This window comes from Stegostoma tigrinum, unplaced genomic scaffold, assembly GCF_030684315.1.
Source record: "Stegostoma tigrinum isolate sSteTig4 unplaced genomic scaffold, sSteTig4.hap1 scaffold_212, whole genome shotgun sequence".
NCBI classification, from domain to species: domain Eukaryota; kingdom Metazoa; phylum Chordata; class Chondrichthyes; order Orectolobiformes; family Stegostomatidae; genus Stegostoma; species Stegostoma tigrinum.
Window position 1 is genome coordinate 138,002 of NW_026728149.1, and position 264,499 is coordinate 402,500.

A 264,499-nucleotide genomic window follows, 5' to 3' on the forward strand; every position below is an offset into this window, starting at 1 on the left:
AGAGGTTAGGAAGTAGGAGATGGGGGTGGGGCTTGAGGTGGCAGGGTGGGCTGGTTTTGGGATGCGGGAGGGGGAGGGGAGATTTCAAAGCTTGTGAAGTCGACATTGATTCCACGGAGACGCAGGGTTCCCAAGCGCAATACGAGGTGCTGCTCCTGCAACCTTCAGGTGGCATCGTTGTGGCACTGCAGGAGGCCCAGGATGGACATCCTATCTGAGGATTGGGAGAGTCAAAACAGTTCACGACTGGGAGGTGCAGTTCTTTAGTGCATTGAGCATAGGTGATTTGCAAAGCAGTCCCCAAACCTCCATTTGGTTTTCCCGATGTAGAGGGGGCCACAAAGGGATCAGCGGATGCAGTATACCACATTAGCAGATGTGCAGGTAAACATCTGTTTGATGTGGAAATTCTTCCTGGGGTCTGGGATGGGGGTGAGGGGGGAGGTATTGGGACAAGTGAATTTTAAACATTATGATGACAATATTTGTGGATATATAGGGAAAAGTGCTGGGTGTAGGGGGTGCTGGAGGCGAGTGTGGAGCGGATAAGGGAGTCACCTAAGTGTGGAGGGAAAAATGTCTTTGGTGTGGGGTCGGATTGCAGATGGCAGAAGTGTCGGCGGACGATGCATGGAATCCGGAGGTTGGTGTGGTGGTAGGTGAGGGTGAGGAGGACACTGTTTTGGTAGTTATTATGGGGAGCGGGTATGAGGGATGAGTTGTGGGAAATGCGGGTGACACGGTTGAGGGCGTTTTTGACTATTGAGGAGGGGGGTGTTGTGGTTCTTGAACAACCCTCAACAATTTCTCTTTCAATTCCTCCCACTTCCTACAGACAAAGCGGGTGGCCAGTGTACCCACCTGGGCCCAAGCTATGCCTGCCGCTTTGTAGGTTACATGGAACGCTCCCTCTTCCGTACCTACACTGGCCCTCAACCCCACGTCTTCCTCCGTTACATTGATGACTGTATCGGCACTGCCTCGTGCTCCCACAAGGGGCTCTAACATCCACTTCAGCAACACCTTCCTCCCGAACTTAAAGTTCACCTGGACAATCTCTGATACCTCTCTCTCCTTCCTGGACCTCTCTATTTCCAAACACCAAGAAACAAATATCCATTTCAAGTCCACCAACTCCCACCAAATTCCCGCAACAATTCATCCACTTTCCCCATTCCTTTGACTCTGCATCTGCTCCCAGGATGAGGTATTCTACTCTCGTATATCTCAGATGTCCTCATTTTTCAAGGACCACAACTTCCCCCGCTCAGTGGTTGATAACGCCCTCGACCGTGTCTCCAGCATTTCCTGCAACAAATCCGTCTCACCCCACCCCACAACAACAACCAAAACAAAGTCTTCCTCGTCCTCACGTACCACCCCACCAACCTCCGGATACAACGCATCAGTTCCTTCGAAACTTTGATATTCTCTGGGAGGCTACGGAGGAGGTGGTGGAGCCTTTGGCCTTCATCTTTGAGTCCTCATTGTCTACAGGTTTAGTACCAGAGGAATGGAGGGTTGCAAATGTTGTGCCTTTGTTCAAGAAGGGCAGTAGAGATGACCCAGGTAATTATAAACCATTGAGCATTACATCTGTTGTCGGAAATGTTTTGGAAAGGGTTATAAGAGATAGGTATTATAATCATCGAGCAAGCACCAATTTGATTGGAGATAGTCAACATGGATTTGTCAAGGGCAAGTCATGTCTCACAAACCTCACTGAGTCATTTTAGAAGCTGACGAAGCATGTGGATGAGGGTCAGGCAGTTGACGTAGTGGACATGGACTTCAGTAAAGCCTTTGATAAGGTTCTACATGGTAGGCTACTGGAGAAAACATGGAGACATGAGATTGAGGGAGATTTAGCAGGTTGGATTAGAAACTGGCTTTCAGTAAGAAGGCAACCAGTCGTGGTTGATGGAAAATATTCAGCCTGGAGTCTGATTACTAGTGGTGTGTCTCAAGGATCTGTTTTGGGACCACTGCTGTTTGTCATTTTCACAAATGACTTGGACGGAGGCATTGGTAGATGGGTTACTAAGTTTGCAGATGACACTAAAGTCGGTGGAGTGGTGGACAATGTGGAAGAATGTTGCAGGTTGCATGGAAACTTGGATGAACTGCAGAATTGGGCTGAAAGGTGGCAAATGGAGTACAATGTGGATAAATGTGAGGTGATTCACTTTGGGAGGAATAATAGGAAGGCAGAATATTGGGTCAATGGAAAGATTCTTGGTAGTGTTGCTGTGCAGAGGGATCTTGGTGTTCATGTACGTAGATCCCTGAAAATTGCCACCCAGTTTGATGGTGCTGTTAAGGCGGCTTACGGTGTATTAGGTTTTATTGGTCGAGGGATTGAGTTCCAGAGCCGTGATGTCATGCTGCATCTGTCCAAAAAGCTAGTGCGGTCTCACTTGGAATACTGTGTACAGTTCTGGTCACCCCATTCCAGGAAGGATGTGGAAACATTGGAAAGGTGCAGAGGAGATTTACCAGGATGTTGCCTGGTCTGGAGTGAAGGACTTCTGAAGAAAGGCTGAGGGACTTGGGTCTGTTCTCGTTGGAGAGAAGATGGTTCAGAGGGGATTGAATAGAGACATACAAGATGATCAGTGGATTAGATAGGGTGGACAGTGAGGGTCTTTATCCGAGGACGATGATGTCAGCTTGTATGAGGGGGCACAGCTAAACATTAAGGGGTGATAGATTTGAGATAGACGTCAGAGGCAGGTTCTTTACTCAGAGTGGTAAGGACGTGGAACCCCCTGCCTGCCAATGTAGTTAGCTCAGCCACATTAGGGACATTTAAACAGTCCTTGGATATGGATGATAATGGGATCATGTAGGGGGATGGGCTTAGATTAGTTCACCGGTCCGCCCAGATCGTTGCAATGGGCAAAAAAGCACACCATTGTCTCTACTTCCCAGGAGGCTAAGGTAATTCTGTGCGTCCACAAGGACAACTTTCACTGATGTACCACAGAAAGCATCCTATCTGGATGCATATCACAGCACGGTTCCTTCAGCTAAACAATCACAAGTTATTATGGCTCCTGCCTTTCTTCTTCAAGGCAGAATTGGTTCTGCTTTGTCATAACTATATTGGGAGAAAATCCATGCTCAGTGCAAGTTAATTCTTCCAACAATTGAGATACCATGGAATACTGAGCAATGAGTTGGTGTGAGAGAGAGAGAGAGAGAGAGAGAGAGAGAGAGAGAGAGAGAGAGAGAGAGACAAAGACAGAGAGGTTGGTCGGGGGGGGGGTGGAGGGAGACAGGGACAGAGAGAGAGATGGGCGATGAGGGAGAGAGAGAGACAGTCAGACAGACAGAATGGGCGACAGAATGTGAGCGTGTGAGTGCCTGCATCAGACAGTGTGAGAGATGTTGCTGAGGTGGAGATAGTTGAGAGTGACGATCACCAACGATCTCTCCTGGTCCACCCAGATCGTTGCAATGAGTGAAAACAGCACACCAATGCCTCTATTTCCCCAACAGCAGCTTCTTCACCGCTGCTATTGGACATCTGACAAAGGAAGTCAGGAAACATATCAAAGAAAAAGAGACAGCCTATAAAATGGCCAAGAGCACTGGGAAATCAGAAGATTGGGAAGGCCACAAAAATAGACAGAGGATCACAAAGAGAGCAATCAGGAAGCAGAAGATCATATATGAAGGTAGGCAAGCTAGTAATATTAGAAATGACAGTCAAAGCTTTTTTCAATACGTAAGAAGCAAACGAGAGGCAAAAGATGATATTGGGCTGCTCCAGATTGATTCTGGAAGGCTATTGATGGGAGAAAAGGAAATAGCTGAAGACCTTAATAAGTACTTTGCGTCAGTCTTCACAATGGAAGACATGAGTAGTATGCCAACAATTAGGGAGAGCCGGGGGCAGAGTTGAGTACAGTAGGCATTACAAAAGAGCAAGTGCTAGAAGAGCTCAAGGGTCTAAAAACTGATAAATCTCCTGGCCCCGATGGGCTACATCCTAGAGTTCGGTGGGAGGTGGCTGAGGAAATCGCAGAGGCTTTGGTCGTGATCTTTCAAAAGTCACTGGAGTCAGGGAAAGTCCCAGATGATTGGAAAATTTCTGTTGTAACTCCCTTGTTTAAGAAAGGATCAAGGCAAAAGATGGAAAATTACAGGCCGATTAGCCTAATCTCGGTTGTTGGTAAAATTCTAGAATCCATTGTCAAGGATGAGATTTCTAAATTCCTGGAAGTGCAGGGTCAGATTAAAACAAGTCAGCATGGATTTAGTCAGGGGAGGTCATGCCTATTCGAATTCTTTGAAGAGGTGACAAGTATGTTAGACCAGGGAAACTCAGTAAATGTTGTCCATCTAGACTTCCAAAAGGCCTTTGATACAGTGCCTCACGGGAGGCTGCTGAGCAAGGTGAGGGCCCATGGTGTTCGAGGTGAGATACTGGGTTGGATTGAGGATTGGCTGTCTGACAGAAGGCAGAGAGTTGGGATAAAAGGCTCTTTTTCGGAATGGCAACCGGTGACGAGTGCTGTCCCGCAGGGTTCAGTTTTGGGGCCACAGCTGTTCGCCTTATATGTTACTGATCTGGATGAAGGGATTGGGGGCATTCTGGCGAAGTTTGCCGAAGATACGAAGATAGGTGGACAGACAGGTCCTACTGAAGAGGTGGGGAAGCTGCAGAAAGATGTAGACAGTTTAGGAGAGTGGTCCACGAAATGGCTGATGAAATTCAATGTGAGTAAATGTGAGGTTTTGCACTTTGGTAAAAAGAATACAGGCATGGACTATTTTCTAAATGGTGAGAAAATTTGCAAATCAGAAGTGCAAAGGGATCTGGGAGTGTTGGTCCAGGATTCTCTACAAGTTAACTTGAAGGTCGAGTCCGTAATTAAGAAAGCGAATGTAATGTTGGCGTTTATCTCAAGAGAGTTGGAATATAAAAGCAGCCATGTGCTTCTGAGGCTTTATAAGGCTCTAGTTAGGCCCCATTTAGAAAACTGTGTCCAACTTTGAGCCCAACACCTCAGGAAGGACATACTAGCCCTGGAGCGTGTCCAGCGGAGGTTCACACGGATGATCCCTGGAATGCTAGGTTTAATGGAAATTAGGAACAGCAAGGGAGTAGTCACCTCGTTAGGGGTTTACTACAGGCCCCCCAATAGCAGCAGGGAGATTGAAGAAAGCATAGGTCGACAGATTTTGGAAAAGTGTGCACGCAGTAGGGTTGTTGTAATGGGTGACTTTAACTTTCCTAATATTGATTGGAACCTCCTTCGAGCAGAAGATTTGAATGGAGCTGTTTTTGTAAGGTGTGTTCAGGAGGGTTTCCTAACGCAGTACGTTGACAGGCCGACGAGGGGAGAGGCCATTCTAGACCTGGTGCTCGGAAACGAGCCGGGGCAGGTATCAGATCTTGTGGTGGGAGAGCATTTTGGTGATAGTGACCATAACTGCCTCACGTTCTACATAGCTATGGAGAAGGAGAGGATTAGGCAGAATGGGAGGATATTTAATTGGGGAAGAGGAAACTATGATGCGATTAGACATGAGTTAGGAAGCATGGACTGGGAGCAGTTGTTCCATGGTAAGGGAACTATCGACATGTGGAGACGGTTTAAGGAACAGTTGTTGGGAGTGATGAGTAAATATGTCCCTCTGAGACAGGCAAGAAGGGGTAAGATTAGGGAACCTTGGATGACGAGAGCGGTGGAGCTTCTAGTGAAAAGGAAGAAGGTAGCTTACATAAGGTGGAGGAAGCTAGGGTCAAGTTCAGCTAGAGAGGATTACATGCAGGCAAGGAAGGAGCTCAAAAATGGTCTGAGGAGAGCCAGGAGGGGGCACGAGAAAGGCTTGGCAGAAGGAATCCGGGAAAACACAAAGGCATTTTACACTTACGTGAGGAATAAGAGAATGGTCAAAGAAAGAGTAGGGCCGATCAGGGATAGCATAGGGAACTTGTGTGTGGAGCCTGAGGAGGTAGGGGAAGCCCTAAATGAGTTTTTTGCTTCTGTCTTTACGAAAGAAACGAACTTTGTAGTGAATGAAACCTTTGAAGAGCAGGTGTGCATGCTGGAATGGATAGAGATAGACGAAGCTGATGTGCTGAAAATTTTGTCAAACATTAAGATTGACAAGTCGCCAGGCCCGGATCAGATTTGTCCTCGGCTGCTTTGGGAAGCGAGAAATGCAATTGCTTCGCCACTTGCGAAGATCTTTGCATCCTCGCTCTCCACTGGAGTCGTACCTGAGGACTGGAGAGAGGCAAATGTAATTCCTCTCTTCAAGAAAGGAAATAGGGAAATCCCCGGCAATTATAGACCGGTAAGTCTCACGTCTGTCGTCTGCAAGGTGTTAGAAAGGATTCTGAGGGATAAGATTTATGACCATCTGGAAGAGCATGGCTTGATCAAATACAGTCAACACGGCTTTGTGAGGGGTAGGTCATGCCTTACAAACCTTATCGAGTTTTTTGAGGATGTGACTAGAAAAGTTGATGAGGGTCGAGCTGTGGATGTAGTGTATATGGACTTCAGTAAGGCATTTGATAAGGTTCCCCATGGTAGGCTCATTCAGAAGGTCAGGAGGAATGGGATACAGGGGAACTTAGCTGCTTGGATACAGAATTGGCTGGCCAACAGAAGACAGCGAGTGGTAGTAGAAGGAAAATATTCTGCCTGGAAGTCAGTGGTGAGTGGAGTTCCACAGGGCTCTGTCCTTGGGCCTCTACTGTTTGTAATTTTTATTAATGACTTGGACGAGGGGATTGAAGGATGGGTCAGCAAGTTTGCAGACGACACAAAGGTCGGAGGTGTCGTTGACAGTGTAGAGGGCTGTTGTAGGCTGCAGCGGGACATTGACAGGATGCAGAGATGGGCTGAGAGGTGGCAGATGGAGTTCAACCTTGATAAATGCGAGGTGATGCATTTTGGAAGGTCGAATTTGAAAGCTGAGTACAGGATTAAGGATAGGATTCTTGGCAGCGTGGAGGAACAGAGGGATCTTGGTGTGCAGATACATAGATCCCTTAAAATGGCCACCCAAGTGGACAGGGTTGTTAAGAAAGCATATGGTGTTTTGGCTTTCATTAACAGGGGGATTGAGTTTAAGAGTCGTGAGATCTTGTTGCAGCTCTATAAAACTTTGGTTAGACCGCACTTGGAATACTGCATCCAGTTCTGGGCGCCCTATTATAGGAAAGATGTGGATGCTTTGGAGAGGGTTCAGAGGAGGTTTACCAGGATGCTGCCTGGACTGGAGGGCTTATCTTATGAAGAGAGGTTGACTGAGCTCGGTCTCTTTTCATTGGAGAAAAGGAGGAGGAGAGGGGACCTAATTGAGGTATACAAGATAATGAGAGGCATAGATAGAGTTGATAGCCAGAGACTATTTCCCAGGGCAGAAATGGCTAGCACGAGGGGTCATAGTTTTAAGCTGTTTGGAGGAAAGTATAGAGGGGATGTCAGAGGCAGGTTCTTTACGCAGAGAGTTGTGGGAGCATGGAATGCGTTGCCAGCAGCAGTTGTGGAAGCAAGGTCATTGGGGTCATTTAAGAGACTGCTGGACATGTATATGGTCACAGAAATTTGAGGGTGCATACATGAGGATCAATGGTCGGCACAACATTGTGGGCTGAAGGGCCTGTTCTGGCCTGTTCTATGTTCTATGTTCTATGTTCTAATGTATGAAGAACGGCTAAGGATCCTGGGATTGTCCTCATTAGAGTTCAGAAGGTTGAGGGGCGATCTAATAGAAACTTACAAGATAATGTATGGTTTAGAAGGGGTGGACGCTCGGAAGTTGTTTCCGTTAGGCGGGGAGACTAGGACACGTGGGCACAGCCTTAAAATTAGAGGGGGTAAATTTAAAACTGAAATGAGACGACATTTCTTCAGCCAGAGAGTGGTGGGCTTGTGGAATTCATTGCCGCAGAGTGCAGTGGAGGCCGGGACGTGAGATGCCTTCAAGGCAGAGATCAACAAATTCTTGATCTCAAAAGGAATCAAGGGCTATAGGGAGAGTGCAGCGAAGTGGTGTTGAAATGCCCATCAGGCATGATTTAAATGGTGGAGTGGACCGGATGGGCCGAATGGCCTTACTTCCACTCCTCTGTCTTAAGGTCTTATGGACAGGTACATGGATGGGCAGGGAGCAAATGGACACAGACCCTTAGAAAATAGGTGACAGGTTAGACAGAGGATCTCGATCGGCGCAGGCTTGGAGGGCCGAAGGGCCTGTTCCTGTGCTGTAATTTTCTTTCTTCTCTTTATTTGTACTCTTGCCTCTCTCTTACCTTTATAGCTGAAAAAAAACTCCTGCAATTTTTTTTTAATATTACCCTCATTAATATTGCCCTCATATTTCATCATCTTCCCCCTTATTGCCTTTTTAGTTGTCCTCTGCTAGTTTTCGAAAGGCTTCCCAATCCTCTGGTTTCCCACTCACCTACACCACATTTTATCCTTTTTCTTTTGCTTTCATCCTGTCCCTGACTTATCTTGTTAGTCGTGGTTGCTGATCTTTTCCTGATCTCAACTCCACTCTCCTGCCAGCTCCCCATGGCCCTTGATCCCTATTTTTCATCAGAAACATATTTATTTCTTTCCTGGATCGGTCGATTGGTGCTGCCTCCATTGCATTCAGAGGCAATGAATTCCACAGATTCACAACCCTCTCCTCATCTCCATTTTGAACATTCCATCTCTCACTCAACAGCCACAGCTTCTTGTTTGAGACTGTTCCACAATGCAGAACATGTGCTCAATGCCCATCTTTTCAATCCCCTTTACTATTTTATATACCTCAATCAGAACCACCCCCTCACTCTTTCGAACGCCAGCAAGTACAAGCGCAAGCTACTCAGCCACTTCTCATATGACAGCCCTTTCATCCCTGGAATCAATCAGTTAAACCTCCTCCGAACTGCCTCCAGTACAAACGTATCCATCCTCAGTGAGGGGATCTAAACTGGACACAACACTCTGGTCTCACCAACACCCAATGTATGAGGAAAAACACTTTGTTACTTTAATGATCCAGTCCTTTTGTGACAAATGCCAGAGTTCCATCTGCCTTTCTTACGCTATGCTATACCTGCATACCCACTTTCGGCTATTCATGCACAAAGGCAGCCAGATAACAGACTTTGAATCTTCCTTCCATTTAAATAATAATTCGCCCTTTTTTCCCCTGGGCAAAACAGGCAAGCCTTGTGCTTATCCACATAAACCACCTGCCAGATTCTGGTCCATTCTCCTCGCCTGTCAATGTTCCGCTCTGTATGTTCTATTTCACATCACAGGCTGTTGTCCCACCTATTTCAGAATCATCCATGCATTCTGTTATGTTACATTTTGTCTCTGCTTACATATCATTTGTATAGGTTACAAATAGTTGAGGTCAGAGAACTGAACCCGCAGCACCCCACTAGTGACAATTCACCATCCAGGCAAAGACTCATTTATCCTGACACTCAGCTTTCTGTCAGTTAGCCAGGCCTTTATTCAAACCAATATTCTACCCTTCATCCCCTTGGATCTAACGTTCTGGTTCACATTTTTATGCAGCAACTGGTCAAATTCTTTCTGGAAATCTCAATATGCCACATCCCTCGGATCCCTGTACAAGATCCTCAATTCTGCCACCTCATCAGTTCCTGACTTCATTACAGCTTTTGTTCAAACATGGTCGAAAGAGTTGAATTCCGGAGGTGAGCTAAGGATGGCTACATTTGACCGAGTGTGGCATCAAGGAGCGCTACCAAAACTGGAGCTGATGGGAATCCAGCAGAAACTCACCACTGGTTCGAATAATATCTGCACAGAGGACGATATTTTTTCCATTCTTTCATGGGAAAGAGGGCATTGCGGGTTAGACCAGCTTTTATTGCCCATCTCAAATTGCATAACTGATATCTGGAGTTCCATGTAGGCCACACCAGGCGACGCAGTTTCCTTCCCTAAAGAACATCAGTGAATCAGATGGGTTTTTCCAACAATTGACAATGGATTTACGGTCATCATTAGACTCTTAATTCCAGATTTTCATTGAATTCAAATTCCATTATGTGCCATCGTGGAATTTGAACCAAGTCCTCAGCACATTACCTGAGTGTTTGGATTAATAGTCCAGTCATAATACCATTAGGTCATCGCCTCTCCTAAAGGGAGGCATTTTGGTTGTTGGAGGTCACCTGCAGGAGGTCCTGAGAGTACAGTCCTAAGCCTAACCATCTTCAGCTGCCTTATCAATGACCTTCTCTCCATCATAAGCTCAGAAGTGGGGATGTTCACCAGAGATAGCAGAATATTCAGCATCATTCACCACTCCTCAGATAGTGAACCTGTCCATGTCCAAATGCAACAAGGCCAGAACGATGTCTAGGCTTGGGCTGCTAAGTGGCAAGTCGCATTTATACTTTACAAATACTAGGTAATGACCATCTCCAGTAAGAGAAAATCCATAAATTGTCCCTCGACATTCAATGGTGTAACCATCACTGAATTGTCCGCTATCAAAATCCCAGGTTTTACCAGTGAACAGAAATTCAACTGGACTTCCTATTTAAATGCAGTGGCTACAAGAGCAGGCCCAAAGTTCGGATTACTGCATCAAGTAACTCACCTCCTGATTCCCCAGGCCTGTCTACCAGCTACAGGAACAAGTCAGAAGAATGGTGGAATACTCCCCACTTGCCTAGATGGGTGCAGATGCAAAAGCACTCAACAAGTTCAACACCATCCAGGAAAAAGCAACCTACTCCCTCCAGTGCTCAAAAGCAGCAGTGTGTACCATCTATGAGATGCACTGAGAAATCTGCAAAAGATCCTGAGATAGGACTTTCCAAACCTATGACAAATTTCAGCTACAAGGGCAAGGGTGACAGATATATGAGAACAGCACCACCTACAACACCCTGTCTAAGCCACTCACCATCTCAACTTGGAAATATATTGCTGTTCTTTCACTATCACTGGGTCAAAGTCCTGGAAATTCGCCCCTGACTGACTGAGTCTACCTACAGCACATGGACTACAATGATTCAACAATGACAAGGGTAACTAAGGATGGGAAGTAAATGCTGGCCCAGTTAGTGATGCCAGTGGCCCAGAAACAAATAACAATTAAGTATCACCTATCTCTTCTTAATTCCAGTTTCTCATGCAGCACCATTCTGATTAATCTATAAAACCTGGTCTTTCTATAGCAATGCTCAAAGCTACACACAGTACTCAGTTGTGATCAAATCATAGTCTGCACAATATTAAGAACCATCACTGGCTGATAAGTATGATTGCCCAGCTAGGAAATTCCATATCACAGGTCCTGAGCTCTGTGCGGGTTGATTAGCCTGAACTGGAGCCACATATCTGACCACACGTTTAGGAGGTCTTTCGGAGTGGTGGAAGTGGTCTCGGCCTTGAGAACATTGGCATTCCTTTCTCCAGTTCCTTTCCCACACTTCAACTTCTTGTCTGGTGTTCATGAAGAATTATGTGCCTTCATACAGGAGATTCCCCCAAGTTGGTTTCTTCTGAATGGGGATATCCATACTTAGACCTCCAAGTACTACTTCTTGAAGGAACATTTCAAGGTCTTTTAAATGCTTCCTTTGACTTCTTCTTGTTCAGATGCCTTCCTTGAGTTGGCAAAAATTTACTTTGGTAGTCATAACTTAGGCATCCCAAGTACATGGCAATCCCAATGAGGTTTGTTTCAAATCATCATGGCGTCAATGCTGATGCTGGGAGGTTTTTCCTCCTCGCTGATGTGGAGAATCCATGATAAAACTGTGCTGAACGGGTCTTGAAGTGGCAGCTCTATGTTATCCAGGTTTCACAGTCATATAGAAGAGGCTGAACGATGCATGCCTTGAACTCAAGGATCTTGCGATCAGCACAGATGTCACAATTGAGCATTCTCATCCTTAGGAGTCCAAAGGTGCCACTCGCAGATTGGACGTAATGTTAGAATCTCTGTATCGATGTCAGCCTTAAAAGAGAGAGAGCGTCCCATCTAAGGGAAATGTTCTACATTTGGGAGGATTTCTCTATTAATTTTGATGAAAAGATGGACCACAACATGACAGATTGGTAAAGGATTTGAGTCATCTTGAGGTTCGAACACAGAACATAACAGCGCAGTACAGGCCCTTTCGGCCTTGATGTTGTGAAACCAACCTGAAGCCCAACAAACCTACACTATTCCATTATCATCAATATGTTTATCCAACAACCATTTAAATGCCCTAAAAGTTGGCAAGTCTACTACTGTTGCAGGCAGGGCATTCCACGCCCTTACTACTCTCTGAGTAAAGAACCTACCTCTGACCTCTGTCCTATATCTATCACCCCTCAATTTGAAGCTATGTCCAGCCCGTGTCAAACATGGCCATCCGAGCCAAAAGATTCTCACTGTCCACCCTATCTAATGCTCTGATCATCTTGTACGGTTCCATTAAGTCGCCTCTTAATTTTCTTCTCTCTAACGAAAACAGCCTCAAGTCCCTCAGCCTTTCCTCAAAACGCCTTCCCTCCATACCAGGCAACATCATGATAAATCTCCTCTGCACCTTTTCCAATGCTTCCACATCCTTCCTGTGATGCGGTGACCAGAACTGTAGGTAATACTCCAAGTGCAGCTGCACCAGAGTTTTGTACAGCTGCAACATGCCCTCATGGCTCTGAAACTCAATCCCTCTACGAATAAAAGCTAACACACCGTATGCCTTCTTAACAACCCGATCAACCTGGGTGGCAAATTTAAGGTTGAGGCTAATTCTTCAGTATACTTCTGCAAAGGCCTTAAGGGAGATTTGAAGACTTCTGAGAGCGGAAATGACATTGTGAACCACATACTGAAGTTCCATATGCGAGGTCAGTGTCATTTTCTTCTTCGATTTCAACTGGTTGAGGTTAAAAGGTTTTCCATCAATCCTGTCCAGGCCACTGGGAAGCTTGTTCTTCACGAGATTAAGAATGGCGGTGACAAAGCTGGAGAAAAGGGTGGGCGTGATGACACATTCTTCCTTGAGCCTCAACTTGACCTCAAAGAGCTTCTGCACAATATTGCATTTCTGGTATTGAAGCCTGATTTAAGCTGTTGGCCTTTTATCATTTTAGCAAACTACTTCAACTTTGAGGGAAGATTGTATTTAAATGGTTAAATCCCTAAGTTTCCACTGATTGGAACAATTCTATCAAGTGGAATAATATATTACTCACCGGAGTGCAGTACTCCACCATGGGGCAATGTAACTTGTGGCCCTTTGATGTGCGCCCCGAAAAGAAACAGCTTTGGCAGATGTCAGAATTGAAGTGCTTGAGACTGCGGTACCTATAAAGAAAGAACAAGTAGTAAGAGAAATGTTCATTTTTGTTTAGATATTTTCAACCTTTGAAGGAATGCAAGCTAAGTAGTTAAATTACATATTTCTTTTTATTTTGAAGAAACGGTAAATTGTTTGGGGAGAAACAAATGCTAGGAAAGTCGGGGAAAACTGTCCCAACTCCCCCAGTCAATTTTCATAATGAAATATCTCATCCCTGGAATCATTCCTGTAATTTGGTCCTGCTCTGTCTCCAACATTTTCACAAAGTTCCCTTCACATGGAAGGTTTTCATCTGCCATGGTGGCATAAACCTATTCAGAAGTAACCTTGCCAGAATCTTCCCAGCAATGGAAAGGCTGGTGATCCCATGGTTCTTTGAGCAATCTGACATTTCTCCTTCAGTTTTGTACAAGATATGGCATCTTAAAGATTCTGTGAAATCCTGCCCTGTTCCTCATAGTCCATGAAAAGCTAACAGATCTTGGCCTTCAGAGTTAGGCCACCATTCCTCAAGCTTCAGATGGAATTCAATTGACTCCGGGTCGCTGTTGCTCTTTACTTAGTTATGGCAGTCATAGTTTCATCCACAGTTGGGGTCTCACTTCTTAGACAGGGAGTTGTTTGGTCAGATCAATGGCAGTAACATGCACCTTTTCCAAGATGGTCAATCGTAGAAATGTAGGAGAATAGTTAACCAAAAAGGTTCAATTACCCCTTAGAAATCCTGTCCAAATATGCATTTTAATTTACTAATTATGGACAAGAAGTTTTATCGATCATTTAGCAACACCACAGCAATCACTTTCATAGGATGCACACACACTGATTACAGGACTAATAAAAAGGCCTTTCTGTAAATTCCCAATAATTGCAAATTACAGAAGCAACCGCAAGTCGAGTTACAATCCATTCTGAGCCACAGTGTCTGTGATCAATGCAACTGTGAACAAAATACCATAAACATGCAGCATTCACCTCTCACAAAAATTAAGGTAAAGAAGTTGATACTTAATTTATCCTAATTACTTCTCTGGTCCATAAATTTGTTGGGATTTTTGACGATTTCAGTTATCATTTACTGACAGAGTTTCCAATAGAACATCTAAAGTTAAAGCTTTCTTTAAAAACTAATTCCCACTAACTTTCTGCTGGTTTGCACATCTCACCTGAAACCTACGATTGGGTACTCTTTGCAGATGTTACACTTAGCCTGATGTTTTGCAGTTTCAGCAGCTGCCACACGGTGTCGAACAGGCAGCCACACCATGGACTGAGGCTCCAATCTCATCCACTCGACAAAGCGTTCAACATCAATCTCTGGTTTGTTCTGGCCCTGGAGGGAAATAAAAGATCAGCTGCATGATTAATTATGTCAAGCTTACGTCCGCTATCCTCAGTGATATGGTATCTCATACACTATCACTGGGGTTTCTGACATTGTTTTTTGTCATTAATCTAATAAAAACATTGACTACTTATCAACATGATAGCCTTGGATTAGTGGTGGTACATGTTGGCCTCTGGAACCAATTCAAACCAAAAATGAGCACAAAAATCATACTGGCAAGTGGACCCGCTTGACCTTATGAATTGGTGCAGAGCACACTTACATGTTGGAAGCAACTGCGGATACTTGGTTCAATGTTGCAGCCTCCAAATGAAGCTACCTCACCCAGCTGCCAAGGGATCTGGACTGCATCGTAAAGCAAAAGACTCAGGCTTCGTTGGTCACATAAATCTGTGGGTTCAGCGACTTGTTTGAAGAGATCTGCCAAAGTTATCCAGAAGAAAAATATTGATATTCCTCAACTTAAGGGAGGTAGTTGAGAGTTCAATACATCCAATACATCTTCCTCAATTGCCTTGTTTTGTAAATTATGTTAAAAGATTATTTTATGATCTTGATTGGCTATTTGCAAACAACTGTGGAAACAAAAACTTCTGTTTGTTTACAACAATGGACAATGTATGTTGTATGATTCTCCAAGGAAGTCATTTTGTCAATTTCTTTCTTGATTGTAAATCTCAAAACTCTCTGATATCTCCTCATTCATTTCACAGAGGTAATCTTTGTGTGGACCTGGAAAACATGGGCACTGTCCTCAATGAATATTTTGCGTCAATCTTTACAACGGAGAAGGACACTGCAAGTATAGATATCAGGGCAGAGGACCTCGGAACATCAGAGGTTAAGACATAGGGAGATGCAGCTGGTTTAGCAACTTTAAAAGTGGATACATCTGCAGGCCGAACTGAAACATATACCAGTTAGCGAGGGAAGTGAGGGACGAGATATCTGGGCCCCTGGCAGCAATTTTCAAACCCTTGTCAATCACACGTGAAGTCATGAAGGACTATTAACATTGTCCCACTATTATCAAACGGACAAAGAAACAGACCAGGAAATTAAAGACCAGTCAGAATAATCTCAGCACTGGAGAAGCTACAAAGAGGCATTCTTAGGGGTAGAATGTACTTGCATGAATTAATCAGGGATAGTCAGTATGGATTTGTTAAGATGAGGTCACATTTCAGAAATTTGATCCAAATTTGAGGAGATGTTGGAAGATTGATGAACTTCTGCATTTGATGTTGACTTAGTAAAGACCCCCTTGGCAGACTGATCAAGAAAGCAACAGTCAACGGGATCAAAGGCAAAGAGGCACACTGGAGCCAAAACTGGCTGAGGCAGAGAGCACAGGGTGATTGATGGTAGAGGGATGTCTATTTGACAGGATGTTTGCTTTCAGTGGGGTTGTGCAGGGCTTGCCACAAGGACCCTTGAAGTTTGTCATGTATATTCTTCATTTGGGCTTAAACACAATTTGTATGACCGTGTCACTAGCAAATCACTAATTCAGTGAGGAGGATATCGGTGGAATGGTCATATAAATAACAGCCATGGGATCAAAGGCAAATTGGCAAATTGGTTGACAGACAGGAAGAATAAACTTCAGGAGGAGATCAACAGACTGGTCAGCGGGACACAGCAATTGGAACTCAACCAGGAAAAGTGTGAGCTAACGAACTCGGGAGGGCTAACAAGGCAAGGGATCACACTATGAAGGGTGTGATCCTGGAGATTACTGAAAAAACCAAGATGCTGCCTGGGCTGGGGGTTCTCATGGAATCATAGAGTACAGAAGAGGTCCTACAGCCCACTAAGGCTGTACCTCTAAAAATACACTGCGACATATACTAGTCCCATTTTTACACACTAGACCATTCTCAAAAATATTATGACATTACAAGTGCTCATCCAAGTACTTTTCAAAGGTTGTACGGTTTCCTGTTTCAACTTCCCTCCCAGGCAATGCATTCCAGACCTTTACCACACTCTGGATGAAAATGATTTTCCGCAAAGCTCCTCTAAATTTCCCGTCTTTCTCTTTAAAATTGTGCCCTGTTGTTATTGATGCTTTAACTAAGGGGAACAATGCTTTCTACGCAACCTATCTATACCTCTCATAATCTTCTATGCCTCTATCAGGACCTCCACTCACCCCGCCAAACGTTCTCTGCTTCACAGAAAATAATCTGAATTTTTCCAGCCTTTCTTCACAGCTAAAATGCTCCAACACATGCAACATCCTTTTCATTCCCTCCAGTACAATCACATCCTTCCTAATGGGTGGTGACCAAAACTCCACACGTGACTCCAGCTGTGGCCTAACCAAACTTTTAAACAGCTCCAAAGTGACCTCCCCACTCTTACAATCTATGCCACGACTGATAAAGGGAGATGTCCTATATGTCTTTGTAACAACCCTTACTAGCCTGACCTGACCCCTTCAGGAATTTATGAACAAGTACCCCAGGATCCCTTTTCTCCTCTAAGCTTCCCAGTGTCCTGCTATGCATTAGATTTAGATTTAGGTTTTATTATCACATGTATTCAATACAGGGTACAAGAGTACAATGTCACCTCAGACGGTGCCATCTCAGGTACAAAGTACCTCGGTACGAAATTTTAGATGCAGATGTAGAAAATTTATCCATCCTTCTTTACTCAGAGTCGTAGGGGAGTGGAATGCAATGTTGGAGAGGGTAGTGGAGTCAGCCTCATTAGGGGCATTTAATCGGCTATTAGTCAAGCACATGAATGACAGTATAAGGTAGGAGTGGAGGTTAGATAGACCTTAGGATGACGGTAAAAGTTTGGTACAACATCGTGGGCCGAAGGGCCTGTACTGTGCTGTACCGTTCCATGTTCTATGTTAGAAAAATAAATGAATAAGTTAACAAGTTCAGCACGACAGTCTTCTTAATATAACAGTAGAAAAATAAAAACAAAAGTTTAAAAAGTCAAACATTACAGTCCTTTCTGAAGCCACGAGTTTGCAGACACACTGAACGAGGGCTCCACAGTGACGGCTCGTATTCCCCTGTGCTGGGCTCAGGCCCGCCCATCCTTGCCAGTGGACTTCACTGCTGACGGCCGTTGCTGTCCTCCATCGGGCATGACAGGCTTTGCCACATGAAGTACTCTCTTATCTTATTCCTTCTTCAGGCTATATCAATTTGCCACTGACCTGCCCAACTGACCGATGCCAAGAGTGGAGCAGACAAGGGGACCTGGTAAAGGTGTTTAAGATTTTGAAGGGCATAGAAAGGATAACTGGAAGTTGCTTTTTCCATTCGTAGACAGGGGAGGGGAGTTGAGGAGAACCTATTTACCCCAGTGTGGTGGGAGTCCTGAGCTCACTGACTGAAAGTGTGACTGATTCAGAAAGTGTCTGAATATTTAAGCAGTATTTAGATGTTCACTTGTGTTGCCGTAGGCTCCAAGGCTATGGGCCAAACAGTCAAAAAGGAAATCAATGCCATGTGAGTTCAATGTAGACAGATCTTTGTTGAGTAGTGCAGGAACTACAGACCACACGGCCTCCTCCTGTGCAACAAACATCCATGAGTCTATAATTACACAGCTTTTCTTGGAGGCATTTCTCCACTTGACTGATTCTTTGTAAAAGCAAGGCTAACAAAATAAATCCTTTTTATTAAAAGCTTCCATCTCACTGAGAAAGCTTCAGGCCAATTTGATAATCTGCTCTCAAAGATCTGCTCATATTTTGATAGTTGGGACAAATTCTACTGTCAGGGCTGACACAATCCACAACATTCTAAATCAATCAACAATATTCCAGAAAGATGATCATTTGCCTATCCGACCGATTTTAACTGATGCTTTAAAAAAATAGAGAAATAAATCTGGATCTGTCAAAAACTAATCAGTTCTTCCTTTGACCATACCCATACGTACCAGCTTTCAATGAAATATGCCCATTAGTTTGTGAGATACATTGTTGACAAACAGCACAACAAATGGGCAAAAACATAACCTCACACTAAGTGTTACCACTGCTGCAACTGAGCACTTGCGTCATACCACACTTCTGAATATTTTTCCCAGTATTCTAATGATGAAAACATGATTGGGAACAAAAACAGCTGCTAAGGTTAGTGTCTTTGAGAAACAATAGCATCATACATATGTAGCGCATCATTTATCTTGCAGGAATGCACTGTGCAGATTCTGCACAGACCAAGTTATGACTTAACATTCATAGTGGTAATGACTAATTACAGAAATATACTAATACAGCAAACCTTTTGTTAAACAGCACCCGTGGTACCAGGAATGTGCTGAGTAATCAAAAATTCCAGTTGATCAATAGGTGCACACGCACAAAAAAACACACACTCAATAATCGGAACATAATGCACAGGATATATGCATCACTGTTCTCCTTCATTTACAGTATAACTTCAGTATAACTTACAAATAACTTCAGTAATGAAGCAACTTTGCCTTAACTAAAACTTACTGGCAGGGAGCCTTCTCACTTGCACCCTCACCAGACATCACAGAGATTATGAGAATACAGTAAACATCTGGTGTATAATTTTTGTCAGTTTATTGAGTGTGCTAGTTTGTTAAACAAAGTTTACATACAGTTAAATCTACAGTTTACATGTGTATCAGCAATGATAGATTTAGTACTGACACTTGTATTTTTCCTCTAGATGATCCTTGAAGAGTCACGTCAAGCCAATTTTCAAAGAAAGCACTCTGATTCTTCCACTCATACCCCTGGAAAAGGAAGTTGCAGAATGTCATGACTGACTTTACTTATTTGAATACAGCATAACATACATAGAACATCGAACAGTACAGGCCCTTCAGCCCACAATGTTCGGCCGAACTTTTACCCTAAACCTCAGGTCTATCTAACCTCCACCCCTATCTTAAACTACCATCCATATGCCTGTCTAATAGTCACTTAAATGCCCCTAATGAGGACGACTCCGCGACCCACTCGAGCTGAAACAAAGATCTCTTTGAATTGTCATTTGTCAGACATGTATTGAATCAAAAAACAAATTTCTCACTTCCATAGATTTCTATAGCACCTTAATATGATTTGTGAAGATTATACTCCACCCTTTCATTTAATAAATACAACTTTAAACAAAATGCCACTATATAGAACTTGTATGTTGGTATTTGTGCATATGCCATTTCAGTTTGTGTGATCTGTTTCGATGCAACGAGTGATAAACACTTTGATTAAAATGGTTGAGAGCAGTATATGTGAGATTTAATACCATGTTTAATCTACAGATAGTCCATCTGCAGGTAGTTATTCATGAGACTCAACTGACATCATGTCTCAGGGGAGCTTGTGATCTCTGGGTTATGCACTGTTTGACCATTGCCGACTGGTCACTAGTTGAGTGGAAAGAGAACTACTAGCTGCTATCCATTTTCAACAAGTGATCACGATAATCTACCTGTGTTTCAACGTCCCATCAACATTCAAGAATTATTGCTCGAAGAGGCTTCTGTGTAACAAATAGGAGCGGAATCAAGATCAGCCATGTTGTTTTCCCTATCTGAACAAGCTGCCAACACCATACATAAAGGGACCGTCTTAATCATTCTTATACAATTAACTTTTACAATAGACAACAGGGGCAGGATAAGGCCATTCGGCCCTTCGAGCCAGCACCACCATTCATTATAATCATGGCTGATCATCCACAATCAGTATCCTGACCCTGCCTTATCTCCATAATACTTGATTCCACTATCTTTAAAAGCTGTATCTATCTCTTCTTGAAAGTGTCCAGAGACTTGCCCTCCACTGCCTTCTGGGCAGAGCATTCCATATATCCACCACTCTCTGGGTGAAGAAGTTTTTCCTCAACTCTGTTCTAAATGCCCTATCCCTTATTTTTATACTGTGTCCTCTGGTTCTGGACTCAATCATCAGCAGAAACATGGTTCCTGCCTCCAGAGTGTCTAATCCTTTCATAATCTTATACGTCTCAATCAGACCCCTTCTCATCCTTCTAAGCCATGTCCCGGTACAGCTGCAGATGGACCTCTTTGCTCCGATACTCAATTCCTCTTGAAGGCCAGCATGCCATTGGCTTTCTTCACTGCCTGCTGTACCTGCATGCTTGCGTTCATTGACTGATGTACAAGAACACCTGCATCTCGTTGTACTTCCCCTTGACCTAACTTGACTCCATTTCGATAGTAATCTGCCTTCTTGTTCTTGTCACCAAAGTGGATAACCACACATTTATCCACATTAAACAGCATCTGTCATGCATCCGTCCACTCACCTAGCCTGTCGAAGTCACCCTGTATTCTCATAACATCCTCCTCATATTTCACACTGCCACCCAGCTATGTGTCATTGGCAAATTTGCTAACATTACTTTTCATGCCTTCATCTATATCATTAATGTATATTGTAAACAGCTGCTGTCCCAGCACCGAACATTGTGGTACCCCACTGGTCACCACCTGCCATTCTGAAAGGGACCCGTTTATCACTAGTCTTTGCTTCCTGTCAGACAGCCAGTTTACAACCAAAGTCAGTATTTTGCCCACAATACCATGTGCCCGAATTTTGCTCACTAATCTCCTAAGTGGGACTTTATCAAAGGCTTTCTGAAAGTCCAGGTAGACTACATCCACGAGTTTTCCCTCGTCCATTTTCATAGTTACGTTCCCAAAAAATTCCAGAAGATAAGTCAAGCACAATTTCCCCTTCGTAAATCCATGCTGACTCTGACCTATCCTGTTGCTGCTGTCCAAATGAATCGCAATTTAATTTTATAATTCTTTCCCACCACTGACGTCTGGCTAACCGGTCGATAATTTCCATTTTCTCTCTCCCCCCTTTCTTGAAAAGTGGGACAACATCAGCCACCCTCCAATCCGCAGGAACTGATCCTGAATCTAGAGAACATTGGAAAATGATTACCAATGTGTTCACAATTTCTAGAGCCACCTCCTTAAGTACCCTGGGATGCAGACCATCAGGACGTATCAGCCTTCAGACCCAACAGTCTATCCAACACCATTTCTTGCCTAATATAAATATCCTTCAGTTCATCCATTACCCTAGGTCCTTCAGCCATGATTACATCTGGGAGATTGCTTGTGTCTTGCCTAGTGAAGACAGATCCAAAGTACCTATTCAACTCTTCTGCCATTTCCTTGTTCCCATTAAATAAATTCACTCGTTTCTGTCTTCAAGGGCTCAATTTTAGTCTTAACCATTTTTTTTCCACACACCTAAAAAAAACTTTGACTATCCTCCTTTATATTTTTCGCCAGTTTTCCTTCGTACCTCATTTTATTCTCTGCGTATTGCCTTTTTAGTTATCTTCTGTTGCTCTTGAAAAGCTTCCCAGTCCTCCGGCTTCCCGCTAATCTTTGCTCGGTTATACTACTTCTCTTTTATCTTTATAGAGTCCTTAACTTCTCTCGTCAGCCACGGCCATCCCTGCCTCCCCTTAGGATCTTTTTTCCTCCTTGGAATGAACTGATCCTGCATCTTTTGCATTATATCCAGAAATACCTGCCATTGTTGTTTCACTGCCATCCCGGCGAGGGTATTGAACCATTGAACTTTGGCCAGCTCCTCCCTCATTGCTCCATAGTTCCTACAATACTGACACTTCCAATTCTCCCTTCTCCCTCTCAAATTGCAGATCAAAAATTATTGTATTATGGTCACTACCTCCTCATGGCTCCTTTACTTCGAGGTCCCTGATCAAATCCGGTTGGTTACACAACACCAGATCCAGAATGGCCTCCTCCCTGGTACGCTCCACACTGACTCTACATCTCCTGATTCTATGTCTCCACTCGCAAGGGACTGGAGATTTTATATTTCTTCACATTCATAATTTCATATTTTTTCACTATTTTTATTATTACTTCATTTCATATTTCTTTACTTCTGACTATTTTAAATACAACAGGTTTTCTTATGCTACATCAGTGACGACATTTCAAAGGTAGTTTAGCTGCCTATAAAGTACTTTTTATGCCTGAGACCATAAAATGTGCTACATAAATGCAGTTCTTTCTTTTATTAACTGCTGTAGTTGTGTGTTTCTTTGCCAATGGAGGATTGGCTACAATTACGCAGAGTAACATAAGTGAAATACATTTCCATGACAAAATTCCAAACCATGGTTACTCAATTAGAATAATAAAATATTGGCTGTTTGCAACCGAACACTGTAGATGAGCGAGCGTCACTTAGTCAGTAAAGTACCAAATAAATATGTTCCCGACATGGAGAATACAAATGAAAACTACGGTAATGCTCACAGGAAATTGGACAATGTTCTATTTTATGATCACAGCAATGCCATATCATCAACACATGCTTTAATAGATAATAAGTCACTCTGCGATATTTATTCATTTGTTTTTCATTCTCAAGATCATCTTGGCAAATCCTGTGAACCGGGACCACTTAGTTAGGACTTAATTCGCATTTTTTTCCACCTATAATATCCATGGTTTATCCATCTCCACTCTATGTTTGTCTGCAGGAAGATGAGTTGACAGGGGGTTTACAGTTTTAATTCATACAGATATATGTCCAATGTTTGTAAACATCTGTCTGTAGCTAGAATCTATGCTGTTGTAATAAATAGGTATTCTTGTTAAGAACAGAAAAGTGAAAACTTCCGGGTTAGAAAGTTCCAGCTACGCGCTTACCTGATGGAAATGCATTGACTGTGATATTAATATATATAATTGTTAAATGAGAATACTGACGAATTTTGCTTATTGTTTCTGTGATGATCTAAACAATCCATTTGTCAACACTATAAAGTAGATATTGTTATTGTAAACACCCCTGAAAATGCAAAGAAAATTTCAAGAGGGGCCAAATAAGTAGTGTTGGGGAACAAAGAAATGGCAGAGGAACTGAACAAGTATTTTGCATCAGTCTTCAGGTTGGAAGGCACCAGTAGTAGAGCTTTAAGGGAGTCTGAAGCAGAAGTGAGTGCAGTGGCCATCACTAAGGAGAAGGTACAGGGGAAGCTGAAGGGTCTGTGTGGAATTTGTACATTCTCTCCATGTCTGCATGTGTCTCCGCCAGGTGCTCTGATTTCCATCCACAGTCCAAAGATGTGCAGGCAAGGTGGATCAGCCGTGGCAAATGTGAGCTTGCCGGGAAACAGTACAGGGCTGGGTCTTGGTGGGATGTTCTTTGCGGAGGTGGTGCAGACCCAATGGCCTCTTTCCGCTCTGTAGGAATTCTATAATTCAGAGAAGATGGTAAATTACATGGACCAGATGGACTGTCCCCCAGAGTTCTGAAGGAGATAAGTGAGAAGACCATTGGTGATCTTTCAGGAATTACTGGAGTCAGGGTGGGTCCCAAAGGAGTGCAAAATGGCAAATATAACACCCCTGTTTAAAATGGAGGGAGGCAAAAGATGAGAAATTACAGACCTGTTAGCCTGGCGCTGGTCATTGGGTCAGATTTCAGAGTCTATTATTAAGGATGAGACCGGACAATGCTTGGAAGTACATGGCAATACTTGGAAATACATGGTAAATTGGGCTGAGAAAACACAACTTTGTCAAGGGAAGGTCTCTGTTAGATTCTTTGGGAATGTAACCAGTGAGTCAAAACCAAAGAGAGCCATTGAACTTTATCTATTTGGAATTCCAGAAAGCCTTTGACAAGGTGACACACAGGAGTCTTCAAAATAAAAAATGAGCTTATGGTGTTCGGGAGTAGGTACTGGCATGGACAGAGGATCGGCTAACTGGCAGAATGCAGAGAGTGGCAATAAAAGGGTCTTTTTCAGGATGGCAGCCAGCAACTACAGGAGTTCCGCACTCATCAGAGATCAGACTACAGCCATTCACGTTATACATTAGCAATCTCGACAAAGGAACTGATGGTATTGTTGTCCACAGGGCGTTGTTGCTAAGTCTGCAGATGACATTTCGATAGGTGGAGAGGCAAGTAGTGTTGAGGAAGTGGGGAGGTCACAGAGAGTCTGTAGAGATGGGCAAGTACAGGCATAGACTATTTTCTAAATGGGGAAAGGCTTCAGAAATCTGAACCACAAAGATGCCCCAGTTCAGGATTCTTTTAACATGCAGGTTCAGTTGGCAGTTGGGAAGGCAAATGCAATATCAGCATTCATTTCAAGACGGCAAAAATATAAGAGCAGAGATGTATTGCTGAGGCTGTGTAAGGCTCTGGTTATCTTGCATTTGGAATATTAAGAGCAGTTTTTGGCCATCTATCTAAAGATGGATGTGCTGGCCTTTGTCAGGGTCTAGAGGAGGTTCTCAAACATAATCCTGGGGATGAAGGCACTGTCACGTGAGGAGTGGCTGAGAACTCTGGGTCTGTACTCGATGGAGTTTAGAAGGACGAAGGGGGTCACACTGAAGATCAGTCAGGCCTGGATAGAGTGGACATGGAGATGATGTTTCCACGAGTAGGAGAGACCAGGACCTGAGGGCACAGCCTCAGAGTCAAAGGGACCACCTTTCAGGATGGAGGTGAGGAGGAATTTCTTCAGTCAGAAAGTTGTGAATCTGTGGAACTCATTGATGCAGAAAGCTGTGGAGGCCAAGTCAGAGTTGATTTCAGGCATAGATAGATATGTTCTTGCTTAGTGAGGACACAGGAGGTTGAGAATGACAGATCCCACTCAATGGGCTGAATGGTCTAAATCTGTTCTGAAATCTGAAGGTCGAAAACACTGGAATGTTAGTTCAGTGTTATTTTTATTGCACTGCAAGGACAGTATCTCTCCAAAAGACCTAACAAATTTTCCCACTCTGTTGTTGCAAACATATTCAATAACTAGCAACAATGCTCCTATAGTGCCTCCCTCAGCCGACGCTAGTTCGTTCTACACTCATCGTAACTGCACGTGTTTGCCACCACTGAAACATCCCGGTATTACTGGCACTAGTGCCATGTTTAAAGGCTATTGTGAACCAGTAAAATACCCAGAATCCAGAACTGCCTTGTACAGTTCATAGCAATTGTCCCAGACAGGGCAGGAAAGGGGAAATTAGCACCTTATTTACAGTTAGGGACCTGGAGGTCCTGGTGGATGGATTGGTGCAGTGGAGGACTGTCCTCTTTCCCAAGCACAAGCACAGGAGGCCACAACACAATATTCAGCCAGACTCATCTGAGGCTGTCCAGTGTCAATGCAGTCTCAACCACCAAAAGAACCATACAGCAGTGCTGCAGGATCAGTGACCTCTGCTCCAATGGAAGAGGATCCTCATTGGTCTGTGCTACCTCACATTCACACTCTCTCTAATTCTGCACCACCCTTCAGCACAGCTCATGTAATACCATTCTCACCAAAGCATTCAATGTCTGTCTTCGCTTGCTCTCGTCTACTTGAGGCCCCAAGGCTATTATTCCTCTATGTTCTCTGTGCCTCTTGCTCTCACCCAGGAGACCTCACCTCCCTTCCCAAACATACATGAGCACTAACAAATGCACCAGCTCATTTCATATCACTCAATTCCTCCCTTTGTTTCATTCCAGGAAAAACAGCCCACAGTAGGGCAGAAAGAGCTAACACAGGTAGTGAGGTGTCTAATGTTTGACTTCTCACAACCTATGACAACAGTGTCCTGACCATGGTCATTCTGAGCAGCCAACTGATTGCATCCAAGCCCCTCGAGTGATATCAGACAATGCCCTGGAGTTACCTAGATCTGCTGCCTGAAAGTGCCTCGCTTGACTGGAGACCATTCCCCTCGGAACCTGAAGCATGACCATGTGGTTGGAGACAATGCAATGCCTTCTGTGCTTCTGCAGCTGGCACAGACTGCAGGTGTGAGATCAACATATCACGGTGCTGAACGGCAACACATCCACTCCTTTGATTGATGACTGCTGACAAGCATGACAAGCTGTCTGGCTTGGTCTCGATGCGAAAAAGTTAATCAACATAGTAGCGTTATGAGTCTGTTAGATGTGGCGGAGGGGCAAACCTTAAGAAGACAAGGCAAATGAAGACAAGGCAGAGGAGCTGTTAGCATTCATGCAGGGACACAATGAGAGTTGAGAGCTCAAGCAAGGTGTCCTGATGTGTAACGTGGCCCAATACACGAATGGGTGCCTGTCCCTGCATCCAAAAGTGCCCTGGCAGTAGCACTGCAATGAGGGGGGCTGCTGCAATCCAGAATGCAGCAATGAAGTACAGAAGAGTACTGAAAGCAGATCTGTGATGTGCCATGATGTGCTGAGGCTGGAACATGTCACATGTCAAAACTGTGGACATGGGGTGATCCTGATGGGTGTGGCTGCAGATGCTGCGGACTAGTGCCCAAGTTGGAGGTGCAGAGGAGCATTGAGCAATGTGGAAGCACCACACACCCACTCAGAATTTCATGTCGTTAATTCGGAGCATCCAGTTTCTGTCTGGCAGGTAGAAAAAGGGAATAAGTACTAATGAGGGTGGTACTGGGAAATAGTGCATGTCGTTCAGTGCTCCCTAGCGAGAATTTCAGCTCAATATCTACAATTTCCCTGGAAAAGGCAACATTTTGGTTTTGACATCCTGAAGCAGCTTAAGCTGCTATCAATATGAAGGGTACGCACCTAATGAAGAATGTCAAAATTGACAGTCGCAATAACAATTTAATATTGGAACACATCTCATGCAGACAAAGCTCAATTTTATATTAATGGTAAATTCAAGGTGATTGGGGTGGATAGGAGGACACCGAAAGTTTAACCCTGGACGTCCATTGCCAAGTCCTAGAATTGTATCCAGCCTGGACTGAAAGAAAATAAAATTCTCTCCGCTTGCAAGGATTCCCCAATATACTGTCACAGTCCTAATACATTTCCAAGTGAAGTGCATAACATTATTCCCAAATGGAGTTTACTAAACAATCTGACTGAGATAAGCTGAACGACAATTAGTCTGGAAAATACCACAATGGCACAGTTAATGCTCTTCAAGATACTGGCGAGGTTAAAAAGTCTCAGTTATGAGATAGACTGGTATGCTGGGTTTGTTTTCCTTGGAGCAGAGGAGGCTGAGGTTGGGGTTGGGATCTGATTGAGGCAAAGAAAATTATGACAGGCACGGGCAGAATACATTGTGAGAATCCTTTCTCCATGGCACATGTGTCTAAGACCAGATGGCACAAGTTTACGGTGAGGATTAAATGCTTTGGAGGAAGTCTGAGGAAAAGCTTTTTCATCTAAAAAGTGGTAGACGTATGGAGCACGCTGCCTGAGAGGGTAGTTGAGGCAGGTATTCTCAACATTTAAAAAGCATCTGGGATGAGCATTTAAAATGCTAGGTCAAAGTAGGCTGTGGAACAAGTGCAGATAAATGAGATTAGTGCAGCTTGGTGTATGTTGGGAGGCATAGACACGGTGTTTCTATGCTGTATGACTCTACGAGATTGAGGGTCACATAAAAATTTATTCTACATCTGGCCGTTTATTCCTTGACATTAACTGGATGATGTTCATATTGTGCACTTTATACACGTCTTTCTCCAGCACTAACATTTGTCACCGTGAAGAGCATTACAATCAGAGTGTCGAGATGTCTACATGATCCTGTACAGATCTGACCAAATGGATTCCAAAGTATATCAGTTTCAATTTTACGATTTAAAACAAAAATCGCTAAAACTTTCAACTACTTTATCTGTTTAAGTGAAATGAAATTAGAACATACTGAAACCTTATGTCAACAATACCAGGATTGATTTTAATCAGTCAACAATCTTCATATTCACTGAACGGATCATATACATATCAAAATCCAATCCGTCGGATGCAGTTTAAATGCACCTTAGGAGAATCTAAACATACTACATTAAAGTGTAAATCATACATACGTATCAAATACGTTCAGCAGCCAGTTCAGACACATGTCGACACAGAGTGGCACATTGACCAAGTCCTTGTGGTTTTGTTCCAAAACATCATAAATGGACGTTAAACAGTTGATTACTTCAGTCACATTCAGAAGTTGCTCGGTTTGTGTCAATTTGTGTTGATCAAAGACGCGTTGCGCTGTGTGCAACTCCAACAGATCCACTACAAAGGAGGAAGAAAACTAACTTTGATTACAGTTTTAACTTATTGAGCTATCAAATAAAATTAATTCCTGTATTTGGCCAAGAAATAAATACAATGATTCACAAAAGTACTCTGGAATGAAGGAAACAGGCCATTTCCTTCTCAAATGCACGATGTCAAATCTAACTAGGGAACCGTCAGTGATAATGTATGGTTTAGAAGGGGTGGACACTAGGAAGTTGTTTCCGTTAGGCGGGGAGACTAGGACCCGTGGGCACAGCCTTAAAATTAGAGAGGGTAAATTTAAAACTGAAATGAGACGACACGTCTTCAGCCAGAGTGGTGGGCTTGTGAATTCATTGCCGCAGATTGCAGTGGAGGCCAGGACGTTGGATGCCTTCCAGGCAGAGATCGACAAATTCTTGATCCCAAAAGGAATCAAGGGCGAGGGGGAGAGTGCAGGGAAGTGGTGTTGAAATGCCCATCAGCCATGATTTAAATGGCAGAGTGGACTTGATGGGCCGAATGGCCTCACTTCCACTCCTATGTCTTATGGTCTTATGATGCTGGTCATATTCTGTCGTTTGGTTCAGTAATTTCTGCAGAACAATGGTGGAGGAACAGTAGCTTTGTATGTTATGAAGCCCTCCTTTATATTTATGAAGCAGGACTCAGTACAATTTAAACTAAAACATCCATCTCTTTCAACCGACGTGCATTCTCACTACATCCAAATCCAAAGTACAAACTAATTGGCTCTTTACTCGTTTCAAATAGTGGATCTTACAACCCCTATTTCACTGCTGGTAATCAGCATTCATTTAAATCACACTAGGTTGCAGCTATGAAGTGTGTTAATCACACATTCTTGTTCATTTTAAAAAGGCGCTCTGTTACCTCGGTTTTGAACTAGATTTCTCTTATAATTTTGCTCTTTTGTCATACACATGGTATGTTCTACAGCGTCTACCAAAAACAATTAGTAGTTAAACAAGTATCAATTCAATTTTAGTTCACATGATGCCAACAAAATCTGGCAAACATGGTCAAAACATGGAATGCCAATCGAACCACTCCAAATACAACAGAACCTCCATAAATAAAATCTAATGGCAATATGAGGAATGAAGCTCCCAGAGATATGCATTCATCTGAGTGAAATCGTTGATTTTCTCGGCTTCTAACCCTTTCACAGGCAGAGAGATCCTGGCCCATGAACCTTCACTGCTTGAAAAAAATTCCCCTCGACATTGCCCTACATCTTTTCCCCAAAACATGAATGCATTCCCTTCTCCTTGTAACATCATCCACCAGCCATGGGAACACAGCCTCTCCACGTTTATCTTATCCCAACCAATCATAATCCTTTATGTCTCCATTAACTACTTATTAATCCCCTGTACTCCAATGAAAATAGCGTTAGCTAAATTTGTTGATAAAATGTCACAATCCTAAAACAGGTTGGGTAAATTTCATCATTATTACTCAATATTACCAAAATTATTACTCTTGAAGTTTAGTCCCAGATTTGGGTGTATCATTCCAGTCCTATTTCAAGGTTCAGGATAACTTCTTTGTTTTAGCACTGCATGAGCTACATTATAAAGCCCCATCCCACAGATACGAAGGTGGGAAGAAACACATAAAATCTGGAGGGCACTGTGTGTACATGTGTGGAAGTTCTGGGGAACTGTCAAGCAGCCTGCCTATCCTTTGACCTCCTGAGACTAATCGATGGCAATTTAAGGGATCCCCTCTATTGCGTAAGGAGATAGATGTCAATCAGGAAGGCAGTCAGCTTTACATGCACAATCCAGCCTCGAAAAACTGAGTTGGTCGGGGATCCTCATCCACAGGCCCCTTGGCCTGATCCAAGGCACTTCACGCCCTTAAACTCTCATCCAACGTTTCAACAACCCCGAACAACCCTCGACCACTCCGCACCTCTAGTCCGGGACCTGCCATCCAGCCATCAGCAACTTCAGACTCTTCTGGGCTCTAAGTGGCCAGGAGTTCTACAAGGTAGAACTTCCATCCAAGAGGGCGCCCCATGTCCTGCCTCCAGCCATTTAATGCTGCAGGGCAGCTGTGAAGAGCATGGGCAGGGTCCCATTTGGCATTTCAACTGGGAGACACCTGAGCAGGAGTGGGGGCAACAGCACCATGTCGAGTACTATTCACCAGACCAAAACTTCCATATCCTCAGCATTCTCTCCAATGTTCTGCCAATTCAACAGTCAGTGCCCAAGGTTAGTGGGAAACCAGAAATAAGGAAAGATTTCAAAGCCGAGAAATAGAAAAGAAACCGACAATAAGAGCTTATTTAAACAAATGAAAAGGAAGGAAGAGGTCAAAGTGAACGCAGATCCTTTAAAGAATGGAGGCTGCAAAAATAATAATGGGGAATCAGGAAATGGCAAATGAGACAAATAAATACTTTATGTCAGTCTTCACAGCAAAAGGCACAAATACCATCTCAAAAATATTTAGTGAACAAAGAGCAAAAAGCAGACAAGAAATATCACCAGAGAAAAGGTGCTCGGGAAACTAATGGGGTTAAAGGTCGATAGGTATCTGGGACCTGATGTACTCTGTGCTAGTATATTAAAAGATGTAGCTAGTGCGGCCTTACTTGAAATACTGCGTGCAGTTCAGGTCGCCCCATTACAGGAAGGATGTGGAAGCATTGGAAAAGGTTCAGAGGAGATTTACCAGGATGTTGCCTGGTCTGGAGTGAAGGTCTTATGAAGAAAGGCTGAGGGACTTGGGTCTGTTCTCATTGGAGAGAAGAAGGTTAAGAGGGGATTTAATAGAGACATACAAGATGATCAGTGGATTAGATCGGGTGGGCAGTGGGAGTCTTTTTCCGAGGATGATGACTTCAGCTTGTACAAAGGGGCACAGCTTCACATTCAGGGATAATAGATTTGAGACAGATGTCAGAGGCAGGTTCTTTACTCAGAGAGTGGTAAGGGTGTGGATCGCCCTGCCGGCCAATGTGGTTCACTCAGCCACATTCGGGGCATTTAAACAGTCCTTGGGTAAGCAGATGAGTGCTGATGGGCTGGTGTAGCGGGGTGGGCTTATATTAGTTCACTGGTCTGTGCAACAACAAAGCCCGAAGGGCCTGTTCTGCGCTGTATCGTTCTATGTTCTAACCCCCCACCAGCACTCATCTTCACTGGTTTCATCCTCGCCGCTTCGAACTGTCTGTCTCCTCTCGAACTATCTTCTCAGCTATCCATCTTCAATCCGCCTCCCCCTCTCTCCATATTTATTTCAGAATCCCTTCCCCTGCCCCATTTCTGAAGAAGGGTCCAGACTCCAAACATCAGCCGTCCTGTTCCTCTCATGCTGCTTGGCCTGCTGCACTCATCCAGCTCTACACCTTGTTTCTTCAGATTATCCAGCATCTGGAGTTCCTACTATCTCTGAAGAGATTTTCTTTCTCTTCTCCCACAGCAGTCTTGGAAACAACTCATATGGGCGTGGGGATTTGTTCACTTTTAAACCAGCCAATAATTTCAATTTCACACTGCATCTTCCTGCTTTATAGACATCAATGCTCCTCCTTGAAGGGAGGACAGATGGGAGGTGCTTGTCGACTGTATCGATGCTCTTCAGTTCTGAACACAGATTGCCCCATCACCCTTCGTACACCCCGGTTTCTAATTGGCCCTACTCTTTCCCTGGTTATTCTCCTGCTTGATATGCCTGCAGAATATCTTGATATTCTTTCCAATCTTGGCCACCACCGTTTCTTCACACTTCATTTTTATACGTCACTAGTCATCCATTCATTTGCTCCCTTTGCACTTGTCATAAACATGTCCTGAACATTCCTCAAGATCCAGGGTTCTCCAGGCTTGTTGATCATAAATTTCACCCAAAACGGAACATAGCTGGCCTTTACTCTCCCAGTTCCTTTTCTGCTGTAGATTCGCCCTCAACTAACTTCCCAAAATATTACACCCAGATCCTGCCTTGTTTCAGTCAAATATGCCTTACCCCAAACCAAAAACATTTTTTTTTAAACAGATCTCCTCTCCCACGTTGAAAAGTCTGTTGTCATGGTCACTATCACTAAAGCACTTAGCCACTGTCACCTTGAACACTGCCTTTGTGTCCCAGAAGTAGGTCCAGCATTGCACCGTCCCTTACAAGCTCGTCTACATGGTGATGTTAAATAATCTCTCAAATGTATTTAAAGAATTATTTCCCAAGTAAAACTTTTATGTTATCTCAATTAATGTTGTGCAGTTGAAATCCCCTAATATAATCTTTATATTATTATTTTCTCACCCCTCAGTGAATTACCTGCTCTTCAATTGCCCACTGCTTGGAGGCCGACAGCTTAAATTCCTCACCACATTAGCAAACCCTTGTGCAAGGATTTTGGTTCCTTTCTGCTTCAGCTGCAGACCAGCCAACTTGCAGAGGATATACCATCCCCACAAATTGTCCTTCAGATCCATGTGTCTAAATCCCTCCCCAAACACAAACACTTGAGCCAAGCATTCATCTGTTTTCTTCCCCTTTTTCTTGCCTTCTCAGCATGTGGCACCAGGAATAATCCAGAGATTGCAACTTTAGAGGTTCTGCTATTTAATCCACTGCCTAGCTCTCGGAACACTTGATGCAAGACCTAATCACTCATCTTACCAAAGTGTACATCGAGCTGCGTCTTACAGTCCTCCTCCTTCAGGATATTTTTAATGACATTGTTGATCTGGTTAACACGCCATAATGGAGTCACATCAATGACTGTGAAAAATCTGGTCTACCCAGATCGTCGCAATGGGCAAAAAAGCACACCAATGTCTCTACTTCCCAGGAGGCTAAGGCAATTCAAATATAAAGGGCAACTTTCATTGATGTACCAGAGAAAGCATCCTATCTGGACGCATATCATAGCATGGTTTGGCAACTGTTCTTCCTAAGAAAACAACAGACTCCAGAGTCATGAACACAGCACAGTGCATCATGCAAATCAGCCTTCCACTCATTCATTCCACCTATACTTCCTGCTGCCTCGGGAAAGCAACTGAAATAATCAAAGGTCTTTCTCACCCGCCAATTACACTCTCTTCTACCCTTTTCTGAAGGGAAGGTGTCAAAAACTTTGTATTCATGTGTGAACAGATCCCAGAAAAGCTTCTTCACCACTGTTATTGGACATCTGAATAGAACACTTAAAATTTTAAATCTAATTTTGATCTTGCTCTCTGTGCATCTTCTCTGTTGCTGTCATTATGTTCCATTTCACTAATGCACCTTGTATGGTATGATCTGTCTATACTGCATGCATCACAGAACTTTTCACTGTACCTAGGCATATGTAACAATGAATACTCTAATCAAATTGACTGTGTGCAAGAGAGAGGTGAACATATGATTGTGTTCAAGAGTGCAAAGACAGTGCACGAAAGTGTGAGTGTGCGCAGGACAGAATGTGTGCGCCAGTGACTGTGCTCAAGAGCGTGTAAACGAGAGTCAGCACAAAAGCGAGTGTAACAGCATGCATGAGGCAGTGAGAGTGTCTGTGAGAGCGAGTGAGCTTGAGAGCAAGTGAATTTGTAACCCCAAGTGTGTGAGGGAGAGTTTTGTGTGTGTGTGTCTGTGTGTAGTTGAGTGTATGAACATTGGCAAAAGATCCTGCGAACAGGGCATGCAAGTGTGCCACGGAATGTGTGCAAGACCATGCATGATTGTATGACAGTATGGAGTATGAATGAGTGAGAACGTGACTCTGTGTGTGTGTGTCTGTCCGTGTGTGTCTGCCCGCGTGTGTCTGTCCGTGGTCAGTGTGTGTGGATAGTATGTTTGTGCATGAGGGATAGGATATGCATGTGCAACATAGTGTGACTGTGAACTTCTGTTTGTGCCTGAGTGAAGTGTTGGGGGAGAATAGGGAGAGGAGAGATCGAGAGAGCGTATGTGAGAGAGATGAGATGAGGAGAGGAATAAGAAATGATGAGTGGTCAATACCTGGAGGTAAAAAAGAACAGTGTGAGAGTGTTAATAGAAGCCGCTGGATAGAATATGGAGGCTAAAATAGTATCAGAGATAATGGGAACTGCAGATGCTGGAGAATTCCAAGATAATAAAATGTGAGGCTGGATGAACACAGCAGGCCAAGCAGCATCTCAGGAGCACAAAAGCTGACGTTTCGGGCCTAGACCCTTCATGAAGGGTCTAGGCCCGAAACGTCAGCTTTTGTGCTCCTGAGATGCTGCTTGGCCTGCTGTGTTCATCCAGCCTCACATTTTATTATCTTATAATATGGAGGCTATTGTTTTACTGATGGTACTGAATGAAAAGCAAGTGACACCTCTACTTGTTAGGGGACAGGAGATGTGCATTCGAGAAGGAGATACAGTCAAGCCTTGTTAGAGACAGCAGACACATTGAAAATGCACAGAAACTGAAATTAAAGCTTTCTTGTCAATGTGTCAAGAGGTGAGACAAATATGACGGGCTAATATTGTACCTTTGTGCTCAGTAAAATCATAGAATCATGAATCAGAGAATCCTTACAGTGTGGAAACAGGTCCGTCAGTCCAACACAACCACACTGCCCCTCAAAGCATCCCACCGAGACCCATCCACCCATAACTCACCTAACCTACACATCACTGAACACCTTGGGAAATTTAGCATGGCCAATCCACCGACCTTGCACGTCTTTTGACTGTGGGAGGAAACTGGAGCACCCAGAGAAAACCCATGCGGACACATGAAGAATGTGCAAACTCCACACAGATAGTCAAAGGGTGGAAATGAACCCAAGTTGCTGGTGCCGTGAGGCGGCAGCGTCAAACAGAGCCCCTGTGCTCTTTATTATGCCAATTAAGCTGCAAGCATTATTTTTAAAGGAAGGAAACGTACCATCGTCACAGGATGCCAGTGCTTTCAATTTTCTATCAGCTTTGAGAACTTTATCCATGTCTGTCTTGACAAGGGCAAGGTGATGGCAATGGTGTGAACAGCAATTTGATTCACTCTAAATGAACTATAACACTAATTTCCAAAACTTTGAAAACTCAATGTCCTGTTTTTCGAAGATGTCTGCATGTTCCATGGAAAATCATGTATTTTCCACTGCCTACCAGGCTAATCATTTCTTCACTATGATCTCCGTCTCTCTCTCTCTCTCTCTCTCTCTCTCTCTCTGTGTCTTGCCCTCTTTGATTTCTGGAATTCCCGCCCTCCCTACCCTCAGCTACCTGTGCTCATATGCTCGAGGCTTCTCCAATTTTCTGATGTTCATGCTAAAGCTTTAAGATCCCCGCACTGAACGTCAGCAAATTTTTCCAGAAGCCTCAAATGACTGCTGCCCAGTGGCTCTTACAACCATTTTCATCACTATGAAGTGCTTTGAGAGGTTGGTCATGGGTCACATCAACTCCACCCTCCCACATTACCTTGATCCACTGCAATTCACCTACTGATGCAGCAGATCCATCGTCGATGTCCTCTCTTTGGCTTTACACACATCTCTGGAACGTCCAGATGACAAGGGCATCTACATCAAGCTCCTACTTATTGACCACATCTCCACCTTCAATACCCTAATGCCAAACAAACACATCTCCAAGATTTTGAGTAGGATTAATTTCTTATATTTTTATGCCAATTATATGACTGAATTAATTAAGTCGATTTAATTTTCAAACAAGTCTAGGTTTCTTTGTATTTCACCAGAGTCCAAATGTAAATTTATTCACATGCAAATTACATGAATGGCTTCAACATACAAATAAGTTCAGAGCTGATACACATTGTCATATAGGTTATGACACTCAGAAAACTTGATGTAGCAAAGACACCTAACATGTGCTGTCTCTATGATAACAAGGTGTCGAGCTGAATGAGCACAGCAGGCTGAGCAGCATCAGAGGAGTAGGAAAGCTGACGTTTTTGGTCCAGATCTTTTGTCAGGAATTGGACACAAAAGAATCTGAGATAACAGGTGTAGAGCTGGATGATGAGAGATAATGGGAACTGCAGATGCTGGAGAATTCCAAGATAATAAAATGAGAGGCTGGATGAACACAGCAGGCCAAGCAGCATCTCAGGAGCCTGAGATGCTGCTTGGCCTGCTGTGTTAATCCAGCCTCACATTTTATTATCTTAGAGCTGGATGATGCTGCTTGGCTTGTTGTGTTCATAAGACCATAAGACAGAGGAGTGGAAGTAAGGCTATTTGGCCCATCAAGTCCACTCTGGCATCTGAATCATGGCTGATGGGCATTTCAACTCCACTTCCCTGTACTCTCCCCATAGCCCTTGATTCATCCAGCTCTACACTTTGTTATCTCAGACTCCCCAGCATCGGCAGTTCCCACTACCTGTGTGGTCCTCCTCTACGTCAGGGAAACCAAGCGGAGGCTTGGTTCACACTAAACAACTGCACGTCCCAGTCGCCAACCATTTTAACTACCCCTCCCAATCCTCAGATGGACTGTCCATCCTGGGCCTCCTGCAGTGCCACAACGATGGCACCCAAAGGTTGCAGGAACAGTACCACTTATTTTGCTTGGGAACCCTGCAGCCTAATGGTATCAGTGTGGATTTCACAAGCTTCAAAATTTCCCCTCCCCACCTACATCCCAAAACCAGCCCAGCTCATCCTCACCTCCCTAACCTGTACTTCCTCCCACCTATCCACTCTCCCACCTCAAGCCCTACCCCCATCTCCTACCTACCAGCCTCATCCCACCCCCTTAGCCTGTTTGTCCTCCCTGGACTGACCGATCCCCTCCCTAACTCCCCACGTACACTCATCTTGACTGGCTCCATCCACCGCCTCTTTAACCTGTCTGTCTCCTCTCCACCTATCTTCTCCTTAATCCAGAGATAATGGGAACTGCAGATGCTGGAGAATCCAAGATAACAAAGTGTGAAGCTGGATGAACACAGCAAGCCAAGCAGCATCTCAGGAGCACAAAAGCTGACGTTTCGGGCCTAGACCGTTCATCAGAGAGGGTGTTGGGGAGAGGGCTCCGAAATAAATAGGGAGAGAGACGGGGAAGCGGACCGAAGATGGAGACAAAAGAAGATAGGTGGAGAGGAGAGTATCGGTGGGAAGGTCGGGAGAGGATAGGTCAGTCCAGGGAGGACGGACAGGTCAAGCAAACGGGATGAGGTTAGTCAGGAGGAAATGGAAGTGCGGCTTGAGGTGGGAGGAGGAGATAGGTGAGAGGAAGAACAGGTTGGGGAGGCGGGACAAGCTGGGCTGGTTTTGGGATGCAGTGGGGGGAGGGGATGAGTTGGGCTCGTTTTGGGATGCAGTCGGGGAGGGGAGATTTTGAAGCTTGGGAACTTCACATCGATACGATTGGGCTGCAGGGTTCCCAAGCGGAATATGAGTTGCTGTTCCTGCACTCTTTGGGTGGCACCATTGTGGCACTGCAGGAGGCCCACGATGGACAGGTCGTCTGAGGAATGGGAGGGGGAGTTAAAATGGTTCGCGACTGGGAGGTGCTGTTCTTTATTGCAAACCGAGCGGAGGTGTTCTGCAACGCAAACATGAGATTTTTTCCTTCCAGCTTGCACTCACTGGAGCACTGCAGCAAGCCTGAGACAGAGATTTTGGTCAGGGATCATGATGGAGTGCTCAAGTGACAGGCAATTGGAAACCTGGGGCCATTTTTATGGACAGAATATAGGTGTTCTGCCAAGTGGTTGGTCAGTCTGTGTTTCGTCTCCCCGATGCAGAGGGAGACCATATTGTGAGCAGTGAATACAGTAGACTAGATTGAGTGAAGTGTGGGTAAATCGCTGCTTCTCCTGGAAGCCTTGGATAGTGAAGCGGGAGGAAGTAAATGGACAGATATTATGCCTTCTGTGGTGGCATGGAAAGTGCTGTCGGGTAATGGGGAGGTGTTGCGAATGGATAAAGAGTGGACTGAGGTGTCCTGACGGAATGGTCTCTGCGGAAGGCTGACAAGAGAGGGGAGGGGAATATTTGCCTGGGGGTGGAATCTTGTTGGAAATCGTGGCTGATGTTCTTCTAGATGTGGATATTGATGGGTTGGGCTTTGAGGACCAGTGCACATCATCAGGGGTGAGGCCAAAGTGTAGGAGATGGGTTGGACACAGCTGAGAGCTCTGTCAACCACAAACGCAAGGAATACTCAGTTGAGGAAGAATGCAGACATTTCAGAATCCCTCCAACAGAAGACGAAATCATGAGAACAAGTGGATCTGTCGGGACAGTCCTGTTTGAAGATTATGGGAACTAAGACTACGTTGTTTGTCATAAAGGCTATGGTTGAGTGATCATATTCAAACTGAAGAGACCAAGAATGTGAGATTGGAGAATGGGTGGAGAACCATGCCTCGAGAATCCCTCTGCGGGTCTATGCTTGGCTTGGGCTACTATGGTTACCTTGTCCCAGTTTCGTATGAGAGGCGTGATCCTCCACCCATAATGCAGCCAACAAACAGATACAATTGGACCCCCACATACAAAACCATACAGATCAAAACCCGAAATGACAGTACTCATGGTAACAGACCGGACAGTATAAATTCCAGACAGAGTAGAGTAACATTGTTTCGCTGGAGGCTTTACTGATGATGTCACACATCATGGTGACGAAACGTCTCAATGAAAACAAGCCAGCTCAGCGAGCAAGTCAACAACCTCAATCAGAGAGCTGGCTGTTTTGAACTACCTTGTTCAAGTGTATCATTTTGGATCTTGAATGTTAAATCTCGCTCCAACACAGGGACGGAGGATTGCTGTTAACAGCTGCATTATAACTAATTCATATTGAATCATTGTTTTGACCAGTCCAGAGATGTGCAGGTTAGGTGGATTGGGAATGCTGAATTACCCACAGTGCCCACATACGTGTAGGTTAGGTATATTAGCCATGGGAAATGCAGGCTGACAGGGATAGAGTAGGGAATGGGGATGGGTCTGGGTGGGATGCTCTTTGCAAGGTTGCTGCGGACTTGTTGAACTGAATGGCCTGTTTCCACACCGGGGATTCTATAAAACTAGGTTTTACTAAATTAGTGAGAGAGTGAGTTTATCAATTGCTAAATGCAAGAAGTCAGAAGGCACCACAAATACACACAAGTTAGAAACAAGAAATTAGCTCAAAAAACATAACCGTTAAGAGGGATACGGATAGTTCAGCCTTTGGATTGTTTGTGAAGAATAGAAAGTGGGATGTTGTGGCCACTAAGTTGGGCGATCCCCGGAATGCTTATATGAATTCAGCAGTTAATTTTGAGATTCTTGTTGAAATTCTTTTGACCTTGTTTCCTTTTTGACATCGCCCTGGTTTGCAGAGCTCAGAGCAAGAGATTGTCTTTTCTTCTAACCTGCAGCATAGGCCTATGAAATGGCTGTCCTAGAACTGTGACCTCCACAACTCCGTAGACCACACGAGCAGAGTCGCCCAGGAATACACACGATCTGACATTCAAGAACTATTGAGATAACAATACTCAGTGTGGGATTGGAAAAGACAGCATGTACAAACAGAAAACAGCTGTAAATACTGTCAAGAGGTGAAATAAAGTTAGAGAGCTAAATTAGTGGCTCTTTGCTTACATGCTCATTGTATTCAGAACAAAATCAACAAATTAATAGCACACATACAGGGTGGCGGGCATGATTTGAGAGCTATTACAAAGACATGGTTATAAGGAGATCAACACTGGAGGTAAATGTGCAGGGCGACGTGACATTCCAAAAAGACAGGCAGGAGGAAAACTGACTGTCAGCGATGAAATTACTGTGAGAACAAGAAACGATCTTCGATTGGAAGACGTAGAATCCAATTGTATTTATTTGTTAACGGGAGGAGGACATCACTAGCTACGCAGTGTTTGTTGTCCATCCCTAATTGCCCAGGGGTCAGTTCAGAGTCAATCATATGGCTGTGGGTCTGCAATCACATGTAGGCCAGACCATGTAAGGATGGCAGTTTCCTTTTCTAAAGGACATCAGTGAACCAGGTGGGTTTTTCTGACATTTGGCAATGGATTCATGGTCATCATGAGATTCTACATTGATGATTTTCTTTTATATTCAATTCAAATTCCACCACCTGCTGTGCTGGGATTTGAACACAGGTCCCCAGAATGTGATCTAAGTCTCTGAATTAACAGTCCAGTAATAATACCACTTGGCCATTTCCTCCCCAATCTTGGAACAAGAAAACCTGTAGCTGACTCCCACATGGGGAAAAACACTGAACCAGGAGCTTCTTCAAACGAGGTGATCGCCTCTTCTTACATTTTAAGATAGCTATGAATTATCAGGACCTTGTGGGAAGCTACTAAATTGGGGGAAGGAGTATCAAGTAGGAGCAGAGCAGTATTAATTGGGAGGAGCTTTTATTGTACATGTCGACATTTGATACGTGGGAGTTATTTAAAGACCTAGTGATCAGCGTTCAGATCTGGCCTATTCCAGGGAAGGAGGAATGACAAGGATGGCAATCTAAGGACATATGGACAGAAGAAATAAAGCAGGAGTAGGTCATCTGTCTCTTCCAGCTCGCTCCGCCATTCAATAAGGTCATCACTGATCTTTTTGCGGAGTCAGCTCCACTTACCCTCCCATTCACCAAAATCCTCAATTCCTTTCCTGTTCAAAGATCTATCTGTCTTGGCCTTTAAAACATTCAACCAGGGAACCTCAACTGTTTCACTGGGCAGAGAATTCCACAGATTCACAACCCTTTGGATGAAGAAGCTCATCCTCAACTCAGTCTTCAATCTGTTCACCCTTATTTTGAGGCTGTGCCCCGGAGTTGTACTTTCACCCATCAGTGGAACCAACTTCAGTGCTCCTTTCCTGTGTATTTCTTTCGTAATTTTAAAAGTTGCTATTAGAACATCCCTCATTCTTCGAAGTTTCAGTGAGTGCAATCGTAGTCTCCTCAAACTCTCCCCATACAGCAACATTTTCAATTCTAGAATCAATCTTGTGAAGCTCCTTTGCACCCCCTCCAGTGCCAGTACATCCTTTCTCCAGTGAGGAGACTAAAACGGTACAAACTACTCCACATCAAGCCTCACCAGCACCCTATACAACTGGAGCATCCCCTCCCGATTTTTAAACTGCATCACTCGAGCAATAAAGGACACTATTCCATTTGTTGCCTCAATTACCAGCTGCGTCTGCAAACGTTTTGTGCTTCATACACAAGGCTGCCCAGCTCCCTCTGCATAGCAGCATGCTACAATTTTTCACCATTTAAGTAATACTCCATTTTGCCCGAATTGCCACCAAAATGGATAGCCTCACATTTTCCATCATTGCACTCCATCTGCTAGACCCTTGTCCATTCACTTACACTTTCTGTGTCCTTCTGCAGACGTTCATTATCCTCTTCACACTTAACACTAAAATGTGTGGTAGAGTAATCTGTGAACTGTAATAGAACATATAACAACACAGCGCAGAACAGGCCCTTCGGCCCTCCACGTTGCGCCGAGCTGTGAACTAATCTAAGCCCATTCCCCTGCACTACCCCATCGTCAACCATATGCTTATCCAAGGGCTGTTTAAATGCCCCTCATGTGGCTGAGTTAACAACATTGGCAGGCAGAGCATTCCACGCCCTTAACACTCTCTTAGTAAATAACCTGCCTCTGACATCTGTCTTAAAACCATCACCCCTCAATGTGTAGCTGCACCCCCTTGTACAAGCTGAAGTCATCATCCTCGGAAGAAGACTCTCACTGTCCACCCTATCTAAACCACTGATCATCTTATATTATCTCTATTAAATTCCCTCTTAGCCTCCTTCTCTCCAATGAGAACAGACCCAAGATCCTCAGCCTTTCTTCACAAGACCTTCGCTCCAGACCAGGCAACATCCTGGTAAACCTCCTCTGCACCTGTTCCAACGATTCCGAGGCCGCACTAGTGTTTGTAAGTTGCAGCATGACATCACGTCTCCGGAACTCAATCCTTCTACCATTGCAACCTAACACACCATCAGACTCCTGAACAGCACCATCTACCTGGGTAGCAATTTTCAGGAATCTATGCACATGGACACCAAGATCCCTCTGCTCACCTACACTGTCAAGAATCTTTCCCTTGACTCGGTGTTCTGCCTTCCTATTAGTCCTCCCAAAGTGAATCACCTCACATTTATCCGTATTAATCTCCATTTGCCAACTTTAGGGACAATTCTGCAGTTTATCCAAGTCTCCCTACAACATGCAACATTCTTCCACAATGTCCACCACTCCACCAACTTTAGTGTCATATGCAAACTTACTAACCCATCCACCAATGCCTGCGTCCAAGTCATTTACACAAATGACAAACAGCAGTGGTCTCACAACAAATCCTTGAGACACACTAGTAATCAGACTCCAGGCTGAATATTCTCCATCAACCAGCACTCGTTGCCTTCTTACCGAAAGCCAGTTTCTAATCCAAATGGCTAAATCTCCCTCAATCCTGTGCCTCTGTATTTTCTCCAATAGCCTACCACGGGGAAACTTATCAAAGGCTTTACTGAAGTCCATGTACACCACGCCAACTGCCTGACCCTCATCCACATGTTTGGTCACCTTCTCAAAAAATTCAATGAAGTTTCTGAGACACGACCTGCCCTTGACGTATCCATGTTGACTATCTCCAATCACATTGTTACTTGCTAGATGATTATAAATCCTATCTCTTATAATCCTTTCCAAAATTTTTCCTCCAACACACCCAAGGCTCACAGGTCTATAATTGCCTGGGTCATTCCTACTACCCCTCTTGAACAAGGGCACAACATTTGCAATCCTCCACTCCTCTGGTACGAAACCTGTAGACAATGAGGACTCCAAGATCAAGGCCAAAGGCTCCACCACCTCCTCCCTCGCTTCCCAGGCAATCCTCGGAAAAATCCCATCAGGCCCAGGGGTTTTATCTACCTTCACACCTTGTCGAATTGATAACACTTCCTCCTTACTAACCTTAACCCTTTCAATTCTAGTGCCTCTAACTCAGTCACCTCCTCTACAATATTCTCCTGTCCCTCAGTGAAAACAGATGAGAAATATTCATTTAGCACCTCTCCAATCTCCACAGCGTCCACACACAACTTCCCACTTCTGTCTTGGACTGGCCCTATGCCTACCCCAGACATCCTCTTATTCCTCACATACCTATCGAAAGCTTTCGGGTTCTCCTTTATTTACCTGCCAATGTCTGCTCATGCACCCTCCTTGCTCTTCTTAACTCTCTCTTTAAATCCTTCCCAGCTAATCTGTAGCTCTCCATCACCTCATCTGAACCATCTGGTCTCATCATCACATCAGCCTCCCTCTTCTGCTTAACTAGAGATACAAGTTTTTTTTAGTTAACCACAGTTCCCTTAGCTTATCGCTTCCTCCCTGCCTGACAGGGACGTGCCTATCAACAACACGCAATATCTGTTCCTGAAACCAGCTCCACAATTCAATTGTCCCCATCCCCTGCATTTTGCTAACCCATTCTATGCCTCCTAAGTCTTGACTCATCACCTTATAAGGGAGGAATGGAGAAGCCAATAGTGAAGAGGACGATCAGAGGTTACAGCAGAACATAGATAGACTGGAGAGTTGGGAAGATAAATGGCAGATGGAGTTCAATCCAGGCAAACGCGAGGTGATGCATTTTGGAAGATCACATTCAAGGACAAACTATACAGTAAATGGGGAAAATTGATGAACAGAGAGATCTGGGCGTTCAGGTCCATTGTTCCCTGAAGGTGACAATACAGGTCAATAGGGTGGTCAAGGCGGCATATGGCATTGGACGGGGTATTGAGTACAAGAGTTGGCAGGTCATGTTGCAGTTGTAGCGGACTTTGGTTCGGCCACATTTACAGTACTGTGTCCATTACCAAAAGGACGTGAACGCTTTGGACAGGGTACAGAGGAGGTTCACCAGGATGTTGCCTGGTAAGGAGGGTGCTAGCTACAAAGAGAGGTTGAGTAGATTAGGATTATTTTCATGAAAAAGATGGAGATTGGGGGGGACCTGATTGAGGTCGACAAAATCATGAGGGTATAGACAGGGTGAACAGCAAAAAGCTTTTGCCACCCAGAGCGGAGGACTCAATTACTAGGGGTCATGAGTTTAAAGTGAGAGGAGGAAAATTTAGGGGAGATATGCATGGAAAGTTCTTTACAGAGAGGTTGGTGGGCACCTGGAAGGCATTGCCAGTGGAGGTGGGCGACGCAGACACATGAGCATCTTTTAAGATATATTTGGACAGGTACACGGACGGGCAGGGAGCAAATGGACACAGACCGTGAGCAAACAGATGAGAGGTTAGACAGAGGATCTTGATCGGCGCAGGCTTGGAGGGCAAAAGGGCCTGTTCGTGTGCTGTAATTTGCTTTGTTGTTTTGACTGACTGGAGGGAAGGAGGAATGGATCGCTGGAGGGAGGGAGGGAGGAATGGATGGATGAATGGACGGGGCAAGGAGCAGGAGGACGGGGTGGGGGGGGTGGGGGAAGGAGAAGGAGGACGGGGGTGGGGAAGGAGGAGGAGGAGGGCCGGGGTCGGGGGGGAAGGAGAAGGAGGAGGACCGGGGAGGGGGGAGGAGGAGGAGGAGGAGGACCGGGGGGGGGGGCGGGCGGGAAGGAGAAGGACGACGGTGGGGGGGGGGGGGGGGAGGGAGGAGGACGACGGTGGGGGGGGGGGGAAAAGGAGGACGACGACGGTGGGGGGGGGGGGGAAGGAGGAGGACGACGGTGGGGGGGGGGGAAGGAGGAGGACGACGGTGGGGGGGGGGAGAAGGAGGAGGACGACGGTGGGGGGGGGGGAAGGAGGAGGACGACGGTGGGGGGGGGGGGAGGAGGAGGACGACGGTGGGGGGGGGAAGGAGGACGACGACGGTGGGGGGGGGGGAAGGAGGACGACGACGGTGGGGGGGGGGGAAGGAGGAGGACAACGGTGGGGGGGGGGAAGGAGGAGGACGACGGTGGGGGGGGGGGAAGGAGGAGGACGACGGTGGGGGGGGGGGGAAGGAGGAGGACGACGGTGGGGGGGGGGGGAAGGAGGAGGACGACGGTGGGGGGGGGGGGAAGGAGGAGGACGACGGTGGGGGGGGGGGGAAGGAGGAGGACGACGGTGGGGGGGGGGGGAAGGAGGAGGACGACGGTGGGGGGGGGGGGAAGGAGGAGGACGACGGTGGGGGGGGGGGGAAGGAGGAGGACGACGGTGGGGGGGGGGGGAAGGAGGAGGACGACGGTGGGGGGGGGGGGGAGAAGGAGGAGGACGACGGTGGGGGGGGGGGGAGAAGGAGGAGGACGACGGTGGGGGGGGGGGAGAAGGAGGAGGACGACGGTGGGGGGGGGGGGAAGGAGGAGGACGACGGTGGGGTGGGGGAGAAGGAGGAGGACGACGGTGGCGGGGGGGGGGAAGGAGGAGGACGACGGTGGCTGGGGGGGGGAAGGAGGAGGACGACGGGGGAAGAAGGAGAAGTAGGACGGTGGGGAAGGGGAAGGAGAAGGACGACGGTCGGGAAGGGGAAGGAGAAGGAGGACGGTGGGGAAGGGGAAGGAGAAGGAGGACGGTGGGGAAGGGGAAGGAGAAGGAGGACGGTGGGGAAGGGGAAGGAGAAGGAGGACGGTGGGGAAGGGGAAGGAGAAGGAGGACGGTGGGGAAGGGGAAGGAGAAGGAGGACGGTGGGGAAGGAGGAGGAGGAGCGGGGAGTGGGGGGGGGAGGAGTTGAACACAGCAGACATCCTGACATCAGCTTCCCTGGCCTCTGATGCTGCATGTCCTGCTGTGTTCATGCTCACGAACACCTCGTTACCTCCCATTCTCTTTTGTTTGTGTTTTCTTGCTCTTCCTCCCTCCCTCTGATTCTCACCCCCTCTCTCACCTCTGCTGGCCCTAATTTCACTCCCTTGTCATGCTCCTTTATTTCCATCTTTCTGTCCCTTTTCTCTCTCCCACCACAAATTCACTCTCTCTCACTCTGGCTTTATGAACAGGGGGAGAGAGTACAAGAGGAAAGGAAACCAAAGCACACAGCGCCTTCGGCTGAGAGGGAAATTAAGAACTGCCAGAGATTTTCCAAACCGTGACACAGGAGTTGCCTCTCTCCCTCTCTCTCGACAGTCTCTGTCACTGCCTCACCCAACCCCACACCCATTCGCGTCCCATGGTGACTCTCCACAAACCCACCTCCGGGTAGAAATGCAAACACAAGTTGCTGGAAATGCTCAGCATCTGTGAAGAAAAAGTACCGAGGTAGCATTTTGGGTGCGATGACCCTTTCTCTCCGAGCTCCGGCTAGAAATGCTCCAGCCTCTGGGACAGGGTCCCCTTGTAGTCGGAGAGCTGCGGGTCGATCTCGGCTGTTCGCTTGGTGCAGGGCATCAAGAGCTCCCCTCAGCCCCAGGAAGGGATATGTTCACCCCCTAACCTTATACTGACAGTGGTTGTGTTCTTCCCTCATCCCCGGGAGCCCCTCTTGCCTTCTCACCTGGTCGTCGGAGTGCTATTCGGCTACGGAGGGCGGTGCGATAAAGAGCCCACTTCCCACAGCCGCGGGGGAAGGGGGCATCCCTTCACTCCTCAACCTCCTCCCATCTCATCTTGTGGCAGTGGCTGTTCGGCTGCAGAAAGCAGCGCTGCCCGTGACCCCAAACCTCCCGACAACACCCCTCTCCGAACCCAACCCCCACCACGACCCTTTTGCAGTAGCTGTAGGCCACTCAGTCACAGGGCTGTACGATAGTGACTCTCCCCATGTCCCCTCGCTTCCAGGACGGCTATCCTCCAACGCCTACCCAATCCCATCCCGCTCCTTCCCTTTACCTTGTAGTCGGAGAGCTGTAGGCAGTTCTGCTACGGAAACCCGCGCAGGGCTGTATAATAGACACCCTCCCAATGTCCCCAGCCTTCCCCTCACCCGGGGAGGGGTATTCTCACCCCCAAAACATACATTCCCAACCCCTCGCTTTGTGATAGGAGCGGCGCAGGGTGTGAAACAGGGATCGTGCTCACGTCCCCAGTCCTCCCTTCACCCCAAACCCCGCTGTGACCTTGCAGTCGGAGATTGTTGTCGGCTGCTCAGCCACGGAAGGCGTCGCGTACCGCGGCCAGGTACTCGGGGAGCGCAGGCTCGGTGCCAGGCAGCTGTTCAGGCAGGTAGCTGTGCCCAGGAGCCGGGCAAAGAGGCCTTCTCCCACCTCAGATCCCCGCTCCTGGCAAAGGCGGCGCAGGGCCGAGCCAATGAGCAGCGAGCGCTCCAGCAGCCCGGATGCCTGCTCCTAGCCCGGTGGTCATGCCGGAGGCCGCTGGAGAACAGGGGGTTGTCGGGGTCCAGGAGCGTGGTGTGATGATCCCCGCTGCCGAAACCCTGGGTCCTCAGCCCGTCCCGGGAAAAGGGATCCAGACAGCGGACTCATCGCCGAGGGAGAGGGGGAAAAAGGCGTGAGCAGGAACAGGAGAGGAAGGGGATTGACTGCAAGGGAGAAAGAGACAGAGTGTGTGTGAGAGAGAGAGAGGGGATTAGAAATGCAGTCTGATTGTGGATGGGTTGGGTTTAAACAGAGATTTTTAAACTTTGTTCGAACGAAACCCAGAACGCTGCCTGCTGAGCGAGTGGAGAGGCTCGGACAGAGAGGAAGAGAGACACAGGGAAAGATAGGGGGGTGGGGGAGAGGGGGCAGAGAGAGGTCACAGGGAGAGACGGAGAGACAGGGGAGAGAGAACGGCAGAAGCACACACAGAGGGAGGCAGAGACAAGAGGAGAGACAGAGGGGCGCACACACACACAGACCAAAGAGACAGAAGTGCACAGCGAAGTGGCAGAGACAAGACGACAGAGAGAGAGATACAGAGACATAGAGTGAGGCACACACAGAGAGATGGAGAGACAGAGATTGTGTGTGTGGGGCAGGGGGTGGGTTTGGAGAAAATGGGAGAGAGAGAGAGAGAGGCAGAGTCGTAGAGTTGTACAGCAGTGAAACAGACCCTTCAGTCCAACTCCTCCATGCCGACCGGGGGGCCGGGGCCCGTGGGCGGGACAGGGCCGCGGGGGGCCGGGGCCCGTGGGCGGGACAGGGCCGCGGGGGGCCGGGGCCCGTGGGCGGGACAGGGCCGCGGGGGGCCGGGGCCCGTGGGCGGGACAGGGCCGCGGGGGGCCGGGGCCCGTGGGCGGGACAGGGCCGCGGGGGGCCGGGGCCCGTGGGCGGGACAGGGCCGCGGGGGGCCGGGGCCCGTGGGCGGGACAGGGCCGCGGGGGGCCGGGGCCCGTGGGCGGGACAGGGCCGCGGGGGGCCGTCCCTCTGAGGGGGACAGGGCTGCGGGGGCGGGTCAGGACTGCGGGGGCAAATCGCCGTGAGCAGGCCAGTGCTGCGGGGGCAGGTCCCCGTGAGCAGGACTGTACTGCGGGGGCCGGTCCCCCTGAGCGGGATAGGGCTGCAGGGGGCCTGTCCCCGTGAGCAGGACAGGGCTGCAGGGGGCAAATCACAGTGAGCGGGACAGGGCTGCGGGGGCCGGTCGCCGCCAGCGGGAGAGGGCTGCGGAGGCAAATCGCCGTGAGTGGGAGAGGGCTGCGGGGGCCGGTCCCTGTGAGCGTCTCAGAAATGCAGGGGCAAGTTGATCCGGTGAATTCAAGTATGAAATTACACGAAAGACAGCAATGAATTTAAAGCATCAAGAGGAAAGAGATTTGGAATCCAGCATTCGTTCATGGGGATGGAGCAGCGCTTGGAATATTGCCTTCAGTTCTGGTCGCTTCATTACAGGGAGGATGTGGAAGCTTTAGAGAGGGTGCAGAGGAGATTTAGCAGGATGCTGCATGGAATGGACGGCAGGTCTTTTGAGGAAGGGTTGAGGGGGCGAGGACTTTTTTCATTGGAGCAAAGAAGAATGAGAGGTGACTTGATAGAGGTATACAAGATGATGAGAGGCATAGCTGGAGTGGATAGTCAGAGATTTTTTCCCAGAGCAGAAATGACTATCACGAGGGGGAGAAATTTTAAGGTGACTGGAGGAAGGAACAGGGGAGATGTCAGACCTAAGTTCTTTACACAGAGAGTGGCGGGTGTGTGGAATGCGCTGCTGGCAGTGGTAATGGAGTCAGATACATTTAAAGGCTTTTAAGCGACTCTTGGATAGGCACATGAAGGACAGTAAAATGAAGGGTATGCAGGGTAGTTTGATCTTAATGGGATAATAGGGCGGCACAACATCGTGGGCCGAAGGGCCTGTACTGTTCTTTGTTCTATGTTCAGCCAAAGGTTCTTTTCAGGAGAGAGTAATTGATTGTAGTTTTTAAAGACAGAACTGGAGGACAGAGAAAGATATCAAGGAAGGTTGCACGTTAGTGACAGTATCAACAAGTCCTCAGCAAATGTACTCTCTGAGGAACTACACTGTTTTGAAGGCGAGAGGACCAATGATATCAGTTAAGCCCCCCTTGTTTTTGTATTGTGTACTTCTGACATATGCGCAAATGGACAACCTCACTCTCCTGCAAAGCTGCAGAATGAATGATGCTGCAATATTTGTCAACTCCCAAATGGGCATTGATACATTAGTAAATCGCACATCAATAAACTTACGTCTCAAGGTTCTCGCCTTCTAGAACTGTTTGTACTGGTAAATAACCCAAGCGAGGATGTTTGGCAAAGTATTTCTTTGATCTGAACTTATTTTTCAGCACCTTGCTGAAATCACGCACATCTTCACCTGATGTTGTCTAAAAATGTAAAATAAATCAAATTCAGTTCAGAATTAATAATGAACCAATCTACTCAACTCACTCTATAATCCATGCTATCCCTGCTACATGTCTTTGAGGATGTAAAATTAAAGAGTCTGCAATTCTGAGGGATAAAGTCGCTATCTTTCTGTAAGATTATGATAAAGGTTAGATATATCTGAATGTGAGTTTCGAACATTAAGCTTGAGTTTCATAGAGTCGTACAGCATGAAAAAGATCCTTTGGTCCAACCAGTCTATGCTGGTCACAATCCCAAACTCAACTAGTTCCACCTGCCTGTGCTTGGCGGATATCTCTCCAAACATTTCGATCATCTTTCTATCTTCTAGCTACAACATCACCTGAACAGAATTCTCCATCTTGTGGTCAAATACAAAAACTATACAATTAAGTAATTTCAAATGATTCACATTAGTGGCCTTTCTGGTTGAATTGCTAATTATTTTAACAACAGTGCATTTTTTGTCCAATTATGCCATGTATAATTACTGATCCAAAATTCATCTCATTGGGTTTCATTTTTTTGGTTTTTGGTATTGAGTCAAAGATGAGATCAATACAGGGGGGGGAGACGGGGCGCGGGCACGAGGTGGGGGGAGACGGGCGCGGCACGAGGTGGGGGGAGACCGGGCGCGGCACGAGGTGGGGGGAGACGGGCGCGGCACGAGGTGGGGGGAGACGGGCGCGGCACGAGGTGGGGGGAGACGGGCGCGGCACGAGGTGGGGGGAGACGGGCGCGGCACGAGGGGGGGGCGGGCGCGGCACGAGGTGGGGGGAGACGGGCGCGGCACGAGGTGGGGGAGACAGGGCGCGGCACGAGGTGGGGGGAGACGGGCGCGGCACGAGGTGGGGGGAGACGGGCGCGGCACGAGGTGGGGGGAGACGGGCGCGGCACGAGGTGGGGGGAGACGGGCGCGGCACGAGGTGGGGGGAGACGGGCGCGGCACGAGGTGGGGGGAGACGGGCGCGGCACGAGGTGGGGGGAGACGGGCGCGGCACGAGGTGGGGGGAGACGGGCGCGGCACGAGGTGGGGGGAGACGGGCGCGCACGAGGTGGGGGGAGACGGGCGCGGCACGAGGTGGGGGGAGACCGGTGGGGCGCGGCACGAGGTGGGGGGAGACGGGCGCGGCACGAGGTGGGGGGAGACGGGCGCGGCACGAGGTGGGGGAGACGGGCGCGGCACGAGGTGGGGGGAGACGGGCGCGGCACGAGGTGGGGGGAGACGGGCGCGGCACGAGGTGGGGGGAGACGGGCGCGGCACGAGGTGGGGGGAGACGGGCGCGGCACGAGGTGGGGGGAGACGGGCGCGGCACGAGGTGGGGGGAGACGGGCGCGGCACGAGGTGGGGGGAGACGGGCGCGGCACGAGGTGGGGGGAGACGGGCGCGGCACGAGGTGGGGGGAGACGGGCGCGGCACGAGGTGGGGAGACGGGCGCGGCACGAGGTGGGGGAGACGGCGCGGCACGAGGTGGGGGAGACGGGCGCGGCACGAGGTGGGGGGGAGACGGGCGCGGCACGAGGTGGGGGGAGACGGGCGCGGCACGAGGTGGGGGAGACGGGCGCGGCACGAGGTGGGGGAGACGGGCGCGGCACGAGGTGGGGGGAGACGGGCGCGGCACGAGGTGGGGGGAGACGGGCGCGGCACGGAGGTGGGGGGAGACGGGCGCGGCACGAGGTGGGGGGAGACGGGCGCGGCACCGAGGTGGGGGGAGACGGGCGCGGCACGAGGTGGGGGGAGACGGGCGCGCACAGTGAGCGCGCGGCACGAGGTGGGGGGAGACGGGCGCGGCACGAGGTGGGGGAGACGGGCGCGGCACGAGGTGGGGGGAGACGGGCGCGGCACGAGGTGGGGGGAGACGGGCGCGGCACGAGGTGGGGGGAGACGGGCGCGGCACGAGGTGGGGGGAGACGGGCGCGGCACGAGGTGGGGGGAGACGGGCGCGGCACGAGGTGGGGGGAGACGGGCGCGGCACGAGGTGGGGGGAGACGGGCGCGGCACGAGGTGGGGGGGAGACGGGGCGCGGCACGAGGGTGGGGGGAGACGGGCGCGGCACGAGGTGGGGGGAGACGGGCGCGGCACGAGGTGGGGGGAGACGGGCGCGGCACGAGGTGGGGGGGAACGGGCGCGGCACGAGGTGGGGGAGACGGGCGCGGCACGAGGTGGGGGGAGACGGGCGCGGCACGAGGTGGGGGGAGACGGGCGCGGCACGAGGTGGGGGGAGACGGGCGCGGCACGAGGTGGGGGGAGACGGGCGCGGCACGAGGTGGGGGGAGACGGGCGCGGCACGAGGTGGGGGGAGACGGGCGCGGCACGAGGTGGGGGGAGACGGGCGCGGGCACGAGGTGGGGGGAGACGGGCGCGGCACGAGGTGGGGGGAGACGGGCGCGGCACGAGGTGGGGGGAGACGGGCGCGGCACGAGGTGGGGGGAGACGGGCGCGGCACGAGGTGGGGGGAGACGGGCGCGGCACGAGGTGGGGGGAGACGGGCGCGGCACGAGGTGGGGGGAGACGGGCGCGGCACGAGGTGGGGGGAGACGGGCGCGGCACGAGGTGGGGGGAGACGGCGCGGCACGAGGTGGGGGGAGACGGGCGCGGCACGAGGTGGGGGGAGACGGGCGCGGCACGAGGTGGGGGGGAGACGGGGCGCGGCACGAGGTGGGGGGAGACGGGCGCGGCACGAGGTGGGGGGAGACGGGCGCGGCACGAGGTGGGGGGAGACGGGCGCGGCACGAGGTGGGGGGAGACGGGCGCGGCACGAGGTGGGGGAGACGGGCGCGGCACGAGGTGGGGGGAGACGGGCGCGGCACGAGGTGGGGGGAGACGGGCGCGGCACGAGGTGGGGGGAGACGGGCGCGGCACGAGGTGGGGGGAGACGGGCGCGGCACGAGGTGGGGGGAGACGGGCGCGGCACGAGGTGGGGGGAGACGGGCGCGGCACGAGGTGGGGGGAGACGGGGCGCGGCACGAGGTGGGGGGAGACGGGCGCGGCACGAGGTGGGGGGAGACGGGCGCGGCACGAGGTGGGGGGAGACGGGCGCGGCACGAGGTGGGGGAGACGGGCCGCACGAGGTGGGGGGAGACGGGCGCGGCACGAGGTGGGGGGAGACGGGCGCGGCACGAGGTGGGGGGGAGAACGGGCGCGCACGAGGTGGGGGGAGACGGGCGCGGCACGAGGTGGGGGGAGACGGGCGCGGCACGAGGTGGGGGGGAGACGGGCGCGGCACGAGGTGGGGGGAGACGGGCGCGGCACGAGGTGGGGGGAGACGGGCGCGGCACGAGGTGGGGGGAGACGGGCGCGGCACGAGGTGGGGGGAGACGGGCGCGGCACGAGGTGGGGGGAGACGGGCGCGGCACGAGGTGGGGGAGACGGGCGCGGCACGAGGTGGGGGGAGACGGGGCGCGGCACGAGGTGGGGGGAGACGGGCGCGGCACGAGGTGGGGGGAGACGGGCGCGGCACGAGGTGGGGGGAGACGGGCGCGGCACGAGGTGGGGGGAGACGGGCGCGGCACGAGGTGGGGGGAGACGGGCGCGGCACGAGGTGGGGGGAGACGGGCGCGGCACGAGGTGGGGGGAGACGGGCGCGGCACGAGGTGGGGGGAGACGGGCGCGGCACGAGGTGGGGGGAGACGGGCGCGCGCGGCACGAGGTGGGGGGAGACGGGCGCGGCACGAGGTGGGGGGAGACGGGCGCGGCACGAGGTGGGGGGAGACGGGCGCGGCACGAGGTGGGGGGAGACGGGCGCGGCACGAGGTGGGGGGAGACGGGCGCGGCACGAGGTGGGGGGAGACGGGGCCGACGGGCGCGGCACGAGGTGGGGGGAGACGGGCGCGGCACGAGGTGGGGGGAGACGGGCGCGGCACGAGGTGGGGGGAGACGGGCGCGGCACGAGGTGGGGGGAGACGGGCGCGGCACGAGGTGGGGGGAGACGGGCGCGGCACGAGGTGGGGGGGAGACGGGCGCGGCACGAGGTGGGGGGAGACGGGCGCGGCACGAGGTGGGGGGAGACGGGCGCGGCACGAGGTGGGGGGAGACGGGCGCGGCACGAGGTGGGGGGAGACGGGCGCGGCACGAGGTGGGGGGAGACGGGCGCGGCACGAGGTGGGGGGGAGACGGGCGCGGCACGAGGTGGGGGGAGACGGGCGCGGCACGAGGTGGGGGGAGACGGGCGCGGCACGAGGTGGGGGGAGACGGGCGCGGCACGAGGTGGGGGGAGACGGGCGCGGCACGAGGTGGGGGGAGACGGGCGCGGCACGAGGTGGGGGGAGACGGGCGCGGCACGAGGTGGGGGGAGACGGGCGCGGCACGAGGTGGGGGAGACGGGCGCGGCACGAGGTGGGGGGAGACGGGCGCGGCACGAGGTGGGGGGAGACGGGCGCGGCACGAGGTGGGGGGAGACGGGCGCGGCACGAGGTGGGGGGAGACGGGCGCGGCACGAGGTGGGGGGAGACGGGCGCGGCACGAGGTGGGGGGAGACGGGCGCGGCACGAGGTGGGGGGAGACGGGCGCGGCACGAGGTGGGGGGAGACGGGCGCGGCACGAGGTGGGGGGAGACGGGCGCGGCACGAGGTGGGGGGAGACGGGCGCGGCACGAGGTGGGGGGAGACGGGCGCGGCACGAGGTGGGGGGAGACGGGCGCGGCACGAGGTGGGGGGAGACGGGCGCGGCACGAGGTGGGGGGAGACGGGCGCGGCACGAGGTGGGGGGAGACGGGCGCGGCACGAGGTGGGGGGGAGACGGGCGCGGCACGAGGTGGGGGGAGACGGGCGCGGCACGAGGTGGGGGAGACGGGCGCGGCACGAGGTGGGGGGAGACGGGCGCGGCACGAGGTGGGGGGAGACGGGCGCGGCACGAGGTGGGGGGAGACGGGCGCGGCACGAGGTGGGGGGAGACGGGCGCGGCACGAGGTGGGGGGAGACGGGCGCGGCACGAGGTGGGGGGAGACGGGCGCGGCACGAGGTGGGGGGAGACGGGCGCGGCACGAGGTGGGGGGAGACGGGCGCGGCACGAGGTGGGGGGAGACGGGCCCGCGGCACGAGGTGGGGGGAGACGGGCGCGGCACGAGGTGGGGGGAGACGGGCGCGGCACGAGGTGGGGGGAGACGGGCGCGGCACGAGGTGGGGGGAGACGGGCGCGGCACGAGGTGGGGGGAGACGGGCGCGGCACGAGGTGGGGGGAGACGGGCGCGGCACGAGGTGGGGGGGAGACGGGCGCGGCACGAGGTGGGGGGAGACGGGCGCGGCACGAGGTGGGGGGGAGACGGGCGCGGCACGAGGTGGGGGGAGACGGGCGCGGCACGAGGTGGGGGGAGACGGGGCGCGGCACGAGGTGGGGGGAGACGGGCGCGGCACGAGGTGGGGGGAGACGGGCGCGGCACGAGGTGGGGGGAGACGGGGCGCGGCACGAGGTGGGGGAGACGGCGCGGCACGAGGTGGGGGGAGACGGGCGCGGCACGAGGTGGGGGGGAGACGGGCGCGGCACGAGGTGGGGGGAGACGGGCGCGCACGAGGTGGGGGGAGACGGGCGCGGCACGAGGTGGGGGGAGACGGGCGCGGCACGAGGTGGGGGGAGACGGGCGCGGCACGAGGTGGGGGGAGACGGGCGCGGCACGAGGTGGGGGGAGACGGGCGCGGCACGAGGTGGGGGGAGACGGGCGCGGCACGAGGTGGGGGGGAGACGGTGCGCGGCACGAGGTGGGGGAGACGGGCGCGGCACGAGGTGGGGGGAGACGGCGCGGCACGAGGTGGGGGAGACGGGCGCGGCACGAGGTGGGGGAGACGGGCGCGGCACGAGGTGGGGGAGCGGGCGCGAGGTGGGGGAGACGGCGCGGCACGAGGTGGGGGGAGACGGGCGCGGCACGAGGTGGGGGGGAGACGGGCGCGGCACGAGGTGGGGGGAGACGGGCGCGGCACGAGGTGGGGGGAGACGGGCGCGGCACGAGGTGGGGGAGACGGGCGCGGCACGAGGTGGGGGAGACGGGCGCGGCACGAGGTGGGGGGAGACTGGGCGCGGCACGAGGTGGGGGGAGACGGGCGCGGCACGAGGTGGGGGGAGACGGGCGCGGCACGAGGTGGGGGGAGACGGGCGCGGCACGAGGTGGGGGGAGACGGGCGCGGCACGAGGTGGGGGGAGACGGGCGCGGCACGAGGTGGGGGGAGACGGGCGCGGCACGAGGTGGGGGGAGACGGGCGCGGCACGAGGTGGGGGGAGACGGGCGCGGCACGAGGTGGGGGGAGACGGGCGCGGCCACGAGGTGGGGGGAGACGGGCGCGGCACGAGGTGGGGGGAGACGGGCGCGGCACGAGGTGGGGGGAGACGGGCGCGGCACGAGGTGGGGGGAGACGGGCGCGGCACGAGGTGGGGGGAGACGGGCGCGGCACGAGGTGGGGGGAGACGGGCGCGGCACGAGGTGGGGGGGAGACGGGCGCGGCACGAGGTGGGGGGAGACGGGCGCGGCACGAGGTGGGGGGAGACGGGCGCGGCACGAGGTGGGGGGAGACGGGCGCGGCACGAGGTGGGGGGAGACGGGCGCGGCACGAGGTGGGGGGAGACGGGCGCGGCACGAGGGTGGGGGGAGACGGGCGCGGCACGAGGTGGGGGGAGACGGGCGCGGCACGAGGTGGGGGGAGACGGGCGCGGCACGAGGTGGGGGGAGACGGGCGCGGCACGAGGTGGGGGGAGACGGGCGCGGCACGAGGTGGGGGGAGACGGGCGCGGCACGAGGTGGGGGGAGACGGGCGCGGCACGAGGTGGGGGGAGACGGGCGCGCACGAGGTGGGGGGGAGACGGGCGCGGCACGAGGTGGGGGGAGACGGGCCGCGGCACGAGGTGGGGGGAGACGGGCGCGGCACGAGGTGGGGGAGACGGGCGCGGCACGAGGTGGGGGGAGACGGGCGCGGCACGAGGTGGGGGGGAGACGGGCGCGGCACGAGGTGGGGGGAGACGGGCGCGGCACGAGGTGGGGGGAGACGGGCGCGGCACGAGGTGGGGGAGACGGGCGCGCACGAGGTGGGGGGAGAACGGGCGCGCACGAGGTGGGGGGAGACGGGCGCGGCACGAGGTGGGGGGAGACGGGCGCGGCACGAGGTGGGGGGAGACGGGCGCGGCACGAGGTGGGGGGAGACGGGCGCGGCACGAGGTGGGGGAGACGGGCGCGGCACGAGGTGGGGGGAGACGGGCGCGGCACGAGGGTGGGGGAGACGGGCGCGGCACGAGGTGGGGGGAGACGGGCGCGGCACGAGGTGGGGGGAGACGGGGCGCGGCACGAGGTGGGGGGAGACGGGCGCGGCACGAGGTGGGGGGGGAGACGGGCGCGGCACGAGGTGGGGGGAGACGGGCGCGGCACGAGGTGGGGGGAGACGGGCGCGGCACGAGGTGGGGGGAGACGGGCGCGGCACGAGGTGGGGGGAGACGGGCGCGGCACGAGGTGGGGGGAGACGGGCGCGGCACGAGGTGGGGGGAGACGGGGCGCGGCACGAGGTGGGGGGAGACGGGCGCGGCACGAGGGTGGGGGGAGACGGGCGCGGCACGAGGTGGGGGGAGACGGGCGCGGCACGAGGTGGGGGGAGACGGGCGCGGCACGAGGTGGGGGGAGACGGGGCGCGGCACGAGGGTGGGGGGGAGACGGGCGCGGCACGAGGTGGGGGGAGACGGGCGCGGCACGAGGTGGGGGGAGACGGGCGCGGCGACGAGGTGGGGGGGAGACGGGCGCGCACGAGGTGGGGGGAGACGGGCGCGGCACGAGGTGGGGGGAGACGGGCGCGGCACGAGGTGGGGGGAGACGGGCGCGGCACGAGGTGGGGGGAGACGGGCGCGGCACGAGGTGGGGGGAGACGGCGCGGCACGAGGTGGGGGTCGAGACGGGCGCGGCACGAGGTGGGGGGAGACGGGCGCGGGCACGAGGTGGGGGGAGACGGGCGCGGCACGAGGTGGGGGGAGACGGGCGCGGCACGAGGGTGGGGGGGAGACGCGGCGACGGCCACGAGGTGGGGGGGTGGGGGGGAGACGGGCGCGGCACGAGGTGGGGGGGAGACGGGCGCGGCACGAGGTGGGGGGAGACGGGCGCGGCACGAGGTGGGGGGAGACGGGCGCGGCACGAGGTGGGGGGAGACGGGCGCGGCACGAGGTGGGGGGAGACGGGCGCGGCACGAGGTGGGGGGAGACGGGCGCGGCACGAGGTGGGGGGAGACGGGCGCGGCACGAGGTGGGGGGAGACGGGCGCGGCACGAGGTGGGGGGAGACGGGCGCGGCACGAGGTGGGGGAGACGGGCGCGGCACGAGGTGGGGGAGACGGGCGCGGCACGAGGTGGGGGGAGACGGGCGCGGCACGAGGTGGGGGGAGACGGGCGCGGCACGAGGTGGGGGGAGACGGGCGCGGCACGAGGTGGGGGGAGACGGGCGCGGCACGAGGTGGGGGGAGACGGGCGCGGCACGAGGTGGGGGGAGACGGGCGCGGCACGAGTGGGGGGAGACGGGCGCGGCACGAGGTGGGGGGAGACGGGCGCGGCACGAGGTGGGGGAGACGGGCGCGGCACGAGGTGGGGGGAGACGGGCGCGGCACGAGGTGGGGGGAGACGGGCGCGGCACGAGGTGGGGGGAGACGGGCGCGGCACGAGGTGGGGGGAGACGGGCGCGGCACGAGGTGGGGGGGAGACGGGCGCGGCACGAGGTGGGGGGAGACGGGCGCGGCACGAGGTGGGGGGAGACGGGCGCGGCACGAGGTGGGGGGAGACGGGCGCGGCACGAGGTGGGGGAGACGGGCGCGGCACGAGGTGGGGGGAGACGGGCGCGGCACGAGGTGGGGGGAGACGGGCGCGGCACGAGGTGGGGGGAGACGGGCGCGGCACGAGGTGGGGGGAGACGGGCGCGGCACGAGGTGGGGGGAGACGGGCGCGGCACGAGGTGGGGGGAGACGGGCGCGGCACGAGGTGGGGGGAGACGGGCGCGGCACGAGGTGGGGGGAGACGGGCGCGGCACGAGGTGGGGGGAGACGGGCGCGGCACGAGGTGGGGGGAGACGGGCGCGGCACGAGGTGGGGGGAGACGGGCGCGGCACGAGGTGGGGGAGACGGGCGCGGCACGAGGTGGGGGAGACTGGGCGCGGCACGAGGTGGGGGGAGACGGGCGCGGCACGAGGTGGGGGGAGACGGGCGCGGCACGAGGTGGGGGGAGACGGGCGCGGCACGAGGTGGGGGGAGACGGGCGCGGCACGAGGTGGGGGGAGACGGGCGCGGCACGAGGTGGGGGGAGACGGGCGCGGCACGAGGTGGGGGGAGACGGGCGCGGCACGAGGTGGGGGGAGACGGGCGCGGCACGAGGTGGGGGGGAGACGGGCGCGGCACGAGGTGGGGGGAGACGGGCGCGGCACGAGGTGGGGGGAGACGGGCGCGGCACGAGGTGGGGGGAGACGGGCGCGGCACGAGGTGGGGGGAGACGGGCGCGGCACGAGGTGGGGGAGACGGGCGCGGCACGAGGTGGGGGAGACGGGGCGGCACGAGGTGGGGGAGACGGGCGCGGCACGAGGTGGGGGGAGACGGGCGCGGCACGAGGTGGGGGGGAGACGGCGCGGCACGAGGTGGGGGGAGACGGGCGCGGCACGAGGTGGGGAGACGGGCGCGGCACGAGGTGGGGGGAGACGGGCGCGGCACGAGGTGGGGGGAGACGGGCGCGGCACGAGGTGGGGGGAGACGGGCGCGGCACGAGGTGGGGGAGACGGGCGCGGCACGAGGTGGGGGAGACGGGCGCGGCACGAGGTGGGGGGAGACGGGCGCGGCACGAGGTGGGGGGAGACGGGCGCGGCACGAGGTGGGGGGAGACGGGCGCGGCACGAGGTGGGGGGAGACGGGCGCGGCACGAGGTGGGGGGAGACGGGCGCGGCACGAGGTGGGGGGAGACGGGCGCGGCACGAGGTGGGGGGAGACGGGCGCGGCACGAGGTGGGGGGAGACCGGGCGCGGCACGAGGTGGGGGGAGACGGGCGCGGCACGAGGTGGGGGGAGACGGGCGCGGCACGAGGTGGGGGGAGACGGGCGCGGCACGAGGTGGGGGGAGACGGGCGCGGCACGAGGTGGGGGGAGACGGGCGCGGCACGAGGTGGGGGGAGACCGGGCGCGGCACGAGGTGGGGGGAGACGGGCGCGGCACGAGGTGGGGGGAGACGGGCGCGGCACGAGGTGGGGGGAGACGGGCGCGGCACGAGGTGGGGGGAGACGGGCGCGGCACGAGGTGGGGGGAGACGGGCGCGGCACGAGGTGGGGGGAGACGGGCGCGGCACGAGGTGGGGGGAGACGGGCGCGGCACGAGGTGGGGGGAGACGGGCGCGGCACGAGGTGGGGGGAGACGGGCGCGGCACGAGGTGGGGGGAGACGGGCGCGGCACGAGGTGGGGGGAGACGGGCGCGGCACGAGGTGGGGGGAGACGGGCGCGGCACGAGGTGGGGGGAGACGGGCGCGGCACGAGGTGGGGGGAGACGGGCGCGGCACGAGGTGGGGGGAGACGGGCGCGGCACGAGGTGGGGGGAGACGGGCGCGGCACGAGGTGGGGGGAGACGGGCGCGGCACGAGGTGGGGGGAGACGGGCGCGGCACGAGGTGGGGGGAGACGGGCGCGGCACGAGGTGGGGGAGACGGGCGCGGCACGAGGTGGGGGGAGACGGGCGCGGCACGAGGTGGGGGGAGACGGGCGCGGCACGAGGTGGGGGAGACGGGCGCGGCACGAGGTGGGGGAGACGGGCGCGGCACGAGGTGGGGGGAGACGGGCGCGGCACGAGGTGGGGGGAGACGGGCGCGGCACGAGGTGGGGGGAGACGGGCGCGGCACGAGGTGGGGGAGACGGGCGCGGCACGAGGTGGGGGGAGACGGGCGCGGCACGAGGTGGGGGGAGACGGGCGCGGCACGAGGTGGGGGGAGACGGGCGCGGCACGAGGTGGGGGGAGACGGGCGCGGCACGAGGTGGGGGGAGACGGGCGCGGCACGAGGTGGGGGGAGACGGGCGCGGCACGAGGTGGGGGGAGACGGGCGCGGCACGAGGTGGGGGGAGACGGGCGCGGCACGAGGTGGGGGGAGACGGGCGCGGCACGAGGTGGGGGGAGACGGGCGCGGCACGAGGTGGGGGAGACGGGCGCGGCACGAGGTGGGGGGAGACGGGCGCGGCACGAGGTGGGGGGAGACGGGCGCGGCACGAGGTGGGGGGAGACGGGCGCGGCACGAGGTGGGGGGGAGACGGGCGCGGCACGAGGTGGGGGGAGACGGGCGCGGCACGAGGTGGGGGGAGACGGGCGCGGCACGAGGTGGGGGGAGACGGGCGCGGCACGAGGTGGGGGGAGACGGGCGCGGCACGAGGTGGGGGGAGACGGGCGCGGCACGAGGTGGGGGGAGACGGGCGCGGCACGAGGTGGGGGGAGACGGGCGCGGCACGAGGTGGGGGAGACGGGCGCGGCACGAGGTGGGGGGAGACGGGCGCGGCACGAGGTGGGGGGAGACGGGCGCGGCACGAGGTGGGGGGAGACGGGCGCGGCACGAGGTGGGGGGAGACGGGCGCGGCACGAGGTGGGGGGAGACGGGCGCGGCACGAGGTGGGGGGAGACGGGCGCGGCACGAGGTGGGGGGAGACGGGCGCGGCACGAGGTGGGGGGAGACGGGCGCGGCACGAGGTGGGGGGAGACGGGCGCGGCACGAGGTGGGGGGAGACGGGCGCGGCACGAGGTGGGGGGAGACGGGCGCGGCACGAGGTGGGGGGAGACGGGCGCGGCACGAGGTGGGGGGGAGACGGGCGCGGCACGAGGTGGGGGGAGACGGGCGCGGCACGAGGTGGGGGGAGACGGGCGCGGCACGAGGTGGGGGGAGACGGGCGCGGCACGAGGTGGGGGAGACGGGCGCGGCACGAGGTGGGGGGAGACGGGCGCGGCACGAGGTGGGGGGAGACGGGCGCGGCACGAGGTGGGGGGAGACGGGCGCGGCACGAGGTGGGGGGAGACGGGCGCGGCACGAGGTGGGGGGAGACGGGCGCGGCACGAGGTGGGGGGAGACGGGCGCGGCACGAGGTGGGGGGAGACGGGCGCGGCACGAGGTGGGGGGAGACGGGCGCGGCACGAGGTGGGGGGAGACGGGCGCGGCACGAGGTGGGGGGAGACGGGCGCGGCACGAGGTGGGGGGAGACGGGCGCGGCACGAGGTGGGGGAGACGGCGCGGCACGAGGTGGGGGGAGACGGGCGCGGCACGAGGTGGGGGGAGACGGGCGCGGCACGAGGTGGGGGGAGACGGGCGCGGCACGAGGTGGGGGGAGACGGGCGCGGCACGAGGTGGGGGGAGAGACGGGGCGCGGCACGAGGTGGGGGGAGACGGGCGCGGCACGAGGTGGGGGGAGACGGGCGCGGCACGAGGTGGGGGGAGACGGGCGCGGCACGAGGTGGGGGGAGACGGGCGCGGCACGAGGTGGGGGGAGACGGGCGCGGCACGAGGTGGGGGGAGACGGGCGCGGCACGAGGTGGGGGGAGACGGCGCGGCACGAGGTGGGGGGAGACGGGCGCGGCACGAGGTGGGGGGAGACGGGCGCGGCACGAGGTGGGGGGAGACGGGCGCGGCACGAGGTGGGGGAGACGGGCGCGGCACGAGGTGGGGGGAGACGGGCGCGGCACGAGGTGGGGGGAGACGGGCGCGGCACGAGGTGGGGGGAGACGGGCGCGGCACGAGGTGGGGGGAGACGGGCGCGGCACGAGGTGGGGGAGACGGGCGCGGCACGAGGTGGGGGGGAGACGGGCGCGGCACGAGGTGGGGGAGACGGGCGCGGCACGAGGTGGGGGGAGACGGGCGCGGCACGAGGTGGGGGGAGACGGGCGCGGCACGAGGTGGGGGGAGACGGGCGCGGCACGAGGTGGGGGAGACGGGCGCGGCACGAGGTGGGGGGAGACGGGCGCGGCACGAGGTGGGGGGAGACGGGCGCGGCACGAGGTGGGGGGAGACGGGCGCGGCACGAGGTGGGGGGAGACGGGCGCGGCACGAGGTGGGGGGAGACGGGCGCGGCACGAGGTGGGGGGAGACGGGCGCGGCACGAGGTGGGGGGAGACGGGCGCGGCACGAGGTGGGGGGAGACGGGCGCGGCACGAGGTGGGGGGAGACGGGCGCGGCACGAGGTGGGGGGAGACGGGCGCGGCACGAGGTGGGGGGAGACGGGCGCGGCACGAGGTGGGGGGAGACGGGCGCGGCACGAGGTGGGGGGAGACGGGCGCGGCACGAGGTGGGGGAGACGGGCGCGGCACGAGGTGGGGGGAGACGGGCGCGGCACGAGGTGGGGGGAGACGGGCGCGGCACGAGGTGGGGGGAGACGGGCGCGGCACGAGGTGGGGGGAGACGGGCGCGGCACGAGGTGGGGGGAGACGGGCGCGGCACGAGGTGGGGGAGACGGGCGCGGCACGAGGTGGGGGGAGACGGGCGCGGCACGAGGTGGGGGGAGACGGCGCGGCACGAGGTGGGGGGAGACGGGCGCGGCACGAGGTGGGGGGAGACGGGCGCGGCACGAGGTGGGGGGAGACGGGCGCGGCACGAGGTGGGGGGGGAGACGGGCGCGGCACGAGGTGGGGGGAGACGGGCGCGGCACGAGGTGGGGGGAGACGGGCGCGGCACGAGGTGGGGGGAGACGGGCGCGGCACGAGGTGGGGGGAGACGGGCGCGGCACGAGGTGGGGGGAGACGGGCGCGGCACGAGGTGGGGGGAGACGGGCGCGGCACGAGGTGGGGGGGAGACGGGCGCGGCACGAGGTGGGGGGAGACGGGCGCGGCACGAGGTGGGGGAGACGGGCGCGGCACGAGGTGGGGGAGACGGGCGCCGAGGGGGGGAGACGGGCGCGGCACGAGGTGGGGGGAGACGGGCGCGGCACGAGGTGGGGGGAGACGGGCGCGGCACGAGGTGGGGGGAGACGGGCGCGGCACGAGGTGGGGGGAGACGGGCGCGGCACGAGGTGGGGGGAGACGGGCGCGGCACGAGGTGGGGGGAGACGGGCGCGGCACGAGGTGGGGGGAGACGGGCGCGGCACGAGGTGGGGGGAGACGGGCGCGGCACGAGGTGGGGGGAGACGGGCGCGGCACGAGGTGGGGGGAGACGGGCGCGGCACGAGGTGGGGGGAGACGGGCGCGGCACGAGGTGGGGGGAGACGGGCGCGGCACGAGGTGGGGGGAGACGGGCGCGGCACGAGGTGGGGGGAGACGGCGCGGCACGAGGTGGGGGGAGAAGGGCGCGGCACGAGGTGGGGGGAGAAGGGCGCGGCACGAGGTGGGGGGGAGAAGGGCGCGGCACGAGGTGGGGGAGAAGGCGCGGCACGAGGTGGGGGGAGAAGGGCGCGGCACGAGGTGGGGGGAGAAGGGCGCGGCACGAGGTGGGGGGAGAAGGGCGCGGCACGAGGTGGGGGGAGAAGGGCGCGGCACGAGGTGGGGGGAGAAGGGCGCGGCACGAGGTGGGGGGAGAAGGGCGCGGCACGAGGTGGGGGAGAAGGGCGCGGCACGAGGTGGGGGGAGAAGGGCGCGGCACGAGGTGGGGGGAGAAGGGCGCGGCACGAGGTGGGGGAGAAGGGCGGCACGAGGTGGGGGAGAAGGGCGCGGCACGAGGTGGGGGGAGAAGGGCGCGGCACGAGGTGGGGGGAGAAGGGCGCGGCACGAGGTGGGGGGAGAAGGGCGCGGCACGAGGTGGGGGGAGAAGGGCGCGGCACGAGGTGGGGGGAGAAGGGCGCGGCACGAGGTGGGGGGAGAAGGGCGCGGCACGAGGTGGGGGGAGAAGGGCGCGGCACGAGGTGGGGGGAGAAGGGCGCGGCACGAGGTGGGGGGAGAAGGGCGCGGCACGAGGGGGGAGCGGGACAAGGCGGGGGGGGAAGGGAGCAGGACAAGGGGGGGGGGGAAGGGAGGCAGACGGGAGCAGGACGGGGGGGGGGAGGGAGCAGACGGGAGCAGGACGGGGGGGGGGGGGGGACGGGAGCAGGACGGGGGGGGGGGGGGGACGGGAGCAGGACGGGGGGGGGGGGGGGACGGGAGCAGGACGGGGGGGGGGGGGGACGGGAGCAGGACGGGGGGGGGGGACGGGAGCAGGACGGGGGGGGGGACGGGAGCAGGACGGGGGGGGGGGGACGGGAGCAGGACGGGGGGGGGGGGGAAGGGAGCAGGACGGGGGGGGGGGGGGAAGGGAGCAGGACGGGGGGGGGGGGAAGGGAGCAGGACGGGGGGGGGGGAAGGGAGCAGGACGGGGGGGTGGGGGAAGGGAGCAGGACGGGGGGGTGGGGGAAGGGAGCAGGACGGGGGGGTGGGGGAAGGGAGCAGGACGGGGGGTGGGGGAAGGGAGCAGGACGGGGGGGTGGGGGAAGGGAGCAGGACGGGGGGGTGGGGGAAGGGAGCAGGACGGGGGGGGGGGGGGAAGGGAGCAGGACGGGGGGGGGGGGAAGGGAGCAGGACGGGGGTGGGGGGAAGGGAGCAGGACGGGGGTGGGGGAAGGGAGCAGGACGGGGGGGTGGGGGAAGGGAGCAGGACGGGGGGGGGGGGGGAAGGGAGCAGGACGGGGGGGGGGGGAAGGGAGCAGGACGGGGGGGGGGGGGGAAGGGAGCAGGACGGGGGGGGGGGGAAGGGAGCAGGACGGGGGGGGGGGGAAGGGAGCAGGACGGGGGGGGGGAAGGGAGCAGGACGGGGGGGGGGAAGGGAGCAGGACGGGGGGGGGGGGGAAGGGAGCAGGACGGGGGGGGGGGGAAGGGAGCAGGACGGGGGGGGGGGGAAGGGAGCAGGACGGGGGGGGGGGGAAGGGAGCAGGACGGGGGGGGGGGAAGGGAGCAGGACGGGGGGGGGGGGGAAGGGAGCAGGACGGGGTGGGGGGGGGAAGGGAGCAGGACGGGGTGGGGGGGGGAAGGGAGCAGGACGGGGTGGGGGGGGGGAAGGGAGCAGGACGGGGCGGGGGGGAAGGGAGCAGGACGGGGCGGGGGCGTAAGGAGGAAGGGAAATGAACACAGTAGACAGGCTGACATCACCTCGACACCCAGAATATTCAGACCCTAGATAAGCGTTTCTCCCTGCGACTCCTGAAACAGACACTCGCAGCCATGCGCCAGCACCTCCACACACTGCAATCCAGCCTGCCCCAGCTCAGAGCCTCCCTCTCCCAGACCTGCACATGACCCCTGCTGTTTTTTATCCGCCGCAGGTTCCACAGACTGAACACCCAGTTCCACTCAGCTTTACTGGACACCAAAAATCGTAAGTACAACCAACTCACGGGCCCCTGCCACCCACAAGAGGACTCCTGCGCCTCCCAAATCCCAAGTCTGTACCTGCCCCGCCGCCATTGACCATGAAGACACGGCCGGAGACCCCACCGATGACGTCACACCCGCCTCCGCCGGCGACACCACTTCCGGAACCGCTGCTGCAGTCACCACCTCCACTTCCAGGTACAACACCTCACGCACCACCCTCACCGCAGCTGCTGCCGCCTCCCACGATCCTCCAACCGCCGACGGAACCCCGCCCACGGCCGACGGAACCGCGCCCACGGCCGACGCCGACGGAACCCCGCCCACGGCCGACGACCTCATCGCTCCGCCCACAGCCTCCACAGCCAGCAAGCCCAAAGGAGACAGCCACACCCGGCCCTGCCGCATGTTCACCGTCTCCCCAGATCTCCCACTGACTGAAGGACGAACGGTCAGTCCTCAGTAAGGGGCTCACCTTTGTCCCCGTCCAACCACAAATCAACCAATACCATTCACGATTGGACATAGAGCAGTTTTTCCGCCATCTTCGCATCCACGCCTACTTCTTCAACCGGGAGGCTAAAACTCCCTCCACTGACCCCTTCACCCTCTTCCAACACAAGTCCTCCTCCTGGACACCACCCCCAGGCCTCCTAACCTCCCACGACCTCTTCATCTCCAACTGCCGTCGAGACATTAACCGCCTCAATCTCTTCACCCCTCTCACCCACTCCAACATCTCCCCTGAAGAACGGGCAGCCCTCCGCTCCAACCCCAACCTCACCATCAAACCCGCAGACAACGGTGGCGTAGTGGTAGTATGGCGCACTGACCTCTACATCGACGAGGCCGGATGCCAACGCTCCGACACCACCTCCTACTGCCCCCTCGCTCATGACCCCACACCCGAGCACCAAACCATCATCTCCAACACCATTCATGACCTCATCACCTCTGGGGACCTCCCACCCACAGTCTCCAACCTCATTGTTCCCCAACCCCGCATGGCCCGTTTCTATCTCCTTCCCAAAATCCACAAACCTGCCTGCCCTGGTCGACCCATCGTCTCAGCCTGTTCCTGCCCCACCGAACTCATCTCCACCTATCTGGACTCCATTTTCTCCCCTTTGGTCCAGGAACTCCCTACCTACGTCCGTGACACCACCCACGCCCTCCACCTCCTCCAGGATGTCAAATTCCCTGGCCCCCAACACCTCATCTTCACCATGGACGTCCAGTCCCTATACACCTGCATTCTGCATGCAGATGGCCTCCAGGCCCTCCGCTTCTTCCTGTCCCGCAGGCCCGACCAGTCCCCCTCCCCCGACACCCTCATCGGCCTAGCCGAACTCGTCCTCACCCTCAACAACTTCTCTTTTGACTCCTCCCACTTCCTACAGACTAAGGGGGTGGCCATGGGCAGCCGCATGGGCCCCAGCTATGCCTGCCTCTTTGTAGGTTACGTGGAACAGTCCCTCTTCCGCACCTACACAGGACCCAAACCCCACCTCTTCCTCCGGTACATTGATGACTGTATCGGCGCCGCCTCTTGCTGCCCAGAGGAGCTCGAACAGTTCATCCACTTCACCAACACCTTCCACCCCAACCTTCAGTTCACCTGGGCCATCTCCAGCACATCCCTCACCTTCCTGGACCTCTCAGTCTCCATCTCAGGCAACCAGCTTGTAACTGATGTCCATTTCAAGCCCACCGACTCCCACAGCTACCTAGAATACACCTCCTCCCACCCACCCTCCTGCAAAAATTCCATCCCATATTCCCAATTCCTCCGCCTCCGCCGCATCTGCTCCCACAATAAGACATTCCACTCCCGCACATCCCAGATGTCCAAGTTCTTCAAGGACCGCAACTTTCCCCCCACAGTGATCGAGAACGCCCGTGACCGCGTCTCCCGTATTTCCCGCAACACATCCCTCACACCCCGCCCCCGCCACAACCGCCCAAAGAGGATACCCCTCGTTCTCACACACCACCCCACCAACCTCCGGATACAACGCATCATCCTCCCACACTTCCGCCATCTACAATCCGACCCCGCCACCCAAGACATTTTTCCATCCCCACCCCTGTCTGCCTTCTGGACAGACCACTCTCTCCATGACTCCCTTGTTTGCTCCACACTGCCCTCCAACCCCACCACACCCGGAACCTTCCCCTGCAACCGCAGGAAATGCTACACTTGCCCCCACACCACCTCCCTCACCCCTATCCCAGGCCCCAAGATGACATTCCACATTAAGCAGAGGTTCACCTGCACATCTGCCAATGTGGTATACTGCATCCACTGTACCCGGTGTGGCTTCCTCTACATTGGGGAAACCAAGCGGAGGCGTGGGGACCACTTTGCAGAACACCTCCGCTCAGTTCGCAACAAACAACTGCACCTCCCAGTCGCAAACCATTTCCACTCCCCCTCCCATTCTTTAGATGACATGTCCATCATGGGCCTCCTGCAGTGCCACAATGATACCAGCCACCCGAAGGTTGCAGGAACAGCAACTCATATTCCGCCTGGGAACCCTGCAGCCATATGGTATCAATGTGGACTTCACCAGTTTCAAAATCTCCCCTTCCCCCACCGCATCCCTAAACCAGCCCAGTTCTTCCCCTCCCCCCACTGCACCACACAACCAGCCCAGCTCTTCCCCTCCACCCACTGCATCCCAAAACCAGTCCAACCTGTCTCTGCCTCCCTAACCTGTTCTTCCTCTCACCCATCCCTTCCTCCCACCCCAAGCCGCACCCCCATCTATCTACTAACCTCATCCCACCTCCTTGACCTGTCCGACTTCCCGGGACTGACCTATCCCCTCCCTACCTCCCAACCTATACTCTCTCCACCTATCTTCTTTTCTCTCCATCTTCGGTCCGCCTCCCCCTCTCTCCCTATTTATTCCAGAACCCTCACCCCATCCCCCTCTCTGATGAAGGGTCTCGGCCCGAAACGTCAGCTTTTGTGCTCCTGAGATGCTGCTTGGTCTGCTGTGTTCATCCAGCCTCACATTTTATTATCTTGGATTCTCCAGCATCTGCAGTTCCCATCATCTCTGACATCAGCTTCCCTGAGTCTCTGATGCTGCTTGTCCTGCTGTGTTCATCCACATCAACACCTTGTTACCCCCCATTCTCCTTTGTTTGTGTTTTCTTGCTCTTCCTCCCTCCCTCTGATTCTCACCCCCTCTCTCACCTCTGCTGGCTCTAATTTCACTCCCTTGTCATGTTCCCTTATTTCCATCTTTCTGTCCCTTCTCTCTCTCTCTCCGCCCACAAACTCACTCTGGCTTTATTCACAGGGGGAGAGAGTACAAGAGGAAAGGAAACCAAAGCACGCAGCGCCTTCGGCTGAGAGAGAAATGAAGAAATGCCGGAGATTTTCCAAACCCTGACGCAGGGGTTGCCTCTCTCTCTCTCGACAGTCTCTGTGACTGCCCCATCAAACCCCACACCCATTCCCGTCCCATGGTGTCTCTCCACAAACCCACCTCCGGGTAGAAATGCAAACACAAGTTGCTGGAAATGCTCAGCATCTGTGAAGAAAAAGTCCCGAGGTAGCGTTTTGGGTGCGATGACCCTTTCCCTCAGAGCTCTGGCTAGAAATGCTCCAGCCTCTGAGACAGGGTCCCCTTGAGGTCGGAGAGCTGCGGCTCCATCTCGGCTGTTCGCTTGGCATCAGGAGCTCCCCTCAGCCCCTGGAAGGGGTATGATCACCCCCTAACCTTATACTGACAGTGGTTGTGTCCTTCCCTCATCCCCGGGAGCCCCTCCTGTCTTCTCACCTTGTCGCCGGGGTGCTATTCGACTACGGAGGGCTGTGCGATAAAGATCCTACTTCCCACAGCGGCAGGGGGAGGTGGCATCCCTTCGCTCCGAAAACACCCCCTCCCATCCAATCTTGTGGCGATGGCTGTTCGGCTGCAGAAAGCGGCGCTGCCCGTGACCCCAAACCTCCCTACAACACCCCTCTCCTAATCCGACCCTTTTGCAGTAGCTGTCGGCCACTCAGTCACTGGGCTGTACAATAGTGACTCTCCCCTTGTCCACTCACTTCCAGGACGGCAATCATCCAACCCCGACCCCATCCCATCCGCCTCCTTCCCTTTACCATGTAGTACGAGAGCTGCAGGCTGGTCGGCTACGGAAACCCGCGCAAGGCTGGATAATAGACACCCTCCCAATGTCCCCAGCCTTCCCCTCACCCGGGGAGGGGAATTCTCACCCCCAAAACATCCATTCCCAACCCCTCGCTTTGGGATAGGAGCGGCGCAGGATGTGAAACAGGGACTGTGCTCATGTCCCCAATCCTCCCTTCACCCCAAACCACCACCCCCAGCTTACCTTGCAGTAGGAGATAGTTGTCGGCTGCTCAGCTACGGAAGGCGTCGCGGACCTGCGGCCGGGTGCTCGGGGAGCGCGGGCTCAGTGCCAGGCAGCTGTGCCCAGGCGCCGGGCGAAGAGGCCTTCTCCCCCCTCGGATCCCCGCTCCCGGCACAGGGCCGAGCCACTGAGCAGCGAGCGCTCCAGCAGCCCGGATGCCTGCTCCCAGCCCGGTGGTCATGCTGGAGGCCGCTGGAGAACAGGAGGTTGTAGGGGTACGGGAGCGTGGTGCGATGATCCCCGTTGCCGAACAGCTGGGTCCTCAGAACCCTCCCGGGAAAAGGGATCCAGACAGCGGACTCGTCGCCGAGGGAGGGGGGGGAAAGGCGTGAGTCGGAACAGGAGAGGAAGGGGATTGACTGAGAGGGAGAAAGAGACAGACTCTCTCTGTGTGTGTGTGTGTGTGTGTGAGTGAGAGAGAGAGGGGATTAGAAATGCAGTCTGATTGCGGATGGGTTGGGTTTAAATAGAGATTTTTAAACTTCGTTCAAAAAACTCACAACGCTCCCTGCTGAGCGGGTGGAGAGGCTCGGATAGAGAGGAAGAGAGAGACAGAGGGGCGGGGGAGAGAGGACAGAGAGAGGTTCACAGGGAGAGACGGAGAGACAAGGAGACAGGGGAGAGAGAACGGCAGAAGCACACACAGACGGAGCCAGATACAAGACGAGAGAGAGAGAGGGGCGCACACAGAGACCAAAGAGACAGAGTGAAAGCGGAGAGAGGAGAGAGACAGAAGTGCACAGCGAGGTGGCAGAGACAAGACGACAGAGAGAGACAGAGACATAGAGTGAGGCACACACAGAGAGATGGAGAGACAGAGATTGTGTGTGTGTGGTGGGGGGTGGGTTTGGAGAAAATGGGAGAGAGAGAGACAGAGTCGTCGAGTTGTACAGCAGGGAAACAGACTCTTCAGTCCAACTCCTCCAGGCCGACCAGATACCGTAACTGACTAGTTCTGTTTGCCAGCCTGTCGCCCATATCCCTCCAGCCCCTTCCTATTCATGTGTCCCTGCAGGTGACTTCTAAATACTGTGAGTATAACAGCCTCTGTCACTCCTCTGGCAGTTCATGCCACACACGAACTACACTCGGGAGAACACGTTGGCGCCAAATCCATCTCCCATCCTCTGAGAAAAGGAACCGGAAATGACATCACCAACCCAAGGAAACTGGAACACTTAAAGAGAAGGCGGGACCTAACTCCGGATGCTCACTGATGATTTTACCTGGAATGGTGCCGAAATGTCTGCAAACTAACCTTCCAGCTCAGTGAGCAATCTTACATCCAGAACCTCAACCCTGAGCTACAAATCTTCTCAAAACTCGATAATGCTTTGCCACTTGATTAACAGATGCATCCTATTTTTTGAAAAAAATAAACTTTTTTTGCTGGATGTATGACTGACTGACCAGTGTTTATTGTCCTTCCTTAACTGAGCCTTGGGAGCTCTGCAGACCAATGCTATCAACGTGGATTTCACAAGCTCCAAAATCTCCCCTCCCACCACTGCATCCCAAAACCAGCCCAACTCGTCCCCTAATCTGTTCTTCCTCTTACCGATTCCCTTCCTCCCAGCTCAAGCCAAACCCCCATTCCCTACCGACTAACCTCTTCCCGCCCCCTTGACCTGTCCGCCCTCCCCAGACTGACCTATCCCCTCCCTACCTCCACACCCACACTCACCTCTACTGGCTTCATGTCCGCCCCTTTTACTTAAGACCAGAAGACATCGGAGTGGAAGTAGGGCCATTCGGCCCATCAAGTCCACTCCACCATTTAAATCATGGCTCAGGGGCATTTCAACTCCACTTCCCTGAACTCTCCCCGTTGCCCTTGATTCCTCGTGAGATCAAGAATTTGTCAATCTCTGCCTTGAAGGCATCCAACGTCCTGGCCCCGACTGCACTCCGTGGCAATGATTTCCACAAGCCCGCCACTCTCTGGCTTTACAAATGTCATCTCATTTCCGTTTGAAATTTACCCCCTCTAATTTTAAGGCTGTGCCCATGGGTCCTCGTCTCCCGGCCTCACGGAAACAACTTCCTAGCGTCCACCCCTTCCAAGGCAGACATTATGTTGTAAGTTTCTATTAGATCTCCCCTCACCCTTCGAAACTCTGATGAGTACAATCCCAGGATCCTTAGCCGTTCATCGTATGTCAAACCTACCACTTCAGGGATATTCCGTGTGAATCTCCGCTGGACACGCTCCAGGGCTAGTATGTCCTTTCTGAGCTGTGGGGCTCAAAATTGGACACGGTATTCTAAATGGAGCTTAACTAGAGCTTTATAAAGCCTCAGAAGCACATCGCTGCTTTTATATTCCAACCCTCTTCCGATAAAGGACAACATTACATTCACTTTCTTAATTACGGACTCTACCTGCAAGTTAACCTTTAGAGAATCCTGGACCAACACTTCTAGATTCCTTTGTACTTGAGCTTTACGAATTTTCTCACCATTTAGAAAATAGTCCATGCCTGTATTCTTCTTACCAAAGTGCAAAACCCCACATTTACTCACATTGAATTTCATCAGTCATTTCCTGGACCACTCTCCTAAACTGTCTAACTCTTTCTGCCGCCTCTCCACCTCCTCACTACTACCTGCCTGTCCACCTATCTTCGTATCATCGGAAAACTTCGCCAGAATGACCCCAGTCCCTTCATCCAGATCATCAATACGTAAGGTGAACAGCTGCGGCCCCGACACCGAAACCTGCGACACCAATCGTCACTGGTTGCCATTCCGAAAAACAGCCTTTTATCCCAACTCTCTGCCTTCTATTCGACAGCCAATCCTCAATCCAAGCCAGTAGCTCATCTCAAACACCATGGGCCCTCACCTTGCTCAGCAGCCTCCTGTGAGACACTTATGAAAGGCCTTTTGGAAGTCTAGATAGACAACATTTACTGGGTTTCCCCGGTCTAACATACTTGTTACCTCTTCAAAGAATTCTAACAGGTTTGGCAGGCACGACCTCCCCTTACTAAATCCATGCTGACTTGTTCTAATCTGACCCTGCACTTCCAGGAATTTCAAAATCTCATCCTTGACAATGATTCAAGAATTTTATCAACTACCGAGGTCAGGTTAATTGGCCTGTAATTTTCCATCTTTTGCCTTGATCCTTTCTTAAACAAGGGGGTTACAACAGCAATTTTCTAATCATCTGGGACTTTTGAAAGATCACATCCAAAGCCTCTGCTATTTCCTCAGCCACCTTCCTCAGAACTCTACAATGGAGCCCATCGGGGCCAGGAGATTTAGCAATTTTTAGACTTTTTAGCTTTTCTAGCACTTGCTCTTTTGTAATGCCTACCATACTCAACTTTGCCCCCTGACTCTCCCTAATTGTTGGCATACTACTCATGTCTTCCACTGTGAAGACTGACACAAAGTACTTATTAAGTCCTTCAGCTACTTCCTTATCTCCCATCACTAGCCTTCCAGCATCAATTTGGAGCGGCCCAGTGTCTACTTTTGCCTCATGTTTGTTTCTTATGTATTGAAAGAAGCTTTCACTGTGATTTCTAATATGACTAGCTAGCCTTCCTTCATATTTGCTCCTCTCCTTCCTTATTGCTCGTCTGTCTCCTCTGCACCTATCTTCCCCTCTGTCCATCTTCAATCTGCCTTCCCCCTCTCCCTGAAAATTTATGTTCAGGGAGATCTGGGTGTTCAGGTCCATTGTTCCATGAAGTTGGCAATGCAGGTCAACAGAGTGGTTAAGAAGGCATATGGTGTGCTTTCCTTCATCGGACGGGGTATCGAGTACAAGTGTTGGCAGGTCATTTTGCAGTTGTATAAGACTTTGGTTCGGCCACACTTGGAGTACTCCGTACAGTTCTGGCCACCTCATTACCAAAAGAATGTGGATGCTTTGGAGAGGGTGCAGAGGAGGTTAACCAGGATGTTGCCTGGTATGGAGGGTGCTAGCTATGAAGAGAGGTTGAGTAGATTAGGATTATTTTCATGAGAAAGACGGAGATTGAGGGGGGAACCTGATTGAGGGCTACAAAATCATGAGGGATACAGACAAGGTGGATAGCAAGAAGCTTTTTCCCCCAGAGTTATTGACTCAATTACAAGGGGTCATGAGTTCAAACCGAGAGGAGGAAAGTTTCAAGGATATGCAAGGGAAGTTCCTTAGGAAGAGGGTGGTGGGTGCCTGGAATGCGTTGCCAGCAGAGCTTGAAGACGCAGACACGATAGGGTCTTTTGAGATGTACCTGGACAGGTACATGGATGGGCAGGGAGCAAAGACCCTGACAAAATAGACGACAGGTTTAGACAGAGGATCTCGATTGGCGTAGGATTCGAGGGTCGAAGGGCCTGTTCCTGGGCTGTAATTTTCTTTGTTCTTGGATCAGATAAGAAGGAAAAGGGAGGTGTATAACAGTTATCAAGGGAATAAATCAACAGAGTCCCTGTAGACACACTAATGTCAACCAGGCCAACATCCCCAGCACTGAGGCACTGACCATCCTCGATCAGCCACAATGGGCTGGACACTTCATCTGTATGACTGACACGAGACTCCCCGCATGTTCTAATCCCAGCTTCAAAACAGCAGGCGAGACCCAGATGTGCAGAGGAAGCACTCGGTGATAAACTCAAGGCCTCAACGGTGAAGTGCAACATTCCTGCAGACACCGAGAATCACCGGCCGAAGACGGTCCGACGCCTGAGGAGCACCTGGGAAGGCATCAACACCTCGAGGTTTGATTTGGAAGCAGCGGAAGCCATGCAGCTACATCAACAACCCCCTCACCCCTTCCCAAGACCGCCTTCTGCCCCAAGTGCAACAGAGCCTACGGTAGCTGCATCGGTCTGGACAGCCACCCGGAGATTCAGCCTGAGAGTGGGAGACTGTCATCCACATCTGCGAGAAACCACCATGATGATGATGTATGGTGTGCAGGGGGATCTTGTCATAGCAATTAAGAGAACAAATAGAGGGCAACAGAACGCTGGTGACCAGGATTAGGATCAGGGAGAATCTCAAAATCTTCTACAAGTGTCTCAGAGCGAAAGAGAAAATCCAGGGAAAACCAGGTCTCATGAGGGATGAAGAGGCAAATGTATGGTTTGAACTGGACAGCAATTGTCAGGTGTTAAACAAGAAATTCACATCACCTTTTACATGTGAGAAGGAGCATTTCGGCACACAATTCCTGAGCAGAATTAACAGAGACTGGGGACATGTAAGGTGATCCGGTGAATTTAAAATCAGAAGAATTACCTGGAGAACAAGTAACATAGTTCCGCTTATCAAAATGCATGACAAACATAAAGCAGAGTATTACAGTCTGGAGAGTATCACATCAGTAGATAGGAAAATATTGGAGAATATTCTGAACGGCAGGCTTAATTTCCTTGGAAAGAAGCGGGGTTTGATCAGCAACGGTCAGCACAGCTTTGTCAGAGGGAGGTCATGCCTCACAAACCTAGATGATCCTTTCAAAGAGGTGACGGAGTGTGTAGATGGGAATTGATGCAGTGAAAACAGATTTCAGCAAAGACTTGGACAGGGTCTCACATGGGAGCCTGGCAAAGAAGGTAAAAGCTCGTGGGGTCCAGGAAAATACAGCAAGTTCAATCCAAAGTTATGCATTGGTCAAATGGGCAGGTCAGTGGTAGATGGAGTGTTAACACTGATAAGTGTATGGTAATGCAATTTGGAAGAACTAACATGGCAAGGAATCTTTCAATGGATGCCAGGACACCAGGAAGGTCAGAGCAATGGTGTTATCTTGGGGTGCTTGTGCACAGATTGCTGAACATGGCATGGCAGCTCAAAGGGACAGTTAGGAAAGCAAATGGCTGAAGAGCTGTGCAGGAGTTTGGTTAGGCCCCAGCTGAAGGACTGAGTGCAGTTCTGCTCTCGCTTTAAATTGAAGGGTGAAAGAATAGCTTTAAATTGAGGGGTGAAAGACATAGGACAGATGTCAGAGGTGGTTTCTTTACTCAGAGAGTAGTCAGGGAATGGAACGTTTTGCCTGCAACGGTAGTAGATTCGCCAACTTTCGGTACATTAGAGTCGTCATTGGATAAGCATATGGACGTACATGGAATAGTGTAGGTCAGATGGGCTTCAGATCGGTATGACGGGTCGGCACAACATCGAGGGCCGAACGGCCTGTACTGCGCTGTAATGTTCTATGTTCTAATGGTCTCTTCATTATCGAAAAGAGGTGATTGCATTTGAGCATGTGTGGAGGACATTCATCAGGATGTTCTGAGGGGGTGAAGCATTTTAACTCGATGGAGAGTCTGGATAAGTTTGAGATAACAAGAACTGTCAATGCTGGAGTCTGAGATAACACAGCGTGGAGTTGGAGGAACACTGCAGGCCAGGCAGCATCACTGTTTTATCTGGATAAGGTTGGCTTGTTTTCTTCCGAAGACAGAAGGTTGAAGAAGGTCCTGAAAAAATGGTCTGCATTCTGATGGGTCTAGGCGAGGGAAGCAGAACGACCATTCATGGGGTGGGAGGTCGGGGGGCCAGGGGGAAGAGATACATACATTTAAGCTAAAAGGCTCAGAAGGAATTTCAGGAAAGAAAAGACACCCAGAAGGTGCTGGGTGTTTGGAATTCATTGTCTGGGACTTTAGTTGAGGTGGTGGATAATCTTTTCACATTAAAGAAAAAGGGTTGGTACAGCACTTAAAATGAAATAACATTCAAGGCAACGGGCCTATTGCTAAAACATGAGCCGAATGTGAACTTAGTGTGGCTTCAGTGGTTACAGACACAATGGAATGAAGTGCTTGTCCAATTCACACGGATGATCCCTGGAATGGTAGGCTTCACCTACGATGAATGGCTAAGGATCCTGGGATTGTACTCACTACAGTTTTGAAGGTTGAGGGGAGAACCAATAAAAACTTCCAAGATAATGTATGGTTTAGAAGAGGTGGACGCTAGGAGGTTGTTTCCGTTAGGAGGGGAGACGAGGACCCGTGGGCACAGACTTAAAATTCGAGGGGGTCAATTTAAAACTGAAATCAGACGACATTTCTTCAGGCAGAAAGTGGTGGGCTTGTGGAATTCATTGCCGCAGAGTGCAGTGGAGGCCGGGATGTTGGACGCCTTCAAGGCAGAGATCGACAAATTCTTGATCTCAAAAGGAATCAAGGGCTACGCGGAGAGTGCAGGGAAGTGGTGTTGAAATGCCCATCAGCCATGATTTAAATGGCGGAGTGGACTTGATGGGCCGAATGGCCTTACCTCCACTCCTATGTCTCATGGCCTGATGGTCTAATTCTGGAGAATTCTCTTATTCTATGATTCTGGAGCAGGGGACAGTGGGTGGACAGCACAGGACAGTTCACCTAACTTCTCCTTTACCAATCTTCTATCTGCCTCCCCACTTCTCCCTATTTTTTTCAGAATCCCCTTCTCCCCCCACCATATTTGAAGAAGGGTGTCGACCCGAAACGTCAGCTTTCTTGCTTCTCTGATGCTGCTTGGCCCGCTGTGTTCATCCAGTTCTACTCCTTGTTCTCTCAGATTCTCCAGAATTGGCAAGTTCCTACTATCTCTCGAGGAAACTGACTTGTTTTTGCACCCAAACTGTGGTGAGAATGTGGAACGCACCGACTGTGTGGGTGGTAGAGGCAGAAACCATGATAACATTTAACAAGTTTTTGATTGGTCATTTGCGATACCAAGGCATACAAGGCTCTGGGTCGAGTGCTGGGAAATGTGATTAGAATAGTAAGGGACTTGCATCTTGTGAGGGCGCATACAATTTGCTGAAGGGTCTGTTCCATTGCCACAGCACTCTATTATGCTGTCCTTCAATGATCCTATGACAAGTAAGTGAAGGCTTGCAGAAAGAGATAGTTTTCAAGGACAATGCCTAAAGGAAAACTGATGCACAGGCAAAGTGCATGTAAGAATTTAACCAAGGATTAACACCATTCAAGAACTGGAATTTGTGCCAATGCACCAAACCTGCAGATGAAAATGCAGTGTCCAGTTTGATTGCAAACTGCAACAACCACCAGTTAGTAACATGATCAATGGAAATATCTGAATGCCTGTTGTTGTGATCTCAAGCATTTACCTGCATCGAGTGAAATCCACCACCATAGTTCTGTTGCATCGTTAGCCACCTCGCAATCGGTGTTGCATAGTCAAAATCATTCCTTGACAATGCTTGAAGCAAGGCATAAGCAGTGGTTTCCACAGTCATCGCAAAAGCCCGTGCTGCTTCAATTAGATACGGCTTCTCGTCCTCCAACAATGGAGGCTTTCCAGTTACCAACATCACAATCTGTCATTTGAGAAAGGGATTAGCTGAGAATAAAGTTTACATCATATAGATTTTTGTTTGCATTTCAACAACACAACAATGGTTTTGCTGGTCAAGATCCAGCATTATCTCACCACTGATGTCTATAACATTCTCCATACTTCCCGCTCAGTGATGGGTCCTTTTGTTTGGGAAAAATAGGCACCTTCGAATGCAAATGAATCAAGATGAGCTTTAGTTTCTCATCAGGCCACATGGAGTTACTACAAGATGTTATGAGCAAAAGGTGAAGGAGCAGATGAAACCATTCATAGCATCAGTCTGGATGATCTTCTTGCGCTCATCCTGAGGAGGCATCACAGATCTCAACTTACACGCAATTCAAATTATTTCACGCAATGACAAGACTGAATGTTCGGGATACTGTAAATGCCATGGCACCTGGCAGCATCCCACAAACTGTATTGGAACAATGTGCCCCAACGTCACCACACCAACAGTAAATGTTTTCCAGTACATTTTTAAACACTTGCAACACTCACATTTCAGAGAAAGATGACCTATCACGCAATCGGCAGACAAATTGTCCTGACCAATTATGACCTCAATGTATTCTCAATCATCAGCAAAGTAATGCAACATCTGGATGACAGTGCTGTCAAACAGTTGCACACTGAGGCTCAGTTCACTTTTCGTCATGCCACACTTCTCGCAACCTCATTCAGGATTTACCACAAATATGATGAGAGATCCTGAGCTTGAAAAGGAAGGAAACTGCAATCTGTCATTTCCACCAAGGCAACTTCTGATTGAATGTGGTGTTCAGCAGAGTTATAGGAAGTTGAGTCAGTGGCATTCACTGGATACCTGCACTGGTTGAAGTCATGTCTTCACTTGAACCAAAGTGGAGACATGAATGTTCATTGAATATTGTCCAGGTGTCCAGCAGAATTCATGACTTTTCCAACAGTGAAGTCAACGATGAGAAAATACAGTGAGACTTGGACAATTATCAGGCTTGGCCTGACAAAGGATAAGTAACATTTGCACCATACAAGTGCTAAGCAGCAATCAGCTCCAACAAGAGAGAATATGACCATATCACAAAATTCCATGTCCTTACCATCATCCTTACATTTTTTTTAAATGTGCAAGTGTTATCCAAGCCATGCAAGGCTATGGGCCAGGTGTTGGAAATGAGGTTAGAACAATTCAGTGCTTGTCTTTGACTGTCACAGAATCCGTGAGCTTCAGAATTTATTTCTCCTGTACTGTAGACCACTGAGGTGCTTGGCTATCCACTTCATCAAGGTTAACACTGATCTAAAACCAAACTGGAACGGTTATATAATCAGCAGTAGCCAGGTCCGTTGTACAAACCGCCCTGCTGTGGGACAGGGTCAGGTAAATCCAAGTGAGTGATCGTGGTTTGGAGACTCATTCGTTGGGGGCATAGTTTCTGTAGCCACGTTTGAGATACCAGGGCTGTGTGTTGCCTCCCTGGTGCCAAGGTCAAGGAAATCTCTGAGTGGTTGCAACAAATTCTTAACGGGGAGGGTGAGCAGCCAGAGGCCATTCTGCACATTGGTACCAATGACGTAGGTAGAAAGAGGGATGTGATCCTCCGGACTGGGTACAAGGAGTTAGCAAAGAGGCTGAAAGGCAGGACCTAGAGGGTAATAATTTATGGGTTGCCACGAGTGCCACATGTTAGTGAGTTAAGTCAGAGAAAGATAGGTGAGAGATGAATGCATTGGTTAAGGAGCTGGTACTGGGGGCAGGCTTTCAGGTTCATGGATAATTGCGACCGCTTCTTGGGCAAGGGGTGACCTGTGTAAGAGGGATGGGTTGCACCTAAACTGAACGGGAACAAATACCCTCACAGGGAGGTTTGCTAGTGCTACTTGGGAGGATTTAAAGACTGGCAGGCAGCTGGGAACCAGAGCAGCAGGTCAGCAAGTAGATGAATTGATGGCAGGTACATGCTAGGACCAATAAATCAGAAAAGAATGGCAGTCAGAGACAGGTACATGAACATGATGGCACGAACAAGCTGAAATATGTTTATTTCAGTGCAAGGAGTATTATAGGTAAGGGAGATGAGCTTAGAGCCTGGATCAGTACATGGGACTCTGATGTTGAGGCCATTACAGAGGCTTGGTTGAGACAGAGACAGGACTGGCTGCTCAATGTTCCAGGGTTTCATTGCTTCAGACAAGATAGAGGGGAAGATAAAAGAAGGAGGTGCACTCCTAACCTGTGGGAAATGTTACATCTGCACCTCGAAAGGACATTCTGGAGGGCTTGCCCACTGAGGCAACAGAGGTAGCATTGAAAAATAAGATAGACACAATCACTCTGATCAGATTAAACTAATAGCCTGCTCCCCTGTTGCCACTGACACACTGAGGAACAAATATGTAGGCAGCTTTTGAAACAATGCAATAACTCAGAGTTGTCACAGTCAGTGAATTTAACCTCCCCGGTATTGACTGGGACTCCCTTACAACAAGAGTTTAAATGAGGCTGAATTTGTTAAGACTATCCAAGAGAGTTTCTTGACACAGTGTGTGGATAGAAGATGGGCCATACTGGACTTTGTCCTGGTCAGGTAACTGGTGAGAAGGGTGGGAAAGCATTTTGGAAATAGTGATCACAACTCCTTCAATTTTAAGATTGCTATGAAGAAGGATAAGTCAGGACCTTGGGGGAAGAGTAAATTATATCAATTTTAGGTAGGAGCTGGGGTGTGTTAATTGGGAGGAGCTGTCACATTTGCCATATGGGAATTGTTTAAAGGCCTGCTTATGAGTTTAGGATCAGGAAGGAGGAAGGACAAGGATGGCAAGGTAAAAGACCCTTGGATAATTGGGGAGGTTGTGAAGTTCGTCAAAAGGGAAAAACAAAAATATGTCAGGTTTACGAAGCTAAAATCGAACAGGGCCGACATAAAGAAAGCAGAAAAAGAAAGGCTATGAAATGACCTTGGCAAGGAGGGTTAAAGGAAATCCCAAGGCATTCTGTGCATACATCTAAAACAAGGGGATAAATAGCAAGAAGGTACGACCATTCAGGATCAAGGAGGGAACTTGTGTTTGGAAGCAGAGGATGTGGGCAAGATTCTAAATGAGTACTGTGCATCACTATTCACTCAGGCGAAGGGTATGGAGGATAGTGGGATTTGTGTGGAGCATGCGAATATGATAACAGCATTTTGAAATCAAGAAAGAGCATTAAGGTGGATAAGTCCTCAGGACCCAGTGGTATCTACTCAAGGTTTTTGAGCGAGGTGAGAGAGGAGATTGTCGGGGCATTCAGCAAGATCTTTGTATCCTTGGTAGCCACTGGAGGGGTACTGGAGGATTAGCAAGTTGCTAAATGTTCTTCTTCTGTTCAAGAAGGGAAATAGGGTCAATCCAGGAAACTCGACTAGCGAGTTTCTCATCGTTCATTGGGAAGCTATTGGAGAGAATTCTTAGGGATTGTATTTATCTGTATTTGGAACAGCATGGCCTAATTAGGGACAGTCAGCATGGCTTTGTGCAGGGCAGGTCACGTCTTACTAACTTGACTGAATTTTTTGAGGAGGTGACGAATGTGATCAATGAAGGTAGAGCAGTGGATATTGTTTTCATGGATTTCAGCAATACTTTCAACAAGGTGCCTCATGGTCGGATCATCCAGAAAATTAAGATGCACCGAGTCCATGGTGGCTTGGATGCTTGGATTCACAACTGGCTTGCCCAGAGAAGACAGAGGCAAGTGGTGGAAAGGTGCTTTTCAGGCTGTAGATCCAGGAGGATTGGTGTTCCGCAGGGATCTGTGCTGGGACCTCTGCCGTTTGTGGTCTATACAAAATGACTGAGGTGAAAATATAGATGGATGGGTTAGCAAGTTTGCAGACAATAGAATGATTGGTAGAATCGTGATGAGTGTAGACGTCATAAAAGGATACAGATCAGTTGCAGAAACGGCAAGTGGATTTTAATCCATTAAATGTGAGATGCTCCACTTTGGGAAATCAACTATAATGGAAAAATATACAGTTAATGGCACCCCTCAGTGCAGAATTGTTAAGGTGGGGATGCAGGTGCACTCAATCTGTTCATTGAGAACTGTCGATGTGATATCACCTCAATTTCTCTGTTCCCCGCACCAAACCCAACCTACGTCCTGCCCAACTGACTGCCCTCCACGCACTCATATCTCACCCTGACTTTGTTATTAAGCCTGCCGATAAGGTGCTGCTGCTGTGGTGTGGTGAGCTGAAGTGTACCTTGCAGAGGCTGAGCGCCAGCTCTCAGATACTTCCTCCAACTTCTCCTGGACCATGACCGCACCGGGCCATTGTATCTACTACAGTAACTGATCTTGGTCTATCCGGTGATCTTCCCCCTCTGTTTCCAAGCTGAAAGGCCACAGCTCCCCACAGGTTGCTCCTACGCCCCCCTAAAAATCCACAAATGAGACTGTCCTGGCAGACCCATTGTTTCAGCCTGTTCCTGCCCCACAGAACTCATCTCTTCCGACCTTGACTCAATCTTCTGTCCCCTGGTCCAAGCCCTGCCCACGTACATCCAGAAATACTCTGACATCTTACGCAGGTTTAAAAACATCAGTTTGCCGGTTCCAGCTGCGTCCTCTTTACCATGAACGTGTAATTCCTTTACACATCCATTCCCCACCGGGAGGTTCTTCGGGCTGTCCTCTTCTTCCTGGAGCAAAGAGCTGAACATTCCCCTCCCACCACCACCCTCCTCCACTTGGTCGACCTCATCCTCACCCTCAACAACTTCTTTTTTAACTCCTCTCATTTTCTTCGGGTAAGAGGAGCAGCTCCGGGCACCTGCATGGGCCCGAGTTATACCTGTCTCTTCACGGGGTACGTGGAACATTCCCACCCACAACACTTTCTCCGATACATCAATGATATCATCCGACTGCTTCTCTCTCTTGTCTGAAATTGGAAAACTTCATCAACTACGCCTCCAATTTCCATCCTGCCCTCACTTTCACCTGCTCTATCTCTGACTCCACCCTTCCCTTCCTCAACATTTCTGCTTCCATTCCTGGGGGTAGGCTTCGCACTAATATCCATTACAAACTCTCTGACTCTCACAGCTACCTGGTCTATATATCCTCACACCCCACTTTCTGTAAAGACTCCAACCTCTTCTCTCACTTCCTCCATCTCCATCGAATATGTTCTCATGAGGCCAACATCAACAAGGGAGCCTCCAAAATGTCCACCTTCTTCCTCAACTGAGGATTCCCCGGCTCCGTGGTCAACAAGGCCCTCAACTGTGTCCAACCCAGCTCCCGCACTTTTGCCCTCACCTTTTCTCTTCCCTCCCAAGACAACAATAAGCTTCCACTTGACCTTACCTATCAACCCACATGCCCACATCCATACAAACATCAGGCACCATTTCCACCACCACCAGCAGGATGCCGCCACCAGACACATATTCCCCTCCTCTCCCTTATCCGCCTTTACCGGAGGACCCGGAGGAAATGCAAGCAGACACGGGGAGAACGTGCAAACTTCGCACAGACGATTGCCCGAGGCTGCAATGCAAACCACTGAGCCACCGTGCTGCCCAGAATCTTGGTGGTGTGGATGAGCAGAGAGATCTCGGTGTCCATGTGTGTAGATCCCTGAAAATTGCCACGCAGATTGATAGGCTTGTTCAAAAGGCATACGACGTGTTAGGTTTTATTGGTACAGAGATTGAGTTTCGGAGCCATGAGGTCATGTTGCAGCTGTACAAAACACTGGTGCAGCCGCGCTTGGAGTATTGCGTACAGTTCTGATCGCCACATTATCGAAGGATTTGGAGGGGGTTTCTTAGGATCTTGTCTGGTGTGGAAGGAAGGTCTTATGAGGAAAAGCTTCGAGACTTGAGGCTGTTTTTGTCAAAAGAAGGTGAAGAGGCAATTGAATGGAGACATACAAGATAATCAGAGGATTAGATAGGGTGGACAGCGACAGCCTTTTTCCTCGATGGTGATGGCGAGCACGAGTGGAGAAAGGTTTAAATTGAGGTGAGATAGATATGGGACACATGTCAGAGGGAGTTTCTTTATTCAGAGAGTAGTATGGGTGCGGAATGCCCTGCCTGCAACAGGAGTAGATTGCCAAGTTTAAGGGCATTTAAATGAACATTGCTAAATATATGGATGGTAATGGAATAGTGTCGGTTAGATGGGCTTCAGGTTAGATTCACAGGTCGGCGCAACATCGAGGGCTGAAGGGCCTGTACTGCGCTGTAATGTTCTATGTCATAATACTTCAGTGAATTCTGGTTACCCTGCCGTAGGAAGAATGCTGTTAAACTATACAGAGTGCAAAAATAATTACAAAAGGTCATTGCCGGGACTGGAGGGTTTACGAGGAGTGGTGGATAGGCTCGGACTTTTTCCCTGGTGTATCGGAGACGAAGGGGTGACTTTCCAGAGGTGTAAAAAATCATGATGGGCATTGATAAGGGGAATAACCAAGGTCGGGGAGTCCAAAGCTAGAAGGGAGGAGGTTCAAATGTGAAAGGGGAAAGATTTAAAAGTGACCCGGGAGGCAACTTGTCCCACACAGAGGGTGGTGCGTGAATGCAATGAGCTGCCAACAGACGTGGTAGAGGCAGATAATATTACTGTATTTAAAAGACATTTGGACAGGTACACAATGAGGAAAGGTTTAGATGGATACCAAACGCAGGCAAATGAGACCGGTTAAGTTTGGGACACCTGGTCAGTACAGATGATTGGGGCTGAAGGTCCTGATTCTGTGCTGTATGACTCTATGAATCTATGACTGAAGAGCTAACTAGGTGTGTGGATGAGGGCAATGCATTTGATACAGTCTACTTGGGCTTCAGCAAAGCTTTTGACAAGATCCCCCATTTGAAGACTGTTAGAACAGGAAACAGTCCATGGGATCCAAGGACACGTGCACAGGAAATCATAACTCATGTAATTTGAATGAGTTTTTTAAAGTCGTTATGAAGAGCATTGATTAAGGCAGAAACATGGACGTATATGGGCTTCAGTAAGGCGTTCAAGAAGGTTCCTCACAGAGGTCCAGTAGGGAAGTTAAATCACACGGAGCACAGGGAGAGCTAGCCATAGAACATAGAACATTACAGCACAGTACAGGCCCTTCGGCCCTCGATCTTGTGCCGACCTGTCATGCCGAACTCAAGCCCATCTAACCTGCACTGTTCCATGTACGTCCATATGCTTGTCCAATGACCACTTAAATGTACCGAAAGTTGGTGAATCTACTACCATTGCAGGCAAAGCGTTCCAATCCCTTACTACTCTCTGAGTAAAGAAACTACCTCTGACATCTGTCCAATATCTTTCACCCCTCAATTTAAAGCCATGCCCCGTCATGCTCACTGTCACCACCCTAAGAAAAAGGCTCTTCCTATCCACCCTATCTCACCCTCTGATTATTTTATATGTTTCAATTAAGTCACCTCTCAACTTTCTTCTCTCTAATGAAAACACCCTCAAGTCCCTCAGCCTTTCCTCGTAAGACCTTCCCTCCATACCAGGCAACATCCTCGTAAATCTCCTCTGCACCCTTTCCAAAGCTTCCACATCCTTCTTATAATGCGGTGACCAGAACTGTATACAATACTCCAAGTGCGGCCGCACCAGAGTTTTGTACAGCTTCACCATAACCTCTCGGTTCCAGAACTCGATCCCTCTATTAATCAAAGCTAAAACACTGTAGGCCTTCTTAACAGCCCTGTCAACCTGGGTGGCAACTTTCAAGGATCTGTGTTCATGGACACCGAGATCTCTCTGCTCATCTATACTACTAAGAATCTTACCATTAGCCCTGTACTTTGCCTTCTGGTTACTCCTGCCGAAGTGCATCACCTCACACTTGTCTGCATTAAACTCCATTTGCCACCTCTCAGCCCAGCTCTGCAGCTTATCTATGTCTCTCTGCAACCAATCCTTTGTCACTATCCACAACTCCACCTATCTTAGTGTCGTCTGCAAATTTACTAACTCATCCTTCTACGCCCTCATCCAGGTCATTTATAAAAATGACAAACAGCAGTGGACCCAACACCGACCCTTGCAGTACAACACCAGTAACTGGTCTCCAGGATGAACGTTTCCCATCAACTACCACCCTCTGTCTTCTTTCAGGAGGCCAATTTCTGATCCAAGCTGCTGTATCTCCCACAATTCCATTCCTCTGCATTTTGTACAATAGTCTGTTATGGGGAACCTTATCGAATGCCTTGCTGAAATCCATATACTCCACATCAACCAGTTTACTCTCATCTACCTGTTTGATCACCTTCTCAAAGAACTCAATAAGGTTTGTGAGGCACGACCTACCCTTCACAAAACTGTGCTGACTATCCCTAATCAATTTATTCTTTTCTAGATGATTGTAAATCCTGTCCCTTAGAACCTTTTCCAACACTTTACCAACAACTGAGGTAAGGCTCACTGGCCGATAATTACCAGGGTTGTCTCTACTCCCCTTCTTGAACAGGAGAACCACAATTGTTATCCTCCAGTCATCGGGCACTATTCCTGCAGACAATGATGAGTTAAAGATCAATGCCAAAGGCTCGGCAATCTCCTCCCCGGATTCCCCGAGGATCCGAGGATAAATCCCATCCGGCCCAGGGGTCATAGCTATCTTCACCCTCTGTAGGATTTCAAATACCTCTTCCTTGTGAACCTCAATCCCACCTAGTCCAGTAGCCTGTATCTCTGCATTCTCCTCGACAACATTGTCGTTTTCTAGAGTGAATACTGTTGAAAAATATTCATTTAGCGCTTCCCCTATCTCATCTGACTCCACACACAACTTACCACTACTATCCTTAATTGGGCCTAATCTTACTTTTGTCATTCTTGTATTCCTTAAATACCGACAGAAAAGTTTACGGTTTACCCTGATCCTGTCCGCCAACAACTTCTCATGTCTCCTCCTGGCTCTTCTGAGATCTCTCTTTCGGTCTTTCCTGGCTACCTTGTAACCTTCAACCACCCCAACTGAGCATTCACATCTTATAGTAACAGAAGCCTTCTGCTTCCTCTTGACCAGAGATTCCACTTCCTTCGTAAACCATGGCTTCCGTGCTCTACAGCTTCCTCCCTGCCTGACAGGTACATACTTATCTAGAAAGCACAGGAGCTTTTCATTGAATAAGCTCCACATTTCTACTGTGCCCATCCCCTGCAGTTTCCTTCCCCATCCTATGCTCTCTAAATCTTGCCAAATCTCATCGTAATTGCCTTTCACCCAGATATAACTCTTGCCCAGTGGTGTACACCTATCCCTTTCCATCACTAAAGTAAACATAACAGAATTCTGATCGCTATCACCAAGGTGATCACCAACTTCGAAATCTAACACCCGGCCGGGCTCATGACCCAGTATCAAATCTGATGTGGTCACTGCACTCCAACTCCATTGGTCACTGCATCCCATTTCGCTCAGTCACTGCATCCCATTTCAGTCAGTCACTGCATCCCACTTCCCTCAGTCACTGCGTCGAATTTCACTCAGTCACTGCATTACATTTACCTCAGTCACTCCATCCCATTTCCAATAGTCACTGCATCTCCTTTCCCCGAGTCACTGCACATCATTTCCCTTGGTCACTGCATCCCATTTCACTCAGTCACTGCATCCCATTTCTCACGGACGCTGCATCCAATATCCGTCAGGTACTGCATCCCATTTCCAGAGTCACTGCATCCCATTTCCCTCAGTCAGTGAATCCCATTTCCCTCAGACAGTGAATCCCATTTCACTCAGTCAGTGAATCCCATTTCACTCAGTCAGTGAATCCCATTTCACTCAGTCAGTGAATCCCATTTCACTCAGTCACTGCATCCCATTTCACTCAGTCACTGCATCCCATTTCACTCAGTCACTGCATTCAATTTCCATCAGTTACTGCATTCAATTTCCATCAGTCACTGCATCCCATTTCACTCATTCACTGCATCCCATTTCCATCAGTCACTGCCTCCCTTTTCACTCAGTCACTGAATCCCATTTCACTCAGTCACTGCATCACATTTCCAACAGTCACTGCCTCTCCATTCCCCGAGTTACTGCATCTCCTTTCCCACAGTCACTGCATAACATTTCACACAGTCACGGCATCCCATTTCCATCAGTCACTGCATCGCATTTCACAGTCACTGCATCGCATTTCACACAGTCACTGCATCGCATTTCACTCAGACACTGCATCGCATTTCACTCAGACACTGCATCGCATTTCACTCAGACACTGCAACGCATTCCACTCAGTCACTGCATGGCATTGCACTTAGTGATTGCATCGCATTCCAATCTGTCACTGCATCGCCTTTCACTCTGTCACTGCATCCCATTTCACTCTGTCACCGCATCCCATTTCCCTCACTCACTGCATCCAATTTCACACAGTCACTGCATCCAATTTCACACAGTCACTGCATCCGATTTCCATGAGTCACTGCATCTCACTTCACTCATTCACTGCATCCCATTTCCATGACACACTGCATCGCACTTGACACAGTCACTGCAGCTCATTTCACTCTGTCACTGCATTCAATTTCCATGAGTCACTGCATCTCACTTCACTCATTCACTGCATCCCATTTCATTCAGTCACTGCATCCCATTTCCCGCAGTCACTGCATCCCATTTCACGCAGTCACTGCATCCCATTTCACGCAGTCACTGCATTCAATTTCCATCAGTTACTGCACTCAATTTCCATCAGTCACTGAATCCCATTTCACTCAATCACTGCATCCCATTTCCAACAGTCACTGCATCTCCATTCCCCAAGTTACTACATCTCCTTTCCCACAGTCACTGCATAACATTTCACAGAGTCAAGGCATCCCATTTCCATCAGTCACTGCATCGCATTTCACTCAGTCACTGCATCGCATTTCACACAGTCACTGCATCGCATTTCACACAGTCACTGCATCGCATTTCACACAGTCACTGCATCGCATTTCACACAGTCACTGCATCTCCTTTCCCTCAGTCACTGCATTTCATTTCACTCAGTCACTGCATCCCATTTCACTCAGTCACTGCATCCTATTTCACGCAGTGACTGCATCCTATTTCACGCAGTGACTGCAACCTATTTCACGCAGTTACGGCATCCCATTTCACGCAGTCACTACATTCCATTTCACTCAGTCAGAGCATCCCATTTCACTCAGTCAGAGCATCCCATTTCACTCAGTCACTGCATCCCATTTAACTGAGACAGTGCATCCATTTCCCTTAGTCACTGCACCCTATTCCCCACAGTCACCGCATACCATTTCCCTCAGTCACCGCTTCCCATGACCCTCACTCACTGCATCCCATTGCCCTCAGTCACTTCATCCCATTACCCTCAGTCACTGCATCCCATTACCCTCAGTCACTGCATCCCCTTTCTATCAGTCACTGCATCCCATTTCACTCAGTCACTGCATCCCATTTTACTCAGTCACTGCCTCCTACGTCACTCAGTCAATGCATCCCATTACACTCAGTCACTGCACCCCATTTCCCTCAGTCACTGCGTCCCAGTTCACTCAGTCAGTGCGTGCCATTACCCTCACTCACTGCATCCCATGACCCTCAGTCACTGCATTCAATTTCACTCAGTCACGGCATCCCATTTCCCTCTGTCACTGCATCCCATTTCACTCAGCCACTGCATCCCATTTCACTCAGCCACTGCATCCCATTTCATTCAGCCACTGCATCCCATTTGACTCAGTCACTACATCCTATTTAACGGAGACAGTGAATCCTATTCAGCTGACACAGTGCATCCATTCCCCTCAGTCACCGCATCCCATTTCACTCAGACACCGCATCCCATTTCCATCAGTCACCGCATCCCATGACCCTCACTCACAGCATCCAATTTCCATCAGTCACAGCATCACATTTCACTCAGTCACTGCCTCCTACGTCACTCAGTCACTGCATCCCATTACCCTCAGTCACTGCATCAGATTACCCTCAGTCACTGCATCAGATTACCCTCAGTCACTGCATCAGATTACCCTCAGTCACTGCATCCCGTTTCACTCAGTCACTGCATCCCGTTTCACTCAGTCACTGCATCCCGTTCCACTCAGTCACTGCATCCCGTTCCACTCAGTCACTGACTCCCACTTCACTCAGTCACTGACTCCCATTTCAGTCAGTCACTCCCTCCCATTTCAGTCAGTCACTCCCTCCCATTTCAGTCAGTCCCTCCCATTTCAGTCAGTCACTCCCTCCCATTTCAGTCACTCCCTCTCATTTCAGTTAGTCACTGCTTCCCATTTCCCTCAGTCACTGCATCCCATTTCCCACATTCACTGCATCCCATTAGCCTCAGTCACAGAAATCACATTTCACTCAGCCACTGCATCCCATTTCACTCAGCCACTGCATCCCATTTCACTCAGCCACTGCATCCCATTTCACTCAGCCACTGCATCCCATTTCACTCAGCCACTGCATCCCATTTCACTCAGCCAATGCATCTCTTTTCACTCAGCCATTGCATCCCATTTCACTCAGTCACGGCATCCCATTTGACTCAGTCACAGCATCCTATTTAAAGGAGACATTGAATCCTCTTCAACTGAGACAGTGCATCCATTTCCCTCAGTCACCGCACCCTATTCCCCACAGACACCGCATTCCATTTCCTCAGTCACCGCATCCCACTTCACTCAGTCACTGACTCCCATTTCAGTCAGTCACTCCCTCCCATTTCAGTCAGTCACTCCCTCCCATTTCAGTCAGTCCCTCCCATTTCAGTCAGTCACTCCCTCCCATTTCAGTCACTCCCTCTCATTTCAGTTAGTCACTGCTTCCCATTTCCCTCAGTCACTGCATCCCATTTCCCACATTCACTGCATCCCATTAGCCTCAGTCACAGAAATCACATTTCACTCAGCCACTGCATCCCATTTCACTCAGCCACTGCATCCCATTTCACTCAGCCACTGCATCCCATTTCACTCAGCCACTGCATCCCATTTCACTCAGCCACTGCATCCCATTTCACTCAGCCAATGCATCTCTTTTCACTCAGCCATTGCATCCCATTTCACTCAGTCACGGCATCCCATTTGACTCAGTCACAGCATCCTATTTAAAGGAGACATTGAATCCTCTTCAACTGAGACAGTGCATCCATTTCCCTCAGTCACCGCACCCTATTCCCCACAGACACCGCATTCCATTTCCTCAGTCACCGCATCCCATTTCACTCAGTCACCGCATCGCATTTCCTTCAGTCACTGCATCCCATGACCCTCACTCACTGCATCCTATGACCCTCAATCACTGCTTCCCATGACCCTCAGTCACAGCTTCCCATTTCACTCAGTCACAGCTTCCCATTTCACTCAGTCACTACATCCTATTTCACTCAGTCACTACATCCCATTTCACTCAGTCACTGCATCCCATTTCACTCAGTCACTGCATCCCATTACCCTCAATCACTGCATCACATTACCCTCAGTCACAGCATCCAATTTCCATCAGTCACAGCAGCCCATTTCTCTCAGTGACTGCATCCCATTTCACTCGGTCACAGCATCCCATTTCACTCAGTCACTGCATCCCATTTCACTCAGTCACTGCCTCCCATTTCACTCAGTCACTGCCTCCCATTTCACTCAGTCACTGCCTCCCATTTCACTCTGTCACTGCCTCCCATTTCACTCAGTCACTGCCTCCCATTTCAGTCAGTCAATGCCTCCCATTTCAGTCAGTCACTCCCTCCCATTTCACTCAGTCACTGCATCCCATTTTACTCAGTCACTGCCTCCTACGTCACTCAGTCAATGCATCCCATTACACTCAGTCACTGCACCCCATTTCCCTCAGTCACTGCGTCCCAGTTCACTCAGTCAGTGCGTGCCATTACCCTCACTCACTGCATCCCATGACCCTCAGTCACTGCATTCAATTTCACTCAGTCACGGCATCCCATTTCCCTCTGTCACTGCATCCCATTTCACTCAGCCACTGCATCCCATTTCACTCAGCCACTGCATCCCATTTCATTCAGCCACTGCATCCCATTTGACTCAGTCACTACATCCTATTTAACGGAGACAGTGAATCCTATTCAGCTGACACAGTGCATCCATTCCCCTCAGTCACCGCATCCCATTTCACTCAGACACCGCATCCCATTTCCATCAGTCACCGCATCCCATGACCCTCACTCACAGCATCCAATTTCCATCAGTCACAGCATCACATTTCACTCAGTCACTGCCTCCTACGTCACTCAGTCACTGCATCCCATTACCCTCAGTCACTGCATCAGATTACCCTCAGTCACTGCATCCCGTTTCACTCAGTCACTGCATCCCGTTCCACTCAGTCACTGCATCCCGTTCCACTCAGTCACTGCATCCCGTTCCACTCAGTCACTGCATCCCGTTCCACTCAGTCACTGACTCCCACTTCACTCAGTCACTGACTCCCATTTCAGTCAGTCACTCCCTCCCATTTCAGTCAGTCACTCCCTCCCATTTCAGTCAGTCCCTCCCATTTCAGTCAGTCACTCCCTCCCATTTCAGTCACTCCCTCTCATTTCAGTTAGTCACTGCTTCCCATTTCCCTCAGTCACTGCATCCCATTTCCCACATTCACTGCATCCCATTAGCCTCAGTCACAGAAATCACATTTCACTCAGCCACTGCATCCCATTTCACTCAGCCACTGCATCCCATTTCACTCAGCCACTGCATCCCATTTCACTCAGCCACTGCATCCCATTTCACTCAGCCAATGCATCTCTTTTCACTCAGCCATTGCATCCCATTTCACTCAGTCACGGCATCCCATTTGACTCAGTCACAGCATCCTATTTAAAGGAGACATTGAATCCTCTTCAACTGAGACAGTGCATCCATTTCCCTCAGTCACCGCACCCTATTCCCCACAGACACCGCATTCCATTTCCTCAGTCACCGCATCCCATTTCACTCAGTCACCGCATCGCATTTCCTTCAGTCACTGCATCCCATGACCCTCACTCACTGCATCCTATGACCCTCAATCACTGCTTCCCATGACCCTCAGTCACAGCTTCCCATTTCACTCAGTCACAGCTTCCCATTTCACTCAGTCACTACATCCTATTTCACTCAGTCACTACATCCCATTTCACTCAGTCACTGCATCCCATTTCACTCAGTCACTGCATCCCATTTCACTCAGTCACTGCATCCCATTTCACTCAGTCACTGCATCCCATTACCCTCAATCACTGCATCACATTACCCTCAGTCACAGCATCCAATTTCCATCAGTCACAGCAGCCCATTTCTCTCAGTGACTGCATCCCATTTCACTCGGTCACAGCATCCCATTTCACTCAGTCACTGCATCCCATTTCACTCAGTCACTGCCTCCCATTTCACTCTGTCACTGCCTCCCATTTCACTCTGTCACTGCCTCCCATTTCACTCTGTCACTGCCTCCCATTTCACTCTGTCACTGCCTCCCATTTCACTCAGTCACTGCCTCCCATTTCACTCAGTCACTGCCTCCCATTTCACTCAGTCACTGCCTCCCATTTCAGTCAGTCAATGCCTCCCACTTCGTTCAGTCACTCCCTCCCATTTCAGTAAGTCACTGCATCCCATTTCCCTAAGTCACTGCATCCCATTTCCGTAAGTCACTGCATCCCATTTCCGTAAGTCACGGCATCCCATTTCCCACATTCACTGCATCTCCTTTCCCTCAGTCACTGCATCCCATTTCACTCAGTCACTGCCTCCCATTTCACTCAGTCACTGCCTCCCATTTCAGTCAGTCACTGCCTCCCATTTCAGTCAGTCACTGCCTCCCACTTCGTTCAGTCACTCCCTCCCATTTCAGTCAGTCACTGCATCCCATTTCCCTAAGTCACTGCATCCCATTTCCGTAAGTCACTGCATCCCATTTCCGTAAGTCACGGCATCCCATTTCCCACATTCACTGCATCTCCTTTCCCTCAGTCACTGCATCCCATTTCACTCAGTCACTGCCTCCCATTTCACTCAGTCACTGCCTCCCATTTCAGTCAGTCACTGCCTCCCATTTCAGTCAGTCAATGCCTCCCACTTCGTTCAGTCACTCCCTCCCATTTCAGTCAGTCACTGCATCCCATTTCCCTAAGTCACAGCATCCCATTTCACTCAGTCACTGCATCCCATTACCCTCAGTCACTGCATCCCATTACCCATAGTCACTGCATCTCCTTTCGCCATTAACTGCATCGCATTTAACTCAGTCACTGCCTCCCACTTCACTCAGTCACGGCCTCCCATTTCACTCAGTCACGGCCTCCCATTTCACTCAGTCACGGCCTCCCATTTCACTCAGTCACGGCCTCCCATTTCACTCAGTCACTGCCTCCCATTTCACTCAGTCACTCCCATTTTAGTCAGTCACTGCATCCCATTTGCCATATCCACTGAATCTCCTTTCCTTCAGTCACTGCATCCCATTTAACCGAGACAGTGAATACGATTCAGCTGAGACAGTGCATCCGTTTCCGTCAGTCACCGCCCCCGATTCCCCACAGTCACCGCATTCCATTTCCCTCAGTCATCGCATCCCATTTCCCTCAGACACCGTATACCATTTCCCTCAGTCACCTAATACCATTTCCCTCAGTCACTGCATCCCATTTCACTCAGTCACTGCATCCCATTACCATCAGTCACTGCATCCCATTTCACTCAGTCACTGCATCCCATTTCACTCAGTCACTGCATCACTTTTCACTCAGTCACAGCCTCCCACTTCACGCAGTCACAGCCACCCACTTCACTCAGTCACTGCCTCCCAATTCACTCAGTCACTCTGTCCCATTTCAGTCAGTCACTACCTCCAATTTCAGTCAGTCACTGCATCCTATTTTACTCGGTCACTGCATCCCATTTCACTCAGTCACTACCTCCCATTTCAGTCAGTCACTGCATCCTATTTCCCTCAGTCACTGCGTCCCATTTCTCTCAGTCACTGCGTCCCATTTCACGCAGTCACTGCATCCCATTTGACTCAGTCACTACATCCTATTTAACTGAGACAGTGAATCCTATTCAACTGAGACAGTGCATCCATTTCCCTTAGTCACCGCACCCTATTCCCCACAGTCACTGCATACCATTTCCCTCAGTCACCGCTTCCCATGGCCCTCACTCACTGCATCACATGACCCTCAGTCACTGCTTCCCATGAACCTCAGTCACTGCATCACATTACCCTCAGTCACAGCATCCCATTTCCATCAGTCACAGCATCCCATTTCACTCAGGGACTGCATCCCATTTCACTCAGGGACTGCATCCCATTTCACCTAGTCACTTCCTCCGACTTCACTCAGTCACTCCCTCGCATTTCAGTCAGTCACTCCCTCGCATTTCAGTCAGTCACTCCCTCGCATTTCAGTCAGTCACTCCCTACCATTTCAGTCAGTCACTCCCTACCATTTCAGTCAGTCACTCCTTACCATTTCAGTCAGTCACTCCTTACCATTTCAGTCAGTCACTCCCGACCATTTCAGTCAGTCACTCCCGACCATTTCAGTCAGTCACTCCCGACCATTTCAGTCAGTCACTCCCGACCATTTCAGTCAGTCACTGCATCTCATTTCCCTCAGTCACTGCATAGCATTTCCCCACTGTCACTGCATCACATTTCTGTCAGTCACTGCATCACATTTCTGTCAGTCACTGCATCCCATTACCATCCGTCACTGCATCCCATTTCACTCAGTCACTGCATCCCATTTCACACAGTGACTGCACCCATTTCACACAGTGACTGCACCCATTTCGCACAGTGACTGCACCCATTTCACACAGTCACTGCATCTCCTTTTCCTCAGACACTGCATCCTATTTCCCTCAGTATCTGCGTCACATTTCCGACAGAAACTGCATCACATTTCACTCAATCTCAGCACCCCATTTCACTCATTCACTGCCTCCCAATTCATGCAGTCACTCCGTCCCATTTCACTCACTCAGTGCGTACCATTTCCCTCAGTGACTGCATCCCATTTCTATCAGTCGCGACATCCCATTTCCCTCAGTCACTGCATCCCATTACCATCAGTCACTGCATCCCATTCACTCAGTCACTGCATCCCATTTCACTCAGTCACTGCATCCCATTTCACTCAGTCACTGCATCCCATTTCACTCAGTCACTGCATCACATTACCCTGAGTCACAGCATCCCATTTCACTCAGTGACTGCATCACATTTCACTCAGTGACTGCATCCCATTTCACTCAATCACTGCCTCCCATTTCCCACAGTCACTGCAACCCATTTCCCACAGTCACTGCAACCCATTTCCCACAGTCACTGCAACCCATTTCCCACAGTCACTGCGTCTCCTTTCCATCAGTCACAGCATCCCATTTCCCTCAGTCAGAGCATCGCATTTAACTCAGTCACTTCATCCCATTTAACTGAGACGGTGAATCTCATTGAACTGAGACGGTGCATCCCATTACCCTCAGTCACAGCATTCCATTTCCCTCAGTTACTGCATCTCATTTCCATCAGTCACTGCATCCCATTTCACACAGTCACTGCATCCCATTTCACTCAGTCACTGCATCCCATTTGCCATATTCACTGAATCTCCTTTCCTTCAGTCACTGCATCCCATTTAACCGAGACAGTGAATACGATTCAGCTGAGACAGTGCATCCGTTTCCGTCAGTCACCGCCCCCCATTCCCCACAGTCACCGCATTCCAATTCCCTCAGTCATCGCATCCCATTTCCCTCAGTCACCGCATTCCATTTCCCTCAGTCACCGCATCCCATTTCCCTCAGTCACCGTATACCATTTCCCTCAGTCACCGTATACCATTTCCCTCAGTCACTGCATCCCATTACCATCAGTCACTGCATCCCATTTCACTCAGTCACTGCATCCCATTTCACTCAGTCACTGCATCACTTTTCACTCAGTCACAGCCTCCCACTTCACGCAGTCACAGCCACCCACTTCACTCAGTCACTGCCTCCCAATTCACTCAGTCACTCTGTCCCATTTCACTCAGTCACTACCTCCCATTTCAGTCAGTCACTGCATCCTATTTCCCTCAGTCACCGCGTCCCATTTCTGTCAGTCACTGCGTCCCATTTCACGCAGTCACTGCATCCCATTTGACTCAGTCACTACATCCTATTTAACTGAGACAGTGAATCCTATTCAACTGAGACAGTGCATCCATTTCCCTTAGTCACCGCACCCTATTCCCCACAGTCACTGCATACCATTTCCCTCAGTCACCGCTTCCCATGGCCCTCACTCACTGCATCACATGACCCTCAGTCACTGCTTCCCATGAACCTCAGTCACTGCATCACATTACCCTCAGTCACAGCATCCCATTTCCATCAGTCACAGCATCCCATTTCACTCAGGGACTGCATCCCATTTCACTCAGGGACTGCATCCCATTTCACCTAGTCACTCCCTCGCATTTCACTCAGTCACTCCCTCGCATTTCAGTCAGTCACTCCCTCGCATTTCAGTCAGTCACTCCCTCGCATTTCAGTCAGTCACTCCCTCGCATTTCAGTCAGTCACTCCCTCGCATTTCAGTCAGTCACTCCCTCGCATTTCAGTCAGTCACTCCCTCGCATTTCAGTCAGTCACTCCCTACCATTTCAGTCAGTCACTCCCTACCATTTCAGTCAGTCACTCCCTACCATTTCAGTCAGTCACTCCCTACCATTTCAGTCAGTCACTCCCGACCATTTCAGTCAGTCACTCCCTACCATTTCAGTCAGTCACTGCATAGCATTTCCCCACTGTCACTGCATCACATTTCTGTCAGTCACTGCATCACATTTCTGTCAGTCACTGCATCCCATTACCATCCGTCACTGCATCCCATTTCACTCAGTCACTGCATCCCATTTCACACAGTGACTGCACCCATTTCACACAGTGACTGCACCCATTTCACACAGTGACTGCACCCATTTCGCACAGTGACTGCACCCATTTCGCACAGTCACTGCACCCATTTCACACAGTCACTGCATCTCCTTTTCCTCAGACACTGCATCCTATTTCCCTCAGTATCTGCGTCACATTTCCGACAGAAACTGCATCACATTTCACTCAGTCTCAGCACCCCATTTCACTCAGTCACTGCCTCCCAATTCATGCAGTCACTCCGTCCCATTTCACTCACTCAGTGCGTACCATTTCCCTCAGTGACTGCATCCCATTTCTATCAGTCGCGACATCCCATTTCCCTCAGTCACTGCATCCCATTACCATCAGTCACTGCATCCCATTCACTCAGTCACTGCATCCCATTCACTCAGTCACTGCATCCCATTTCACTCAGTCACTGCATCCCATTTCACTCAGTCACTGCATCCCATTTCACTCAGTCACTGCATCCCATTTCACTCAGTCACTGCATCCCATTTCACTCAGTCACTGCATCACATTACCCTGAGTCACAGCATCCCATTTCACTCAGTGACTGCATCACATTTCACTCAGTGACTGCATCCCATTTCACTCAATCACTGCCTCCCATTTCCCACAGTCACTGCAACCCATTTCCCACAGTCACTGCAACCCATTTCCCACAGTCACTGCAACCCATTTCCCACAGTCACTGCGTCTCCTTTCCATCAGTCACAGCATCCCATTTCCCTCAGTCACAGCATCCCATTTCCCTCAGTCAGAGCATCGCATTTAACTCAGTCACTTCATCCCATTTAACTGAGACAGTGAATCTCATTGAACTGAGACGGTGCATCCCATTACCCTCAGTCACAGCATTCCATTTCCCTCAGTTACTGCATCTCATTTCCATCAGTCACTGCATTCCATTTCACTCAGTCACTGCATCACATTGCACTCAGTCACTGCATCACATTGCACTCAGTCACTGCATCGCATTTCACGCAGTCACTGCATCCCATTTCACGCAGTCACTGCATCCCAATTCCATCAGTCATTGCATCCCATGTCCGTGTGTCACTGCATCCCATGTCCGTGTGTCACTGCATCCCATGTCTCTCAGTCACTGCATCTCATGTCCCTCAGTCACTGCATCCCATGTCCCACAGTCACTGCATCCCATGTCCCTCAGTCACTGCATCCCATGTCCCTCAGTCACTGCATCACATTTCCTTCAGACACTGCAGCTCATGTCACTCTGTCACTGCATCCAATTTCCATCAGTCAGTGCATCCCATTTCACCCAGTCACTGCATCCCACTGCACTCACTGATGCATCCCATTTCACTCAGTCACTGCATCACATTGCACTCAGTGACTGCATCGCATTTCACGCAGTCACTGCATCCCAATTCCCTCAGTCACTGCATCCCATGTCCATGTGTCACTGCATCCCATGTCCGTGTGTCACTGCATCCCATGTCCGTGTGTCACTGCATCCCATGTCCCACAGTCACTGCATCCCATGTCCGTGTGTCACTGCATCCCATGTCCCACAGTCACTGCATCCCATGTCCCTCAGTCACTGCATCCCATGTCCCTCACTGACTGCATCACATTTCACTCAGTCACTGCATCATATTGCACTCAGTCACTGCATCACATTGCACTCAGTCACTGCATCACATTGCACTCAGTGACTGCATCGCATTTCACTCAGTCACTGCATCCCATTTCACGCAGTCACTGCATCCCAATTCCATCAGTCATTGCATCCCATGTCCGTGTGTCACTGCATCCCATGTCCGTGTGTCACTGCATCCCATGTCTCTCAGTCACTGCATCTCATGTCCCTCAGTCACTGCATCCCATGTCCCTCAGTCACTGCATCCCATGTCCCTCAGTCACTGCATCCCATTTCCCTCAGTCACTGCATCACATTTCCTTCAGACACTGCAGCTCATGTCACTCTGTCACTGCATCCCATTTCACCCAGTCACTGCATCCCATTGCACTCACTGATGCATCCCATTTCACTCAGTCACTGCATCACATTGCACTCAGTGACTGCATCGCATTTCACGCAGTCACTGCATCCCAATTCCCTCAGTCACTGCATCCCATGTCCATGTGTCACTGCATCCCATGTCCGTGTGTCAGTGCATCCCATGTCCCTCAGTCACTGCATCCCATGTCCCTCAGTGACTGCATCACATTTCACTCAGTCACTGCATCACATTGCACTCAGCCACTGCATCACATTGCACACAGTGACTGCATCGCATTTCACTCAGTCACTGCATCCCATTTCACGCAGTCACTGCATCCCAATTCCATCAGTCATTGCATCCCATGTCCGTGTGTCACTGCATCCCATGTCTCTCAGTCACTGCATCTCACGTCCCTCAGTCACTGCATCCCATGTCCCTCAGTCACTGCATCCCATTTCCCTCAGTCACTGCATCCCATTTCCCTCAGTCACTGCATCACATTTCCTTCAGACACTGCAGCTCATGTCACTCTGTCACTGCATCCAATTTCCATCAGTCACTGCATCCCATTTCACCCAGTCACTGCATCCCATTGCACTCACTGATGCATCCCATTTCACTCAGTCACTGCATCACATTGCACTCAGTGACTGCATTGCATTTCACGCAGTCACTGCATCCCAATTCCCTCAGTCACTGCATCCCATGTCCATGTGTCACTGCATCCCATGTCCGTGTGTCACTGCATCCCATGTCCCACAGTCACTGCATCCCATGTCCCACAGTCACTGCATCCCATGTCCCTCAGTGACTGCATCACACTTCACTCAGTCACTGCATTACATTGCACTCAGTAACTGCATCGCATTTCACTCAGTCACTGCATCCCATTTCACTCAGTCACTGCATCCCAATTCCATCAGTCACTGCATCCCATGTCCGTGTGTCACTGCATCCCATGTCCGTGTGTCACTGCATCCCATGTCCGTGTGTCACTGCATCCCATGTCCCTCAGTCACTGCATGCCATGTCCCTCAGTCACTGCATCCCATGTCACTCAGTCACTGCGTCCCTTTTCGGTCAGGCACTGTATCCCATTTCCCTCAGTCACTGCACCCCATGCCCGCTCGGGCACTGATTCCCTATTAACTCAGAAACACCTTCCCAGTACCTCTGTCACTGCAGCTCATGTCACTCTGTCACTGCATCGCATTTCCATCAGACAGTCCATCTCATTTCACTCAGTCACTGCATCCCATTTCCCTCAGACACTGCATCCCATTTCCCTCAGCCACTGCGTCCCATGTCCCTCAGCCACTGCGTCCCATGTCCCTCAGCCACTGCGTCCCATGTCCCTCAGTCACTGCATCCCATTTCACTCAGTCACTGCATCCCATTTCACTCAGTCACTGAATTACATTTCACTCAGTCAGTGCATCCCATTTCCCTCAGTCACTGCATCCCATGTCCCTCAGTCAGTGCATCCCATTTCCCTCAGTCACTACATCCCAATTCCCTCAGTCACTGAATCCCATGTCCGTGCGTCACTGCATCCCATGTCCGTGTGTCACTGCATCCCATGTCCGTGCGTCACTGCATCTCATGTCCCTCAGTCACTGCATCCCATGTCCCTCAGTCACTGCATCCCATTTCACTCAGTCAGTGCGTCCCTTTTCGGTCAGGCACTGTATCCCATTTCCCTCAGTCACTGCACCCAAAGCCCGCTCGGGCACTGATTCCCTGTTAACTCAGTCACTCCTTCCCAGTGCCTCTGTCACTGCAGCTCATGTCACTCTGTCTATGCTTCGCATTTCCATCAGACAGTGCATCCCATTTCCCTCAGTCACGGCATCCCATGTCCCTCAGTCACTGCTTCCCATGTCCCTCAGTCACTGCTTCCCATGTCCCTCAGTCACCGCATCCCATTTCACTCAATCACTGCATCCCATGTCCCTCAGTCACCGCATCCCATTTCACTCAATCACTGCATCACATTACCCTGAGTCACAGCATCCCATTTCACTCAGTGACTGCATCACATTTCACTCAGTGACTGCATCCCATTTCACTCAATCACTGCCTCCCATTTCCCACAGTCACTGCAACCCATTTGCCACAGTCACTGCAACCCATTTCCCACAGTCACTGCGTCTCCTTTCCATCAGTCACAGCATCCCATTTCCCTCAGTCAGAGCATCGCATTTAACACAGTCACTTCATCCCATTTAACTGAGACAGTGAATCTCATTGAACTGAGACGGTGCATCCCATTACCCTCAGTCACAGCATCCATTTCCCTCAGCTACTGCATCTCATTTCCATCAGTCAATGCATCCCATTTCACTCAGCCACTGCATCCCATTTCACTCAGCCACTGCATCCCATTTCACTCAGCCACTGCATCCCATTTCACTCAGCCACTGCATCCCATTTCACTCAGCCACTGCATCACATTTCACTCAGTCACTGCATCACATTGCACTCAGTCACTGCATCACATTGCACTCAGTGACTGCATCGCATTTCACGCAGTCACTGCATCCCAATTCCCTCAGTCACTGCATCCCATGTCCGTGTGTCACTGCATCCCATGTCCGTGTGTCACTGCATCCCATGTCCGTGTGTCACTGCATCCCATGTCCGTGTGTCACTGCATCCCATGTCCCTCAGTCACTGCATCCCATGTCCCTCAGTCACTGCATCCCATGTCCCTCACTGACTGCATCACATTTCACTCAGTCACTGCATCATATTGCACTCAGTCACTGCATCACATTGCACTCAGTCACTGCATCACATTGCACTCAGTCACTGCATCACATTTCACTCAGTCACTGCATCCCATTTCACGCAGTCACTGCATCCCAATTCCATCAGTCATTGCATCCCATGTCCGTGTGTCACTGCATCCCATGTCCGTGTGTCACTGCATCCCATGTCTCTCAGTCACTGCATCTCATGTCCCTCAGTCACTGCATCCCATGTCCCTCAGTCACTGCATCCCATGTCCCTCAGTCACTGCATCCCATGTCCCTCAGTCACTGCATCCCATTTCCCTCAGTCACTGCATCCCATTTCCTTCAGACACTGCATCCCATTGCACTCACTGATGCATCCCATTTCACTCAGTCACTGCATCACATTTCACTCAGTGACTGCATCGCATTTCACGCAGTCACTGCATCCCAATTCCCTCAGTCACTGCATCCCATGTCCATGTGTCACTGCATCCCATGTCCGTGTGTCAGTGCATCCCATGTCCCTCAGTCACTGCATCCCATGTCCCTCAGTCACTGCATCCCATGTACCTCAGTGACTGCATCACATTGCACTCAGTCACTGCATCACATTGCACTCAGCCACTGCATCACATTGCACACAGTGACTGCATCGCATTTCACTCAGTCACTGCATCCCATTTCACGCAGTCACTGCATCCCAATTCCATCAGTCATTGCATCCCATGTCCTTGTGTCACTGCATCCCATGTCCGTGTGTCACTGCATCCCATGTCTCTCAGTCACTGCATCTCACGTCCCTCAGTCACTGCATCCCATGTCCCTCAGTCACTGCATCCCATTTCCCTCAGTCACTGCATCCCATTTCCCTCAGTCACTGCATCACATTTCCTTCAGACACTGCAGCTCATGTCACTCTGTCACTGCATCCAATTTCAATCAGTCACTGCATCCCATTTCACCCAGTCACTGCATCCCATTGCACTCACTGATGCATCCCATTTCACTCAGTCACTGCATCACATTGCACTCAGTGACTGCATTGCATTTCACGCAGTCACTGCATCCCAATTCCCTCAGTCACTGCATCCCATGTCCATGTGTCACTGCATCCCATGTCCGTGTGTCACTGCATCCCATGTCCCACAGTCACTGCATCCCATGTCCCACAGTCACTGCATCCCATGTCCCACAGTCACTGCATCCCATGTCCCTCAGTGACTGCATCACATTTCACTCAGTCACTGCATTACATTGCACTCAGTAACTGCATCGCATTTCACTCAGTCACTGCATCCCATTTCACTCAGTCACTGCATCCCAATTCCATCAGTCACTGCATCCCATGTCCGTGTGTCACTGCATCCCTTGTCCGTGTGTCACTGCATCCCATGTCCGTGTGTCACTGCATCCCATGTCCCTCAGTCACTGCATGCCATGTCCCTCAGTCACTGCATCCCATGTCACTCAGTCACTGCGTCCCTTTTCGGTCAGGCACTGTATCCCATTTCCCTCAGTCACTGCACCCCATGCCCGCTCGGGCACTGATTCCCTATTAACTCACAAACTCCTTCCCAGTACCTCTGTCACTGCAGCTCATGTCACTCTGTCACTGCATCCCATTTCCCTCAGTCACTGCATCCCATGTCCCTCAGTCACTGCATCCCATTTCACTCAGTCACTGCATCCCATTTCACTCAGTCACTGCATCCCATTTCACTCAGTCACTGCATCCCATTTCACTCAGTGACTGAATCACATTTCACTCAGTCAGTGCATCCCATTTCCCTCAGTCACTGCATCCAATGTCCCTCAGTCAGTGCATCCCATTTCCCTCAGTCACTACATCCCAATTCCCTCAGTCACTGAATCCCATGTCCGTGCGTCACTGCATCCCATGTCCGTGCGTCACTGCATCCCATGTCCGTGCGTCACTGCATCTCATGTCCCTCAGTCACTGCATCCCATGTCCCTCAGTCACTGCATCCCATTTCACTCAGTCAGTGCGTCCCTTTTCGGTCAGGCACTGTATCCCATTTCCCTCAGTCACTGCACCCAAAGCCCGCTCGGGCACTGATTCCCTATTAACTCAGTCACTCCTTCCCAGTGCCTCTGTCACTGCAGCTCATGTCACTCTGTCTATGCATCGCATTTCCATCAGACAGTGCATCCCATTTCCCTCAGTCACGGCATCCCATGTCCCTCAGTCACTGCATCCTATTTCACTCAATCACTGCATCCCATTTCACTCAGTCACTGCATCACATTACCCTGAGTCACAGCATCCCATTTCACTCAGTGACTGCATCACATTTCACTCAGTGACTGCATCCCATTTCACTCAATCACTGCCTCCCATTTCCCACAGTCACTGCAACCCATTTCCCTCAGTCACTGCATCACATTTCCTTCAGACACTGCAGCTCATGTCACTCTGTCACTGCATCCAATTTCCATCAGTCACTGCATCCCATTTCACCCAGTCACTGCATCCCATTGCACTCACTGATGCATCCCATTTCACTCAGTCACTGCATCACATTTCACTCAGTGACTGCATCACATTTCACGCAGTCACTGCATCCCAATTCCCTCAGTCACTGCATCCCATGTCCATGTGTCACTGCATCCCATGTCCGTGTGTCAGTGCATCCCATGTCCCTCAGTCACTGCATCCCATGTCCCTCAGTGACTGCATCACATTTCACTCAGTCACTGCATCACATTGCACTCAGCCACTGCATCACATTGCACACAGTGACTGCATCGCATTTCACTCAGTCACTGCATCCCATTTCACGCAGTCACTGCATCCCAATTCCATCAGTCATTGCATCCCATGTCCTTGTGTCACTGCATCCCATGTCCGTGTGTCACTGCATCCCATGTCTCTCAGTCACTGCATCTCACGTCCCTCAGTCACTGCATCCCATGTCCCTCAGTCACTGCAACCCATTTCCCTCAGTCACTGCATCACATTTCCTTCAGACACTGCAGCTCATGTCACTCTGTCACTGCATCCAATTTCCATCAGTCACTGCATCCCATTTCACTCAGTCACTGCATCACATTGCACTCAGTGACTGCATCCCATTTCACTCAGTGACTGCATCACATTTCACTCAGTCACTGCATTACATTGCACTCAGTAACTGCATCGCATTTCACTCAGTCACTGCATCCCATTTCACTCAGTCACTGCATCCCAATTCCATCAGTCACTGCATCCCATGTCCGTGTGTCACTGCATCCCATGTCCGTGTGTCACTGAATCCCATGTCCCTCAGTCACTGCATGCCATGTCCCTCAGTCACTGCATCCCATGTCCCTCAGTCACTGCATCCCATGTCACTCAGTCACTGCATCCCATGTCACTCAGTCACTGCGTCCCTTTTCGGTCAGGCACTGTATCCCATTTCCCTCAGTCACTGCACCCCATGCCCGCTCGGGCACTGATTCCCTATTAACTCAGAAACTCCTTCCCAGTAACTCTGTCACTGCAGCTCATGTCACTCTGTCACTGCATCGCATTTCCATCAGACAGTGCATCCCATTTCACTCAGTCACTGCATCCCATTTCCCTCAGACACTGCATCCCATTTCCCTCAGTCACTGCGTCCCATGTCCCTCAGTCACTGCGTCCCATTTCACTCAGTCACTGCATCCCATTTCACTCAGTGACTGAATCACATTTCACTCAGTCAGTGCATCCCATTTCCCTCAGTCACTGCATCCCATGTCCCTCAGTCACTGCATCCCATTTCCAACAGTCACTACATCCCAATTCCCTCAGTCACTGAATCCCATGTCCGTGCGTCACTGCATCCCATGTCCGTGCGTCACTGCATCCCATGTCCCTCAGTCACTGCATCCCATGTCCCTCAGTCACTGCATCCCATGTCCCTCAGTCACTGCATCCCATGTCCCTCAGTCACTGCATCCCATGTCCCTCAGTCACTGCATCCCATGTCCCTCAGTCACTGCATCCCATTTCACTCAGTCAGTGCGTCCCTTTTCGGTCAGGCACTGTATCCCATTTCCCTCAGTCACTGCACCCAAAGCCCGCTCGGGCACTGATTCCCTATTAACTCAGTCACTCCTTCCCAGTGCCTCTGTCACTGCAGCTCATGTCACTCTGTCTATGCATCGCATTTCCATCAGACAGTGCATCCCATTTCCCTCAGTCACGGCATCCCATGTCCCTCAGTCACTGCTTCCCAAGTCCCTCAGTCACTGCTTCCCATGTCCCTCAGTCACCGCATCCCATTTCACTCAATCACTGCATCCCATTTCACTCAGTCACTGCATCTCCTTCACCATAGTCACTGCATCCCATTTTCATCTCTCACTGTTCCCAGTATCTCACAGACGCTGCATTCAATTTCCCACACTCACTGCATCCCATTTCCCATCGTGGCAGCATCTCCTTTCCCTCAGTCTCTGCATCGCATTTCACTCAGTGATTGCATCCCATTTCCCTCAGTCACTGCTTCCCATGTCCCTCAGTCAGTGCATCCCATTTCCCTCAGTCACTGCATCCCAATTCCCTCAGTCACTGAATCCCATGTCCGTGCATCACTGCATCCCATGTCCGTGTGTCAATGCATCCCATGTCTCTCAGTCACTGCATCTCATGTCCTTCAGTCACGGCATCTCATGAACCTCAGTCACTGCACCCAAAGCCCGCTCGGGCACTGATTCCCGATTAACTCAGTCACTCCTTCCCAGTACCTCTGTCACTGCAGCTCATGTCACTCTGTCACTGCATCGCATTTCTATCAGACAGTGCATCTCATTTCACTCAGTCACTGCATCCCATTTCCCTCAGTCACGGCATCCCATTTCCCTCAGTCACGGCATCCCATTTCCCTCAGTCACGGCATCCCATTTCCCTCAGTCACGGCATCCCATTTCCCTCAGTCACGGCATCCCATGTCCCTCAGTCACGGCATCCCATGTCCCTCAGTCACTGCATCCCATGTCCCTCAGTCACTGCTTCCCATTTCACTCAGTCACTGCATCCCATTTCACTCAATCACTGCATCCCATTTCACTCAGTCACTGTATCCCATTTCCTTCAGTCACTGCCTCTCCTTCACCACAGTCACTGCATCCCATTTCACGCAGTCACTGAATCGTATTTTACTCAGTCACTGCATCCCATTTCACTCAATCACTGCATCTCCTTCACCAAAGTCACTGCATCCCGTTTCCATCAGTCACTGTTTCCCTGATCTCACAGACGCTGCATTCAATTTCCCACACTCACTGCATCCCATTTCCCATCGTCACAGCATCTCCTTTCCCTCAGTCTCTGCATCGCAATTCACTCAGTGATTGCATCCCATTTCCCTCAGTCACTGCATCCCATTTCCCTCAGTCACTGCATCCCATTTCCGTCAGTCACTGCCTGCCATTTCCCTCAGTCACTGCATCCCATTGCACTCACTGATGCATCCCATTTCAAGCAGTCACTGCATCACATTTCCATCAGTCACTGCATCCCATTGCACTCACTGATGCATCCCATTTCAAGCAGTCACTGCATCACATTTCCATCAGTCAGTGTTTCCCGTATCTCACAGACGATGAATTCAATTTCCCACACTGACTGCATCCCATTTCCCTCAGTCACTGCATCCCATTTCCCTCAGTCACTGCATCACATTTCCTTCAGACACTGCAGCTCATGTCACTCTGTCACTGCATCCAATTTCCATCAGTCACTGCATCCCATTTCACCCAGTCACTGCATCCCATTGCACTCACTGATGCATCCCATTTCAAGCAGTCACTGCATCACATTTCACTCAGTCACTGCATCACATTGCACTCAGTGACTGCATCACATTTCACGCAGTCACTGCATCCCAATTCCCTCAGTCACTGCATCCCATGTCCGTGTGTCACTGCATCCCATGTCCGTGTGTCACTGCATCCCATGTCCGTGTGTCACTGCATCCCATGTCCGTGTGTCACTGCATCCCATGTCCGTGTGTCACTGCATCCCAAGTCCCTCAGTCACTGTATCCCATGTCCCTCAGTCACTGCATCCCATGTCCCTCAGTCACTGCATCCCATGTCCCTCAGTCACTGCATCCCATGTCCCTCAGTCACTGCATCCCATGTCCCTCAGTCACTGCTTCCCATTTCACTCAGTCACTGCATCTCATTTCACTCAGTCACTGCATCTCATTTCACTCAGTCACTGCATCCCATTTCACTCAGCCACTTCATCCTATTTCACTCAGTGACTGCATCACAGTTCACTCAGTGACTGAATCACAGTACACTCAGTGAGTGCATCATATTTCAGTCAGTGACGGAATCACATTTCACTCAGTGACGGAATCACGTTTCACTGAGTCACTGCGTCGCATTTCACTGAGTCACTGCATCCCTTTTCCCTCAGTCACTGCATCCCATTTCACTCTGTCACTGCATCCCTTTTCACTCTGTCACTGCATCAGAGTTCACTCTGTCACTGCATCCCATTTCACGCAGTCACTGCATCCCATTTCACACAGTCACTGCATCCCATTTCACACAGTCACTGCATCCCATTTCACACAGTCACTGCATCCCATTTCACACAGTCACTGCATCCCATTTCACTCAGTCACTGCATCCCATTTCACTCAGTCGCTGCATCCCCTTCACCACAGTCAGTGCATCCCATTTCCATCAGTCACTGTTTTCGTATCTCACAGACAGTGCATTCTATGCTTCTCATTTCACTTCGTCACTGCAGCTCATGTCGCTCTGTCACTGCATCCAATTTCCATCAGTCAGTGCATCGCATTTCACTCAGTCAGTGCATCTCATTTCCGTCAGTTACTGCATCATATTTCCATCAAACAAGGCATCTCATTTCACTCAGTCACTGCATCGCATTTCACTCAGTCAGTGCTTACCATTTCACTTAGTCACTGCATGTCATTTCACACAGTCACTGCAACCCATTTCCCTCAGCCACTGCATCCCATTTCACTCAGTCACTGCATCCCATTTCACACAGTCACTGCATCACATTTCACTCAGTCACTGCATCTCCTTCACCATAGTCACTGCATCCCATTTTCATCTCTCACTGTTCCCCGTATCTCACAGACGCTGCATTCAATTTCCCACACTCACTGCATCCCATTTCCCATCGTGGCAGCATCTCCTTTCCCTCAGTCTCTGCATCGCATTTCACTCAGTGATTGCATCCCATTTCCCTCAGTCACTGCTTCCCATGTCCCTCAGTCACTGCATCCCATTTGACTCAGTGACTGAATCACATTTCACTCAGTCAGTGCATCCCATTTCCCTCAGTCACTGCATCCCAATTCCCTCAGTCACTGCATCCCAATTCCCTCAGTCACTGAATCCCATGTCCGTGCGTCACTGCATCCCATGTCCGTGTGTCACTGCATCCCATGTCTCTCAGTCACTGCATCTCATGTCCTTCAGTCACTGCATCTCATGTCCCTCAGTCACTGCATCCCATGTCCCTCAGTCACTGCATCCCATTTCACTCAGTCACTGCATCCCATTTCACTCAGTCAGTGCAGCCCTTTTCGGTCAGGCACTGTATCCCATTTCCCTCAGTCACTGCACCCAAAGCCCGCTCGGGCACTGATTCCCGATTAACTCAGTCACTCCTTCCCAGTACCTCCGTCACTGCATCGCATTTCCATCAGACAGTGCATCTCATTTCACTCAGTCACTGCATCCCATTTCCCTCAGTCACTGCATCCCATGTCCCTCAGTCACTGCTTCCCATGTCCCTCAGTCACTGCTTCCCATGTCCCTCAGTCACTGCTTCCCATGTCCCTCAGTCACTGCTTCCCATGTCTCTCAGTCACTGCTTCCCATTTCACTCAGTCACTGCTTCCCATTTCACTCAGTCACTGCATCCCATTTCACTCAGTCACTGTATCCCATTTCCTTCAGTCACTGCATCTCCTTCACCGCAGTCACTGCATCCCATTTCACGCAGTCACTGCATCGTATTTTACTCAGTCACTGCATCCCATTTCACTCAATCACTGCATCTCCTTCACGCAGTCACTGCATCCCGTTTCCATCAGTCACTGTTTCTCTTATCTCACAAACGCTGCATTCAATTTCCCACACTCACTGCATCCCATTTCCCATCGTCACAGCATCTCCTTTCCCTCAGTCTCTGCATCGCAATTCACTCAGTGATTGCATCCCATTTCCCTCAGTCACTGCATCCCATTTCCGTCAGTCACTGCATCCCATTTCCCTCAGTCACTGCATCACATTTCCTTCAGACACTGCAGCTCATGTCACTCTGTCACTGCATCCAATTTCCATCAGTCACTGCATCCCATTTCACCCAGTCACTGCATCCCATTGCACTCACTGATGCATCCCATTTCAAGCAGTCACTGCATCACATTTCCATCAGTCACTGTTTCCCGTATCCAACAGACGATGAATTCAATTTCCCACACTCACTGCATCCCATTTCCCTCAGTCACTGCATCCCATTTCCCTCAGTCACTGCATCACATTTCCTTCAGACACTGCAGCTCATGTCACTCTGTCACTGCATCCAATTTCCATCAGTCACTGCATCCCATTTCACGCAGTCACTGCATCCCATTTCACGCAGTCACTGCATCCCATTTCACGCAGTCACTGCATCCCATTTCACGCAGTCACTGCATCCCATTTCACGCAGTCACTGCATCCCATTTCACGCAGTCACTGCATCCCATTTCACGCAGTCACTGCTTCCCATTTCACGCAGTCACTGCATCCCATTTCACTCAGTCACTGCATCCCATTTCACTCAGTCACTGCATCTCCTTCACCACAGTCACTGCATCCCATTTTCATCACTCACTGTTCTCCGTATCTCACAGACGCTGCTTTCAATTTCCCACTCTCACTGCATCCCATTTCCCATAGTCACAGCATCTCCTTTCCCTCAGTCTCTGCATCGCATTTCACTCAGTGATTGCATCCTACTTCACAAAAATACTGAATCCCTTTTCCCTCAGTCACTGCATCTCATTTCACTCAGTCCCTGCATCCCATTCAACTCAGTGATGCATCACATTTCACTCAGAGACAGCAACAGATTTCACTCAGTGACTGCAGCCCATTTCTCTCAGTCACTGTATCACATTTCACTCAGTCACTCTATCACATTTCGCTCAGTCACTGCATCTCATTTCACTCGGTCACTGCATCCCATTTCCCTTAGTCACTGCATCCCATTTCCCTTAGTCACTGCATCCCAATTCCCTCAGGTCACTGCATCCCATGTCCGTGTGTCACTGCATCCCATGTCCCTCATTCACTGCATCCCATTTCCCTCAGTCACGGCATCCCATGTCCATCAGTCACGGCATCCCATGTCCATCAGTCACGGCATCCCATGTCCCTCAGTCACGGCATCCCATGTCCCTCAGTCACTGCATCCCATGTCCCTCAGTCACTGCATCCCATGTCCCTCAGTCACTGCATCCCATGTCCCTCAGTCACTGCATCCCATTTCACTCAGTCACTGCATCCCATTTCACTCAGTCACTGCATCCCATTTCACTCAATCACTGCATCTCCTTCACCACAGTCACTGCATCCCATTTCACGCAGTCACTGAATCGTATTTTACTCAGTCACTGCATCCCATTTCACTCAATCACTGCATCTCCTTCACCATAGTCACTGCATCCCGTTTCCATCAGTCACTGATCCCCGTATCTCACAGACGCTGCATTCAATTTCTGACACTCACTGCATCCCATTTCCCATCGTGGCAGCATCTCCTTTCCCTCAGTCTCTGCATCGCAATTCACTCAGTGATTGCATCCCATTTCCCTCAGTCACTGCATCCCATTTCCCTCAGTCACTGCATCCCATGTCCCTCAGTCACTGCTTCCCATGTCCCTCAGTCACTGCATCCCATGTCCCTCAGTCACTGCATCCCATGTCCCTCAGTCACTGCTTCCCATTTCACTCAGTCACTGCATCTCATTTCACTCAGTCACTGCATCTCATTTCACTCAGTCACTGCATCCCATTTCACTCAGCCACTTCATCCTATTTCACTCAGTGACTGCATCACAGTTCACTCAGTGACTGAATCACAGTACACTCAGTGAGTGCATCATATTTCACTCAGTGACGGAATCACATTTCACTCAGTGACGGAATCACATTTCACTGAGTCACTGCGTCGCATTTCACTGAGTCACTGCATCCCTTTTCCCTCAGTCACTGCATCCCATTTCACTCTGTCACTGCATCCCTTTTCCCTCAGTCACTGCATCCCATTTCACTCTGTCACTGCATCCACTTTCACTCTGTCACTGCATCAGAGTTCACTCTGTCACTGCATCCCATTTCACGCAGTCACTGCATCCCATTTCACACAGTCACTGCATCCCATTTCACACAGTCACTGCATCCCATTTCACACAGTCACTGCATCCCATTTCACACAGTCACTGCATCCCATTTCACACAGTCACTGCATCCCATTTCACACAGTCACTGCATCCCATTTCACTCAGTCGCTGCATCCCCTTCACCACAGTCAGTGCATCCCATTTCCATCAGTCACTGATTTCGTATCTCACAGACAGTGCATTCTATGCTTCTCATTTCACTTCGTCACTGCAGCTCATGTCGCTCTGTCACTGCATCCAATTTCCATCAGTCAGTGCATCGCATTTCACTCAGTCAGTGCATCTCATTTCCGTCAGTTACTGCATCATATTTCCATCAAACAAGGCATCTCATTTCACTCAGTCACTGCATCGCATTTCACTCAGTCAGTGCTTACCATTTCACTTAGTCACTGCATGTCATTTCACACAGTCACTGCAACCCATTTCCCTCAGACACTGCATCCCATTTCACTCAGTCACTGCATCCCATTTCACTCAGTCACTGCATCCCATTTCACTCAGTCACTGCATCCCATTTCACTCAGTCACTGCATCCCAATTCACTCAATCACTGCATCTCCTTCACCATAGTCACTGCATCCCATTTTCATCTCTCACTGTTCCCCGTATCTCACAGACGCTGCATTCAATTTCCCACACTCACTGCATCCCATTTCCCATCGTGGCAGCATCTCCTTTCCCTCAGTCTCTGCATCGCATTTCACTCAGTGATTGCATCCCATTTCCCTCAGTCACTGCTTCCCATGTCCCTCAGTCACTGCATCCCATTTGACTCAGTGACTGAATCACATTTCACTCAGTCAGTGCATCCCATTTCCCTCAGTCACTGCATCCCAATTCCCTCAGTCACTGCATCCCAATTCCCTCAGTCACTGCATCCCATGTCCGTGCGTCACTGCATCCCATGTCCGTGTGTCACTGCATCCCATGTCTCTCAGTCACTGCATCTCATGTCCTTCAGTCACTGCATCTCATGTCCCTCAGTCACTGCATCCCATGTCCCTCAGTCACTGCATCCCATGTCCCTCAGTCACTGCATCCCATGTCCCTCAGTCACTGCATCCCATTTCACTCAGTCAGTGCGTCCCTTTTCGGTCAGGCACTGTATCCCATTTCCCTCAGTCACTGCACCCAAAGCCCGCTCGGGCACTGATTCCCTATTAACTCAGTCACTCCTTCCCAGTGCCTCTGTCACTGCAGCTCATGTCACTCTGTCTATGCATCGCATTTCCATCAGACAGTGCATCCCATTTCCCTCAGTCACGGCATCCCATGTCCCTCAGTCACTGCATCCTATTTCACTCAATCACTGCATCCCATTTCACTCAGTCACTGCATCACATTACCCTGAGTCACAGCATCCCATTTCACTCAGTGACTGCATCACATTTCACTCAGTGACTGCATCCCATTTCACTCAATCACTGCCTCCCATTTCCCACAGTCACTGCAACCCATTTCCCACAGTCACTGCAACCCATTTCCCACAGTCACTGCAACCCATTTCCCACAGTCACAGCATCCCATTTCCCTCAGTCAGAGCATCGCATTTAACTCAGTCACTTCATCCCATTTAACTGAGACAGTGAATCTCATTGAACTGAGACGGTGCATCCCATTACCCTCAGTCACAGCATTCCATTTCCCTCAGTGACTGCATCTCATTTCCATCAGTCAATGCATCCCATTTCACTCAGCCACTGCATCCCATTTCACTCAGCCACTGCATCCCATTTCACACAGTCACTACATCCCATTTCACTCAGTCACTGCATCACATTGCACTCAGTCACTGCATCACATTGCACTCAGTCACTGCATCGCATTTCACGCAGTCACTGCATCCCAATTCCCTCAGTCACTGCATCCCATGTCCGTGTGTCACTGCATCCCATGTCCGTGTGTCACTGCATCCCATGTCCCTCAGTCACTGCATCCCATGTCCCTCAGTGACTGCATCACATTTCACTCAGTCACTGCATCATATTGCACTCAGTCACTGCATCACATTGCACTCAGTCACTGCATCGCATTGCACTCAGTGACTGCATCGCATTTCACTCAGTCACTGCATCCCATTTCACGCAGTCACTGCATCCCAATTCCATCAGTCATTGCATCCCATGTCCGTGTGTCACTGCATCCCATGTCCGTGTGTCACTGCATCCCATGTCTCTCAGTCACTGCATCTCATGTCCCTCAGTCACTGCATCCCATGTCCCTCAGTCACTGCATCCCATTTCCCTCAGTCACTGCATCCCATGTCCCTCAGTCACTGCATCCCATGTCCCTCAGTCACTGCATCCCATGTCCCTCAGTCACTGCAACCCATTTCCCTCAGTCACTGCATCACATTTCCTTCAGACACTGCAGCTCATGTCACTCTGTCACTGCATCCAATTTCCATCAGTCACTGCATCCCATTTCACCCAGTCACTGCATCCCATTGCACTCACTGATGCATCCCATTTCACTCAGTCACTGCATCACATTTCACTCAGTGACTGCATCGCATTTCACGCAGTCACTGCATCCCAATTCCCTCAGTCACTGCATCCCATGTCCATGTGTCACTGCATCCCATGTCCGTGTGTCAGTGCATCCCATGTCCCTCAGTCACTGCATCCCATGTCCCTCAGTCACTGCATCACATTGCACTCAGCCACTGCATCACATTGCACACAGTGACTGCATCGCATTTCACTCGGTCACTGCATCCCATTTCACGCAGTCACTGCATCCCAATTCCATCAGTCATTGCATCCCATGTCCTTGTGTCACTGCATCCCATGTCCGTGTGTCACTGCATCCCATGTCTCTCAGTCACTGCATCTCACGTCCCTCAGTCACTGCATCCCATGTCCCTCAGTCACTGCAACCCATTTCCCTCAGTCACTGCAACCCATTTCCTTCAGACACTGCAGCTCATGTCACTCTGTCACTGCATCCAATTTCCATCAGTCACTGCATCCCATTTCACCCAGTCACTGCATCCCCTTGCACTCACTGATGCATCCCATTTCACTCAGTCACTGCATCACATTGCACTCAGTGACTGCATCGCATTTCACTCAGTCACTGCATCACATTGCACTCAGTGACTGCATCGCATTTCACGCAGTCACTGCATCCCAATTCCCTCATTCACTGCATCCCATGTCCGTGTGTCACTGCATCGCATGTCCCACAGTCACTGCATCCCATGTCCCTCAGTGACTGCATCACATTTCACTCAGTCACTGCATTACATTGCACTCAGGAACTGCATCGCATTTCACTCAGTCACTGCATCCCATTTCACTCAGTCACTGCATCCCAATTCCATCAGTCACTGCATCCCATGTCCGTGTGTCACTGCATCCCATGTCCGTGTGTCACTGAATCCCATGTCCCTCAGTCACTGCATGCCATGTCCCTCAGTCACTGCATGCCATGTCCCTCAGTCACTGCATCCCATGTCCCTCAGTCACTGCATCCCATGTCCCTCAGTCACTGCGTCCCTTTTCGGTCAGGCACTGTATCCCATTTCCCTCAGTCACTGCACCCCATGCCCGCTCGGGCACTGATTCCCTATTAACTCAGAAACTCCTTCCCAGTAACTCTGTCACTGCAGCTCATGTCACTCTGTCACTGCATCGCATTTCCATCAGACAGTGCATCCCATTTCACTCAGTCACTGCATCCCATTTCCCTCAGACACTGCATCCCATTTCCCTCAGTCACTGCGTCCCATGTCCCTCAGTCACTGCGTCCCATGTCCCTCAGTCACTGCGTCCCATGTCCCTCAGTCACTGCGTCCCATTTCACTCAGTCACTGCATCCCATTTCACTCAGTGACTGAATCACATTTCACTCAGTCAGTGCATCCCATTTCCCTCAGTCACTGCATCCCATGTCCCTCAGTCAGTGCATCCCATTTCCAACAGTCACTACATCCCAATTCCCTCAGTCACTGAATCCCATGTCCGTGCGTCACTGCATCCCATGTCCGTGCGTCACTGCATCCCATGTCCCTCAGTCACTGCATCCCATGTCCCTCAGTCACTGCATCCCATGTCCCTCAGTCACTGCATCCCATGTCCCTCAGTCACTGCATCCCATGTCCCTCAGTCACTGCATCCCATTTCACTCAGTCAGTGCGTCCCTTTTCGGTCAGGCACTGTATCCCATTTCCCTCAGTCACTGCACCCAAAGCCCGCTCGGGCACTGATTCCCTATTAACTCAGTCACTCCTTCCCAGTGCCTCTGTCACTGCAGCTCATGTCACTCTGTCTATGCATCGCATTTCCATCAGACAGTGCATCCCATTTCCCTCAGTCACGGCATCCCATGTCCCTCAGTCACTGCTTCCCATGTCCCTCAGTCACTGCTTCCCATGTCCCTCAGTCACCGCATCCCATTTCACTCAATCACTGCATCCCATTTCACTCAGTCACTGCATCTCCTTCACCATAGTCACTGCATCCCATTTTCATCTCTCACTGTTCCCAGTATCTCACAGACGCTGCATTCAATTTCCCACACTCACTGCATCCCATTTCCCATCGTGGCAGCATCTCCTTTCCCTCAGTCTCTGCATCGCATTTCACTCAGTGATTGCATCCCATTTCCCTCAGTCACTGCTTCCCATGTCCCTCAGTCAGTGCATCCCATTTCCCTCAGTCACTGCATCCCAATTCCCTCAGTCACTGAATCCCATGTCCGTGCATCACTGCATCCCATGTCCGTGTGTCAATGCATCCCATGTCTCTCAGTCACTGCATCTCATGTCCTTCAGTCACGGCATCTCATGAACCTCAGTCACTGCACCCAAAGCCCGCTTGGGCACTGATTCCCGATTAACTCAGTCACTCCTTCCCAGTACCTCTGTCACTGCAGCTCATGTCACTCTGTCACTGCATCGCATTTCTATCAGACAGTGCATCTCATTTCACTCAGTCACTGCATCCCATTTCCCTCAGTCACGGCATCCCATTTCCCTCAGTCACGGCATCCCATTTCCCTCAGTCACGGCATCCCATTTCCCTCAGTCACGGCATCCCATTTCCCTCAGTCACGGCATCCCATTTCCCTCAGTCACGGCATCCCATGTCCCTCAGTCACGGCATCCCATGTCCCTCAGTCACTGCTTCCCATTTCACTCAGTCACTGCATCCCATTTCACTCAATCACTGCATCCCATTTCACTCAGTCACTGTATCCCATTTCCTTCAGTCACTGCCTCTCCTTCACCACAGTCACTGCATCCCATTTCACGCAGTCACTGAATCGTATTTTACTCAGTCACTGCATCCCATTTCACTCAATCACTGCATCTCCTTCACCAAAGTCACTGCATCCCGTTTCCATCAGTCACTGTTTCCCTGATCTCACAGACGCTGCATTCAATTTCCCACACTCACTGCATCCCATTTCCCATCGTCACAGCATCTCCTTTCCCTCAGTCTCTGCATCGCAATTCACTCAGTGATTGCATCCCATTTCCCTCAGTCACTGCATCCCATTTCCCTCAGTCACTGCATCCCATTTCCGTCAGTCACTGCCTGCCATTTCCCTCAGTCACTGCATCCCATTGCACTCACTGATGCATCCCATTTCAAGCAGTCACTGCATCACATTTCCATCAGTCACTGCATCCCATTGCACTCACTGATGCATCCCATTTCAAGCAGTCACTGCATCACATTTCCATCAGTCAGTGTTTCCCGTATCTCACAGACGATGAATTCAATTTCCCACACTGACTGCATCCCATTTCCCTCAGTCACTGCATCCCATTTCCCTCAGTCACTGCATCACATTTCCTTCAGACACTGCAGCTCATGTCACTCTGTCACTGCATCCAATTTCCATCAGTCACTGCATCCCATTTCACCCAGTCACTGCATCCCATTGCACTCACTGATGCATCCCATTTCAAGCAGTCACTGCATCACATTTCACTCAGTCACTGCATCACATTGCACTCAGTGACTGCATCACATTTCACGCAGTCACTGCATCCCAATTCCCTCAGTCACTGCATCCCATGTCCGTGTGTCACTGCATCCCATGTCCGTGTGTCACTGCATCCCATGTCCGTGTGTCACTGCATCCCATGTCCCTCAGTCACTGCATCCCATGTCCCTCAGTCACTGCATCCCATGTCCCTCAGTCACTGCATCCCATGTCCCTCAGTCACTGCATCCCATGTCCCTCAGTCACTGCATCCCATTTCACTCAGTCAGTGCGTCCCTTTTCGGTCAGGCACTGTATCCCATTTCCCTCAGTCACTGCACCCAAAGCCCGCTCGGGCACTGATTCCCTATTAACTCAGTCACTCCTTCCCAGTGCCTCTGTCACTGCAGCTCATGTCACTCTGTCTATGCATCGCATTTCCATCAGACAGTGCATCCCATTTCCCTCAGTCACGGCATCCCATGTCCCTCAGTCACTGCTTCCCATGTCCCTCAGTCACTGCTTCCCATGTCCCTCAGTCACCGCATCCCATTTCACTCAATCACTGCATCCCATTTCACTCAGTCACTGCATCTCCTTCACCATAGTCACTGCATCCCATTTTCATCTCTCACTGTTCCCAGTATCTCACAGACGCTGCATTCAATTTCCCACACTCACTGCATCCCATTTCCCATCGTGGCAGCATCTCCTTTCCCTCAGTCTCTGCATCGCATTTCACTCAGTGATTGCATCCCATTTCCCTCAGTCACTGCTTCCCATGTCCCTCAGTCAGTGCATCCCAATTCCCTCAGTCACTGAATCCCATGTCCGTGCATCACTGCATCCCATGTCCGTGTGTCAATGCATCCCATGTCTCTCAGTCACTGCATCTCATGTCCTTCAGTCACGGCATCTCATGAACCTCAGTCACTGCACCCAAAGCCCGCTCGGGCACTGATTCCCGATTAACTCAGTCACTCCTTCCCAGTACCTCTGTCACTGCAGCTCATGTCACTCTGTCACTGCATCGCATTTCTATCAGACAGTGCATCTCATTTCACTCAGTCACTGCATCCCATTTCCCTCAGTCACGGCATCCCATTTCCCTCAGTCACGGCATCCCATTTCCCTCAGTCACTGCATCCCATGTCCCTCAGTCACTGCTTCCCATTTCACTCAGTCACTGCTTCCCATTTCACTCAGTCACTGCTTCCCATTTCACTCAGTCACTGCATCCCATTTCACTCAGTCACTGCATCCCATTTCACTCAATCACTGCATCCCATTTCACTCAGTCACTGTATCCCATTTCCTTCAGTCACTGCCTCTCCTTCACCACAGTCACTGCATCCCATTTCACGCAGTCACTGAATCGTATTTTACTCAGTCACTGCATCCCATTTCCATCAGTCACTGTTTCCCTGATCTCACAGACGCTGCATTCAATTTCCCACACTCACTGCATCCCATTTCCCATCGTCACAGCATCTCCTTTCCCTCAGTCTCTGCATCGCAATTCACTCAGTGATTGCATCCCATTTCCCTCAGTCACTGCATCCCATTTCCCTCAGTCACTGCATCCCATTTCCGTCAGTCACTGCCTGCCATTTCCCTCAGTCACTGCATCCCATTGCACTCACTGATGCATCCCATTTCAAGCAGTCACTGCATCACATTTCCATCAGTCACTGCATCCCATTGCACTCACTGATGCATCCCATTTCAAGCAGTCACTGCATCACATTTCCATCAGTCAGTGTTTCCCGTATCTCACAGACGATGAATTCAATTTCCCACACTGACTGCATCCCATTTCCCTCAGTCACTGCATCCCATTTCCCTCAGTCACTGCATCACATTTCCTTCAGACACTGCAGCTCATGTCACTCTGTCACTGCATCCAATTTCCATCAGTCACTGCATCCCATTTCACCCAGTCACTGCATCCCATTGCACTCACTGATGCATCCCATTTCAAGCAGTCACTGCATCACATTTCACTCAGTCACTGCATCACATTGCACTCAGTGACTGCATCACATTTCACGCAGTCACTGCATCCCAATTCCCTCAGTCACTGCATCCCATGTCCGTGTGTCACTGCATCCCATGTCCGTGTGTCACTGCATCCCATGTCCCTCAGTCACTGCATCCCATGTCCCTCAGTCACTGCATCCCATGTCCCTCAGTCACTGCATCCCATGTCCCTCAGTCACTGCATCCCATGTCCCTCAGTCACTGCATCCCCTGTCCCTCAGTCACTGCTTCCCATTTCACTCAGTCACTGCATCTCATTTCACTCAGTCACTGCATCTCATTTCACTCAGTCACTGCATCCCATTTCACTCAGCCACTTCATCCTATTTCACTCAGTGACTGCATCACAGTTCACTCAGTGACTGAATCACAGTACACTCAGTGAGTGCATCATATTTCAGTCAGTGACGGAATCACATTTCACTCAGTGACGGAATCACGTTTCACTGAGTCACTGCATCCCATTTCACTCTGTCACTGCATCCCTTTTCACTCTGTCACTGCATCAGAGTTCACTCTGTCACTGCATCCCATTTCACGCAGTCACTGCATCCCATTTCACACAGTCACTGCATCCCATTTCACACAGTCACTGCATCCCATTTCACACAGTCACTGCATCCCATTTCACACAGTCACTGCATCCCATTTCACTCAGTCGCTGCATCCCCTTCACCACAGTCAGTGCATCCCATTTCCATCAGTCACTGTTTTCGTATCTCACAGACAGTGCATTCTATGCTTCTCATTTCACTTCGTCACTGCAGCTCATGTCGCTCTGTCACTGCATCCAATTTCCATCAGTCAGTGCATCGCATTTCACTCAGTCAGTGCATCTCATTTCCGTCAGTTACTGCATCATATTTCCATCAAACAAGGCATCTCATTTCACTCAGTCACTGCATCGCATTTCACTCAGTCAGTGCTTACCATTTCACTTAGTCACTGCATGTCATTTCACACAGTCACTGCAACCCATTTCCCTCAGCCACTGCATCCCATTTCACTCAGTCACAGCATCCCATTTCACACAGTCACTGCATCACATTTCACTCAGTCACTGCATCACATTTCACTCAGTCACTGCATCTCCTTCACCATAGTCACTGCATCCCATTTTCATCTCTCACTGTTCCCCGTATCTCACAGACGCTGCATTCAATTTCCCACACTCACTGCATCCCATTTCCCATCGTGGCAGCATCTCCTTTCCCTCAGTCTCTGCATCGCATTTCACTCAGTGATTGCATCCCATTTCCCTCAGTCACTGCTTCCCATGTCCCTCAGTCACTGCATCCCATTTGACTCAGTGACTGAATCACATTTCACTCAGTCAGTGCATCCCATTTCCCTCAGTCACTGCATCCCAATTCCCTCAGTCACTGCATCCCAATTCCCTCAGTCACTGAATCCCATGTCCGTGCGTCACTGCATCCCATGTCCGTGTGTCACTGCATCCCATGTCTCTCAGTCACTGCATCTCATGTCCTTCAGTCACTGCATCTCATGTCCCTCAGTCACTGCATCTCATGTCCCTCAGTCACTGCATCCCATGTCCCTCAGTCACTGCATCCCATGTCCCTCAGTCACTGCATCCCATTTCACTCAGTCACTGCATCCCATTTCACTCAGTCAGTGCAGCCCTTTTCGGTCAGGCACTGTATCCCATTTCCCTCAGTCACTGCACCCAAAGCCCGCTCGGGCACTGATTCCCGATTAACTCAGTCACTCCTTCCCAGTACCTCCGTCACTGCATCGCATTTCCATCAGACAGTGCATCTCATTTCACTCAGTCACTGCATCCCATTTCCCTCAGTCACTGCATCCCATGTCCCTCAGTCACTGCATCCCATGTCCCTCAGTCACTGCATCCCATGTCCCTCAGTCACTGCATCCCATGTCCCTCAGTCACTGCATCCCATTTCACTCAGTCACTGCATCCCATTTCACTCAGTCACTGCATCCCATTTCACTCAGTCACTGCATCCCATTTCACTCAGTCACTGTATCCCATTTCCTTCAGTCACTGCATCTCCTTCACCGCAGTCACTGCATCCCATTTCACGCAGTCACTGCATCGTATTTTACTCAGTCACTGCATCCCATTTCACTCAATCACTGCATCTCCTTCACGCAGTCACTGCATCCCGTTTCCATCAGTCACTGTTTCTCTTATCTCACAAACGCTGCATTCAATTTCCCACACTCACTGCATCCCATTTCCCATCGTCACAGCATCTCCTTTCCCTCAGTCTCTGCATCGCAATTCACTCAGTGATTGCATCCCATTTCCCTCAGTCACTGCATCCCATTTCCGTCAGTCACTGCATCCCATTTCCCTCAGTCACTGCATCACATTTCCTTCAGACACTGCAGCTCATGTCACTCTGTCACTGCATCCAATTTCCATCAGTCACTGCATCCCATTTCACCCAGTCACTGCATCCCATTTCACGCAGTCACTGCATCCCATTTCACGCAGTCACTGCATCCCATTTCACGCAGTCACTGCATCCCATTTCACGCAGTCACTGCATCCCATTTCACGCAGTCACTGCATCCCATTTCACGCAGTCACTGCATCCCATTTCACGCAGTCACTGCATCCCATTTCACGCAGTCACTGCATCCCATTTCACGCAGTCACTGCATCTCCTTCACCACAGTCACTGCATCCCATTTTCATCACTCACTGTTCTCCGTATCTCACAGACGCTGCTTTCAATTTCCCACTCTCACTGCATCCCATTTCCCATAGTCACAGCATCTCCTTTCCCTCAGTCTCTGCATCGCATTTCACTCAGTGATTGCATCCTACTTCACAAAAATACTGAATCCCTTTTCCCTCAGTCACTGCATCTCATTTCACTCAGTCCCTGCATCCCATTCAACTCAGTGATGCATCACATTTCACTCAGAGACAGCAACAGATTTCACTCAGTGACTGCAGCCCATTTCTCTCAGTCACTGTATCACATTTCACTCAGTCACTCTATCACATTTCGCTCAGTCACTGCATCTCATTTCACTCGGTCACTGCATCCCATTTCCCTTAGTCACTGCATCCCATTTCCCTTAGTCACTGCATCCCAATTCCCTCAGGTCACTGCATCCCATGTCCGTGTGTCACTGCATCCCATGTCCCTCATTCACTGCATCCCATTTCCCTCAGTCACGGCATCCCATGTCCATCAGTCACGGCATCCCATGTCCCTCAGTCACGGCATCCCATGTCCCTCAGTCACTGCATCCCATGTCCCTCAGTCACTGCATCCCATTTCACTCAGTCACTGCATCCCATTTCACTCAGTCACTGCATCCCATTTCACTCAATCACTGCATCTCCTTCACCACAGTCACTGCATCCCATTTCACGCAGTCACTGAATCGTATTTTACTCAGTCACTGCATCCCATTTCACTCAATCACTGCATCTCCTTCACCATAGTCACTGCATCCCGTTTCCATCAGTCACTGATCCCCGTATCTCACAGACGCTGCATTCAATTTCTGACACTCACTGCATCCCATTTCCCATCGTGGCAGCATCTCCTTTCCCTCAGTCTCTGCATCGCAATTCACTCAGTGATTGCATCCCATTTCCCTCAGTCACTGCATCCCATTTCCCTCAGTCACTGCATCCCATGTCCGTGTGTCACTGCATCCCATGTCCCTCAGTCACTGCATCCCATGTCCCTCAGTCACTGCTTCCCATGTCCCTCAGTCACTGCTTCCCATTTCACTCAGTCACTGCTTCCCATTTCACTCAGTCACTGCTTCCCATTTCACTCAGTCACTGCATCTCATTTCACTCAGTCACTGCATCTCATTTCACTCAGTCACTGCATCCCATTTCACTCAGCCACTGCATCCTATTTCACTCAGTGACTGCATCACAGTTCACTCAGTGACTGAATCACAGTACACTCAGTGAGTGCATCATATTTCACTCAGTGACGGAATCACATTTCACTCAGTGACGGAATCACATTTCACTGAGTCACTGCGTCGCATTTCACTGAGTCACTGCATCCCTTTTCCCTCAGTCACTGCATCCACTTTCACTCTGTCACTGCATCAGAGTTCACTCTGTCACTGCATCCCATTTCACGCAGTCACTGCATCCCATTTCACACAGTCACTGCATCCCATTTCACACAGTCACTGCATCCCATTTCACACAGTCACTGCATCCCATTTCACACAGTCACTGCATCCCATTTCACACAGTCACTGCATCCCATTTCACACAGTCACTGCATCCCATTTCACACAGTCACTGCATCCCATTTCAGTCAGTCAGTGCATCCCATTTCACTCAGTCGCTGCATCCCCTTCACCACAGTCAGTGCATCCCATTTCCATCAGTCACTGATTTCGTATCTCACAGACAGTGCATTCTATGCTTCTCATTTCACTTCGTCACTGCAGCTCATGTCGCTCTGTCACTGCATCCAATTTCCATCAGTCAGTGCATCGCATTTCACTCAGTCAGTGCATCTCATTTCCGTCAGTTACTGCATCATATTTCCATCAAACAAGGCATCTCATTTCACTCAGTCACTGCATCGCATTTCACTCAGTCAGTGCTTACCATTTCACTTAGTCACTGCATGTCATTTCACACAGTCACTGCAACCCATTTCCCTCAGCCACTGCATCCCATTTCACTCAGTCACTGCATCCCATTTCACACAGTCACTGCATCACATTTCACTCAGTCACTGCATCTCCTTCACCATAGTCACTGCATCCCATTTTCATCTCTCACTGTTCCCCGTATCTCACAGACGCTGCATTCAATTTCCCACACTCACTGCATCCCATTTCCCATCGTGGCAGCATCTCCTTTCCCTCAGTCTCTGCATCGCATTTCACTCAGTGATTGCATCCCATTTCCCTCAGTCACTGCTTCCCATGTGCCTCAGTCACTGCATCCCATTTGACTCAGTGACTGAATCACATTTCACTCAGTCAGTGCATCCCATTTCCCTCAGTCACTGCATCCCAATTCCCTCAGTCACTGCATCCCAATTCCCTCAGTCACTGAATCCCATGTCCGTGCGTCACTGCATCCCATGTCCGTGTGTCACTGCATCCCATGTCTCTCAGTCACTGCATCTCATGTCCTTCAGTCACTGCATCTCATGTCCCTCAGTCAGTGCATCCCATGTCCCTCAGTCACTGCATCCCATTTCACTCAGTCACTGCATCCCATTTCACTCAGTCAGTGCAGCCCTTTTCGGTCAGGCACTGTATCCCATTTCCCTCAGTCACTGCACCCAAAGCCCGCTCGGGCACTGATTCCCGATTAACTCAGTCACTCCTTCCCAGTACCTCCGTCACTGCATCGCATTTCCATCAGACAGTGCATCCCATTTCACTCAGTCACTGCATCCCATTTCACTCAGTCACTGTATCCCATTTCCTTCAGTCACTGCATCTCCTTCACCGCAGTCACTGCATCCCATTTCACGCAGTCACTGCATCGTATTTTACTCAGTCACTGCATCCCATTTCACTCAATCACTGCATCTCCTTCACGCAGTCACTGCATTCCGTTTCCATCAGTCACTGTTTCTCTTATCTCACAAACGCTGCATTCAATTTCCCACACTCACTGCATCCCATTTCCCATCGTCACAGCATCTCCTTTCCCTCAGTCTCTGCATCGCAATTCACTCAGTGATTGCATCCCATTTCCCTCAGTCACTGCATCCCATTTCCGTCAGTCACTGCATCCCATTTCCCTCAGTCACTGCATCACATTTCCTTCAGACACTGCAGCTCATGTCACTCTGTCACTGCATCCAATTTCCATCAGTCACTGCATCCCATTTCACCCAGTCACTGCATCCCATTGCACTCACTGATGCATCCCATTTCAAGCAGTCACTGCATCACATTTCCATCAGTCACTGTTTCCCGTATCCAACAGACGATGAATTCAATTTCCCACACTCACTGCATCCAATTTCCATCAGTCACTGCATCCCATTTCACGTAGTCACTGCATCCCATTTCACGCAGTCACTGCATCCCATTTCACGCAGTCACTGCATCCCATTTCACGCAGTCACTGCATCCCATTTCACGCAGTCACTGCATCCCATTTCACTCAGTCACTGCATCCCATTTCACTCAGTCATTGCATCTCCTTCACCACAGTCACTGCATCCCATTTTCATCACTCACTGTTCTCCGTATCTCACAGACGCTGCTTTCAATTTCCCACTCTCACTGCATCCCATTTCCCATAGTCACAGCATCTCCTTTCCCTCAGTCTCTGCATCGCATTTCACTCAGTGATTGCATCCTACTTCACAAAAATACTGAATCCCTTTTCCCTCAGTCACTGCATCTCATTTCACTCAGTCCCTGCATCCCATTCAACTCAGTGATGCATCACATTTCACTCAGAGACAGCAACAGATTTCACTCAGTGACTGCAGCCCATTTCTCTCAGTCACTGTATCACATTTCACTCAGTCACTGTATCACATTTCGCTCAGTCACTGCATCTCATTTCACTCGGTCACTGCATCCCATTTCCCTTAGTCACTGCATCCCATTTCCCTTAGTCACTGCATCCCAATTCCCTCAGGTCACTGCATCCCATGTCCGTGTGTCACTGCATCCCATGTCCCTCATTCACTGCATCCCATTTCCCTCAGTCACGGCATCCCATGTCCATCAGTCACGGCATCCCATGTCCCTCAGTCACGGCATCCCATGTCCCTCAGTCACGGCATCCCATGTCCCTCAGTCACTGCATCCCATTTCACTCAGTCACTGCATCCCATTTCACTCAATCACTGCATCTCCTTCACCACAGTCACTGCATCCCATTTCACGCAGTCACTGAATCGTATTTTACTCAGTCACTGCATCCCATTTCACTCAATCACTGCATCTCCTTCACCATAGTCACTGCATCCCGTTTCCATCAGTCACTGATCCCCGTATCTCACAGACGCTGCATTCAATTTCTGACACTCACTGCATCCCATTTCCCATCGTGGCAGCATCTCCTTTCCCTCAGTCTCTGCATCGCAATTCACTCAGTGATTGCATCCCATTTCCCTCAGTCACTGCATCCCATTTCCCTCAGTCACTGCATCCCATGTCCGTGTGTCACTGCATCCCATGTCCCTCAGTCACTGCATCCCATGTCCCTCAGTCACTGCTTCCCATTTCACTCAGTCACTGCTTCCCATTTCACTCAGTCACTGCATCCCATTTCACTCAGCCACTGCATCCTATTTCACTCAGTGACTGCATCACAGTTCACTCAGTGACTGAATCACAGTACACTCAGTGAGTGCATCATATTTCACTCAGTGACGGAATCACATTTCACTCAGTGACGGAATCACATTTCACTGAGTCACTGCGTCGCATTTCACTGAGTCACTGCATCCCTTTTCCCTCAGTCACTGCATCCCATTTCACTCTGTCACTGCATCCCTTTTCCCTCAGTCACTGCATCCACTTTCACTCTGTCACTGCATCAGAGTTCACTCTGTCACTGCATCCCATTTCACGCAGTCACTGCATCCCATTTCACACAGTCACTGCATCCCATTTCACACAGTCACTGCATCCCATTTCACACAGTCACTGCATCCCATTTCACACAGTCACTGCATCCCATTTCACACAGTCACTGCATCCCATTTCACACAGTCACTGCATCCCATTTCAGTCAGTCAGTGCATCCCATTTCACTCAGTCGCTGCATCCCCTTCACCACAGTCAGTGCATCCCATTTCCATCAGTCACTGATTTCGTATCTCACAGACAGTGCATTCTATGCTTCTCATTTCACTTCGTCACTGCAGCTCATGTCGCTCTGTCACTGCATCCAATTTCCATCAGTCAGTGCATCGCATTTCACTCAGTCAGTGCATCTCATTTCCGTCAGTTACTGCATCATATTTCCATCAAACAAGGCATCTCATTTCACTCAGTCACTGCATCGCATTTCACTCAGTCAGTGCTTACCATTTCACTTAGTCACTGCATGTCATTTCACACAGTCACTGCAACCCATTTCCCTCAGACACTGCATCCCATTTCACTCAGTCACTGCATCCCATTTCACTCAGTCACTGCATCCCATTTCACTCAGTCACTGCATCCCATTTCACTCAGTCACTGCATCACATTTCACTCAGTCACTGCATCACATTTCACTCAGTCACTGCATCACATTTCACTCAGTCACTGCATCACATTTCACTCAGTCACTGCATCTCCTTCACCATAGTCACTGCATCCCATTTTCATCTCTCACTGTTCCCCGTATCTCACAGACGCTGCATTCAATTTCCCACACTCACTGCATCCCATTTCCCATCGTGGCAGCATCTCCTTTCCCTCAGTCTCTGCATCGCATTTCACTCAGTGATTGCATCCCATTTCCCTCAGTCACTGCTTCCCATGTCCCTCAGTCACTGCATCACATTTCACTCAGTCAGTGCATCCCATTTCCCTCAGTCACTGCATCCCAATTCCCTCAGTCACTGCATCCCATGTCCGTGCGTCACTGCATCCCATGTCCGTGTGTCACTGCATCCCATGTCTCTCAGTCACTGCATCTCATGTCCTTCAGTCACTGCATCTCATGTCCCTCAGTCACTGCATCCCATGTCCCTCAGTCACTGCATCCCATGTCCCTCAGTCACTGCATCCCATGTCCCTCAGTCACTGCATCCCATTTCACTCAGTCAGTGCGGCCCTTTTCGGTCAGGCACTGTATCCCATTTCCCTCAGTCACTGCACCCAAAGCCCGCTCGGGCACTGATTCCCTATTAACTCAGTCACTCCTTCCCAGTACCTCCGTCACTGCATCGCATTTCCATCAGACAGTGCATCTCATTTCACTCAGTCACTGCATCCCATTTCCCTCAGTCACGGCATCCCATTTCCCTCAGTCACTGCATCCCATGTCCCTCAGTCACTGCTTCCCATGTCCCTCAGTCACTGCATCCCATTTCACTCAGTCACTGCATCCCATTTCACTCAGTCACTGCATCCCATTTCACTCAATCACTGCATCCCATTTCACTCAGTCACTGCATCCCATTTCCTTCAGTCACTGCATCTCCTTCACCACAGTCACTGCATCCCATTTCACGCAGTCACTGCATCGTATTTTACTCAGTCACTGCATCCCATTTCACTCAATCAGTGCATCTCCTTCACGCAGTCACTGCATCCCGTTTCCATCAGTCACTGTTTCTCTTATCTCACAAACGCTGCATTCAATTTCCCACACTCACTGCATCCCATTTCCCATCGTCACAGCATCTCCTTTCCCTCAGTCTCTGCATCGCAATTCACTCAGTGATTGCATCCCATTTCCCTCAGTCACTGCATCACATTTCCGTCAGTCACTGCATCCCATTTCCCTCAGTCACTGCATCCCATTTCCCTCAGTCACTGCATCACATTTCCTTCAGACACTGCAGCTCATGTCACTCTGTCACTGCATCCAATTTCCATCAGTCACTGCATCCCATTTCACCCAGTCACTGCATCCCATTGCACTCACTGATGCATCCCATTTCAAGCAGTCACTGCATCACATTTCCATCAGTCACTGTTTCCCGTATCCAACAGACGATGAATTCAATTTCCCACACTCACTGCATCCCATTTCCCTCAGTCACTGCATCACATTTCCTTCAGACACTGCAGCTCATGTCACTCTGTCACTGCATCCCATTTCACGCAGTCACTGCATCCCATTTCACGCAGTCACTGCATCCCATTTCACGCAGTCACTGCATCCCATTTCACGCAGTCACTGCATCCCATTTCACGCAGTCACTGCATCCCATTTCAGTCAGTCACTGCATCCCATTTCACTCAGTCACTGCATCCCATTTCACTCAGTCACTGCATCTCCTTCACCACAGTCACTGCATCCCATTTTCATCACTCACTGTTCTCCGTATCTCACAGACGCTGCTTTCAATTTCCCACACTCACTGCATCCCATTTCCCATAGTCACAGCATCTCCTTTCCCTCAGTCTCTGCATCGCATTTCACTCAGTGATTGCATCCTACTTCACAAAAATACTGAATCCCTTTTCCCTCAGTCACTGCATCTCATTTCACTCAGTCCCTGCATCCCATTCAACTCAGTGATGCATCACATTTCACTCAGAGGCAGCAGCAGATTTCACTCAGTGACTGCAGCCCATTTCTCTCAGTCACTGCATCCCATTACACTCAGTCACTGCATCCCATTACACTCAGTCACTGCATCCCATTACACTCAGTCACTGCATCCCATTAACTTCAGTCGCAGGATCCCATTTCCAACAGACACTGCATCTCATTTCCCTCAGTCACTGCATCCCATTTCACTCAGTCACTGCATCCCATTTCACTCAGTCACTGCATCCCATTTCACTCACTGACTGCAGCCCATTTCACTCAGTGACTGCATCCCATTTCACTCAGTCACTGCATCTCCTTCACCACAGTCACTGCATCCCATTTCCAACAGTCACTGCATCCCATTTCCAACAGTCCCTGCAGCCCATTTCACTCAGTCACTGCATCGCATTTCACTCAGTCACTGCGTCACATTTCACTCAATCACTGCATCACATTTCACACAATCACTGCATTCCCATGTCCCACAGTCACTGCATCCCATTTTCATCAGTCACTGTTTCCCGTATTTCTCAGACCCTGCATTAAATTTCCCACACTCACTGCATCCCATTCCCCTCAGTCACTGCATCCCATTTCCCTCAGTCACTGCATCCCATTTCACTCAGTCACTGCATCCCATTTCACTCAGTCACTGCATCCCATTTCACGCAGTCACTGAATCGTATTTTACTCAGTCACTGCATCCCATTTCACTCAATCACTGCATCTCCTTCACCATAGTCACTGCATCCCGTTTCCATCAGTCACTGATCCCCGTATCTCACAGACGCTGCATTCAATTTCTGACACTCACTGTATCCCATTTCCCATCGTGGCAGCATCTCCTTTCCCTCAGTCTCTGCATCGCAATTCACTCAGTGATTGCATCCCATTTCCCTCAGTCACTGCATCCCATTTCCCTCAGTCACTGCATCCCATGTCCGTGTGTCACTGCATCCCATGTCCCTCAGTCACTGCATCCCATGTCCCTCAGTCACTGCTTCCCATTTCACTCAGTCACTGCATCTCATTTCACTCAGTCACTGCATCTCATTTCACTCAGTCACTGCATCCCATTTCACTCAGCCACTTCATCCTATTTCACTCAGTGACTGCATCACAGTTCACTCAGTGACTGAATCACAGTACACTCAGTGAGTGCATCATATTTCACTCAGTGACGGAATCACATTTCACTCAGTGACGGAATCACATTTCACTGAGTCACTGCGTCGCATTTCACTGAGTCACTGCATCCCTTTTCCCTCAGTCACTGCATCCCATTTCACTCTGTCACTGCATCCCTTTTCCCTCAGTCACTGCATCCCATTTCACTCTGTCACTGCATCCACTTTCACTCTGTCACTGCATCAGAGTTCACTCTGTCACTGCATCCCATTTCACGCAGTCACTGCATCCCATTTCACACAGTCACTGCATCCCATTTCACACAGTCACTGCATCCCATTTCACACAGTCACTGCATCCCATTTCACACAGTCACTGCATCCCATTTCACACAGTCACAGCATCCCATTTCACACAGTCACTGCATCCCATGTCCCTCAGTCACTGCATCCCATTTGACTCAGTGACTGAATCACATTTCACTCAGTCAGTGCATCCCATTTCCCTCAGTCACTGCATCCCAATTCCCTCAGTCACTGCATCCCAATTCCCTCAGTCACTGCATCCCATGTCCGTGCGTCACTGCATCCCATGTCCGTGTGTCACTGCATCCCATGTCTCTCAGTCACTGCATCTCATGTCCTTCAGTCACTGCATCTCATGTCCCTCAGTCACTGCATCCCATGTCCCTCAGTCACTGCATCCCATGTCCCTCAGTCACTGCATCCCATGTCCCTCAGTCACTGCATCCCATTTCACTCAGTCAGTGCGTCCCTTTTCGGTCAGGCACTGTATCCCATTTCCCTCAGTCACTGCACCCAAAGCCCGCTCGGGCACTGATTCCCTATTAACTCAGTCACTCCTTCCCAGTGCCTCTGTCACTGCAGCTCATGTCACTCTGTCTATGCATCGCATTTCCATCAGACAGTGCATCCCATTTCCCTCAGTCACGGCATCCCATGTCCCTCAGTCACTGCATCCTATTTCACTCAATCACTGCATCCCATTTCACTCAGTCACTGCATCACATTACCCTGAGTCACAGCATCCCATTTCACTCAGTGACTGCATCACATTTCACTCAGTGACTGCATCCCATTTCACTCAATCACTGCCTCCCATTTCCCACAGTCACTGCAACCCATTTCCCACAGTCACTGCAACCCATTTCCCACAGTCACTGCAACCCATTTCCCACAGTCACAGCATCCCATTTCCCTCAGTCAGAGCATCGCATTTAACTCAGTCACTTCATCCCATTTAACTGAGACAGTGAATCTCATTGAACTGAGACGGTGCATCCCATTACCCTCAGTCACAGCATTCCATTTCCCTCAGTGACTGCATCTCATTTCCATCAGTCAATGCATCCCATTTCACTCAGCCACTGCATCCCATTTCACTCAGCCACTGCATCCCATTTCACACAGTCACTACATCCCATTTCACTCAGTCACTGCATCACATTGCACTCAGTCACTGCATCACATTGCACTCAGTCACTGCATCACATTGCACTCAGTCACTGCATCGCATTTCACGCAGTCACTGCATCCCAATTCCCTCAGTCACTGCATCCCATGTCCGTGTGTCACTGCATCCCATGTCCGTGTGTCACTGCATCCCATGTCCCTCAGTCACTGCATCCCATGTCCCTCAGTGACTGCATCACATTTCACTCAGTCACTGCATCATATTGCACTCAGTCACTGCATCACATTGCACTCAGTCACTGCATCGCATTGCACTCAGTGACTGCATCGCATTTCACTCAGTCACTGCATCCCATTTCACGCAGTCACTGCATCCCAATTCCATCAGTCATTGCATCCCATGTCCGTGTGTCACTGCATCCCATGTCCGTGTGTCACTGCATCCCATGTCTCTCAGTCACTGCATCTCATGTCCCTCAGTCACTGCATCCCATGTCCCTCAGTCACTGCATCCCATGTCCCTCAGTCACTGCATCCCATTTCCCTCAGTCACTGCATCCCATGTCCCTCAGTCACTGCATCCCATGTCCCTCAGTCACTGCAACCCATTTCCCTCAGTCACTGCATCACATTTCCTTCAGACACTGCAGCTCATGTCACTCTGTCACTGCATCCAATTTCCATCAGTCACTGCATCCCATTTCACCCAGTCACTGCATCCCATTGCACTCACTGATGCATCCCATTTCACTCAGTCACTGCATCACATTTCACTCAGTGACTGCATCGCATTTCACGCAGTCACTGCATCCCAATTCCCTCAGTCACTGCATCCCATGTCCATGTGTCACTGCATCCCATGTCCGTGTGTCAGTGCATCCCATGTCCCTCAGTCACTGCATCCCATGTCCCTCAGTCACTGCATCCCATGTCCCTCAGTCACTGCATCACATTGCACTCAGCCACTGCATCACATTGCACACAGTGACTGCATCGCATTTCACTCGGTCACTGCATCCCATTTCACGCAGTCACTGCATCCCAATTCCATCAGTCATTGCATCCCATGTCCTTGTGTCACTGCATCCCATGTCCGTGTGTCACTGCATCCCATGTCTCTCAGTCACTGCATCTCACGTCCCTCAGTCACTGCATCCCATGTCCCTCAGTCACTGCAACCCATTTCCCTCAGTCACTGCAACCCATTTCCTTCAGACACTGCAGCTCATGTCACTCTGTCACTGCATCCAATTTCCATCAGTCACTGCATCCCATTTCACCCAGTCACTGCATCCCCTTGCACTCACTGATGCATCCCATTTCACTCAGTCACTGCATCACATTGCACTCAGTGACTGCATCGCATTTCACTCAGTCACTGCATCACATTGCACTCAGTGACTGCATCGCATTTCACGCAGTCACTGCATCCCAATTCCCTCATTCACTGCATCCCATGTCCGTGTGTCACTGCATCGCATGTCCCACAGTCACTGCATCCCATGTCCCTCAGTGACTGCATCACATTTCACTCAGTCACTGCATTACATTGCACTCAGGAACTGCATCGCATTTCACTCAGTCACTGCATCCCATTTCACTCAGTCACTGCATCCCAATTCCATCAGTCACTGCATCCCATGTCCGTGTGTCACTGCATCCCATGTCCGTGTGTCACTGAATCCCATGTCCCTCAGTCACTGCATGCCATGTCCCTCAGTCACTGCATGCCATGTCCCTCAGTCACTGCATCCCATGTCCCTCAGTCACTGCATCCCATGTCCCTCAGTCACTGCGTCCCTTTTCGGTCAGGCACTGTATCCCATTTCCCTCAGTCACTGCACCCCATGCCCGCTCGGGCACTGATTCCCTATTAACTCAGAAACTCCTTCCCAGTAACTCTGTCACTGCAGCTCATGTCACTCTGTCACTGCATCGCATTTCCATCAGACAGTGCATCCCATTTCACTCAGTCACTGCATCCCATTTCCCTCAGACACTGCGTCCCATTTCCCTCAGTCACTGCGTCCCATGTCCCTCAGTCACTGCGTCCCATGTCCCTCAGTCACTGCGTCCCATGTCCCTCAGTCACTGCGTCCCATGTCCCTCAGTCACTGCGTCCCATTTCACTCAGTCACTGCATCCCATTTCACTCAGTGACTGAATCACATTTCACTCAGTCAGTGCATCCCATTTCCCTCAGTCACTGCATCCCATGTCCCTCAGTCAGTGCATCCCATTTCCAACAGTCACTACATCCCAATTCCCTCAGTCACTGAATCCCATGTCCGTGCGTCACTGCATCCCATGTCCGTGCGTCACTGCATCCCATGTCCCTCAGTCACTGCATCCCATGTCCCTCAGTCACTGCATCCCATGTCCCTCAGTCACTGCATCCCATGTCCCTCAGTCACTGCATCCCATTTCACTCAGTCAGTGCGTCCCTTTTCGGTCAGGCACTGTATCCCATTTCCCTCAGTCACTGCACCCAAAGCCCGCTCGGGCACTGATTCCCTATTAACTCAGTCACTCCTTCCCAGTGCCTCTGTCACTGCAGCTCATGTCACTCTGTCTATGCATCGCATTTCCATCAGACAGTGCATCCCATTTCCCTCAGTCACGGCATCCCATGTCCCTCAGTCACTGCTTCCCATGTCCCTCAGTCACTGCTTCCCATGTCCCTCAGTCACTGCTTCCCATGTCCCTCAGTCACCGCATCCCATTTCACTCAATCACTGCATCCCATTTCACTCAGTCACTGCATCTCCTTCACCATAGTCACTGCATCCCATTTTCATCTCTCACTGTTCCCAGTATCTCACAGACGCTGCATTCAATTTCCCACACTCACTGCATCCCATTTCCCATCGTGGCAGCATCTCCTTTCCCTCAGTCTCTGCATCGCATTTCACTCAGTGATTGCATCCCATTTCCCTCAGTCACTGCTTCCCATGTCCCTCAGTCAGTGCATCCCATTTCCCTCAGTCACTGCATCCCAATTCCCTCAGTCACTGCATCCCATGTCCGTGCATCACTGCATCCCATGTCCGTGTGTCAATGCATCCCATGTCTCTCAGTCACTGCATCTCATGTCCTTCAGTCACGGCATCTCATGAACCTCAGTCACTGCACCCAAAGCCCGCTCGGGCACTGATTCCCGATTAACTCAGTCACTCCTTCCCAGTACCTCTGTCACTGCAGCTCATGTCACTCTGTCACTGCATCGCATTTCTATCAGACAGTGCATCTCATTTCACTCAGTCACTGCATCCCATTTCCCTCAGTCACGGCATCCCATTTCCCTCAGTCACGGCATCCCATTTCCCTCAGTCACGGCATCCCATTTCCCTCAGTCACGGCATCCCATGTCCCTCAGTCACTGCATCCCATGTCCCTCAGTCACTGCTTCCCATTTCACTCAGTCACTGCATCCCATTTCACTCAATCACTGCATCCCATTTCACTCAGTCACTGTATCCCATTTCCTTCAGTCACTGCCTCTCCTTCACCACAGTCACTGCATCCCATTTCACGCAGTCACTGAATCGTATTTTACTCAGTCACTGCATCCCATTTCACTCAATCACTGCATCTCCTTCACCAAAGTCACTGCATCCCGTTTCCATCAGTCACTGTTTCCCTGATCTCACAGACGCTGCATTCAATTTCCCACACTCACTGCATCCCATTTCCCATCGTCACAGCATCTCCTTTCCCTCAGTCTCTGCATCGCAATTCACTCAGTGATTGCATCCCATTTCCCTCAGTCACTGCATCCCATTTCCCTCAGTCACTGCATCCCATTTCCGTCAGTCACTGCCTGCCATTTCCCTCAGTCACTGCATCCCATTGCACTCACTGATGCATCCCATTTCAAGCAGTCACTGCATCACATTTCCATCAGTCACTGCATCCCATTGCACTCACTGATGCATCCCATTTCAAGCAGTCACTGCATCACATTTCCATCAGTCAGTGTTTCCCGTATCTCACAGACGATGAATTCAATTTCCCACACTGACTGCATCCCATTTCCCTCAGTCACTGCATCCCATTTCCCTCAGTCACTGCATCACATTTCCTTCAGACACTGCAGCTCATGTCACTCTGTCACTGCATCCAATTTCCATCAGTCACTGCATCCCATTTCACCCAGTCACTGCATCCCATTGCACTCACTGATGCATCCCATTTCAAGCAGTCACTGCATCACATTTCACTCAGTCACTGCATCACATTGCACTCAGTGACTGCATCACATTTCACGCAGTCACTGCATCCCAATTCCCTCAGTCACTGCATCCCATGTCCGTGTGTCACTGCATCCCATGTCCGTGTGTCACTGCATCCCATGTCCCTCAGTCACTGCATCCCATGTCCCTCAGTCACTGCATCCCATGTCCCTCAGTCACTGCATCCCATGTCCCTCAGTCACTGCATCCCATTTCACTCAGTCAGTGCGTCCCTTTTCGGTCAGGCACTGTATCCCATTTCCCTCAGTCACTGCACCCAAAGCCCGCTCGGGCACTGATTCCCTATTAACTCAGTCACTCCTTCCCAGTGCCTCTGTCACTGCAGCTCATGTCACTCTGTCTATGCATCGCATTTCCATCAGACAGTGCATCCCATTTCCCTCAGTCACGGCATCCCATGTCCCTCAGTCACTGCTTCCCATGTCCCTCAGTCACTGCTTCCCATGTCCCTCAGTCACCGCATCCCATTTCACTCAATCACTGCATCCCATTTCACTCAGTCACTGCATCTCCTTCACCATAGTCACTGCATCCCATTTTCATCTCTCACTGTTCCCAGTATCTCACAGACGCTGCATTCAATTTCCCACACTCACTGCATCCCATTTCCCATCGTGGCAGCATCTCCTTTCCCTCAGTCTCTGCATCGCATTTCACTCAGTGATTGCATCCCATTTCCCTCAGTCACTGCTTCCCATGTCCCTCAGTCAGTGCATCCCAATTCCCTCAGTCACTGAATCCCATGTCCGTGCATCACTGCATCCCATGTCCGTGTGTCAATGCATCCCATGTCTCTCAGTCACTGCATCTCATGTCCTTCAGTCACGGCATCTCATGAACCTCAGTCACTGCACCCAAAGCCCGCTCGGGCACTGATTCCCGATTAACTCAGTCACTCCTTCCCAGTACCTCTGTCACTGCAGCTCATGTCACTCTGTCACTGCATCGCATTTCTATCAGACAGTGCATCTCATTTCACTCAGTCACTGCATCCCATTTCCCTCAGTCACGGCATCCCATTTCCCTCAGTCACGGCATCCCATTTCCCTCAGTCACTGCATCCCATGTCCCTCAGTCACTGCTTCCCATTTCACTCAGTCACTGCTTCCCATTTCACTCAGTCACTGCATCCCATTTCACTCAGTCACTGCATCCCATTTCACTCAATCACTGCATCCCATTTCACTCAGTCACTGTATCCCATTTCCTTCAGTCACTGCCTCTCCTTCACCACAGTCACTGCATCCCATTTCACGCAGTCACTGAATCGTATTTTACTCAGTCACTGCATCCCATTTCCATCAGTCACTGTTTCCCTGATCTCACAGACGCTGCATTCAATTTCCCACACTCACTGCATCCCATTTCCCATCGTCACAGCATCTCCTTTCCCTCAGTCTCTGCATCGCAATTCACTCAGTGATTGCATCCCATTTCCCTCAGTCACTGCATCCCATTTCCCTCAGTCACTGCATCCCATTTCCGTCAGTCACTGCCTGCCATTTCCCTCAGTCACTGCATCCCATTGCACTCACTGATGCATCCCATTTCAAGCAGTCACTGCATCACATTTCCATCAGTCACTGCATCCCATTGCACTCACTGATGCATCCCATTTCAAGCAGTCACTGCATCACATTTCCATCAGTCAGTGTTTCCCGTATCTCACAGACGATGAATTCAATTTCCCACACTGACTGCATCCCATTTCCCTCAGTCACTGCATCCCATTTCCCTCAGTCACTGCATCCCATTTCCTTCAGACACTGCAGCTCATGTCACTCTGTCACTGCATCCAATTTCCATCAGTCACTGCATCCCATTTCACCCAGTCACTGCATCCCATTGCACTCACTGATGCATCCCATTTCAAGCAGTCACTGCATCACATTTCACTCAGTCACTGCATCACATTGCACTCAGTGACTGCATCACATTTCACGCAGTCACTGCATCCCAATTCCCTCAGTCACTGCATCCCATGTCCGTGTGTCACTGCATCCCATGTCCGTGTGTCACTGCATCCCATGTCCCTCAGTCACTGCATCCCATGTCCCTCAGTCACTGCATCCCATGTCCCTCAGTCACTGCATCCCATGTCCCTCAGTCACTGCATCCCATGTCCCTCAGTCACTGCTTCCCATTTCACTCAGTCACTGCATCTCATTTCACTCAGTCACTGCATCTCATTTCACTCAGTCACTGCATCCCATTTCACTCAGCCACTTCATCCTATTTCACTCAGTGACTGCATCACAGTTCACTCAGTGACTGAATCACAGTACACTCAGTGAGTGCATCATATTTCAGTCAGTGACGGAATCACATTTCACTCAGTGACGGAATCACGTTTCACTGAGTCACTGCATCCCATTTCACTCTGTCACTGCATCCCTTTTCACTCTGTCACTGCATCAGAGTTCACTCTGTCACTGCATCCCATTTCACGCAGTCACTGCATCCCATTTCACACAGTCACTGCATCCCATTTCACACAGTCACTGCATCCCATTTCACACAGTCACTGCATCCCATTTCACACAGTCACTGCATCCCATTTCACTCAGTCGCTGCATCCCCTTCACCACAGTCAGTGCATCCCATTTCCATCAGTCACTGTTTTCGTATCTCACAGACAGTGCATTCTATGCTTCTCATTTCACTTCGTCACTGCAGCTCATGTCGCTCTGTCACTGCATCCAATTTCCATCAGTCAGTGCATCGCATTTCACTCAGTCAGTGCATCTCATTTCCGTCAGTTACTGCATCATATTTCCATCAAACAAGGCATCTCATTTCACTCAGTCACTGCATCGCATTTCACACAGTCACTGCAACCCATTTCCCTCAGCCACTGCATCCCATTTCACTCAGTCACTGCATCCCATTTCACACAGTCACTGCATCACATTTCACTCAGTCACTGCATCACATTTCACTCAGTCACTGCATCTCCTTCACCATAGTCACTGCATCCCATTTTCATCTCTCACTGTTCCCCGTATCTCACAGACGCTGCATTCAATTTCCCACACTCACTGCATCCCATTTCCCATCGTGGCAGCATCTCCTTTCCCTCAGTCTCTGCATCGCATTTCACTCAGTGATTGCATCCCATTTCCCTCAGTCACTGCTTCCCATGTCCCTCAGTCACTGCATCCCATTTGACTCAGTGACTGAATCACATTTCACTCAGTCAGTGCATCCCATTTCCCTCAGTCACTGCATCCCAATTCCCTCAGTCACTGCATCCCAATTCCCTCAGTCACTGAATCCCATGTCCGTGCGTCACTGCATCCCATGTCCGTGTGTCACTGCATCCCATGTCTCTCAGTCACTGCATCTCATGTCCCTCAGTCACTGCATCTCATGTCCCTCAGTCACTGCATCTCATGTCCCTCAGTCACTGCATCCCATGTCCCTCAGTCACTGCATCCCATTTCACTCAGTCACTGCATCCCATTTCACTCAGTCAGTGCAGCCCTTTTCGGTCAGGCACTGTATCCCATTTCCCTCAGTCACTGCACCCAAAGCCCGCTCGGGCACTGATTCCCGATTAACTCAGTCACTCCTTCCCAGTACCTCCGTCACTGCATCGCATTTCCATCAGACAGTGCATCTCATTTCACTCAGTCACTGCATCCCATTTCCCTCAGTCACTGCATCCCATGTCCCTCAGTCACTGCATCCCATGTCCCTCAGTCACTGCATCCCATGTCCCTCAGTCACTGCTTCCCATGTCTCTCAGTCACTGCATCCCATTTCACTCAGTCACTGCATCCCATTTCACTCAGTCACTGCATCCCATTTCACTCAGTCACTGCATCCCATTTCACTCAGTCACTGTATCCCATTTCCTTCAGTCACTGCATCTCCTTCACCGCAGTCACTGCATCCCATTTCACGCAGTCACTGCATCGTATTTTACTCAGTCACTGCATCCCATTTCACTCAATCACTGCATCTCCTTCACGCAGTCACTGCATCCCGTTTCCATCAGTCACTGTTTCTCTTATCTCACAAACGCTGCATTCAATTTCCCACACTCACTGCATCCCATTTCCCATCGTCACAGCATCTCCTTTCCCTCAGTCTCTGCATCGCAATTCACTCAGTGATTGCATCCCATTTCCCTCAGTCACTGCATCCCATTTCCGTCAGTCACTGCATCCCATTTCCCTCAGTCACTGCATCACATTTCCTTCAGACACTGCAGCTCATGTCACTCTGTCACTGCATCCAATTTCCATCAGTCACTGCATCCCATTTCACCCAGTCACTGCATCCCATTTCACGCAGTCACTGCATCCCATTTCACGCAGTCACTGCATCCCATTTCACGCAGTCACTGCATCCCATTTCACGCAGTCACTGCATCTCCTTCACCACAGTCACTGCATCCCATTTTCATCACTCACTGTTCTCCGTATCTCACAGACGCTGCTTTCAATTTCCCACTCTCACTGCATCCCATTTCCCATAGTCACAGCATCTCCTTTCCCTCAGTCTCTGCATCGCATTTCACTCAATGATTGCATCCTACTTCACAAAAATACTGAATCCCTTTTCCCTCAGTCACTGCATCTCATTTCACTCAGTCCCTGCATCCCATTCAACTCAGTGATGCATCACATTTCACTCAGAGACAGCAACAGATTTCACTCAGTGACTGCAGCCCATTTCTCTCAGTCACTGTATCACATTTCACTCAGTCACTCTATCACATTTCGCTCAGTCACTGCATCTCATTTCACTCGGTCACTGCATCCCATTTCCCTTAGTCACTGCATCCCATTTCCCTTAGTCACTGCATCCCAATTCCCTCAGGTCACTGCATCCCATGTCCGTGTGTCACTGCATCCCATGTCCCTCATTCACTGCATCCCATTTCCCTCAGTCACGGCATCCCATGTCCATCAGTCACGGCATCCCATGTCCCTCAGTCACGGCATCCCATGTCCCTCAGTCACTGCATCCCATGTCCCTCAGTCACTGCATCCCATTTCACTCAGTCACTGCATCCCATTTCACTCAGTCACTGCATCCCATTTCACTCAATCACTGCATCTCCTTCACCACAGTCACTGCATCCCATTTCACGCAGTCACTGAATCGTATTTTACTCAGTCACTGCATCCCATTTCACTCAATCACTGCATCTCCTTCACCATAGTCACTGCATCCCGTTTCCATCAGTCACTGATCCCCGTATCTCACAGACGCTGCATTCAATTTCTGACACTCACTGCATCCCATTTCCCATCGTGGCAGCATCTCCTTTCCCTCAGTCTCTGCATCGCAATTCACTCAGTGATTGCATCCCATTTCCCTCAGTCACTGCATCCCATTTCCCTCAGTCACTGCATCCCATGTCCGTGTGTCACTGCATCCCATGTCCCTCAGTCACTGCATCCCATGTCCCTCAGTCACTGCTTCCCATGTCCCTCAGTCACTGCTTCCCATTTCACTCAGTCACTGCTTCCCATTTCACTCAGTCACTGCTTCCCATTTCACTCAGTCACTGCATCTCATTTCACTCAGTCACTGCATCTCATTTCACTCAGTCACTGCATCCCATTTCACTCAGCCACTGCATCCTATTTCACTCAGTGACTGCATCACAGTTCACTCAGTGACTGAATCACAGTACACTCAGTGAGTGCATCATATTTCACTCAGTGACGGAATCACATTTCACTCAGTGACGGAATCACATTTCACTGAGTCACTGCGTCGCATTTCACTGAGTCACTGCATCCCTTTTCCCTCAGTCACTGCATCCCATTTCACTCTGTCACTGCATCCCTTTTCCCTCAGTCACTGCATCCACTTTCACTCTGTCACTGCATCAGAGTTCACTCTGTCACTGCATCCCATTTCACGCAGTCACTGCATCCCATTTCACACAGTCACTGCATCCCATTTCACACAGTCACTGCATCCCATTTCACACAGTCACTGCATCCCATTTCACACAGTCACTGCATCCCATTTCACACAGTCACTGCATCCCATTTCAGTCAGTCAGTGCATCCCATTTCACTCAGTCGCTGCATCCCCTTCACCACAGTCAGTGCATCCCATTTCCATCAGTCACTGATTTCGTATCTCACAGACAGTGCATTCTATGCTTCTCATTTCACTTCGTCACTGCAGCTCATGTCGCTCTGTCACTGCATCCAATTTCCATCAGTCAGTGCATCGCATTTCACTCAGTCAGTGCATCTCATTTCCGTCAGTTACTGCATCATATTTCCATCAAACAAGGCATCTCATTTCACTCAGTCACTGCATCGCATTTCACTCAGTCAGTGCTTACCATTTCACTTAGTCACTGCATGTCATTTCACACAGTCACTGCAACCCATTTCCCTCAGCCACTGCATCCCATTTCACTCAGTCACTGCATCCCATTTCACACAGTCACTGCATCACATTTCACTCAGTCACTGCATCTCCTTCACCATAGTCACTGCATCCCATTTTCATCTCTCACTGTTCCCAGTATCTCACAGACGCTGCATTCAATTTCCCACACTCACTGCATCCCATTTCCCATCGTGGCAGCATCTCCTTTCCCTCAGTCTCTGCATCGCATTTCACTCAGTGATTGCATCCCATTTCCCTCAGTCACTGCTTCCCATGTCCCTCAGTCACTGCATCCCATTTGACTCAGTGACTGAATCACATTTCACTCAGTCAGTGCATCCCATTTCCCTCAGTCACTGCATCCCAATTCCCTCAGTCACTGCATCCCAATTCCCTCAGTCACTGAATCCCATGTCCGTGCGTCACTGCATCCCATGTCCGTGTGTCACTGCATCCCATGTCTCTCAGTCACTGCATCTCATGTCCTTCAGTCACTGCATCTCATGTCCCTCAGTCACTGCATCCCATGTCCCTCAGTCACTGCATCCCATTTCACTCAGTCACTGCATCCCATTTCACTCAGTCAGTGCAGCCCTTTTCGGTCAGGCACTGTATCCCATTTCCCTCAGTCACTGCACCCAAAGCCCGCTCGGGCACTGATTCCCGATTAACTCAGTCACTCCTTCCCAGTACCTCCGTCACTGCATCGCATTTCCATCAGACAGTGCATCCCATTTCACTCAGTCACTGCATCCCATTTCACTCAGTCACTGTATCCCATTTCCTTCAGTCACTGCATCTCCTTCACCGCAGTCACTGCATCCCATTTCACGCAGTCACTGCATCGTATTTTACTCAGTCACTGCATCCCATTTCACTCAATCACTGCATCTCCTTCACGCAGTCACTGCATCCCGTTTCCATCAGTCACTGTTTCTCTTATCTCACAAACGCTGCATTCAATTTCCCACACTCACTGCATCCCATTTCCCATCGTCACAGCATCTCCTTTCCCTCAGTCTCTGCATCGCAATTCACTCAGTGATTGCATCCCATTTCCCTCAGTCACTGCATCCCATTTCCGTCAGTCACTGCATCCCATTTCCCTCAGTCACTGCATCACATTACCTTCAGACACTGCAGCTCATGTCACTCTGTCACTGCATCCAATTTCCATCAGTCACTGCATCCCATTTCACCCAGTCACTGCATCCCATTGCACTCACTGATGCATCCCATTTCAAGCAGTCACTGCATCACATTTCCATCAGTCACTGTTTCCCGTATCCAACAGACGATGAATTCAATTTCCCACACTCACTGCATCCAATTTCCATCAGTCACTGCATCCCATTTCACGTAGTCACTGCATCCCATTTCACGCAGTCACTGCATCCCATTTCACGCAGTCACTGCATCCCATTTCACTCAGTCACTGCATCCCATTTCACGCAGTCACTGCATCCCATTTCACTCAGTCACTGCATCTCCTTCACCACAGTCACTGCATCCCATTTTCATCACTCACTGTTCTCCGTATCTCACAGACGCTGCTTTCAATTTCCCACTCTCACTGCATCCCATTTCCCATAGTCACAGCATCTCCTTTCCCTCAGTCTCTGCATCGCATTTCACTCAGTGATTGCATCCTACTTCACAAAAATACTGAATCCCTTTTCCCTCAGTCACTGCATCTCATTTCACTCAGTCCCTGCATCCCATTCAACTCAGTGATGCATCACATTTCACTCAGAGACAGCAACAGATTTCACTCAGTGACTGCAGCCCATTTCTCTCAGTCACTGTATCACATTTCACTCAGTCACTGTATCACATTTCGCTCAGTCACTGCATCTCATTTCACTCGGTCACTGCATCCCATTTCCCTTAGTCACTGCATCCCATTTCCCTTAGTCACTGCATCCCAATTCCCTCAGGTCACTGCATCCCATGTCCGTGTGTCACTGCATCCCATGTCCCTCATTCACTGCATCCCATTTCCCTCAGTCACGGCATCCCATGTCCATCAGTCACGGCATCCCATGTCCCTCAGTCACGGCATCCCATGTCCCTCAGTCACGGCATCCCATGTCCCTCAGTCACTGCATCCCATTTCACTCAGTCACTGCATCCCATTTCACTCAGTCACTGCATCCCATTTCACTCAATCACTGCATCTCCTTCACCACAGTCACTGCATCCCATTTCACGCAGTCACTGAATCGTATTTTACTCAGTCACTGCATCCCATTTCACTCAATCACTGCATCTCCTTCACCATAGTCACTGCATCCCGTTTCCATCAGTCACTGATCCCCGTATCTCACAGACGCTGCATTCAATTTCTGACACTCACTGCATCCCATTTCCCATCGTGGCAGCATCTCCTTTCCCTCAGTCTCTGCATCGCAATTCACTCAGTGATTGCATCCCATTTCCCTCAGTCACTGCATCCCATGTCCGTGTGTCACTGCATCCCATGTCCCTCAGTCACTGCATCCCATGTCCCTCAGTCACTGCATCCCATGTCCCTCAGTCACTGCTTCCCATTTCACTCAGTCACTGCTTCCCATTTCACTCAGTCACTGCATCCCATTTCACTCAGCCACTGCATCCTATTTCACTCAGTGACTGCATCACAGTTCACTCAGTGACTGAATCACAGTACACTCAGTGAGTGCATCATATTTCACTCAGTGACGGAATCACATTTCACTCAGTGACGGAATCACATTTCACTGAGTCACTGCGTCGCATTTCACTGAGTCACTGCATCCCTTTTCCCTCAGTCACTGCATCCCATTTCACTCTGTCACTGCATCCCTTTTCCCTCAGTCACTGCATCCACTTTCACTCTGTCACTGCATCAGAGTTCACTCTGTCACTGCATCCCATTTCACGCAGTCACTGCATCCCATTTCACACAGTCACTGCATCCCATTTCACACAGTCACTGCATCCCATTTCACACAGTCACTGCATCCCATTTCACACAGTCACTGCATCCCATTTCACACAGTCACTGCATCCCATTTCACACAGTCACTGCATCCCATTTCACACAGTCACTGCATCCCATTTCAGTCAGTCAGTGCATCCCATTTCACTCAGTCGCTGCATCCCCTTCACCACAGTCAGTGCATCCCATTTCCATCAGTCACTGATTTCGTATCTCACAGACAGTGCATTCTATGCTTCTCATTTCACTTCGTCACTGCAGCTCATGTCGCTCTGTCACTGCATCCAATTTCCATCAGTCAGTGCATCGCATTTCACTCAGTCAGTGCATCTCATTTCCGTCAGTTACTGCATCATATTTCCATCAAACAAGGCATCTCATTTCACTCAGTCACTGCATCGCATTTCACTCAGTCAGTGCTTACCATTTCACTTAGTCACTGCATGTCATTTCACACAGTCACTGCAACCCATTTCCCTCAGACACTGCATCCCATTTCACTCAGTCACTGCATCCCATTTCACTCAGTCACTGCATCCCATTTCACTCAGTCACTGCATCCCATTTCACTCAGTCACTGCATCCCATTTCACTCAGTCACTGCATCCCATTTCACTCAGTCACTGCATCACATTTCACTCAGTCACTGCATCACATTTCACTCAGTCACTGCATCACATTTCACTCAGTCACTGCATCTCCTTCACCATAGTCACTGCATCCCATTTTCATCTCTCACTGTTCCCCGTATCTCACAGACGCTGCATTCAATTTCCCACACTCACTGCATCCCATTTCCCATCGTGGCAGCATCTCCTTTCCCTCAGTCTCTGCATCGCATTTCACTCAGTGATTGCATCCCATTTCCCTCAGTCACTGCTTCCCATGTCCCTCAGTCACTGCATCACATTTCACTCAGTCAGTGCATCCCATTTCCCTCAGTCACTGCATCCCAATTCCCTCAGTCACTGCATCCCATGTCCGTGCGTCACTGCATCCCATGTCCGTGTGTCACTGCATCCCATGTCTCTCAGTCACTGCATCTCATGTCCTTCAGTCACTGCATCTCATGTCCCTCAGTCACTGCATCCCATGTCCCTCAGTCACTGCATCCCATGTCCCTCAGTCACTGCATCCCATGTCCCTCAGTCACTGCATCCCATTTCACTCAGTCAGTGCGGCCCTTTTCGGTCAGGCACTGTATCCCATTTCCCTCAGTCACTGCACCCAAAGCCCGCTCGGGCACTGATTCCCTATTAACTCAGTCACTCCTTCCCAGTACCTCCGTCACTGCATCGCATTTCCATCAGACAGTGCATCTCATTTCACTCAGTCACTGCATCCCATTTCCCTCAGTCACGGCATCCCATTTCCCTCAGTCACTGCATCCCATGTCCCTCAGTCACTGCTTCCCATGTCCCTCAGTCACTGCTTCCCATTTCACTCAGTCACTGCATCCCATTTCACTCAGTCACTGCATCCCATTTCACTCAATCACTGCATCCCATTTCACTCAGTCACTGCATCCCATTTCCTTCAGTCACTGCATCTCCTTCACCACAGTCACTGCATCCCATTTCACGCAGTCACTGCATCGTATTTTACTCAGTCACTGCATCCCATTTCACTCAATCAGTGCATCTCCTTCACGCAGTCACTGCATCCCGTTTCCATCAGTCACTGTTTCTCTTATCTCACAAACGCTGCATTCAATTTCCCACACTCACTGCATCCCATTTCCCATCGTCACAGCATCTCCTTTCCCTCAGTCTCTGCATCGCAATTCACTCAGTGATTGCATCCCATTTCCCTCAGTCACTGCATCACATTTCCGTCAGTCACTGCATCCCATTTCCCTCAGTCACTGCATCCCATTTCCCTCAGTCACTGCATCACATTTCCTTCAGACACTGCAGCTCATGTCACTCTGTCACTGCATCCAATTTCCATCAGTCACTGCATCCCATTTCACCCAGTCACTGCATCCCATTGCACTCACTGATGCATCCCATTTCAAGCAGTCACTGCATCACATTTCCATCAGTCACTGTTTCCCGTATCCAACAGACGATGAATTCAATTTCCCACACTCACTGCATCCCATTTCCCTCAGTCACTGCATCACATTTCCTTCAGACACTGCAGCTCATGTCACTCTGTCACTGCATCCCATTTCACGCAGTCACTGCATCCCATTTCACGCAGTCACTGCATCCCATTTCACGCAGTCACTGCATCCCATTTCACGCAGTCACTGCATCCCATTTCACGCAGTCACTGCATCCCATTTCACGCAGTCACTGCATCCCATTTCACTCAGTCACTGCATCCCATTTCACTCAGTCACTGCATCTCCTTCACCACAGTCACTGCATCCCATTTTCATCACTCACTGTTCTCCGTATCTCACAGACGCTGCTTTCAATTTCCCACACTCACTGCATCCCATTTCCCATAGTCACAGCATCTCCTTTCCCTCAGTCTCTGCATCGCATTTCACTCAGTGATTGCATCCTACTTCCCAAAAATACTGAATCCCTTTTCCCTCAGTCACTGCATCTCATTTCACTCAGTCCCTGCATCCCATTCAACTCAGTGATGCATCACATTTCACTCAGAGACAGCAGCAGATTTCACTCAGTGACTGCAGCCCATTTCTCTCAGTCACTGCATCCCATTACACTCAGTCACTGCATCCCATTACACTCAGTCACTGCATCCCATTACACTCAGTCACTGCATCCCATTAACTTCAGTCGCAGGATCCCATTTCCAACAGACACTGCATCTCATTTCCCTCAGTCACTGCATCCCATTTCACTCAGTCACTGCATCCCATTTCACTCACTGACTGCAGCCCATTTCACTCACTGACTGCAGCCCATTTCACTCAGTGACTGCATCCCATTTCACTCAGTCACTGCATCTCCTTCACCACAGTCACTGCATCCCATTTCCAACAGTCCCTGCAGCCCATTTCACTCAGTCACTGCATCGCATTTCACTCAGTCACTGCGTCACATTTCACTCAATCACTGCATCACATTTCACACAATCACTGCATTCCCATGTCCCACAGTCACTGCATCCCATTTTCATCAGTCACTGTTTCCCGTATTTCTCAGACCCTGCATTAAATTTCCCACACTCACTGCATCCCATTCCCCTCAGTCACTGCATCCCATTTCCCTCAGTCACTGCATCCCATTTCACTCAGTCACTGCATCCCATTTCACTCAGTCACTGCATCCCATTTCACGCAGTCACTGAATCGTATTTTACTCAGTCACTGCATCCCATTTCACTCAATCACTGCATCTCCTTCACCATAGTCACTGCATCCCGTTTCCATCAGTCACTGATCCCCGTATCTCACAGACGCTGCATTCAATTTCTGACACTCACTGCATCCCATTTCCCATCGTGGCAGCATCTCCTTTCCCTCAGTCTCTGCATCGCAATTCACTCAGTGATTGCATCCCATTTCCCTCAGTCACTGCATCCCATTTCCCTCAGTCACTGCATCCCATGTCCGTGTGTCACTGCATCCCATGTCCCTCAGTCACTGCATCCCATGTCCCTCAGTCACTGCTTCCCATTTCACTCAGTCACTGCATCTCATTTCACTCAGTCACTGCATCCCATTTCACTCAGCCACTTCATCCTATTTCACTCAGTGACTGCATCACAGTTCACTCAGTGACTGAATCACAGTACACTCAGTGAGTGCATCATATTTCACTCAGTGACGGAATCACATTTCACTCAGTGACGGAATCACATTTCACTGAGTCACTGCGTCGCATTTCACTGAGTCACTGCATCCCTTTTCCCTCAGTCACTGCATCCCATTTCACTCTGTCACTGCATCCCTTTTCCCTCAGTCACTGCATCCCATTTCACTCTGTCACTGCATCCACTTTCACTCTGTCACTGCATCAGAGTTCACTCTGTCACTGCATCCCATTTCACGCAGTCACTGCATCCCATTTCACACAGTCACTGCATCCCATTTCACACAGTCACTGCATCCCATTTCACACAGTCACTGCATCCCATTTCACACAGTCACTGCATCCCATTTCACACAGTCACTGCATCCCATTTCAGTCAGTCAGTGCATCCCATTTCACTCAATCACTGCATCTCCTTCACCATAGTCACTGCATCCCATTTTCATCTCTCACTGTTCCCCGTATATCACAGACGCTGCATTCAATTTCCCACACTCACTGCATCCCATTTCCCATCGTGGCAGCATCTCCTTTCCCTCAGTCTCTGCATCGCATTTCACTCAGTGATTGCATCCCATTTCCCTCAGTCACTGCATCCCAATTCCCTCAGTCACTGCATCCCATGTCCGTGCGTCACTGCATCCCATGTCCGTGTGTCACTGCATCCCATGTCTCTCAGTCACTGCATCTCATGTCCTTCAGTCACTGCATCTCATGTCCCTCAGTCACTGCATCCCATGTCCCTCAGTCACTGCATCCCATGTCCCTCAGTCACTGCATCCCATTTCACTCAGTCAGTGCGGCCCTTTTCGGTCAGGCACTGTATCCCATTTCCCTCAGTCACTGCACCCAAAGCCCGCTCGGGCACTGATTCCCTATTAACTCAGTCACTCCTTCCCAGTACCTCCGTCACTGCATCGCATTTCCATCAGACAGTGCATCTCATTTCACTCAGTCACTGCATCCCATTTCCCTCAGTCACGGCATCCCATTTCCCTCAGTCACTGCATCCCATTTCCCTCAGTCACTGCATCCCATGTCCCTCAGTCACTGCTTCCCATGTCCCTCAGTCACTGCTTCCCATTTCACTCAGTCACTGCATCCCATTTCACTCAGTCACTGCATCCCATTTCACTCAATCACTGCATCCCATTTCACTCAGTCACTGCATCCCATTTCCTTCAGTCACTGCATCTCCTTCACCACAGTCACTGCATCCCATTTCACGCAGTCACTGCATCGTATTTTACTCAGTCACTGCATCCCATTTCACTCAATCAGTGCATCTCCTTCACGCAGTCACTGCATCCCGTTTCCATCAGTCACTGTTTCTCTTATCTCACAAACGCTGCATTCAATTTCCCACACTCACTGCATCCCATTTCCCATCGTCACAGCATCTCCTTTCCCTCAGTCTCTGCATCGCAATTCACTCAGTGATTGCATCCCATTTCCCTCAGTCACTGCATCCCATTTCCGTCAGTCACTGCATCCCATTTCCCTCAGTCACTGCATCACATTTCCTTCAGACACTGCAGCTCATGTCACTCTGTCACTGCATCCAATTTCCATCAGTCACTGCATCCCATTTCACCCAGTCACTGCATCCCATTGCACTCACTGATGCATCCCATTTCAAGCAGTCACTGCATCACATTTCCATCAGTCACTGTTTCCCGTATCCAACAGACGATGAATTCAATTTCCCACACTCACTGCATCCCATTTCCCTCAGTCACTGCATCACATTTCCTTCAGACACTGCAGCTCATGTCACTCTGTCACTGCATCCAATTTCCATCAGTCACTGCATCCCATTTCACGTAGTCACTGCATCCCATTTCACGCAGTCACTGCATCCCATTTCACGCAGTCACTGCATCCCATTTCACGCAGTCACTGCATCCCATTTCAGTCAGTCACTGCATCTCCTTCACCACAGTCACTGCATCCCATTTTCATCACTCACTGTTCTCCGTATCTCACAGACGCTGCTTTCAATTTCCCACACTCACTGCATCCCATTTCCCATAGTCACAGCATCTCCTTTCCCTCAGTCTCTGCATCGCATTTCACTCAGTGATTGCATCCTACTTCCCAAAAATACTGAATCCCTTTTCCCTCAGTCACTGCATCTCATTTCACTCAGTCCCTGCATCCCATTCAACTCAGTGATGCATCACATTTCACTCAGAGACAGCAGCAGATTTCACTCAGTGACTGCAGCCCATTTCTCTCAGTCACTGTATCACATTTCACTCAGTCACTGCATCCCATTTCACTCAGTCACTGCATCCCACATCCCATTGTCACAACATCTCCTTTCCCACAGTCTCTGCATCTCATTTCAATCAGTGATTGCATCCTACTTCCCAAAAATAGTGCATCCCATTTCGCTCAATCACTGCATCTCATTTCACTCGGCCACTGCATCCCATTTCACTCAGCCATTGCATCCCATTTCACTCAGTGAGTGCATCACAGTACACTCAGTGAGTGCATCACAGTACACTCAGTGAGTGCATCACACTTCACTCAGTGAGTGCATCACACTTCACTCAGTGAGTGCATCACACTTCACTCAGTGAGTGCATCACACTTCACTCAGTGAGTGCATCACACTTCACTCAGTGAGTGCATCACACTTCACTCAGTGAGTGCATCACACTTCACTCAGTGAGTGCATCACACTTCACTCAGTGAGTGCATCACACTTCACTCAGTGAGTGCATCACACTTCACTCAGTGAGTGCATCACACTTCACTCAGTGAGTGCATCACACTTCACTCAGTGAGTGCATCACACTTCACTCAGTGAGTGCATCACACTTCACTCAGTGAGTGCATCACACTTCACTCAGTGAGTGCATCACACTTCACTCAGTGAGTGCATCACACTTCACTCAGTGAGTGCATCACACTTCACTCAGTGAGTGCATCACACTTCACTCAGTGAGTGCATCACACTTCACTCAGTGAGTGCATCACACTTCACTCAGTGAGTGCATCACACTTCACTCAGTGAGTGCATCACACTTCACTCAGTGAGTGCATCACACTTCACTCAGTGAGTGCATCACACTTCACTCAGTGACGGAATCACACTTCACTCAGTGACGGAATCACACTTCACTCAGTGACGGAATCACACTTCACTCAGTGACGGAATCACACTTCACTCAGTGACGGAATCACACTTCACTCAGTGACGGAATCACACTTCACTGAGTCACTGCGTCCCATTTCACGCAGTCACTGCATCCCATTTCACGCAGTCATTGCATCCCATTTCACGCAGTCATTGCATCCCATTTCACACAGTCACTGCATCACATTTCACTCAGTCACTGCATCACATTTCACTCAGTCACTGCATCACATTTCACTCAGTCACTGCATCACATTTCACTCAGTCACTGCATCACATTTCACTCAGTCACTGCATCCCAATTCACTCCATCACTGCATCTCCTTCTCCACAGTCACAGCATCCCATTTCCATCAGTCACTGGTTCCCGTATCTCACAGACACTGCATTCAATTTCCGACACTCACTGTATCCCATTTCCCAAAGACACAGCATCTCCTTTCCCACTGTCTCTGCATCTCATTATAATCAGTGATTGCATCCGACTTCCCAAAAATAGTGCATCCCATTTCACTCAGACACTGCATCCCATCTCACTCAGTCACTGCATCCCATTTCCCTCAGTCACGGCATTCCATTTCCCTCAGTCGCTGGATCCCATTTTTCTCAGTCACTGCATCCCGTTTCTCACTGATGCTGCATTCAATTTCCGTCAGTCACTGCATCCCATTTCCCTCATTCACTACATCTCCTTCACCACAGTCACTGAATCCCATTTCCAACAGTCACTGTTTCCCGTATCTCACAGACGATGCATTCAATTTTCAACACACACTGCATCCCATTTCCCATCGTCACAGCATCTCCTTTCCCTCAGTCTCTGCATCGCATTTCACTCAGTGATTGCATCCTACTTCCTACAAATACTGCATCTCATTTCCCTCAGTCACTGCATCCTATTTCCTTCAGTTACTGCATCACCTTTCCAACAGTCACTGCATCTCATTTCACTCATTCACTGTATCCCATTTCACGCAGTCACTGAATCACATTTCCATCAGTCACTGCATCCCAGTTCACTCAGTCTCGGCATCTCATTTCCCTCAGTCACTGCATCCCATTTCCCTCAGTCACTGCATCCCATGTCCCTCAGTCACTGCATCCCACGTCCCTCATTCACTGCATCCCACATCCCTCAGTCACTGCATCCCATTTCACTCAGTCACTGCATCCCATTCCCCACAGTCACTGCATCCCATTCCCCACAGTCACTGCATCCCATTCCCCACAGACACGGCATCCCATTCACTTGAGTCGCAGCATCCCATTTCAAACATACACTGCATCTCCTTTCCCTCAGTCACTGCATCCCTATTCACACAGTCACTGCATCCCAGTTCACAAAGCCACTGCACCCCATTTCACACAGCCACTGCATCCCATTTCACACAGCCACTGCATCACATTTCACACAGCCACTGCATCACATTTCACTCAATGCTTCACTTTACACTCAGTCAGAGCATTCCATTCCCATCCGTCACCGCGTCCCATTTCCTCAGACACTGCATCTCCTTTCCACAGTCATGGCAATCCCATTTCACTCAGTCACTGCATCCCATTTCACAGAGTCACTGTATCTCCTTTCCATCAGTCACTGCGTCCCATTTCACTCAGTCACTGCATCACATTTCCCTCAGTCACTGCATCACATTTCCCTCAGTCACTGCATCACATTCCCCTCAGTCACTGCATCACATTCCCCTCAGTCACTGCATCACATTCCCCTCAGTCACTGCATCACATTCCCCTCAGTCACTGCATCCCATTGTCGTAAGTCACTGCATCCCATTGCCCTCAGTCACTGCATCCCATTGCCCTCAGTCACTGCATCCCATTGTCCTCAGTCACTGCATCCCATTGTCCTCATTCACTGCATCCCATTGTCCTCATTCACTGCATCCGATTCCCCTCAGTCACTGCATCCCATTTCACTCAGTCACTGCATCCCATTAACCTCAGTCACTGTATCCCATTTCACTCAGTCACTGCTTCCCATTTCACTCAGTCACTGCATCCCATTACCCTCAGTCGCAGGATCCCATTTCCAACAGACACTGCATCCCATTTCCGTCAGTCACGGCATCCCATTTCCCTCAGTCACTGCATACCATTTCCATCAGTCACTGCATCCCATTTCTCTCAGTCACTGCATCCCATTTCCTCAGTCACTGAATCTCCTTTCCACAGTCATGGCAATCCCATTTCACTCAGTCACTGCATCCCATTTCAGTCAGTCACTGCATCCCATTTCACTCAGTCACTGCATCTCCTTCACCACAGTCAGTGCGTCCCATTTCACTTAGTCAGTGCGTCCCATTTCACTTCGTCACTGCGTCCCATTTCCATCAATCACTGCATCCCATTTCCCAGTCACTGCATCCCATTTCCCTCAGTCACTGCATCCCATTTCCCTCAGTCACTGCATCCCATTGTCCTCAGTCACTGCATCCCATTACCCTCAGTCACTGCATCCCATTACACTCAGTCACTGCATCCCATTACACTCAGTCACTGCATCCCATTACACTCAGTCACTGCATCCCATTACACTCAGTCACTGCATCCCATTAACTTCAGTCGCAGGATCCCATTTCCAACAGATACTGCATCTCATTTCCCTCAGTCACTGCATCCCATTTCCCTCAGTCACTGCATCCCATTTCACTCAGTCACTGCATCCCATTTCACTCACTGACAGCAGCCCATTTCACTCACTGACTGCAGCCCATTTCACTCAGTGACTGCATCCCATTTCACTCAGTGACTGCATCCCATTTCACTCAGTGACTGAATCACATTTCACTCAGTCACTGCATCTCCTTCACCACAGTCACTGCATCCCATTTCCAACAGTCCCTGCAGCCCATTTCACTCAGTCACTGCATCGCATTTCACTCAGTCACTGCGTCACATTTCACACAATCACTGCATCACATTTCACACAATCACTGCATTCCCATGTCCCACAGTCACTGCATCCCATTTTCATCAGTCACTGTTTCCCGTATTTCTCAGACCCTGCATTAAATTTCCCACACTCACTGCATCCCATTCCCCTCAGTCACTGCATCCCATTTCACTCAGTCACTGCATCCCATTTCACTCAGTCACTGCATCCCATTTCACTCAGTCACTGCAACACATTTCACTCACTGACTGCATCCCATTTCACTCAGTGACTGAATCCCATTTCACTCAGTCACTGCATCCCATTTCAAACAGTCACTGCATCCCATTTCATTCAGCCTCTGCATCACATTTAACTCAGTCAGTGCATCCCATTTCACTCAATCACTGCATCCCATTTCACTCAATCATTGCATCTCCTTCACCAGAGTCACTGCATCCCATTTCCAACAGTCACTGTTTCCCCTATCTCACAGACGCTGCATTCAATTTCCCACACTCACTGCATCCCATTTCCCACAGTCACAGCATCTCCATTCCCTCAGTCTCTGCATCGCATTTCACTCAGTCGATGCATCCCATGTCCCTCAGTCGATGCATCCCATGTCCCTCAGTCACTACATCCCATGTCCCTCAGTCACTACATCCCATGTCCCTCAGTCACTGCATCCCATGTCCCTCAGTCACTGCATCCCATTTCCCTCAGTCACCGCATATCATTTCCCTCAGTCACCGCATATCATTTCCCTCAGTCACCGCAGCCCATTGTCCTCACTCACTGCATCCCATTGTCCTCATTCACTGCATCCGATTCCCCTCAGTCACTGCATCCCATTTCACTCAGTCACTGCATCCCATTACCCTCAGTCACTGCATCCCATTTCACTCAGTCACTGCATCCCATTTCACTCAGTCACTGCATCCCATTTCACTCAGTCACTGCATCCCATTTCACTCAGTCACTGCATCCCATTTCACTCAGTCACTGCATCCCATTTCACTCAGTCACTGCATCCCATTACCCTCAGTCACTGCATCCCATTACCCTCAGTCACTGCATCCCATTACCTTCAGTCGCAGGATCCCATTTCCAACAGACATGGCATCCCATTTCCGTCAGTCACTGCAACCCATCTCCCTCAGTCACTGCACTCCAAGTCCCTCAGTCACTGCATCCCATGTCCCTCAGTCACTGCATCCCATGTCCCTCAGTCACTGCATCCCATGTCCCTCAGTCACTGCATCCGATTGTCTCAGTCACTGCATCCCATTTCACTCAGTCACTGCATCCCATTTCACTCAGTCACTGCAACACATTTCCATCAGTCACTGTTTCCCGTATCCAACAGACGATGAATTCAATTTCCCACACTCACTGCATCCCATTTCCCTCAGTCACTGCATCCCATTTCCCTCAGTCACAGCATCACATTTCCTTCAGACACTGCAGCTCATGTCACTCTGTCACTGCATCCAATTTCCATCAGTCACTGCATCCCATTTCACGCAGTCACTGCATCCCATTTCACGCAGTCACTGCATCCCATTTCACGCAGTCACTGCATCCCATTTCACGCAGTCACTGCATCCCATTTCACGCAGTCACTGCATCCCATTTCACGCAGTCACTGCATCCCATTTCACTCAGTCACTGCATCTCCTTCACCACAGTCACTGCATCCCATTTTCATCACTCACTGTTCTCCGTATCTCACAGACGCTGCTTTCAATTTCCCACACTCACTGCATCCCATTTCCCACAGTCACAGCATCTCCTTTCCCTCAGTCTCTGCATCGCATTTCACTCAGTGATTGCATCCTACTTCCCAAAAATACTGAATCCCTTTTCCCTCAGTCACTGCATCTCATTTCACTCAGTCCCTGCATCCCATTCAACTCAGTGATGCATCACATTTCACTCAGAGACAGCAACAGATTTCACTCAGTGACTGCAGCCCATTTCTCTCAGTCACTGTATCACATTTCTCTCAGTCACTGTATCACATTTCACTCAGTCACTGCATCCCATTTCACTCAGTCACTGCATCCCATTTCCCATTGTCACAACATCTCCTTTCCCACAGTCTCTGCATCTCATTTCAATCAGTGATTGCATCCTACTTCCCAAAAATAGTGCATCCCATTTCGCTCAATCACTGCATCTCATTTCACTCGGTCACTGCATCCCATTTCCCTTAGTCACTGCATCCCAATTCCCTCAGGTCACTGCATCCCATGTCCGTGTGTCACTGCATCCCATGTCCCTCATTCACTGCATCCCATTTCCCTCAGTCACGGCATCCCATGTCCATCAGTCACGGCATCCCATGTCCCTCAGTCACGGCATCCCATGTCCCTCAGTCACTGCATCCCATGTCCCTCAGTCACTGCATCCCATGTCCCTCAGTCACTGCATCCCATGTCCCTCAGTCACTGCATCCCATGTCCCTCAGTCACTGCATCCCATTTCACTCAGTCACTGCATCGTATTTCACTCAGTCACTGCATCTCATTTCACTCAGCCATTGCATCCCATTTCACTCAGTGACTGCATCACAGTTCACTCAGTGACTGAATCACAGTACACTCAGTGAGTGCATCATATTTCACTCAGTGACGGAATCACACTTCACTCAGTGACGGAATCACACTTCACTCAGTGACGGAATCACACTTCACTCAGTGACGGAATCACACTTCACTGAGTCACTGCGTCCCATTTCACGCAGTCACTGCATCCCATTTCACGCAGTCATTGCATCCCATTTCACTCAGTCACTGCATCACATTTCACTCAGTCACTGCATCACATTTCACTCAGTCACTGCATCACATTTCACTCAGTCACTGCATCCCAATTCACTCCATCACTGCATCTCCTTCTCCACAGTCACAGCATCCCATTTCCATCAGTCACTGGTTCCCGTATCTCACAGACACTGCATTCAATTTCCGACACTCACTGTATCCCATTTCCCAAAGACACAGCATCTCCTTTCCCACAGTCTCTGCATCTCATTATAATCAGTGATTGCATCCAACTTCCCAAAAATAGTGCATCCCATTTCGCTCAGTCACTGCATCTCATTTCACTCGGTCACTGCATCCCATTTCCCTCAGTCACTGCATCCCATTTCCCTCAGTCACTGCATCTCAATTCCGTCAGTTACTGCATCATACTTCCATCAAACAATGCATCTCATTTCACTCAGTCACTGCAGCTCATGTCACTCTGTCACTGCATCCAATTTCCATCAGTCAGTGCATCTCATTTCACTCATTCACTGTATCGCATTTCACTCAGTCAGTGCATCGCATTTCCATCTGTCACTGCATCCCATTTCCGTCAGTCACTGCATCCCATTTCACTCAGTGATGCATCCCATTTCACTCAGTCACTGCATCCCACTGCACTCAGTCACTGCATCCCACTGCACTCAGTCACTGCATCCCACTGCACTCAGTCACTGCATCCCATTGCACTCAGTCACTGCATCCCATTGCACTCAGTCACTGCATCCCATTGCACTCAGTCACTGCATCCCATTTGAAGCAGTCACTGCATCCCATTTGCGCAGTCACTGCACCGCATTTCACGCAGTCACTGCACCGCATTTCACGCAGACACTGCATCTCATTTCACTCAGTCACTGCAGCCCATGTCACTCTGTCACTGCATCCAATTTCCATCAGTCAGTGCATCTCATTTCACTCATTCACTGCATCGCATTTCACTCAGTCACTGCATCCCATTTCACTCAGTCACTGCATCCCATTTCCCGCAGACACTGCATCCCATTTCACTCAGTCACTGCATCCCATTTCACTCAGTCACTGCATCCCATTTGAAGCAGTCACTGCATCCCATTTGAAGCAGTCACTGCATCCCATTTCACGCAGTCACTGCACCGCATTTCACGCAGACACTGCACCGCATTTCACGCAGACACTGCACCGCATTTCACGCAGACACTGCATCCCATTTCACTCAGTCACTGCATCCCATTTCACTCAGTCACTGCATCCCATTTCACTCAGTCACTGCATCACAGTTCACTCAGTCACTGCATCACAGTTCACTCAGTCACTGCATCACAGTTCACTCACTGTCTGAATCACAGTTCACTCAATGAGTGCATCACATTTCACTCAATGATGGAATCACATTTCACTCAGTGACTGAATCACATTTCACTCAGTCACTGCATCCCATTTCACGCAGTCACTGCATCCCATTTCACGCAGTCACTGCATCCCATTTCACGCAGTCACTGCATCCCATTTCACGCAGTCACTGCATCCCATTTCACGCAGTCACTGTATCACATTTGACTCTGTCACTGCATCCTATTTCACTCAATCACTGCATCTCCTTCACCACAGTCACTGCATCCCATTTCCATCAGTCACTGGTGCCCGTATCTCACAGACGCTGCATTCAATTTCCCACACTCACTGCATCGCATTTCCCAGAGACACAGCATCTCCTTTCCCTCAGTCTCTGCATCTCATTTCAATCAGTGATTGCATCCTACTTCCCACAAATACTGCATCCCATTTCCCTCAGTCAGTGCATCCGATTTCCCTCAGTCACTGCATCCCACCTCCCTCAGTCAGTGCATCCCATGTCCCTCACTCACTGCATCCCATGTCCCTCACTCACTGCATCCCATTTCACTAAGACAGTGCGTCCCATTTCTCTCAGCCACTGTATCCCATTTCCCTCAGTCACTGTACCCCAAGCCCGCTCGGGCACTGAATCCCTATTAACTCAGTCACTCCTTCCCAGGACCTCAGCCACTGCATCCCATGTCCCACAGTAACTGCATCCCATTTCCATCAGGCACTGCAGCTCATGTCACTCTGTCACTGCATTCAATTTCCATCAGTCACTGCATCTCATTTCACTCATTAACTGCATCCCATTTCACTCAGACACTGCATCCCAACTCACTCAGTCTCTGCATCCCATTTCCATCAGTCACTTCATCCCATTTCTGTCAGTCACTGCATCCCATTTCCATAAGTCACTGCATCCCATTTCCCTCAGTCACGGCATTCCATTTCCCTCAGTCGCTGGATCCCATTTTTCTCAGTCACTGCATCCCGTTTCTCACTGATGCTGCATTCAATTTCCGTCAGTCACTGCATCCCATTTCCCTCATTCACTACATCTCCTTCACCACAGTCACTGAATCCCATTTCCAACAGTCACTGTTTCCCGTATCTCACAGACGATGCATTCAATTTCCAACACACACTGCATCCCATTTCCCATCGTCACAGCATCTCCTTTCCCTCAGTCTCTGCATCGCATTTCACTCAGTGATTGCATCCTACTTCCTACAAATACTGCATCTCATTTCCCTCAGTCACTGCATCCTATTTCCTTCAGTTACTGCATCACCTTTCCAACAGTCACTGCATCTCATTTCACTCATTCACTGTATCCCATTTCACGCAGTCACTGAATCACATTTCCATCAGTCACTGCATCCCAGTTCACTCAGTCTCGGCATCCCATGTCCCTCAGTCACTGCATCCCACGTCCCTCATTCACTGCATCCCACATCCCTCAGTCACTGCATCCCATTTCACTCAGTCACTGCATCCCATTCCCCACAGTCACTGCATCCCATTCCCCACAGTCACTGCATCCCATTCCCCACAGTCACTGCATCCCATTCCCCACAGACACGGCATCCCATTCACTTGAGTCGCAGCATCCCATTTCAAACATACACTGCATCTCCTTTCCCTCAGTCACTGCATCCCTATTCACACAGTCACTGCATCCCAGTTCACACAGCCACTGCACCCCATTTCACACAGCCACTGCATCCCATTTCACACAGCCACTGCATCCCATTTCACACAGCCACTGCATCCCATTTCACTCAATGCTTCACTTTACACTCAGTCAGAGCATCCCATTCCCATCCGTCACTGCGTCCCATTTCCTCAGACACTGCATCTCCTTTCCACAGTCATGGCAATCCCATTTCACTCAGTCACTGCATCCCATTTCACAGAGTCACTGCATCTCCTTTCCATCAGTCACTGCGTCCCATTTCACTCAGTCACTGCATCACATTTCCCTCAGTCACTGCATCACATTCCCCTCAGTCACTGCATCACATTCCCCTCAGTCACTGCATCCCATTGTCCTAAGTCACTGCATCCCATTGTCCTAAGTCACTGCATCCCATTGTCCTAAGTCACTGCATCCCATTGCCCTCAGTCACTGCATCCCATTGCCCTCAGTCACTGCATCCCATTGCCCTCAGTCACTGCATCCCATTGTCCTCAGTCACTGCATCCCATTGTCCTCAGTCACTGCATCCCATTGTCCTCATTCACTGCATCCGATTCCCCTCAGTCACTGCATCCCATTTCACTCAGTCACTGCATCCCATTAACCTCAGTCACTGCATCCCATTTCACTCAGTCACTGCTTCCCATTTCACTCAATCACTGCATCCCATTACCCTCAGTCGCAGGATCCCATTTCCAACAGACACTGCATCCCATTTCCGTCAGTCACGGCATCCCATTTCCCTCAGTCACTGCATACCATTTCCATCAGCCACTGCATCCCATTTCCCTCAGTCACTGCATCCCATTTCCTCAGTCACTGCATCTCCTTTCCACAGTCATGGCAATCCCATTTCACTCAGTCACTGCATCCCATTTCACTCAGTCACTGCATCCCATTTCACTCAGTCACTGCATCCCATTTCACTCAGTCACTGCATCTCCTTCACCACAGTCAGTGCGTCCCATTTCACTTAGTCAGTGCGTCCCATTTCACTTCGTCACTGCGTCCCATTTCCATCAATCACTGCATCCCATTTCCCAGTCACTGCATCCCATTTCCCTCAGTCACTGCATCCCATTGTCCTCAGTCACTGCATCCCATTACCCTCAGTCACTGCATCCCATTACACTCAGTCACTGCATCCCATTACACTCAGTCACTGCATCCCATTAACTTCAGTCGCAGGATCCCATTTCCAACAGATACTGCATCTCATTTCCCTCAGTCACTGCATCCCATTTCCCTCAGTCACTGCATCCCATTTCACTCAGTCACTGCATCCCATTTCACTCAGTCACTGCATCCCATTTCACTCACTGACTGCAGCCCATTTCACTCAGTGACTGCAGCCCATTTCACTCAGTGACTGCAGCCCATTTCACTCAGTGACTGAATCACATTTCACTCAGTCACTGCATCTCCTTCACCACAGTCACTGCATCCCATTTCCCTCAGTCACTGCATCCCATTTCCTCAGTCACTGCATCTCCTTTCCACAGTCATGGCAATCCCATTTCACTCAGTCACTGCATCCCATTTCACTCAGTCACTGCATCCCATTTCACTCAGTCACTGCATCTCCTTCACCACAGTCAGTGCGGGTCAGGGCTGCGGGGGGCAATACGTTATTAGCGGGTCGGGGCTGCTGGGGCCCAGTCCCTGTGAGCGGGTCAGGGCTGCGGGGGCAAATAGCTGTCAGGGGGTCAGGGCTGCGGGGGCCAGTCCCTGTGAGCGGGTCAGTGCTGAGGGTACCAGTCCCTGTGAGCGGGTCATGGCTGCGGTGGCAAATAGCTGTCAGGGGGTCGGGGCTGCGGGGGCCCAGTCCCCGTGAGCGGGTCGGGGCTGCGGGGGCCCAGTCCCCGTGAGCGGGTCGGGGCTGCGGGGGCCCAGTCCCCGTGAGCGGGTCGGGGCTGCGGGGGCCCAGTCCCCGTGAGCGGGTCGGGGCTGCGGGGGCCCAGTCCCCGTGAGCGGGTCGGGGCTGCGGGGGCCCAGTCCCCGTGAGCGGGTCGGGGCTGCGGGGGCCCAGTCCCCGTGAGCGGGTCGGGGCTGCGGGGGCCCAGTCCCCGTGAGCGGGTCGGGGCTGCGGGGGCCCAGTCCCCGTGAGCGGGTCGGGGCTGCGGGGGCCCAGTCCCCGTGAGCGGGTCGGGGCTGCGGGGGCAAATAGCCGTCAGGGGGTCGGGGCTGCGGAGGCCAGTCCCCGTGAGCGGGTCGGGGCTGCGGGGGACCAGTCCCCGTGAGCGGGTCGGGGCTGCGGGGGCCAGTCCCTGTGAGCGGGTCAGGGCTGCGGGGGGCAATACATTATTAGCGGGTCAGGGCTGCTGGGGCCCAGTCCCTGTGAGCGGGTCGGGGCTGCTGGGGCCCAGTCCCTGTGAGCGGGTCGGGGCTGCGGGGGCCAGTCCCTGTGAGCGGGTCGGGGCTGCGGGGGCAAATAGCTGTCAGGGGGTCGGGGCTGCGGGGGCCAGTCCCTGTGAACGGGTCTGGGCTGCGGTGGCAAATAGCTGTCAGGGGGTCGGGGCTGCGGGGGCCAGTCCCTGTGAGCGGGTCAGGGCTGCGGGGGACCAGTCCCTGTGAGCGGGTCGGCGCTGCTGGGGCCAGTCCCTGTGAGCGGGTCGGGGCTGCGGGGGCCAGTCCCTGTGAGCGGGTCGGGGCTGCGGGGGCCAGTCCCTGTGAGCGGGTCAGGGCTGCGGGGGCAAATAGCTGTCAGGGGGTCAGGGCTGCGGGGGCCAGTCCCTGTGAGCGGGTCAGTGCTGAGGGTACCAGTCCCTGTGAGCGGGTCATGGCTGCGGGGACCAGTCCCTGTGAGCCGGTCAGGGCTGCGGGGACCAGTCCCTGTGAGCCGGTCGGGGATGCGGGGACCAGTCCCAGTGAGCGGGTCGGGGCTGCGGGGGCAAATAGCTGTCAGGGGGTCGGGGCTGCGGGGGCCAGACCCTGTGAACGGGTCTGGGCTGCGGTGGCAAATAGCTGTCAGGGGGTCAGGGCTGCGGGGGCCAGTCCCTGTGAGCGGGTCAGGGCTGCGGGGGACCAGTCCCTGTGAGCGGGTCGGGGCTGCGGGGGCCAGTCCCTGTGAGCGGGTCGGGGCTGCGGGGGCAAATAGCTGTCAGGGGGTCAGGGCTGCGGGGGCCAGTCCCTGTGAGCGGGTCAGGGCTGCGGGGGACCAGTCCCTGTGAGCGGGTCGGGGCTGCGGGGGCCAGTCCCTGTGAGCGGGTCGGGGCTGCGGGGGCAAATAGCTGTCAGGGGGTCGGGGCTGCGGGGGCCAGACCCTGTGAACGGGTCTGGGCTGCGGTGGCAAATAGCTGTCAGGGGGTCAGGGCTGCGGGGGCCAGTCCCTGTGAGCGGGTCAGGGCTGCGGGGGACCAGTCCCTGTGAGCGGGTCGGGGCTGCGGGGGCCAGTCCCTGTGAGCGGGTCGGGGCTGCGGGGGCAAATAGCTGTCAGGGGGTCAGGGCTGCGGGGGCCAGTCCCTGTGAGCGGGTCAGGGCTGCGGGGGACCAGTCCCTGTGAGCGGGTCGGGGCTGCGGGGGCCAGTCCCTGTGAGCGGGTCGGGGCTGCGGGGGCAAATAGCTGTCAGGGGGTCGGGGCTGCGGGGGCCAGTCCCTGTGAACGGGTCTGGGCTGCGGTGGCAAATAGCTGTCAGGGGGTCAGGGCTGCGGGGGCCAGTCCCTGTGAGCGGGTCGGGGCTGCGGGGGCAAATAGCTGTCAGGGGGTCGGGGCTGCGGGGGCCAGTCCCTGTGAACGGGTCTGGGCTGCGGTGGCAAATAGCTGTCAGGGGGTCGGGGCTGCGGGGGCCAGTCCCTGTGAGCGGGTCGGGGCTGCGGGGGGCCAGTCCCTGTGAGCGGGTCGGGGCTGCGGGGGGCCAGTCCCTGTGAGCGGGTCGGGGCTGCGGGGGGCCAGTCCCTGTGAGCGGGTCGGGGCTGCGGGGGCAAATAGCTGTCAGGGGGTCAGGGCTGCGGGGGCCAGTCCCTGTGAGCGGGTCGGGGCTGCGGGGGACCAGTCCCTGTGAGCGGGTCGGGGCTGCGGGGGCCAGTCCCTGTGAGCGGGTCGGGGCTGCCGGGGCAAATAGCTGTCAGGGGGTCGGGGCTGCGGGGGCCAGTCCCTGTGAACGGGTCTGGGCTGCGGTGGCAAATAGCTGTCAGGGGGTCGGGGCTGCGGGGGCCACTCCCTGTGAGCGGGTCGGGGCTGCGGGGGCAAATAGCTGTCAGGGGGTCGGGGCTGCGGGGGCCAGTCCCTGTGAACGGGTCTGGGCTGCGGTGGCAAATAGCTGTCAGGGGATCAGGGCTGCGGGGGACCAGTCCCTGTGAGCGGGTCGGGGCTGCGGGGGACCAGTCCCTGTGAGCGGGTCGGGGCTGCGGGGGACCAGTCCCTGTGAGCGGGTCGGGGCTGCGGGGGACCAGTCCCTGTGAGCGGGTCGGGGCTGCGGGGGACCAGTCCCTGTGAGCGGGTCGGGGCTGCGGGGGCAAATAGCTGTCAGGGGGTCGGGGCTGTGGGGGCCCAGTCCCTGTGAGCGGGTCGGGGCTGCGGGGGACCAGTCCCTGTGAGCGGGTCGGGGCTGCGGGGGACCAGTCCCTGTGAGCGGGTCGGGGCTGCGGGGGCAAATAGCTGTCAGGGGGTTGGGGCTGCGGGGGCCAGTCCCTGTGAACGGGTCTGGGCTGCGGTGGCAAATAGCTGTCAGGGGGTCGGGGCTGCGGGGGCCCAGTCCCCGTGAGCGGGTCGGGGCTGCGGGGGCCCAGTCCCCGTGAGCGGGTCGCGGCTGCGGGGGCCCAGTCCCCGTGAGCGGGTCGGGGCTGCGGGGGCCCAGTCCCCGTGAGCGGGTCGGGGCTGCGGGGGCCCAGTCCCCGTGAGCGGGTCGGGGCTGCGGGGGCCCAGTCCCCGTGAGCGGGTCGGGGCTGCGGGGGCCCAGTCCCCGTGAGCGGGTCGGGGCTGCGGGGGCCCAGTCCCCGTGAGCGGGTCGGGGCTGCGGGGGCCCAGTCCCCGTGAGCGGGTCGGGGCTGCGGGGGCCCAGTCCCCGTGAGCGGGTCGGGGCTGCGGGGGCCCAGTCCCCGTGAGCGGGTCGGGGTTGCGGGGGCAAATAGCCGTCAGGGGGTCGGGGCTGCGGAGGCCAGTCCCCGTGAGCGGGTCGGGGCTGCGGGGGACCAGTCCCCGTGAGCGGGTCGGGGCTGCGGGGGCCAGTCCCTGTGAGCGGGTCAGGGCTGCGGGGGGCAATACATTATTAGCGGGTCAGGGCTGCTGGGGCCCAGTCCCTGTGAGCGGGTCGGGGCTGCTGGGGCCCAGTCCCTGTGAGCGGGTCGGGGCTGCGGGGGCCAGTCCCTGTGAGCGGGTCGGGGCTGCGGGGGCAAATAGCTGTCAGGGGGTCGGGGCTGCGGGGGCCAGTCCCTGTGAACGGGTCTGGGCTGCGGTGGCAAATAGCTGTCAGGGGGTCGGGGCTGCGGGGGCCAGTCCCTGTGAGCGGGTCAGGGCTGCGGGGGACCAGTCCCTGTGAGCGGGTCAGGGCTGCGGGGGACCAGTCCCTGTGAGCGGGTCGGGGCTGCTGGGGCCCAGTCCCTGTGAGCGGGTCGGGGCTGCTGGGGCCCAGTCCCTGTGAGCGGGTCGGGGCTGCTGGGGCCCAGTCCCTGTGAGCGGGTCGGGGCTGCGGGGGCAAATAGCTGTCAGGGGGTCGGGGCTGCGGGGGCCAGTCCCTGTGAACGGGTCTGGGCTGCGGTGGCAAATAGCTGTCAGGGGGTCGGGGCTGCGGGGGCCAGTCCCTGTGAGCGGGTCGGGGCTGCGGGGGCAAATAGCTGTCAGGGGGTCGGGGCTGCGGGGGCCAGTCCCTGTGAACGGGTCTGGGCTGCGGTGGCAAATAGCTGTCAGGGGGTCAGGGCTGCGGGGGCCAGTCCCTGTGAGCGGGTCAGGGCTGCGGGGGACCAGTCCCTGTGAGCGGGTCGGGGCTGCGGGGGCCAGTCCCTGTGAGCGGGTCGGGGCTGCGGGGGCAAATAGCTGTCAGGGGGTCAGGGCTGCGGGGGCCAGTCCCTGTGAGCGGGTCAGGGCTGCGGGGGGCCAGTCCCTGTGAGCGGGTCGGGGCTGCGGGGGCAAATAGCTGTCAGGGGGTCGGGGCTGCGGGGGCCAGTCCCTGTGAACGGGTCTGGGCTGCGGTGGCAAATAGCTGTCAGGGGGTCAGGGCTGCGGGGGCCAGTCCCTGTGAGCGGGTCGGGGCTGCGGGGGCAAATAGCTGTCAGGGGGTCGGGGCTGCGGGGGCCAGTCCCTGTGAACGGGTCTGGGCTGCGGTGGCAAATAGCTGTCAGGGGGTCGGGGCTGCGGGGGCCAGTCCCTGTGAGCGGGTCGGGGCTGCGGGGGGCCAGTCCCTGTGAGCGGGTCGGGGCTGCGGGGGACCAGTCCCTGTGAGCGGGTCGGGGCTGCGGGGGACCAGTCCCTGTGAGCGGGTCGGGGCTGCGGGGGCAAATAGCTGTCAGGGGGTCAGGGCTGCGGGGGCCAGTCCCTGTGAGCGGGTCGGGGCTGCGGGGGACCAGTCCCTGTGAGCGGGTCGGGGCTGCGGGGGCCAGTCCCTGTGAGCGGGTCGGGGCTGCGGGGGCAAATAGCTGTCAGGGGGTCGGGGCTGCGGGGGCCAGTCCCTGTGAACGGGTCTGGGCTGCGGTGGCAAATAGCTGTCAGGGGGTCGGGGCTGCGGGGGCCAGTCCCTGTGAGCGGGTCGGGGCTGCGGGGGACCAGTCCCTGTGAGCGGGTCGGGGCTGCGGGGGCCAGTCCCTGTGAGCGGGTCGGGGCTGCAGGGGCAAATAGCTGTCAGGGGGTCGGGGCTGCGGGGGCCAGTCCCTGTGAACGGGTCTGGGCTGCGGTGGCAAATAGCTGTCAGGGGGTCGGGGCTGCGGGGGCCAGTCCCTGTGAGCGGGTCGGGGCTGCGGGGGGCCAGTCCCTGTGAGCGGGTCGGTGCTGCGGGGGACCAGTCCCTGTGAGCGGGTCGGGGCTGCGGGGGACCAGTCCCTGTGAGCGGGTCGGGGCTGCGGGGGACCAGTCCCTGTGAGCGGGTCGGGGCTGCGGGGGCAAATAGCTGTCAGGGGGTCAGGGCTGCGGGGGCCAGTCCCTGTGAGCGGGTCGGGGCTGCGGGGGACCAGTCCCTGTGAGCGGGTCGGGGCTGCGGGGGCCAGTCCCTGTGAGCGGGTCGGGGTGCCGGGGCAAATAGCTGTCAGGGGGTCGGGGCTGCGGGGGCCAGTCCCTGTGAACGGGTCTGGGCTGCGGTGGCAAATAGCTGTCAGGGGGTCGGGGCTGCGGGGGCCACTCCCTGTGAGCGGGTCGGGGCTGCGGGGGCCACTCCCTGTGAGCGGGTCGGGGCTGCGGGGGCAAATAGCTGTCAGGGGGTCGGGGCTGCGGGGGCCAGTCCCTGTGAACGGGTCTGGGCTGCGGTGGCAAATAGCTGTCAGGGGGTCAGGGCTGCGGGGGACCAGTCCCTGTGAGCGGGTCGGGGCTGCGGGGGACCAGTCCCTGTGAGCGGGTCGGGGCTGCGGGGGACCAGTCCCTGTGAGCCGGTCGGGGCTGCGGGGGACCAGTCCCTGTGAGCGGGTCGGGGCTGCGGGGGACCAGTCCCTGTGAGCGGGTCGGGGCTGCGGGGGACCAGTCCCTGTGAGCGGGTCGGGGCTGCGGGGGACCAGTCCCTGTGAGCGGGTCGGGGCTGCGGGGGACCAGTCCCTGTGAGCGGGTCGGGGCTGCGGGGGCAAATAGCTGTCAGGGGGTCGGGGCTGCGGGGGCCCAGTCCCTGTGAGCGGGTCGGGGCTGCGGGGGACCAGTCCCTGTGAGCGGGTCGGGGCTGCGGGGGACCAGTCCCTGTGAGCGGGTCGGGGCTGCGGGGGCAAATAGCTGTCAGGGGGTCGGGGCTGCGGGGGCCAGTCCCTGTGAACGGGTCTGGGCTGCGGTGGCAAATAGCTGTCAGGGGGTCGGGGCTGCGGGGGCCCAGTCCCCGTGAGCGGGTCGGGGCTGCGGGGGCCCAGTCCCCGTGAGCGGGTCGGGGCTGCGGGGGCCCAGTCCCCGTGAGCGGGTCGGGGCTGCGGGGGCCCAGTCCCCGTGAGCGGGTCGGGGCTGCGGGGGCCCAGTCCCCGTGAGCGGGTCGGGGCTGCGGGGGCCCAGTCCCCGTGAGCGGGTCGGGGCTGCGGGGGCCCAGTCCCCGTGAGCGGGTCGGGGCTGCGGGGGCCCAGTCCCCGTGAGCGGGTCGGGGCTGCGGGGGCCCAGTCCCCGTGAGCGGGTCGGGGCTGCGGGGGCCCAGTCCCCGTGAGCGGGTCGGGGCTGCGGGGGCCCAGTCCCCGTGAGCGGGTCGGGGCTGCGGGGGCCCAGTCCCCGTGAGCGGGTCGGGGCTGCGGGGGCCCAGTCCCCGTGAGCGGGTCGGGGCTGCGGGGGCCCAGTCCCCGTGAGCGGGTCGGGGCTGCGGGGGCCCAGTCCCCGTGAGCGGGTCGGGGCTGCGGGGGCCCAGTCCCCGTGAGCGGGTCGGGGCTGCGGGGGCAAATAGCCGTCAGGGGGTCGGGGCTGCGGAGGCCAGTCCCCGTGAGCGGGTCGGGGCTGCGGGGGACCAGTCCCCGTGAGCGGGTCGGGGCTGCGGGGGCCAGTCCCTGTGAGCGGGTCAGGGCTGCGGGGGGCAATACATTATTAGCGGGTCAGGGCTGCTGGGGCCCAGTCCCTGTGAGCGGGTCGGGGCTGCTGGGGCCCAGTCCCTGTGAGCGGGTCGGGGCTGCGGGGGCCAGTCCCTGTGAGCGGGTCGGGGCTGCGGGGGCAAATAGCTGTCAGGGGGTCGGGGCTGCGGGGGCCAGTCCCTGTGAACGGGTCTGGGCTGCGGTGGCAAATAGCTGTCAGGGGGTCGGGGCTGCGGGGGCCAGTCCCTGTGAGCGGGTCAGGGCTGCGGGGGACCAGTCCCTGTGAGCGGGTCAGGGCTGCGGGGGACCAGTCCCTGTGAGCGGGTCGGGGCTGCTGGGGCCCAGTCCCTGTGAGCGGGTCGGGGCTGCTGGGGCCCAGTCCCTGTGAGCGGGTCGGGGCTGCTGGGGCCCAGTCCCTGTGAGCGGGTCGGGGCTGCGGGGGCAAATAGCTGTCAGGGGGTCGGGGCTGCGGGGGCCAGTCCCTGTGAACGGGTCTGGGCTGCGGTGGCAAATAGCTGTCAGGGGGTCGGGGCTGCGGGGGCCAGTCCCTGTGAGCGGGTCGGGGCTGCGGGGGCAAATAGCTGTCAGGGGGTCGGGGCTGCGGGGGCCAGTCCCTGTGAGCGGGTCGGGGCTGCGGGGGCAAATAGCTGTCAGGGGGTCGGGGCTGCGGGGGCCAGTCCCTGTGAACGGGTCTGGGCTGCGGTGGCAAATAGCTGTCAGGGGGTCGGGGCTGCGGGGGCCAGTCCCTGTGAGCGGGTCAGGGCTGCGGGGGACCAGTCCCTGTGAGCGGGTCAGGGCTGCGGGGGACCAGTCCCTGTGAGCGGGTCGGGGCTGCTGGGGCCCAGTCCCTGTGAGCGGGTCGGGGCTGCTGGGGCCCAGTCCCTGTGAGCGGGTCGGGGCTGCGGGGGCAAATAGCTGTCAGGGGGTCGGGGCTGCGGGGGCCAGTCCCTGTGAACGGGTCTGGGCTGCGGTGGCAAATAGCTGTCAGGGGGTCGGGGCTGCGGGGGCCAGTCCCTGTGAGCGGGTCGGGGCTGCGGGGGCAAATAGCTGTCAGGGGGTCGGGGCTGCGGGGGCCAGTCCCTGTGAACGGGTCTGGGCTGCGGTGGCAAATAGCTGTCAGGGGGTCAGGGCTGCGGGGGCCAGTCCCTGTGAGCGGGTCAGGGCTGCGGGGGACCAGTCCCTGTGAGCGGGTCGGGGCTGCGGGGGCCAGTCCCTGTGAGCGGGTCGGGGCTGCGGGGGCAAATAGCTGTCAGGGGGTCAGGGCTGCGGGGGCCAGTCCCTGTGAGCGGGTCAGGGCTGCGGGGGACCAGTCCCTGTGAGCGGGTCGGGGCTGCGGGGGCCAGTCCCTGTGAGCGGGTCGGGGCTGCGGGGGCAAATAGCTGTCAGGGGGTCGGGGCTGCGGGGGCCAGTCCCTGTGAACGGGTCTGGGCTGCGGTGGCAAATAGCTGTCAGGGGGTCGGGGCTGCGGGGGCCAGTCCCTGTGAGCGGGTCGGGGCTGCGGGGGCAAATAGCTGTCAGGGGGTCGGGGCTGCGGGGGCCAGTCCCTGTGAACGGGTCTGGGCTGCGGTGGCAAATAGCTGTCAGGGGGTCGGGGCTGCGGGGGCCAGTCCCTGTGAGCGGGTCGGGGCTGCGGGGGGCCAGTCCCTGTGAGCGGGTCGGGGCTGCGGGGGACCAGTCCCTGTGAGCGGGTCGGGGCTGCGGGGGACCAGTCCCTGTGAGCGGGTCGGGGCTGCGGGGGCAAATAGCTGTCAGGGGGTCAGGGCTGCGGGGGCCAGTCCCTGTGAGCGGGTCGGGGCTGCGGGGGACCAGTCCCTGTGAGCGGGTCGGGGCTGCGGGGGCCAGTCCCTGTGAGCGGGTCGGGGCTGCGGGGGCAAATAGCTGTCAGGGGGTCGGGGCTGCGGGGGCCAGTCCCTGTGAACGGGTCTGGGCTGCGGTGGCAAATAGCTGTCAGGGGGTCGGGGCTGCGGGGGCCACTCCCTGTGAGCGGGTCGGGGCTGCGGGGGCAAATAGCTGTCAGGGGGTCGGGGCTGCGGGGGCCAGTCCCTGTGAGCGGGTCGGGGCTGCGGGGGCAAATAGCTGTCAGGGGGTCGGGGCTGCGGGGGCCAGTCCCTGTGAACGGGTCTGGGCTGCGGTGGCAAATAGCTGTCAGGGGGTCGGGGCTGCGGGGGCCAGTCCCTGTGAGCGGGTCGGGGCTGCGGGGGGCCAGTCCCTGTGAGCGGGTCGGGGCTGCGGGGGACCAGTCCCTGTGAGCGGGTCGGGGCTGCGGGGGACCAGTCCCTGTGAGCGGGTCGGGGCTGCGGGGGCAAATAGCTGTCAGGGGGTCAGGGCTGCGGGGGCCAGTCCCTGTGAGCGGGTCGGGGCTGCGGGGGACCAGTCCCTGTGAGCGGGTCGGGGCTGCGGGGGCCAGTCCCTGTGAGCGGGTCGGGGCTGCGGGGGCAAATAGCTGTCAGGGGGTCGGGGCTGCGGGGGCCAGTCCCTGTGAACGGGTCTGGGCTGCGGTGGCAAATAGCTGTCAGGGGGTCGGGGCTGCGGGGGCCACTCCCTGTGAGCGGGTCGGGGCTGCGGGGGCCAGTCCCCGTGAGCGGGTCGGGGCTGCGGGGGACCAGTCCCTGTGAGCGGGTCGGGGCTGCGGGGGCCAGTCCCTGTGAGCGGGTCGGGGCTGCGGGGGCAAATAGCTGTCAGGGGGTCAGGGCTGCGGGGGCCAGTCCCTGTGAGCGGGTCAGGGCTGCGGGGGACCAGTCCCTGTGAGCGGGTCGGGGCTGCGGGGGCCAGTCCCTGTGAGCGGGTCGGGGCTGCGGGGGCAAATAGCTGTCAGGGGGTCGGGGCTGCGGGGGCCAGTCCCTGTGAACGGGTCTGGGCTGCGGTGGCAAATAGCTGTCAGGGGGTCGGGGCTGCGGGGGCCAGTCCCTGTGAGCGGGTCGGGGCTGCGGGGGCAAATAGCTGTCAGGGGGTCGGGGCTGCGGGGGCCAGTCCCTGTGAACGGGTCTGGGCTGCGGTGGCAAATAGCTGTCAGGGGGTCGGGGCTGCGGGGGCCAGTCCCTGTGAGCGGGTCGGGGCTGCGGGGGGCCAGTCCCTGTGAGCGGGTCGGGGCTGCGGGGGACCAGTCCCTGTGAGCGGGTCGGGGCTGCGGGGGACCAGTCCCTGTGAGCGGGTCGGGGCTGCGGGGGCAAATAGCTGTCAGGGGGTCAGGGCTGCGGGGGCCAGTCCCTGTGAGCGGGTCGGGGCTGCGGGGGACCAGTCCCTGTGAGCGGGTCGGGGCTGCGGGGGCCAGTCCCTGTGAGCGGGTCGGGGCTGCGGGGGCAAATAGCTGTCAGGGGGTCGGGGCTGCGGGGGCCAGTCCCTGTGAACGGGTCTGGGCTGCGGTGGCAAATAGCTGTCAGGGGGTCGGGGCTGCGGGGGCCACTCCCTGTGAGCGGGTCGGGGCTGCGGGGGCAAATAGCTGTCAGGGGGTCGGGGCTGCGGGGGCCAGTCCCTGTGAGCGGGTCGGGGCTGCGGGGGCAAATAGCTGTCAGGGGGTCGGGGCTGCGGGGGCCATTCCCTGTGAACGGGTCTGGGCTGCGGTGGCAAATAGCTGTCAGGGGGTCGGGGCTGCGGGGGCCAGTCCCTGTGAGCGGGTCGGGGCTGCGGGGGGCCAGTCCCTGTGAGCGGGTCGGGGCTGCGGGGGACCAGTCCCTGTGAGCGGGTCGGGGCTGCGGGGGACCAGTCCCTGTGAGCGGGTCGGGGCTGCGGGGGCAAATAGCTGTCAGGGGGTCAGGGCTGCGGGGGCCAGTCCCTGTGAGCGGGTCGGGGCTGCGGGGGACCAGTCCCTGTGAGCGGGTCGGGGCTGCGGGGGCCAGTCCCTGTGAGCGGGTCGGGGCTGCGGGGGCAAATAGCTGTCAGGGGGTCGGGGCTGCGGGGGCCAGTCCCTGTGAACGGGTCTGGGCTGCGGTGGCAAATAGCTGTCAGGGGGTCGGGGCTGCGGGGGCCACTCCCTGTGAGCGGGTCGGGGCTGCGGGGGCCAGTCCCCGTGAGCGGGTCGGGGCTGCGGGGGACCAGTCCCTGTGAGCGGGTCGGGGCTGCGGGGGCCAGTCCCTGTGAGCGGGTCGGGGCTGCGGGGGCAAATAGCTGTCAGGGGGTCAGGGCTGCGGGGGCCAGTCCCTGTGAGCGGGTCAGGGCTGCGGGGGACCAGTCCCTGTGAGCGGGTCGGGGCTGCGGGGGCCAGTCCCTGTGAGCGGGTCGGGGCTGCGGGGGCAAATAGCTGTCAGGGGGTCGGGGCTGCGGGGGCCAGTCCCTGTGAACGGGTCTGGGCTGCGGTGGCAAATAGCTGTCAGGGGGTCAGGGCTGCGGGGGCCAGTCCCTGTGAGCGGGTCGGGGCTGCGGGGGCAAATAGCTGTCAGGGGGTCGGGGCTGCGGGGGCCAGTCCCTGTGAACGGGTCTGGGCTGCGGTGGCAAATAGCTGTCAGGGGGTCGGGGCTGCGGGGGCCAGTCCCTGTGAGCGGGTCGGGGCTGCGGGGGGCCAGTCCCTGTGAGCGGGTCGGGGCTGCGGGGGACCAGTCCCTGTGAGCGGGTCGGGGCTGCGGGGGACCAGTCCCTGTGAGCGGGTCGGGGCTGCGGGGGCAAATAGCTGTCAGGGGGTCAGGGCTGCGGGGGCCAGTCCCTGTGAGCGGGTCGGGGCTGCGGGGGACCAGTCCCTGTGAGCGGGTCGGGGCTGCGGGGGCCAGTCCCTGTGAGCGGGTCGGGGCTGCGGGGGCAAATAGCTGTCAGGGGGTCGGGGCTGCGGGGGCCAGTCCCTGTGAACGGGTCTGGGCTGCGGTGGCAAATAGCTGTCAGGGGGTCGGGGCTGCGGGGGCCACTCCCTGTGAGCGGGTCGGGGCTGCGGGGGCAAATAGCTGTCAGGGGGTCGGGGCTGCGGGGGCCAGTCCCTGTGAGCGGGTCGGGGCTGCGGGGGCAAATAGCTGTCAGGGGGTCGGGGCTGCGGGGGCCAGTCCCTGTGAACGGGTCTGGGCTGCGGTGGCAAATAGCTGTCAGGGGGTCGGGGCTGCGGGGGCCAGTCCCTGTGAGCGGGTCGGGGCTGCGGGGGGCCAGTCCCTGTGAGCGGGTCGGGGCTGCGGGGGACCAGTCCCTGTGAGCGGGTCGGGGCTGCGGGGGACCAGTCCCTGTGAGCGGGTCGGGGCTGCGGGGGCAAATAGCTGTCAGGGGGTCAGGGCTGCGGGGGCCAGTCCCTGTGAGCGGGTCGGGGCTGCGGGGGACCAGTCCCTGTGAGCGGGTCGGGGCTGCGGGGGCCAGTCCCTGTGAGCGGGTCGGGGCTGCGGGGGCAAATAGCTGTCAGGGGGTCGGGGCTGCGGGGGCCAGTCCCTGTGAACGGGTCTGGGCTGCGGTGGCAAATAGCTGTCAGGGGGTCGGGGCTGCGGGGGCCAGTCCCCGTGAGCGGGTCGGGGCTGCGGGGGCCCAGTCCCCGTGAGCGGGTCGGGGCTGCGGGGGCCCAGTCCCCGTGAGCGGGTCGGGGCTGCGGGGGCCCAGTCCCCGTGAGCGGGTCGGGGCTGCGGGGGCCCAGTCCCCGTGAGCGGGTCGGGGCTGCGGGGGCCCAGTCCCCGTGAGCGGGTCGGGGCTGCGGGGGCCCAGTCCCCGTGAGCGGGTCGGGGCTGCGGGGGCCCAGTCCCCGTGAGCGGGTCGGGGCTGCGGGGGCCCAGTCCCCGTGAGCGGGTCGGGGCTGCGGGGGCCCAGTCCCCGTGAGCGGGTCGGGGCTGCGGGGGCCCAGTCCCCGTGAGCGGGTCGGGGCTGCGGGGGCCCAGTCCCCGTGAGCGGGTCGGGGCTGCGGGGGCCCAGTCCCCGTGAGCGGGTCGGGGCTGCGGGGGCAAATAGCCGTCAGGGGGTCGGGGCTGCGGAGGCCAGTCCCCGTGAGCGGGTCGGGGCTGCGGGGGACCAGTCCCTGTGAGCGGGTCAGGGCTGCGGGGGGCAATACATTATTAGCGGGTCAGGGCTGCTGGGGCCCAGTCCCTGTGAGCGGGTCGGGGCTGCTGGGGCCCAGTCCCTGTGAGCGGGTCGGGGCTGCGGGGGCCAGTCCCTGTGAGCGGGTCGGGGCTGCGGGGGCAAATAGCTGTCAGGGGGTCTGGGCTGCGGGGGCCAGTCCCTGTGAACGGGTCTGGGCTGCGGTGGCAAATAGCTGTCAGGGGGTCGGGGCTGCGGGGGCCAGTCCCTGTGAGCGGGTCAGGGCTGCGGGGGACCAGTCCCTGTGAGCGGGTCAGGGCTGCGGGGGACCAGTCCCTGTGAGCGGGTCGGGGCTGCTGGGGCCCAGTCCCTGTGAGCGGGTCGGGGCTGCTGGGGCCCAGTCCCTGTGAGCGGGTCGGGGCTGCTGGGGCCCAGTCCCTGTGAGCGGGTCGGGGCTGCGGGGGCAAATAGCTGTCAGGGGGTCGGGGCTGCGGGGGCCAGTCCCTGTGAACGGGTCTGGGCTGCGGTGGCAAATAGCTGTCAGGGGGTCGGGGCTGCGGGGGCCAGTCCCTGTGAGCGGGTCGGGGCTGCGGGGGCAAATAGCTGTCAGGGGGTCGGGGCTGCGGGGGCCAGTCCCTGTGAACGGGTCTGGGCTGCGGTGGCAAATAGCTGTCAGGGGGTCGGGGCTGCGGGGGCCAGTCCCTGTGAGCGGGTCAGGGCTGCGGGGGACCAGTCCCTGTGAGCGGGTCGGGGCTGCGGGGGCCAGTCCCTGTGAGCGGGTCGGGGCTGCGGGGGCAAATAGCTGTCAGGGGGTCAGGGCTGCGGGGGCCAGTCCCTGTGAGCGGGTCAGGGCTGCGGGGGACCAGTCCCTGTGAGCGGGTCGGGGCTGCGGGGGCCAGTCCCTGTGAGCGGGTCGGGGCTGCGGGGGCAAATAGCTGTCAGGGGGTCGGGGCTGCGGGGGCCAGTCCCTGTGAACGGGTCTGGGCTGCGGTGGCAAATAGCTGTCAGGGGGTCGGGGCTGCGGGGGCCAGTCCCTGTGAGCGGGTCGGGGCTGCGGGGGCAAATAGCTGTCAGGGGGTCGGGGCTGCGGGGGCCAGTCCCTGTGAACGGGTCTGGGCTGCGGTGGCAAATAGCTGTCAGGGGGTCGGGGCTGCGGGGGCCAGTCCCTGTGAGCGGGTCGGGGCTGCGGGGGGCCAGTCCCTGTGAGCGGGTCGGGGCTGCGGGGGACCAGTCCCTGTGAGCGGGTCGGGGCTGCGGGGGACCAGTCCCTGTGAGCGGGTCGGGGCTGCGGGGGCAAATAGCTGTCAGGGGGTCAGGGCTGCGGGGGCCAGTCCCTGTGAGCGGGTCGGGGCTGCGGGGGACCAGTCCCTGTGAGCGGGTCGGGGCTGCGGGGGCCAGTCCCTGTGAGCGGGTCGGGGCTGCGGGGGCAAATAGCTGTCAGGGGGTCGGGGCTGCGGGGGCCAGTCCCTGTGAACGGGTCTGGGCTGCGGTGGCAAATAGCTGTCAGGGGGTCGGGGCTGCGGGGGCCAGTCCCTGTGAGCGGGTCGGGGCTGCGGGGGACCAGTCCCTGTGAGCGGGTCGGGGCTGCGGGGGCCAGTCCCTGTGAGCGGGTCGGGGCTGCAGGGGCAAATAGCTGTCAGGGGGTCGGGGCTGCGGGGGCCAGTCCCTGTGAACGGGTCTGGGCTGCGGTGGCAAATAGCTGTCAGGGGGTCGGGGCTGCGGGGGCCAGTCCCTGTGAGCGGGTCGGGGCTGCGGGGGGCCAGTCCCTGTGAGCGGGTCGGTGCTGCGGGGGACCAGTCCCTGTGAGCGGGTCGGGGCTGCGGGGGACCAGTCCCTGTGAGCGGGTCGGGGCTGCGGGGGACCAGTCCCTGTGAGCGGGTCGGGGCTGCGGGGGCAAATAGCTGTCAGGGGGTCAGGGCTGCGGGGGCCAGTCCCTGTGAGCGGGTCGGGGCTGCGGGGGACCAGTCCCTGTGAGCGGGTCGGGGCTGCGGGGGCCAGTCCCTGTGAGCGGGTCGGGGTGCCGGGGCAAATAGCTGTCAGGGGGTCGGGGCTGCGGGGGCCAGTCCCTGTGAACGGGTCTGGGCTGCGGTGGCAAATAGCTGTCAGGGGGTCGGGGCTGCGGGGGCCACTCCCTGTGAGCGGGTCGGGGCTGCGGGGGCCACTCCCTGTGAGCGGGTCGGGGCTGCGGGGGCAAATAGCTGTCAGGGGGTCGGGGCTGCGGGGGCCAGTCCCTGTGAACGGGTCTGGGCTGCGGTGGCAAATAGCTGTCAGGGGGTCAGGGCTGCGGGGGACCAGTCCCTGTGAGCGGGTCGGGGCTGCGGGGGACCAGTCCCTGTGAGCGGGTCGGGGCTGCGGGGGACCAGTCCCTGTGAGCCGGTCGGGGCTGCGGGGGACCAGTCCCTGTGAGCGGGTCGGGGCTGCGGGGGACCAGTCCCTGTGAGCGGGTCGGGGCTGCGGGGGACCAGTCCCTGTGAGCGGGTCGGGGCTGCGGGGGACCAGTCCCTGTGAGCGGGTCGGGGCTGCGGGGGACCAGTCCCTGTGAGCGGGTCGGGGCTGCGGGGGCAAATAGCTGTCAGGGGGTCGGGGCTGCGGGGGCCCAGTCCCTGTGAGCGGGTCGGGGCTGCGGGGGACCAGTCCCTGTGAGCGGGTCGGGGCTGCGGGGGACCAGTCCCTGTGAGCGGGTCGGGGCTGCGGGGGCAAATAGCTGTCAGGGGGTCGGGGCTGCGGGGGCCAGTCCCTGTGAACGGGTCTGGGCTGCGGTGGCAAATAGCTGTCAGGGGGTCGGGGCTGCGGGGGCCCAGTCCCCGTGAGCGGGTCGGGGCTGCGGGGGCCCAGTCCCCGTGAGCGGGTCGGGGCTGCGGGGGCCCAGTCCCCGTGAGCGGGTCGGGGCTGCGGGGGCCCAGTCCCCGTGAGCGGGTCGGGGCTGCGGGGGCCCAGTCCCCGTGAGCGGGTCGGGGCTGCGGGGGCCCAGTCCCCGTGAGCGGGTCGGGGCTGCGGGGGCCCAGTCCCCGTGAGCGGGTCGGGGCTGCGGGGGCCCAGTCCCCGTGAGCGGGTCGGGGCTGCGGGGGCCCAGTCCCCGTGAGCGGGTCGGGGCTGCGGGGGCCCAGTCCCCGTGAGCGGGTCGGGGCTGCGGGGGCCCAGTCCCCGTGAGCGGGTCGGGGCTGCGGGGGCCCAGTCCCCGTGAGCGGGTCGGGGCTGCGGGGGCCCAGTCCCCGTGAGCGGGTCGGGGCTGCGGGGGCCCAGTCCCCGTGAGCGGGTCGGGGCTGCGGGGGCCCAGTCCCCGTGAGCGGGTCGGGGCTGCGGGGGCAAATAGCCGTCAGGGGGTCGGGGCTGCGGAGGCCAGTCCCCGTGAGCGGGTCGGGGCTGCGGGGGACCAGTCCCCGTGAGCGGGTCGGGGCTGCGGGGGCCAGTCCCTGTGAGCGGGTCAGGGCTGCGGGGGGCAATACATTATTAGCGGGTCAGGGCTGCTGGGGCCCAGTCCCTGTGAGCGGGTCGGGGCTGCTGGGGCCCAGTCCCTGTGAGCGGGTCGGGGCTGCGGGGGCCAGTCCCTGTGAGCGGGTCGGGGCTGCGGGGGCAAATAGCTGTCAGGGGGTCGGGGCTGCGGGGGCCAGTCCCTGTGAACGGGTCTGGGCTGCGGTGGCAAATAGCTGTCAGGGGGTCGGGGCTGCGGGGGCCAGTCCCTGTGAGCGGGTCAGGGCTGCGGGGGACCAGTCCCTGTGAGCGGGTCAGGGCTGCGGGGGACCAGTCCCTGTGAGCGGGTCGGGGCTGCTGGGGCCCAGTCCCTGTGAGCGGGTCGGGGCTGCTGGGGCCCAGTCCCTGTGAGCGGGTCGGGGCTGCTGGGGCCCAGTCCCTGTGAGCGGGTCGGGGCTGCGGGGGCAAATAGCTGTCAGGGGGTCGGGGCTGCGGGGGCCAGTCCCTGTGAACGGGTCTGGGCTGCGGTGGCAAATAGCTGTCAGGGGGTCGGGGCTGCGGGGGCCAGTCCCTGTGAGCGGGTCGGGGCTGCGGGGGCAAATAGCTGTCAGGGGGTCGGGGCTGCGGGGGCCAGTCCCTGTGAGCGGGTCGGGGCTGCGGGGGCAAATAGCTGTCAGGGGGTCGGGGCTGCGGGGGCCAGTCCCTGTGAACGGGTCTGGGCTGCGGTGGCAAATAGCTGTCAGGGGGTCGGGGCTGCGGGGGCCAGTCCCTGTGAGCGGGTCAGGGCTGCGGGGGACCAGTCCCTGTGAGCGGGTCAGGGCTGCGGGGGACCAGTCCCTGTGAGCGGGTCGGGGCTGCTGGGGCCCAGTCCCTGTGAGCGGGTCGGGGCTGCTGGGGCCCAGTCCCTGTGAGCGGGTCGGGGCTGCGGGGGCAAATAGCTGTCAGGGGGTCGGGGCTGCGGGGGCCAGTCCCTGTGAACGGGTCTGGGCTGCGGTGGCAAATAGCTGTCAGGGGGTCGGGGCTGCGGGGGCCAGTCCCTGTGAGCGGGTCGGGGCTGCGGGGGCAAATAGCTGTCAGGGGGTCGGGGCTGCGGGGGCCAGTCCCTGTGAACGGGTCTGGGCTGCGGTGGCAAATAGCTGTCAGGGGGTCAGGGCTGCGGGGGCCAGTCCCTGTGAGCGGGTCAGGGCTGCGGGGGACCAGTCCCTGTGAGCGGGTCGGGGCTGCGGGGGCAAATAGCTGTCAGGGGGTCAGGGCTGCGGGGGCCAGTCCCTGTGAGCGGGTCGGGGCTGCGGGGGACCAGTCCCTGTGAGCGGGTCGGGGCTGCGGGGGCCAGTCCCTGTGAGCGGGTCGGGGCTGCGGGGGCAAATAGCTGTCAGGGGGTCGGGGCTGCGGGGGCCAGTCCCTGTGAACGGGTCTGGGCTGCGGTGGCAAATAGCTGTCAGGGGGTCGGGGCTGCGGGGGCCAGTCCCTGTGAGCGGGTCGGGGCTGCGGGGGACCAGTCCCTGTGAGCGGGTCGGGGCTGCGGGGGCCAGTCCCTGTGAGCGGGTCGGGGCTGCAGGGGCAAATAGCTGTCAGGGGGTCGGGGCTGCGGGGGCCAGTCCCTGTGAACGGGTCTGGGCTGCGGTGGCAAATAGCTGTCAGGGGGTCGGGGCTGCGGGGGCCAGTCCCTGTGAGCGGGTCGGGGCTGCGGGGGGCCAGTCCCTGTGAGCGGGTCGGTGCTGCGGGGGACCAGTCCCTGTGAGCGGGTCGGGGCTGCGGGGGACCAGTCCCTGTGAGCGGGTCGGGGCTGCGGGGGACCAGTCCCTGTGAGCGGGTCGGGGCTGCGGGGGCAAATAGCTGTCAGGGGGTCAGGGCTGCGGGGGCCAGTCCCTGTGAGCGGGTCGGGGCTGCGGGGGACCAGTCCCTGTGAGCGGGTCGGGGCTGCGGGGGCCAGTCCCTGTGAGCGGGTCGGGGTGCCGGGGCAAATAGCTGTCAGGGGGTCGGGGCTGCGGGGGCCAGTCCCTGTGAACGGGTCTGGGCTGCGGTGGCAAATAGCTGTCAGGGGGTCGGGGCTGCGGGGGCCACTCCCTGTGAGCGGGTCGGGGCTGCGGGGGCCACTCCCTGTGAGCGGGTCGGGGCTGCGGGGGCAAATAGCTGTCAGGGGGTCGGGGCTGCGGGGGCCAGTCCCTGTGAACGGGTCTGGGCTGCGGTGGCAAATAGCTGTCAGGGGGTCAGGGCTGCGGGGGACCAGTCCCTGTGAGCGGGTCGGGGCTGCGGGGGACCAGTCCCTGTGAGCGGGTCGGGGCTGCGGGGGACCAGTCCCTGTGAGCCGGTCGGGGCTGCGGGGGACCAGTCCCTGTGAGCGGGTCGGGGCTGCGGGGGACCAGTCCCTGTGAGCGGGTCGGGGCTGCGGGGGACCAGTCCCTGTGAGCGGGTCGGGGCTGCGGGGGACCAGTCCCTGTGAGCGGGTCGGGGCTGCGGGGGACCAGTCCCTGTGAGCGGGTCGGGGCTGCGGGGGCAAATAGCTGTCAGGGGGTCGGGGCTGCGGGGGCCCAGTCCCTGTGAGCGGGTCGGGGCTGCGGGGGACCAGTCCCTGTGAGCGGGTCGGGGCTGCGGGGGACCAGTCCCTGTGAGCGGGTCGGGGCTGCGGGGGCAAATAGCTGTCAGGGGGTCGGGGCTGCGGGGGCCAGTCCCTGTGAACGGGTCTGGGCTGCGGTGGCAAATAGCTGTCAGGGGGTCGGGGCTGCGGGGGCCCAGTCCCCGTGAGCGGGTCGGGGCTGCGGGGGCCCAGTCCCCGTGAGCGGGTCGGGGCTGCGGGGGCCCAGTCCCCGTGAGCGGGTCGGGGCTGCGGGGGCCCAGTCCCCGTGAGCGGGTCGGGGCTGCGGGGGCCCAGTCCCCGTGAGCGGGTCGGGGCTGCGGGGGCCCAGTCCCCGTGAGCGGGTCGGGGCTGCGGGGGCCCAGTCCCCGTGAGCGGGTCGGGGCTGCGGGGGCCCAGTCCCCGTGAGCGGGTCGGGGCTGCGGGGGCCCAGTCCCCGTGAGCGGGTCGGGGCTGCGGGGGCCCAGTCCCCGTGAGCGGGTCGGGGCTGCGGGGGCCCAGTCCCCGTGAGCGGGTCGGGGCTGCGGGGGCCCAGTCCCCGTGAGCGGGTCGGGGCTGCGGGGGCCCAGTCCCCGTGAGCGGGTCGGGGCTGCGGGGGCCCAGTCCCCGTGAGCGGGTCGGGGCTGCGGGGGCCCAGTCCCCGTGAGCGGGTCGGGGCTGCGGGGGCCCAGTCCCCGTGAGCGGGTCGGGGCTGCGGGGGCAAATAGCCGTCAGGGGGTCGGGGCTGCGGAGGCCAGTCCCCGTGAGCGGGTCGGGGCTGCGGGGGACCAGTCCCCGTGAGCGGGTCGGGGCTGCGGGGGCCAGTCCCTGTGAGCGGGTCAGGGCTGCGGGGGGCAATACATTATTAGCGGGTCAGGGCTGCTGGGGCCCAGTCCCTGTGAGCGGGTCGGGGCTGCTGGGGCCCAGTCCCTGTGAGCGGGTCGGGGCTGCGGGGGCCAGTCCCTGTGAGCGGGTCGGGGCTGCGGGGGCAAATAGCTGTCAGGGGGTCGGGGCTGCGGGGGCCAGTCCCTGTGAACGGGTCTGGGCTGCGGTGGCAAATAGCTGTCAGGGGGTCGGGGCTGCGGGGGCCAGTCCCTGTGAGCGGGTCAGGGCTGCGGGGGACCAGTCCCTGTGAGCGGGTCAGGGCTGCGGGGGACCAGTCCCTGTGAGCGGGTCGGGGCTGCTGGGGCCCAGTCCCTGTGAGCGGGTCGGGGCTGCTGGGGCCCAGTCCCTGTGAGCGGGTCGGGGCTGCTGGGGCCCAGTCCCTGTGAGCGGGTCGGGGCTGCGGGGGCAAATAGCTGTCAGGGGGTCGGGGCTGCGGGGGCCAGTCCCTGTGAACGGGTCTGGGCTGCGGTGGCAAATAGCTGTCAGGGGGTCGGGGCTGCGGGGGCCAGTCCCTGTGAGCGGGTCGGGGCTGCGGGGGCAAATAGCTGTCAGGGGGTCGGGGCTGCGGGGGCCAGTCCCTGTGAGCGGGTCGGGGCTGCGGGGGCAAATAGCTGTCAGGGGGTCGGGGCTGCGGGGGCCAGTCCCTGTGAACGGGTCTGGGCTGCGGTGGCAAATAGCTGTCAGGGGGTCGGGGCTGCGGGGGCCAGTCCCTGTGAGCGGGTCAGGGCTGCGGGGGACCAGTCCCTGTGAGCGGGTCAGGGCTGCGGGGGACCAGTCCCTGTGAGCGGGTCGGGGCTGCTGGGGCCCAGTCCCTGTGAGCGGGTCGGGGCTGCTGGGGCCCAGTCCCTGTGAGCGGGTCGGGGCTGCGGGGGCAAATAGCTGTCAGGGGGTCGGGGCTGCGGGGGCCAGTCCCTGTGAACGGGTCTGGGCTGCGGTGGCAAATAGCTGTCAGGGGGTCGGGGCTGCGGGGGCCAGTCCCTGTGAGCGGGTCGGGGCTGCGGGGGCAAATAGCTGTCAGGGGGTCGGGGCTGCGGGGGCCAGTCCCTGTGAACGGGTCTGGGCTGCGGTGGCAAATAGCTGTCAGGGGGTCAGGGCTGCGGGGGCCAGTCCCTGTGAGCGGGTCAGGGCTGCGGGGGACCAGTCCCTGTGAGCGGGTCGGGGCTGCGGGGGCCAGTCCCTGTGAGCGGGTCTGGGCTGCGGGGGCAAATAGCTGTCAGGGGGTCAGGGCTGCGGGGGCCAGTCCCTGTGAGCGGGTCAGGGCTGCGGGGGACCAGTCCCTGTGAGCGGGTCGGGGCTGCGGGGGCCAGTCCCTGTGAGCGGGTCGGGGCTGCGGGGGCAAATAGCTGTCAGGGGGTCGGGGCTGCGGGGGCCAGTCCCTGTGAACGGGTCTGGGCTGCGGTGGCAAATAGCTGTCAGGGGGTCAGGGCTGCGGGGGCCAGTCCCTGTGAGCGGGTCGGGGCTGCGGGGGCAAATAGCTGTCAGGGGGTCGGGGCTGCGGGGGCCAGTCCCTGTGAACGGGTCTGGGCTGCGGTGGCAAATAGCTGTCAGGGGGTCGGGGCTGCGGGGGCCAGTCCCTGTGAGCGGGTCGGGGCTGCGGGGGGCCAGTCCCTGTGAGCGGGTCGGGGCTGCGGGGGACCAGTCCCTGTGAGCGGGTCGGGGCTGCGGGGGACCAGTCCCTGTGAGCGGGTCGGGGCTGCGGGGGCAAATAGCTGTCAGGGGGTCAGGGCTGCGGGGGCCAGTCCCTGTGAGCGGGTCGGGGCTGCGGGGGACCAGTCCCTGTGAGCGGGTCGGGGCTGCGGGGGCCAGTCCCTGTGAGCGGGTCGGGGCTGCGGGGGCAAATAGCTGTCAGGGGGTCGGGGCTGCGGGGGCCAGTCCCTGTGAACGGGTCTGGGCTGCGGTGGCAAATAGCTGTCAGGGGGTCGGGGCTGCGGGGGCCACTCCCTGTGAGCGGGTCGGGGCTGCGGGGGCAAATAGCTGTCAGGGGGTCGGGGGTCGGGGCTGCGGGGGCCAGTCCCCGTGAGCGGGTCGGGGCTGCGGGGGCCCAGTCCCCGTGAGCGGGTCGGGGCTGCGGGGGCCCAGTCCCCGTGAGCGGGTCGGGGCTGCGGGGGCCCAGTCCCCGTGAGCGGGTCGGGGCTGCGGGGGCCCAGTCCCCGTGAGCGGGTCGGGGCTGCGGGGGCCCAGTCCCCGTGAGCGGGTCGGGGCTGCGGGGGCCCAGTCCCCGTGAGCGGGTCGGGGCTGCGGGGGCCCAGTCCCCGTGAGCGGGTCGGGGCTGCGGGGGCCCAGTCCCCGTGAGCGGGTCGGGGCTGCGGGGGCCCAGTCCCCGTGAGCGGGTCGGGGCTGCGGGGGCCCAGTCCCCGTGAGCGGGTCGGGGCTGCGGGGGCCCAGTCCCCGTGAGCGGGTCGGGGCTGCGGGGGCCCAGTCCCCGTGAGCGGGTCGGGGCTGCGGGGGCCCAGTCCCCGTGAGCGGGTCGGGGCTGCGGGGGCCCAGTCCCCGTGAGCGGGTCGGGGCTGCGGGGGCCCAGTCCCCGTGAGCGGGTCGGGGCTGCGGGGGCCCAGTCCCCGTGAGCGGGTCGGGGCTGCGGGGGCCCAGTCCCCGTGAGCGGGTCGGGGCTGCGGGGGCCCAGTCCCCGTGAGCGGGTCGGGGCTGCGGGGGCCCAGTCCCCGTGAGCGGGTCGGGGCTGCGGGGGCCCAGTCCCCGTGAGCGGGTCGGGGCTGCGGGGGCCCAGTCCCCGTGAGCGGGTCGGGGCTGCGGGGGCCCAGTCCCCGTGAACGGGTCTGGGCTGCGGTGGCAAATAGCTGTCAGGGGGTCGGGGCTGCGGGGGCCAGTCCCCGTGAACGGGTCTGGGCTGCGGTGGCAAATAGCTGTCAGGGGGTCGGGGCTGCGGGGGCCAGTCCTTGTGAGCGGGTCGGGGCTGCGGGGGCAAATAGCTGTCAGGGGGTCGGGGCTGCGGGGGCCAGTCCCTGTGAACGGGTCTGGGCTGCGGTGGCAAATAGCTGTCAGGGGGTCGGGGCTGCGGGGGACCAGTCCCTGTGAGCGGGTCGGGGCTGCGGGGGCCAGTCCCTGTGAGCGGGTCGGGGCTGCGGGGGACAAGTCCCTGTGAGCGGGTCGGGGCTGCGGGGGCAAATAGCTGTCAGGGGGTCGGGGCTGCGGGGGCCCAGTCCCTGTGAGCGGGTCGGGGCTGCGGGGGACCAGTCCCTGTGAGCGGGTCGGGGCTGCGGGGGCAAATAGCCGTCAGGGGGTCGGGGCTGCGGGGGCCCGGTCCCTGTGAGCGGGTCTGGGCTGCGGTGGCAAATAGCCGTCAGGGGGTCGGGGCTGCGGGGGCCCGGTCCCCGTGAGCGGGTCGGGGCTGCGGGGGCCCGGTCCCCGTGAGCGGGTCGGGGCTGCGGGGGCCCGGTCCCCGTGAGCGGGTCGGGGCTGCGGGGGCCCGGTCCCCGTGAGCGGGTCGGGGCTGCGGGGGCCCGGTCCCCGTGAGCGGGTCGGGGCTGCGGGGGCAAATAGCTGTCAGGGGGTCGGGGCTGCGGGGGCCAGTCCCTGTGAGCGGGTCGGGGCTGCGGGGGCAAATAGCTGTCAGGGGGTCGGGGCTGCGGGGGCCAGTCCCTGTGAACGGGTCTGGGCTGCGGTGGCAAATAGCTGTCAGGGGGTCGGGGCTGCGGGGGACCAGTCCCTGTGAGCGGGTCGGGGCTGCGGGGGCAAATAGCTGTCAGGGGGTCGGGGCTGCGGGGGCCCAGTCCCCGTGAGCGGGTCGGGGCTGCGGGGGCCCGGTCCCCGTGAGCGGGTCGGGGCTGCGGGGGCCCGGTCCCCGTGAGCGGGTCGGGGCTGCGGGGGACCGGTCCCCGTGAGCGGGTCGGGGCTGCGGGGGACCGGTCCCCGTGAGCGGGTCGGGGCTGCGGGGGACCGGTCCCCGTGAGCGGGTCGGGGCTGCGGGGGACCGGTCCCCGTGAGCGGGTCGGGGCTGCGGGGGACCGGTCCCCGTGAGCGGGTCGGGGCTGCGGGGGACCGGTCCCCGTGAGCGGGTCGGGGCTGCGGGGGCAAATAGCCGTCAGGGGGTCGGGGCCGCGGGGGCCCGGTCCCCGTGAGCGGGTCTGGGCTGCGGTGGCAAATAGCCGTCAGGGGGTCGGGGCCGCGGGGGCCCGGTCCCCGGGAGCGGGTCGGGGCCGCGGGGGCCCCGTCCCCGGGAGCGGGTCGGGGCCGCGGGGGCCCGGTCCCCGGGAGCGGGTCGGGGCCGCGGGGGCCCGGTCCCCGGGAGCGGGTCGGGGCCGCGGGGGCCCGGTCCCCGGGAGCGGGTCGGGGCCGCGGGGGCCCGGTCCCCGGGAGCGGGTCGGGGCCGCGGGGGCCCCGTCCCCGGGAGCGGGTCGGGGCCGCGGGGGCCCCGTCCCCGGGAGCGGGTCGGGGCCGCGGGGGCCCCGTCCCCGGGAGCGGGTCGGGGCCGCGGGGGCCCGGTCCCCGGGAGCGGGTCGGGGCCGCGGGGGCCCGGTCCCCGGGAGCGGGTCGGGGCCGCGGGGGCCCCGTCCCCGGGAGCGGGTCGGGGCCGCGGGGGCCCGGTCCCCGGGAGCGGGTCGGGGCCGCGGGGGCCCCGTCCCCGGGAGCGGGTCGGGGCCGCGGGGGCCCGGTCCCCGGGAGCGGGTCGGGGCCGCGGGGGCCCGGTCCCCGGGAGCGGGTCGGGGCCGCGGGGGCCCCGTCCCCGGGAGCGGGTCGGGGCCGCGGGGGCCCCGTCCCCGGGAGCGGGTCGGGGCCGCGGGGGCCCCGTCCCCGGGAGCGGGTCGGGGCCGCGGGGGCCCCGTCCCCGGGAGCGGGTCGGGGCCGCGGGGGCCCCGTCCCCGGGAGCGGGTCGGGGCCGCGGGGGCCCCGTCCCCGGGAGCGGGTCGGGGCCGCGGGGGCCCCGTCCCCGGGAGCGGGTCGGGGCCGCGGGGGCCCCGTCCCCGGGAGCGGGTCGGGGCCGCGGGGGCCCCGTCCCCGGGAGCGGGTCGGGGCCGCGGGGGCCCCGTCCCCGGGAGCGGGTCGGGGCCGCGGGGGCCCCGTCCCCGGGAGCGGGTCGGGGCCGCGGGGGCCCCGTCCCCGGGAGCGGGTCGGGGCCGCGGGGGCCCCGTCCCCGGGAGCGGGTCGGGGCCGCGGGGGCCCCGTCCCCGGGAGCGGGTCGGGGCCGCGGGGGCCCCGTCCCCGGGAGCGGGTCGGGGCCGCGGGGGCCCCGTCCCCGGGAGCGGGTCGGGGCCGCGGGGGCCCCGTCCCCGGGAGCGGGTCGGGGCCGCGGGGGCCCCGTCCCCGGGAGCGGGTCGGGGCCGCGGGGGCCCCGTCCCCGGGAGCGGGTCGGGGCCGCGGGGGCCCCGTCCCCGGGAGCGGGTCGGGGCCGCGGGGGCCCCGTCCCCGGGAGCGGGTCGGGGCCGCGGGGGCCCCGTCCCCGGGAGCGGGTCGGGGCCGCGGGGCCCCGTCCCCGTGAGCGGGTCGGGGCCGCGGGGCCCAGTCCCCGTGAGCGGGACGGGGCCGCGGGGCCCAGTCCCCGTGAGCGGGACGGGGCCGCGGGGCCCAGTCCCTGTGAGCGGGACAGGACTGCTGAGGGCCAGTCCCTGTTAGTGAGCCACAGCTACGGGGGTCAGTCCCTGTGAGCGGGTCAGGGCTGCGGGGGCCAGTCGCTGTGAGCAGATCAGGGCTTTTGGGGCCAGTTTCTGTGAGCGGGACACGTCTGCGGGGGGCAGTACGCGGTGAGCGGGTCAGGGCTGCGGGGCCCAGTCCCTGTGAGCGGGTCAGGGCTGCGGGGCCCAGTCCCTGTGAGCGGGTCAGGGCTGCGGGGGCCAGTCCCTGTGAGGGGGCGAGGGCTGCGGTGGCAAATAGCTGTCAGCGGGACGGGGCTGCGGAGGCCATTCCCTGTGAGTGGGTGAGGGCTGCGGTGGCAAATAGCTGTCAGGGGGTCAGGGCTGCGGGGGCCAGTCCCTGTGAACGGGTCTGGGCTGCGGTGGCAAATAGCTGTCAGGGGGTCAGGGCTGCGGGGGCCAGTCCCTGTGAGCGGGTCAGGGCTGCGGGGGACAGTCCCTGTGAGCGGGTCAGGGCTGCGGGGCCCAGTCCCTGTGAGCGGATCAGGGCTGTGGGGGCCAGTCCCTGTGAGCGGAACACGGCTGCGGGGGGCAGTCCGCTGTGAGCGGGTCAGGGCTGCGGGGCCCAGGCCGCGGTGAGCGGGTCAGGGCAGCGGGGGCAGGCCGCTGTGAGCGGGTCAGGGCTTCGGGGCCCGGGCCGCTGTTAGCAAGTCAAGGCGGCGGGGCCTGGTCCCTGTCAGGGCGACAGGGCTGCGGGGGCCAGTCCGGGAGCGGGTCAGGGCTGCGGGGCCCAGTCCCTGTGAGCGGGTCAGGGCTGCGGGGGCCAGACCCTGTGAGCGGGTCAGGGCTGCAGGGGGGCAGTGCGCTGTGAGCGGGACAGGACTGCTGAGGGCCAGTCCCTGTTAGTGAGCCACAGCTACGGGGGTCAGTCCCTGTGAGCGGGTCAGGGCTGCGGGGGCCAGTCGCTGTGAGCAGATCAGGGCTTTTGGGGCCAGTTTCTGTGAGCAGGACACGGCTGCGGGGGGCAGTACGCTGTGAGCAGGTCAGGGCTGCGGGGGCCAGACCCTGTGAGCGGGACAGGGCTGCAGGGGGGCAGTGCGCTGTGAGCGGGACAGGACTGCTGAGGGCCAGTCCCTGTTAGTGAGCCACAGCTACGGGGGGCAGTCCCTGTGAGCGGGTCAGGGCTGCGGGGGCCAGTCGCTGTGAGCAGATCAGGGCTTTTGGGCCAGTTTCTGTGAGCAGGACACGGCTGCGGGGGGCAGTACGCTGTGAGCAGGTCAGGGCTGCGGGGGCAAGTCCCTGTTAGTGGGTCAGGGCTGCGGGCGCCAGTCGCTGTGAGCGGGACATGGCTGCAGGGTCAGTACGCTGTGAGCGGGTCAGGGCTCCGAGGGCCAGACCCTGTAAGCGGGACACGGCTGCCGGGGGCAGTACGCTGTGAGCGGGACAGGACTGCTGGGGACAAGTCACTGTGAGCAGGACACGGCTGCGGGGGGCAGTACGCTGTGAGCGGGTCAGGGCTGCGGGCGCCCGTCCCTCTGAGCGGGACACGGCTGCGGGGGGCAATACCATGTGAGCGGGACAGGGCTGCGGCTCCAATCCGCTGTGAGTAGGACAGGGCTGCTGGGCCCAGTCCCTGTCAGCGGGACAGGGCTGCGGGGGCCAGACCCTGGCTGCGGGACAAGGCTGCGGGGGCCAGACCCTGGCTGCGGGACAGGACTGCGGGGGACAAGTCGCTGTGACCGGGTCATGGCTGCAAGGGCCAGTCCCTGTGAGCGGGTCAGAGCTGCGGGGGCAAGTCACGATGAGCGGGTCAGGGCTGCGGGGGCAAGTCACGATGAGCGCTCAGGGCTACGGGCTCCAGTCCCTGTGAGTGGGACACGGCTGCGGGGGCCAGTACGCGGTGAGCGGGACAGGACTGCGGGGTGCAAGTCGCTGTGAGCGGGTCAGGGCTGCGGGGGCCAGTCCCTGCTAGCGGGTCATGGCTGCGGGGGCAGGTCCCTGTCAGCGGGTCAGGGCTGCTGGGGGCAGTACGCTGTGAGCGGGACAGTGCGCGGGACATGGCTGCGGGGCCAGTCCCTGTGAGCTCCAGCTCCAGTTCCCTAACGCGGTTTTCAAGGAGCTGGAGTTGGGTGCACTTCCCGCAGATGTAGTCAGCAGGGACACTAGTGGTGACCCTTACCTCCCACATTCTGCAGGAGGAGCATTCAACTGCCCTGACCTCCGTTCCCATTATTCTAAATTCCCAAAGAGACTGTTTAAAATAAAGAATAAAAAATAAACTAGTTACCTTCTGTCGCACAGAAACTTTTTTTTTGCTTCGAGGAGGAGGATGGGTGGGAGACACTACCCGAGTAGTGTTTCGGGTAATGCAACCAACACAAATATATTCATATAAATATTATATATATGTAATATATAAAATATTATATGTATAAATATTATATACACAAATATAAATTAGTACATATATTTTCTCATTAGGTTTACCCATGCAACGAATTAAGTGACTATGTAGAGTGTTTAAAGGAGTTTAAATTGCTTACTCCCTGTGCACAATGTCCACGAGCATTCATCAAATGCCACTTTAAACAGAAACACATGAGTTAACCACAATAATAGTGAAAACAATGCAAGGTCCAATGGCTGGAATATTGAACTCTCATGTTAATGAAATAATAACTTACAACTAGCAGCAGCTAACCACTATTTCACAATACACAGTTCGAATGAGAAACACTCCACTTTCCATAGTGGAGAACAAATTTAAAACAACCATTGATCCAACTTTGTCCACGAAGACATTGTACGAATTCGGGAAATGTTTTCTGTGTGGTGTATTCCTGATGAAGTTGATGCTAATAATGAAGCATCATTTCACTGAACTCTTGAACTTCCTGGTACGGTTACAGCCAGGAAACGTACAGATTTATCACCAATGCAGCACAGCAGGACAAGAAATGAGAACCGTTACGATTCCAGCTGCTTCAGCAAGTGGAATAGTCAAACCCCAGAATAAAACCTGCCTCGCTCGATCTTTTTCCCCTTTGTCAAACCTTGTGGTCTTTCACTGAAACATAAGCACATCAGACTACAGATTAGATTTTACCAATAAAACAGAAGTTTATTACATTGAAGAAATAAAATAAACCAAAATATCAAATATAGCAGTTTCAAAAATTTCAGAACACATTGCAAAAGAAAGTTACCCATGAGAACTTTCCCCTTGACTACTCACAAACTTAAGCTTAGCCTTCCTCAGTTTTTTCACAGTCTGCAGAATTCAAACAAAATACTCGGGGTCTGAAAGATTCACAAATAATAACCCTTACTCTGAGACAACTTATTCCTTTAACTGTTCTAAACAATCGCCTTTTCTGGAGAGACTGTGCTTAATTCTGAAGTCAATGCTTAACAAACAGAGCTTGCAGTACAGAAACAGGCTCATGATGTTATCTATGTTTCACACAAGACTCTTTCTACCCCTTTTTAACCCTACCATCCCCTTTACCTCATGTGCTCCTCTGGCTTCCTCTTAAAAGTATCTGTGCTATCATTTCAGCCACTCTTCCTGGTTCAAATTTTAACCACTTTCTGGGCAAAGTTGCTTCTCCTGAGTTTCCTGTTAGATTTATTAGTGGCTATGTAGCATCTATATTAATAAAACATTCTTCTATCTGGTCTCAAGAATGAAGCTCCAATAATAGAATTACGAGGTGTGAAGATTTGATAGAGTATAAAACTTGTGCTCTTTCCCCAACATTTTCCACTGAGGAATGAACAAGGAGAGTTCAAGAGCATCCCTGTTACATCCATTGATCAGGAGACTAAAATATCCATTAAACATTCAGTCGGCATTCCACAGCAGTAACACTGATCATATTGTAGTATTCCTCAGAGAGTTTCATGACTGATTCACTGAGAAGCAATCTTGGCTGAGGTTTCAGAATAAAGCAACGTGTTGCCTTCGGCTGTATTGGAAAGCTGCTGGTAATGGAACTGTTGAAAGCATTCACACCTTTTCTGGATCCATCTTTTATTCCTGTACTTATCTCATTGCTACACTTTTTGTGCTTTACAAAAGCATTTCCTTTGTCATTTAAAACAATGCAGTCTCTGTCTCTGTAACTTCTATCTCTGTCTAATTTTACATTGTTGCATTTTTCTTGATTCATTCACAAGATGAGGGCGTCACCGGTCAGGCAGCATTTATTGCCCATCCCTTATTGCCCGGAGGGCAGTTAAGAGTCAACCACATTGCTGTGGGTCTGGAGTCACATGTAGGGCAGACCAGGTAAGGAATGCAGTTTTCTTTCCTAAAGGACATCAGTGAACCTAGACAGGTTTTTCCAACAATCGACAATGGATTCACGGCCATCATTAGATTGTTAATTCCAAATATTTATTGAATTCAAATTCTACCATCTGCCGTGGTGGGTTTCGAACCCAGGTCCCCAAAACATTACTTGGGTTTCTGGATTAACAGTCCAGCGATAATATCACTAGACCATCACCCCTCCTCCAACTTTTAGCTGCCTAGGCCCGAATCTCTGGAATTCCCTTCCCATGCCCCTCCATTTTCACTCTTTCCTCCTGAAAGCTGCCTTTTTGGCAATACTTTATGTCACTTGTCCTAATAACTACCGATTTGTAATTAAATACACTCAGTGTGGATTTGTTCACGGGTGATCACGTCTGGGTAGTACAACAGCAAAATACTGCAAATGCTGGCAATCTAAAGTAAGACCAAAACACGCTGGAAATATTCAGCACAATGGACCTATCTTTGGACTTCTGATGGCAGGTTAATGAAACATTAATTCTGTTTCTCTGTCCACAGACGCTGCCAGATCTTCTGAGCAGTTCTGGGATTTTCTGATTTCATTTGTGTCTGATGAACTTGATTCTATATTTGAATTTCATGATTCATAGAATCCCTACAGGGTGCAAGCAGGCGATTCATCCCATCAAGTCAACACCAACCCTCCAAACAGCGTCCCAGCCAACACATCCCCTATCCTATCCCTGTAACCCTTCATCTCCAATGGCTAATCCACCTAATCTACACGTCCCTGCACACTATGGGTAATTTCGCATAGGCAATTTAGCATGGCCAATCCACCTACCCTCCACATCTTTGGACTGTGGAAGGAAACCAGAGCACCTGGAGGAAGCCCACACAGACATGGTGAGAGTGTGCAAACTCCGCACAGACAGTCTCCTGAGGCTGGAATCAAACCCTGATCCCTGGTGCTGTGAGTCAGCAGTTCTAACCACAGAGTCACTATGCCGCACCAATTTGAACTGGTGTTAAAGAGGGTCAAGGAGAGTAGAGCATTTGATGCAGCTTACGGAGGTTTCAAGGTGGCTTTGGACTAGTTCACACATGATGAATTGGTCAAAACAGAAGGTGGTGATGGAATCTGAGGGAAAGTAGCAAATGGAACAAAATAAACTCAGTGACTGCAGACAAAGGGTAATGCTCACTGTAGTTGTAGTTGAAAGGTCATTTCTATTGGGATTCCACAGGGTTCAGTATTGGGTCCTTTCCCTTTCATGGTAGATAGCAAAGAAGCAAACTTAAGTGCAGGGGGCACCATTAAAAATTTGCAGATGATAGACTAAAAATGAGTGCATGGTTGATAAAGAGGAAGAAAGCTGCAGACTTGGAATAGAGTAACAATGGGCTGATCGGTTAACAGAAAGGGACAAATAGAATTTAATCTGCCGGAATGTGCAGTAAGGCATTTGAGGAGGGCAAACTAGTCAATAGGATACACAATAAATGATACAATACTGATCAGCTTAGAGGCACAGCGTATGTTTCCAGATACTGGGGGGAGCAATGAGCAGCACATGGTTTGCAACTCTATCAGCTACAAGTTCCCCTCCAAGTCATACTCTCAACTCAACTGGGGTCAGAACCAAGTATAATCTATCCTAGAAATGGAGACTGTTCAGAGGGGCTGAGGAAATAAGCTATTTTTGTGAAAGGGTGTAGTTAGTGAAACTTCCAGAGCTGGAATGTCTGGGGAGAACCGTGTGGATTAGTAAAACACTGAGGAAGTCTAAACTCTCAGTTGTGTGAATGGTGAAGGAGGAAGACCCCACAATTTGAGGGACAGAAACTGAGCAGAAGCAGTTAAATCTAACATGCAGATTTGATAGAGAAAGAAAACCGCTCCAGATTGTTAAGTAACTGTAAAGTGACTGTTTTAGGGAGTACATGGGATGCTGTTTTGTTGTGTTTTGCAACCTTTCAAACTGTGTTATATAGTTAGTTTGGTTTGCTTTATTGTATTTTACTTTCTTTAGTGCAATGAACTGTTTTATTGTTAAAACCAAATGTGCAGCTTTGTGTGCTTATGTTTCAGTGAAAGGCTGCCACACTAAATTGAAGAAAAATTGATAATCAAGTCAGATTTCATTCTCGGATGTGGCCTGGCTTGTAACAACAGCAGCTGGAATCATAGCACCAGCAAAAGAAGAATAAATGAAAAAAACTTTGTTGGGAGCAGACTGTATAGTTTTCGACATTGTAGAAGAGAAAGAGGACTAACAGAGGTGCTTCTGATCCGGAAGGGAAACAACCAATGATTCTGTTGTGCACATTATTTGCCCAAAGACAAGCATTGAATACAAGTTAATTGTGCCCTTGGACACAGCACTATTTTAGTAGGATATGAAATTTCACTTTAGAATCCATTTTCACTCGCAAATATTGATGGGGAGCACTATTTAATAAAGTGAATTTCTTCAACATCTTCAGAGCTGCATGTTTATCATTCGTATACATGGGAAATCTCAAATTCATTTTGCAGTTACATGAAAATAATGTACAAGGAAAGGAATTTAAACTCAGTATTTTGCACTTCAATTGAGCACAGGCCTTACTCATAAAAATCTCATCTCCTGAATCCCTCTCCAGAATTGATTAACAATGGATACTATATTCATTACAGACGGTATAGGAGATTTTCCGTGTTGTAGCCCATTCCGAAATCTAGGCAAAGCTTCTTGGCGCCTCGCTGCAGGAGTTAAAGATCTGGGGAAATTGCTACATCTTACATCCCTGCCTAGGGGATGCTTCAACATCATTTCCTAAGATAACCACATGTCCATATACATGTTTTCATATTGGGGAGGTCTAAACAGGACACAAACACCTCCAAGGGTATGCCAGCTGACGCCTACATTGAAAGCGTAATACTGAGAATGCTGGAAATCTGAAATAACAGCAAGCGCTGGAGAAACTCAACAGGCCTGGCAGAATTTATGGAGAGAAAACGGCCGAATTTTACTGTCAGCTATACATCAGTGACTAATACTATTTATTTCAGAGGAAAGGTGACCGGACCTGAAGCCTTAACTTTGATTTCTCTTCACAAATGCTGCCCAGACCGGCTGAGCTTTTTCAGCAACTTCTGTTTTTTGTCTCTTATTTACAGCATCCACAGTTCTTTTGGTTTTTAACACTATTTATTTCTTGAGTTGTAAGGTTTTTGGATTTAAGTTCTTGCCCACTGAGGTGAAAGCTATATCTAGCCCATGTAGTATGGTAGTAAAGGGATGGTGCACTGACTGTGGGGCTGCCTTATGGATGTGTGGTTAAACATTAAACATTCAGTAGGCATTCCACAGCAGTAACACTGATCATATTGTAGTATTCCTCAGAGAGTTTCATGACTGATTCACTGAGAAGCAATCTTGGCTGAGGTTTCAGAATAAAGCAACATGTTGCCTTCGGCTGTATTGGAAAGCTGCTGGTAATGGAACTGTTGAAAGCATTCACACCTTTTCTGGATCCATCTTTTATTCCTGTACTTATCTCATTGCTACACTTTTTGCGCTTTACAAAAGCATTTCCTTTGTCATTTAAAACAATGCAGTCTCTGTCTCTGTAGCTTCTATCTCTTGTTTAGAACAGTTAAAGTATTTTGTTAGAATTCTGCAGACTATGAAAATACTGAGGAAGGCTAAGCTTTAAGTTTGAGAGTAGTCAAGGGGAAAGTTCTCATGGGTAACTTTCTTTTGCAATGTGTTCTGAAATTTTTGAAACTGCTATATTTGATATTTTGGTTTATTTTATTTCTTCAATGTAATAAACTTCTGTTTTATTGGTAAAATCTAATCTGTAGTCTGATGTGCTTATGTTTCAGTGAAAGACCACAAGGTTTGACAAAGGGGAAAAAGATCTAGCGAGGCAGGTTTTATTTTGGGGTTTGACTATTCCACTTGCTGAAGCAGCTGGAATCGTAACAATTCTCATTTCTTGTCCTGCTGTGCTGCATTGGTGATAAATCTGTACCTTTGTTTGCTCTCCCAGGTGGAAGTAAAAAAAATCACATGGTATTCTTTAGAGGAAAAACAGGTGAGATCTCACTATCAACATTGCTAAAAGTGATTATCAGGTCATTATCACATTACAGTTTGTGGGAGCTCATGCAAGTAAATTTACTGTTTGTAGGAACTTATGTAAATACATTCTCTATGTTACAGCAGTGACTACACTTTGTCTGTTTCAAAGCACTTTGGTTTGTCCTTATTGGGGAATATCAATCAAGTCTGAATCCTATTTATGTGTGTTTGGAACTAGGTCAGTGAGTTATAAATGTTCAGTTTAATTTTATGCTTAAAGCAATAATTAATTAACTACCAGATTATCCATTCCCCTTTCCCAATTTAACATAGAAACAGAGAAAATTGGACTGGGAGTAGGCCATTCAGTTCTTGAGCCTGCTCCACCATAAAATATGAGCATGCCTGCTCATTGCTGTTCCTGCTTTCTCCCGATATTCTTTGATCTCTTTAGCTCGAAGAACAATATCTAACTCTGTCTTAAAAATATTCAATGATAGAAAATTCCACTGGCTCACCATTCTCTTGGCGAAGACATTTCTCCTCATCTTCGTTCTACTGTGCATCCTTAGTCTGTGACCTTTGGTTCTGCAATCTCCAGTCATGAGGAACACCCTTCTTCACTTACCCTCTCTGATACTCTCCAGCTGTGTGACTTGAATCCACAACCTTTTGACTCAATGGTGATATTTCTACTAAGCCAATACAGTAACAATGGAATCTGTCATGTACCTTCACATCACAGCTATTTCTTTTCTCCATGACTTCATCTTGATTGGCAGCTTGTAAACAGTCAGCACCATACAATACTAGCATAGTAAGTGGCTCCCTACACTCAGAATAGAGAATCTCGAATGAGGATGCAAGTAGATGCCTTAAAGTGGATGCTCCAACTGGAATCTACAAGATACAGTGCAGTAACGCAACAACATTTCTTCAAAGGTTTCTCCAGAACCCACAACATCTACCAACCAGCAGGGCAAGGACAGCAGGCACATGGGGGCATCACTTCTCAGTTTCCCTCCAATCTTCGGATGTACACACAATCCTGACATGAAAATGTTGCCATTCCATCATCTTTACTGATTGAGAATTCTGCAGCTCCCTCCTTATCATCGCTTTGGGAATACTGTGGTTTTGGAAGGCAGCTCAGGAGCATCTGCTCATGAGCAATTAATGCTGGCCCCGTATCAGTGATGCCCACATTCAATAAATAAATAATATTTTAAAAAGAGGCATTCAGAATGAATCACCTCTCTTGCCACCCACTTTGCCAATTGTGTTCCTAGGCCAACCCAAGCAGCACAATGAAAGCAAGATGCTCTGAGGCAGGAGGAATGAAGTAGTTTAAAATGGGAAATATTTGCAGTGGTGCAGAGAAAAGACTGGCAAGTGGGGCAGATCAGAAATCTCTTTCTGCCAGTCAACCCAGGCATAATGATTGAATGGACTCATTCTGTGCTGTACAATTTTATGATTTTAACCATTGTGGAAAGTGGATGGCAAAGCACAAAGCCATCTATACAAAGTCTAAGTGCTTCAACAAGCAGCTAGGCTGCCACGTTACTTTCTGATTTATTGTGCAATTCCATTTCTTTGGTTTAATAGCTTTTTTAAAAAATAAATCTGTATGTACTTACAATGTGTTCTGCAAAACCCACAGCAATTGCTATTCTCCTTCCTTGAAGTTATAAGCAGTTTTACAACAAGGTACGAGAGGCAAGCAAAATCAATAAGGCCATACAAAGCAACCAATTCTGTTCAGGCCAGCATTCATTTCCTCAATCTGAATACACCTTTTACTTTCCCTCACCATGATACAGTACATTCCACATGCACCCACAAAAAAACTATTCATTTCCTGAGTTAGATGCTATAACACTTAAAAGACACTTAGAATCGTACATGAACAGGAAAGATTTGGAGAGTTATGGACCAGGAGCAGGCAGGTGGGACTAGTTTAGCTCGAAAATATGTTTGGCACGGGCTGGTTTGACTGAAGAGTCTGTTTCCATGCTGTATGATTCTATGACTCTGTTTCTCAAGCAGTTCTCAGAAATATTATAAAAAGATTGAATCTAAAATGAGAAGAACAAAAGGTACTCATATACTCCTTTTTCCTCTCTCCAAGTTTAAGAAGTGACACCCAGAAAAAAAGAGTCACAATTTTGGCTATTTGATCTGAGCTTACAAGCTAAGAGATTCTGGACAGCAGCAGGAAGAGGGGTCAACCTATGTGCAGTTGGATGATGGATGTTAGAACGGAATATAGGAACATGTCATTTGAGAGCAACAGAAAGCCATTCAGCCCTTGAACTCTGCTCCACCATCCAGTGGCTGATCTGCTTGTGGACTCAAGCCCCTCTGTCCCTTTTCCCCAAGCCCTCGTCTCCCACATCTATCAAAAAACCATCTAACTCAACCTAGAATAAAGTCAATGGTACAGCCGCCAATACTTTTTGGGGAAGAGAATTCCACAGACCCATACCCCTCTGACGGAAATCCTCCTTGTCTCCATCATAGAAAGAAGACCTCCTGTTCTTAAATTGTACCCCCTTTTTTGAGATTCCCTCACGAGAGGAAACATTTTCCCTGTACACAATGTATCAAGTCCCCTCAGGATTTTATATATTGCCATAGGATCAATTCTCATTCTTCTAAGTTCCAACTGGTACAGATCCAACCTTTCCTCACAGGAGAACCCTATCTTCCCAGGAACAGGTCACAGAGTGGTGTCACAGAATGGCTGCCAACAAACCACAACCGATGTATGAGGGTGGCATAAGACAGACAGAATTGGCACACCATGACAGCAGGTCTCCTGGCAGGAGCGGCTACAAGCAGCAGCTTAATAAGAAGGTGCACTCACTATCTACTGGCAAGTTTCTGAAAATTTGCTCCGAGTGAGTGAATGAGAGCAGGCTGCACAGTGTGGTGTTTACACCATTTTCCTTTCACTCACTATACAGATCAATCATTGGATATGAACCCTTTGAAGAGCAGGTGTGCATGCTGGAATGGATAGAGATAGAGGAAGCTGATGTGCTGAAAATTTTGTCAAACATTAAGATTGACAAGTCGCCAGGCCAGGACCAGATTTGTCCTCGGCTGCTTTGGGAAGCGAGAAATGCAATTGCTTCGCCACTTGCGAAGATCTTTGCATCCTCGCTCTCCACTGGAGTCGTACCTGAGGACTGGAGAGAGGCAAATGTAATTCCTCTCTTCAAGAAAGGAAATAGGGAAATCCCCGGCAATTATAGACCAGTAAGTCTCACGTCTGTCGTCTGCAAGGTGTTAGAAAGGATTCTGAGGGATAAGATTTATGACCATCTGGAAGAGCATGGCTTGATCAAATACAGTCAACACGGCTTTGTGAGGGGTAGGTCATGCCTTACAAACTTTATCGAGTTTTTTGAGGATGTGACTAGAAAAGTTGATGAGGGTCGAGCTGTGGATGTGGTGTATATGGATTTCAGTAAGGCATTTGATAAGGTTCCCCATGGTAGGCTCATTCAGAAGGTCAGGAGGAATGGGATACAGGGGAACTTAGCTGCTTGGATACAGAATTGGCTGGCCAACAGAAGACAGCGAGTGGTAGTAGAAGGAAAATATTCTGCCTGGAAGTCAGTGGTGAGTGGGGTTCCACAGGGCTCTGTCCTTGGGCCTCTACTGTTTGTAATTTTTATTAATGACTTGGATGAGGGGATTGAAGGATGGGTCAGCAAGTTTGCAGACGACACAAAGGTCGGAGGTGTCATTGACAGTGTAGAGGGCTGTTGTAGGCTGCAGCGGGACATTGACAGGATGCAGAGATGGGCTGAGAGGTGGCAGATGGAGTTCAACCTGGATAAATGCGAGGTGATGCATTTTGGAAGGTCGAATTTGAAAGCTGAGTACAGGATTAACGATAGGATTCTTGGCAGTGTGGAGGAACAGAGGGATCTTGGTGTGCAGATACATAGATCCCTTAAAATGGCCACCCAAGTGGACAGGGTTGTTAAGAAAGCATATGGTGTTTTGGCTTTCATTAACAGGGGGATTGAGTTTAAGAGTCGTGAGATCTTGTTGCAGCTCTATAAAACTTTGGTTAGACCGCACTTGGAATACTGCGTCCAGTTCTGGGCGCCCTATTATAGGAAAGATGTGGACGCTTTGGAGAGGGTTCAGAGGAGGTTTACCAGGATGCTGCCTGGACTGGAGTGCTTATCTTATGAAGAGAGGTTGACTGAGCTCGGTCTCTTTTCATTGGAGAAAAGGAGGAGGAGAGGGGACCTAATTGAGGTATACAAGATAATGAGAGGCATAGATAGAGTTGATAGCCAGAGGCTATTTCCCAGGGCAGAAATGGCTAGCACGAGGGGTCATAGTTTTAAGCTGGTTGGTGGAAAGTATAGAGGGGATGTCAGAGGCAGGTTCTTTACGCAGAGAGTTGTGAGAGCATGGAATGCGTTGCCAGCAGCAGTTGTGGAAGCAAGGTCATTGGGGTCATTTAAGAGACTGCTGGACATGTATATGGTCACAGAAATTTGAGGGTGCATACATGAGGATCAATGGTCGGCACAACATTGTGGGCTGAAGGGCCTGTTCTGTGCTGTACTGTTCTATGTTCTATGTTCTATATTAGCTGCAGCTCAGTGGGTTTCACTCCAACCGTTAAGACAGAATGTCATTGTTCAAGTCAGGATCTATAGACCTGAGAAGAAAATCTAGGCTAACATACCCAGTGCTCCATTGTTGGAGGTGCTGACCTTTGGATGATACCATTCGAACCAACACTCTACCCATTGAAATTGTGGCTTCAGGTGTCTAGTTGTTAAATACTCGTATTCCCTCTCAGGTAATGTAATGCCTCTGTTGTCAAGCAGAGTTATCCTGGTGTTTTGGTCAATACTAAGCTCTGAACTGATATTACTGAAGGGGTTTTCTGGTCACTGTGATGTTGCCGTTTGTGAGATCTCACTGTGCACAAATGGACTGCCGTGTTTCCACATTACGACAGTGACTCCAATTCTCAACTATTCTCTTGGCCAGAAGTTGTTTGGGATATCCTAAAGCTGTGAAATGCACAATGTTAAGAAAGAAAGCCTTCTCTTTCTTCCCTTTCATGGCCTCAGGACATTCCAAAGCACTTTACAGCCAATGAAGTATTTTGGCAGTCATCAGTTGGTAATACAGAACTTGAAAAATATACATTTTGTTTATCCTTTTCATCTTGCACTTATTGGGGCAATTTGCAAGAAGTGAAGGGAAAAGCTGTACACAAAGAGAGTGCTGATTCATTTGGAAGTGGAACCACATCAATATTTAGGAACAGGTACAGCAAATGGTTGAAGTAAAGATGAATAAAGCAATTACAGTGGACTCTGAGGTGTTTCCACAGGGAAAACACCAGGACTCACTTCTTATTTACTATAATAGTTGATCCTTTTACATTGTATTTGATGTGAATTGTCCTGTTAAGTGCAAGTTGAAAAACTGGAGCAAAATATGCCTTTTCTCAGCAGTATTCATATTTTGGAAGTGTAGTCACTATTGCAATGTCAGGAAATGCAGCAGTCAATTTAGGCACAGCAAGCTGCTACAGTTAACAAAGCAACAGCGAGAAAAATTCATTCCCTCCACCAGTGATGGGAAGTAGCAGCTGTGCACATCATCTACAAAATCCCCTGCATAAATTCACCAAGGCTCTTTAGAAACCAACACTTTCATAAATACTACCATCTAGAAGGATAAGGGCAGCAAATTTATGGGAATACCACCACCTGCAAGTTGCCCTCCAAGCCATGGTTCAAGAAGGCAGCTCACCAACACCTTGTCAAGGGCAGCTATGAGTGGGCAATAAATACTGGCCAGCCAGCAGCAGCTCCATTCTAAGAATGAATACAAAAAAACCCCAGGTAATTTATTCAGTGCCAGTTCTTCCTTTCTTTAATGACTATTTAAAGTCTCTATTGATGGTATAACTAAAGCAGCACAAGCCCTTGTTTCCAACTGCTGCATCAAACACATAGAGTTCAAAATGTGCAACCAGAATTAATGACTGAACAGGCAGCCAAGTCAATATTTAGGAATAGGTTAAGCAAGTGGTCAAAGTAAGGATGAATAAAGCATTCACTGGAACAGAGTGGGCACATGGGATTAAGACTCATGTCCATGTAGAGGGTAAAATCTTTATACAAAAACGTTGGTTAGAGTGAGTGGCAACTGTTTGCCTTTATTCACGTCTTTAATGGATTCTAAGGCATGTCTCAGAAACTGATACTGCAATAACAAGTAGATAGTAGCAAGGGGAAGAGGTAGGTTTTCATCAGACTGATGCTCTATGTCATTAGCGAAACTTCTGGAAGAGCTTTACATTCTACTTCAATATTCAAAGGGGAGACCAAAACCTCTCCAAAGTAACGCCACTGATTATATCAAACGATTATATCAAATATCACAAGGTACACACACACACACAGTATCCATATTGTAATTTCCACGTCATTTTCATTGTGATTGTGTTGAAGGTCAAAAGGCATGGAATTGTCACAGCAAACCTCAAACTGCTGAAGTCTGGCAGAAATCCAAGAATCATCCCAACTGAAATAAAATGCACCTTTCAATCTGTAAAGACATGTTACAGCACAGGAGTTGACATAGGTGCAGTTGGAATTTTGAGTTTTATCATTAAGAGAATAAAAATGTCTCATCATTTTAATTTGTCATACCAACTTGCAGAGAAATCATGTACTACACATCTGGCACGATAGTAAAATAACAGTGGGACACATAGATGCTCTACAATAGCGATAACAAGGTGTACAGCTGGATGTACACAGCAGGCCAAGCAACATCAGAGGAGCAGGAAGGCTGATGTTTCAAGCCAAGACCCTTCTTCAGAAATCTTTGACATGATTTTGGAGTATCGTGGAAATTTGCAGCAATGGAAGGAGAGCATTTGGCCCAGCGCATCTTTGCCAGCCAAATTAAAACTATCAAGTTGAATCCTGTTTTCCAGCTCTTGGCCCTCTACATTAACGTTAGTTCAAATACAGATCCAAGTTATTTTTAAACTCTAGCAGCTTTTATGTCTTCAGTTGCAAAACTTTATGGACCCTCTCAACACTCTAAATATTTTGTCTCATCCTCTCCTAAAAACACTGCTTCGTGTTTTTGGCTGCCAACTAAGTGACCACAGTCTCAGCCAAGAAACCAATCAGTCAGTACCTTGTATTATCATGGGAGGTGGAGACAGAACACTGGGCTTAGCCAGGATCTGTACTTCCATTAGCATTGCACACACCACACAGAGTTCCCAATTTAATAAAGAAAAGTTCTAATTATGTGGATTATGCTGGCAAAGTCACCATTTTATTGCCCATTTTTATGAACTATTTGCTATACTACTTCAGAAGGCAAGTAAGGGTCAACTGCCTCAGGGCTGAATGACACAAGACTCTGGGTTCCCCACCTCTTTGACCAAAAGCACAGAGATGGGGAAGTCTGCCAAGCTCTGCAACCATCTGATGGGTTGATTGCTCCGCTTATACATGAAGATGTCCTGCCTCAGAGAGATTCAGGCCAGTAAGAGATTGGCAGCATTCCAGCACTGTACCAGCAGCACCACCAGAAGACGTGATCATTACTGGTATTGCACTTGGGACTTAGACAATTGTTCCAGATTCAGCTCACCAAGTGAGAAGAATTGGTAGGCCCTAGTGAGGATATGTTGGGGAGTTGGGGTGTTGTCAGAATTTTGAAGACTGGTGATAAGCAAGGCATTACATATGATCCTCTAATGGGAGCATGGGCTAATTTAGAAGAGACAGTCACCATCTGCCACCCCACCCTCAAACCCAGCCCCAACACAGCTACCTGCTGGGTATTTGGCGTTAGGCCTCTCCAGCCATTTAAATCCCAATGATACCGCACCCTCCCACCTCGACTTATTGTCTAATAACAACAGCATGTATGCATCTTGCATTGGTAAAAGTAAAATGTCTCACAATATTTCATAGGAGGAATGATCTAATCAAACGTGACACTGGCGATATCAACACAGGTAACCGCTCTGGTATTTTATAACCAATAATGTAAAGGAGAACATGGTCGGGGGGGGGGGGGGGCGGTGGTAAAGGAGTGGTGAGGTTTATGGAAGAAATTCCAGAGCTTAAGGCATTGTCAGCTGAAGGCATGGTCACCAATTATGGAGCACCAATAGACACGAAGACAGACTTTGTGAAGCATGGAGCTTTTCATTATCTGTCCCAAGGAAAATAGCATCATCATCACAGATATGATCATTATTGGTAAACATTGATACAGTGTTGCATTCAGTCAGTGAACTTAGAGAACCAATAGAGAGAAATCCAACAAATGCACAGGCCACGCATTCAAAATCTAAACTCAACAGGGATCATGAGGTCAAAGGGAGAGTCAACCCACAAAGGTTCTCAACACCAGAGAATAAGCCAGAAAATTACAAATCAAAGTACTGTGTGTGACATGATAAATCAGTAAGAAACTATTTTTAAAAGGGACATGGTGTCTTCTCCTGAAAGACTTCCACTGCATCCAACAATTGGAGTCTTGTAGAACACAACTACAGCAGCTCTTCATAACTGGATAGCAGAGCAGCGCATCTCCAGACTATGACAGAATCTCATCCTGGCAAATAATGCTTTTAGTTTATTCCATCATCCTTAATCACAATATGTTTTACTCATGTAGGAGCAAGTCACATCAAAATAAATTAACATTTTCCCACGATTTACTCACAGTGTACCCTTCAAATCCCATTATTCTTTTATTTTTAACAAAATATCTGGAGTGAAGCTTTAGGCAAATATAGAACTGAATAAGATTCCCCCTCCCACATTGTGGCGTACATTATCAAGTTTCCAGTTAAGCGATACATAAATGTTTCAGAAATCCTCACTGTGCCTTGTTCGGAAAGGGTTGCCTTTTCCTTCTCCTTGCAGCCAGGATAGCTGGGAGAGACATCACTCCTGCGTCTCAGACAATCTTTCCGAAAATACTGTTATTACTACATCATAGATCAGCCAGCTCGAGGTCTCCCCCGTTTAATCCTGGTTAATTTTAGAATTGAAATCTATCAATTAAAGCGTCTCCCAGCAAAACTGCTTCTAATTACCAGATCTGCAGCATCTATTGCTTTGTCATCAACAGGCACTTGTCAGCCCGTCAATCAAGGGGTTAAATTTAAAATAGCCCCGGTTGTTTGGGGCGTGCGAGTCAGTGAGCATCCGGCAGGAAGGGAACAGCGTCAGAGGGCTGCAAGCTAACGGGGTCCGAATCATGTTGCCAAACCACTGCCCGGGTGTGGAGTCACTGCATTTGTCACATCCAAGTCCCCCCTTACGTCTCCAGGCTCTCTTTGCAACACAGCAACAACAACCTGCACAGAGTGGGTCAAACAAGATCTCCAGTTTGCACTTCCTCAGAAGCGAGACTCTGAGCTATTACCTTCTTGACAGCTTTCCACTAGAATTAGCTGTTTAACCATCTTAGTCACTGGCCTGATATTCTCTGGTCGGGCACTTTTTTTGCCGAAACAGAACAGTGCAAACCTCCAGAACCACCTTTCCCCTTATACGAACTGATTCTGTGCGTTGTATCTCAACCGTGGATTCGCTACAAACCATCTGCAATCTCTTGCCCGGTTGATAGGGAATCTAGGATTCCCAGTATTGACCTTATCTATCCTCAACGTCCAATCTGCGCTGTTAGGAGCAGAAAGCGCCGGCTTGTGAAGCTAAGGGATGCAGGGGAGCTGTCTGAGGGAGAGAGAACGCACTATTCAGGCTAATGCTACATTCCCACCGATTGCACTGTATCAAGAGTCACGAACAGCATCGGTCAAGATAGGAGAGCCCATATTGAACAACAGACCAAACTCCCTCCCCTCCTACTCCACAATAACAGGACATTTGCAAAACACACACACACAAAAAAACGCAGGCACATTCACATCAGCCAATGGAACGGTGTGTAAAGGGTACTCACTCGCTTTGCCTTGTTTCGGCCTTTGCAACAGCTTCTGCATTGCAGCTACATCTTCGGTTTTGACAGCTTGCAGTAATTCCTGATCTTTCTCCATGGCTTGTTGATGTGTGTGTGTGTGTGTGTGTGTGTTTATGTGCGTGTTTTTATATCCGATGCATCTTAGGTTTTAGGAGCTGAAGCGAGAGAGAGACACACACACACAGAGGGAGGAAGACTATGCCTGGCAGAGTGTGTGCATAGAGGCAGGGACAGGAGGAGAGCTACCGATGGGTGAAAGGCATAGACAGCCTCGTCTCTTGTATCACAAACCAAAACAGCTCTCTCTCCTAAAATAATAAAATGTGAGGCTGGATGAGCACAGCAGGCCAAGCAGCATCTCAGGAGCACAAAAGCTGACGTTTCGGGCCTAGACCCTTCATCAGAGAGGGGGACGGGGAGAGGGAACTGGAATAAATAGGGAGAGAGGGGGAGGCGGACCGAAGGTGGAGAGGAGAGAAAAGGTCAGTCCAGGGAAGACGGACAGGTCAAAGAGGTGGGATGAGGTTAGTAGGTAGATGGGGGTGCGGCTTGGGGTGGGAGGAAGGGATGGCTGAGAGGAAGAACAGGTTAGGGAGGCAGAGACAGGTTGGACTGGTTTTGGGATGCAGTGGGTGGAGGGGAAGAGCTGGGCTGGTTGTGTGGTGCAGTGGGGGGAGGGGACGAACTGGGCTGGTTTAGGGATGCGGTGGGGGAAGGGGAGATTTAGCATCCCTAAACCAGCCCAGTTCGTCCCCTCCCCCCACTGCACCTCACAACCAGCCCAGCTCTTCCCCCCCACCCACTGCATCCCAAAACCAGTCCAACCTGTCTCTGCCTCCCTAACCGGTTCTTCCTCTCACCCATCCCTTCCTCCCCCCGACAAGCCGCACCTCCATCGACCTACTAACCTCATCCCACCTCCTTGACCTGTCCGTCTTCCCTGGACTGACCTATCCCCTCCCTACCTCCCCACCTATCTTCTTTACTCTCCATCTTCGGTCCGCCTCCCCCTCTCTCCCTGTTTATTCCAGTTCCCTCTCCCCATCCCCCTCTCTGATGAAGGGTCTAGGCCCGAAACGTCAGCTTGTGTGCTCCTGAGATGCTGCTTGGCCTGCTGTGTTCATCCAGCCTCACATTTTATTATCTTGGAATTCTCCAGCATCTGCAGTTCCCATTATCTCAGCTCTCTCTCCCCTTCCCCACCCCGGATTATTGCAAATAAAAAGGACAACACAAAATTCTCCTTGCTGTCCTCCCCCGAGAGCCTGGTGGCTGCACTAAGTACACAGCGGCGATGCCATGGTTCTTCAGTCCGTCCTCACCCCCATCGCGTTTCGCAGCCGCTGCCTCACGCTCTCTCTCTCTCTCTTTCTCCACAAGAGCTGAGATCTGCTTTCAATGCTCCTACCCTGCCGCATGGCGGAGGAAGATTGTACAGGAGCCAAATCATCACATCCCTCTCATACCAAATAGGACAGATCCTGGGCCCAGGCAGGTTTATTTCTGGAAGCGCTCTTAAAGGAAACCCCTACCAAAGAGTGCGTGTTGGGGGTGGGGTGGGAAAGGGGTGGAACTAATCCTTTTAAAATCTCTGGTTTGTAACCATTTTCTGAAAATAACACCGCTTTGCTTTCTAACATCCCGCTAATCCTTCCCACCATTGCAATATCTGTATTTATTGGTCGATAGACAAGAATTGAACAGGTGAAACTGCACATTTAAACATTATGCTCGTCACAATATTAACTGATGGAAATGGATGCTGTAACTTCAACTTGGCCGGGACTGTTCCAAACTCTCTATCATCCTGGATTAAGAACTGCAAGGTGATGCAGCGTTGGTACCTGGTCCCTTTTCACTGGGGGTTGCCAACCTGCTGTCTCAGGAGTCAGCATAACATTTGGCGATTGCAATTTTACGCTGCAAATAGCGCCAATTTGAAAATAATACCGGCGTCTCCGGAAGTGAATTAAACTTGGACAAGAAGCAAATGCGGCTTCCATCAATCATTCCACCCGCCACCACAGCCCTCTCCCACTTCTTACGCCCCTTCAATTATACTTAACACACAAATACAGCTCAATTCCGATTAGCACGTCTCGTTATTTTTTCACTCCCTTCCCCGCCATGTTAACCAGTTATCATTGAGCACCCTGGCTGGTTCCTTATCTGGTCAATCCATAATTGTACATCCCATCTATGGTCTGGGATCAAGCTAGTTATTTGGGAATTATCTCCACACCTGTCTGAAAGGCAGTGTCTTGTTCTCCCTGGGTTATTTTTAATCTGGAAGCAATGCTAATGATGCTGTCTGACTTGGGGTCATGCTTGTCATCAAGATTTGTATGTGCACTCTGCGCAGGGTGGCAATTAACTCGGAAATGTTTTCACCTAGCGGCTGAATGGCTCTAAGTGTCTGCACCCCTCTCATGTGCGTAAATTATCACCGACATGTAAATCTCTGATGGTTCTAATTTGGGATACCACATTATCAATGAGTTATTTTCCGTGTCTTAAGATCCAATAACGTCAGTATCCACTTGCCCACATCATTTGGATGCTTGAGATAGTCGCAGGTAACAGAGAAGGTTGAAAAGGACAAAGATGCTGTTGTGCTGTGCATGGGCTATCCAAAAGCATTTTGTACAATTTTTGAAGAAAATCTCAGAATGAAAGGGATCCAAAATTGTCTGAGGGATAAGAAAGAGAGTGTAATATAACAAAGTGTGTAGCTGGATGAACACAGCAGGCCAAGCAGCATCTCAGGAGCACCAAAGCTGACGTCAGCTGCTGTGCTCCTGAGATGCTGCTCAGCCTGCTGTGTTCATCCAGCTACACACTTTGTTATCCTGGATTCTCCAGCATCTGCAGTTCCCATTATCTCTGATCACAAGAAAGAGAGTGTGATGGGTGTTTTTCTGATTGAGAGGATGTTTGTTGTGGAGTTCCCCTGAGGCTGGTATTGAGACCCTTGCTTTCCTGATACGGACATAAATGATCTAGGCTTGGGTGTGCAGGGGACAACATTGTACTGTGCAGATGACACAAAACTCCAATGTACTGCGACCTGTTATGAGACATAGAGTCATAGAAATGTACAGCACAGTCGTTGGTCCATTTCATGGGCGCCATTAGACTTTCATTCCTGGGTGTTGTTTTTAAATTGAAATTGGATTCAAACATGCGTCATGGTGAAAGTTGATTCTGATTACCTGAATCTCCGGATTACTAGTCCAGTGATGTTGTCACAACGCCTCCATTTATGAGAATGATTCTCAGGGATGAGAAACTCAGTTATGAGGATTTTTTCAAGGTACTGGGACTGCTTTCCTTGGAAACTTGATAGAAACTTTCCAAAACCATGAGTGCTCAGGAGAAAGCAGATAGGAATAAAATGCTTCAGAGATAGTAGGAACTGCAGATGCTGGGGAATCTGAGATAACAAGGTGCTGAGCTGGATGAACGCAGCAGGCCCAGCTGCATCAGAGGAGCAGGAAGGCTGGCATTTCAGGCCTAGACCCTTCTTCATTTTTCTGACGAAAGTTCAGAAAGCTCTTCATCCAGTTCTACACCTTGTTATCTAGGAATAAAATGTTCCCACTCCTAAAATGAATCTAGAACCAGAGGGCACAGTTTCAAAGATGCTAACAAAAGAAGCAAATGGGCAGTGAGAAAAAAATACTTTATTCAGCCAGTGAGTGATCTGGGCCTGGAATCCACTGCCCGGAAATGTGGTGGTGGCAGATTCGGCGAAGGCACGCAAGAGGGATGGTTACTTAAACAGAAAAAAAAATACATGCAGGGTTTTTGGAAAAAGGTAGAAGATTGGCCTTAAATTAGAGTGCTCAGAGAGCTTGGCAAGTATGATGGGCTGAATGTCTTCCTTCTGCGTTGTAGCAATTCTGCCTTTCTGCCAGGTTCACTCTTCTGTTGTGGGCAGTGATGGATGGCATTTTTGCAGGCAATCACGTAGGTGCTGGATTTTGTACATGACGGGTAGAATTTAACACCCCTCTCTTTATGCGGGGTTTGAGCTGGAGAGTGTAAGTACGGACCTGACTGTCTTTCAAGTTTTACCCTGATGCAGTCTCGATTGGGAAGGCTGGTAAATGGTCTTTACTCCCCTGAGTGGGCAATTAATAACTGAGGCTGAACAAATATCACACAGAAAGTTTGAGAAGTAAAACTCTTAATTATAGAATCCCTACAGTGTACAATCAGACCCTTTGACCCAACATTGACCTTTGCAGCATTCCACCCACACCCATTCCACTATAACCCACCTAACCCACACATACCTGGACACTCTTAGCAACTTAGCATGGCCAAGCCATCTAACCTGCACATCTTTGGACTGTGGGAGGAAACTGGAGCACCCAGAGGAAACCCATGCAGACATATACAGAATGTGCAAACTCCACACAGACAGTCACCTGAGGTTGGAATTGAACCTGGGTCCCTGGAGCTGTGAGGCAGCAGTGCTAACCATTGATCCGCCATGCCATATTAGTAGCGATGGCAAACAGATAGCACCTGACTACCTTTTCTTACAACCTCCTGATTCCCTGGCCAGAAAACCTCTCCCACGACCCCAATTTGTTCATGACTCACTAATAGCATTGGATTAATTGCAGTACCAGCATCAGCCACCCTTCCTGGTGGCACCACCTGCAATGGCGAGACACTAGTCTCTGTTTGGCCAGCATCTCTCAGTGAGTGGGGTTTTAGCCACAGACTGCCCCCGAATGGTAAGTGCTCGGTTGGCACTTCATTCACTGGAACTTTCCTGACACGGTAACCTGGGGTTTCTGTCAGTTCTCCAAGTGCTAGGTATAATCCCTGTCATCTGATTCACATTCTGATGGAAGTATGCGTAATGCTGCTTGGATGCTAATGGTATATGTTTTGACCTCAGTATTCCAGTTACAATCCTCTCTTAATCCAGTGCAGTGAGGATAGAGATATCACCAACTACTTACAGGTTAGATGCAAGTGGATTTCCGCTGACTCTTGTAAAAGTGTTTCGTGGTTTTCAGAGCTGTTTAAGCCAGCTGAAATCTCTCAGGAATGGGGAAGCATTCCCTGACTGTGAGGATACTGCACAAGTCAACAACAGGGCTACAGTAGTGGCTATCCCCTCAGACAAGCATGACTGAGAGAATGGACAGAAATCACACAGGGCAGGACAGGTGACTGGAATAAGGTGAATGATGAAGGAGACAACGATTCTCAGTGGGATACCTGAATCTCCAGAGTCTGAATGGAGCCATTTTTCCCGTCGTGAAGAACTGTGCGTGAGCTTTCACCTTAGTACAGACATCCTCACTGGAATTGATCACTTCTGAAACTGTAAGTACAACCTCCAAGCAGGGTCACAAGGTCATGGCCAGAGGATGGGAAGATTCCAGGCTGGCCCAAAGATTACTTGCAAAATTTTCCAGCTTGTCATTTTTCCTGTTCCCATAAGGACCTGTAATGGGAATCAAAATTACATGAAAATCAAGTACATTTCAGTTTTCCTTGTCAGAGAGCAGCAGGATACTGAACAGAAGACTTTGTAATAATTCTTCAATATTCTGCCCTGCCATCCTCATTTGAACAACTTGAAGTAACGAGGAGGTGACAAGAGCCTTTGTTTGATGACGTGGTCCATATGGGAGTGTGTATTACACACTCAGAGGGGCTGCATAAAGTACCACAGGAAATGTAATGGTGCAGACCACTGGAGTAGTTCAATGTTGCTTCTGCTGCCTGGAGCACTCTGGGGCAGTCCTGCAGTACAGAGAAGGGCCGGTGTCGTCATGATTCTTGATAGTCTCCAACCTTGGCATCATGAGGGTACGCTGTTGCTGCCAGTGATAGGGCACCAGCTGAGAAAGAGGAGTTGGAAGCAGTGAGGAGGTAACCATTGCAGCTTTTTTGTTGCCAGACTTTCTGTGATCCACTCGACCAACTGTAATACAGGTAAATGTAAGCTCAAATTCCACTAACAAGGCTGAACCTTCCCTCTCCTTGGCTGTTGACTACCACTGCACCACTTGTCTACAAACAACAGTAAATGCCATCACAATATCGATATTTCAAAACAATAATGTTGAACAATCTATGCCATAATGCATGCAAATATCAACTGCCCTCATTTATTTCCTTCATACCAGTATTATAGGTGCCTTTTTCTTGCTTAATGCTCCCACAGAGTGCGATCCCTGTGACTGTGGCACTGCAGGTGAAAGCTGATGATTTTTATTGTGTTTATCCTGAGTAACTCTAGCTCCAGAAGGGCCCACCCACGACTGTACCACAACAGCTTCTGCTTTTTCTGGAGCAGAGATACCAATCATGACTCAATCTGTAACTGTTCCCATCAGGTTGGCCACAACTCAGTGCTGGAGTGGATGGTTTCCAAACACTGCGCCAGATTGAAGCCAGAGTCTTTCATGCTCCGTGACATTAATGGCAGGCTTTCTAACCTGCCAATGCACCAATCCTTCTTCTGTCGGCCACCCCATCCCCATTGCAGTTCTCATCTGAATCCCCTGTAGCTGAAATGGAGTGTGACTTCATCCTCTGGTGAACTGGCTCCAATTCCTTGAGACCTCACTGCAGGTCACTCATGCTCAGTGTACGAAATGAGGAATAACTGGTTGAGGGACAGAGTGGTTGAGGAAAGAAATTCCAGTGTTAGTACCTTGGCAGCTCACAGCAATGCCACCTGTGAGCTAACTACAACTGGAAATGTTCAGGAATGAGTTAGTGGAAGACTGTAGATAGCTCTGAAAACTAGGAGACTGGAGGGGATTACAGAGATTAGGGGAGGGATTCAAGACCGTGGAGGGATTTGAAACCGAAACTAGAGTTTATTAATTAAGATTAAAATTGAGGATTTGCTGAACTTGGAATTGATGCAGGTCAAGGGGCACAGGATGTGCTATGAACGGTTAACATAAACAGCAGAAGACCCTGATTTTATCGAGAATAGAAAACGGGAGGTGCGCAGGGTGCATTGGAATAATTAAGTGCAAAGGGACCAATAGCAAGAAAGTCTGTTTCAGCAACAAATAAACTGGGATTGGAACAAAGTAAGATGTTACAACAGCATTCGTTTGATCGTTCTTTGTGAAAGGGGTGGGGAGCGGTTGTGAGGAAAGAAGGGGTGAGGGCAGGACATTTCCATAATTCTTCTTTCTTTCAATTAGAGTTTCTTTATTTAGTTTTACTGTCTTCTGTCCCTGTAGAGTGCACTGGGTTAATGGCAGGAAATGTACAAGGAGAAGTCCCCTCAGTGACAGCCAACTGTGTGAGAGCTATTAAAAGAGGAATTACTAAATAATGTTTACTAAATCTGGAGAACTATGATTTTGTTTACTAATGAGATTTATCAGCTCTGGTTTCTTTCAGTTGACAGCAAGAGGTTTGTTGATGAATCTCTAACATTCACAGCTTTGACTTTCAACCAACTTTCCACAAGGGGTGGGGGGGGGTGGGGGGGGTGGGGTTCGTGAATGGAAGGAGCTGCCAACAGATGTGGTCGAGGCAGATAAAATTGCTGTATTTAAAAGACATTTGGACAGGTACACAATTAGGAAAGGTTTAGACAGATACCAAACACAGGCAAATGGGACCGGTTAAGTTTGGGACACCTGATCAGTACAGATGATTGGGACTGAAGGTCCTCATTCTGTGCTGTATGACTCTATGAATCTATGATTGAAGAGCTAACTAGGTGTGTGCATGAGGGCAATGCATTTGATACAGTCTACTTGGGCATCAGCAAAGCTTTTCACAAGATCCCCCATTTGAAGACTGTTAGAACAGGAAACAGTCCATGGGATCCGAGGACACATGTGCACAGGAAATCATAACTCATGTAATTTGATTGAGTTTTTTAAAGTAGTAATCAAGAGCATTGACGAAGGCAGAAAGATGGACGCATACGGGCTTCAGTAAGGCGTTCAAGGTGGTTCCTCACGGTACTCCAAGAGGGAAGTTAAATCACACGGAGCACAGGGAGAGCTAGCCATAGAACATAGAACATTACAGCACAGTACAGGCCCTTCGGCCCTCGATCTTGTGCCGACCTGTCATGCCGATCTCAAGCCCATCTAACCTGCACTATTCCATGTACGCCCATATGCTTATCCAATGGCGACTTAAATATACCTAAAGTTGGCAAATCTACGACCGTTGCAGGCAAAGCGTTCCATTCCCTTACTACTCTCTGAGTAAACAAACTACCTCTGACATCTGTCCTATATCTTTCACCCCTCAATTTAAAACTATGCCCCCTCGTGTTCGCCGTCACCATCCGAGGAAAAAGGCTCTCCCTATCCACCCTATCTAACCCTCTGATTATTTTATATGTCTCAATTAAGTCACCTCTCAACCTTCTTCTCTCGAATGAAAACAGCCTCAAGTCCCTCAGCCATTCATTCTAAGACCTTCCCTCTATACCAGGCAACATCCTAGTAAATCTCCTCTGCACCCTTTTCAAAGCTTCCACATCCTTCTTATAATGCGGTGACCAGAACTGTACGCAATACTCCAAGTGCGGCCGCACCAGAGTTTTGTACAGCTTCACCATAACCTCTTGGTTCCGGAACTCGATCCCTCTATTAATCAAAGCTAAAACACTGTATGCCTTCTTAACAGCCCTGTCACCCTGGGTGGCAACTTTCAAGGATCTGTGTTCATGGACACCAAGATCTCTCTGCTCATCTATACTACTAAGCATCTTACCATTAGCCCTGTACTTTGCGTTCTGGTTACTCCTACCAAAGTGCATCACCTCACACTTGTCTGCATTAAACTCCATTTGTCACCTCTCAGACCAGCTCTGCAGCTTATCTATGTCCCTCTGCAACCAATCCTTTGTCACTATCCACAAGTCCACCGATCTTAGTGTCGTCTGCAAATTTACTAACCCATCCTTCTACGCCCTCATCCAGGTCATTTATAAAAATGACAAACAGCAGTGGACCCAACACCCACCCCTGCGGTACACCACCAGTAACTGGTCTCCAGGATGAACGTTTCCCATCAACTACCACCCTCTGTCTTCTTTCAGCAAGCTAATTTCCGATCCAAACTGCTATATCTCCCACAATTCCATTCCTCTGCATTTTGTACAATAGTCTGTTATGCGGAACCTTATCGAACGCCTTGCTGAAATCCATATACTCCACATCAACCGGTTTACTCTCATCTATCTGTTTGGTCACCTTCTCAAAGAACTCAATAAGGTTTGTGAAGCACGACCTTCCCTTCACAAAACCGTGCTGACTATCCCGAATCAATTTATTCTTTTCTAGATGATTGTAAATCCTGTCCCATATAACCTTTTTCAACACTTTACCGACAAGTGAGGTAAGGCTCACTGGCCGATAATTACCAGGGTTGTCTCTACTCCCCTTCTTGAACAGGGGAACCACAATTGCTATCCTCCAGTCATCTGGCACTATTCCTGTAGACAATGATGAGTTAAAGATCAATGCCAAAGGCTCGGCAATCTCCTCCCTGGATTCTCAGAGGATCCGAGGATAAATCCCATCCGGCCCAGGGGACATAGCTATCTTCACCCTCTGTAGGATTTCAAAAACCTCTTCCTTGTGAACCTCAATCCCACTTAGTCCAGTAGCCTGTATGTCTGTATTCTCCTCGACAACATTGTGGTTTTCTAGAGTGAATACTGTTGAAAAATATTCATTTAGCGCTTCCCCTATCTCATCTGACTCCACACACAACTTACCACTACTATCCTTGATTGGGCCTCATCTTACTTTTGTCATTCTTTAATTCCTTAAATACCGAGAGAAAGCCTGAGGGTTTACCCTGATCCTATCCGCCAACAACTTCTCATGTCTCCTCCTGGATCTTCTGAGCTCTCTCTTTCGGTCTTTCCTGGCTACCTTGTAACCCTCAATCACCCTAACTGAGCCTTCACATCTGAAAGTAACAGAAGCATTCTTCTTCCTCTTGACCAGAGATTCCACTTCCTTCGTAAACCACGGCTCCCGCACCCTACAGCTTACTCCCTGCCTGACAGGTACATACTTACCTAGGACACACAGGAGCTTTCCCTTGAATAAGCTCCACATTTCTATTGTGCCCATCCACTGCAGTTTCCTTCCCCATCCTATGCTCCCTAAATCTTGCATAATCTCTTCGTAATTGCCTTTCCGCCAGCTATAACTCTTGCACAGTGGTGTACACCTATCCCTTTCCATCACTGAAGTAAACATAACAGAATTGTGATCGCTATCACCAAGGTGATCAACGACTTTGAAATCTAACACCTGGCCAGGATCATCACCCAGTACTGATGTGGTCACTGCACCCCAATTCCATCAGTCACTGCATCCCATTTCACTCAGTCACTGTATCCCGTTTCTCACTGAGGCTGCATTCAATTTCCGTCAATCACTGCATCCCATTTCCGTCAGTCAAGGCATCCCATTTCCCATAGTCACTGCATCCCATTTCACTCAGTCACTGCATCTCCTTCACCATAGTCACTGCATTCCATTTCCATCAGTCACTGTTTCCCGTATCTCACAGGCGCTGCATTCAATTTCCCACACTCACTGCATCCCATTTCCCATAGTCACAGCATCTCCTTTCCCTCAGTCTCTGCATCGCATTTCACTCAGTCAATGCTTCCCATGTCCCACAGTCACTGCATCCCATTTCTCTCTGTCACTGCATCTCATTTCACTCAGTCACTGCATCCCATTTCCCTCAGTCACTGCATCTCATTTCACTCAGGCACTGTATCCCATTTCCCTCACTCACTGGACCCCAAGTCCGCTTGGGCACTGCATCCCCATGAACTCAGTCACTCCTTCCCAGTACCTCAGTCACTGCATCCCATTTCCATCAGGTACTGCATCACATTTCCATCAGACACTACAGCTCATGTCACTCTGTCACTGCATCCCATTTCCCTCAGTCACTGCATCTCCTTCACCACAGTCACTGCATCCCATTTCACGCAGTCACTGCATCACATTTCACTCAGTCACTGCATCGTATTTTACTCAGTCACTGCATCCCATTTCACTCAATCACTGCATCTCCTTCACCACAGTCACTGCGTCCAATTTCCATCAGTCACTGTTTCCCGTATCTCACAGACACTGCATTCAATTTCACACCCTCACTGCATCCCATTTCCCATCGTCACAGCATCACCTTTCCCTCAGTCTTTGCATTGCAATTCACTCAGTGATTGCATCCCATTTACCTCAGTCACTGCATCCCATTTCTGTCAGTCACTGCATTCCATTTCACTCAGCCACTGCATCCCATTTCACTCGGTGACTGCATCACAGTTTTCTCAGTGACTGAATCACAGTACACTCAGTGAGTGCATCATATTTCACTCAGTGATGGAATCACATTTCACTGAGTCACTGCGTCCCATTTCACGCAGTCACTGCATCCCATTTCACGCAGTCACTGCATCGCATTTCATGCAGTCACTGCATCGCAATTCACGCAGTCACTGCATCACATTTCACTCAGTCACTGCATCCCAATTAACTCCATCACTGCATCTCCTTCACCACAGTCACAGCATCCCATTTCCATCAGTCACTGGTTCCCGTATCTCACAGACGCTGCATTCAATTTCCGACACTCAATGTATCCCATTTCCCATAGACACAGCATCTCCTTTCCCACAGTCTCTGCATCTCATTTCAATCAGTGATTGCATCCTACTTCCCAAAAATAGTGCATCCCATTTTGCTCAGTCACTGCATCTCATTTCACTCGGTCACTGCATCCCATTTCCCTCAGTCACTGCATCCAATTTCCCTCAGTCACTGCATCTCATTTCCGTCAGTTACTGCAGACCATTTCCATCAAACAATGCATCTCATTTCACTCAGTGACTGCAGCTCATGTCACTCTGTCACTGCATCCAATTTCCATCAGACAGTTCATCTCATTTCACTCATTCACTGCATCCCATTTCACTCAGTCACTGCATCCCATTTCACTCAGTTGTTGCATCCCCTTCACCACAGTCACTGCATCCCATTTCCATCAGTCACTGTTTCCCGTATCTCACAGACAGTGCAATCAATGCTTCTCATTTCACTCAGTGACTGCAGCTCATGTCACTCTGTCACTGCATCCAATTTCCATCAGTCAGTGCAACTCATTTCACTCATTCACTGCATCCCATTTCACTCAGTCACAGCATCCCATTTCACTCAGTCACAGCATCCCATTTCACTCAGTCACTGCATCCCATTCCACTCAGTCACTGCATCCCATTCCACTCAGTCACTGCATCCCATTCCACTCAGTCACTGCATCCCATTCCACTCAGTCACTGCATCCGATTTCACTCAATCAGCGCGTCACATTTCACTCAGGCACTGTATCCCATTTCCCTCACTCACTGCACCCCAAGTCCGCTTGGGCACTGCATCCCCATGAACTCAGTCACTCCTTCCCTGTACCTCAGTCACCGCATCCCATTTCGCTCTGGTACTGCATCACATTTCCATCAGACACTGCAGCTCATGTCACTCTGTCACTGCATCCAATTTCCCTAAGTCACTGCATCTCATTTAACTCATTCACTGCATCAAATTTCCCTCAATCACTGCATCCCATGTCACTCAGTCACTGCATCCCATGTCCCTCAGTCACTGCATCCCATGTCCCTCAGTCACTGCATCCCATGTCCCTCAGTCACTGCATCCCATGTCACTCAGTCACTGCATCCCATGTCCCTCAGTCACTGCATCCCATTTCACTCAGTCACTGCATCCCATTTCACTCAATCACTGCATCTCCTTCACCACAGTCACTGCATCCCATTCCCCACAGACACGGCATCCCATTCACTTGAGTCTCAGAATCCCAGTTCACACAGCCACTGCATCCCATTTCACACAGTGACTGCATCCCATTTCACACAGCCAGTGCATCCCATTTCACACAGCCACTGCATCCCATTTCACACAGCCACTGCATCCCATTTCACACAGCCACTGCATCCCATTTCACTCAATGCTTCACTTTACACACAGTCAAGGCATCCCTTTCCATCAGTCACTGCGTCCCATTTCCTCAGTCACTGCATCTCCTTTCCACAGTCACGGCAACTCCATTTCACTCAGTCACTGTGTCCCATTTCACTCAGTCACTGCGTCCCATTTCCATCAGTCACTGCGTCCCATTTCCCACTGTCACTGCATCCCATTTCCCAGTCACTGCATCCCATTGCCCTCAGTCACTGCGTCCCATTTCTCTCAGTCACTGCATCCCATTGCCCTCAGTCACTGCATCCCATTGTCCTCAGTCACTGCATCCCAATGTCCTCAGTCACTGCATCCCATTTCACTCAGTCTCTACATCCCATTTCACTCATTCACTGCATCCCATTACCCTCAGTCACTGCATCCCATTAACTTCAGTCGCAGGATCCCATTTCAAACAGACACTGCATACCATTTCCATTAGTCACTGCATCCCATTTCACTCAGTCACTGCATCCCATTTCACTCAGCCACTGCATCCTATTTCACTCAGCCACTGCATCCCATTTCACTCAGCCACTGCATCCCATTTCACTCAGCCACTGCATCCCAGTTCACATAGTCACCGCATCCCAGTTCACACAGTCACCGCATCCCAGTTCACAAAGTCACCGCATCCCATTTCCGTCAGTCACTGTATCCGATTTCTATCAGTCACCGCGCATTTCACTCAGTCACTGCATCTCATTTCACTCATGCACTGCACCCCATTTCACGCAGTCACTGCATCGCATTTCACTCAGTCACTGCATCCCATTTGACTCAGTCACTGCATCCCATTCGACTCAGTCACTGCATCCCATTTCACTCAGTCACTGCATCCCATTTCACATAGGCACTGTATCCCATTTCCCTAAGTCAGTGCATCCCAAGCCCGCTCAGGCACTGCATCCCTATTAACTCAGTCACTCCTTCCCAGTACCTCCGTCACTGCGTCCCATTTCCCTCAGTCACTGCATACCATGGCCCTCAGTCACTGCATCCCATTGTCCTCAGTCACTGCATCCCATTTCACTCAGTCTCTACACCCCATTTCACTCATTCACTGCATCCCATTCCCCTCAGTCACTGCATCCCATTAACTTCAGTCGCAGGATCCCATTTCAAACAGACACTGCATACCATTTCCATTAGTCACTGCATCTCATTTCACTCATTCACTGCATCCCATTTCACTCATTCACTGCATCCCATTTCACTCAGCCACTGCATCCTATTTCACTCAGCCACTGCATCCCATTTCACTCAGCCACTGCATCCCATTTCACTCAGCCACTGCATCCCAGTTCACATAGTCACCGCATCCCAGATCACACAGTCACCACATCCCAGTTCACAAAGTCACCGCATCCCATTTCCGTCAGTCACTGTATCCGATTTCTATCAGTCACGGGGCATTTCACTCAGTCACTGCATCCCATTCGACTCAGTCACTGCATCCCATTTTACTCAGTCAGTGCATCCCATTTCACATAGGCACTGTATCCCATTTCCCTAAGTCAGTGCATCCCAAGCCCGCTCAGGCACTGCATCCCTATTAACTCAGTCACTCCTTCCCAGTACCTCCGTCACTGCGTCCCATTTCACTCAGTCACTGCGTCCCATTTCCATCAGTCACTGCATCCCATTTCCTACTGTCACTGCATCCCATTTCCCAGTCACTGCATCCCACTTCCCTCAGACACTGCATCCCATTTCCCTCAGACACTGCATCCCATTTCCCTCTGTCACTACATCCCATTTCCCTCAGTCACTGCATCCCATTTCCTACTGTCACTGCATCCCATTTCCCAGTCACTGCATCCCACTTCCCTCAGACACTGCATCCCATTTCCCTCAGACACTGCATCCCATTTCCCTCTGTCACTACATCCCATTTCCCTCAGTCACTGCATCCCATTTCACTCAGTCAGTGCATCCCATTTCACTCAGTCACTGCATCCCATTTCACTCAGTCACTGCATCCCATTTCACTCAGTCACTGCATCCCATTTCACTCAGTCACTGCATCCCATTTCGCTCAGACACTGCATCCCTTTTCCGTCAGTCACTCCATCCCATTTCCCTCAGTCGCAGCATCCGATACCCCTCAGACACTGCATTTCCTTTCCTTTAGACACTGCATCGCATTTCACTCAGTCACTGCATCCCATTTCACTCAGTCACTGCATCCATTTCCATCAGTCACTGCATCCCATTACCCGGACACTGCATCCCATCACCCTCAGTCGCAGCATCCCATTTCCCACAGACACTGCATTTCCTTTCCCTTAGTCACTGCATCTCATTTCCACCAGTCACTGCATCCCATTTCACTCCCCACTGCATCCCATTTCACTCAGCCACTGCATCCCAGTTCACATACTCACCGCATCCCACTTCACACAGTCACCACATCCCAGTTCACAAAGTCACCGCATCGCAGTTCCGTCAGTCACTGCATCACAGTTCCATCAGTCACTGTATCCGATTTCTATCAGTCACTGCGCGCATTTCACTCAGTCACTGCATCTCATTTCACTCATTCACTGCATCCCATTTCACTCAGTCACTGCATCCCATTCCACTCAGTCACTGCATCCCATTCCACTCAGTCACTGCATCCCATTCCACTCAGTAACTGAATCCCATTTCACTCAGTCAGTGCGTCGCATTTCACTCAGGCACTGTATCCCATTTCCCTAAGTCAGTGCACCCCAAGCCCGCTCAGGGACTGCATCACTATTAACTCAGTCACTCCTTCCCAGTACCTCCGTCACTGCATCCCATTTCACTCAGTCACTGCTTCCATTTCCATCAGTCACTGCATCCCATTACCCTCAGTCACTGCATCCCATTCCACTCAGTCACTGCATCCCATTTCACTCAGTCACTGCATCACATTTCCCTCAGTCACTGCATGACATTTCCCTCAGTCACTGCATGACATTTCCACCAGTCACTGCATCCCATTTTATTCCCCAATGGATCTCATTTCACGCAGTCACTGCATCGCATTTCACTCAGTCACAGCATCCCATTCCACTCAGTCACTGCATCCCATTTCCCTCAGTCACTGCAACCAATTTCCTCAGTCACTGCATCTCCTTTCCACAGTCACGGCACTTCCATTTCACTCAGTCACTGTGTCCCATTTCACACAGTCACGGCGTCCCATTTCCATCAGTCACTGCGTCCCATTTCCCACTGTCACTGCATCCCATTTCCAAGTCACTGCATACCATTTCCCTCAGTCACTGCATCCCATTTCCCTCAGTCACTGCATCCCATTTCCCTCAGTCACTGCATCCCATGGCCCTCAGTCACTGCATCCCATTTCCCTCAGTCACTGCATCCCATTTCACTCAGTCTCTACATCCCATTTCACTCATTCACTGCATCCCATTACCCTGAGTCACTGCATCCCATTAACTTCAGTCGCAGGATCCCATTTCAAACAGACACTGCATACCATTTCCATCAGTCACTGCATCTCATTTCACTCAGTCACTGCATCCCAGTTCACTCAGCCACTGCATCCCAGTTCACTCAGCCACTGCATCCCAGTTCACTCAGCCACTGCATCCCAGTTCACACAGTCACCGCATCCCAGTTCACACAGTCACCGCATCCCAGTTCACACAGTCACCACATCCCAGTTCACAAAGTCACCGCATCCCATTTCCGTCAGTCACCGTATCCGATTTCTGTCAGTCACCGCGCATTTCACTCAGTCACTGCATCTCATTTCACTCATGCACTGCATCCCATTTCACGCAGTCACTGCATCGCATTTCACTCAGTCACTGCATCCCATTTGACTCAGTCACTGCATCCCATTCGACTCAGTCACTGCATCCCATTTCACTCAGTCACTCCTTCCCAGTACCTCCGTCACAGCGTCGCATTTCACTTAGTCACTGCGTCCCATTTCCATCAGTCACTGCATCCCATTTCCTACTGTCACTGCATCCCATTTCCCAGTCACTGCATCCCATTTCCCTCAGTCACTGCATCCCATTGCCCTCAGTCACTGCATCCCATTGCCCTCAGTCACTGCATCCCATTGCCCTCAGTCACTGCATCCCTTTGCCCTCAGTCACTGCATCCCATTGCCCTCAGTCACTGCATCCCATTTCACTCAGTCACTGCATCCCATTTCACTCAGTCACTGCATCCCATTTCACTCAGTCACTGCATCCCATTCCATTCAGTCACTGCATCCCATTTCCCTCAGTCACTGCATCTCCTTTCCACAGTCACGGCAATTCCATTTCACTCAGTCACTGCGTCCCATTTCACTCAGTCACTGCGTCCCATTTCACTCAGTCACTGCGTCCCATTTCACTCAGTCACTGCATCCCATTACCCTCAGTCACTGCATCCCATTAACTTCAGTGGCAGGATCCCATTTCAAACAGACACTGCATCCCATTTCCGTCAGTCACTGCATCCCATTTCCCTCAGTCACTGTCTCCCATTTCCCTCAGTCACTGTCTCCCATTTCCCTCAGTCACTGTCTCCCATTTCCCTCAGTCACTGTCTCCCATTTCCCTCAGTCACTGCATCCCACTTCCCTCAGTCACTGCATCCCACTTCCCTCAGTCACTGCATCCCATTTCACTCAGTCACTGCATCCCATTTCACTCAGCCACTGCATCCCAGTTCACATAGTCACCGCATCCCAGTTCACACAGTCACCACATCCCAGTTCACAAAGTCAGCGCATCCCATTTCCGTCAGTCACTGCATCACAGTTCCATCAGTCACTGTATCCGATTTCTATCAGTCACTGCGCGCATTTCACGCAGTCACTGCATCGCATTTCACTCGGTCACTGCTTCCCATTTCACTCAGTCACTGCATCACATTTCACTCAGGCACAGTATCCCATTTCCCTAAGTCACTGCACCCCAAGCCCGCTCGGGCACTGCATCCCTATTAACTCAGTCACTCCTTCCCAGTACCTCCGACACTGCATCCCATTTCACTCAGTCACTGCTTCCATTTCCATCAGTCACTGCATCCCATTACCCTCAGTCCCAGCATCCCATTTCCCACAGACACTGCATTTCTTTTCCCAAAGACACTGCATCTTATTTCCACCAGTCACTGCTTCCCGTTTCATTCCCCAATGCATCTCATTTCACGCAGTCACTGCATCGCATTTCACTCAGTCACTGCATCCCATTCCACTCAGTCACTGCATCCCATTCAACTCAGTCACTGCATACCATTTCACTCAGTGAGTGCATCACATTTGCCTCAGTCACTGCATCCTATTTCTTCAGTCACTGCATCTCCTTTCCACAGTCACGGCAATTCCATTTCACTCAGTCACTGCGTCCCATTTCACTCAGTCACTGCGTCCCATTTCCATCAGTCACTGCATCCCATTTCCCACTGTCACTGCATCCCATTTCCCAGTCACTGCATCCCATTTCCCTCAGTCACTGCATCCCATTTCCCTCAGTCACTGCATCCCATTTCCTCAGTCACTGCATCCCATTTCCCTCAGTCACTGCATCCCATTTCCCTCAGTCACTGCATCCCATTTCCTCAGTCACTGCATCCCATTTCCTCAGTCACTGCATCTCCTTTCCACAGTCACGGCAATTACATTTCACTCTGTCACTGCGTCCCATTTCACTCAGTCACTGCGTCCCATTTCCATCAGTCACTGCATCCCATTTCCCACTGTCACTGCATCCCATTTCCCTGTCACTGCATCCCATTTCCCTCAGTCACTGCATCCCATTTCCCTCAGTCACTGCATCCCATTTCCTCAGTCACTGCATCCCATTTCCTCAGTCACTGCATCTCCTTTCCACAGTCACGGCAATTACATTTCACTCTGTCACTGCGTCCCATTTCACTCAGTCACTGCGTCCAATTTCCATCAGTCACAGCATCCCATTGCCGTCAGTCACTGCATCCCATTGTCCTCAGTCACTGCATCCCATTGTCCTCAGTCACTGCATCCCATTTCCCTCAGTCACTGCATCCCATTTCACTCAGTCACTGCATCCCATTTCACTCAGTCACTGCATCCCATTTCACTCAGTCACTGCATCCCATTTCGCTCAGACACTGCATCCCATTTCCGTCAGTCACTCCATCCCATTTCCCTCAGTCGCAGCATCCTATACCCCACAGACACTGCATTTCCTTTCCATAAGACACTGCATCGCATTTCACTCAGTCACTGCATCCCATTTCACTCAGTCACTGCATCCATTTCCATCAGTCACTGCATCCCATTACCCTCAGTCACTGCATCCCATTCCACTCAGTCACTGCATTTCCTTTCCCTTAGTCAATGCATCTCATTTCCACCAGTCACTGCATCCCATTTCACACCCCACTGCATCCCATTGTCCTCAGTCACTGCATCCCATTCCACTCAGTCACTGCATCCTATTTCCTCAGTCAATGCATCTCCTTTCCACAGTCACGGCAATTCCATTTCATTCAGTCACTGCGTCCCATTTCACTCAGCCACTGCGTCCCATTTCACTCAGTCACTGCGTCCCATTTCCGTCTGTCACTGCATCCCATTTTCCACTGTCACTGCATCCCATTTCCCAGTCACTGCATCCCATTTCCCTCAGTCACTGCATCCCATTCCACTCAGTCACTGCATCCCATTCAACTCAGTCACTGCATACCATTTCACTCAGTGAGTGCATCACATTTGCCTCAGTCACTGCATCCTATTTCTTCAGTCACTGCATCTCCTTTCCACAGTCACGGCAATTCCATTTCACTCAGTCACTGCGTCCCATTTCACTCAGTCACTGCGTCCCATTTCCATCAGTCACTGCATCCCATTTCCCACTGTCACTGCATCCCATTTCCCACTGTCACTGCATCCCATTTCCCTCAGTCACTGCATCCCATTTCCCTCAGTCACTGCATCCCATTTCCTCAGTCACTGCATCCCATTTCCCTCAGTCACTGCATCCCATTTCCCTCAGTCACTGCATCCCATTTCCTCAGTCACTGCATCCCATTTCCTCAGTCACTGCATCTCCTTTCCACAGTCACGGCAATTACATTTCACTCTGTCACTGCGTCCCATTTCACTCAGTCACTGCGTCCCATTTCCATCAGTCACTGCATCCCATTTCCCACTGTCACTGCATCCCATTTCCCTGTCACTGCATCCCATTTTCCCTCAGTCACTGCATCCCATTTCCCTCAGTCACTGCATCCCATTTCCTCAGTCACTGCATCCCATTTCCTCAGTCACTGCATCTCCTTTCCACAGTCACGGCAATTACATTTCACTCTGTCACTGCGTCCCATTTCACTCAGTCACTGCGTCCAATTTCCATCAGTCACAGCATCCCATTGCCGTCAGTCACTGCATCCCATTGTCCTCAGCACTGCATCCCATTGTCCTCAGTCACTGCATCCCATTTCCCTCAGTCACTGCATCCCATTTCACTCAGTCACTGCATCCCATTTCACTCAGTCACTGCATCCCATTTCACTCAGTCACTGCATCCCATTTCGCTCAGACACTGCATCCCATTTCCGTCAGTCACTCCATCCCATTTCCCTCAGTCGCAGCATCCTATACCCCACAGACACTGCATTTCCTTTCCATAAGACACTGCATCGCATTTCACTCAGTCACTGCATCCCATTTCACTCAGTCACTGCATCCATTTCCATCAGTCACTGCATCCCATTACCCTCAGTCACTGCATCGCATTACCCTCAGTCGCAGCATCCCATTTCCCACAGACACTGCATTTCCTTTCCCTTAGTCAATGCATCTCATTTCCACCAGTCACTGCATCCCATTCCACACCCCACTGCATCCCATTGTCCTCAGTCACTGCATCCCATTCCACTCAGTCACTGCATCCTATTTCCTCAGTCAATGCATCTCCTTTCCACAGTCACGGCAATTCCATTTCATTCAGTCACTGCGTCCCATTTCACTCAGCCACTGCGTCCCATTTCACTCAGTCACTGCGTCCCATTTCCGTCTGTCACTGCATCCCATTTTCCACTGTCACTGCATCCCATTTCCCAGTCACTGCATCCCATTTCCCTCAGTCACTGCATCCCATTTCACTCAGTCAGTGCGTCGCATTTCACTCAGGCACTGTATCCCATTTCCCTAAGTCAGTGTACCCCAAGCCCGCTCAGGGACTGCATCACTATTAACTCAGTCACTCCTTCCCAGTACCTCCGTCACTGCATCCCATTTCACTCAGTCACTGCTTCCATTTCCATCAGTCACTGCATCCCATTACCCTCAGTCACTGCTTCCCATTCCACTCAGTCACTGCATCCCATTTCACTCAGTCACTGCATCACATTTCCCTCAGTCACTGCATCTCATTTCCACCAGTCACTGCATCTCATTTCCACCAGTCACTGCATCCCATTTTATTCCCCACTGGATCTCATTTCACGCAGCCACTGTATCGCATTTCACTCAGTCACAGCATCACATTCCACTCAGTCACTGCATCCCATTTCACTCAGTCACTGCATCCCATTCCACTCAATCACTGCATCCCATTCCACTCAGTCACTGCATCACATTTCCTTCAGTCACTGCATCCCATTTCCTCAGTCACTGCATCTCCTTTCCACAGTCACGGCAATTCCATTTCACTCAGTAACTGTGTCCCATTTCACTCAGTCACTGCGTCCCATTTCCATCAGTCACTGCGTCCCATTTCCATCAGTCACTGCGTCCCATTTCCCACGGTCACTGCATCCCATTTCCCAGTCACTGCATCCCATTTCCCTCAGTCACTGCATCCCATTTCCCTCAGTCACTGCATCCCATTTCACTCAGTCTCTACATCCCATTTCACTCATTCACTGCATCCCATTACCCTGAGTCACTGCATCCCATTAACTTCAGTCGCAGGATCCCATTTCAAACAGACACTGCATACCATTTCCATCAGTCACTGCATCTCATTTCACTCAGTCACTGCATCCCAGTTCACTCAGCCACTGCATCCCAGTTCACTCAGCCACTGCATCCCAGTTCACACAGTCACCGCATCCCAGTTCACACAGTCACCACATCCCAGTTCACAAAGTCACCGCATCCCATTTCCGTCAGTCACCGTATCCGATTTCTGTCAGTCACCGCGCATTTCACTCAGTCACTGCATCTCATTTCACTCATGCACTGCATCCCATTTCACGCAGTCACTGCATCGCATTTCACTCAGTCACTGCATCCCATTTGACTCAGTCACTGCATCCCATTCGACTCAGTCACTGCATCCCATTTCACTCAGTCAGTGCATCCCATTTCACATAGGCACTGTATCCCATTTCCCTAAGTCAATGCATCCCAAGCCCGCTCAGGCACTGCATCCCTATTAACTCAGTCACTCCTTCCCAGTACCTCCGTCACAGCGTCGCATTTCACTTAGTCACTGCGTCCCATTTCCATCAGTCACTGCATCCCATTTCCTACTGTCACTGCATCCCATTTCCCAGTCACTGCATCCCATTTCCCTCAGTCACTGCATCCCATTGCCCTCAGTCACTGCATCCCATTGCCCTCAGTCACTGCATCCCATTGCCCTCAGTCACTGCATCCCATTGCCCTCAGTCACTGCATCCCATTTCACTCAGTCACTGCATCCCATTTCACTCAGTCACTGCATCCCATTTCACTCAGTCACTGTATCCCATTTCACTCAGTCACTGCATCCCATTCCATTCAGTCACTGCATCCCATTTCCCTCAGTCACTGCATCTCCTTTCCACAGTCACGGCAATTCCATTTCACTCAGTCACTGCGTCCCATTTCACTCAGTCACTGCGTCCCATTTCACTCAGTCACTGCGTCCCATTTCACTCAGTCACTGCATCCCATTACCCTCAGTCACTGCATCCCATTAACTTCAGTGGCAGGATCCCATTTCAAACAGACACTGCATCCCATTTCCGTCAGTCACTGCATCCCATTTCCCTCAGTCACTGCATCCCATTTCCCTCAGTCACTGTCTCCCATTTCCCTCAGTCACTGTCTCCCATTTCCCTCAGTCACTGTCTCCCATTTCCCTCAGTCACTGCATCCCACTTCCCTCAGTCACTGCATCCCACTTCCCTCAGTCACTGCATCCCATTTCACTCAGTCACTGCATCCCATTTCACTCAGCCACTGCATCCCAGTTCACATAGTCACCGCATCCCAGTTCACACAGTCACCACATCCCAGTTCACAAAGTCAGCGCATCCCATTTCCGTCAGTCACTGCATCACAGTTCCATCAGTCACTGTATCCGATTTCTATCAGTCACTGCGCGCATTTCACGCAGTCACTGCATCGCATTTCACTCGGTCACTGCTTCCCATTTCACTCAGTCACTGCATCACATTTCACTCAGGCACAGTATCCCATTTCCCTAAGTCACTGCACCCCAAGCCCGCTCGGGCACTGCATCCCTATTAACTCAGTCACTCCTTCCCAGTACCTCCGACACTGCATCCCATTTCACTCAGTCACTGCTTCCATTTCCATCAGTCACTGCATCCCATTACCCTCAGTCCCAGCATCCCATTTCCCACAGACACTGCATTTCTTTTCCCAAAGACACTGCATCTTATTTCCACCAGTCACTGCTTCCCGTTTCATTCCCCAATGCATCTCATTTCACGCAGTCACTGCATCGCATTTCACTCAGTCACTGCATCCCATTCCACTCAGTCACTGCATCCCATTCAACTCAGTCACTGCATACCATTTCACTCAGTGAGTGCATCACATTTGCCTCAGTCACTCCATCCTATTTCTTCAGTCACTGCATCTCCTTTCCACAGTCACGGCAATTCCATTTCACTCAGTCACTGCGTCCCATTTCACTCAGTCACTGCGTCCCATTTCCATCAGTCACTGCATCCCATTTCCCACTGTCACTGCATCCCATTTCCCAGTCACTGCATCCCATTTCCCTCAGTCACTGCATCCCATTTCCCACTGTCACTGCATCCCATTTCCTCAGTCACTGCATCCCATTTCCCTCAGTCACTGCATCCCATTTCCCTCAGTCACTGCATCCCATTTCCTCAGTCACTGCATCCCATTTCCTCAGTCACTGCATCTCCTTTCCACAGTCACGGCAATTACATTTCACTCTGTCACTGCGTCCCATTTCACTCAGTCACTGCGTCCCATTTCCCACTGTCACTGCATCCCATTTCCCAGTCACTGCATCCCATTTCCCTCAGTCACTGCATCCCATTTCCCACTGTCACTGCATCCCATTTCCTCAGTCACTGCATCCCATTTCCCTCAGTCACTGCATCCCATTTCCCTCAGTCACTGCATCCCATTTCCTCAGTCACTGCATCCCATTTCCTCAGTCACTGCATCTCCTTTCCACAGTCACGGCAATTACATTTCACTCTGTCACTGCGTCCCATTTCACTCAGTCACTGCGTCCAATTTCCATCAGTCACAGCATCCCATTGCCGTCAGTCACTGCATCCCATTGTCCTCAGTCACTGCATCCCATTGTCCTCAGTCACTGCATCCCATTTCCCTCAGTCACTGCATCCCATTTCACTCAGTCACTGCATCCCATTTCACTCAGTCACTGCATCCCATTTCACTCAGTCACTGCATCCCATTTCACTCAGTCACTGCATCCCATTTCGCTCAGACACTGCATCCCATTTCCGTCAGTCACTCCATCCCATTTCCCTCAGTCGCAGCATCCTATACCCCACAGACACTGCATTTCCTTTCCATAAGACACTGCATCGCATTTCACTCAGTCACTGCATCCCATTTCACTCAGTCACTGCATCCATTTCCATCAGTCACTGCATCCCATTACCCTCAGTCACTGCATCGCATTACCCTCAGTCGCAGCATCCCATTTCCCACAGACACTGCATTTCCTTTCCCTTAGTCAATGCATCTCATTTCCACCAGTCACTGCATCCCATTTCACACCCCACTGCATCCCATTGTCCTCAGTCACTGCATCCCATTCCACTCAGTCACTGCATCCTATTTCCTCAGTCAATGCATCTCCTTTCCACAGTCACGGCAATTCCATTTCATTCAGTCACTGCGTCCCATTTCACTCAGCCACTGCGTCCCATTTCACTCAGTCACTGCGTCCCATTTCCGTCTGTCACTGCATCCCATTTTCCACTGTCACTGCATCCCATTTCCCAGTCACTGCATCCCATTTCCCTCAGTCACTGCATCCCATTTCCCTCAGTCACTGCATCCCATTTCCCTCAGTCACTGCATCCCATTACCATCAGTCACTACATCCCATTACCCTCAGTCACTGCACCACAGTACGCTCAGTCACAGCATCCCATTTCCAACAGTGACTGCATCCCATTGCCAACAGTCACTGCAATCCATTTCCAACAGTCACTGCATCCCATTTCCAAGAGTCAGTGTATCCCATTTCACTCAGCCACTGCATTCCATTTCCCTCAGTCACTGCATCCCAAATCACTCAATCACTGCAGGCCATTTCACTCCTTGACTGCATCCCATTTCACTCATTGACTGCATCCCATTTCACTCTGACACTGCGTCCCGTTTCCCTCAGTCACTGCATCCCATTACCGTCCGTCACTCCATCCAATTACTGTCAGTCACCGCATCCCATTTCGATCAGTCACTGCATTCCATTTCCACCAGTTACTGCATCCCATTTCACTAAGACAGTGCATCCCATTTCACTAAGACAGTGCATCTCATTTCTCTCAGCCACTGTATCCAATTTCCCTCAGTCACTGTACTCCAAGCCCGCTCGGGCACTGCATCCCTATTAACTCAGTCACTCCTTCCCAGGACCTCAGTCACTGCATCCCATGTCCCACAGTAACTGCATCCCATTTCCATCAGGCACTGCAGCTCATGTCAATCTGTCACTGCATTCAATTTCCATCAGTCACTGCATCTCATTTCACTCATTAACTGCATCCCATTTCAATCAGACACTGCATCCCAGTTCACTCAGTCACTGCATCCAATTTCCCTCAGTCACTGCATCCCATTTCCATCAGTCACTGGTTCCCGTATCTCACAGACGCTGCATTCAATTTCCGACACTCACGGTATCCCATTTCCCACTGCATCTCATTTCAATCAGTGATTGCATCCTACTTCCCACAAATACTGCATCCCATTTCGCTCAGTCACTGCATCTCATTTCACTTGGTCACTGCATCCAATTTCGCTCATTCACTGCATCCCATTTCCCTCAGTCACTGCATCTCATTTCCGTCAAACAATGCATCTCATTGCACTCAGTCACTGCATCGCATTTCACTCAGTCACTGCTTCGCATTTCACTCAGTCACTGCATCGCATTTCACTCAGTCACTGCATCGCATTTCACTCAGTCACTGCATCCCATTTCCCTCAGTCACTGCATCCCATTTCCCTCAGTCACTGCATCCCATTTCCCTCAGTCACTGCATCGCATTTCACTCAGTCACTGCATCGCATTTCACTCAGTCACTGCATCCCATTTCCGTCAGTCACTGCATCCCATTACCCTCAGTCGCAGCATCCCATTTCGCACAGACACTGCATTTCCTTTCCCTTCGTCACTGCATCTCATTTCCACCAGTCACTGCATCCCATTTCACTCAGCCACTGCATCCCAGTTCACATCGTCACCGCATCCCAGTTCACACAGTCACCGCATCCCAGTTCCGTCAGTCATTGCATCCCAGTTCCATCAGTCACTGTATCCGATTTCTATCAGTCACTGCGCGCATTTCACTCAGTCACTGCATCTCATTTCACTCATTCACTGCATCCCATTTCACGCAGTCACTGCATCCCATTTCACTCAGTCACTGCACCCCAAGCCCGCTCGGGCACTGCATCCCTATAAACTCAGTCACTCCTTCCCAGTACCTCAGTCACTGCATCGCATTTCACTCAGTCACTGCATCCCATTTCACTCAGTCAAGGCATCCATTTCCATCGGTCAGTACATCCCATTACCCTCAGTCACTGCATCCCATTACCCTCAGTCACTGCATCCCATTACCCTCAGTCGCAGCAACCCATTTCCCACAGACACTGCATTTCCTTTCCCTTAGTCATTGCATCTCATTTCCAGCAGTCACTGCATCCCATTTCACGCCCCACTCAGCCACTGTATCGCATTTCACTCAGCCACTGCATCCCAGTTCACATAGTCACCGCATCCCAGTTCACACAGTCACCACATCCCAGTTCACAAAGTCAGCGCATCCCATTTCCGTCAGTCACTGCATCCCTGTTCCATCAATCTCTGTATCTGATTTCTATCAGTCACTGCGCGCATTTCACTCAGTCACTGCATCTCATTTCACTGATTCACTGCATCCCATTTCACTCAGTCACTGCATCGCATTTCACTCAGTCACTGCATCGCATTTCACTCAGTCACTGCATCGCATTTCACTCAGTCACTGCATCCCATTTCATTCAGTCAGTGCGTCACATTTCACTCAGGCACTGTATCCCATTTCCCTAAGTCACTGCACCCCAAGCCCGCTCGGGCACTGCATCCCTATTAACTCAGTCACTCCTACCCAGTACCTCCGTCACTGCATCCCATTTCACTCAGTCACTGCTTCCATTTCCATCAGTCATTGCATCCCATTACCCTCAGTCCCAGCATACCATTTCCCACAGACACTGCATTTCATTTCCACCAGTCACTGCATCCCATTTCAATCCCCACTGCATCTCATTTCATGCAGTCACTGCATCGCATTTCATGCAGTCACTGCATCGCATTTCACTCAGTCACTGCATCGCATTTCACTCAGTCACTGCATCCCATTTCACTCAGTCACTGCATCCCATTTCACTCAGTCACTGCATCCCATTCCACTCAGTCACTGCATCCCATTCCACTCAGTCAGTGCATCACATTTCCCTCAGTCACAGCATCCTATTTCCTCAGTCAATGCATCTCCTTTCCACAGTCACGGCAATTCCATTTCACTCAGTCACTGCGTCCCATTTCACTCAGCCACTGCGTCCCATTTCACTCAGTCACTGCATCGCATTTCACTCAGTCACTGCATCGCATTTCACTCAGTCACTGCATCCCATTTCACACAGTCACTGCATCCCAATTCCCTCAGTCACTGCATCCCATGTCCGTGTGTCACTGCATCTCATTTCACTCAGTCACTGCATCCCATTTCACTCAGTCACTGCATCCCATTACCCTCAGTCACTGCATCCCATTAACTTCAGTCGCAGGATCCCATTTCAAACAGACACTGCATCCCATCTCCGTCAGTCACTGCATACCATTTCCATCAGACACTGCATCTCATTTCACTCAGTCACTGCATCCCATTTCCGTCAGTCACTGCATCCCTATTAACTCAGTCACTCCTTCCCAGTACCTCAGTCACTGCATCGCATTTCACTCAGTCACTGCATCCCATTTCACTCAGTCACTGCATCCATTTCCATCAGTCACTGCATCCCATTACCCTCAGTCGCAGCATCCCATTTCCCACAGACACTGCATTTCCTTTCCCTTCGTCACTGCATCTCATTTCCACCAGTCACTGCATCCCATTTCACTCCCCACTGCATCCCATTTCACTCCCCACTGCATCCCATTTCACTCAGCCACTGCATCCCATTTCACTCAGCCACTGCATCCCATTTCACTCAGCCACTGCATCCCAGTTCACATCTTCACCGCATCCCAGTTCACACAGTCACCACATCCCAGTTCACACAGTCACCGCATCCCAGTTCCGTCAGTCATTGCATCCCAGTTCCATCAGTCACTGTATCCGATTTCTATCAGTCACTGCGCGCATTTCACTCAGTCACTGCATCTCATTTCACTCATTCACTGCATCCCATTTCACGCAGTCACTGCATCCCATTTCACTCAGTCACTGCACCCCAAGCCCGCTCGGGCAATGCATCCCTATAAACTCAGTCACTCCTTCCCAGTACCTCAGTCACTGCATCGCATTTCACTCAGTCACTGCATCCCCTTTCACTCAGTCACGGCATCCATTTCCATCAGTCAGTACATCCCATTACCCTCAGTCACTGCATCCCATTACCCTCAGTCGCAGCATCCCATTTCCCACAGACACTGCATTTCCTTTCCCTTCGTCATTGCATCTCATTTCCAGCAGTCACTGCATCCCATTTCACGCCCCACTGCATCCCATTTCACTCAGCCACTGCATACCATTTCACTCAGCCACTGCATCCCAGTTCACATAGTCACCGCATCCCAGTTCACACAGTCACCACATCCCAGTTCACAAAGTCACCGCATCCCATTTCCGTCAGTCACTGCATCCCAGTTCCATCAATCACTGTATCCGATTTCTATCAGTCACTGCATCTCATTTCACTCATTCACTGCATCTCATTTCACGCAGTCACTGCATCGCATTTCATTCAGTCACTGCATCGCATTTCATTCAGTCACTGCATCGCATTTCACTCAGTCACTGCATCCCATTTCATTCAGTCAGTGCGTCACATTTCACTCAGGCACTGTATCCCATTTCCCTAAGTCACTGCACCCCAAGCCCGCTCGGTCACTGCATCCCTATTAACTCAGTCACTCCTACCCAGTACCTCCGTCACTGCATCCTATTTCACTCAGTCACTGCTTCCATTTCCATCAGTCATTGCATCCCATTACGCTCAGTCCCAGCATACCATTTCCCACAGACACTGCATTTCATTTCCCGAAGACACTGCATCTTATTTCCACCAGTCACTGCATCCCATTTCATTCCCCACTGCATCTCATTTCACGCAGTCACTGCATCGCATTTCACTCAGTCACTGCATACCATTTCACTCAGTCACTGCATACCATTTCACTCAGTCACTACATCCCATTTCACTCAGTCACTGCATCCCATTTCACTCAGTCACTGCATCCCATTTCACTCAGTCACTGCATACCATTTCACTCAGTCACTGCATACCATTTCACTCAGTCACTGCATCCCATTTCACTCAGTCACTGCATCCCATTTCACTCAGTCACTGCATCCCATTTCACTCAGTCACTGCATACCATTTCACTCAGTCACTGCATACCATTTCACTCAGTCACTGCATACCATTTCCCTCAGTCACTGCATACCATTTCCCTCAGTCACTGCATTCTATTTCCTCAGTCAATGCATCTCCTTTCCACAGTCACGGCAATTCCATTTCACTCAGTCACTGCGTCCCATTTCACTCAGTCACTGCATCGCATTTCACTCAGTCACTGCATCACATTTCACTCAGTCACTGCATCACATTTCACTCAGTCACTGCATCACATTTCACTCAGTCACTGCATCACATTTCACTCAGTCACTGCATCACATTTCACACAATCACTGCATCCCATGTCCCACAGTCACTGCATCCCATTTTCATCAGTCACTGTTTCCGGTATTTCTCAGACCCTGCATTAAATTTCCACACACTCACTGCATCCCATTCCCCTCAGTCACTGCATCGCATTTCACTCAGTGACTGCAACACATTTCACTCACTGACTGCATCCCATTTCACTCAGTGACTGAATCACATTTCACTCAGTCACTGCATCCCATTTCATTCAGCCTCTGCATCACATTTAACTCAGTCAGTGCATCACATTTAACTCAGTCAGTGCATCCCATTTCACTCAGTCAGTGCTTCCCATTTCACTCAATCACTGCATCCCATTTCACTCAATCATTGCATCTCCTTCACCAGAGTCACTGCATCCCATGTCCCTCAGTCACTGTTTCCCCTATCTCACAGACACTGCATCCCATTTCCCTCAGTCACCGCATATCATTTCCCTCAGTCACTGCATCACATTCCCCTCAGTCACTGCCTCCCATTGCCCTCAGTCACTGCCTCCCATTGCCCTCAGTCACTGCATCCCATTGCCCTCAGTCACTGCATCCCATTGTCCTCAGTCACTGCATCCCATTGTCCTCAGTCACTGCATCCCATTGTCCTCATTCACTGCATCCCATTTCACTCAGTCACTGCATCCCATTTCACTCAGTCACTGCATCCCATTACCCTCAGTCACTGCATCCCATTACCCTCAGTCACTGCATCCCATTACCTTCAGTTGCAGGATCCCATTTCCAACAGACACTGCATCCCATTTCACTCAGTCACTGCATCCGATTCCCCTCAGTCACTGCATCCCATTTCCCTCAGTCACTGCATCCCATTTCCTCAGTCACTGCATCTCCTTTACACAGTCATGACAATCCCATTTCACTCAGTCACTGCATCCCAGTTCAGTCAGTCACTGCATCCCATTTCACTCAGTCACTGCGTCCCATTTCACGCAGTCACTGCATCCCATTTAAGGCGGTCACTGCTTCGCATTTCACTCAGTCACTGCATCCCATTTCACTCAATCACTGCATCTCCTTCACCACAGTCACTGCATCCCATTTCCCTCAGTCACTGCACCTCATTTCACTCAGTCACTGCATCCCATTTCACTCAATCACTGCATCTCCTTCACCACAGTCACTGCATCCCATGTCCCTCAGTCACTGTTTCCCCTATCTCACAGACACTGCATCCCATTTCCCTCAGTCACCGCATATCATTTCCCTCAGTCACTGCATCACATTCCCCTCAGTCACTGCCTCCCATTGCCCTCAGTCACTGCCTCCCATTGTCCTCAGTCACTGCATCCCATTGTCCTCAGTCACTGCGTCCCATTTCACTCAGTCACTGCGTCCCATTTCACTCAGTCACTGCATCCCATTTCCTCAGTCACTGCATCTCCTTTCCACCGTCATGGCAATCCCATTTCACTCAGTCACTGCATCCCAGTTCAGTCAGTCACTGCATCCCATTTCACTCAGTCACTGCGTCCCATTTCACGCAGTCACTGCATCCCATTTAAGGCGGTCACTGCTTCGCATTTCACTCAGTCACTGCATCCCATTTCACTCAATCACTGCATCTCCTTCACCACAGTCACTGCATCCCATTTCCCTCAGTCACTGCACCTCATTTCACTCAGTCACTGCATCCCATTTCACTCAATCACTGCATCTCCTTCACCACAGTCACTGCATCCCATTTCCAACAGTCACTGCAGCCCATTTCACTCAGTCACTGCATCGCATTTCACTCAGTCACTGCATCGCATTTCACTCAGTCACTGCATCCCATTTCCATCAGTCACAGTTTCCCGTATCTCTCAGACGCTGTATTCAAATTCCAAAACTCACTGCATCCCATTCCCCTCAGTCACTGCATCCCATTACCCTTAGTCACAGTATGCCATTTCCCACAGTCACTGCATCTTCTTTCCCTCAGTCACTGCATCCCATTTCCATCAGTCACTGCATCCCATCTCCCTCAGTCACTGCACATCATGTCCCTCAGTCACTGCACCCCATGTCCCTCAGTCACTGCATCCCATGTCCCTCAGTCGCTGCATCCCATTGCCCTCAGTCGCTGCATCCCACTTCACTCAGTCACTGCATCCCATTTCACTCATCTGGATAGTACTCACTTATTACCATCCCACCTACCTTCCCCAGCACCTCCTCCCCCTCCACGCTATTTGTTTCTGAGCTCCCTTCCACCCTCCATTTCTCAGGAAGGGTCCTGACCCAAAACCTCAACTTTCTTGAGCCTCAGGTGAGGGTTGTTAAGAAAGCATATGGTGTTTTGGCTTTCATTAACAGGGGGATTGAGTTTAAGAGTCGTGAGATCTTGTTGCAGCTCTATAAAACTTTGGTTAGTCCGCACTTGGAATACTGCGTCCAGTTCTGGGCGCCCTATTATAGGAAAGATGTGGATGCTTTGGAGAGGGTTCAGAGGAGGTTTACCAGGATGCTGCCTGGACTGGAGGGCTTATCTTATGAAGAGAGGTTGACTGAGCTCGGTCTCTTTTCATTGGAGAAAAGGAGGAGGAGAGGGGACCTAATTGAGGTATACAAGATAATGAGAGGCATAGATAGAGTCGATAGCCAGAGACTATTTCCCAGGGCAGAAATGGCTAGCACGAGGGGTCATAGTTTTAAGCTGGTTGGTGGAAAGTATAGAGGGGATGTCAGAGGCAGGTTCTTTACGCAGAGAGTTGTGAGAGCATGGAATGCGTTGCCAGCAGCAGTTGTGGAAGCAAGGTCATTGGGGTCATTTAAGAGACTGCTGGACATGCATATGGTCACAGAAATTTGAGGGTGCATCCATGAGGATCAATGGTCGGCACAACATTGTGGGCTGAAGGGCCTGTTCTGTGCTGTACTGTTCTATGTTCTATGTTCTATGTTCTATGTTCTCTGATGCTGCCTGCCCTGCTGTGTTCCTCCAGCTCCACAATGTGTTATCTCAGACACCAACATTGGCAGGTCTTACCATCTGGATAACTCATTCTCACCTTGCAACAAGTGATTTCTCGTCATTTTCTTTTCAGATTACGCATGTACATGTATATACATAAATATACATATAACACTTTTATGCCTGAACCACTAACCTAGAGGATATTTTAAAAGAGTCTCTTCATATCTGCATGCAAGAAAAATCATCAAGCTCATGACTTTCATTTTAGGAATAACTCGAACATTCAAAGTACTCACAGTCAGTGTCCCATTTCCTTGACCAGTCAATTTGATGTGAATCTTTCTTCCAAGTGGAAACTATAACAGCAATTATATTTGAGAATCAAACTCTTCATTGCATCACCAATATTTCCTTGTCTGTTTGAAACGTAAGATAATGAAATCATCATGGACAGATTGGCCAACAATGTAATCTAATGTGTGTTATGGCAACTGAAAATCACAACCATTGAAGTGATCTTTAAAAAGCTGTTGTCATACAACAGAGCACTTTTTGAGGTGCAGTGATGAACATACTTCCTGAGATGCAAATAATATATGCCCAATTAATTCCAAAGAATAACTTGACAATTAAAAAGAAGCTAAAAATCTCTTTACATTGTGATGCTTGTCAGATTGCTATTAGTCAATGGAAATCGTTCAGAACAATTATTTATTCCCAGATGAAAAGGAAGTGTATACATTTCATTTTCACATTTCATTCAAGAGAGAAAAAAAACACCCTTATGAATGCATTGTCAAACAAGAAGACTCACTAAAAAAGTTACTTGGCCCATTGAATTTCCTCCATCATTCGGTGAGGTCATTGTTGATCACATTGCATTTATCATGATACAACATTTCCACCAAACCCTCCTTGTAGCTAATACATTCCAATCCAAGTAACATCCTGGTAAATCTCTGTTTCTCTGTCATGCCTTGTCTTTCGAAATATTTTTGAGTCATCTACAAATTTAGCCACAGCACATGCACCTCTTTCCTCCAAGTCATTAATAAACAAGCACAAGAGCTGTGGTTCCTTCAGCGCGACCTCATTTCTTACTGACAAGCCAACCCTGGCATCTCTGTCCATTTGTATCAGACAGAATGGGAACTGAAGATGCTTCAGAATCCAAGGTAACAAAGTGTGGAGCTGGATGAACACAGCAGGATGAACACACAGAAGTAGAAGGGTCGAGGCCCGAAACGTCAGCTTTTGTGCTCCTGAGATGCTGCTTGGCCTGCTCTGCTCATCCAGTTCCACACTTACTTATCTCTGTCCATTTGCCTGTTCTTTCTATCGGACATGAATCATTGGATATTTCGTTCCTAACACTTACCCCTAACAACCTTGTCTCTGTGATACCCAGAGTGATGTATCTGTCAATTTCAATGCGCACCACAAACTCATTCACTTAGTTTCATACACTCCCTGCAATTAAATACAACATCTTCAGTCTGGCATTTACAGCCACCCTTCTTATCTGCTGCACCTGAAGTGAGAGTCATGAACATTTCCAAACTTTTTGTCCTATTACTTGCTCTGGAAACTTTGCTGAGCACTTACCAGCTTCTAACTTTTTCCATAATTTTCCATGCAACTGCGCTCACCCACTCCAGGCATTTTATTTTAGCGCCCTACCCCGAGACCTTGCTCTGTATTTTGCCAGGAGACTTGTCCCAATATGATTCTCGTCGAGCCGATACCACCAGAACAACTCCCTCCTTCCCCGTACCGATGCCAATGTCCCATGAATTCAAACACATTTCTGCCATGCCACCATTTGAACAATGCATTTACATCTATAAATTATGCTCACACCGTGCCAAATTGCTCAGATAGTAATCCAGAGATTATTACCATTCTGGTTCTGCTTTCTCACCTCAGCACCTTGGCGCTCATAATCCCTCAGCAGAACCTCTTTCCTCTTTCTTCCATATCAATGGTACCTGTGTGGACCACAAAAGCTGGATTTCTACTCCCCCCACTTCAAGATCCTTTGTAGCCGAGATGGAATATCCTGAACCTGGGCACCAGGCAGGCAACACTACTTTCGAGACTCTCGATCCTCATCACAACCAACAGTGTTCATTCCCCTAACTATACCACCTCTGATTATAACTACATTTCACTTTTTATCTCCTCTGGAATGTCCCCCTGTACCACAGTGCTACAGTCAGTTTACTCATCTTCCCTATACCCTGCACTCTCATCCACACAGGAAGAAAAAATCTCAAACCTGTTAGATAAGATCAAAGGCCAAGGTTCCTTCTGCACTACATCTTGGATCCTTCCACCTGCCCTGTTCTTTGTCACACTCTCACGTCTCTGGCCACTGACCGAGTTTCAGCTAGTTAATCTAAGGTGTGTGACTGCCTCCTGAGGCACAGCATTCCCCGGTAACTGTCCCCCACATGATTTGTTGATTGGTAAAAACTGAGATTCCAGTTCATTAACCCTGAGCTGGAGTATGGGGTCTGACCACTACCCCGTCACGTAGGTATAAATCATCGTCTGGCCTGGCATCTCCATTTCAATTACTTCGATCTTAATTTGATTTGAAAACATTCTGGTCTTTTAGTTTGTAGCCTGTAAATATTTCTCCGATTTACTTGCAATCTGAAAGCTACCGATAATAGATTCTTAAACCAGAAGCGATCACCAACCAATGAGCCTGGTTCACCCTCCGGGTCCCTGATTCTGGCTTCAATTTACCCTGTCTCAAAAAAAAATGCTTACAAACTATCAGGCAAAAAAAGCAAGCAAATGGCACCTCTTACACTCTGCACTGACTTACCGCATTGCCACCAAGTTCCCCAAAATATATATTCACTTGGTGCATTTCACTCGAGATGTGATCTCTCCTTCCAGAACGTGCAAAGCATACTGATCCAAAGCAATATACTACCTTCAAAACCTCAGCTCTCAGCTTATTACTTTTGAGTACATTCTCAAATGCTTTCTCCAAGTCCAAACACAACACATTTACTGGTTTTCCTCTATTAATTCTCCTTTCAAAACTTCCTCCAAAAACCCAAACAAATTAGCCAGACATAATTTCTCTTTCAGCAGGCTATGGTGATTCTGTTTGATAAGATTCTGATTTTCCAAATGTTCTGCTATTATTTTCTTCATAGTTGATTGCCACATATTTCCAACAATAGATGTCAGGCTGTTTCGATTGTAGTTATCTTCTTTTTGCCTCTCTCCTTTTTCAATAGGGACGTCACATCGGCATTTTTCCAGCCCTCAGATGCTTCTCTAGAATCTAAACCTTTTTGGGAAATTACAATCAATGCATATACCGACTCTGAAGCTCATTGTTTAGAATCTTAGAAAGTCAACCATCACGGCAAAGAGTCTAATCTGCTTTTACTCCATTAGATTGTCTATTGCTACTTCTCTAATGGTAGTGATGGTGTGGTAGTGATGTGTTTAATTCCTCCCTGTGTTCTGTAGTAATAAGGGGATCCTTGAAGTATCTTCCACTGTAAAGACTACCCTTCTCTCATTGTGGTTGTTCCTTGATTTAAAAATTAACCTGGCCATCTCAGCCGAGCATATAATTAATGGCATTACCTCTAAAACCTTCTCTGCTAAAGTGTACAATAAATTGCTACAACCTGAAAGAAGTAATTCTTCCCCTAAATTAATAGGCAACCAATTTGAAAATATGGCCTCTGGTCATAAAATCTTTCACAAATAGGAGTAATCTCTACGGATATACACTATCAAGTCTCTTAAGCATCTTAAATGTTGAAAAAATGAGATTTTCTTCAAACTTATAAACTCCAATGAATGTAGCCCAACTTTCCTTAGCATTGCTGTAAAGACTACCCTTTTCTCATTATCACTGATAATGGGAAGCTCAGATGCTGGAGAATCCAAGATAACAAAGTGTGAAGCTGGATGAACACAGCAGGCCAAGCAACATCTCAGGAGCACAAAAGCTGACGTTTCAGGCCTCGACCCTTTTCTCATTATCATTGTTTCTTGATTTAAAAATTAACCTGGCCGTTACAACCTCGCATATGATTAATGGCATTACCTCGAAAATCTTCTTGGCTAAAGTGTTCAATAGATTGCTACAACCTGAAAGAAGTAATTCTTCCCTGAATTAATAGGCAACCAATTTGAAAATGTGGCCTCTGGTCGTAAAATCTTTCACAAATGGGAGTAATCTCTACGGATATACACTATCAAGCCTCTTAAGAATCTTAAATGTCGAAAAAATAAGTTTTTTTCAATCTTATAAACTCCAATGAATGTAGCCCAACTTTCCTAAGCATAGCAATCCCCTCCGCCATTTCCGAAATCAACCCAGTCAACATGAGGTGTACGGCCTCCGCAGCATTCGCTCTGTGGCCGTACATGACTTGTAAGTTACCATCCTGCTGCTACGTCTCTACTTCTATTTACGATGCAGTCCTCCGTCCATCCGAACATACTACCCTTGAACACATGGGCTCTTTTCTTTTGAGACACCTTACGAGCTGTAGCTTATCAAATGCTTTGTTGAAATCTCAATGTCAACTGGTGGTCCTTCATCAGTAATGTTTGTTTCCTTCTCAAAGCACTGTAGCAAGTTTGTCAAGTATTATTTCCCCGTTATGAAAGGATGTTAACTCTGTAGGATGTTATAGCACACTCAGTACCCTGTTATTTCATCTTTCATTGCCAGCATGAACATCTACCCAGGTTGACCTAAATTGGCAACACTTGCTTACTATTTTGTCCAAGTATCTTTGTAATAATGGTGTTATGTTCACAATCTTTCAATCCTCTGAGAATTTTCCACAATCTAAGGATTCTTGGAAGATTATCATCAGTGCCTCCATTGTATCTGTAGCTGCATTGTTCAACATGAGAGGATACAACTCATCATACCCCTTGGATATTTTCTCTACTGATTGGAGTCATGTTTGGAATTCTGTGCAGTGACATTCACTTTTAATAGTTTGCTAAATACTACCAGGAACAGAAATTGTGATCCAGCTGCAACTAAGCTAAAGCTTTCGGCACAGAAGAAAGTCTTGGAATTCATTATGACCCAAATAACTCCTGAAAAGGGCAATACAATTTGCCTCAGTCAATAAATGTTCTTTCTCCAACATCCTGAGATGCATTATCTGTATTTCTTCAAATTTACCACAGAATCTGTTTCAATCACCCTTTCAGCAATACGCATGACAACAATTCGGCATTCTTCGTCCCCCTGTAGCCTCTGTTGCACATGTGCATTGTTAGCTGATTATTTGTTTGTGTGCCTGCTTTTTTGCTCAAATGGATAAAGGTAAGTTCGTGTTCTTTTGTCATCAGAACTCTTGCCTCCTCACTCTCATCTTCCTTGTTTTATCCCTCTGCTGGAATATTTAATTTGTCGACATATCTGAAATATGTTGTCGAATGGATTGGGTTTTGTGCCATTGCATTCCCCAAAGCCCATCGACCCATCCTGTTGCTTGTTCTAACAGTTATTATCTTGCAGAGTGGAAAATGCAGTTTGAAAGCAATGGAACATTATTGATGAACAAGTTGATGCATAAATTGCTGCGATCTACCAAACTACAAACTCACCTTCAATTCATTCTCGGTCAGAGCATTATGCTGGCGCACATGAATCGTGTTCTCAATGGGACTTCCAAAACCATGGAATTGAATTTGCATGTTGATTTCTTCTTCCCTCTTCAGAAATGCAATGTCGTATCATGATGAAGCTTCCAAGGCAATGATTGTGTCCTTCAATGAAGGGAAAAGTGACTTTTAGATTCATGGAAATATTTCAGTACTTCCACATGCATGAAATGCAAACATTCTCCCTGCATGCTGACCCAAGTCCGCAAGACTAGGGCATGACCCAGTCTCATTTTATCCTATCTTTCTGATTTTACATGCCACGGGATAATCATTGCAGTGTAACAGAAATGTTGATCATGGAAATTTATCAGTGTTTTCATAAATAATGGCAAATTTTCAACATCTTGCAAGTGTATGAAGGCTCAATCTCATGACACCTTGCCTGCTGCACAAAGACATTCTTACACTGCTTTGAGTGTTAGGGCTCAAACAAAACACAATCATTACACAAATGCATCAACACGCTACTTTCAATAGGATCTGGCGCAGGCTTGGAGGGCCGAAGCGCCTGTTCCTGTGCTGTAATTTTCTTTGTTCTTTGACCAGATAAAAAGGAAAAGGGAGGTGTATAACAGTCATCAAGGGAACAAGAGTCCCTGTGGACGCACGAACGTCAACCAGGCCAACATCCCCAGCACTGAGGCACTGACCATCCTCGATCAGCTACAATGGGCTGGACACTTCATCTGTATGACTGACACGAGACTCTCCGCATGTTCTCATCCCAGCTTCAAAAAAGCAGGCGAGACCCAGATGTGCAGAGGAAGCACTCGGTGATAAACTCAAGTCCTCAATGGTGAAGTGCGACATTCCTGCAGACACCTGGGAATCGCCGGTCTCAGACGGCCTAAAGCCTGAAGAGCACCTGGGAAGGCATCAAACACTTTGAGGCTTGCCTTTGGAAGCAGCGGAAGCCATGCAGCCACACCAACACCTCCCTCACCCCTTCCCACGACTGCCTTCTGCCCCGAGTGCAACAGAGCCGACGGTAGCTGCATCGGTCTGTGCAGCCGGCGATCAATTCAGCCTGAGAGTGGGAGAGTGTCATCCATATCTGCGAGAAACCACCATGATGATGATGATGTATAGTGTGCAGGGGCATCTCGTCATAGCAATTCAGAGAACAAATACAGGGCAACAGAACGCTGGTGACCAAGATTAGGATGAGGGACAATCTCAAAATCTTCTACAAGTGTCTCAGAGGGAAAGAGAAAACCCAGGGAAAACCAGGTCTCATTAGGGATGAAGAGGCAAACGAATGGTTTGAACTGGAGGGCAATGTCAGGTGTTAAACGAGAATTTCACATCAGCTTTTACATGTGAGAAGGAGCACACAATTCTCGGACAGAATTAACAGAGAGTGGGGAGATGTTAGGTGTTTTGGTGAATTTAAAATTGGACAAATCCCAGGTTTGGATGAGGTGTATGCCACGATGCCCAGGGAGATGAGAGAAAACATTCCACTCGCCCTCATACAGAGATTTCAAAAGTACCAAAGGACTGGAGAACAGGTAACATAGTTCCACTTATCAAAATGCGTGACAAACATAAAGCAGAGTATTTCAGACCGGTGAGTATCACATCAGTAGATAGCAAAATATTGGAGAAAATTCTGAACGGCAGACTTAATTTCCATTTCAAGAAGTGGGGTCTGATCAGCGACCGTCAGCACAGCTTTGTCAGAGGGAGGTCACGCCTCACAAACTTAGATGATTCTTTCAAAGAGGTGACGGAGTGTGCAGATGGGAGTTGATGTAATGAAAATAGATTTCAGCAAAGACTTGGACAGGGTCCCAAATGGGAGCGTGGCAAAGAAGGTAAAGCTTGGGGGGTCCAGGAAAATACAGCAAGTTGAATCCAAAGTTACAGATTGGTCAAATGGGCAGGTCAACGGTAGATGGAATGTTAACCCTGATCAATAAGGCAATTTGGACAAACTAACAAGGCAAGGAATCATTCAAAGAAATGCCAGGACACTCGGAAGATCAGAGGAATGGTGTGATCTTGGGGTGCTTGTCCACAGATTCCTGAACATGGAATGGCAGCTTAAAAGGACAGTTCAGAAAGCACATGGCTCAAGAGCTGTACAGGACTTTGGTTAGGCCCCAGCTGAAGTGCTCAGTGCAGTTCTGGTCACTCCATGATAGAAAGGAGGTGTTTGCATTTGAGCACGTGTGGAGGACATTCATCAGGATGTTCTGAGGGGGTGAAGCATTTTAACTCTTGGGAGAGTCTGGATACGTTTGCGTTAGCAATAACTGCTAATGCTGGAGTCTGAGATCACACAGTGTGGAGCTGGAGGAACACTGCAGGCCAGGCAGCATCACTGTTGCCGATCTCTGATTAAAGGTCTAGGCCTGAAACATCAGCTTTTGTGCTCCCGAGATGCTGCTTGGCCTGTTGTGTTCAGCCAGCTCCACACTTTGTTCTCTTGGATTCTCCAGCATCTGCAGTTCCCATTGTATCTAGCATCACTGTTTTATCTGGATAAGGTTGGCTTGTTTTCTTTCGAGTAGAGAAGGTTGAAGGAGGTCCTGAAAAAATTGTTTAGATTAATATGGGTAGGGGCGAGGGAAAAAGAACGTCCATAATGGGGTCGGTCGGGGGGCGGTGGTGGCAGAGGAAGAGATACATACATTTAAGCTAAAAGCTCAGAAGGAATTTCAGGAAAGAAAAGACACCCAGTAGGTGCTGGGGGGTTGGAATTCATTGTCTGGGACTTCAGTTGAGGTGGATAATCTTTTCACATTAAAGAAAAAGGGTTGGTACAGCACTTAAAATGAAATAACATTCAAGGCAATGGGCCTATTGCTAGAACATGAGCCGAATGTCAACTTAGTGTGGGTTCAGTGGTTACAGACACAATGGAATGAAGTGCTTGTTCAATTCTGTAGAATTCTCTGATTCTATGATTCTGGAGCAGGGGACAGTGAGTGGACAGCACGGGACAGTTCACCTCTCTTCTCTTTTATCCATCTTCTATCTGCCTCCGCACTTCTCCCTATTTATTACAGAATCCCCTTCTCCTCCCCCATTTTTGAAGAAGGGTCTCGATCTGAAACGTCAGCTTTCTTGCTTCTCTGATGCTGCTCGGCCCGCTGTGTTCATCCAGTTCTACACCTTGCTCTCTCAGATTCTCCAGCATTGGCAAGTTCCTCCTATCTCTTGAGGAAACTTACTTGTTTTTGCACCCAAACTGTGGTGAGAATGTGGAACGCACCGACTGTGTGGGTGGTAGAGGCAGAAAGCATGATAACATTTAACAAGTCTGTGATTGGGCATTTGCGATGCCAAGGCATACAAGGCTCTGGGTCGAGTGCTGGGAAATGTGATGAGAATAGTTCGGGACTTGCATCTTGTGAGGGCACATACAATTTGCTGAAGGGTCTGTTCCATTGCCATAGCACTCTATTATGCTGTCCCTCAATGATCCTGTGACAAGCAAGTGAAGGTTTACAGAAACAGGTACTTTTCAAGGACAATGCCAAAAGGAAAAGTGATGCACAGGCAAAGTGCATGTAAGAATTTAACCAAGGATTAACACCATTGAAGAACTGGTATTTGTGCCAATGCACCAAACGTGCAGATGAAAATGCAGTGTCCAGTTTGATTGCAAACTGCAACAACCACCAGTTAGTAACATGATCAGTGGAAATATCTGAATGCCTGTTGTTGTGATCTCAAGCATTTACCTGCGTCGAGTGAAATCCACCACCATAGTCCTGTTGCATCGTTAGCCACCTCGCAATCGGTGTTGCATAGTCAATATCATTCCTTGACAACGCTTGAAGCAAGGCATAAGCAGTGGTTTCCACAGTCATCGCAAAAGCCTGTGCTGCTTCGATTGGATACGGCTTCTCGTCCTCCAACAATGGAGGCTTTCCAGTTACCGACATCAGAATCTGTCATTTGAGAAAGGGATTAGCTGAGAATAAAGTTTACATCATATAGATTTTTGTTTGCATTTCACCAACACAACAATGGTTTTCTGGTCAAGATCCACCATTATCTCACCACTGATGTCTATAACATTCTCCATACTTCCCGCTCAGTGATGGGTCCTTTTGTTTGGGAAAAATAGGCACCTTCGAATGCAAATGAATCAAGATGAGCTTTTGTTTCTCATCAGGCTACATGGCAGTTATTACAAGATGTTACGAACAAAAGGTGAAGAGGCAGATGAAACCATTCATAGCATCAGTCTGGATGATCTTCTTGCCCTCATCCTGAGGAGGCATCACAGATCTTTACTTACACGCAATTCAAGTTATTTCATGCAATGACAAGACTGAATGTTCTGGATACTGCAAATGCCATGGCACCTGGCAGCTTCCGACAAACTGTATTGGAACAATGTGCCCCAAGGTCAGCACACCAACAGTAAATGTTTTCCAGTACATTTTTAAACACTTGCGACACTCACATTTCAGAGAAAGATGACCTATCATGTAATAGTCAGACAAATTGTGCTGACCAATTATGGCCTCAATGTATTCTCAATCATCAGCAAAGTAATGCAACATCTGGATGACAGTGCTGTCAAACAGCTGCACACTAAGGTTCAGTTTACTTTTCGTCATGCCACACTTCTCGCAACCTCATTCAGGAGTTACCACAAATATGATCAGCGATCCTGAGCTTGAAAAGGAAGGAAAGTGCAATCTGTCATTTCCACCAAGCCAACTTCTGATTGAATGTGGTGTGAAGCAGAGGAATAGAAAATTGAGTCCGTGGCATTCACTGGATACCTGCACTGGTTGAAGTCATGTCTTCATTTGAACCAAAGTGGAGACATGAACGTTCATTGAATATTGTCCAGGTGTCCAGCAGAATTCATGACTTTTCCAACAGTGAAATCAACAATGAGAAAATACAGTGAGACTTGGACAACGATCAGGCTGGGCCTGATAAACGATAAGTAACATTTGCACCACACAAGTGCTAAGCAGCAATCAGCTCCAACAAGAGAGAATATGACCATATCACAAAATTCCATGTCCTTACCTGAACATCATCCTTACATTTATTTTTAAATGTACAAGTGCTATCCAAGCCATGCAGGGCGATGGGCCAGGTGTTGGAAATGAGGTCAGAAAAATTCACTGCTTCTCTTTGACTGTCACAGAATCCGTGAGCTTAAGAATTTCATTCTCCTGTATTGTAGACTACTGAGGTGCTTGGCTATCCACTTCATCAAGGTTAACACTGATCTAAAACTAAACTGGGTCAGTTATCTAATCAGCAGTAGCCAGGTCCGTGGTACAAACCGCCCTGCTGTGGAACAGGGTCAGGCAAATCCAAGTAAGTGATTGTGGTTGGAGGCTCATTCGTTGGGGGCATGGTGTCTGTCGCCACATTTGAGACAGCAGGGCTGTGTGTTGCTTCCCTGGTGCAAAGGTCAAGGACATCTCTGAGTGGTTGCAACAAATTCTTAAGGGGGAGGGTGAGCAGCCAGAGGCCATTGTCCACATTGGTACCAATGACGTAGGAAGAAAGAGGGATGTGATCCTGTGGACTGTGTACAAGGAGTTAGCAAAGAGGCTGAAAGGCAGGACCTAGAGGGTAATAGTTACTGGGTTACTACCAGAGCCACATGTTCGTGAGCTAAATTATAGAAAGATAGGTGAGATGAATGCATGGTTAAGGAGCTGGTACAGGGGCCAGGGTTTCAAGTTCATGGATAACTGGGTCCACTTCTTCGGCAAGGGGTGACCTGTGTAAGAGGAATGGGTTGCACCTGAACTGAACGGGAACAAATATCTTCACACGGAGGTTTGCTCGTGCTACTTAGGATGATTTAAAGGCTGGCAGGCAGCTGGAAACGAGACCAGCAGGTCAGCAAGTCGATGAATTGATAGCAGGTACATGTTAGGACCAATAAATCAGAAAAGAATGGCAGTCAGAGACAGGTACATGAACATGATGGCACAAACAAGCTGACGTATGTTTCTTTCACTGCAAGGAGTATTATAGCTCAGGCAAATGAGCTTAGAGCCTGGATCAGTACATGGGACTCTGATGTTGAGGCCATTACATGGGTTTGGTTGAGACAGAGACCGGACTGGTTGCTCAATGTTCCAGGGTTTCATTGTTTTCGAGAAGATAGAGGGGAAGGTAAAAGAAGGAGGTGCTCTCCTAACCTGTGGGAAATGTGACATTTGCACCCAGAAAGGACATTCTGGAGGGCTTGCCCACTGAGGCAATATAGGTAGCATTCAAAAATAAGATAGACACAATCACTCTGATCAGATTAAACTAATAGCCTGCTCCCCTGTTGCCACTGACACACTGAGGAACAAATATGCAGGCAGCTTGTGAAATGATGCACTAACTCAGAGTTGTCACAGTCAGTGAATTTAACCTCCACGGTATTGACTGGGACTCCCTTACAACAAGAGTTTAAATGAGGCTGAATTTGTTAAGTCTATCCAAGAGAGTTTCTTGACACAGTATATGGAGAGAAGATGGGCCATGCTGGACTTTGTCCTGGTCAGGTAACTGGTGAGAAGGGTGGGAAAGCATTTTGGAAACAGTGATCACAACTCCTTCAATTTTAAGATTGCTGTGAAGAAGTATAAGTCAGGACCTTGGGGGAGAGTAAATTATATCAATTTTAGGTAGGAGCTGGGGAGTGTTAATTGGGGGGAGCTGTCACATTTGCCATATGGGAATTGTTTAAAGGCCTGCTTATGAGTTTAGGATCAGGAAGGAGGAAGGACAAGGATGGCAAGGTAAAAGACCCTTGGATAATTGGGGAGGTTGTGAAGTTAGTCAAATGGGCAAAAAACAGAAATATGTCGGGTTTTGGAAGCTAAAATCGAACAGGGCCGACATAAAGAAAGCAGAAAAAGAAAGGGTGATGAAATGACCTTGGCAAGGAGGGTTAAAGGAAATCCCAAGGCATTCGATGCATACATCAAAAACAAGGGGATAAATAGTGAGAAAGTAGGACCATTCAGGATAAAGGAGGGAACTTGTGTCCGGAAGCAGAGGATATGGGCAAGATCCGAAATGAGGACTGTGCATCACTATTCACTCAGGCGAAGGGTGTGGAGGATAGTGGGATTTGTGTGGAGCATGCTCATATGACAACAGCATTTTGAGATCAAGAAAGAGCATTAAGGTGGATAAGTCCTCAGGACCCAATGGTATCTACTCAAGGATTTTGAGCGAGGTGAGAGAGGAGATTGTCGGGGCATTCAGCAATATCTTTGTATCCTTGGTAGCCATTGGAGGGGTACTGGAGGACGAGCAAGTTGCTAAATGTTCTTCTTCTGTTCAAGAAGGTAAATAGGATCAATCCAGGAAACTATAGACTAGAGAGTCTCTCATCGTTCATTGGGAAGCAATTGGAGAGAATTCTTAGGGATTGTATTTACCTGTATTTGGAACAGCATTGCCCAATTAGGGACAGTCAGCATGGCTTTGTGCAGGGCAGGTCATGTCTTACTAACTTGATTGAATTTTTTGAGGAGGTAACTAATGTGATCATTGAAGGTAGAGTGGTGGATATTGTTGACATGGATGTTAGCAAGGCTTTCAACAAGGTGCTTCACCGTAGGATCATCCAGAAGATTAAGATCCATGGGATCCGTGGTCACTTATCTGCTTGGATTCACAACTGGCTTGCCCAGAGAAGGCAGAGGGTGGTGGTGGAAACGTGCTTTTTAGGCTGCAGATCCAGGACTATTGTGTTCTGCAGGGATCTGTACTGGGACCTCTGCTGTTGTGGTATATATATAAAATGACTGAGGTGACAAGATAGATGGATGGGTTAGTAAGTTTTTAGACGATAGAATGATTGGTAGAGTGGTAGTTAGGGTAGAAAGTCATAAAAGGATACAGAAGGATACAGATCCGTTGCAGAAATGGCAAGTGAATTTTAATCCATTAAGTGTGAAGTGCTCCACTTTGGGAAATTAAATGTTAAGGAAAAATATACAGTTAATGGCAGGACCCTGAGCAGCATTTGTGTCTACAGGGATCTCGGGATTCAGTTCATCGCTCCCCGAAAGGGGCCACACAAGTTGATAGAGTGGCAAAGAAGACGCATGGCATGCTTGCCTTTATTAGTTCGGGAATCGAGCACAAGAATCAGGATGTCATGTTCCAGCTTTAGAACACTTTGGTTAGGCCTTAAGTATTGCACTCTGAAGAATTGTATCCAATTCTGGTCGTCATGTTACAGGAAGGACGTGGAGGTTTTGAATAGGGCGCAAAAGAGGTTGCCTGGATTTGAGGGCTTGAGCTAGAAAGGAGAGGCTGGAAAGACTCAGACTGTTTTCTCTGCAGTGGCAGAGGTTGAGGGAAGACTTGATAGAGGTTTACAAATTTGTGACATGCATGGACAGATTCTGACTGTAACCCTTCTCCCAGATTTGAAATGTCTAAAACTGGGGGCATGTATTTAAGGTGAGAGCAGGAAAGTTCAAAGGAGATGTCAGAGACAATTCTTATATACAGAGAGTGGTAGGAGTCTGAAAAGCACTGCCGGGGTGGCTGTGGAAGCAGATACAATAGGGCCGTTTAAGACACTTTTATATACGTACATGAATATACAAGGAATGTAGGGATATGAATCAAGGACATTCAGAAGGCTTTAGCTAAATTTGGCATCATGTTTAGCACAACATTGCATGCCAAAGGGCCTGTTCCTCTGCTGAAGTGTTCTTGGATCTATGTTAATCAATGTGACTGGAACCGTAGATCAGAGACAATAGATTCTACAGCAAGTAGACTTCTCAACATCTGTCCACTGCCGATAAACTCCAAATCCGGGTGTCAATGAAATACTCTTCACTCAGCTGAACGAGTGCGACTCCGACAACACTATCGATAAACGACAGCAATGCAGTCAAATCATCCCATTGATTGATCCCCCTTCTTACGTAAGGATATAGGAAAACAAGTCAGCCATTCAACCCTTCAAACACTTTCTACCATCCAATGAGGTTATAACTTAATTGTGGCCTACCTCCATATTGCCTTTGGTCCATATCCCTCAATACTGTTTTTCCTTTCGGTCGAACTGAAAATTTACAATTAACAATGGATCTAGAATGAACTGTTGTTTGAGATGGGGAGTTACAATGAGACAATGCACCAATTCATCAAACTCCTTCCACAGTACCTGATAATTGTGTGAACCCTACCACCCAAAAATATTTAAACAGCAGCTCCAGAATCTGCATGTTCCCTGTCAAAATCAGCAGAATCCTGATCTGGAACTGTATGACTGTTACTTCATTTCCACTGAGTAAAAGCAATTCATCTCCTGTCCTCAGTATTTCATTAATATATTCATACCACGTGCATTGCAGCTATTCAACAGGCCGATTCTCCACAACCTTCTCAACAGCAATTCTGGATGGATAGCAAATGCAGCCCAAGAAAGCAACATCAATGACATGCTCGTGAATTTTAAAAATTATCATGACAATATTTGCGGATTATAACAAATCTCAGACTTCATGACGTCAAAAAATCCATTCTCCCCCTCTCCCCACTGCTTGGATGTGCATTCATGATTGTGATTTACAAAGAACAGCAACTAATTTGAAACAATTCACTTGCAAAAATAGAACAAAAATCTAGTTTTGTGCAAAACCGATGCGAAACAGATAGTAGCGGATCGCGAAGGGGACTGTTGGAGAATGCAGAATATAGACAGATTGGAGAGTTAGGTGGAGAAATGGCAGATGGAGTTCAATCCGGGTAAATGCGAGGTGATGCATTTTGGAAGATCCAATTCAAGAGCGAACTGTACGGGAAATGAAAAAGCCCTGGGGAAAATGGATGCACAGAGAGATCTGGGTGTTCAGGTCCATTGCACCCAGACGGTGGCAACGCAGGTCAATAGAGTGGTCAAGAAGGCATACGGCATGCTTTCATTCATCAGACGGGGTATCAAGTATAAGAGTTGGCACGTCATGTTACAGTTTTACGGGACTTGGGTTCACATTTGGAATATGGCGTACAGTTCTGGTCGCCACATTACCAATAGGACGTGAATGCTTTGGAGATGGTGCAGAGGAGGTTCACCAGGATGTTACCTGGTATGGAGGGCACTAGCTCTGAACAGAGGTTGAGTAGATTGGGATTATTTACATGAGAAAGACGGAGATTGAAGGGGGGGACCTGATTGATGTCGACAAAATCATGAGAGGTATAGACAGGGTGGATAGCAAGAGGCTTTCTATCTCAGAGTGGGGGGACTCAATTACTAGACGTCACAATTTCAAGGTGAGAGGGGAAAAGTTTAAGGCATATGAGTGGAAAGTTCTTTATGCAGAGAGTCGTGGGTGCCTGAAACGCGTTGTCAACGCAGGCGTTCGAGGCGGCACAATAGCGTCATTTAAGATGTATCTAGACAGAAACATGAATGGGCAGGGAGCAAAGGGAACAGATCCTTGGAAAATAGGTGACAGGTTTACATAAAGGATCTGGAACGGCGCAAGCTTGGAGGGCCAAAGGGCCTGTTCCTGTGCTGTAATTTTCTTTGTTCTTTTCCTCTTTGAAACAGTTTGAAGGCTGGCTATCAGCTAGACAACAGCAGCGATCCCTGGGATTCGTCATTAGAAACATGAAGGAGTTTCCAACATCAATTGGACAGAGAGCGTATATGAAGATTCAAGTCACTATTTCATCTACAACTTTCCACTCACACCGGTGCAATGCCCTTTCAGAACTACAGTGCATGTTAGTCCAGAACATGCTGCACTCAAGCCACTTCCATTTTTCCACTTCCTGAACTACAATTTGATCCCTTCATTTCCTGCTTTGTTTGCTTTTATGTTTTTCTAGTCTTGAAGATTTCTACAGTACAAATTTACAGTTGCCCTATTATAGGAAGGATATTTTTAAGCAAGAGTGGGCACAGAAGAAATTTACCAGATCGTTGCTGAGCATGGAAGGTTTCAGTGATAAAGGAAGGTTGGGTCAGCTGGAACTTTTTTCACTGGAGCAAAGGGGGATGAAAGGTGACCTGATCGAGGTTAATAAATAGGTCAAGGCTGGAGGGATATGGGCCAGGAAGAGGCAGTTGGGACTAGTTTAGTTTGGGATTATGTTGGACCTAAGGGCCCATTTCCACGCTGTATGACTATGATTCTATAAAATAGGCTGACAAGGTCAAGTAACACATACCGTACCAAAACGAGAAAAAAAAGCACAGCATCCCCCTCAAATTACATCTCACCACAGGACAAGTTAAGGCCAGGCTACTACATAGAACAAACATCAACACTGCATCTCAAACCTCCACTGGAATTGAATAGTTTTGCATTTATCTTGATAAGTCAAACCACATTCTGTTCTCCAACCCTCTGGTACTTCCCTTGTGAGAGGAATTGAAAAACTGGTCAGGGCCACTGAGATTTTCTTTGAAGTAACAAGGTGTACAGCTGGACAAAAACAGCCGGCCAAGCAGCATCAGAGCAACAGGAAGGCTGACGTTTCAGGCCTAGACACTTCTTCAGAAATGGGAGAGGGGGTTCGGAAATAAATAGGGAGAGAGCGGGAGGCGGATAGAAGTTGGATAAAGGAAAAGATAGGTGGACAGGAGACAGACAGGTCAAAGAGGCAGGGAAGGAGTGCAGGTGGGAAGTTAGGGAGCAGACAGGGCAGTCCAGATAGGACGAACAGGTCAAGGGGGCGGGAAGAGGTTAGTCGGTAGGAGGTGGGGGTGGGGCTTGAGGTGGCAGGATGGAATAGGTGGGTTGGTTTTGGGTTGCGGGAGCAGGAGGGGAGATTTTGAAGCTTGTGAAGTCCACATTGATACCACTGAGCTGCGGGGCTCCCAAGCGGAATATGAGGCGCTGCTCCTGCAATCTTCAGGTGGCACTGCAGGAGACCCAGGATGGACATGTAATCTGAGTATTGGGAGGGAGAGGTGAAACGGTTCGCGACTGGTAGGTGCAGTTCTTTCGTGCATCGGTGACTTGCAAAGGTCCCGAAGCCTCCGCTTGGTTTCCCCGATGTAGAGGGGGCCACAATGGGAACAGCGAATACAGAATATCACATTAGCAGATGTGCAGGTGAACATCTGCTTGATGTGGAATTTCTTCTTGGGGCCTGGGATGGGGGTGAGGGGGGAGGTATCGAGACAGGTGAAGCACTTCCTGCAGTTGCAGGAACAAGTGCCGCGTGTACGGGGTGCTGGGGGGGAGTGTGGAGTGCATAAGGGAGTCACCTAAGGGTGGGGAGGGAAAAAATGTCTTTGGTGGTGGGGTCAGAGTGCAGATGGCAGAAGGGGTGAGGGGTGAGTTGTGGGAAATGCGGGTGACCCGGTCGAGGGTGTTTTCGACCACTGCGGGGGGTGGGGGGCGGGGGGGGGGGGAGTTGCGGTCCTTGAAAACTAAAACTTCTCTTTCAAATCCTCCCACCTCCTACAGACAAAGGGGGTGGCCAGGGTATCCACATGGGCCCAAGCTATGCCTGCCTCTTTGTAGGTTACATGGAACGATCCCTCTTCCATACCTACACTGGCCCTAAACCCCACCTCTTCCTCCGTTACATTGATGACTGTATCGGCGCCACTAATGTGGTAGCTGCATCCGCTGTTCCCATTGTGGCCTCCTCAACATCAAAGAAACCAAGCGGAGGCTTGGGGACCGCTTTGCACATCACCTATGCTCACTTCACACTAAACAACTCCCCCTCGCAGTCCTCAGATGACATGTCCATGCTGGGCCTCCTGCAGTGCCGCAATGATGCCACCCGAAGGTTGCAGGAAGGGCACTTCATATTCTGCTTGGGAACCCTGCAGCCCAATGCTATCAATGTGGACTTCACAAGCTTCAAAATCACCCCTCCCCACAACTGCATCCCAAAACCAGCCCAGCTCATTCCCGCCTCCCGAACCTGTCTTTTCTCCCTCCTATCCCCTCCTCCCACATCAAGCCCCACCACCATCTCCTATCCTCTTGATCTTTGGCCTTGATCTTTGAGTCCTCATTTTCTACAGATTTAGTACCAGAGGGCTGCAAATGTTGTGCCCTTGTTCAAGAAGGGCAGGAGAGATGACCCAGGTGATTATAGACCAGTGAGCCTTACGTCTGTTGTCGGAAAAGTTTTGGAAAGGATGAGAAGAGATTTAGGATTTCTAAACATCAAGCAAGCACCAATTTGATTGGAGATCGTCAACATGGATTCGTCAAGGGCAGGTCGTGTCTCACAAACCTCACTGAGTTTTCAGAAGGTGACCAAGCATGTGGACGAGGGAAGGGCCGTTGACGTGGTGTACACGGTCTTCAGGAAAGCCTTTGATAAGGTTCCACGTGGTCGGCTATTGGAGCAAATATGGACGCATGGGATTGAGGGACATTTAGCAGTTTGGATGAGAAACTGGCTTTCTGTAAGAAGGCAACTAGTGGTGGTTGATGGAAAATATTCAGCCTGGAGTCAATTCGCTCGTGGTGTGCACAAGGATTTGTTTTGGGACCACTGCTGTTTGTCATTTTTATAAATGATTTGGATGCAGGCACAGGTGGATGGATTACTCAGTTTGCAGGTGACACTGAAGTTGGTGGACTGGTGGGCAGTGTGGAAGAACGTCGCAGGTTGCAGGGAGACTTGGATAAACGGCAGAATTGGGCTGAAAGGTGGCAAATGGAGTTCAATGTGGATAAATGTGAGGTGATTCACTTTGGGAAGAATAATAGGAAGGCAGAATACTGGGTCAATAGAAAGATTCTGGGCAGTGTGGATGTGCAGAGGGATCTTGGTGTCTATGTACATAGATCCCTGAAAGTTGCCACCCAGGTTGATGGTGCTGTTAAGAGGGCTTACAGTGCGTTAGGTTTCATTGGTAGAGGGAATGAGTTCCGGAGCCAAGATGTCACGCTGCAACTGTACAAAATGCTAGTGCGGTCTCATTTTGGAATATTGCGTGCAGTTCTGGTCGCCCCATTACAGGAAGGATGTGGAAGCATTGGAAAAGGTGCAGAGTAGATTTACCAGGATGTTGCCTGGTCTGGAGCAAAGGCCTTATGAAGAAAGGCTGAGGGGCTTGGTCAGTTCTCATTGGAGAGGAGAAGACTAAGAGGGGATTCAAGAAACACATACAAGATGATCAGAGGATTAGATAGGGTGGACAGTGAGAGTCTTTTTCCGAGGACGATGACATCAGCTGGTTGAGGGGGCATAGCTACAAATTGAGGGGTGATAGATTTAAGACAGCTGTCAGAGGCAGGTTCTTTCCTCAGAGAGTGGTAAGGGCATGGAACACCCTGCCTGCCAATGTAGTTAAATCAGCCACATTAGGGGCATTTAAACAGTCCTTGGATAAGCATATGGATGATGAAGGGATCGTGTCGGGGGATGGGCTTCGATTAGTTCACAGGTCAGCGCAACATCAAGGACCGAAGGGCCTGTTCTGCACTGTATTGCTCTATGTTCTATCTCCCCACCTGCATTCTTCTTCAGTGGTTCCATCCCCGCCTCTTTGAACTGTCTGTCTCCTCTCCACCTATCTTCGATCCGCCTCCACTTCTCTCCCTATTTATTTCAGAATCCCCTTCCCCTGCCCCATTTCTGAAGAAGGGTCCAGATTCAAAACATCAGCCGTCCTGTTCCTCTGATGCTGCTTGGCCTGCTGCGCTCATCCAGCTCTACACCTCCTTACCTCAGATTCTCCGGCATCTGCAGTTGCTACTATCTCTGAAGAGATTTTCTTTCTCTTCTCCCACAGCAGTCTTGGAAACAACACATCTGGGCGTGGGGATTTGTTCACTTTTAAACCAGCCAAAAATTTCAGTTTCACACTGCATCTTCCTGCTTTCTCGACATGAATGCTTCTCCTTGAAGGGAGAGCCGATGGGAGGGACTTGTCTACTGTATCAATGCCCTTCAGTTCCGAACACAGATTGCTCCCTCACCCCGTGTACACCCCGGTTTCTAATTGGCGCTACTCTTTCCCTGGTTATTCTCCTGCTTCATGTACCTGTGGAATATCTTGATATTCTCTCCAATATTGGCCACCACCGTTTCTTCACACTTCGTTTTTATACGCCACTAGTCATCCATTCATTTGCTTCCTTCGCACTTGTCGTAAACATGTCCTGAACATTCCTCAAGATCCAGGGTTTTCCAGGCTTGTCGATGATAAATTTCACCCAAAATGGAATGGCCTTTACTCTCCCAGTTCCTTTCCTGGACGTATCTGATTATTCTGCTGCAGATTCGCCCTCAAGTAACTTCACAAAATATTTTACCCAGATCCTGCCTTGTTTAAATAAAATATGCCTCTTCCCAAACCAAAGACACTTGGTTGTTTCAACAGACTGACATTCTCCTTTCCCTAACATATGTTGAAAAGTCTGTTGTCATGGTCACTATCGCTAAAGCACTTAGCCACTGTCACCTTGAACACTGGCTTTGTGTCCCAGAAATAGGTCCAGCATTGGAATACTGCGTCCAGTACTTGGAATACTGCGTCCAGTTCTGGGCGCCCTATTATAGGAAAGATGTGGATGCTTTGGATAGGGTTCAGAGGAGGTTTACCAGGATGCTGCCTGGACTGGAGGGCTTATCTTATGAAGAGAGGTTGACTGAGCTCGGTCTCTTTTCATTGGAGAAAAGGAGGAGGAGAAGGGACCTAATTGAGGTATACAAGATAATGAGAGGCATAGATAGAGTTGATAGCCAGAGACTATTTCCCAGGGCAGAAATGGCTAGCACGAGAGGTCATAGTTTTAAGCTGGTTGGTGGAAAGTATAGAGGGGATGTCAGAGGCAGGTTCTTTACGCAGAGAGTTGTGAGAGCATGGAATGCGTTGCCAGCAGCAGTTGTGGAAGCAAGGTCATTGGGGTCATTTAAGAGACCGCTGGACATGTATATGGTCACAGAAGTTTGAGGGTGCATACATGAGGATCAATGGTCGGCACAACATTGTGGGCTGAAGGGCCTGTTCTGTGCTGTACTGTTCTATGTTCT

At 52.3% G+C, this 264,499-nt stretch overlaps 2 protein-coding genes across 4 annotated transcripts; both read right to left on the bottom strand.

Moving 5' to 3' along the window:
* Positions 1–14,497: 14,497 nt before the first annotated feature.
* On the bottom strand, positions 14,498–210,136 carry LOC132207929 (utrophin-like). Of its 3 annotated transcripts, none has more exons than XR_009444017.1 (6): positions 209,549–210,136; positions 50,246–50,382; positions 28,509–28,710; positions 19,327–19,412; positions 14,929–15,086; positions 14,498–14,651 (listed from the first exon to the last, which is right to left on the bottom strand). XR_009444017.1 is itself a non-coding variant. In XM_059643742.1 (3 exons), exons 1-3 carry the CDS (start codon positions 209,640–209,642, stop codon positions 23,173–23,175), a joined length of 306 nt encoding a protein of 101 aa, XP_059499725.1. In that variant the 5' UTR covers positions 209,643–210,132; the 3' UTR covers positions 23,158–23,172. The 3 variants fall into 3 exon arrangements, 1 of the variants encoding a protein (XP_059499725.1); XR_009444018.1 differs by lacking the exon at positions 209,549–210,136 and adding an exon at positions 66,695–66,876; XM_059643742.1 differs by lacking the exons at positions 14,498–14,651; positions 14,929–15,086; positions 19,327–19,412; positions 50,246–50,382 and adding an exon at positions 23,158–23,182 and having other exon boundaries at positions 209,549–210,132.
* LOC125450238 (complement C5-like) lies at positions 75,941–83,257 on the bottom strand. Its single transcript, XM_059643741.1, has 4 exons — positions 83,231–83,257; positions 80,399–80,775; positions 79,087–79,296; positions 75,941–76,256 (listed from the first exon to the last, which is right to left on the bottom strand). The coding sequence occupies exons 2-4, from the start codon at positions 80,402–80,404 to the stop codon at positions 76,122–76,124; spliced, it is 351 nt and encodes a 116-aa protein (XP_059499724.1). The 5' UTR covers positions 80,405–80,775; positions 83,231–83,257; the 3' UTR covers positions 75,941–76,121.
* Positions 210,137–264,499: the final 54,363 nt, after the last annotated feature.

Excerpts from the sequence above, each read along its gene's own strand:
- LOC125450238 (XM_059643741.1), bottom strand. Across the intron at positions 76,257-79,086 it reads GTGGATTTCACTCGATGCAG|GTAATTCTTCTGATTTTAAA; the intron begins GTAAATGCTTGA and ends CTTGTTCTCCAG.
- LOC132207929 (XM_059643742.1), bottom strand. The coding sequence starts at position 209,642 with ATGGAGAAAGATCAGGAATTACTGCAAGCTGTCAAAACCGAAGATGTA. Across the intron at positions 28,711-209,548 it reads GCCGAAACAAGGCAAAGCGA|TGGATCTGTTGGAGTTGCAC; the intron begins GTGAGTACCCTT and ends CCTCCTTTGTAG.